Here is a 228,973-nt window from a genome sequence, read left to right on the forward strand (position 1 = left end):
GGCCCACTTTTTCTGCATTCTTATCTCATTTCCACCAATCCATTTGTCAGTTATCAAAATATCTTCTTTCTCCTGATTGTGTTCATTCGGAACACTGCACAATTTTTCTCAAAATCTCTCTTTGGTTCTTCCGTTATTGTTGCATAATATGCAGCTATCATCATGCTCTGGATTGCTACCTTCATATGTCCGCATAACAACTCAGGTGGCACCAATTCATTTTTTTAAAAACATTTTAGCCCTTTCATTCATAACTAAACTATACCTTAACTTCCTGCATATATTCGTTAACTCGTGTCCACAAGATCAGACCACCTACATTCATATCTATTATACCTTTCCCACAGTTTCAAGGATCCACAATATATCTATTTCATCTGTTAATTTGTATTCTTTATGATGTACTCTTCTCACATTTCAAACTGCAATCTTCCATATGCACTGGCTATCACCAGACAAGCCCAGAGGTACCAAACTCTACTGTCCATCATGGCTTTGGTCAATGTGGCGCAGAGTGGTAGGTGGCAGTATTGCAACTGAAACTCTCCTCGCGACCAGAGTTTGATCCCAGCGGGAGCTGGATTCTTGGGTAGCTGGCTAGGTCGACTCAGCCTTCCAAGGTTGGTAAAATGAGTACCCAGTTTGCTGGGGAAGGTGATGACTGGGGAAGGCAATGGCAAACCACCCCACTATATATAGTCTGCCAAGAAAACATCACAAAAGTGGTGCCCCTCCAAAGAGTCAGACATGACTCGGTGCTTGCACAGGGGATCTTTCACCTTCACCAGATAGGGTATAGACTAAGTTACCAGCCCTAATTATTCCTATGCCATGTGGAGTGTTACCTGTGCAACCACAGCCCAGCTTTTTTTCAAGCATCCTCATGCTATTCTATAGACGCCAGGACCTTTAATTTTTCATACTGCTCACAAGCCAACCTACTGTTTTCCACATTGCACCAACTATTAAGTACATACAGTATATTGCCACACCCTTGATGCCTTTGTGCCGTGGTTTGTGTTGTGGTTTGTGTTGTGGTTAGCTGCAAGTGGGCCCTAAATTGACATTTGCATGAATCCAGAATCCTGGCAAAATATAATAATAAATTTGTACTAAATAGTCAACAGAGTGTTGCTTTCATCATATTCTCAAATGATCCAGTAATTCATGAAGTGAGGAAATATACACTTTGGCAATCTTTTTTTTCCCCCTTTACAAATGGGACTTCGTTATGAATAATTCTGCCAATAATATACATTCCCACACACATTTTGAGTGATATCCCACAAAAACCCAGCCCAAGCCAATTCCTTTGTTTCTGCATCCAACAACAACCTAGGTGAAACTCCAAATATATTTTAAAATGTACTCACCTTAGCTTTTGGAATTCTGTGTATTAGATGCAAAGCAAGAAGGAATATCAGCCAACCAACGACAATCATTGTATAAATTCTCACAGGATTTTCCTATCTGTGGAATGTGACTTGGTATGATCAGTTTTTAAAGAAAAAAGAACTGAAATGGAAATCACTGTTCAACTGTTTTTAAGTAGCTCACTACTCTGGCTTGGTGGCTGTTTATGATGAACCAGCCTATGCAATGAACTTGACTGTGACATCACTTGTTACAGAACAATTGCTCCAAGCAGTATGACATCAACAAAAGAGTTTCTCTGATAGAATCAAAGGTATTGTAGGTAAGTATTAGAATTGCAAAATCAGGTAACAGGTTAACAGTCACTTTTTAATGAAGCTTTTATTTTAATATCATCTAAAACATTATAGGGAAGACAACAACAACAACACCCCATCCCATCCTTAAAAATTAAAGATCCCAAATCTATAGCTGGTTGATAAGTCTCACAGGACAATCCAAAATTTCACAGCAATGTGTGCAAGCTTTTCATCAGATTTCTTCTTTTTAATCCATTCAATCGTGTCCAATTCTCTGAGACTGCCTGGACAAGTCCCTGCAGTTTTCTTGGCAAGGTTTTTCAAAAGAGGTTTGCCATTGCTTCCTTCCTGGGGCTGAGAGAAAGTGACTGGCCCAGGGTCACCCAGCTGGCTTTATGCCTAAGGCGAGACTAGAACTCACAATCTCCTGGTTTCTAGCCTGATGCCTTAACCACTACATGAAACTGGCTCACAAGATGCTGCAAATTCACAACAGTGAAGAAGCAAGTAATTAGGCAGATGTTTAAACCAGGCAGTCTGCAGTAGTGTGAAGGCAGTCCCAAGATGGAATTGATAGGCAATCATTGTTAGGTATTCTTGATATCAGGCCACACGTAAAGAGAGCCTGTTTGGTCTAGTGGTTAAGGCAGTGGGCTAGAAACCAGGAGTCTGTGAGTTCTAGTCCCGCCAAATTAAATAAATGAAAGCCAGCTGGGCGACCTTGGGCCAGTCACTCTCTCTCAGCCCAACTCACCTCACAGGTTGGTTGTTGTGGGGAAAAGAGGAAGAGGAAGGAGTATTAGGTATGTTCGCCGCCTTGAGTTATTTATAAAAACAATAAAGGCAGGACAGAAAATTAAATAAATAAATAAATTTTAAAGCCATTAAAATGGTTGCTTGTACCAAATGAAAAAACATAGAAAGTACAGTTCCCACAGTTTGCATGGTCAACAAAAATGGGTTCCTTGGCCTGAAAGAGCAGAAACACATGAGTATTTTTGGTATAAAATTAGTCAAATTATTAGTATTGCCTAGTGGTTAGAGGAAATTGGATCCTCAAAATGTGCAGTCCCTTTTTAGATTGTATAAAATGCAATCAGAAGGTGAAAACCATACTGGGCTGTTAAATGGAAGAGGATTTTCTCTTTGTTGTACTACTTCTATATCTGTTGATTTACTAGGCTAAATTTATCAGTGTTTTTTTAAAAAATGATTATTTCTTGTATTAAACAATTAGCATAATATCCATCCTATTGGATATTCCCCTCCCAATAACTCATTTATCACTTAGACAATTATCAAGTATCTTTTTATCTCTCAAGGCTTTTAATGGATGGTTGATTTTCACTATTTTCTCCTTTTCAACATCTACATGAAAACATTGGGGGAGGTCATCTGCCGGTTTGGGATTCGGTATCATTAATATGCTGATGATACTAAATTATAAATTTCAACCCCAGGCCACCCAAGTGAGGCTGTCAAGCTTCTGTCCCAACGCCTGGAGGCTGTGCAGTTTTGGATGGGGTGGAAATTCTCTGACTCAATCTTACTAAGACCTAGTAGCTGTGGGTGTTTGCGCTACCCACATCTGAGGATATTCCAACTTTGACCTTGGACGGGGTACCACTTCCCCTTTCGAGGCTGATATGCAATCTGAGGTCTTCCTGGACTCGCAGCTCCTGCTTGAAGAGCAGGTGTCAGCTGTAGCCAGAAAGGATTTAGCACAACTCCATCAAGTGTGCCAGTTGAGCCCTTTCCTAGATCGGGGGTCGGGGGGGGAGTGCCTTCAGACATCATTAATGCCCTTGTCACCTTGCAGTTTGACTACTGCAATGTGCTTTACATGGGGCTGCCCTTGAAGACCACCCAAAATCAACTGGTGTCATGTTCGCCGTTCCAATGTTGCTGGTACATCGTAACGTTTCGCATGTCATTTCGCTGATACGTGTTTCATCTGGGAAGGGAGGAGGATTCCATCTCGTGGAGTTGTTATCTGTTGGCTGCTGGTTTGGAATGTGTTTGGGTTATCTCATGTGTTCAAGGTTACTTTCCCAGGACATCAGTAGAAACGGTTACCAGCACCTGGGGGGGTGGGGAGTTTGCAACAGCCGGGCGAGGGGAGGGATTACGTTTTGAGCCGAGGGTTTTTAGTTTGTATTTGGCGCGCTTTTACTCATTCTCAGCTTTCTCTGTATTTGCATACTATTCTTAAAATAAATCAGATATCATTAAGTACCTGCTTGTGAGTCTGAGTATATTGGGATAGGCAATCATTACAACTGGTCCAGAATCCAGTGGTGCAAGCAGTAATGGGCATACCTCAGCTTCACAAGCAGCACTAGTTGCCTGTTTCTGGGAATGATTCAAGGTACTGGTCATTACCTATAAAGCCCTACATGATATAGGGCCTGGTTACTTGAGGGACCGCCTGTCTCCCATAGCATCTGCCTGGCCAATTCAGTCCTGCAGGCTTGGCCTCTCTGAGTTCCTTCGATAAAAGAATGCCATCTGTCAGGACCCTGGAAGTGCACCTTCTCTGTAGCAGCACCTGCACTTTGGAAGAAGGTTCTCCTTGAGATCCTGATGGTCCCCACTCTGCTGTTGTTTAGAAGGCTCTTCACCTAGGCCTTTGCTGAGGGGACAGTGAGACCACTCACTTCACTGTGCTTGCCATCTTTTGTCTTTATTTTTTGTGCTTTATTTATTTTACTGTATTTGATTGTTGTGAGAGTTTAATGAATTATTATTATTATTATTATTTTGCATGGTTTTAGCATGCTCTTGCTGCTATATTTGTTGTTACAATATTCTTTTCTGTTTGGATTTTTCATTATTGCATAATGAACTTTGTTATAACCCCATGGAGATTATTTGAATTGGAAAAAATAATTCAGAAAATTTTAAATATGATTAAAATAAACCATTACCAGCAAAATTACAAGAAAAAGTAAATGTGAAAGAGAATAAAGGCTAGGAAAAGAAGAATGAAGAACAAAAGGCAATATTTGAAGCCGTGCATAGATACAGAAACGCAAGGATACAAAATATGGAGAGTATAATGAGTCACCTTGATGTAAACTAGATTAAGCAATTTTTTTCCTTACCTCTGATAAATTTTAGAGATAGATAGATAGATAGATGATAGATAGATAGATAGATAGATAGATAGATAGATAAAATATCCTTTATGTGATATCTTTATTCTTTACATTCTTTGTATATGTGTGGTATGTTTGTACATATTGGAGGTATCTGAAATACATAAAAAGGGATAAGGCTTCAATTGTATGGAAGCAGGCTTTGACTTTTCTGAATCACTCCTCAGATGCCCCTGTATGTGTGTGTGTCTGTGTGTGTATGTCCATCCATCCATCCATATTTTCATTACACTCTTTATTAAAGACTAGCAGGCCCAAAAGGGGAGTAGGGATTTGGAATGTTAAAAATGGAACAAGAATTAAAAGAAAACATGGCAACAGACTTGGAGACTGGTACCAGGTACCAGACCATAGTGATAAACATGTGCGTCTCAAGATTCAGAAGCGGAGCACTCAGCATTATGACCGGTCTTGAATTTTTGAACTGATAAGCAGAGACATTAGAGTACAGGTACACCAAAACAAGGAGGAATGTGAATTCATTGATGTAAACAGCCATCAAATGATGCTATGATATATAAGAGATGTATGTGATGCTGGTAGGGCAGTGTGGATAGAGCACAAAGCCAGCGATGTCTTATTTGTCAAGAGATGATGGCAGAAAAATATAAAAATGAATGAATTCTAATGCAAAGCTGAAATTAACTTCTACTCTTCTTGAGAAATAAGAGCTGTTCATTCAAGATCCCCCAACTCCCTTTTGTCTGGCGAATTACAAGAAGGATTGGGTAGGTATGGTGTATGAATAGGATGTATGGAGCACTAGAAATTCAGTTCAGGAGCTGTTGAGTTTGTTGGTACTAGCATCATACTGAAAGTTATCTGAGTTTTGACAGTCTGGTCTGAACCGTCCCTGCTCATATTCTGATGTGTGCGCATATGGAGCTGGTTGAAAAGATAATATTCCTCCTTGTTTCCTTTCTCAAGGCCATTTTCAAGAAAAAAAATGCAAAACCATTCTTAGCTCTGTAGCTCAGCTGGACACAATAAGAAAGTTCTACACTTTCTGAACCAGAAACCCTCCCACCTTAATAGGCACGCAGAAGGACAGACTGTGGTTACTCGGTTTATTTTTAGTTTATTGTTATGGTTGAAAGATCCGCAGATAGAATATTGAATAACAGACAACCCCACAGAACAAACACAACCTGTGCAGAACCTAAGCAAAACTGAAAAGAGATATAAATCCTAGTGTCTTAAATCTTAAAGCAGGATAAGACAGGCAACACAGAAAAATGTTGCCATGCTGCTGGAAATGCCCAATCTTTAATCTGACAGGAGATAAAAAAGATAATATTCACACTCCCTTCCTGGAAAACATCTTAAAAGGGGTATAATCAATGTCATAAAAAAATAGACAGGACAGGAGGAACTTGGTTCATAATTTCCACCTCACTGGTCCCACAAGTGTTAGAAACACCTGGCCTTAGGGGCCTGGTTTATGAGTCACTTTCTGATAAACATAACTCTGTTTGCTTCCCTTGACTTCTTGTTGTTCATTCATTTAGTCGCTTCCAACTCTTCGTGACTTCATGGACCAGCCCACGCCAGAGCTTCCTGTCAGTCGTCAGCACCCCCAGCTCCCCCAGGGACGAGTCCGTCACCTCTAGAATATCATCCATCCACCTTGCCCTTGGTTGGCCCCTCTTCCTTTTGCCCTCCACTCTCCCTAGCATCAGCATCTTCTCCAGGGTGTCCTGTCTTCTCATTATGTAGCCAAAGTATTTCAGTTTTGCCTTTAATATCATTCCCTCAAGTGAGCAGTCTGGCTTTATTTCCTGGAGGATGGACTGGTTTGATCTTCTTGCAGTCCAAGGCACTCTCAGAATTTTCCTCCAACACCACAGTTCCAAAGCATCGATCTTCCTTCTCTCAGCCTTCCTTATGGTCCAGCTCTCGCAGCCATACGTTACTATGGGGAACACCATTGCTTTAACTATGCGGGCCTTTGTTGTCAGTGTGATGTCTCTCCTCTTAACTATTTTATCGAGATTTGTCATTGCTCCCTTGACTTAGGCTTCTCATTATGAATCTATATCTACTCAAAGCTCTTGGTGATGATGTTATGGGTCAAATTGATTCAGCTTTGTAACTCTGCTTTTATTTGGCTCCTATTTCCATTTAATGCTCTGCTATTTCTGCTATGACCAAATGACTCTTCATATCTTCCTTCAGCATCATAAGCAAATTGTTCCCAGCTTTTTGCTCTTTTATTAAAGATACTGGCTTTTCTATGTTTGTAGGGGTTTTTAGGTCCCTTTTATTTGTTCTTGTTGATTTAGGGTTCTGTAAAACTCTTCCTTTGCCCCTTGTCGCTGGCAACCCATGGCCTGAAGGTACACAGGCCTCATGATCAATGACCACATTTCTGTGGTGAAGGATCATATCCTGCTTATTCTTGGATGATAGTTTTAATATATAATTCCGTACCATTTCCTTCCAGTGTTGTCTGTTGAACATTTAATTCTATGTGAGTTTCATCAAAAGCTATGCCTAAGGGAGGTCTTCATCCAGCTCTAGCTAGTGCCTCAATTATGGCTCTACATTAAGCAGCATTTTATTTATTTATTTTCTATGCTTTGTTTGTTTGTTTGTTTTGTATGCTTTGCTGACAGTTACTTATGCTCTAATCATCACATTACTGGACTACTACAACGCACACTACACAGGTCTGACTTTGAAGACAATTTGGAAGCTATAACTGGTTCATAATGCTGTAGCCAGGTTGCTAGCTGGGGAAACCTGCTTTTGAAAGATTATACCTATTCTTATAATGCTGTATTGATTACCAATAGAGTTTTTGGCCTGATTCAAGTGCTGGCTATTACCTCTAAAGCCCTGTACAGGTAGTCAGATGCAGTGGTTAATGTATCTTTGGATGAGGGGGTGGTGCCCCATCCCTTTAAGGAGGCTGTGGTTTGCCCCGTTCTTACAAAGCCATTGCAAATCCCATCCTGATGGACAGTGTTTGTCCTGTCTTCAACCTTCCCTTTTTGAGGAAGGTTGTTGAGAAGGTGGTCATGCTGCAGCTCCAGAGGATCCTGGATGAAATGGATTATCTGGACCCCTTCCACTCAGGATTCAGGCCTGGATATGGGATGGAAATGGCATTGATTGTGCTTTTTGATGATCCCTGATGGGAGTGGGATGGGGAGAGTGCAACCATCCTTGCTCTGCTTGACCTCTCAGCAGCTTTCAATACCATCGACCATGGTATCCTTCTAGAATGGCTCCAGGGGTTGGGAGTGGGACGCACTGTGTTGTCCTGGTTCACTTCCTTCCTCCAAGGCCATTTTCAATCAGTATTGATTGGGAGCAAGAGGTCTAACCCGCACCCACTGCTTTGAGGGGTTCTGCAAGGGATGGTACTTTCTCCGCTCCTGTTTAACATCTACATGAAGCTGCTGGGTGAGATCATGCATCACTATGGGGTGCGATATCATCAGTATGCTGATAACACTCAGTTGTACATCTCTGCCCATGATGCTGTTGAGGTCTGCTTAGGGAGCAACAGGCTGAAACACCCTGGCAAGATGGAGTGGCTTTGGGTTCGGGGCTCTTTGGGTCTTGGAGAATTACCCTCTTTGGTCATGGAAGGGTTTGTACTACTCCAGATGGACCTGGTGTGCAATCTGGGGGTTCTCCTGGACTTGCAACTCCTGCTCAAGGAGCAGGTGGCAGTTGTGGCCAGGAAGGCCTTTGCACAACTGCGTGTTGTGCACCAGTTACACCCATTCCTCAACCAACACACCCTTCTTAGAGTCACCCATGCCATAGTCACCTCCTGTTTGGATTATTATAATGCGCTCTACATGGGTCTGCCCTTGAAGAATATTCAGAAGCTTCAGTTGGTTAAAATGCAGTGGCCTACACAGTTTCGTGCAAGTCTAGATTTGCACATGCATCATCTCTTTTGCAGGAGCTGCATTGATGCCGATTTGCTTCTGGGTACAATTCAAGGTGCTGGTTATCACCTTTAAAACCTCACATGGCTTGGGGTCTGGTTATTTGAAGGACCACCTTTCCCCAGTTACATCCACCCAGGCCACCAGAGCGGAGAGGCAGGGTATGTTACAGGTCCCTTCTATGAGGGAAGTTCATCTAGTGGGACCATGAAAAAGGGCCTTCTCTGTGGTGGCTCCCTCCTTGTGGAACATCATTCCCCTGGAGATTAGATTGGCCCCCACCTTGATACTTTTCCAAAAGGCCCTGAAGACGTGGTTCTGTCAGTGGGCCTGGGGACCCCAGGTGAGACGGAGCTGATCAAGTGGCTGATCTGATTGTGTTTGTAGCTGCCACGGGGCAGTGGGGGGGAGGTGAGGGTCGATGGGTGTTTTATATTGTGGATTTTAATTTTGTAAGCTGCCCAGAGTCTGTATGAATTGGGCGGCTATATAAATTTATTAAATAAATAAATAAATAGTCATCACTTACCAACTGCCTCATTTAGTGACTGTTCAAAGTTATGAAGGTGTAAAAACAAAACAGCTTTGCGACCAATCCTCCCATATGCAACATCCCATGGTCACATGATTTTCCACTTAGTGACCGTGGCAGTCCCAGTTGTGATCGCTAAGTGAGGACTACCTGTATAGTGTCGCACTGGGATATATCAGGGATTGCCTTAAACATGATTCTGCCCATCCACTCCAATGAAGAGAGGTCCCATTCAGAAATCTGCCTCCTGAGAAATCCACAAGGTTGGGACAAGAAAACAGGTCTGTTCCGCAGCAGCCGCTGCACTCCAGAATATTCTGCACCCGCCCCAGTGGATGGATGGATGGCCTGTGGTTGGCTCTCCTTTTGTTTCAGAAAGGCACAAAGGACTCTTTTATGCCGGTGGGTGTTTGTCCCACCGTATGATTGTAAGGTGAGCACTCTTTATTATGTTAAAGATCATGTAACATTATTTCTTTTTTTGTTTTTGTTGTGTATCCTCCAGGTCCTACTGATTAGGGCAGTATACAAAAACTGTCATATAATTAGCTACCTACCTATATCAACATTCAGCAAAGATGTAGCACTCACACTTAATTCCTGAACTGGGGTTTCTGGACAAGATGTGTAATAACTGGAAACTGATATGTAATAACTGGAAACTGAAGTCCACGTAAACCTGAGCCCCAAGTATATTGCCTAATTGTTCTTTAGGCATTTTTAAATCCTGAAATAGTAACTGTGGTGCGTTGAAGTAAGAACTTAACTTGAATCAGCTTGTGACCCTGTTTGTTAGGTGGACTGCATGTACGTTTCTGTAATTACCTCTTATTTAACAGGTTTGGTGGAAAGAAGTTTCTCTTGCTGTGCCAGCCTGTGCCTGGTAATGATGAACTGTACAGTTCCCCCCTTGAAATTTATGTTGGATTTATGTTGCCCTGTCTCCTTATCTCTTCCTGCTCTAAACACAGAGTCTGTCCGTTAGAATAACAATCTGGACCTTGGCTCAGTTCCTATATCAAAGCTACTATCTCTCCCTTCTACAAATACGTCTGTAGTAATTTTCTACCACGAAGGATACCCATATCTGTCTTTATAGTTATTTTGTTTCCTTATCAGTTATAAAACAATTACTTCTGTATTTCAGGTCTTCTGGTAGTGTATACGCATGTCGAACTATCTTGATCAACATTTGTATACGATCTATGTAACCTTGTGGCCCTTGCTTTTTGCTTCTCTGGGCGCAAGAGACCACTGACTGCTTTGGAATGAATAAATTTCATTTAAATCCTCTCCAGTCATTGGCGCTGAATTTGGGCGAGTTCTCCACCACATAATGAATCATAGAAAAGAAACAGAGAACTGATGTGTTTTTTCCAGAGTTCTTGTCCAAGTAGACTTAAATCTGCATTCTAGAATTGCATGAATACAAATTACATGAAAGCAAATTTTAGCCACAGACTAGAGAAGAACCAGATCTATACTTTCAATGAAACTATTCTCATCTCCAGTAGCACAACTGACACATATTTGGGAGCTTGGAGAACAGAATGCAGGAACCTCCAGCTTCTTATGCTTTGTATAGGAGCTTATCTGGACTACATATGTATGGCAGACAGAAGAGCACCATTTTCTCGGAGAACTTCAAAGGGACAAGGTTATAATAACCCCCTCTGGATATTTTAAAAAAATATAATGGTGAACACATTTCTCTGGGCATGGCCAGAGGCATATTTAGAGTAGGATCCCCACCTGTTGATGCTTGTTAGACCCCTAAAAAAATCTTCCTCATTGAATTATAATCTAATTGTCATCTCTAGACTCTTTTTTTTTTTTTTTTTGCAAACACGTCCCATGGTTTGAATGTTTTTTATAATTTACATCAAGGCATCTTTCCCTGCAATATGTGGATAAAATACTGTAAGGGAATGTATCAGAATGTCCACCTTCCCTTAAATTCTCAGGGAAGAGAGATAGGCATTACATTATGTCATGCCCCCACCTACAGGGTGGGGAGTTTAACAGGGATTTTTTGAATCAGAGTTATTCAGGTACCTTATGAATATGAAAAACCGTAACTATCACTTTGTAAATTCTTTTTTATTTACCTGATTCTATTGCTATATTTTTTTCTTCCTTTCTTTAACTTAAATTGCATTTGGTTGTGCCAGAATGTTATTAAAAAGAAAAGTTAACTTTATTTATTTAGCAAATTTATGTGGTTGCCCATCTCATTAGACATGACTCTGGGCGGCATACAACTAACAACAGTTAAAACAGTATCATGACCAATAAAACACTTAAAATAATAAACATCATATAAAATATAAATAAATAAATAAAACAACTTTGGAACTCTTGCCCCCTTCAGGTAGAGTATGGTACCATTATCTATACAAAAGTTTATTAAAAGTACTTTTAGCTACTGCTACCTCCCTGAGCAGTCAGAGGTTTTGATGCTATCTACTTTGGCTTCCTTTCAAATACATGATGTTATCTAGTTTAGTGGTTTCCTTTGAAAGAGTGCTGTTTTCACAGTATGAATTTTCCTTTTCTTTTACAGAGTAGAATACAAATGATGGTAGAGACACTCACACTAATTTGTTATTTCCAGTGCCTCCAAAGGGATCTTCTTTTACTTTTGGGCTGTATTCACATAATATGCTAATCCAGTCTTCCCCAATCTAGGTTTCCTTCAGATGTGTGGATTTCTCAGTAACATCCTTGGAGAATCTGGAGATTGATGTCTGAAACTCTGTAGGGCACAGAGGTTGAGGACAATTGCAGTCAAGTATTCAATCATAAAGCTTGGAAGTCATCTAGTCCAATCCCCAGCTCAGTGCATGATCCAGCAAAGAAAGACTCACCACTTTGTGTGGCAGCCCATTCTACTGATTGACAGTTCTTACCATTAGGAAATTCCTTCTGACATCTAGTCTGAACTTCCTTCCTTGTAGTTTTAACACGTTGATTCTGGTCCTGCCCTCTGGGGCAACAACTAAACTGAATCTGTCTTCTATGTGACAGTCCTTCAGATATCTATCATGTCCCCTCAGTTCTCTCTTCTTTAGGCTAAACATATATAGATCCTGTATCCATTCCTCATAGCACTTGGTTGCCAGAAGCTTCATTATTTTGGTAGGACTTCTGAATTCCAATTTGTCACTGTTCTTTTTGAATTGTGGTGCTCAAAATTGGACACAGTATTCCAACTGGGGTCCAACTAGAATACAGTAGAGATGAACAAGTACTTCCAATGCTTTATACTCCTGCTAATGCATCCCAAGGGGAAGGAGATCAGCCTGCACCTAAAGACTGTTCACAAAATTCTATTAGTCTCCTAGCCAGCAAAAGAACCAGCTTTCATATTCATGCACAATGGCTATCTTCACACAACAAAATAATCCAGGTCATATGCAACCCTTACCCTCCATGTTGCTGCTCTAACAGCTCTCCAAAATTACACCACTGAAATCAGTGACTAAATAGCCAAATTCAGAGGCATGGATTTTTACTTAAAAAACAACAACAACAAAGTAAGCATGGGAAAGTATGTGTTAAGTTCCTGCAAGGCTAAACAAATCCACTTCCCCCTTAACTTTTCCCCAGCTGTCCTCGCAAATTGGTCAGAAATGTTTAGCACTATATGCTTAATGATATTGATATAGCTCTGCCATGGTTAAAGATTAAGGCTGGCTAAGCAAACTAAATTCCAGCTAGCAATTAAGCACCAGTAAAGTGGGAGATGTTGGACAGTTAATTACCTAAGCAATTTCTCATCTGGATGCAATTCCAAACACCTGAAGAGCTCAGCGGATGTGTTATCAATTTACTCCCAACATTTGGAAAGTTGACAGGAATCAAGACATTTCCTCTGGAGGAAACAAGAGGGACAAAGATCAAAGAATGTTGCTCCATGAAAGAGCTGTGGAATGAGGAGGATTTTTGAGATCTACCTTTGTCAATTGCCTTGGGTCTTCCCTAAATAAATAAATAAATAAATAAATATTTTTTATTGAGAGTTTTTGATAAGACAATTTAACCCAGTTTAATTCATGTAATTTATTCATATATTGATGAACCATTTTTATCCATTTATTGATTATTGAGCACATAGAAATAGCCATGACGTTTTTTACCTATTGGGAGTGCCTTGATCAGTGGTTGACCTGTTTATTAGGCAAAGATGTCAGCAACAGATGAAAACCAGACCATCTGTCTTTTCCCCAGGAGTGCCTGCTCCTGAAGGGGTAAGACCCTGGTACCAAGTTACTCAGGAATGTGTAGGAATGTTATACCTTAATGTACCCTTTTACCTTTACCTGAACTATGTTACTATGACTACTGAGAATCTATGTATGACATTGCTTTCTATGATTGGTTTGCAGTAATGTATGATTTTTGATTGGTTTATAGTTTTGTATGCTGTTTATAATTTTGTATGCTGTTCAAATTGTATAAATGGGGTTTCACTCCAAGTGGGCAGTATGCCCACTTTGGAATTTACTTCTGGGCAACCTTTTTTCTGCAATAGTCTCAATCCTTTCCAACATCTGGTTGATTATTGAGCCCACACACCAGGTAAAAGGACCTGAGCTTTCTGGGATAACATTTTGACAACAGTAGTAAGAACTAATATAAACTAAAGTAGAATGAGAAAGTAGAGAAAGGGAGGAAGGAATAAAAGCTAAAAGTGCAAAAAATAAAAAAGAGGAAAGTAAAGAAGAAAAAAAAGTAGAAAAATATATATAAAAAGATATAAAGGAGTGGCTTCTGATCTTCTCCACAGCAGATTTCACAGAAGCTCTTGTTATGCCAGATGACCAGGTAAGTACAATTATATTTTAACCTCTCTAAGGTTACATCATGACTCTCTTCTTTCTATAGTCTATCTGGTCTAATCATCAAAACCACCAATCGCAAGTTCATTTTTTTCTTTTTTTACACAAAAACACCATAAAGGGTTTTCAGTCACCAATAAATGTAGATATTGTCCTTTCTCCTTTCAGACAAGTCAATTTAGCCATTTCAGCAAGTCCTGTCATCTTCATCAACCATTCCTCTGTTACAGGTATTGCCATAGCTTTCCAACTCTGTGCATACAATAATCTTGCTGCAGTTATCATATACAGAAACAGTGTTCCATGGCTCTTTTCTAACTGTTTATCCATCAGTCCCAGGGGGAAAAACTCTGGTTTCAATTGCCTTGGATCTTCCTGTCAGCCTGTATTTTGCCTGGCCAGCTTAATATCGTAGAAGGGTTTAGTGAATATCTGTATATGTGAATGTGAAATTTTAATAAAACTGATTTGACTTGAATTCCTGTCTGAAGTTTCTGACTGAAGTGAACATTTCAGCCTGGGCAGGTGCTTAAACTCCAAACTGTAACAATATCATTGTTACAATACTGGACATGTAACCAGGGCCTCTCGCAATTTTAAAAATAAACTCTGACCTCTTGATGACAAAAAGAATTTGCCTGCTCCTGTGCTAACCATTTTTACAAATTAACTCAACTGCCCAGGATTACATAATGCAATGATCCCTCAACTAATTACACTGGCTGAGGGACTTCCAGTGGGGACATGGCCGACTGAACAGCTATGTCCGTGAGCTCCACAGACAGAACTGACAGCAACCTTTTTTTTTTCTGGGGCACAGGTAGGTTTTTTTCCCAAAGCCCAGAGTGTTTTCATGGATAAAACACTAAGAATCATCCCATCTGTCCTCTGGAACAACAACTTGCAGCCTGAGAATCACAAACAGCATTTGCACCAATTGGGTAAGAGTTGCCAGGAAGCTGGGACATCATCATTTCTAATCCACACTGAAGCCTTAAGGAACACTAGGTCAAGCCACCCCATTTCTAAATCACCCAATTTATATATTTTTGTAAAGTTATGTACCCTAAGAGAGACTTTCTACAGTAAGGAGAAACTGTCTCTCTTGTGCTTGTTGTTACTTCTGGGATTAATTTTCAAAAATCTTTTTAAGTTTTGGCTTGTTTTCCCATTTGGATATTGAGGACTAAAAATAAATAATTGCCTCCCTGCTATTTTTTTTAATTGAATTTGAAGGACTTAACATTTTGCTACATGTTGAATCTGTGGTTTCAAAACTTCAGTTTTCTGTTCACTTTCTCTGAGAGCTGCTTATTAGCATACTTTCTCCTGTGTCAACAATTTTCGGAGATCTTCTATTAACTCATTAACGCCTACTCTCGCTAGTGCAAGTATCTAGGGGGTGCCATAATCTACTGCCCAAAACATGGAGGATTTCAAGGAGACTTTCTCAGAGTTCTGTTGTGAGCTTTGCTGTTTGTTTAAACAGTTATTTCATGATATCTGTAAAGCTGTTCTGCAAGATATTTGGGACATTGAAGAAAATATCAGCTTTAAAATGTTTCATGGCTGAGGAGGTTGTGGAAGAAGTTGATTCTAATGAAAAAGATGTTTCTACCGACAGCAAAATTGAGGCTCTTGTTATGCCAGATGACCAGGAGTCAGAAGAACAGACTGAATTACAAATCACAAATGCAGTTGTTTTTGTTGTTTTTGATGGAATGTTATGGGAAAGAAGAGGCTGTTCTGTGGGAGGGTTTTTTCTTTCACTGAGAAGTCTCGATTTCCAAGGAGGGCAGTTGGGCTGTTTGATTTCTGTATGAAAAATGCCTTGTATGTAATATGGAGATATATAAATGTTTTAGTATATTTTGAGGTGGGGTTAAAAAAACTAAGATTTTTGGGGGGGGATTGATATTAATGCTTGTATGATTTTATCTTTCTTTAATGATTTGGATTAAGATTTACTGGATTGCTTTTAGATTTGTTTGATTTTTAAGATTTCATAAAATATAATATTTGCTTGGTTTTAGGTTTAATAGGGTTAAGATTGTTATAGTATTATTAATTATAAAAGTAAACAATTTAAATGTTTTTCTAATTTTATTTCTATTATAGTGGACAGAAATATATAGAATACCGGTAGGAAGGAAAAAAATTAAATGTTCTTTTTGCAGGGGGAATTGATTTGGAGCTTCATATATTTTTTTTCTTTTAATATAAGGGGAAGGAGCAATTGTGTTTAGTGATTTTTATAATCTTTCATACTGTTATGAAAGTCAGAAGTCACCTCTTTATGTAATCTTCATAATTCTTGTTTGTATTTCACACTCTTTTGGGTTTTTTTTTTCTTTTTGTAGTTTTTTTGCTTTTTTGTAGTTTTTAATCTTTGTTTCAAACTTAATAAAATTCTTACAAAAAAACTAATTACACTGATTGGGTCCCTACAGTGCTAAGCCAAAAACTAGCAAGTTACATTTTATTACGGTATATTGTGCCAACTCCACCAATCAAACAAGCACTTATTCACAGCTCCTATCTTTTCAAGCGATTTTGTCATCCATCATTTGCAACTTCTCTTGCTAAAACCTACGATTTCCATGCAAAATTGCTTTCAAGAAAACCATGATAAATCTCCCTGAAAATTATCCAGAGATAGGTAATTTCGTGCTCAGCCCCCTTCAACTCAAATTAATTTAGCCAATAACAAAGGACTGTGAGAATTGTAGTCCAAAATGCCTGGAGGATACCAAGCTGCCCATCCCAACGATAATCAGGGTGCCCTACCGAACTGACGTTTAACTTTGCTTGGCTCTGGAGGCTGCCTTCTAAATAGCTTATTTTACGGCTCCGGCCAGACGCCTTTAAGCACGAGTATTAAATTCGCTCTCTGACAGAGGTAGCTGTCCCGGGGGAAAATGCTACGCCAGCTAATGTCCTTTAATTAGGACTGGTACGCGTCTCGTCTAATGAAGAATGCCGCAGGGGAACGATTCCCAGTTTGTCTCGAACAGAGATAGCTCTAACAGCTGGATTCGGTCTGACGTTTTGCACGGCCACCTGAGCCACAGCTTGACTTTTCAGCATTCCCAGAAGGGGAAGATCGGCGCGTGTCTTCCTCGCCTTAGTCAGCACCTTTCGCAAGAAGAGCGAAAAGACGAGAAGCGCTGCCTCTTGCCCCGCCCTCCAATAGTTGGACCCTGGCGCTTGCCGTCTCTTCTCTCTAGCTGAAGATAACCGGAAGCAGTGCCGTTGCACCTCCGAACCTGCAGCGCGGACGAGCAATGGAATTCTCGGAGGGGAAGTTGCGGAAGTGGCTGAGCAAGGCAAGCGGCGAAGCGGGGCGAAGGAGAGGAGAGTTGAGAAGCGCGAGCCGCTTCTGGGACGCCTTCCCTGGCTTGAAGGGAGAGGGAGCGACCAGCTGAATCCATTAGATCAGTGTTTTTCAAACTTGGCAGCTTTAAGATGTGTGGACTTCAACTCCCGGAATTCTGGGAGTTGAAGTCCACATAACTTAAAGTTGCCAAGTTCGAAAAACACTGCATTAGATTACTCTCCCCTTGATTGCTTTCTTCCCGTTTGTCAATGCATAAGGTGCTGGACCTGGTCTTCCTAGTTCAGCCACTGCAGATGATGCATGCTTTCGCTTGGTTTCCTCAACCCTGCGGCATTAGTTTTTCCTTCCCGCTTTAAACTTTGGCTATTTCTTCCTGAGTAATTTATAGCATCTAATCCCGTCCCCTAGCTCTTGTTCTGGGGTAGAAAGCCCGGATTCATCATCAATACGGTGGGACAGTGATGTTTGATGTAGGGTCTCTTTTCTGTTGAGCTGGTCTCCTGATGACTTCACGGACCCAGTAATGAGGAAATTAAAATAATTCGCTAATGAGGAAATAGCTTGTGACTGGGCTTATCTGCTATACTTTATTGAATACTATAAATCACGATTGTTTACACAACTCACTGCCTATGCTGCTTTTCCTTTTTCCCATACCTTGGCATAAACGTATCATAGAAACAACCTTTTTCTGCTCTGTCCTGGTGGGATTACCTCTCTCTTATCCCCAGCCTTCAGCTGAGGTATTTTAAAGTCCTCCCTGGCTGCTTCATTTTTAAAGTAGAGTTTTCCCTTTTCTTCTAGCACAATTTTTTTTGTTGTGAATATGGTCTGCCATACTTCACCAGTGATGTGGTTGCTGACACAGAGGCTGGGATCCATTTTGATTGGGTTTCAGAGAGATGAAATCCACATAATGTCTGACTGGAACTTTCCAAAGTATTTGCCTTGAGGGTGCTCTAATTTTATCCTGCATAAAGGTGATGTAAGCCAGAAAAGAGAGCCAGCTATATGTTACTAGTTCTGTCACTATTGGCAGCATTACAGATTTCTGCTGACAGCGAGATCTCACATGGCCATACATTTTACTGTTTTTATTACTTGGGGAATGGTTACTATTTTGACACTTCGGTGTGCCAGAGCTAGGATGATGATTGTTGTTGTTATGCTGTTCTAGTATGCTGTTCTCCATAGTTATCCATGAGCTAAGTGTTGCTGGCCATAAGAACAGAATTCCTTCCAAGAGAGGTCAGGGACATTGCTTGTGCATTATTGTCACCTCCCACTGCATCCTGTGCCCTTTCTCCACGCCAGTGTCCTCTCTGTTTTGGACACCTGTGCAGCAGTCGTTCAGGAGAGCAGGCCTCTGTTCACAAATCGCATGACTGACAGGTATTGTGCTGAGCAAGAGCATGCCACTGCACATCTGCGAGCTCTTAGACAACTGACCAGATGACTAAACTCACTGTTTTAGGCACCAGCCCCAATTTTCCTGACTCTCCCCATCCCATGCGAGGGAGAATAAATGATGGTTGATTCTCTGCTTGTGAGTAGGAGGGGAAACAAACCTGGGGGCACCCACCAATCCCTTTCCTTAACTTGGCCTGCAGTATTTAAAGACAACACTCTTCACCAGCTTTGTTACTGTTATGGAAGAGGGATAGGGAACGGGGGCACAATTTACACTGGCATACTGTTCTGCCAGCTCAAAGATTGGTGGATTGGGTAGCTCTCTAACACAACCTTTGATGTGCTCAAAGCCCAAATCATAAACACTCCGTTATGACTTAGGATGGCGTTTCTTATATGATATAAATCTTGTTCTGAACATGTATAATTGGACTGCTGCTCATGAAGTCTACAGTCTGAGCGTGATTTGGTCCACTCATAATGTTGCAGCATACATGCCACAGGATTGTGTACTGAATGTTGTCATAAGAGACTCTCATGCAAAATAAGTCCCTTCAGGAACTAGCTATTAACTTTTTATTTATTTATTTATTTATTTTCTATCCCGCCTTTATTATTTTTATAAAGAACTCAAGGTGGTGAACATACCTATGTATTGTGACCTCCCCCACATCCCACTTGGGTTCTCCTAATCCACTTAAGTCTGCGTGTCCTCCTAAATTCTGTTAGAACATTTTAACCATGCAGACATCCTGATTTTATTATCAAGTCACCCTTTTATGCCCCCCTTCCCACATTCTGTGGAACATTTTGCTCAATGAAGAAATTTCAGATGCATATCTTTATGGACTCTGCAATCTGAGTTGCTGTTTTAAGACATTTTCTTTCACATAGCCCTGTAGTTCATGTTTGACATTATTGAAATTGCCTTTCTTCTGTCTCCAGTATAAATTCCGAGATCTGACCATAGAAGAACTGAAGCATATAAATGAGTTGTATCCTGACATCAGGTTCACCATGAGCACCTACAGTAAGAATTTCTATTTTGGGGGGTAGATACATTATCTGCAATTTTTTTTAATTGGGGGGCCTTATAAATCAGGTAAATAAATAAAAAGTGAAATAAATGCTGAATATTAATGAATATGTATACAGTATATATTCAGCCCCCTGAAGTACATTCCGCATTAATAGTATAACATGCGTATTAATGGTATTATAGAATTAAATATTAATAGAATTAAACCCATTGTTCTATTTGAATTTTTGGGGCAGTATGCATAGGATTGCAATCTTATTGTATAATGTTCTTAAATTTTCAGCAGTTAATTAATCACGTTTACTATTATATCTTTTTAAGATTTGGGATGGTACAGCAAAATGTATATTTATGTGCTGCTATTTTTTATTAGCATTCTTATTGTTTGGAATAGTATTATCTATAGCATTACACTGCTTTAGAAAGTGTTTGTGTTTTGCTGAATTTACTTTTTATGTTCTATACTGATGCTTTGAAATTTTGTGTAATTTCTGTTATATATACATATACTTTTATGTATATATACATTTAATTTTTTTTAAATAAAATGAATGACTGTTCCAGCTGATTTGAAATGTTAGCCACAATATATACCAGTCCTAAATTAAGAGAATTTTAAAGGAAAAAATGAAAGCCATAGTTATATAATGTTTTGAATTTCAGCTTTTAAGGATGGATCCCAGAAAGACCTTCTGAACTTTAGTAGTACTGTTCCAGTAAAATATCAGGGTGAGTTCAAGGAATGTTTCCTTTGTATTTCTTGATATCTGATCAGTTCATTCCAAATAATATATTAGGAAATACTCAACAAATATAACAGTAACACATACACTGCAATGTCTCTTCAGAAGAGTAGAGTTTTAACTGTACAAGTACAATTATTTTTTTCCAGTATACTTATTCTTTGGCAGTGGGAAGTTGCCTTAAATTCAGGATTGTCATTTCTGTATTTCATTTGTAAACTGACCTGGAAATATTTATAATTGAAGAGCTGCATATAAATTATTTAAGTTGCATGTAATTCTGACAGAGTTAAAATGCAGAATAACAACATCATTACAAAGCAATAATAAAAAAGGCATTCCACCTTTGAAGCAACAGCAGTAGCTACCACTGGTGTTGCTGAAGATATGAACAGTCTTAGCAACTAATTTGCACTTAATTCTTTGGGGCTTTTGCAAAAAATAAATTTAAATTCATCTTTGCTAAATATATTTATATTTTGTATTTTGACAGGTAACACTTATAATATTCCAATTTGCATATGGATTTTAGATTCTTATCCTTTTACTCCACCAATTTGTTTTCTGAAGCCTACTGCTAACATGGGAATTTCTGTAGGAAAACATGTAGATGTCCATGGAAGGATTTACTTGCCCTATCTACAAGCCTGGAGCCATGTAAGAATTACATAAATGCATTACATAAAATTATATTTATTATCTTACTAAAATCTATTATAAACGTGATAAACCTTAGTTTTGTGCCTCTTAGTAGCAGCTATCAGTTTTCCATGTATAATTACACACATAACACATGCAATATGAGAGAAAATACAATTTATCTGAATAGCAAAATGGTTGTCCTTATGCATGTGGAATGGGTGGTAGTATTAGGTTTTCAGGTTCCTTATCAACAAAGTCAAGTCAACCATTGTTACTCAGGAGTGGCTGCAGAGTTCATCCCCAAACGAAGTGGCTTTTTTCCATCCATCCATCTATCCATCCATCCATCCATCCTTTATTTATTTATTTGATGTTTACTGTACCACAATCTAACCAATTGTCAGTAGGTTACAAATACAATAAAATAAAAATACAGAAATACAGAGGAGGACTAAAACCCATAAAACACACAATACCAAAGTGGTGTCACAACTCAAATGCCCTCTGAAAAATCTTGGTGTCCAGCATCTTCCAGAAGATGATAAAGGCAGGAACAGATCTAACCTCAAGTACAAGGCCCTTCCAAAGGGCCAGTGCCACCACCAACAAATGACACTTCTGAATGCTGGTTTCCTGACCTCCCAAAAATGGGGAACCATCAGCTGCTTCTCCCAGCACAATTGTAATGGTCGAGCTGACTTCCATAAGGAAATGCAGACTTGTAGGTGGTCTGGCAGCAACCCATAAAAGGTTTTATAAGTTAAAGCCAACACTTTAATTACATCCAGAAACTACTGGGCAATCAATGTAGGGCTCCCAGTACAGGTATGACAGGTTCCCAGCAATACCTGCCAGTGAGCATCCAAACCCCAACTGAATCCAGGCCACTGCATTCTTTTGGATGGTTTTTAAAGGCAGCCCCATGTAGAGTGCATTGCAGTAGTCTAGATAGGTGGTAATGAGGCCATGAGCCACTGTTACAAGGTCCTCTTGTGCCAGGGAAGGTCACAACTGATGAACCAGCCAAAGCTAGGCAGGAGCCCCCTGGCTGTAGCCAACACCCGATGCTCAACAGGAGCTGCATGTCCAGGAGGACCTGTAAGTTATGGATCTACTTCTTCAGGAAAGGTGCCTCCCCATTCAGTGTAATCACTGGAGCCGAAAGAGAACCCCAATGTACAAAATGTGCTAGGCTTCAGTTTCAATCTGTGTCCTCCCATCTAAACCCTCACAGCCTTTAGGCAGCAAGACAGGACTTCAGCAGCATCCCAGCTCTGAATTAATAACCATCACTCATAAGTAAAAAAACAATTAAGGATTCACTCAGAAACAGTGTTAGGATATGCTCTTGTCCTTTTGTAAATCTAGCTATGTAAATCAGGGCACTTCCATCTATATAACTCTGCTTCTATGCTGTTTCTTTATTATTCTAGTCTGTAGGAGAAAATTGGAAAATGGGTCATGAAACTATGAAGAAAAATATTATTTTGATATGTATTCTAATATTTTTGTGTCAGTGCTTAATATCTATGCCTGTGATGCCTCATATTTCCAGGCAGTTTAGATATCTTAAGGGCTACCTCTTAAAAATTTTACTAGAAAATATTTGTAAGTAGTATATCTGTTATATAGATATAAATTCTCATTTCTCCTGTATTTGTTACAGCCACAGTCAATAATTATAGGGTTGTTAAAGGAAATGAGCACAAAATTTGAAGAGGAACTTCCCTTGTATGCATTATCATCTTCTGATAAAGCCAGACAGATGGACCTGCTTTCTTATATCACAAAAATTGTTGAAGGTACTCATCTTTTCTGGAAACTTCTTATCTGACATTCATGTGTATAATTCATAACATGTTGATAATGCTGTTTTGGATTTTCCTGGAAGAGTCAAAATCAGTAAACTGCTACATTATAGCAGAAAAGCATAGGATCTAGAACAAGTTTGGCGCAGTGGAAAGCCCTTCCCTTATCAGATATCGGTCCTTTTAGTCTGAATTGGAAACAGTTCATCAAGGAACAAGAATCCAAGGGCTCTGAGTAATTGTATTTATTAGTATGAAATTTAAGATTACACAACATGAATTCCAGCAAATACTTTCAGGTGAGATGCCTATATATAGGCAATCTATGATGTCAAAACTCTTGTCCATTTCTTCCTGCTTTTTTGATGGGAGAGGGGCAATCTGCCCCCTTTTTGAAAGTGGGGCAGTCTGCATCTTTTCATTGTTTTGGTAATTCCCTGTTCCTTTACCTGTGTGAAAAATAACTCAAAGTCATTTGGTCCAGCTTCCCCTCCTCATTATCAAGCTACTACTGAACTAGCACTGATGAATGCACTGTCCAGTGTCAGGCAGGAAAAGGATATTTTGAGAGTTTGTGGATGGGATATGGAATGGTTGCTGTTATCTATCAGGTATTTTAAAGGTCCATCATGTATAAATAGGGTGATGGACAGAGCGGCAAAAGCTTGTTGGTTACTACATCAAGATTTATCATTGGCTGCCCAACTTTTTTATTACTAGAGCTACTAATTCATTTTGATGGGTTCCCTGTGTAACTAAGGGTTGAAAGGCAGGCAGAGATTTGGCAAATATAGAATGTTTTATGCATAAAGGTGTAGAGTTGATTAACCTCCATTCCTGTTCAGTTTCTCTGCCTGTAATAAAACTGTATAGTGTAATACTTCAGGAAGTTCATCTGAAAAAAAAATGCTAATTGTAAAAACAGACAGAAATCCCAGGGTTGTGCACTACATTAGAAAGTAGGAAAAAATGGTAGAAATCAGATACGGGTGCTGGAGTAGAAAGTTCATCAATGCCATATAGTTTCTGAAAAATTACCGAACTGTTAGTATTTCCTTTATTAAATCTATGGTCCCTAGGACCAAGCTATAAGTGCATTTCTGAGTTTGGCATTGCTTATATCTATCAGCTTTTTGTGTAACAAACAGTTGGAATGGAATAGGCTTTGCCGGATTGGATCATAGAGAGAAGGAGGTCTTTGCCCTTCCCATAGCTCAGATTGAATCAGATCCCACTTGGGAACAAATCTCCCATTAGCTGCGACAACAATATTTCTCTTTTCGCCTAAAAAGAAAAACAAATCAGGGTGCAATCCTTTGCACATTTATCTGGGAGTAAGACAAACAGAACACAGCAAACTTACTTTCAAGTAAACATGCATGCATAGGACTGGATTGGATAACATTTCTTATTTGTTAGAGTACCATAATTACAGTTAACCAGACCAAGGCATTTTTAAAAATTATTTTCAGTGAGCATCAGCATTTATAGCTATGCAAATTACACATGATTTTTAGGTGAAAACAATGGACAATCAAAGGGAGAAGAAAAGAAAAATGATGGAGGATTACACAAAGTTACAGTAGTTGGGGCTGGAGATCTGGGCCTTGCTTGTATCCTGGCTATTTCAGCAAAGGTATGCATTTCATACAGAGTTACTGTTATGCTTGCTTCTGTAATAAGTTTGTATTGTAATAAAATAATGGGGGGGCAATTTAGGACTGCATTCACAGAATATATTCTCCATAAGAGTGTTCTAAATTATGATTAGAAGTAATTAATTTATTAGAGATTAACAGTGCATTCCTATGCATGTTTATTCAGAAAGCAATTTTTTCCATAGGAAGATTTTTTTGTAGGAAGACTTTTTGCTGTCGCCTCTAATACAATTATGTTTCCTAACAGTAAAAAAGTAAGCAGAATTCTAAATACTAGAATCCATGATCCAGGCAAATAAGTGTATGCTGAATTGTGCCTGGTCTGTTTTAATCTCATGCAAACAAATGGTTTCTACAAAGGGAAAAAAATGGATGATTTAATGATACTATCAGTAATTTATATACAAATAAATGACATTTAAAAGAATAAAACTTGTTCTTGATCCAGTTTTTAAATGAATAGTTTTGTTACCAATGCTTAAAAGGTGCTTTTACTGTAGATTTTTTCATCTAATCTCAGAATAAATCCTACTGAACTCAGTGGAATTTTTGATGAGATATGTGTCATGTTCCCGTTCCGATGTTTATGGTTCCTCGTAACGTTTCACATGTCATATCTGCAGTTGCGTGCCTGCCTGGCCACGCTGGTAAATTTCCTTTGTGCTGACTTGTGATCTTCTGGAATGTATGTTTGGGTTATCTCTGCTGTTCAAGGTTACTTTCTCAGGCCGATTCTAACGGTTGCTAGCATCTGGGGGGGTGGTTGCTATGCTAGCCTGAGGGGAGGGTTCGCAACGGGAGCAAGGCTTTTTAAGTTTGTAATTGGCGCGCTTTTGCTCATTCTCAGCTTTCTTCGTACTTTGCATACTATTCATTCAATAAATTAGTTTTCTCTAGTAATTACTGATGAGACTCCTTTTATTGGAATAGGCAATCATTACAATATGATTAGGCTTTCACTATTACTTTCTTCTTAGTTTAATACTTAGAATTTGATATTTTAAAAAGTAGCTGCTTAACTTTTTGTAGTCCTGTAATTATTGTTGGACTGAATCCCACAAAATTATTTTCAGTATACAATCCATATTCACTTTGGTGAAAAACATTTTTCCTTCTTTTGAATCAATTTAGGATGTTGCTGACAAGGTGGTTGTCTTGGACTGCTCAGAAGCTACAGTGAAAGGAGGAACAATGGACCTGGAAATCTTTGCCTTGCCAAAGGTGGAAATTAGTCGAGGTAGCGTTATATAGTGTCTTCTAGCAATATTGCAAGCCGAAGTATCCACTTGGGCTACTCTACAGGGTGCAAAATTCCTATTTGGAAGCCTCTCTCACTTCGGTGTTTCAATTTTGGGCATAGATTGTACTGTACGGATGATCCTACATATACATAAATGGTTAATGTACTTGTCTCAAAGCTAAGCAAATACAGACAGAACATACTCAGTTACTTACATATGTACAATATTAATGCGTGTTACATTCTTCCTGAGAATTTCTACATGTATTCCAAAACATGGGCAGAACATACCAGGTGTTATTTGCTTATGTCATTACCCATGAGATTTTATTTTAAGTCATTTAATACACATAGATTGTGTTCAGTGTATTTAGCAATATAGACTTTATTGGAGCAGAATTCCCATCCTCACTGGTGGCCACTACCTGATCCAAACTCTGTTCCAGTGGGTCAAGGGAAAGAACGGAGGGTAAACAGAAATCTCTGGCAAAGATAGTAGATAATGGACTCAGTTCTTTAGTTGTTGTTTTTTTGCCATTAGTTTAATTTCAGTACTACTAGTAATAATTCCTCTGTTAACTGTATATATAGGTAAGTTGTTGGAAGTGATATGTTTGCCTATCTATTTCAATCAAGAAAAGGGTCCATGTATTATCATAGATTTACTTTTTGAAAAAAAAAGTTGTTAAAAACTAGAGTTATATTTGGCAATGACTTGCAATTCCTTCTTTATATTTCTTTAGATTTTTCTGCCTCAGCGGATTCAGAATTGGTGGTGCTTACAGTTAATTCTTTGGGCAATGCTCAGTCCTATCTGGATGTTGTACAGAGCAATGTGGAATTGTTCAGAGGCATTATTCCATCAATAGCTCATTACAGTCAACACAGTGTGCTGCTTATTGCCTCTCAACCAGGTACTGTATGGCAATGGTTAATATAATTTTATGAGTTTTTGATCCCAAGGTATGATTTGCAATTGATATTCTCTTAATTTTTTTTTTACTTCTTCTTAATGAGGATTATAAAGTATGTTATTTTGTCATAATCCTCAGCCACAAAATAGCAGCATTGAGTATTAGGTCAATTTTTTAAAAAATCTGCTTGTTGTCTTATTTTGTTCTACATAGCAAGCTGGTCATTTGGAATTTCCCTTTAGGCAAATTAAAAACCTCAGTACATTTCTTCCTGATTTCAAAGGTTGTATAAAGGTTATATGATTTGCTGCATGATTAAACTCCATTGTTTATCCCCAAACAATGAGGATGTATCAGGATTACAATTCTTTAAGAGAGCAAAAACATACAAAAACAAGCAGAGGAAAGAACAGAAACATGGTGTATTATTTACAAAAATCAGACTAATTTTTTAAAACCTTAACAACATGGCCATAATATCTGTCATTCTTTCTGTTATGTTCATATACAAAAGTGAACACACATTGACAGTCCAAGACTGTCCATCTTTAGTGCTATTTTCCTGACATTGAAGAGTAATATTTTTGCTCCATGCTCAATAAATCCGTAAATCCGTATCACTTATAGTGATACTCAACTTTTTATTCCAGTAGTTCTTGCAGATAACTAATATTTATTTATTTACTTTATCCCTCCTTTATTATTTTTATAAATAACTCAAGGCAGCGAACAACCTAATACTCCTTCCTCTTTTCCCCACAACCACCACCCTGTGAGGTGAGTTGGGCTGAGAGAGAGGGACTGGCCCAAGGTCACTCAGCCCGCTTTCATGCCTGAGGCGGGACTAGAACTCTCAGTCTCCTGGTTTCTAGCCTGTTGCCTTACCTGCAAGACCAAACTGGCTCTTAACAATACTCTTTAAACCCTAACCCTAACACATTCTATTATTCAAAAATCAATCCTATCAATTTATTGAAATCAATGGGTGGCACCCATTCTATCTCTGATTTGAAGGAAGGCATCAGCAGAACAGGGCAGGACAAGTTTTTGAAGCTGAAGGAAACTTTGGCATCCGTAAGAATTTACATAAATTATGTAAATTCTGGAAGGAATAATTTAAAAACCCAATCCTATAGGATCAAAGCTGTATTACCTTGCTATTTTGGCACCTAACAACTGCCCAATTTCCATGAGCTCTGCCCAGGGCATCCATGGAGGGAGCATCAAAAAAGTCAAAATGGCAGTTGCGACCACGCAGTTGAAGCCTTGCCCCTTTGTATATGTGTACAGTGTTGGTGCACGTACAAAAGGGGCAGGGCTTCAACTGCACAGTTGCGACCAAACAAACTGACTTTTTGACCCTCTGCAGACGCTGCTGGCTCTCCTAAGTATATATTGTAGTGCTTGCTTCAGTGTGTGTGTGCAATCAGTGTTGATTCCTGGTGACTACCTGCATATGTTCTTTTGGAAGTGGTTTGCCATTGCCTTTTTCTGCTTGCTTCTGTAGAGAAACCTAATTAAAAATGACTTCCCCAAAAATGAAAAAAGCAATGGACAAATGTCTAATTGTTGTTTACCAGATTATATGAGATGCATGTAGTAATTGACATATGAACTGCATTAGTCTTCAGAGGTCTCCAAAGAGACCTCTGAGGACTGCTGTGGATGCCCATATTCTCCCTCCAGTTCTCAGAGTTACATCTGTGCTTTAAATGAGGATATGAGAAACATCAGTAATCTGTGTTATCCAAAGTCTGATAAATAATACTAAACTAAGTCCTTTCATATCTTGTCTCCAACACGATCTAATCCTTAAGGTGATTAAAACTTCTCATTATGCAAGAAATCCTGCTCATTTATTATTTCTCTGCTGCTGTTCACAGAGAAACAGTAAAACCTCTGGTTCATCAGCAATCTTATAAATGAATAGATGTATGTACCCAGTGTATTGTAGAGCATTCCACTGTTCTGCCTAATCCCAAACAGTTGCCCAAACAGCAGTATAGTTTTTCTTCAGTTTAAAAAGAGAGTCTAAATACAAAAGTTATTAAAGATCAGTCACATTTACAAGACGCTTTATACTGTTGAAACAAATGCCTGGTACCTAGTTTCTTGCACCTACTGATGAACGTTTTCTTGGTCTTTACTTAATTTTAAACCATTATTTTATATTGAATTAAGAATGTAATTTTCCATTTCCTTGATATGTTTTATTACAAGTACAGTAGAAATAATGACCTACGTGTCATGGAAGATGAGTGGATTTCCTAAAAGCAGAGTTATCGGAATTGGTTGTAATTTGGATTCAGCAAGATTCCAGTATGTTATTACGAATCTGTTGAAAGCCCAAACCAGAGGTAAAGACAATTGGATTATTGGTGAACAAGGAGGAAACAAAGGTAAAATTGTGAATTACTGTATGGTTTAGGAATCTACATTTTAAATTTTTTCTGAACTTTGAATTAGAACATAAATGGGCACTTATATATTTGTATGAGAAAACACTGAAATTTATGCTGAAGGTACAGTTTTAAAAATGGAAAATGTGAGGTTCTAACCATAGGTAGTCCTTATTTAGCGACCACAATTGGGACTGGCAACTTGGTCATTAAACATAGCGGTTACTAAGTGGGAAATCACTTGACCACGACTGTGCTTTCCTTTTCCTCAACCATGGGTCAGGCACAGGATAACATATACTGACTGTAATGGCAATCACATGACTGAGGGATGCTGCAAAGGTCATAAATGCATGCCTTGGTCGCAAAGTTATTTTTTCATCACCATTGTAACTTCAAATGGTCGCTGCACAAGGCAGTCAGTAAACAAGGTGTACCTGTAAAACATTTGCTGCTGCTGCTGCTTTTTTTTTAATCTGTTCAATCATGCCCAATTCTCAGAGACTGCGTGGACAAGTCCTTGCAGTTTTCTTGGCAAACTTCTGCCAATAGCTAATAGCAGAAATTAGAAGGAATATTGTACCTCTATCAGCATAACATGCAAATGTGAGTAGATTAATTGGTACCGCTTCGGCGGGAAGGTAACGGCGTTCCGTGAGTCATGCTGGCCACATGACCCGGAAGTGTCCTATGGACAACGCCGGCTCCAAGGCTTTGAAACGGAGATGAGCACCGCCCCCTAGAGTCGGACACGACTGGACTTTACGTCAAGGGAAACCTTTACCTTTACCTATCAGCATAACATACATACATAGTAGTACTAATTTGTCTTGCTTGCAGTGTGTTTAGATTGTTGTGCTTTGTCATCAATATGATCTCATGCACAATATTTTTGCAAGTGCTGGTAATTGGGATAGCTTCAGAGGATGTGTTCTGTATTCTCTTTAGTGCTATGTTTTATTAGCAAAAAAAAAAGGTTATGTGAAATGCAGTCAGAAGCAGAAATAACTAAATTTTATTGCAAGAAGCAGGCCACAATTTTAAAAAGCAAACATTTATGATTAGAGGCTTACAAATGTTAACATAAATCTCTTTTTAAAAGCACATACCCTGAAAACAAAGTCACCTTATGCTCGCTACCCCAACGTTAGAGAAGAAAATTAACTGCAGTTCTCTTACACAGTGGCAGCATGGAGTTCTTTTAATTCAGCAATTAATCATCCTGGTGATAAGTTAACAAATCCTAATGATCAACAGATGGTGACTAACAGGTAAAACATTTGTACCTCTATCTTGTATATATCTATTTAGAAGTAAATCTCACTTATTTTAATGGGACTTCTATATAAGTGGGTATAGGATTTTAGCTTAAATGTAAATGTTCACCTGTATCTGAGTAGCACAGTCTACTTTATTTAACCATAAAACATTTGAACTTGAGCATAACAACTCTGGTGAAAATATATGGCTGCTAAAAAGAATATATTGCTTGCTAGAAAAGTCTGTTTTAAATCCTAGATATGTTTCTTTTATTTAGAGCCATGGAAATTCTGAAAGGAAAAGGCCAAAGGTCTTGGTCTGTTGGTCTGTCAATAGCTGATCTGACTGACACTATATTGAATGATAAAAGGAAAATACATTCTGTATCAGCCATAGTGAAGGTAAGCAGGAAACTGATTTGATTTTACTTTTGAAGCAGACTGAACATTAGTCTATAGATGACAGTTGAAAAACATGAGAAAAATGGAAAACAGATTATGAATCTACAGGCCCCCCTAACTTTGGTTTGAGGATACCTGGCTAACCACTTCTGGAAGAATTTCTGGGTGATGCAGCCTTCTTCTCATCCCCATCCAATAGCAGAGGCCAGCTGACTTTGGGCTTTTCTGATCCAGTGTGGAGATACTGTTTTCTACCTTCTCCTGATCAAAGTGTTACTATTTTCATGATTTGTGCTGCTGCAGTGGCCACCATGGCAGCACCAGGAATTGGTCCAGCTCCTTTTCACTCCTGGGGGCAAAGCTCCTCCTTTCTGGTTGCTGTCAGCTTCACTCTATGGCCATTTTTTTTTTAACTCTCTGGATTGACAAAACACCAGAGGAACACCAGCATTGCTAAAGAAAGCAGGAGATCAGGACTTCACTAAGTGCCTTCTCTAGCTAACTTGGTGCTGCTGTTGCTAGAGCAGGCAGACCAGATCTTTTCTAATTGCTTAGAGATGTTGGTCTACCATTTTCTTGAGCAGTATCTCTAGAGCAGCCTTTCTCAACCTTTTGACCCTGGAGGAGCCCTTGAAATATTTTTCAGGCCTTGGGGAACCCCTGCACATTCAGGCTCAAATATAGGCCAGAAGTTCCAAAATTACTCTATTTGTTTCATGTGCAGACCTGTATATATGCATTCACAGTGTTCTTAAACTAAATATAAAGAATGAAACATACCTCTTTAATGTGAAGTTGCCTGAGTTTGAAATAATTCTTTAAATAAATTATGATCTCCCAGGGAATGCCTAGTGACTTCTCGTGGAACCCTGGTTGAGAAATCCTGCTCTAGAGGAACCAGTAGACCAACATCTCCCTAGGTTCCTAGTCTGTTTATTCTAACAATAGCAACAGGAAGATGGCTAGAGAGTTTGGTAGATTGGGACTTCTCTAAAGTAAAGCTCGCTGTTCAATGTTCTAATAGATGGTTAAACCCACCACGCTAGCCATCTAACAAAACTCATTCCTCCTCCAGCCCCAGCCCAGCCCAGCCTAGAAAAGGCAACTGGTGGATGTTTCTCCTGCCAGCAGATAAAAGCCTGTTCATAACATCATAACTTGCCCTGCAGCAAACTGTTTGGATTGTCCCACACATTGACCTCATTACTGAGGTGGGGTATAAATTGGCAATGTAAGACATTGCAAATTTAGGCTGGCATAGTTTGTGCTGCCTTGAGGGCTGCAGCAAACCATGTTAAATCATTTAATATATTATCATAAAATGAGCACAGGACAGTAATGATGTCTAGAAAAGTGTAGGATACACTAGTTTAAAATAAACTACTTTATAAAGAGTATACACTATTACATTTCTACATTTTTGTCACTCATCCTCTGAAATACATTTGTTTTTTTAAAATATGTCAGCTGTTTCTTAAATGCTTAATAATACAATGAGAAGAAATTATATTTCTCAGCAATAAATGTCAAACACTAAAATGATCAGTCTTTTTGCTGGCTTACCTTCAGTCATACCTGTCCTGATTACCAGGAAACACACGGAGACAATGACTTGGTCTCTAATATTTATTAGTAGTACTTAACAAGAATCCTAACAAACTGAGGAAGCGTGGGAAAACCCAGCCATATAACCCCCAAAGGTTAAGGCGGTCCCGATCTGTGTCTCTTTGAATGGCTGAACAGTTCCTCAGTGCTACGCATGCGCTTGACAGTCTGGGTGGGAGCCCCCTGCTCGCCATCCTTACTCATGACATCACCTTTTGATAACTAATATGGTTTAAAATACCAATCTGACTTAAAGCAGACAACATTCACTCTTGGTTTCTGTGGTCTGTATGCTATAAAGCACTTGGAATACTGTAATTCCAGAAGGCCACTAGATAAGAGCAAAGAATTACAGTTTCTGCACCTCTGCTGTCATCTAGTGGCAATCTGGGATTTTGCAGCTCAGACAAAAATACATCTAAACTCTGCAATTGCTTGCATGCTTATTTAATGTTACAAGTATTAGTGGCTGGCAAATGTAGAATTCAAGCCTGAAGTGCCTTAAATGTTATATTCCTCTGGCAAAATCCAGGTACATATAAATTACTATGCTCATGTTTTTCTTTTCTAGGGGTGTTATAATATAAACTGTGAAGTATTTTTAAGTATGCCTTGTGTGCTTGGAATCAATGGCGTAATTGAAATAATCAAGCCTGTAGATGAGGATCATGTAGTTGAAAAACTACAAACCAGTGCTGCATCCATTAATGACCTTCAACAGCAACTGAAACTCTGACTACCATGGAACCATAGATTTTTGTCCTTAAAATATTTGAGAGTTGCAGAAAAGGTATTAATGACTAACTGGGTCCAACAACAAATTCTCACGTGCAGAAACATTTCTGAATATTACTATATGGTAATTAAAGTTAGACAAAGACATTTGGCTTAAGGAAGCTATTACTGTTTGGCCATGGTCTTGCATGTAAGATGTTTCCTACACTAATCATGAACTACTTTTTTGGCTTTTCCTCATCATGCTGTGCCCTTCACTACTACCACTCAACTTTCTTCTCAAAAGTGAGTTTTTATTTTAATCAAAGGTGTTAGGTTTTTGCAGTCAGAGGTGATAGATCATTATCTCCAATATACTATTGACTGTATACGGATCATATACAATTCTTAGAAAGAACCAGCAGCAGTTTTGTATAAAATCAGTGTTCACGATTCAACTGATATTTAACTGCTTTTTTAAAAAAATGTTTACACTACCAAGTCAATCATCTGACGCTGAAGTTTGGCCGTATTGCACAAGTATTACTTTAGGCTCAATATAAAAATTGAGCGTTCTGTATAGATTCTAAAGATTTAGGAAGAAGTCTTGGACAAACAGCATTAAAAAATGTTAGCATATTACATTGCTGCTATCAAGGTAAGTTGTATGTAATTATGCTGGTATTCTCTAAATGGACATCGACCACCAAGACCCAGAGGATTCTCTCTGTTTTAGGCATATGAAGTGTTTTGCTTTGTCCTCCTGTCCATCCCATCCTAAAGTTCAGGAGGACCTACCAAAGTAATCTTTTTCTTGAAGCTGGATCCATGCTCCTGGAAAAGGACAGGAGCAACATATAAATGCACTATTCATTATTATGCAGTAGTAAGTTTTAATATGTTTGGCTGATTAGTTCTAATACTGCACTAAGCTTTTAGCAGTACAAAAAAGTAAGGGAGCAGATCTCCCACCACTCTCCCTGTGATCTGAATTCTGTGTGGCAATTCACACACATATTGTAAGAAAAAAAAAACTGATAAAAATTTTGTAAACTCATCAGCCAAGGAGCAGGGAAAAAAACTGTGCAAGAAACTGAAAGGAACAAGAAGGATAACATCAAGAACATCAAGGATTTGCTACACTATATTTGATAAAATGTCTATTGTGTAATTATGTATGCCTATAATGATTTTTGCTATTTTTCTTTAGACTATGTTTCTAAGAATTACAGTATGGAAAAAATTGTTAATGAGATATTAATAAAGCTAATTGTATCTGATGTACATCTTTTGTTTTACATTATGTGATCTTCAGAGCTGAAGATTTAATGAGGAAGAGATGTACAATTTCATGGGTGCATTGGTGGTATTTTGAGTCAGTATTAACAATATCCCACAGAATTTCAGCACACTAGCTAGCTGGGTGACTTTGGGCCAGTAGCTCTCTCTCAGCCCTGGGAAGAAGGAACTGGCAAGCCACTTCTGAAGAATGCTGCCAAGAAAACTGCAGGGGGCAGTCTCCAGGAGCTGACTTGAAGGCACCTTTTTTTTTAAAAAAAGAAAAAGGGCAGGAATAGCAGGCTGGGAAGCCACCTGTCCTTATCTTAAAACAAGTAACAGTAATTAAAAAAAAGTAAGCCCACTTGTGAATATGTCTTGCGGTTAGTTGTGCTTGTTATCATCATCATCACTATCAGTCAGTTCAAAAGGCAGCTTTAGTTGGAACAGCTTACATTCTGCAATGATACCTTTAATATTATTAAACAACATCTGCCTATGCCAGGTCCTTGGGAAGGACTCGATAGATGGATGAAAATACTAAACCCAGTCAAAACATCTGGCTGGTTGTGCGACCAACCATAATACATTAAATTTATATACTGCCGAACTCCCAGCAACTCTGGATGGTTAAATTTAATTTAAAGTAAATTACTGCCTTTATAGCAGTAATGAGTTCACTTATAATTGTACATTGTTCTTGATGTTATTTATTTATACCCCGACTTTGATTGAGGAGCTCAGAATGGCATACACAGCACTCCCTCCTCCCATTTTTTCCCCACAACACCCCTCTAAAATAGGTTGGGTCAAGAGAGTGTGACGTTCTCCAAATCACCCAATAGGTTTTTTGCCCGAGGGAGGACTAGAACCCGAGTCTCCCCACTCTTAGTCCCACACCTCAGTGATTAAAATACCACATTTATATCCAACCATCCACAACCCAGAACAGATTGTAAAATTGGATTGCCCTGCGACCCTCTCTATGATTTGGCTGTATAGAGGGGTCAAAGCTGAACCTCTGTGGTTGTTCTCACGCGTCTTGGGGGTTAGTCGCCGGAAGTGACGTTCCGCGGTATCGCCGAGCGGAAACGGATCGCGGAGTCTGTCGGAAGCGGAGCTGGGAAAAGGTCTTGTGGGTCCGGGAGTTGGAGTAGGCAGGGGCGACGCGCAGAGGGACCGCGACCGGCAGCGGGGAGCAGCCACCGCCGCCATGGCCTTGTCCGAGAGTCAGTTGAAGAAAATGCTTGTTAAGGTAAATGCCAGCCTGCTTCTGAGGCGTCCTTCTAAAAGCAGCCTTGAGTCGGCCCAGCCAGTCGCCCCGTTGAAGGCCTCTGCCCAGCCTTTCTGAGCGGCGATGGTAGGGGAAAAGCAATAGCGCCTTCTCTTTGGAGAATAGGGATACTTCTGGAGGCATTAGCCTTTCACTTTTTTCTCATTTGCGGACAGTGTTTGCCGCTTCCTCGTCAGACACCAACTTTTGCACCAACAAATAAAAGGTGATTAAATCCTGGGGGTCCACCTATTCCAACAGTCAGCTCCAAATGAAAGGTCAACATGAATGGCCACTGGTCTTTCTCCGTAGCCCATTGCTTGGCTTGTCATTTCCAAATTTTCAGTCACCCCTTACTTTGTTTTATTTCCTTTCTTCCAGATCATTTTCCAATTAGCAGCTCCTTGTTTTCTATTATTTCCTTCTCTGTTCTATAAGAATAGTAAATATATATATATGTATATGTGTTTGTGTGTGTGTGTGTGTGTGTGTGTATATAAATATTTGAAATTAGCTGCACAGTTGGGTTTAACTTAAAGAAATACAAGGAACTAGAAAGAAAATAAGTAAATAAATAAAATAAATAAAAATGAAAACAATTTTTCATGCAGTTGGAAGATGAATTTGGTGTAAGAACAGGTATTCTTAGGCTTACCATGCACTTGAATAAATACTATTCCTTTTAATATTTGAGAGTTTGCCTCCTTTTTGATTTTCTGTCTTTAATATGCACTCCCTACCACTGGATGTGGCAGCATATAAAAATCCTTATATGTGCCTTTAACATAGGTTGTGGGGGGGCAAGGAGGGCAAATGGTAACGCATGCGAAATGGCACCATCATGCAAATGCTGTAACTCACACTTATATTAGATGTCAAGACATGAATGTTGCCATTTTGGCATCATCCCGGTTTGTTTTGAATGACTCATCATCTTGAAGAAGAGATGGTAGAGAAATGCATCTAATGTGATTGTTCTATATTGTATATAGAAGTTGTTTATCAACACTTTAGAAAGGTTGTGGATGTTTTTGTGAGCTATAAGGTAACCAATAAGTGCATGTTTGCATACATACACTTATATGTGTGGACAAAGCAGAATGTAATAACTTAAGTTTGTTATCCTGTAAACAGTGAAATTGAGAAAGCAGACTGACAGTTTTACTAGGAAATGGTATTTATAGCTTGCTATCTATCTCCACAGTCAGCTGATCTGTTCAATAATGATTAATATGTATTGCACACATACATATTTCTATGTGTGTCTCTGTGTATGTATGAAATAGATACATATGTGCAAGCTGCTTCTGATGATAAGGAAATACATCTCTCTGCTCATGTAGCAGGAGTTTCTCTTATTTTGATAGCCCAGCATTTTCTTTTCCTTACAAATCTCTCAACCCTCCAAAGCAGTTATAAAGAGTGCAGGAAAGGAAGAAGCCATTCTGTATGTGGAATGGCACCATTGGATACAGCCCGTATACCGCCGCCTTAAGGGTTGGAAGTCTGTGGGCCTTCAGATATGTCTGGACTCCTTTTCCAGCACCACAGCAGGAATGAACAGTGATAAGGAATGCTGGGAATTCAGCAACATCCAGACTGTCCCAAGTACTTTACTCTTAACTTACATCTTAGGTAATTGCAACTTCATTTGCCTAGTCTATATTGATTCATTAAGAAATTCCTTTACTTTCTGGACCTCCATTCATATACTGTGAATAACATGGAATCTTGGAATAGGGTCATTCGGCTTTCGCATAAGCAATTTAAACAGGGAATTGTGTTTAATTCACCTTGTATCATGAGATACAGTTTATAATTGTCCCTGGTTAATTATGCTTGCTTTGCAATCCCTGGTGATAATCCAACAGAACAGTTTCACAGGCAAAAGTGGTTAAGGGAAAAATCATTTGTGACCATAGAACTTCATCTGTCATAATCTGCAGTAGGAGATTCCAAACACTGAGTTGAAGTTCTAGTAAGCTGATGTGCTGTGTGTTTGCTTTTAGTGAGAAGTGTTTTAAAACATTCTTTTTCTTTTTCCTAGTACAAGTACAGAGACCTGGCTGTTCAGGAAACTGTCAATGTTATTGGCCAGTACAAAGATCTCAAACCTGTTATGGATAGCTATGGTAAATTTCTGCATTATATTCTGTATTTTGTATTGTGTTTTTTATTAACATTCAACTACTCTGTAACAATATCTAGTCAATAATTCATTGTATTGCCTAGAAATAGTTTTACAGGTAGTCCTCAGTTAAAAAGTGCCCTGTTTAGGAACCGCTAGAAGTTACAACAGCACTGAAAAAGTAACTTTACAACCAGTCCTCGAACTTATGGCCATCGCAGCATCCCATAGTCACATGATCACCATTTGCAAGCTTCACAGCCGGCTTCTGACAAAGTCACAGTGAAATCTCAAGTCGCAGTCACGTGATGTCTCCCTTAACAGCTGTGGGTGATTTGCTTAATGACCATGGCGAAACTGACATCATAAGTCTGACATAGTCACGTGATGTTTTGTTTAGTCACTTAGTGATGGAGTTGCTGGTTCTAATTGTGGTTGTTAAGTGAGGAGTATCTGTACTGAGAAAGTGAAACAATATTATGTACTAGGCTCATGATTAAGGTATTTTACTGAATGACCTTAGGTCATGAGGTTAGTACACAATCTTGTTTTGCTTTCTAATAATAGAAGTAGTCATTATTTCTAGTAGTAGAAATAGTCACTCAGTTGAGGAAAAAAATAGCCAAGTAATGTTGAAATAAAGAATATAGTCTTCGTTTAGTCCAGATATTATTTTCACTTGATGTCTGTTTTGAAAATCGCCATAACCATTTTTAAAAGAGTATCATTTTCTTGAGTTGCAGTACATGGCAATATGCATTTGTCATAGAACCCGTAGTGATAAATTTATGGCTGCCTACAAAAAGGCACAAAATGGTATGCCAAGCACTTTTACACTGTACAATATTTAGTTTTTTAAAAAATGTGTGCTTATTTCTGGTCAAGGTGAAGTATTGATACTGAGTTGATATGCTTATTTTTGTTAATGTACACAATGTCTATAATCTGTATATTGAATACTGTACCAGGTGGTACAGTAGGCCTCGGTGTGGCAGGCCTTGGTAGTGAGGAGTGGCGAGTTTGGGAAGTGAGAACCTGGCCATCCCCTCCCAACCGGCCCTGAGACAGCAGAGAGCTGTTAGGGTCCCTCCAGAGTGAGTGAAGGACTCCCTCCCTGGGGTGAGAGACAAGGGGGGAAGTCTGGGAGCGTGAGATTGTATAAAAGAGCACTTACCTCCTGAGTGAGAGACGGGGGGTGAGTGAGGAGTGGATGAGTTGTCCCCCCTGTGGACCAATGAGAGAGGCCGAGGGGGCCATAGTGAATGGGTAGGTGATGGTCGGGCTCTGACAGCGCTGAGAGCAGAAGCTGGTGCGCCAGAGGGCCTTCCATCACCCTGTGGGTGATTGAGAGTGTGTGAAGATGTATGAGTGCATGGAGGGAGCCCTATTTTGAACCAGGGACTCGAGAGGTCCAGGATTGGGGGCAAATGGATTAGGAGTCTCTGGGGGCTATAGGGCAGGTCATATCATTGAGTGACAGGTAGGGGATGCTATGGTGGGAGCCAGAGGGCAGGCCATCTTCAGGGAAGATGCCCCCAGTGTTTGTTACCAGTGGCGTGTTCCAGCCCTCTGTGCTCAGACCCAGGCCCTGGTCAGCAGATTCATAGGGGCCCTGGTCTCTGACTGCTGCTACTGAACACCAGGTCAGTATCAACAAAACTCCCCTTATATGTGATCTGATCACTGAGGAGGGGGCAGACCTGGCATGTATTACTGAGACCTGGCTGGGCCCTGAAAGGGGGGGGGGTGCCCCTTTCGGAAATGTGCCTGGCTGGGTTTACAGTATGGCACCAGCTGAGACCCCAGGGCAGGGGTGGAGGTGTGGCTGTTGTCATCCAAGAGTCTCTAGAGGCCTTCAGAGGCACTGGTCCACAAGTGGCTGGCTGTAAGACCCTGTTTTTCAAGTTGGGCTCCCAAGAACAGTTGGGAGTGTTGCTACTGTACCAGCCTCCCTGCTGCATAGCAACATCCCTGCCTGAGCTCCTGGAGGCCATCTCGGGGTTGGCGGTGGAGTTCCCCAGGTTCATGGTTCTGGGGGACTTCAACCTGCCATCCCTGGGACATGCCTCGGAGGTGGCTCGGGAGTTCATGGCTACCATGGCAGCCATGGGCCTGTCCCAGATTATTCGGGACCCAACTCGAGACAGTGGCCTCACCCCGGACTTGGTTTTCTTATCAGAGCATTGGCAATGTGATCTGAGGGGAGAGTGACAGCTGTCCCTAGTGGCCCTGAGATTCTCTTATGCCGCTCCCCTCCGCGGGGAGGCAGGACCCATTCGATTAGTCCGCCCCCGGTGACTGATGGTAGGGTTTCAGAGGGAGCTGGGGGTTATACCCGAAGGTCTGCTGCACAGTCCAGTGGAGGCCTTGGCTGCAGCTTGGAATAGAGAGGCAGCCAGAGCCTTGGAGAGGATTGTGCCTGTGTGACCTCTCTTGCCCCATCGAACCTGATACTCCATGTGGTTTACAGAGGAGTTGAGGATTCTGAAGAGGGTTAAGAGACGTCTAGAGAGCCACTGGAGGAAGACGAGGACCGAATCCGACTGAACACAGGTTAGAACCGCCATTAAGGCCTACCTTGTGGCGATAAGAGGGGTGAAGCGTCAATATTTCTCCACTTTTATCGTGTCCGCAGAATGCTACCCGGCGGCCCTGTTTAAAATTACTCAATCTCTTTTGGGGAAGGTGGGCTCAGTGACCCACCTGCAGGGCTGTGCAGAGGGGTTTGCTGAGCATCTGCAGGATAAAATCACTCGGATCCACTCCAAGTTAGACTCTAAGCATGAGGCATGGTCTGGGGAGATACTGGGGGAACGTACTTACCCAGTTATCTGAGAACAGTTTGATCCTGTTGGACCTGAGGAAGAGGACAGGATCCTACAGACAGTAAATGCTACCACTTGCCATCTAGATCCATGCCTCTCCTGGCTGGTAAAAGCTCAGGAGGTGACATGTGGTTGAGTCCAGGCGATGGTTAATACCACCTTGAGAGAGGGAGTTTCTCCAGCTGCCTTTAAGAAGGCAATGGTACACCCCCTCCTCAAGAAACCATCGCTGGACCCTAGTGTACAGGACAACTTTCGTCCAGTCTCCCACCTTCCCTTTTTGGGGAAGGTGGCTGAGAAAATGGTGGTGTTGCAGCTCCAGAGGATCCTGGATGAAACAGATTATCTAGACCTTTCAGTCAGGTTTCAGACCCAGATATGGGACAGAAACGGTATTGGTCTCACTTATGGATGACCTCTGGCAGGAGCGGGATGGAGATGGTGCATCCATCTTTGCTCTTCTTGACCTCTCAGCGGCTTTCAATACCATCGAAGATGGTATCGTTTTGGGGCTGTCCGGGAGTTGTGGGTGGGCAGTGTGGTTTTGCACTGGTTTACCTCCTTCCTCCAGGGCCGATCCCAATCAGTGGTGATTGGGAGCAAGAAATCCAACCCTTGGCCCCTCCTTTGTGGGGTGCTGTAGGGTTCAGTTTTCTCTCTGCTCCTTTTCAACATCTACATGAAACTGCTGGGTGAGATCATCCATCACCACGGGGTGAGGTATCATCAATATGCTGATGATACCAATTATACTTCTCCATCCTGGGTGAAGTAAGTGATGCTGTGACTGCCCTCTCTCAGTGCCTGGGGGCTGTAGGGGTCTGGATGGGGAACAACAGGCTTCAGCTGAACCCTGGTAAGACGGATTGGCTGTGGGTTAATGGCTCTTCCATATCCATATTTGGTTCTGGATGGGGTTGCACTGCCCCAGACAGACCCAGTGCGTAATTTGGGGGTCCTCCTGGACTCACCCTGCTTGAAGAGCAGGTGGCATCCGTGGCCAGGAGGGCCTTTGTGCAGCTTTGTTTTGTGCACCAATTACACCCTTTCCTGGATTGGGAAGCCCTTCGAACAGTCACTCATGCCCATGTTATCTCCCACGTAGACTGTTGCAATGCGCTCTACATGGGACTACCCTTGAAGAGCATCTGGAAGCTACAGCTGGTCCAGAACACAGCCGCACAGGTTATTTTTGGTGCCCCTAGATCGGCATGCATAACACCTCTACTACACAAGCTGCATTGGGTACCAGTTTGCTTCCGGGTCCAATTCAAGGTGTTGGTTATCACCTTTAAAGCCCTACATGGCATGGGGCCAGGTTACCTGAGGGACCGCCTCTTCCCCATTACATTGACCCATCCCACCTGGTCATGCAGAAAGGGCATGTTGCAGACCCCATCTACAAGAAATTTCGTTTGGTGGCGTCCAGGAAGTAGTTCCTGCCCTGTAGAACACACTGCCCCTGGAGGTGAGGTTAGCACCATCGCTCCTGGCCTTCTGGAGGAACCTGAAGACTTGGTTCTGCCGTCTTGCTTGGGTCAGAGAAGGGAGTAGCTCAACGTGGGGATGGCTGGCATCTTAGAGCACTCCTCACACACATGGACTGAATTAGATCTTGCCACTTGGATTTTACTCTTATTTTTATTTATTAATGGTATTTGTATTTTTATATATTGTATTTGTATTCTATATTTACTGTTTTAATTGACTACCTTTGTTGTAAACTGCCCAGAGTCCCTCTGGTGGGAGGAGATGGGCGGTGACAAATTTGATAGATAAATAAATAAATAAATAAATATAATGCTTCTTTTCAGTTTTTAATGATGGTTCATCAAGAGAATTGATGAGCCTCACTGGAACCATTCCAGTAAGTTACAGAGGTATGTATGTATTTTGAATTGTTTGCATAGATTACATGAAACCACTTTTTTTGTAATTAATTCATAAACTATATTCTTCCTTTTGTAACTTTGTATTTATTTTGTGTGTTTCAGAGATCTCTGTACATTCCTTTGAATAGTCAGAGCAATGAAAGCAAAACTAAAACACAGACAATGCAATCCAAAAATGACTTATCTCAAAGCAAAACAATGTATAATTTCCTGTCTCTTCTTATATGGTTAGATGGCATTACTTTGAAACAGAACTGGCGAAGTCCAGGTAGATACAAGCCTCTATAATAAAATTATACGAAGCATTTGAATGAGATGGTTTGAAAGCAAAGTAGCTATGCATGCATATGCATGAAGAATCAGCTGGAAACAGCTGCTAAATTTTTTCAAAAGAATGATTCAAAGATACATTATCTGTGCTCCCACACATCATTTGAATGCTTTGCATAACCTCTCCATATCAGTCTGTCTGTCATTATGCTCACAGATACCAATACAATTAACAATACAATAGCATTAAAGTATTTTAAATACGTTACACATCATTTAGCACTATCATAGCAGAAGAAGCTCAATTACTTAGTGGAATCAGGCAAGAGAGATGGCAGGAATGTTGAGTAGGACCCTATTGCAAAGAAGTTTGAGCTTTCATGGCATATGAGGAAATCTGGCTGCTGATAATTGCTGGCATATTCTGCTGGTTGCTACAGTGAACTTGACTATATCGTCATAGTTATCTCTGAATTCTGATCAGATAGATGTTGAACACAGAATTTATCAGATGGACTTGGGAGAGTTTGTACCTAAGGTGGTATTAATCTGTATCAACTGTCTGCCTAGATAAAGCAGTAATAAGAGGAGTTGGACCAGAGATTTCACTACTTCAGCCTCACAGGAGCAGGTTCTTATTTTATATCTCTTACAGTTCTCTTCCAGGATAGCTGTGGGTTGGAGATCAAAACACAGCAGCATGAATACACTGCGGTATTTAGAAATCAGAATCTGATCTAAGTACTTAGCTGGTTCGAAAACATTGTTTCCTAGAGGAGTAAGAGTAGAGATTCTGCTGGGTTCAGCTTTACAGTTCATTTCTAAGACATTCATCCTAAGCTCTGTCTTGGCTCACTCATAGCCCAAGACTAGCTCTGATTCAGAGGAGAAGCCATTTTGCAGCAGTTTGGCTTCTGTTTGCTTTTCCCAAGAGGACTGATAAGGCAAGTTTCAGGGGCCAAGTGGATATTTAGTCAGTAAAGGTGATGGCGCAAGTCCTGGTTTCCACTTTGCTTAAGCCTGTGTCAGTGTGGAATACCATTTTGGGGATACACTGTACCAGTGGAACAATGTCCTTAGGAATTTGGATTAGATTTAACTGTGTCCCATAAAGAAGATGTGCCGCTGTTCTGACTTCAAATAATTTAACAATAGCAGTGATATATCCCACTCCTCTAATGTGGATAAATGATTTACTAGAAGATGAGTTTGTTTTGCATTATAGGAGGTATATTTAATACAGGATCTTTGTCTTCCAGGAGCCTGAAAAAAATATCCTTAAGTATTTAAAATTGCTACCTCCTTTCTTTGAGATTCCTGAAAAAAAAAACAGTCATTTTGCAAAGCTTGTAATTTTAAGGGTGGGTTTTTCCAAAATTTCTAGCAGGTGTTTGGTACAAAATAGTGCTATTATCCTCACTGCTTTATTAATCCTACTGGAGTTGTTGATAAAACCATTGTATCTTGTCATATATTGCCAGTACTGCTGAATGTTTATTTGCTAGTTTTGACGGGTGATGTTAATATAGACATTAAATAGGAGAGAAACAAGAATGCATCTTTGCTCTGCTGAAATCACGTCTGATAGCTGGCTACCTCTTTCAATCTCTTTGCATCTCATTCCCAGACAAGCATTTAGCTAAAGATTGTGAGCAGATGGTAAATGACCAAGGAAGCCTCTAATGTCTGCCACTGAATTTCTCTGCAAACAGAATCAAATACTTACTTAAAAAGTACAAATGCTGCAAATAATACCATCTATGAGCTCAGGTGGATTGTTCCACTACTTAGTGTCCCACCAAGCTATAATCCACTGAAGAATGCCCTGGTCTAAACCCAGCATATTTATTTAATGAAATATTTTCTGCTTGGAAAATATTTGGGTTGAGATATCAACATCAGGGGACAGCGAGGACTGAACATTTTCTAATAATCTCAGTCTCCTGGAACATTCCCTGGCTTCAGCTGACTGATCAGCTGATAACAGGTGTCCATATGGGCAAATTACGTCCAAGCAGATTGGATAAAGGATTTCACCCATATATAATTCATAGAAATGGACCTCCCAAAAGGCCTCTGTGGTGTGACATTCTGTATTAGGTGTGGCTGTCTGTGCTGAGTTTGTATGGCTATCTCCAAAGGTAGCTATGCCATGTGCTCTTGCTGCTGTTACCAATTTCTGCCAGCCCTACTATATAACAATTCCAGTTCTCAGGGACATATTTACAAAAGACATTAGGAGTTATTCCTTTGATTCTCTAGGAGCAGTCTGATGCGGGTTCAATGTTTAAATAGAAGTCCACTCTTCCAGGACAGGTTGCATGCTTATACTAACTTGCCAGAACTCCCAGCCAGCCTCTGTTGTATGTAACTATTGATTATTGTATGCTGCCCAGAGTTATTTCCAGTGAGATGGGCGGCTATATAAATTTGACCAATAAATAAATAACCAACCAACCAACCTTTTTTTCCTCTCATGTTCATCCACTCCGAACTACCTCCTCAAAATCCTTAGATCTTCACTACCTGTCTGGGATAGATAATGGAATGGGGAAAGGGTGGGGGGAATATCCAAAGTTTTTTGTTTTGTTTTTTGCGGGCTGAGGAGGATTAGAAGATTCAGTGTCATAAAATGCAAATAAACCCACTAGTATTAAAAGTAGGCAAAATTAGGGAGGATATGTTATATGCAGTGTAACTGAGTATCAGATGCTTGGATAATGGGCTTGCTTTCATTGTATCTTGCTTATTAGTTTCCAGGGCCATGTTGTATGCAATTATAAAAATACTTCAATTTTGTGTTTCAAGACCATTCCTGTGCACTTAAATATATTATAGCAACAGCTGTGCTACGTTGGTATTTTATCACAGAACCATTTATTATCAACAAGGAAATATAACATTTTTAAAATCTCTTTAGGCAATACTTACAATATCCCAATATGCCTATGGCTACTGGATACATATCCATTCAATCCTCCAATCTGTTTCGTTAAACCAACTAGTTCGATGACAATTAAAACTGGGAAGCATGTTGATGCAAATGGCAGGATATATCTTCCATATCTACATGAATGGAAACATGTAAGTATAATTTTAAGGTTTTTAAACATTAGTAATAAATTGTTTTGAGATATAAATTAGTTTTATTTCATATTCCTCTGGCCATTCAACGTAATAGGAGAATGAACTTGGACACTTGGGGTTTTTTTAAGTGTAATAGATTCTTACGAAGTTTTAATACTAACAATTTTGCAATGTTTCCTTTGGTGTTATTAAGAATTACAACTGAAATAACATGTTTTAAACCATTGCTGTTGCCTATAATTGTTATAATTCATTGATGTGTGTTCACACTGTCATCATCATTTCCCCAGTGGTACGTTAATTTTTAAGTTTTGACAGCTCCTGTTTATTGAATGACAACTAAGGTGAGTGAAAACTGTACATAGAAGGAAAGGGTAACCAGCTAATTTTCAGCAACTGATGAGATGATTGATCTCTTGTTACAGTTAATGAGCAATTAAGCTGTCTTTGTAGAAGAAAATTATTGATTATCTTCTCTGCTTTAACTTCTAGCCACAGTCAGAATTGATAGGACTGATTCAAGTTATGATTGTGGTGTTTGGAGAGGAACCTCCAGTCTTTTCTCGACCTACCATTTCAGCTTCCTATCCCCCTTACCAAGCAACAGGGCCACCAAACAGTAAGTGTCATGTTCACCGTTGCGGTGTTTCGGCATCGTAACGGTTCGCTTGCCAAAGTGCTGATACGTGTAACTGGCTGGGAGGGTGCTGCTGAGAAACCTTGTACAGGGAACGTGCTGGACTGTGCCAGGGAGGAATGTGTTTGGGCTATCTCTTAAATGTCAAGGTCTTTTTACCCGTTGATCAGCGGAGCTCGTTAGGAGCACCTGGGAATGTGGGGTTGTACTATATGCAGGGGTGGGTGGGCTGCTGTTTGAAACGCTGCTATTTAGTTTGAGTTTAGGCACGCTTTTCTCATTCTCAGCTTTTTACCTGTTTGCACTGATTTTGAGTCTGAGAGTTTTATTTGGATTAAGGCAATCGTTACATAAAGCTGAGAATCTTAGTTTAAACCAAGCTCGCTACTCTTTACTGGAAAATTTTTCTTGCAAAAGGGGAACTAGCGATGGCAGAGGGCGGTAAGGATCCTACGGAGTTCGAGGAACCGACGGGACATCTTCCCGAGTCGACGTCCCCGAGCAGGGACCCGAGCCCTGTCCCAACCCACACCACACCCCAATCGGGAGACTCCGGCTCTAGCCCGGGATCAAAGAAACCACCGGACACCGACGTGACGGGGCAGGAACAATTTCTATGGGATGCACTGACAGACATCCGACCCGGCACATCTCAATCCACGTGGAAACTGCGCTGGCCTGACACTCCAAGGGAACTGCACCCAGACGTGGCAGGAAGCCTGCAACCCGAGGGACCAGGACTGGAGGACTCTGCAACACCTGACAGGATCAGGGTCCTGGAATCCAAAATAGAGTCGATGGAACACGTACTATGCTCTATGTCGGCTGCCTTTGGGGAACTCGTAAGAATCATCCGAGGTCCCACACCAACGGGGCCGCCCAGCTTCCCGACTTCCCCGTCACAGGCGTCAGTGCCGAGAAGCCAACCACGGGACTCTCAATCGGGTCCGCGGGGATCCACTCCAATAATGGGGGCCCCGAGTTGTCCATCAGGGGTGGTCCCACATGTTGGAGGAACTCCCTGGGACTTCCCGGTCAAGTTCGATGGTGACCCAGCTAATTTGTCTTTCTTTCTCACCAATGCCGCCAGTTACATGAGACAGCATGGCCACCTCTTTTCTTCAGAGGAAGAAAAGATCTCAGCGGTGGCCACGAAATTGAAGGGCAGGGCTGCAGACTGGTATGTCCAGATGTCGGAGATTGGAGCGCCAGCCCTAGCAGCTTTCGATACCTTCTTGGCTGCACTGAAGCGCTACTTTGAGGATCCCTTAGCTAAGGAGAGAGCTAAGGACGCTCTTAAAGAACTGGTGCAAGGCCAGAAGGCTGTTGCTGATTATGCGTTGGAATTCAAAGTTTTGGCGGATGAAGTGCCTGAATGGTCCGAGGCCACCTTGATTGACAGATTTAAGGATGGCCTCAATAGCGAGGTATTGCGCTGGGCACTTGGGCAAGACGATCCGACCTCATTGCATGATTGGATCTGCCTCGCTGGTAAGGCTGAACATGCCCAGCACACCTTTATGATGGCCACCAAAGAGGACAAGCCTGCCACCACTGCCAAGGTCTTACAATCAAGCTCTAGATGGGATACCGAGAGGCAACGGCAATTCCTTCAGGGACAGTGCATCACCTGTGGAAAACCGGGTCACTGCGCTGTGGACTGCCCCAAGGCTAACACACCGGATCGCCCGTCCAAATTGCCACAGAAGACAACAAAGAAACCGCTCAACCCTCCTCGGCTGGCAGGAGCACTGGCGACTGCGGACGGCGATGATGTCTACACACCGGGCGACACTTTGACCGCTCTGGAACAGCTGGCGGAAAACGATTTCCACCTGCCTTAAATGGCGCCGCGGGCCAGGTGGTGGAAACTGGGCGCAAATCCAACATGGTGAGTGCTGATTGCCCTATCCTCGCTGTTAAAATTGAATTAGGATTTCAAACCAAGTCCGTAGAGGTCTGGGCGTTACTAGACTCCGGCTGTTCCAGGTGCTTAATCCATCCTGACTCAGTCAAGGCATTGGATTTGCCCTGCTTCCCTCTTCCTAAGCCACTGATTTTGCAGCAGCTGGATGGCTCCACGGCAGGAGGGGGGCCGGCCCCTCAGTTTACTGGGGAAGTCGCTTTGCGTATGGGATCGCACTTCGAACTAATTGAGTTCATCGTAACCCCAGTGGGTAATCCTTTGGTGGTATTAGGGATACCATGGTTTACCTCGCACAATCCCTACATCAATTGGAAGTCCCGCTCTATTACCTTTGAGGATGGCTTCTATCAAGCTCCTCTGCTGGGACGTTCCCTGGCTATGACGGCGGGGCGAGCGGAGCTTGTCGATTCTCCAGCTTCCCCCTCCCTCTTAGACGGTCTGCCAGATACCTACTCAGACTTTGCTGATGTTTTTGGGGAGGAGGAAGCCGACCAACTGCCCCCCCATCGCAAGACGGACTGCTCCATCGAACTTCTTCCTGACGTCCCCTTGCCAAAGCCAAAGATTTACCCCATGACCAAGAAAGAACTCGCCGCCTTACGGGAGTTCATTGATAAAAACCTGGCTCGTGGCTTCATTGAGCCGGCAAACTCGCCGGTTGGGGCTCACATGTTGTTTCGGGAAAAGAAGGACGGCAGCCTCAGACTGTGCACGGACTATTGCGGGTTAAATTCCGCCTCCCTCTCCAACAAGTACCCTCTGCCTCTTGTCAAGGACATGCTTGCACATCTGTCCACTGGCAGAGTTTTCTCAAAATTGGACCTCCGCGAAGCCTATTACTGCATCCGCATTCGGGAGGGGGATGAATGGAAAATGGCTTTTAATTGCCCATTGGGTTCTTTCCAGTATAAGGTTCTCCCTTTTGGTCTGGCGGGGGCTCCCGGCGTTTTCATGCAGCTGATTAATGAAGTGTTACATGACCACTTGTTTAAGGGTGTTTTGGTGTATTTGGATGATGTCCTTATTTATACTAAATCTTTGGAAGAGCACGAACACCTTCTCAAACAGGTTCTAACCAAGCTTAGAAATGCCAAGCTCTATGCCAGGCTTTCTAAATGTGAATTCCATAAATCTCGCTTGGACTACCTTGGTTACAGGATTTCAAATAAGGGCATTGAAATGGATCCTGTAAAGGTTCAGGCAGTGCTTAATTGGGAGCGGCCCCGAACCAGGCACCAGCTTCAAAGTTTCCTGGGGTTCGCCAATTTTTACAGGTCCTTTGTCAGGGGGTTCGCTGAAATTGCCCTACCCCTTACTGATTTGCTGCGCACTAAGGGGGTGGGGGAAACCCGCAAGGTTAAGAATCCGTGGGCCGTGCTCAATTGGACTCCTGCATGTCAGGCTGCTTTTGATCGGCTGAAGGCTCTTTTTACTGAAGAGCCCATCCTCTCCCACCCTGATCCCGACCTGCCGTTCGTTGTTCAGGTGGATGCCTCTGATTTTTCTATTGGAGCTATTTTATTGCAAAAAGATTCTGCCGGGCTTTTAAAGCCTTGTGCTTATCTTTTCCGAAAGTTTTCTGAGCCAGAGAGGCGCTGGCACGTTTGGGAAAAGGAGGCTTTTGCTGTTAAAGCTGCCTTAGAGGCTTGGAGGCACCTCTTGGAAGGGGCTTCTTGCCCTTTTGAGGTTTGGACGGATCACCGCAACCTCAAAGCGCTCCATACACCCCGATGCCTCAGCCCAAAGCAAATTTGCTGGGCTCAATTTTTCAGCCATTTTAAGTTCCAACTTAAATTTATCCCGGGAAAGAAGAATTTTTTGGCTGATGCCCTTTCTCGGTTGCCACAAGATGAGGGACCGGTTTCTGATGTCATTGGCACTGTCATGTCGGGACCACAATTGGGTCTAGTGGCTGTTACGCACAGCAGCGCTCGGGGCCAGCCTGCCTCTCCTTCATCTCCGATTCCAGCGCACCCCCCTCCGATTCGCAAGCCGCCTCCTCTACCAGGAGGATTACGCTCCGCTTTTGTTTCTGCGCTGAAGTCTGACCCCTGGCTTCTTGCTAATCCTGACAAGGTGTCCATTGAGCATGACCTCGCCTGGGTGGGAGGGCGTTTGTATGTACCTGACTCTCAACGGTCTGCTATACTGGCACGTTCTCATGACAGTAAGCAGGCTGGTCATTTTGGTTTTCTCAAGTCCATTTGGTCTGTAGACAATTTTGGTGGCCCACCCTGCGCAAGGATGTCAAGGCCTATGTGGCTTCCTGCCCTGTCTGTGCTATGTCCAAACGTTCTGCTGGTAAACCGCAGGGGCTTCTGCAGCCTGTGGCTGACCCTTCTCACCCTTGGGATGTCATTTCCATGGATTTTATTGTGGACTTACCCCCCAGTCAAAAGAAGACTGTCATTTGGGTGGTCAAGGACTATTTTTCTAAGCAAGCTCATTTTGTTCCCTGCGCCTCAATTCCCTCGGCGCAGCAGCTGGCTAAGCTTTTCTTGGTACACGTGTACTGCCCGCATGGCTGCCCCTCTTGCTTGGTGACCGATAGGGGCACACAATTTACCTCAAAGTTTTGGCGGGCTTTTTTGAAGTTGATTGGCACTGAGCAAATGTTGTCGACCTCTTGGCATCCCCAGACGGACGGATCTACTGAGATCCTTAATGCCACTCTGGAGCAATTTCTCCGCTCTTACATCAACTACCATCAGGATGATTGGGTTGACTTGCTCCCTTTCGCTGAGGTCACTTACAACAATGCTGTTCATCAAAGCACTGGGCAAACTCCTTTTCGCATTGTTTCTGGTCGGGATTTTGTTCCCATCCCGGAATTTCTCCAGCTCCAGCTGTGGCCGCCTGTGATTGGGGCTCTAAGCTGGCTGATTCCTGGCCCGTTATTGAGTCCGCTCTTCGAGAGGCTCAATCAACCTATAAACGGCATGCTGACAAGCACCGCCGCCAGCAGCCCGCTTTTCAGGTGGGGGATTTGGTCTATCTTTCTACGAAATTTATTAAGTCTCCTCAGCCCTCCAAAAAGTTGGCTCCTAAGTTTATTGGCCCCTTCCCTATTACGGCTGTGCTCAATCCTGTCATTGTTCGCTTGGATTTGCCTCATAATTTGAAGCACTTGCATCCTGTTTTTCACTGTAGTTTGCTCAAGCCTGCTCGGGAGTCATCTCACTGGCATCCACGCCCACCTCCCCCTCCGCCGGTCATGATTGATGGGCAGCAACACTTCGAAGTCAAGGAGGTGCTCGACTCTTGCAGGCTTTGGGGTTCTCTTCAGTACCTGGTCCGCTGGAAACATTTTCCCCATCCGGAATGGGTTGCTGCCCGCCATGTTCTCGCCCCTGATTTGATTCGTGCTTTTCATGTGGCTTATCCTTCAAAACCCTCTGCTTAAGTGGGGGGGGGGTTTCTGGGGGGGCGGTATGTCATGTTCACCGTTGCGGTGTTTCGGCATCGTAACGGTTTGCTTGCCAAAGTGCTGATACGTGTCCCTGGCTGGGAGGGTGCTGCTGAGAAACCTTGTACGGAGGACGTGCTGGACTGTGCCAGGGAGGAATGTGTTTGGGCTATCTCTTAAATGTCAAGGTCTTTTTACCCGTTGATCAGCGGAGCTTGTTAGGAGCACCTGGGAATGTGGGGTTGTACTGTATGCAGGGGGGGGTGGGCTGCTGTTTGAAACGCTGCTATTTAGTTTGAGTTTAGGCGCGCTTTTCTCATTCTCAGCTTTTTACCTGTTTGCACTTTATTCTAAATAAACCCAGAACCTGAATTGTGATTTTGAGTCTGAGAGTTTTATTTGGATTAAGGCAATCGTTACAGTAAGCATCTTACATCCACTATAATATGTGAATAATCGTGGACACAAACATACAGTTTTCTGTTTGTTTCTCTGAAAGAGTCCAGCTATTGTGTCATTGTATTTAGTTTGTTGCAGAATAATAATAATTATTGCAATAATTATTGTGATTATTATTATTATTATATTGTTGGTCGCACAGTCAGCCAGATGTTTAGATTGGATTTGGCATTTTTGTCCACCTATCAAATCCTTCCCAAGGACCTGGGATAGGCAGATGTCGTTGTTTAATAATATTAAAGGTATCATCGCAGGATGTAAGCTGTTCCAAGTCAAGCTGCCTTTTGCAATTGACTTGTGATGTTGTCAGTGGGATGGTGTTCATCATCATCATCATCATCATCATAGTAGAAGAATGTTGCTGATAATCCATAACAGGTTTCTGTCTTGTTAGTGACATTTGACCAACCCAGAACTTAAGAGAATCTAACTTCTTTTTTAAAATGTTAACCTATATGCTAAAAAAAGAAAGAAAGAAAAGAAAACCTAATCGAAATTAACTTCTAAAAATCTCAAAGAAATTAAAATAAAAAAGAAAAGAAGGGAGAAAAAAAAAGAAAAATATTAATATAAATAGCAGGGTAATAAAAGTATACTACATTTTATGATAGTAATAAACTGCGTATCAACCTTTTCCAATACACTCAGTGCCCTTTGCTTCTGCAACTGCCAATATTGCCAGAGAGCAGATGGATGCTTTTTTAATGTAACAGAGCTTCCAGAAATCTTCATTATACAGACAGGGGATTTAGCTCCCTCTATAATGTTATAATTATAGCATTATAACATTATATAATTATTATTATAATATAGTAATAATATAATGTTATAAGAGTCTCGTGTGGCGCAGAGTGGTAGGTGGCAGTATTGCAACGGAAAATTCTCCCCACGACCCGAGTTCGATCCCAGCGGAAGCTGGATTCTTGGGTAGCTGTCTCAGGTCAACTCAGCCTTCCATCCTTCCGAGGTCGGTAAAACGAGGACCCAGCTTGCTGGGGAAGGTGGTGACTGGGGAAGGCAATGGCAAACCACCCCGCTATAGACTGCAAAGAAAACGTTGCGAAAGCGGCATCCCCCCAAAGGGTCAGACATGACTCAGTGCTTGCACAGGGGACCTTTCACCTTTCACATAATGTTATAGGAAAACTATAAAACCTATCTATAAATTTCAGATAGGCCCCCAATCCAGATGAAATAATTATAGAGTGATACCAGAAAATTAAGGAGATAATAGTTGCCATACTTATGGAGATATATTGGGTATCTTATGTAGATAAGACTGTTGCAACTTCATATTATGAAGCTTGCATAGCTGTAGTTTTAAAATCTGATAACTCTATCCATTGTACAAGTTCTTGGCTGATATGTCTATTAAACCATTATGCTAAGATTTTAACAGCTACATTGGTGAGAAGATTTTAGAAGGTATTATTTACAATAATCCATCCCACAGAATCTGGTTGTATAAAAGGGTGTGATCCCTCAGATAGCATAGACGTTTGGCTGATATACTAGCTTTGTATGTTCATAAATTTGAATTGCCAGTTTTAGTTTAATTGGATGGAGAAAAATCCTTTGATACAGTGCAAATTAAATTTTTGGCTCAAGTAATATAGAAGCTTAGATTTTCAGCAAAATTTATTTAATAAATAACAATTTAGTATTCTAATCCCTCTGCTGAAGTGTTTACTAATGGGATTATCTCACTGATAATTTAATTAAAATGCAGCATATGTCAAGGTTGTCCTTTATGCCTATTAATTTTTAATTTGGTATTGGAACCCTTGGCATGCCTCATAAGATAAATCACTAAAATCTGTCTAAACAAATTTGAATATAAACTGCTGTTATATGCAGATGATATTGTAGGTTTCTTTAATGGTTATCAAAATATGTACCTAATTTTGTAGAAATGATAGAACTTCATGTTAAATATTCTGGATGTGCAGTAAATTGAAATAATTCAAGTATTACATGAATTGGTAAGAAATTCCTGATGGATGTAGGTAAACATTTTTCTCTTGTCCATAATCTATTAAATACATGGGGGGTTAGAGGATTATTATCCCAGGAAAATATGTTTATTAGACAAGGTTATTTATGTATCATTATGCAGATGAAAAAGGATACTAATAAATAGCAGAAACTTTCTAAATTTATGGGGAAGAATTAACATGGTGAAAATGATTCTTACATCAGTTCTATCTATCTTTTGGGAGTAATGCTTTTGTTTATTCTACTCAAATATTTTAAACAGATTGTTAAATTAATGGTGATTTTTTTGTTTGTGTGGAAGGAAACAAACAGGATTTCTCTATCAGTTACAGTTTTCATATGATGATGGTGGTTTTCATTTTCCTGATCTTCAAGAATATCATTGTGCATCCTTGTTAACTTCAATTATTTGTTGGAAAGAAATTGATGTTGATTATCCATCACTGCAGGCTCAACTTGGAATAATAATAATTATTTATTTAAATTTATTAGCCACCCAACTCCAGTGGATTATTTAACAGACTTGTGTTCCTAGCGTGTTCTTTGTTCTATTTATAATATAAATTTGGTTATTTTTCCAGCTTTGAAGATACTGGATATATTTGGTTCCTGTTGGGCTCTCCTGAGAAACTGACTTTTGGAGCAATTTTTATTTTAAAATAGTTGGTATTTAAAAACAACATGGCATGATAAGGATATTATTACTCTTAAGTAGAGTAATGATACTTTAAAACTCTGGAAATTTTACAAAAGGAATATAATTTACCTAAAAAGGTTGAATAGCAAGATATGCTACTAAAATGCTTGTTATGTTTATTGTTTGGCTTTCTCGGCCTCAGAAGCTCCAGTTCAGAGAATCTAACATATATTTTACCAGTATTCAGTCTGTTTAGTCTGTCCCAGCTACCAACAGCCTAAAAATTTGTTGCCTAAAGTTTAGATCCAGCATCCCTGTGAATGGAACCCCTCCAAAAACATCTTACAGTATGGTTATTACTGGAAGAGTTAGGGGGTGAACTTTATATCCACTAAATGCTGCTTTTTCCTGCAGCTCTTTGTGCCTTTTGAGAAAATCTCCAGAGGAAGTACAAGATCCTCTGGAAACACAGAGGCAGGATGTAGTGATGGGTTCAGAGTGGGAAGCAGAAAGACATAATAATTAGCTCCTCCTTCAACTTGAGTGGAAGTCTCAGCTGGATATCAATACCTTTCATAAACTGAATTGAAAGATTATGTTTTTTTAAAACAATTGCTAAAAAGCTCATGTAAGTCTGCCAAAATCCTGCAAGATTTTGCAAAATTTCAGCCCACAGAAACAGAGGGGGCATGAGAAACGTTTCTGAAGGTTCTGCCTTGATTTCCTGGAGAGTGAAAGTAAAGGAAGGGAGAAATACTTTCAGACTTACAATAAAGATAGTCTCAGTACTCATAGATTGTGCTTCTTGTCTTGACTACCTCAAAGAGCTAACACAATGTCAGCTTTTGCAGAAAAGAAACCACTGCATTGAGGTCACATAAAACACATCTTGAATGGGTATCTTGCAGCTGTGCAGCACTGGAGAGAAGCTACTGAGTGCAACTGGTCTCATCCATGTCATATAAACATGCCTTCTGAGTACTGAATAAAGGCTCTCCTACCACCCCCCCTTAGAATTCAGGGAAATAATGTTTTACTTAGTTAGATACCATTGTGTCAGTCTGGACTCCTGGAGAGCATATGGAGAAATGCTTATAATTCTCAACTTGGTTTTTAATAATATCTTTAGATCTTCTAAACAATCCAATGATCAATTTGCTCCCAGTGATTTCCGTGGACTTCTGCTGTGATGGTCACTAGCTTCAAAATGATGGGTATGAACAGGTGATCAATGCACTGCTCCTTTTTACATGCGATATATATTAAAAAGGGGCAAGGTTTGTTCACCGAATTGCACCTGGTACTTTGAAGCCAATCACCATTGCTGCGGATGCACCTCCTTACTTTATCCACTGTCTTCCTTTTCTTCTGCTTCCTTCAACTTTGCTGAGAATAATTGTTTTCCAGTCCATAATCCACTTGCATCATATGTCCAAAGTGTGTGAGTTTCATGTTTTTTTATAACTGTTAGTGGTTTTGTTGCATTTTCCACTGTGGGGTATGTAGGGTTTATTTTAATTGTGTATGTTTAGTGGTTTAATAAAAATTAATTGCCATTGGAAAATATGTTTCTATAGGCTTTGTAGAACAGAAATCTATTCTTGTTAGATCTCTCAGCAGTAAAATCTTCAAGATAGCTCAGATTCACTTTTTTTTATCAAAAGGCATACTGCCAAGCACATGCATAGTTAGTTCATTATCTCTGCCAGTAGATGTCAGTCAAATATATACTAAGCACTAGTTTGAATTCCTCTAGTTAAGGAATAACTTTGAATGCAAAAGTAAAGTTTTACAAATTATAGGAATATTGCAAGTTAATGAACAAGCTTTGAAATTCTCCAGAAATGTATTCAGGCTGGATGTTAAATTAAACAAAAGTTGGTGCAGTAACAAACCTATAATGAAAAAACATTAAAAGCACAGTTTAAGTAGGTTAAATTGCTACATAGGAGGTGTTATTTAAATTTAATTAATCTGCTAAATTTCATATGCTTCTTCCCAGCATCAACATTGTAGCCTCCCATATATTAAAGTGGATTTTAAGGAGAGCAATCAAAAAAATTAGAAGGAAAGCCTCATTGTATTACCAAATTTTTGCTTGTGCAGCTGTAGCTTTTGTGCTATAGGCCAAGAAGACATTATCTTTTAGGGCTGGTGGAGATATTTGCAATTTTAAAAATGTGGAGAACACCCACACAAAATAGCTCCCTAACTGGAGGTAGCTATTCATAAAACAACTGCTACCCAGAAAACAGTAGTGTAGTTGCTCCCTTCCAATCTGCCAGGAGAATATCTATCAGTCCTACTTGTCCTTTGACTTTTTTTTTTTCTGAGCAGAGGGACATATTTCCAAGTAAAGCCCAGAGTTGCAGCCACACATCATTTTTATTTTCTCAGAATTCCTTTGGGCATTGCGATACATTCTTATAAATAAAGGTGGTGCCAGAGACTGGTACTTGACTTAGCAGCAAGCCTCCTGCTCTTATTAACTGAATCTGAAAATAAGGTCATATGGATGCCAGGGAGGTGTCAGAGGGCACCATGTTATTTATTGCTGCTATAGAATATTTGAAGAATATGTTTTTGGACAGGGTGGCATCACAAATGGAACATTTCGAAACGTTAAGTTGTTTGATTATAATTGTGGCTTTTCATATCAGCTTTTAATGGTTGTTTTCACCCAGAAAAGTGGTTAATGGCATATGGAGTTCTGCGAGGGACCAGATAAGAACACTCCAGGAATTGGATTTTATTCCTGGACTGCTTATAGCCAGTCTTTACTTCGTTCAATAAGGCTTTGTCTGTCTGTATGTTATTACAATCTTATTTAATAACAAAGTGGCCACCCCCAAACTGTTAGATTATTAGCTACTAATACAAAACTAATGCACTGTAAAAGTAATGTTTTGATGTGTAAAGTTATCTCAGATTTATAAAGTTTCTAAAATTGCTTTTGTGCTTAGCTTCCTATATGCCAGGAATGCCAAGTGGAATCTCTCCTTTTCCTCCTGGACCACCTCCTAACCCAAGGTAAAATAAATCTGCTTGCACAGTAAGAATCATAGTGATTTGATTATGCTCTGTTATGCTATTTCTGAGATGGAATTTTAAAAACACAGTGTTATGTTTGTATTCTACTAATATTGTGTGGGCAATCTGATGGGAACTTCTTGGGTGTTTTTAATTACATACATAACAATATCTGTATTTAAGAATTCCCAATCTCAGTTGACACTTATAAAAGAAATATTAAGAAAAAATAAAGTTAAATTGGTTATCTTATAGTCTAAACCTATATTTCTAAAATGTGCACACTTCCAAATGGACTTTACAAAGCTTTTCCCTTTGAGTTACTTCCTGTTTTTAAGCTTGGTTTTGCTAAATTTTCTTTAGACAAGAGTCTTCTTCAGAAATTAGACATTGCTTGTTCAGGGAACACACTGCAGATAAATGGAAGCCATATGTATTACTTCATCCCCAGTAACTCCACCTTCAGAACTTTGCTTATTGGGTAGAAAGTCTGTAGGGGAATCTATAACCCCATTTGCATATCACACTTAAAATGTTTAAGCAGCAAGCTGGTGATATACTTGGGCTTGGTAGCTCTTCCTGCAACTACTCAGAGAAGAAAGGCTTCCAAATCAGTTGGGCATGGTTTAGAAATAGCTTTCATGTCATCTGCATCCTAAATTAACCTGCAAATCATGATTTTATTTTGTGCTTTGTGGTAACTAGACATACAGTAGTGCAACTTGTGCTCAGCTGATACTCAGTAGTTGCTAAGCAGTAAATAAATGGTTTGCAAGAGAAACCTGCAGACATACAGGAGGCATCAGTGTGGCATTTGTTTTTGAGGAAAGATTATTTCCAACCAGGAACGATCTTCATGCTTAATGCTCAAATGGGCAAGCCACCCTTTCTTTTCCTTCTATCTCCTTCCTTCTGAAGACTCTTTCATCACATCCAAGACAAATAAGGACAGGTACTTCTGCATTAACTTTCCTAATTGGTCCACAAGCCAATTAATATCTTCTATATTTGTATTTTCTTACATTTTCACTACAAGCCCAGTCTCTGCAAACCTTCTTGAAGCTTGCATTCAACAGTACTAATTCTGTTCTTCTATTGTGAGTTGTTTCCAATTCTTCTTTTAGATCTCTCCTAGCCTTCCCTTTTCCCAACTCTTCACAAAAGCTGGACAAACCTGTCTTTACAATTCTCTTTTCTATAATTTCATTTTCAAAAGTTGTTAGATAGCTACCTTAGCTAGCAATTTTCTAGTCAAGCTTTCTAACAAATATGTTATTTTCACTGGTTCTGCATTACCACCTTTCATGATTATTGTGTTTTATATGTAATTCTTATTCCCCAGCTCTATTAATATTCTCAGTTTAATGCTTGATTGTCATTCCCCAGTATATGTTTTGAACTTGCTTCAGTTTTCTTAATAAACTTTCAGAACTTTTGTCTGATATTTGGAGGGGTGCCAGATTTTCCTTAAGCATTTATGGTTCAGTGTCACAAGATTTACATATGTGTCTTCAGTTCACATATATGTAATGCACAGGTGTCTTCGTAAATGGGTATGCTCCGTAACAGAACCTGGTCCAAGTTCTTGCTGCTATGCCACACTAATATGCAAATGCAGCCCATTTGTATACAGCCTGAAGGCAAATGAGGTTCCTGTATATGACCAGACCTCACATGTAGGTCTAGGGATAGTCAGAAGTGGACACAGGCAGTGATACTGGGGAGTGCAAGACTTTTCCCTCCCTTTATGAATTTTTCAAATATATAAAGGAGGTCTGGAATTTGTAGCCTTGTGGTAAAATTACAGCATTGTTCACTATTATCATGCCGGGTGACATTGCTCAGCGTTATAGTTCAGCAACATCCAGAGAACTACAATTTGCAAGGCTAACTTAAAGTATTTTTGAAGAAAGCTAAGGGCTGCATTATTTGTATTCATTTGAATATTCTCTAATTTTAAGAATTAATGGCAGCACAATTAAATGAATTGCTAGGGTTGTTCTCAATAGATAATAGTCTTGAAGAAAATCCTGCAACATACTCAGTTTATTGGTTTTCTTTGTCCTGTAGCATTCTTCTCTGTGTTTTTCTGTTAAGGGGTAGTAGTTCATTTTTACCATCTGTATGTGAAATATTTAACGCAAAAAGGCTATGGAAGGCATTGTACAGGATAGGAAATAAGGAAATAAGTAGAGCACAATTTAATGAGAAATATAATTCATAGAAATCATTTCACATTTATTTTCTGGGTGGTATAGCAACCTGCTTGGTGTCCATGCCATAATTTAAGAGATTACATAATCTTCTTTTCATGAAAAAAACAGAGCAGAATGAAAACCATTAACAGTAGAATAAGCCATGAATAGCTGGATTGGGTGTCTTCCCCTAAAACGTTTTAACCAGGAATTTGAAAATGTATTATTAGTTTTTAAAAATGGAAACATGATGTACTGTTGAAATCTGTAAGTGACAATGAATTTATCACTAGCTTGAATTGTAATCTGATTATAGCCGAATACATTAAGCTTGAATAACACTATTTTGCCTTCCCTTTCATTTCCTGGTCAAGTGGTTATTCCAGCTATCCTTATTCTGCACCTAGCGGGCCATTTCCAGCAACAACCAGCACACAACACTATCCTTCTCAGCCTCCTGTAACTACTGTGGGTGAGTAATTTCAAAATAGCCATTTCAGAGGTGGAGAATGAGATTTACAGCTGCAAATGTAGAAACCAAAAGGCTTATTTTTACAGAGATCATTAATTTGATCATAGTAACAAAAGAGTGTTATAATAAAAGCAATATTTGATATTTTACCAATTCAAATGTTACATGTATTGTTTTTCCTCCAATATTTGATTCACAGAACAATGAATCACTTCGGTTATTTCACTCGTGAAGGGGCTTTATTTTTATTCTTTTGCTCTATGTGATAAAGTTTGTATGTGTTTGCAGATGTGATGTTAGCAAGTCAAAAATGAATTAAAGCTGAAAAGCAAATAGAACAAAACTACATAATTGTTTTATTCTCTAATTGTATTCTGGGCAGCTAATCTTAATTTTGAGCATTTAGAATTTGGGAGGAGTTTAACGTGCTAACAAATACACAGAAATACCCAGAGAGTAATAACTGCAATTCAAATAGTGATGCTGTAGTTGAATATAGTAAAAAGTATAATTATAGATAAACATAGGAAACCTTGATCATTATAGAGTCAGTACTGCTGAAAATTTGTTTGAACGTACTTCGCTGGAGTTAAATATCCTCAATACATTCTCCAATACATTTTCAGGCCTCCAGGTGTATATTATTTGTGTGATAGTGAGCAGAATCATCATGTTAGAGGCAGCATGAATGTCCAGTTGTCATGGGTAGATACACAATATGTGTATGACTATTGTATGTGAAGTTTATTTTCTATCAGATAAAAATTCAGATCAGCAGCTGTTTTTTATATCATACTTGATGAAAAATTCCTTATCTGCATTGGGCTAAATACTGCATTTACAGTAAAGTCCAGTTTTAAAAAGTCCTAGAAATTTGAAAGCTATGACCACACCTTGGCTTTTATCTGTCGTAGTTCTGTATTGGGACTTCGCCTTCCAAGTAAGTAAACAAAAATCTTGGAACTCAAAAGGTTGTTTAGAAGGCACGGCATCATTTATTTGATGTTGAAAGGCAAGAATATATTTATATCCCTTTTCCTATCCAGCCCGGATTATCAAGGCAGCTAATGCAGAAAAATATTCAAAAAGAAAACAGTGAAGACTTAATTAAATGCCTAATATTAAAATAATTATAAAATCTTCAAAAAAGTAAATCCTAAGCTAGGATAGAAGGAACTAAATACGGTGCCCAAGACAGTGTATTCCATAACGTGGGGGAAACATGGAGAAAGCTCTCTCCTGTGTTCTGAACTCACTGGTGTCTCAAAAAATATCCTTAAGGGGGACTTTCTTAAAGAACATTGGGCACAATTGGAGAGTTAGTCCAAACCTTGAAATTGTTAGATTAATCAGTATCTGCCAGAGGCATCTATTTATAAGGTCAATATCTTCATGATAAATTCATCTTAAAATGGTATATTTAATACTGGCTTGTAATTACACAAATCTTTTGCGTTTAGGGTTTTTTAAATTTAAAAATATATTATAATTGCCTCTTTGAAGCAAGAAGATGATCACTGTGTTTAAGCATGAAGCTAGTCACACTTTGGCTACTTTAATTAGCAGTGGAAATTCTAAAGGATCAAGTGAAAGCTGATAGCCTTCACATCTTCAAGATCTACAAGGAATAATCAACTTTTCTGCTGCTGCAAATTGTTCATAGTCCAGCTATTCCTCTTCAGCAGACTAGAGAAGAAGATGCTGTTCAATATGGAAAAGCAACACCAGGTTATCTGGATCTGACACAACAAGAATATGAAAATAAGATTCCTTACTGCCTTCATCTTACAGAATCCAAATAGATGCTAGTACCTGCTCAGTCTGATCTTCCTGAGATTCCTATATTTTTGTTCAAGCTGTCATCCTTCCTACTTCATCATTTTCTGCTCGGAGGAGATGGGCAGTGACAAATTTGATAAATAAATTTTCATCCCCCTACTTAATCAGGAGTCTGCAAGAGAGAAAAGTGTGCTTTGAAGCAACAGTATCTGCTTCCTGGGATTTTTTTGTATTCTACAGATCAAGCAGAATTTCACAGACTTGGAAAAAAACCAATTGCATTTTATGCAGCCATTCAGATCTATTAACTGCCTGGAATAGACACTTTTAACCTATCATACCTGCAGAGATTCATAATCTTCTATGAACATTTCATACAGAGCACTTTGAACCTCATATTGCCAACTCTTCTTGGACTGAATGTCAAATCAAGAGTATACATATCCTCTTCCATATATGGGGTCCGTTATTAGTTGGGACAGGTTCTCCCAAATCATGAAATCCTGTGCTATTTCTTACTGAGCGACTTCAGCATGTTCACTGACTATTCCCAAGGACAAGAAGCCTAGTCAAATGCAGAGACACCAGGTAGTTCAGGAAGAGGAGTCTTGAGAGAGTCAAAATCATAATGGGCAATATGTCCTCTCTTCACACATTTTTATATATTGTTTCAAAAAGGAATTTTAATTGTAATTCAGCAACAAGAATATTGATTCCCCTTGGGAAGGTTGTGAAATAGCTTCATAGATACATGTCTATAATGGATATAATAAAGAAAAGTATTTTTATTTGCACTTCTTTCTCAACTATTATCTGTCATTCTTGATGACCTCAGTTACCTCTGGCATTCAATTGCTTTCTGTCCTTTTTGTTCTTGAAAATTCTAATCTTTCTTGTATCTATTGATCTCTAGTTGTTTTGGAGGAAAAAAAGATCTAGTAGAATATGTCTAGGTTCAGTCTATCATTAATTGATCATTCTGAGTGTTGAAAGTTAACAATCTTAACTGCTCTCTCAAGAGCTAAATGTGTACTAGCATCTTCATTCAGCAAAGATATTCCTGAGTTGCTTTGGAAAATATCAACAGATGGGGGGAATGGGGGTAAGTGTTGTTTTTGTTGTTATAAAATTTAGGTACAACCATTTGTCCTGTAAACTGCATACACCAACATACTAAGTTTTTTGTAGTAGCATTCAAATCAAAAATTGGCAATATGGAAGATTCTCATGTATTTTATGTCTAATGTTTTGATTGTTTTTACATGGAGTAATACAGAATAAAACTACTCTGGGTAGAGTTTTCAGAAAGTGCTTGGACCACAAAGTTTATGAAGGATTAATGTATGTTTGTTCTCTTAATAGCAGATGGCAGAAGAAAGCAGAAACAGGTATGGATTTGTGGTCATTCTTATGTTTTCTGGGCAGAAAAACGGGCACTTGAAAGAAGCTTTGGTCCACAATTGGGAATTCGACTGGAGGATGCCAAATTACATTGGCTAGGAAAGAGTGGAATGATGTGGGATCAGTTAATACCCACCCTGTTGCATACACGACGGAGGCTAATGGATCCTGATATATTGGTGGTCCATCTAGGAGGCAATGACCTGGGGACAGCCAGAAATATGGATATCATAAACCGAATGAAGAAAGATTTAGGACATCTTAAGCAAATATTCAAGAATAGCACTCCAGTCTGGTCTAATATTGTACCCCGGAAAGTATGGAATCAAGAGGTACCCCATAAAGTGATGGAGAAAAGCAGGAGAAGAATCAATCAGGAAATTGGCTATTTTATGCAGTATATTGGAGGGGCTGTGATCAAACATGATTTACTTGTACCAGAATCTCCTGGATTGTTCCATCTAGATGGTGTACTCTTATCTCAGAGTGGTACAGATATCTTCAACCTGGATTTACAAAGTGCTTTGGAAACTTTGATTTGATTTTTGATTGGAAGAAAAATGATACCCCTTTATGTATTAACAACTGTGGACACTTTTTACAAATAGAGAAAGTTGTGGACGGTATGGCAACACGAATTTATAGACAACAGACTTAGCCTATGATGTTAGTTGGGTACTGCTTACTAATGCAGTTATCTGTGGCATTGCCCTATAAACTGCAATGATTTTTTTGTTAATATGTCTAACTATTTTTGAAAATTCGGCTTATTGTTTTTGCATTTACTTTAATTCATTTCTCATGTTTGTTGAGAGAGATTGCCAAACAAATCGATTCCCTACATCCAAATGTGCTCACTGAATATGGTATGATTATATCCATCTACAGTGTAAGTAACAGTTTATAAAGCTATTTCATGTGAGTAGGATGGGACTAATCATTAAGTGTCATCACTATTGGGGTAGTATTCAATAGTATCACTCCACTGGCAGATGCTGTTTTGCCAGTTGAATGAATTCATAATCCCCACCACCACTTCTATATGCCTTCAGATCTCCTCTAGAAGTTTGGTGAGCCCTCTGGTGTATGCTTGAGGTTCATGCACAAAGAATTGAAGGAGGAGGAAGGGAAATCCCATTATGTGAATGGAAGCCAGCTAATATAATACTGGATATAGGCCACTGTTAGCAATTTAACATTACACCTTAAAACTTTAGAAATTTGTAGTTTTGAAGGAGTGGAGGATTATTTAAATATAATAGGAAGGTCAATTAAAGATCTAGTTTCTGACACACAGTTTTTGAAAATATTTTTCCTAGTTAAGAATTGAAGCAATTATATTTCACAACTGCGTGTCTTATAGGCAGTGACTAGTGGCTGGTTTAGATGTAACATTCCCAACCTAATACAGCATAGTTCATTAGGCTAGAAATAAGTTTTGGTCCCACACCTCCCCCCCACTTTTCTGCCCTTAGTGCCAGCTTTGATCCAAATCACAATGTCTGTTATAACTGAGCTGGGGAGCTATGGTATAAAGTTGTTTTGTTTACTGGCCTCTTGATTAATAACATGCATTAAACCATATCTCCCTATTTTTGGTACAATGGGAAACTGGTTTAAAGAAATGGGGACTGAAGAATTGCTTTTCCAGTGCGTGGAGCAATTGTTCTAGATATGAGAGTTCTTAGGGTTGTTGTAAGAAGGATTTAAACGCTTCGTTTTCCTACTGCATGCAGAATAGTATCAATGCCTCTTAGAGCAGTTACGATATTTGCAAAAAAAATTGACATTTTAAATGACAGGTTCTGCAAAAATACTGTTGCTATGATTCTGTTAATACTGTTGCAATGGTTCTGTTAATACTGTTGCAGTGGTTCTGTTAATTTTGAACCATTCTGAACATCCCTTGTGATAATTAAAATGATATTTGTAATTATTTCTGTCGATATTCCCACGGAGATAGCAAAGCACTTTAGAGTTTTTATTTGTTGTGGTTGAAGAAAATCTTTCTTTTATTCCAAATGCATAAAGATAGATGTTCTGCTTATCCCAAAGGTATTGAACTGTTTGACAGTAGCCCTATAACAGAACTATGCCACATTTTGGTTTGGCATCACTGAATCCCCTTTGCCTGGTAAAAGGCAGGCGATCTGCACCAGAATTTGCTTTGAAGGATAGTTCAAGAGAAGTACAGTTTTACAAGTAATTAAGGAAAATTTAAAATGCAGAGATGTGTATCTTTTTTCCAAAAAACAAACAACTGACCTGTTGTGCAATAACAATTTGGTTATTAAGGAGGAAAAATGTTGTAAAACAAATCAAGACTCTTTTTTTGTTTCAATACTGAACTCAATTTACACTGCATTTATACAGCATTGTGACTTTTAATTCCCTTCACAAGAAAGAGGGAATTTAACATTAATGGTTTATGTCAATTTTTTGTCATTTCTGAAGTGAGTTCCTTACTCAAAATGTTTCCAAGTCTGCTGAACCTCTAGGAGAGGGATTTTGAAAGCTTCATTCAGTACAAACCTGACTGAAAATAGGACAAGTGTAGAACGTAGAAGACCAAGCTGTGGAAACTGCATTTTCTAAACATGACCTTCATTACAATTTAGAATGAAAAACTTGAGCAAATTTATTTTATGTCACTTCTCTTGAATATCACTGAAGTTTCCAGCCAGATGAGGAGAATTGTACCACCTGTGGGAGAAAGTAGGACTGTGTTCAAATTTGTATGGCATGGTTCAGTTTTTTCCAATGAGGGTTTAGCAGCATAGAAAAGTTTTCAGCAGACTACCTTTTGTATATTTGCTTGTAAAAGAGCCTTTAAGCTCCAGTATTTTGTCAGGATTTATCTTTCATAACCTGTTGACATTGGACATCTGTTTGAGTCATCTGATTTCTATAATTTGGAGCATTCTGTTTTAAAAATAAAATATTAACCTTTATTTTCTTGTTGTACTGTGTGATATTAGTGGGCATTTAGTACTATCATGCAACTTATTTTTCTCCAAATCCTGTTTCTCAGGTCACTAACATTGATGTGTTTGACATGGCCCTTAGTCTATTATCAGATATATTGGAAACAGTTGCATTTTCAATTATTTATGTGAGATAGCATAAAAATAAAGCAACCACACAGTATTTCAAAAACTAGAAGTAACTGTTGATTCCAGTATTTAGTGGCCATTATTTATGGGTAAACATAATGGCTTTGATTCAAGCTTGTTTTTACCATGACTTGAAAATGCCTTCCACTTGCACACTGTAGTCTCCTGATTTTCCTCTCCCAGTATTCATCACTGTACTCTACCTTTGTGGGTTACATGTTTGCCAAAGTGACTTTTTGTAGGGGCACTGGGGACTGCAGAGAAGAAGAGATGGGGTTGACCTGTTTTCCAAATAGAGTGTAGCTCATACTCTTTAGACAATAATTTGTTAAAACTATTAGAAGTAGGAACTCTGCAGTCACAACTACTGAATATTTATATAATTACTGGCCTTTAATTTGTATAAAGTCATTGAAACAACTACAGTGTGCATTCTCTCTGTGAATAAGCAATATTGCCATCAATATAAGCCCTATTATTATATTTAAATATTAGTGAATAGCTTCTCTATTCACAACCAAGATGGTATTCTAGATATCTCAGATTTTACTAAAGCACACAGATTTGGTGGATAATTACTTACAGCAGCGTGAGTAGTAACATGTTTCATGGGATTTCCTTAGTGGGCATACTTCCGTTGAACTCTGTAGTACAAATAGCACTACCTTAGTTTCATCTCCTCACACTACTGAGAAACTAGTTGGTACCAGTATTAATTTTTTAAAGATTTCTGTGTCCTTTACTTAAAAACAAATGTAATTGTTATATATTGCCCAGGTTCCTAACCTCACGGCAACGTACTTTGATATTGTACACTGGTAATGTTTCCTTGCATTGGAAGACCCTTGTACCTACCTCATAATTTGGGGGAGCTATATTGGAGGTGGGATGAAAGGAAGAGACCATGTCTCAGTGGTAGAGCACATGTTTTACATGCAGAAAGTCTCAGTTTCAGATCCTGGCATTTCTAGTTAAATGTAGCAGGTAGCAGAGACAGACTACAGCCTTATACTTCAAAGAGCCACTTCCGGGTGATGCTGAGATAGAGAGTCAAATGGTTGGACTTGAAGCTGTTTCTCTGTGTTCCTAAATCTCATCTGTAAAGAGAAGATCCCTTGTAGAGCTTTTGATTCAGCCCAGTGAAAACTTTACAAATGAAAATCACTGTTACATCAAGGATTATTATGTCCTGTGTTCTTAAAAAAATATTTGGAAATAATCCTTGTACCATTCTTGCCACTAGGTATGTGTGTTCTTAATGTACTACTGCAACACAGAGTTCTGGTGTAATAAGTGCCACCTTAGGTGCTTGCATTTTTAAAAAATGTGATGCATTTTTAATTTGAAATGGCCAGTTTTGAGTTTGAAATTGTTGTTTCAAGCTCCAAACAGCTCTTTTTCCTTTAAACTGGGTTGTCTCAATCATTTTGAGAGCAGTGTTTAGTACACAAAACAATGCTTCAACTCTAATCAGCTGTTTTGAGCTTGGAACGCTTCCAGAATGAATGAAGTAACTGTTTCAAGCTTGAAATGGGTCATTTTAAATTTGAAACACTTTGTATTTGAAATGTTCTGTGTGCTACTGGTTAAGTTCTATTAAGTTTTTATTTAAAGTGGGTGATGAATAGCCTTGGTGGCATTCTGGGATAGATGATGGTATTTACTTGAAATGAATGCTCATTTTTCCCAAATAATTTATATTTAAAATGTAAGGTGATCTTACATTTGCTAAGAATTTTTGGTAAATGTGGCAGGCAAGATTGTTGTTGTTGTTTAGGCTTCCATTCAAGATCACCTTCTATTAGCTAAATCCAGTAAATATTTTACATCTCCCAAATAGTTTTTTCTCTAACAGATGAGTTTTACAAATACTTGAGCTCTTCTGTGCAGGTTAAGAGAAGGTAACACAGAAGTAAAAGGATACTGTTTTTCTGAAAATAAGTCCCACTAAAAGAAATATAATTGTTTCATTCTTAACTTGAATTAAGGAAAGACTTTTATATAAATTAAGGAAAGACTTTTAAATAGCGTTCTTTGGAAATTGACAAATTGTGATATTAAACCTGTTCTGAGATTCTTATCTAGATTTAGAGCTTTAAAAGTATTTCACTTTCTTAAACAGAATTTCTGCCAAGAGAAACCTAACTCTATCAATTTAATCTCTTTAGTTTAAATTAACAAAATAACCTACCAGTATTAATATTTTAAGAGGAAAAAAAATCTGTCCTGTTGGTGATGCATATATTTATGATCTATTAAATGTCAGTTTGTTCAACAGCCAAGTTCAGTGCTGGCTGCTACTTTTCTTTCAGACTTAATTGGTAGTCTGTGTACTGTAAGGTCACAGTGCCTTGAGGTCACTTCTGAAACCAGATTCCATATAGTAAAGGTTAAATGTGTTCCCTGGAATAAATGGCTGTGTGCCATTTTTAGAGGGTGGCTAATTTTGGAAGAAGGAAGGAGAAGGCGTTAAGACTCATATTGCTGAAGGACTAAACTGTTACATTTTTCCTGTTCTGAATATATAGCTTTCCTTGGTTCTTTGCACTTTCAACCCTTTTTAGACATATAAATCTATTTTTTACACACACACACACACAAACGCACGCACAGGCACAACCTTATAGATACTGTTATTTTTTCTGCCCTTCAGTTTGTGCTGTATGCAAGGGCTTCATAAATGAGCTGCTGTGAGTAAGAGCTCCAGTTTGTTTTTGTGTTGTCAGTATAGAGGTATGCTTGTTGGTGATGGCTATCTTAACTAAAAAAATAACATTCTCTGATGAGAATGATTTCTCCACCTTCCTTTGTACTCCAGGATGGGCAGTCTACGAGAGGAAAATCTGCGAGAGAAAATCCTGATGCAAGTTGATGTTTGTTCAGGTGTAGTGCCATAGAAATAGTGTGATGTGGTTGCTGGGGACAGAAAGTTACTGCGGGGGGGGTGGGGGGGAGGCAATCAGCTGCAAGGAGACTAGATTAGAACTGTGCATTGGTCTTCTCCAGGCTCATGTGGAGACCTGAACAGAGATGTGCCTGCTTCGATGTGATATTGTGTTCAGGCTCCTGCACATTCCAGAGCACTTCTTCCAAATAATAGTATGTGTGAAGCATTTTGTTTTCAGTATGGCTTTTGGGTAGTTAATTTGTTTTGAATGAGTGTCCATCTCTTAGGATGTTTAAGAACTTCATTGCTTGGGATGTGTGGATTTATTTTGCTATCTGCCTGAAAGCATCTATGGTAGCTCTCTCAGAATTTTGTTTGATACAGACCTTAGAGATGTGCATAGTTTTTGAGAGCAGAAATTACCTCCTAAGTTTACTGGCTTTTTGTTTTATACAGTTATTTCCTGGCATGTAGCAACTTTCCCTTGAGAGGATGAAGTCAACTTGTTATTGGGTAGCTTAACTAAGAAATGTAAAGTTGCTAAGTAATAACCTTAATTCATTCTGTTGCATTTACTGGCAAAATGTAGACATTGTACAAAGAGAGCTGTGTTAGTCTGCGGTGGTAAAAAATTAGGAGTCTAGTAGCACTTTTTATGACTAAAACGTATTTATTAGAAGGCATAAGCTTTTATGAGTTGCAGCTCACTTCATAGGAACGTTATGTCTGTCTGTATTTATGCCAGTTTGGGTGGATTTCCATTCCATCTGGCTGAACTTGATGCTTCTTGTTATCAGTAGAGCCAGATCAATTCCCAGGGGGGACCTATTACAAGACAGAAACAGGACAACAGAACACCACTGGTTGTTACCTACAGCTCATGCCGCAAGCACTCAAATGCATTATTAATAAGCTACAGCCAATATTGGACAATCACACTGCATCTTCCCAGGCACTGGGTGGCAGGCTCATACTTGCATATAGGCAACCACCCAACCTGAAGCAGATTCTCACCAGCAACAAGAAACAACAGGATAATGATGTCAACATGGGAACCAGACCATGCAACAAACACGGATGTCTATTTTGCCCCACTTTTATCCGAGCAGCACCATCACAGGCCCCAAGAAGTATACATGCAAGATTAAAGGTGCTTTCGCATGCGCTCCAGTGTAATATATGCCATCATCTGCCAGCAATTCCCTTCTGATTCTACCTAGAACAAATAGGACAAATGTTGTGCAAATGAATTAATGAACACAAGTTTGCCATCAGGACTCAGAGCAAGGGCAAAATAAGATCAAAGCATTTCAACCTCCCAGGACACTCCATAGCAGACCTCAGAGTGACTGTTGTGGAAGAGTGTGACTTTAACAGCACCATCGAGCAAGAAATTGTTGAACTCACATACATCAAAATGTTTCAGGCAATCTCAGAAGGTCTTAAGAAATACAGTGGGTTTTTAAACACATTACAGCTGTTAACTAATACTGTAAGTATAATCTGCCTCCCATGTAACCTGCATCTGCCTTACCAAACTATCTTCCCCTCCTTTTTCCCATACCTCACCCCAATTTAAATCCTACTTAAGCCGTTCTGTGCATCTGATGAAGTGAGCTGCAGCTCACAAAAACCTATGCCTTTCAACAAAATTTGCTTTTGTTAGTCAGCAAAAATGCCAGCAGACTCCTGATTCTCTGGCAAAAGACAGGTGAATTTGAAATAAGATTACTACATATAATTTTGCATTCACTCTGTCATTTTGAGCATAAAGTATTTGGGACAGTGGTTGAGTTTATGATATGTCATGACACCCTTTTAAAAACAAGAGAGCAATTCTATACCACAGCTTCATTTCTATCTCTATTCTAGCTGAATTGTATTTTTGGTGCCTAAGCACATTAACATTGTAACTCCAATAAAACTTTCTTGTGTATGAAAGTGGCTTGTTGAAAAACATAAATAGTTGACCTATATTGTTCTTTTCCTATACTTGTTTTCTGTGTTTGCTTTTTGTTAGTCTTTCATTTGGGAGCTTTAAGAAATTTGTTAAAACCAGTTTGGACCTTTTTATTTGCCTGTACAAATAGAATGCATCTAGCAGCATGTATCAACCTCAGTTTCTCCACTTCATTTCATTCTTCAAAAATATGCATGTCCTTTAAAGTATTATAGGAAAATTGTTAAATATCAAGTAATGTAAAAGTGGTGGCTTTTCATGATGATACTGGCTTTATGAGGTTTTCAGCATGTTTCCTGGCAAATGGAACATTCTACCCAATATGTTGTTTAAATTGTATTTTTAATACACTACATAATATTGGCATTGGGGAGGAAATTTTATTTATTAGTGGAAAATGTCTAGAATTCTTCTTAAAATTTTTAGTTTAATTGATGTAACATTTGTTATGCAGAAGGATTTCTTAGTTTGGTATCAATTTTCAGAGTTCTTTGTATATGGCAGACGTGCATATTTTCAAGAGAAGAGCAGAGAGATTTTAGGGAGAAATGATCTACATGGTAGACATTCATTCAGAACTTTGACTAAACTTGATCCTAAGACTCAAAATGGAAGTATGAGAAAGAATAAGAATATTTTGGCATACGCTGAAATTCATAAATGAACTTTAAATGCATTGAAAAGAATTTAGAAACTGTACCATTCAGCCATCCTTCATTAGATTCTGAACCTGAAGACCTTACATTCCTTGTCGTTGTACATCATTAAAACCTAATTTAGAAACATGAAAGCCAGAAGAAAGAAAAAGTTAAAAAGAATCGTAGCATATTCTTCAGCATCATATGAAGTTCAAAATCTGGAGTAAGAAATTTGGATCAGAAACTGTGACCATGAAAGTCAATTTCATCTGAAGATCAAACCAGAATAAATGAAGTTGGCAAGAAAGAATGGAAATTACAGGATGAATAGACATTTTCAGTAATTCACTAATTTTTGATGAGTGGACACTTTAAAAATATAGGAATTGGGGATCAGCAGGTCTGGATATTACAGCAATGGACATATTAGAATGCCTTTCATAATCTGGATGCTGCTTCAGCAATGGAAACACCTTAAAAGACACAAAAAGGGCTTATAATTTTGAAAAGCTGTGATTAAGAAGAAGAATGTTAATATTAAGAACATTTATGGATGGCGGCAAATTCAGACTACATATGAAACCTGGGGCACTTTGAGTTGGTGTGTTAAGGTAAAATACAATTTTTATCATAGAGTGCTGTTCTTAATTCTTGCTAGTTTTGATACTGTTGTATACATGTAACTTAGAACTGTTTTTTTAAATTTAACTGAAAAAATATTTTGTAAATGATAGTAATTAAGAATGGGGAATTTGTTACAAAATTTGAAATCTAAGGAAACTCCTTAGTCAATGTTGTCTGACAGGAGATGATGGAAAAACTTTAGATTGAAATGTGCTGTGTGAATTTCTAGACTGAATGTTTGGGAAGAAGAATTAAAATAAGGAAAATCATTTGTGCATGACAAATACCTGGCATTACATGTCAAATGATCATAATATTTGCCCTGTAGCTTTTTTATGACCAATATGGAAACAAGAAAATTTGTAAAAAAAATAAAATAGTGTTTCTTTGTTTGCAGTATATAGCTCTCTTACAAGTCTTTCTTTAAATAAGTAACATCAAGCAATGACTATCAGTAATAGTCTGAGATAGGCACATCTTGTGTTTTCATAATAAAATTTTGAATTTATGGTGTATCCACCTACATCTGAGTAATTCAAGTGTAGTAGATGCTTATGAAGTTTGAATTTTTAAGGAAGGCCTGCTATTTTATCACCATATTTTTAAATTAATGAATACATGGAAGCCTAGTGATGCTTTTTGCTCTAAATGAAAACTCCTAGAGAGTTGATAGAGGTTTTTATAACTCAGTTGTAAACTGGTGAGATAAGTAAACCCATATCAAATTGGGAAGGGACAAAGTTATTCTAAAATATATTGAAAGTTCACAGATATACCTTCTAAAGTGTGACTTTTGCAAGTTAGCCTGAGGTGATACTCCTTTGTTTTTCTCTTTAAAATATTTGGAGGTCATGTCAAAGAATCTGTTTGAAGACATTGACAGCAAGATTTCTGTGACTGTGAATTTTACTCTGCAGGTCCCAGCAGAGATGGCACAATTAGTGAAGATACTATTCGAGCTTCTCTTATATCAGCAGTCAGTGATAAATTGAGATGGCGAATGAAAGAAGAAATGGATCGTGCTCAAGCAGAGCTCAATGCCTTGAAGCGCACAGAAGAGGATCTGAAAAAGGGTCATCAAAAGCTTGAGGAGATGGTGACTCGCCTAGACCAAGAAGTGGTAAGCAGGAGGAAAAGCTCTTTCCTGAGTAACTTTGGTTGTGCAAAGTGATTGTACCCTTTTTTCCCCTTCCAGTTGCTTCCACTTGATCTGCTGCACAATTATCTTCATAATGGTGGGGAAGACAAATTGCAAGAAATAAGTAGATCACATCTTGTGGATGTGGAGTCTGTACATTTCTTTTTATTCCAGACTTTAAATGTTAGAGATAGAAATGTAGTAACTACATCTGTGGTTATTGACAGGCTTAGTGAAAGGGAAGGACCATTATTTACTTTACTTTACTTTACTTTACTATTACTATTACTATTACTATTACTATACTATACTATACTATACTATACTAATACAATTACAATATATAAAAATACAATATCTAAAAATACAGTTACAGATAAACAATAAATTACAGATAAAAATAAAATCCAAATGGCAGATGATCTAACTCAGTCCTTGTGTGCAACGAGCACTCTAGGGCACTAGCCATCCCCAAACGTGACTACTACCCTCCCCGCCCCGAGCCAGGTCTTCAGATTCCTCCGGAAGGCCAGGAGTGATGGAGCTAGCCTCACCTCCGAGGATAAGATGTTCCAGAGGGCTGGAGCTATTGCAGAGAACACCCGCCTCCTGGACCCCACCAGACAGAATTCTCTTACCAACAGGGTCCATAACATGCCCTCTCTGCATGATCGGGTGGGACAGGTTGATGTAACATTAACTAAGACATCTGGTTAGAAATAAAACACTTGGTATGGGAAGTAAAGATTCACTGTGAAAGAGGTTCTTTCTCTTATGCTTAAATGCTTTTTCTTTCATATTTTCATATTTCATCATGTAAATCTATATATTGTGGTTGCATCTGGAATACTGTTGCAGATCTTTCCTTTATCTCATGAGCAGTGATGGACTGGTTGAACCATTTATTTATTTATTTATCATGTTTTTATCACCGCCCATCTCCCTCATATGGGGGACTCTGGGCGGTTCACAATAAAACAGTTTAAAATTAATAAAATCATAATATCATTAATCTACAAATATCTATATCAATAAATAAATATAAAATGTAATGAGATCCAAGTAATGGGAGATCTAATACCACCCAGAGGGGGACAAGATCGACCTCAGCAGGACTAAGGAGCCAACCAAACCCAAGCACCAACCCCAACCATGCCCATGTAACACCCATGCTCTGTGAACTGAACTGGTTAGCAGTTGGCTTCTGGATGCAATTCAAGGTGCTGGTTGTTATCTTTAAAGTTCTTCATGGCATAGGGCCTGGTTATCTGATGAACCATCTCTTTCCTATGGTTTCTGCCTATCCAGTAAAATCTGACAGAGCTAATTCACTCCTGGTCCCATCAATTAAGCAATGTCACCTAGCAGGACCCAGGAGGCAGGCCTTCTGTACTACAGCACCAGTCCTCTGGAACGGTATCTCCCTGGACATTCACATGACCTCTCCCCCCGCTCAATTTTTAAACAGCTTTAAAAGCATGGCTCTTCCCCCAGACCTTGGGTTAGGGTGTCTGGGGGTGGGGGGCTTCTTGTCCACTTTTTTATCTTTCTGTTGGGGGAGAGAGTTGGTTGTTGTTCCCTCTGGATGACATTATCTTTTGGGTTTTAATTTTGATTACACTGTTTGTATATGTTAAGCCACCCAGAGTTGTTAGAGTTGCATGGCCTAGAAATCCGATTAATAAATAAATCTCAAAAAGGATATTGCTAAGAGGACAGAATAGAGCAGCCTTATCATAGGAGAAATCTCTTACCTTAGTAGACAATTGCTAAGCTTCCTTTAAACATCTGTTCACCTACTGTAGGAGTTAAAGACTGAATGGATATTACATAGTCTTATTAACAGGGTACTTTTATATACTTAAAAATGTATTTTAAAATCTGGTGAATCTTGCAAGGAAGCACATGAGCAAATGTTGATTTAAGAAGGTAAACTAAAATCATTTTTGCTTTGTAACATGCATGTGATTTACCCTGAATCTGAAGCAGCAGTTTTTAATTATTTGGGGAGTTCACATGTCTAGAATGAAACAGTAAGACCATCAAAGTGGGCAGGCCTAGGAAATTTTGTGGTGAGCAGCGGGGAAGAAATGCTACCCCTAAACAGTGGACTGACCACAAAAGGGATCTGAAGTCATGACAAATAGCTTGATAAAATAATGAAATAATTTGAGGCAGTTGTGGAAGTTGAATTTTACATTAGGAATCATTAAGAAAGGGATTAAAAATTATTTTCCTAATAACATGCTTTTATACAAATCTGTGATGAGCCAGACTGTTGCACTTTAGAGTGGTTATTGTGAAGTTGGAAAAAAGTAGAAAAAAATGCAGTCAAACTTTATTTGAGATCTAGAGTAGTATCCAGTGAATTAAAGGAAAAGATGAATAAAAGAGTTTACGACAAAGACTATAAAATTATGGTGGCATTAAGAAAGAGATAATCGGCATTTGCTTCTCTCATTTATATATTGTACTTGATCCTAGAGTAATCTAGGGTAAATTAATGATAAAAGATTCAAAGTAGATGAAGTGGTGTATAGTTAAGATTACCAGTAGCAAAAAATCATGATAGTGATAAGCCATTTTTAAGAATAGAGGCAGTGTACGTGTGGCTATCAGTCACTACTGAATCACAGAGGAAAATGGCTGTTGTAGGAAATGCAGGATTTCATTCAAATCTGGTACGTCTGCTCTTACATTCCTTGGGCTATTTGTATTAGTAATTGTATGCGACAGCCAGTGGTTAAAGGCCTCAGGCTAAAAACTGGGAGACCCTGAGCTCTAGTCATGCCTTAGGTATAAAGACCACTGGGTGACTTTGGACTAGTTACTCCATCTTAGCCTTGGGAAGAAAACAGTGGCAAACCAGTTCCCAAAATGTTGCCAAGAAAACTGCAGGGGCTTGTCCAGGCAGTCACCAAGAGTGAAGACTGACTCAAAGGAACAACAAAAAAAAGTGTAATCTTCAGCAGCGAAAGGTGAAATTTAGAGTGTTTAGAAGACATTTTAAAACAAGTTGTATTTCTATTTGTCTGTCTATCTAGGCTGAAGTTGACAAAAACATTGACCTCCTGAAAAAGAAAGATGAAGAGCTAAGTTCTGCCTTGGAAAAAATGGAAAGTCAGTCAGAAAATAATGACATAGATGAAGTTATTGTTCCTACAGCACCGCTTTACAAACAGATATTGAACTTGTATGCTGAGGAAAATGCCATTGAAGATACCATCTTTTATCTGGGTGAAGCACTGAGACGTGGAGTTATAGATCTTGATATCTTTCTCAAGGTAGTTTTAATGAAATATCCAAATATACATGAATATACTGCTGGAGCAAGTGGTTTAGCTTGTCCACCTCAATTCTGAACTTTAATGCTATTTAGTAAATGTGATACACAAGAGAGGGTGCATAATTTTCTTTTCCTGATCTAACATCATATGCAGATAGTAATTTAGGATGCACTGCCCACATGGTAACTAGAAATATACAAGCTTATGCAGTGATGCAACTTGCTCTGCATTTCATCTTATGTTCTGTTTGTTTAGTGCTTCTCTCCCATCTTTTTCTTTGTTTTTTCAACTGATTTACTTTGCTACTAATTTTTGCCAGCATACCCTGCCAGTAATTAATTCTGTGCTCCTGTCTGTTCAGATTGTAATCCTGCTACTTTTGACTGGAATACTTAATATCCAGGTATACACTGAAATTTCAGAGAGGTGTATGAGATCTCATGAGTCTGGCTTGGCTTGGCTGTTGATGTCTTGTACTGACTTTTGTAGACTAAAATAAAAGCTCTCTCAGCAGTGAGATCTATTGAGAGAAGAAACCTGGAATCACCAAAGCAAAATCAGTAGGGTTCTTTGCAGTTTACTTATACATCCTTCACAGCAACACCATGCTTCATTAAAAAAGTATCCTTCATTTCTTTGTATATTACCTCTGATGAGCAGAACTATAGATTGAAATCAGTAACAGTCAATTAAAGACAGGGAAATAATGGATTTAGGCACCTTTATATGCATCTCCCGATTAGTGAATTGGGACTACAGCTTCCAGACTTCTCTGGTGACATAGCCAATTATAATCCCTGCTTCATTAAACTAATGCATTCCAAACTGGTATTTGAAACACTGTATATTAAATTGAAATAATCCACCTTTTCCTGGCTGTGACCCTATAGAGTTAGTGCCTTAGAAAATTCTCCCATTTCTGCTAATTAGAGTAGCTGCCTGTTGATTTTATGGCTCTATCCATATGTAGTTGATAATTTAAAATGCCTTTTAGTAAAAAACTCAACTTATTGTGCAAAGCTAAGCCTCCTGGAAATATTGGGAAGTAAACTTAAAGTCCACTGGGGAAAGTACTAAAAATCAGTGCTTTTTCTTACTGTACATTTTATTTTGACTTGTTTTAAATAAAAATCTGGAGCTGTAGTTTTCAATATTTCTTTCAATAATGGAGTAATTGATGATCTCAAATAAGTCTATATCACTTTTGCTTTATCACGCTCGTATGATTTATCCTGGATCTGTTTTATTTCTTTTCAGCACGTCCGTCTCTTGTCCCGCAAGCAATTCCAACTGAGGGCACTCATGCAGAAAGCAAGAAAGACTGCAGGACTCAGTGATCTCTACTAACCGACGGCATGGGAAAGAGTAGCAGAGGCCAAATGGTCATATTCTGAGTTTTCCTTTTAATAAGTAGGTGGAAAAAAATAACTTATTACATCATTCAATTGTAAGATATTTTGAATGGATAATATATATTTTTCTTTCTCTTCTTTTTGGTAAGGACTAGCTTTTATGAATGCACTTTCAATTTTCTGTAAACCTTTTGCATTGGTGGACTGATGGCTAAATAAAATCCATTGCATAACTCTTTTTTTCTTGTGCTACAGACATTTGTGCAGTGAACATGTCTTTCTTTTCGTTTAACGTCTGCAGAATACAGTTGGAAATGTTATGTGTGTACTTCTAAGATTAATTTATAATAAAAGCATAGAAGATAGCTGGAGGCTGAGATAAAATGTGTTTTATATTATTTAAAACTTGTTTTACAATCTGATCCTTTGATACTTTTCAGGGAAATAAACCCAGTTAAATTCAGTGGACATTTCATAGCAATTAAAAGACACACTATCACTTTTCCCTTAACAGCCATAAATTAAATTGCTCATTGTTAAATCACCTATTGTTCATTCTTTAGGATGTCTCTTAAAATATGCCATTAATTTGATGAATTAATAACAGCATTTGATGATGGTCATTAATTTAAATTACTTTAAAGGAGAGCTATAACCAAATAAACCAATGAAGAGTAGGTTTAATAATTAACTTTTAGCTATGATTGATCTGTAAGGCAGTAGTCCTATGCAGCAGGATTTCCCCTACTTGCTTAGATTCTCCTGTATTCATCATGGATATCTAAATCCTCAGGAACTGATTTTGTAAGAGGGAGAATTCATTTTCTTGTCTGATCACACTCCTTGCTCTGAAGATGTATTTTATTTATTTGTTGGTTCCATTTATATAGCCGCCCATCTTACATGCGTGACTCTGGGCAGCCTACAAAGTTAAAACATACAAAATAACCAAAATCATACAATAAAAACCATTAAAACACATTATTAACAATAAAAACTATTAAAACCATGAAGAACAGTGAGAGTGCAATCCAACTTACTAACAGTATAGCCATTTAGCAGGCTCCATCCCACCACTACCAGACTCCTAAGTGCGATGGGACAGCCATGTCTTCAGGCACTTCCAAAGGCCAGAAGGGTTGGGACCAGTCTAAGTTCCAAGGGAATGATAGCCCGAAGGGTGGGCATCAAGGCAGAAAAGGCTTTCTTCCTGGGTCCCGTCAGATGACATTCCTTAGTAGATGGGACCCATAACATTCCTCTCCTGCTGGACCTGATGGGATGGGTAGATATAACCAGGTAGAGGATGTGTATTTCTTCAAAGATGTAACTGGGAAGAGGAAGATGATGTGCATTTCTTTAAAGATTCATTTATGCAGCTTGTTTCTCAAAATCTGCCCTCCTGGAATCTGAATTCATTGTTCCATGCACTGCACTTCAAAAAGATGGAGAGCTGGTTCTGGGCTTTTGGTACAACGTTCTTTTAAATATTTGAAGTGTTATTTCCCCCTCAGACTTTTATGGCCAACCATCTTATGTATGAACTCTGGCAGCTATCAACATTCAGGGGAAAAAAACCAATATAATTAAACCTCTACAGGTAATCCTCACTTACTGACTGCCTCATTCAGCAACTATTTGAATTTATGAGGATGCTGAAAAAGTAGGTTATGACTGGTCCTTGAACTTGTGGCCATCGCAGCATCCCTGCAGTTACGTGATCACAATTTGGGTGTTTTGCAACTGGCATGTGTTTACAATGATCGCAATGTCCCGCATCACATGATTGCTGGTTGTGACCTTCACAGCTGGCTTCCAAAAATCAAAGTCAATGGGAAAGCCAGCAGGAAGTTGCAAGTCGCAGTCATGTGATGTCACACTTAACCTGCAGTGATTCACTTAAAGACCACAGAATTGATGTAAATGTGCTGCAGTCACATGACATTTCACTTAATGACTTCATCACAGTGATGGAGTTGCCGGTCCCCATTGCGGTCGGTAAGTGAGGACTACTTGAATAAATCATGCAAAATGCAAAATTAAGTAATGCCATTGCCAAGGCACCGTATGACAGATTCCACACAAGCCACATTGCTTTGGGACTCTAACATTCCAACCCAGCATCTGGGGGAAAAGGCAGGTCTTCACAGCCTTCTGGAAGCCAAGATAGTTGGGGCCCTCTGGATCTGAGGGAGGAGGTTGTTCCATAGTGCAGGCACCAGGACAGAGAAGGCATGATGCTTTGGTCCCACAAGTTGATGTTTAATAGAGGGGACTTGGAATGCAGCTGTCTTGTTGGATCTGGTGGGCTGGGCAGAGACCCTTGGAGATAGGCAGTCCTGCAAGTAACCTGGCCCTTTGCCATATAGGGCTTTAAAGGTGACAACCAGCACCCTGAATTGCACTCAGAAGCACATTGGGAGCCAAGGTGGCTCTTGCAACAGTGGGGTATCCTGGGCAAAAATTGGTGTGCCCCAAACTCTGCTTAGCAGTGCATTCTGGATCTGGGCCCTCACAACCTCCAGGCACTGGGTAATCACCCCAGCAACATCACTTGTCTGGCCAGGGATGCAAATGTATAAGTATCATCAGCATACTGATATTGCACCCTGTGCTGGCAAATGACCTTCCCCAGCAGTTTCAAATAGATGTTAAATAGAAGTGGGGAAAGAGCCAAGCCCTGAGGCTATATTTCTCCTCCTCATGACGCTGACTGCACTCAGGCCTGGAGAAAAGAGAACCACTGCAAAATACTACCCTCCATTCCTAAGCCCCTAAGCTGGTCCAGAAGGGTATCATGATTGATGGTATTAAAAGCTGACAGATCTAGGAGGGCAAGAACCACTGCCATCCTGAATCCTCCAGAGGTCATCCATAAGTGCAATCTATGCCATCTTGGTACCATAGCCTGGCATGAATCTAGACTGAAAAAGGTCGAGATAATCCACTTTCTCCAGGGGCCTTTGAAACTGTGCACCTGCCACTTTCACAACAAAAAAGGGAAGGTTGCAGACTGGATGAAAGTTATCCAGGACTGTTACATCCAAGGATGGTCTCTTGAGGAAAGGAAGGACCACTACTCCTTCAAGGCAGGACAAACCATCCCCTCCTGCAAAGAAGCGTTCACCGTCACTTGGACCCAACTATATACCACCTCCTGGGAGGCCTTGACCAACCAGGAGGGACATGAATTTAAAAAACAGGTGGCAGAATTCACAGTGCCAAGGACGCTGCCCACTTCTACAGGACCTTTTAGAAACTACTATGCTGGTCTCAAGAACGGAAATTCAGTCAGAGACATGCCTAATCATGGACATCATGCACGGTGGGGCTCCAATCAAGAAGGTTGCAGAAGTTGAATTACAGGTAAGTAGTTTTTGTTTGTTTTTAATAGTAGCAGACTTAATGTCCTGCTGGAAAAAAGCAGACTGTTTCCAAGGTTTGAAAACTCTATTTTTAGACAACCCCCACCCCCACCACCTCATTTAGTATTTTGCCTTCCCAGAAGCTCAGAGCTAGGAAAAGTTTCTTAAAATGAATTTTGAAATGTTGTTTTACTGATAGTTTCCTTAATGAATGTATTAGGATTTATAGGACTGCTGTTAGAACAGGTCAGTATGTGTAAATTCTGTGCATGCCTGTATACTCTCTTTTGTATTCATGAATATTGACGGCTGTATCCACATTCCACTGTTCACAGGAACATTCTTTAAGAGCAGCTTGGACCGCTTCACCTATGAATGTATTGTTTAGGTCCCCATTAATAGGTATTCTTCAGATCATGCTACTTTTATGGACTGCAGCAGCAGGCAAATTCTGTTGAATCTCAAACAAATCCTTGCCTATATGTAGAAATACCAGGAGTCCCTTTGTAAGGAAGGTATTGTTTTTGTCTTCTAGTTGAGATCACATATGTAGAAAATGTCCATTTAACTAGTGGAAAATATTTCTCAGTCAATCCTAAGCAAGCAGCAAGAATCAAAGCTTTTCCCTCCCCCTGCTTCAAGCAAACATGGATTAGCATACTCAGTCAAAAGTTCATTGTGAGTTCCTTTCTACTGAAGCCAGGAACACTGCTAAGCTTATTTACTACAGCACTTAACTGTAAATGGATTTATACTTTCACCTGGATTGTCAGATTTTTAACCGATGCCTATTTTCTTTCTTCTCACTAGTACTTAAGCAGAGCTTCCAACTGACAACTGTATAATCTTCTAATGCTTGTTTAATGCTTCAATGAGATGAAACTGGATGGGGAGGGCAGTGTGGTTGTTACTTCTTAGAGCATTTGATGCCATCAGCCATGGGTTATTTTGGACAACTTCATAGGATATCTTAAGAGTTGCTTTTATAATAGTACTGGTCCTTCCTACTCGCCATGTCCAGAACATGGCACCAAGGATTATTTTGGGGCACCTATGCTGTTAAGCCACCACCCATCTGTCAGTTTGTCGTACTGTGGTGGCTTGCGTGTTGCTATGATGCTGGAAGCTATGCCACCAGTATTTGTAACACTTTTTTCCAACAACAAAGTTGATGACTATATACATGGACCTCGCCAGATGGATTACACAGAGATCAAATTGATTACGTTTGTGGAAGGAGACGATAGAGAAGCTCAATACTATCAGTTAAGACAAAGCCAGGATCTGACTGTGGGACAGATCATCAATTGCTTATGTGCAAGTTCAAGCTGAAGCTGAAGAAAATTAAAGCAAGCCCAAGAGTGCCAAAGTATGATCTAGAAAAGATCCCACCTGAATTTAGAGATCACCTCAAAAATAGATTTGATGCACTAAACACTGATGACCAAAGACCAGAAGAGTTGTGGGAACATATTAAGAACATAATATGCAAAGAAAGTGAAAGATCATTAAAACAGCAGGAAAGAAAGGATCCAAATGGATGTCAGATGAGACTCTGGAACTTGCTTTTAAATGCTGAGTAGCTAAAGTTAATGGAAAGAAGAATGAAGTAAGAGAGCTAAATAGAAAATTTCGAAGGGCAGCTTGAAAATATAAGGAAAATATTATGATGAAATATGCAAAGACCTAGAGTTAGAAAATCAAAGAGGAAGAACAGAATCAGCATTTCTCAAGCAGAAAGAGCTGAAAATTCAAGCCCCGAGTTGCTATCCTTAAAGATTCTATGGGCAATACAATAAATGTCATGGGTAATATTAAGAGAAGATGGAAGGAATATACAGAATCACTGTATAAAAAAGAGTTAGTCGATGTTCAGCTATTTAAGGAGGTAGAATATGATCAAGAACCATGGCTACTGAAGGAAGAAGTTCAAGCTGCACTGAAGGCATTGGTGAAAAACAAGGCTCCAGCAATTGATGGGTTACCAATTGAGATATTTCAACAAGCAGATGCAGCAGTGGAAACACTTACTCTTCTATGTCAAGAAGTTTGGAAGACAACAACCTGGCCAACTGCCTGGAAGAGATTCGTATTCATACCCATTCCAAAGAAAGGAGATCAAACAGAATGTGGAAATTATTGAACAGTTTCATTAATTTCACATGCTAGCAAAATTTTGCTGAAAATAATTCAACATTTGCAGCCTTACATCGATGAGAACTACCAGAAGTCTAAGCTGCATTTAGAAGAGGACATGGTAGGAGAGAGATCATTGCTGATGTCAGATGGATCTTGGCTATATGTAAAGAATACCGGAAAGATGTTTACCTCTGTTTCATTGATTATGCAAAGGTGTTTGACTGTGTGGACCATAACAAGTTACGGTTAATATTACGAAGAATGGGAATTCCACAGCACTTAATTGTACTCATGTGGAACCTGTACACGGATCAAGAGGCAGTTGTTAGAACAGAAAACGGTGATACTGAGTGGTTCACATTTGGAAAAGGTGTGCAGCAAGGTTGTATACCTTCACCCTACTTATTCAATGTGTATGCTGAACAAATAATTTGAGAAGCAGGAATGGACGAAGAACGGGGTATCAGAATTGGTGGAAGACTCATTAACAACCTGCAATATGCAGATGATACAACTTTGCTTGCTGGAAGTGAAGACGACTTGAAGTACTTGCTGATGAAGATCAAAGATTGTAGTCAGCAATACGGACTACACCTGAATGTGAAGATGACAAAGATACTCACAAATGGACCAATAAACAATGTCACAATAAATGGAGAAGAAATTGAAGTCATCAACAATTTCACTCTACTCGGATCAATGATCAATGCCAAGGGAAGTAGTAATCAAGAAATCAAATGACGTATCGTGCTGGGAAAATCTGCCATCAAAAACCTATCTAAAGTTTGCAGAAGTAAACATGTCAGTTTAAAAACAAAGGTGCGTCTGACTCATGCCGTGGTCTTCTCAATTGCCACATACGCCTGTGAAAGTTGGACATTAAAAAAGGAAGATAGAATTGATGCATTCGAATTGTGGTATTGGCGAAGATTATTGAAAATACCATGGATTGCCAGAAGAACAAACAAATCAGCTTTAGAAGAAATACAACCAGAATGTTCCCTAGAGGCGAAGATAACTAGGCTTAGACTCTCACACTTTGGGCACATTGTCAGGAAAGACCAATCACTTGAAAAGGACATCATGTTTGGTAAAGTCAAGGGCCAGCGGAAAAGAGGAAGACCTTCAATGTGATGGATTGATACAATCACAGCAACAATGGACGCAAACATTGGAACAGTCAGGCATATGGTGCAAGACCGAACAGCATTTCGTTCTGTTATATATAGGGTCACCATGAGTCATAAATGACTCGACAGCAACTAACAACATGCTATTAAGCAGCATGGCAAGAGGATTTCATCTTCTTTTCCATACTGTGCAACATGTACATGAAACTTTTGGTCATCAGTATGCTTCTTGTTTTTCAGATGTGGCATGGTTAAATTATCCCCTTCTAGACTAAGCAACTGTTATACACTGGTTACAGCAGTGAGGCTTGTATACAATCCCAGCATTAAAAAAAATCTGCATTGGTTGAAATTTCTTATAGGACTTAATTTAAGGTGTTGATATTATCTCTGAAGCCCTAAACATCTTAGGGCCTCACCCATTACAAATGCAACTTTTTGGCATACAGGAAGCAGTAGGCTGATCATATGTCCCGTTTTGAATGGGACAGTCCCATTTTTTGGTAAAATTTCCAGACCGTCCCGTCATTTTAATATAAATGTCCATTTTCTTAAAAATCTTAAAAATTTGAAAGCTCCCACAAACCTGTCAGAATGCAGTCTGACTTTGAGTGGAAGGAGGGGGAACTCAGGAGAAATGGCAGGGAAAAAGCCGCAGAGCTCAACCCGCCAGGAAACTTAAAAAGAAAATAACAGGATCAGCTGATAGGCAGCAATCAAAAGGTGAACCGATTGGCTCCTGCCTTGAAACAGCAGGAAGAAAAGAACGTAAAAGCACAGCCAGAGGAAGAACGGCTTGTCAGGGACAACCATTCACTAGACTCTCCAGCCCAGCCTTGCCTCTTGCAAACGAAGGAATCCGAAGATTCCCAGCCTGAGAAAAACAGTTAAGTTCCTGCCTGCTGATCCAGCCCGATGCCCAGCCCTGCCCCGTTTTGCCATCCCAATGTCCTGTTTTTAACCCCATCCTGTTTTGCCATCCCCATGTCCCGTTTTTGTCTCAAGGAAATATGGTCAGCCTAGGAAGCAGCCTCTTCAGGTAAAGCTCCTGGGCCATGAATATGTCTGGTCCACAACCCCGGCATTTAGAAAGGGTCATCCCTTTCACCAAGTTTTCAGTTTCACTGATACTAATTTTGGCATTAATATTAATTCATTTTAAACAAAGTTAGCTGCCTTGAGCACTTGCCAGAATGGTCGGGGTATATGAAAGAAGACAGCCAAAAGTAATTGATGTTTATTTTGCTCTTTTTGGCTGGTACTACAGTTAGACAACTGCATCAATTATAGTTGTTGCATACACAGCTTTCACAGGAGTACACAGGGTTCTCTTGAAAAAATATGCACAAAGACTTGAAGCAGCGGTCAGGAAAAAATCATTTAGAGTTGCTCAGTGGTGAAAATTTAAGTCATCTGTCAGCAGAAAATATTGGTCAGTGTATTTTTGATAGCAAAGTTTTTGGAAAACCAAGTAACCTACAGCATTTTCTGATCTGACATTAACTGAGGAAAAGCAGGAGAATTTCATTTAGTAGTGTTTTAAGTACATGCTAGATCTACTGTATGCCTCTTTGTAAGACTACATTATATTCCTATTCTGTTCACAGATCAAGATAGGAAACTTGCAGCTTCTGTTACTAAATGAGGAACAGGCATTTTGTTGTAATTTAACTGTTGATGCTTCAGATACATACTGTAAAGGAAAGGAACTGACCTATTTGAAAAGTGCAAATAACAATCAACTAAAACTTGTTACACTTTAGTCGGCAGCAAAGACAGACTTAAAATTGAAGCTCCTTCTGGATTCCCCACAGTGTATCGGCACTCTTCTTCAATTTATCTTCTTCTTCACTCTTCAGAGTCATTTTTATCACATCTGTAATGCCTGAAGAGCCCAGAACGCAAGGGACACTTAGGAAGACATCGTCTTTAATTCCATGCATACCCTGGAAAGATCAAATATTTGTCTCAGTGAAATACCACTTCTCTTTAAATTTAATAGGCATTCTTCTCATCACTCAAAGAAATTAGAGAAAGCCACACAGTTTATGGGGAGAAAGTATGTTAAAAAGCTTCAGCTATATTGCTGTATCTTGGAAGGCCTGGTGCGCTATAAAAATTGCTTCAAGCACAGGAACACCTCTCTTCCTCAGCTTATCCTGAAACATTCACCCCTGAAAGGCCACTATTGCACCATTTCAGGCTCATATAGGAGAAAAGCCCTTTCAGAACATGGCAGGCATTGGAGAGGCCCAGGGTTGCTACAGGGCAATGCATGTAAGGAAGCTTCCCTTGCTCCCCACAACCACTTGCAAATGTGATCTTTGGCTCAGGTTTAATGTCAATGCTGCCTACAGCAGTGAAACTTCTATTATGGGAAGATGGAACAAGCATGTGGGCACTGATGGGATTAAAAGCACCATCAATGCCAATTAGCCTGAATATAAGAGGAATAGAAGAGCATAGATTTTAAGATCAGTGACATACACAGGGGAAGGGATCAAAACAGGCAGGATGCAGCACAGTGATCAAGCCCAGCCGCATTCGCAGATGTGTCAATTTGTACAATGGGGTGGGGCTTTGATTGTACTCCTGCAGCTGCCATGCTGCCTGTTTTGAAACACAGACTCCCGACAGAACTGTTTGAGATAAGTAGAACTGGGAAGCTTTTGTGAACTTGCTCCTGGGGGACGGCATGAGTCAGCAGGCCCTCTGAATGATAAGGTTGAGAAGACACTGTAGAAATTGACTTTTTGACCAGGCAGAGAAACAATGAAAAAGGGCTCATATTGAGCTCTTAATCTTTAGCTGAACTCTCTTGGGGAACTACAGAACTAGGCAGCCACCATTAAGCTCCCCACTTTGCAAACTTTTGCTCATACCAGTGAACTTCTGAAGACAGGGCTCCTTCATGGACTGGACTGTGGGAAGGAAGTAGAGAATGCTGTCGGGATCCTCTGATCAACTATCCTTGCAGCTACAGCTGCAAGGAGTCTACTGAGCATTCCAGAAGGAGGTTTCTCCCTTTCACTTTATTGCCTCCTTAGGCCTATTCCCTCACCTCTTTATTATTGTAAAATCTGTTTCCCACTGTCCTTCAGGGCCCTTTCCCTGCCTTCATTGTGCTGTTCCTCAACAAATTCCAATCCCTTTCTCTGAGATGTGCAGGGCTGGTATTTTTGAGGTCCATATTCACTCTGGCACGTGTAGTTTTGAAATACTCTTTAGTTTAGTCTTGCTTGCATTCCAGTTCCTGCTGGATAGTTGGATCATGGCTAAATACTCAAATTATAAAACCATAATGACCTAACAAGCAGTTGATTACCTTCACCATTGTAGAAACTGGATGTACTCTCCTTAAATTCTTCATGATGGTTTCAGCCAGATCAGCCACAGAGAGGCCAATTGCCCATGATGTGTATCCCTTCAGCTTGATCACCTCATAAGCACTGCAAAGGATTAACAAGTTAGATCGGTCTGCAGAACTATGATAGTACTCATGGTGTTGCTAGGCAGTGATCTAAAATACAATATACTAATCTGCAAATTAAACCATTTTTTTCAGTTTTTTTTAGTTCTGAAGTATATGTGCTTCAGAAATATATCCAGAAATATGAAAAAAGACAGCCTGTGTCAATGAATTCCAATACTTTACGTTGGTCTTGAGATTTTATAATAATTATGACACTACCTAAGTCTATGGTTAAATACAGGCGACTGGAGATTATATTTTGTCATGACATTAATGTACGGTATCTGTTTTATATTATTCTCAGCCACATAAGTTTGAAGTGTTACCTGTCTACCACCTGCTTGTGGACTTCTTTCCAGTTCTCCTTGTCCCCATCAGTACCTAACTCAGGATGCAACTCTTTGAGGCAGACACCAGCAACATTCACACCACTCCAGACAGGGACTAAAGAAACAGATTATCCAGATTATCCATGCCCTCAGAACACAAGCTCACTGTATTCACAAAATTATATGGTTCACATAAAAAACTTTAGTTTGTGATTTATTCTTTTAGTTTCATTCTGGCCATATATAGAGAGGATTTTATTTTGAATCATGACTTTTATTAGTTTATTCTCACTTCTGTGCCATAATTAGTTGGCATCTGCCTTGGTGCCTGCTCCACCCATCTATATGAAAAAAAAGGAAAAGAGAGCTTGAGCAAGCTCTGCACAGGAGCCCCAGGAAAGCTCCAAAACAACCAAAAATCGATGAGCTGGTTCCAAATATGGGCTTCATTCTAGTAATCAGTGAAGATATCTTTCCTATAAAGGATCAGGCTGGGCCTTTGGCCTTACTAAAAAGAGAGACCGAACTAGCTCCAGACAACCAGGGTCCAAATCTCCCCTCACTTTTGGTTGAACAAGTTTGGCAGGAAAGAACTGAGTAAATCGTCAATAACAGTACCTTTTCATACTGACCTGCTGACAAATCAGTGCCTCTTTACTGTGGATCTTGGGTCTTTATTCGAACGTAACAATAATTAGTGTGAAGCTCCTCCAGCTTTTATATCCTCTGCCCAAACGTATTTTGATCTCTGTTAATCAGAAATCTTACCCACCATCATCTAAGGAAGCAAATCAGTCCTTAACCCCTGGATTAGCATCTTCCTCATTCTCCCATTTCTTTTGGTATTTCCAAATACTTGCTTCAACCAGCTCAAATAATGCTTACTATTGAGAGAAACAGCTGGGCCTCTCACAAAAGAGTTGCCCTCTGAGCCTGCTCCTGCATATCCTGATTCCCCAAGTGAACTTACACACAGTTGAATGGTTTCCTAGTAATATGGATCACCTCAGGATTCTATTTACATTTTGCTCTTCAACAATTCCCCTTATGAGAAATTACAGGTAGTCCTTGCTTAACAACCATTCATTTACTGATGGTTCGGACTTACAACCGGTCCTCACACTTACAACTGTCACAGCGTCCCTGCGGTCACGTGATCACAATTTGGGTGCTTGGCAACTGGTTCGCATTTATGACAGTCACAGCATCCCATGGTCACATGATCGCCATTTTTGACCTTTCCAGCTGGCTTCTGGCAAGCAATGGGGAACCGCGTGATTCACTTAATAACCACATGGCTCACTTAACGCCTGTGGGGATTCCCTTAATGACCACTGCAAAAAGGTTGTAAAATTGGGCTGGATTTGCTTAATGACCACTTCGCTAAGCAGAAATTCTGGGCCCAATCATGGTCATTAAGCAAGGACTACCTGTACTTGATTTATTTTCAAATTCTTCCAATCCAGGTCTTCCATGACATGAATATAAGGCTCTGCTCTCTACTTCAGAGTACAAGTATTATGCCAAGTCCATCAATATCAAAAGGATTCTACAGCAAAAGCAGGTAAGATAACCCCGAGAACTAACAGCTGGGACTTCTCTAGGCACCTGCCCTAAAACATCTGAAGACACAGGGAGTTGGGGAATCAACTTCCAAGGATTCATTCCTCTTCAGAATGGCAATTATCTGTCAGTCAAGAGTGAGCTATACCTATTACTTCTAGATCCATGAGAAGGTCAGCTTCAGCCAAATGACATTTACCTTTGCCTCCTGCTTGCAGTTACTCTCTTGAAATATAACTGGCTGGCTTGCCAAACAAACTCATCCTGATTTCTTTTTATTTCTCCATTGGTTTGGCATTCACTTTTTTGGGGGACACTTGGGATCTGGACCCTTAGAATTATATGGCTACTCTGAACTCCCAGGTGTTCTCTTGGGGTGCCTTAGTGCTCTAGTTTTCTGTAAACTCTGCATCTGTGTCTCTCGACCTTATTCTGAGAGATGAAAATCAACCTCAGCAACGTCAGCCGGATCCTTCATACTTTATCCTCAAGGGCTTGTGGTGCAGCAAACACTGCTCCTTTCAGCTATAGAGAAACTAGTAACAGATCTAAAAAGCTGGAGATTATATTTCTGATCTCTTCTATTTTTGCTTAGTTTCACTACTTAAGAATATGTAGTGTGAAACAAAATTTTAGTAGTAATTTTGCCTTGATGTCAATACAAAAAGGAGCACAAGCAATAAATGCAAATTTATGAGATTTGACCAACATTTTCCTGATAATTTTATTGGAATGGAGGACTGGCAAAAATGGACTTGCAGAAGTAAAAAAGGATTCAGCACTGTATCTCAAAGCAACAATGATTAACTAAGTATTTCCTATATATGTACTTAATTTTCATTCAGAGTAGATAGCTGGCTATTTTGAAATATATAGCATAGTGGCAGGTAGCACATATTGTACCACAAAGTGCAAAGTAAAGCAAACCCTCCAGTGTGTAGGGTCACACAACTGCATGAAGGATAGACTATCAATGGCTGATGTAACACAATCAACATTACTGAGAGAATGAATATTCCTGGGCACCTGTAAAAAACCTGAAATCTCACCAGATGGTCCATTGGACCTAACTGTGAAAATCCCTTGTCTACAATGGAAGACAGGGCATTCTACAAGGGGTAACTCCCTCTCACTCCTGAGGCAAGGGTTCTGACTTTTCTTTCAGTGGAGGAGCTCCCTCCCTAGTTTTGGAATGGCAAACCAGAAAGAGAGCTCAAAGGGAGAGGAAACCTTGAAAAACATAGGAAGAGACATGTTACACTGAGGTCCTTCATAGTAAGTCCACAATGCTGTTTTCCTACAGCAGAGCCAAAGCATTCTACAATATGACATACTGGAGCTGTCCCTGGGCATAGAATCCTAGGTCCTGGCTCAGAACTATTTTCTGCAGTACTGTCCTGCCAAAGGAGACTTCAGCCAAGGCATAAGAGTTTTATGCTTTATTAAGGAAGATACAGAGATTCTAGTGCTGGCTGGGGAATTCTGGGAGTTGAAGTCCACCCATCTTAAACCTGCCAAGGTTGAGAAACATTGTTCTAGTGGAATGGGCCATACTTTCTTGCAGGGCAGGGTTGTTCTGAGTCTTGTAGGCTAGTTTCATGCATGCCTTGATCCACCAGGACATCATGGTCACGCTCTGTGGCCCAGGTGGGGCTGTTGGAATGACACTAGGAGACTCTGAATTCCTGTTTTGCTCAAATAAATCTCAACAACTCATCTATTGCACAGTTTGAGCCAATTCCTTTCTAACTGGGTGTTGCAACTGGGGCAGAAGGGAGTATTTCTTCCTGGCTGTAGTGAAAGATCAAGGTCACCCTACTCATGAACTTTGGGTCTTAGTAGAGAGTGATAATGTCCAGCTGGGTGATGCAGAAATCCCTCCTGGTAGAGAGTGCCTTATTGCTGAGATTTTGGCCCTAAGTTATGGCAATTAGGTATATCACTTCCAATATCAGATGCTCCAAGGTTGAATCATGGAAATGTTCAAACAGGGCTTGGGTTAGAATGGTTTGTGTAGATTTGTTACCCTCAGTTGATGAAATAGTCCTACTCAATCTCCAGTCATGTACTTTACAACCAGTGATTCAATCCTCCTTGACTAAAGAGGTCTGGTGATGCTAAGAGACCCCACAATTGGGATGTCAACTAGGCAAACAAACCTAAGAACCTAAGGAAGTATACAGTGGGTCTTGAGGCCAGATGGTGCCCATAGTGTTGCTTCTGCTTCTGGGATGGAAAGTGTAAGATGAATTGAATATACTGTATCTATGGACAACAAATCGCTATCTGTATGCTTGGCAGCTATACTGGGCGATCTAGTGTGTTTACAGGAGGTAAGTAAAGAAAAAAGAAAGGAAAATAAAGTGCTAAGGGGAAAAAAAAGGTGCTGGAGGTCTGCCAAAGCTGAGGTAGTTCTTGACAGGCTAGTGTCCCATGTGGAGCAATGCAAGGCTGGAACTGGGAAATTTATATACCTTCCCACTGAAAGCAATGTCAGCATCTTTTCAGCCATTCCGTATGTAAAATACCCTGGCTCTGCTAGAAGAAAACCATCTAATACAACAGAAGTAAAGAGTGCTAATCTGGGCCCTGACATGCTGTTACGAAAAGCAGTGATACAATTAGGTGCTATTAAGATGACCTTTCCCTAAAGTCTGCAAGTCATTTTTTTAATATGACTTTTAGAACATTTCCACAATACTCCATGCTGGGCATATAGATTGTTAAATTAGTTACTGTGAGCTACTACATTAACTTCTGTGTAGGATGGCCAGGGTTTCAGGTAGGACAAACTCCTAAAAACCCCAAACCTTCCTTTATAGAACACCAACATACATCAAGAGTCTCTTACATGAAAAGGTTTATTTTGAACGCTCATGTTATGAGTATAGAATTCGGCTTGATACGAGTTTGGCCTACTTGAATTACAGAACTGACCTTTTCTGAACAGAACTGATCATCTAGTGTTACCTTCATGTAACAGGGCAGGGCAGATTAACTTTTATATTAAAGCGGAATAGGGAAAACTTTCTTCAGGTTTGCTCAGCACATAAATCTAACATTCAGGAGCCAGATCTACTTCCGATTCAGCAGACCTCCAGTTATATCAGTATTGCTAATGCAAATCAGGATTTTGTGAAAAATTTATATATGCACATACTGTCTAAGAACATGGAAGAAGTCAGAAGGATTCACGTGCAGGACAGCAAGTAGATTACACAGCACAGGTTTCTACTGTCTTAGGCTCTTTCACAAAATGTTTCAAAACTGCAACTTTTATCAGCATAATTTCTCAACTCTACCTTTGTACATAATTAGACTGACTGTCAAGAGAGAAATTCTGGCTTACCACTGGAATCTCCGTGCTCTCCAATAATCCAGCTGTGGCAACTAAGAGGATGGATACCCAGCCTCTCACCCATCAGATGGCGGAAACGGGCAGAGTCCAGATTACAGCCACTTCCGATAACACGGTGCTTAGGAAAGCCACTGATTTTCCATGCTACATAGGTCAGAATATCCACTGTTGATTTAAAGAAAAAATGATTAAATTGGAAAATATCTGCCACATTTACTGTTACTGTTTAGTTACTGTTAGAGAAAATGTCAACACCGACTGTGGCCATTGACTTTCCTAGATTCATATCATCCTATATTTTATAGCAAACTTATTCTGGGATTACATGATTGTTCTAACCATGGTAACTAAGCTGCCAATAGTTGAGTTCACAAAAAAGGCTAAGGCAAAACTAAATAAACTATATTACAGCTTAGCATAAGTTGTGGGTCCTTATATGGCTAAAATGGAGCCACTTTCACACATGAGGTCCCAGTGGGGGGAGGCGAAACTCTAATAGTTGCATTAGTACCAAGACAAATTTAGAGAGGAAAACCTTGAGTAGAAGTGAGAATCCAAATGTAAAGTAAGACCTAGCATGCTCAATAAATGCAGGCAGGTTTTTTTTAAAAAAATCTGAAAAAAGAAAGGGTGAAAAAGAAATAATCGAGTACCTTGGGAGACAGCATGGAATTTTGCAACACTTCATATTGAAACATTTTTCTGGGGTCCCTATTAAATCAGCAACAAACCACCCCAATTCCTATTCGGTTATCATTCCCATGTCACCATTTCCTGGGAATAGGGTTAAATAAGGAAGAAGAAATTTGGTGCCATGTGGAAGGAGACATAACATTCCCAAGGCTGACTTCCAGTCTCTTTATGAAGAAAGGTACTGCTACATTTGTCCTGGACTTGGCAGTCTTTTGCAAATACATACTAAAGTGGATTCAGTATTCATGTTTCCACAAGATACAGAACAAAAGAAAACTCAGAATTTCTTTAAATTTCCATCACAGAAGCATATGCCCCTCCCTCATTAAAAACAAACAACTGGATAACAAACAATAGACTATAAACATTCAGAAAAGGAGATGACCAACCTGGATTGGAAACAACAAGCAGCTTGCAGTCAGGGCTGTACTTGACAATATTGGGAATGATGAATTTGAAGATATTCACATTGCGCTGAACCAGGTTAAGACGAGACTCGCCTTCTTGTTGACGAGCGCCAGCAGTGATGATGACCAATTTAGAGTGTGCAGTCACGGCATAGTCTGCCAAAAAAAGAGATTGTATGTTCAACATACATTTCAGCATGTACCTGTGTGATGGATGAACAGACTGCATGAAAAGTCAGAGAAGAATAGGCCTATAGCACGAGAGATATAAAACTATGAAAAGGGAATCTATGCCTTCCTGTGGCATGTATTCATTTAGACTTATAGGCTCCTTCAACTGCAAATAAGTAGCTATATCAGCCTTCCCCATCCTGAGGTCTACGAATTTTGGGATGTCACAATCCAATGCTACTGAAAGTGTGTTGAGGACAATGACCCTATCTGTTCTTAAATGTATCCAAGAGGAAATGTAAAAAATTCTTATGGTTGCTACAATGTTCAAGCTCCCATGCAAAAAAGCATTTGGGAGAAAAACAGTAAAACAGAGCTTCACATCCTGTTGATTTTTTCACTAGTTCTTTTCAAGCAGAGTCAATGCAAAGCCCAGGTCTCTTCTGTTGCCTCAGAGGCAGACCCATAATTAACCCACACCTGTAGTTCTTGGGTTTGATAAGAATGATACTGAGAAGGGGTGAGGGAGATACCTTGTCGTGAAATGCTATTTTGAAATGTTATGATCTACATTAATCACAGCTCTGCCTGTGTTAGCAAACGAAGCAAAAAGAAAACATCCCTGAAACAGCAATTCAAAACAGAAGACTGCTCTACTCACGACTACATTTGCTCTTTAGAAGCAATTGCTGATGTGTGAATCTCTGTTTCTATTTTATTATCTGCCTCACAAATCTATATACCAAATGGCAGCATGTTTTGTTTCAGGACCAAAAACCTTTCTGGGGCCAAAATGCCTACTTCTAAACCTAACTGGTATCTTTTCTGGACATGCACCAATAGGTTTTCTTCCCTTCTTGATTCATGCATTGGTCAACTTCAGATTATGTTCTACACTCTTTAATAGCCTTCTTGATCTCCAAGCAAGGGTCCATTCATACTTTTTTCCTGTTTTTCTCCAAATTTCTCATGCCTAAGACTAGCCAAGGAACCAACTGAAAGCTGGAGCTCACAGCTAATCTATCAGGTGAAGTCATATAGCTGCTGTTCACACATAAATCTGTCCAACATTATCTCACTTTTCTGAACGGCTGTAACAGGAATCAGCTAAGAGCAAAGAGCCACATGGAGGCACTGGTGCATACAACCAATGATGCCAGTTGGCCTTCAGATGACCTTGCACACTGCAAGAAGGAAATGCATGATGGCTTTATAATTTAAGAATTAGCCTAGAGGACTATAATAATGTAGAATTATATACAATTATCCTGGTGGGAGGAGATGGGCATGACAAATTAGATGATAGATAGATAGATAGATAGATAGATAGATAGATAGATAGATAGATAGATAGATAGATAGATAGATAATCTTTCCATTTTGGACCTGGGGTAATGAAAGGGAGAAGTCTGATTCTGTTGCTTCTGTTTTCAGTTACCTGCACGTATTCCAAAAAATTCCTTTTGCTTATCTTTGATAATGAGTAAAAAAAAAAAAGTGTTATCAGTCTGATTTGGCTACAATCCATTTAATCCTTTTCTAAGCATGGCAACGACAGAATGATCTCAATTCGAATTCAGGGCAAGCCATCTAACATCACAGTGATCCAAATATACGCCCCAACCACAAATGCTGAAGAAGCTGAAGTAGAGCAGTTCTATGAGGATCTGCAGCACCTACTGGACAACACGCCTAAAAGAGATGTTATTTTCATCACAGGAGACTGGAATGCTAAGGTGGGCAGTCAAATGACACCTTGAATTACAGGTAAGTATGGCCTGGGAGAACAAAACGAAGCAGGACATAGGCTGATAGAATTTTGCCAAGACAACTCACTCTGCATAACAAACACTCTCTTCCAACAACCTAAGAGATGGCTTTATACATGGACTTCACCAGATGGACAACACCGAAATCAGATTGATTACATCCTTTGCAGCCAAAGGTGGCGGACATCTGTACAGTCGGTAAAAACAAGGCCTGGAGCTGACTGTAGTTCAGATCACGAACTTCTTCTTGCACAATTTAGGATCAGACTAAAGAGATTACGGAAGACCCACAGATCAGCTAGATATGAGCTCATTAATATTCCTAACGAATATGCAGTGGAGGTGAGGAATCGATTTAAGGGACTGGACTTAGTAGATAGGGTCCCAGAAGAACTCTGGACAGAAGTTGGCAGCATTGTTCAGGAGGCGGCAACAAAATACATCCCGAAGAAAGAGAAAACCAAGAAGGCAAAATGGCTGTCTGCTGAGACACTAGAAGTAGCCCAAGAAAGAAGGAAAGCAAAAGGCAACAGTGATAGGGGGAGATATGCCCAATTAAATGCAAAATTCCAGAGATTAGCCAGAAGAGATAAGGAATTATTTTTAAACAAGCAATGCGCGGAAGTGGAAGAAGACAATAGAATAGGAAGGACAAGAGACCTCTTCCAGAAAATTAGAAACATTGGAGGTAAATTCCAGGCCAAAATGGGTATGATCAAAAACAAAGATGGCAAGGACCTAACAGAAGAAGAAGAGATCAAGAAAAGGTGGCAAGAATATACAGAAGACCTGTATAGGAAGGATAACAATATCGGGGATAGCTTTGACGGTGTGGTCAGTGAGCTAGAGCCAGACATCCTGAAGAGTGAGGTTGAGTGGGCCTTAAGAAGCATTGCTAATAACAAGGCAGCAGGAGACGACGGCATCCCAGCTGAACTGTTCAAAATCTTGCAAGATGATGCTGTCAAGGTAATGCATGCTATATGCCAGCAAATTTGGAAAACACAAGAATGGCCATCAGATTGGAAAAAATCAACTTATATCCCCATACCAAAAAAGGGGAACACTAAAGAATGTTCAAACTATCGAACAGTGGCACTCATTTCACATGCCAGTAAGGTAATGCTCAAGATCCTGCAAGGTAGACTTCAGCAATTCATGGAGCGAGAATTGCCAGATGTACAATCTGGGTTTAGAAAAGGCAGAGGAACTAGAGACCAAATTGCCAATATCCGCTGGATAATGGAAAAAGCCAGGGAGTTTCAGAAAAACATCCATTTCTGTTTTATTGACTATTCTAAAGCCTTTGACTGTGTGGACCATAACAAATTGTGGCAAGTTCTTAGCGGTATGGGGATACCAAGTCATCTTGTATGCCTCCTGAAGAATCTGTATAACGACCAAGTAGCAACAGTAAGAACAGACCACGGAACAACGGACTGGTTTAAGATTGGGAAAGGAGTACGGCAGGGCTGTATCCTCTCACCCTACCTATTCAACTTGTATGCAGAACACATCATGCGACAAGCTGGCCTTGAGGAATCGAAGGCTGGAGTTAAAATCTCTGGAAGAAACATTAACAATCTCAGATATGCAGATGATACCACTTTGATGGCTGAAAGTGAAGAGGAACCGAGGAGCCTTATGATGAAGGTGAAAGAAGAAAGTGCAAAAGCTGGCTTGCAGCTAAACCTCAAAAAAACCAAGATTATGGCAACCAGCTTGATTGATAACTGGCAAATAGAGGGAGAAAATGTAGAAGCAGTGAAAGACTTTGTATTCCTAGGTGCAAAGATTACTGCAGATGCTGACTGCAGTCAGGAAATCAGAAGACGCTTAATCCTTGGGAGAAGAGCAATGACAAATCTCGATAAAATAGTTAAGAGCAGAGACATCACACTGACAACAAAGGCCCGCATAGTTAAAGCAATGGTGTTCCCCGTAGTAACATATGGCTGCGAGAGCTGGACCATAAGGAAGGCTGAGAGAAGGAAGATCGATGCTTTTCAACTGTGGTGTTGGAGGAAAATTCTGAGAGTGCCTTGGACTGCCAGAAGATCAAACCAGTCCATCCTCCAGGAAATAAAGCCAGACTGCTCACTTGAGGGAATGATAATAAAGGCAAAACTGAAATACTTTGGCCACATAATGAGAAGACAGGACACCCTGGAGAAGATGCTGATGCTGGGGAGAGTGGAAGGCAAAAGGAAGAGGGGCCGACCAAGGGCAAGATGGATGGATGATATTCTAGAGGTGACGGACTTGTCCCTGGGGGAGCTGGGGGTGTTAACGACCGACAGGAAGCTCTGGCGTGGGCTGGTCCATGAAGTCACGAAGAGTCGGAAGCGACTAAACGAATAAACAACAACAAACAAACTAAGCATGGCAGTCTAACTACAACACAATTTAATGAAACAATGTAAAAATAAACTTATTTTATGCTATTGAAGTATTGTGTCTGGCAGTACTACCAAAAGAAGAGCAAAAAAAGAAAATGTAAGGCTAAATTTCTGCTATCAGGACATAGTGACAGTGAAGTAGATCTGTTTTTACAATTCTGGAAACCAAATGAGATGGATCCAAATTTAGTAATTTAATAACATTGCCAAATTCAATGTTATTAGACATGATTAACTTTTCCAAAATTGTGGCAATATACAGTATATACCATATATGATTCTATGTTAGTACTGTTTTGGGATTTGTGTGTGTATCCCTGAAGCATATCAGCAATGAGTAGCTACCACACCAATTTATAAATCTTTGGGTCTGTGGCTGATTAAATCCACTATCTGCAGCCCATCACTCATAAGAGAAGCAGAATTAAGCAGCATTAACTTAGGAGCTATCTCAGCAAGAAAGGAATTATATTGGTTTCCATGGCCAAAGGCACTCCAGTGAAATATCAGATATTGCCACCTTCATAAAACAAATTCTATAATATAAAAGATTAACCTTTGCCAGAGACAATCTTTGGTGTTCGGAGAAAGAGGCTGCCATGCTGAAGATCCAGCATCTCTCCCTTCAGCTTGTCCTCCACAACATCAACAAGAGCAAGTTCATCAGCCAAATCCTAAAAAAAGGCCAAACATAAAAGAGATAATGGCGTCCTACAAGCTTTTACTGACCTGAACATTGGGGCACTAGTACAGACCCTCTCCAGCTCTCACCTAGGCAGCCAGACACAGTACCAAATGCAACTTAATCACTTTCCTGGGCAAAACCAGGAGATTTATTGAGCCTCCAATAACCTCTCATGTATGGTTTATGTTTGGTAATGACAGGTCAGACTTATTTATTTTTCCAATTGCTAGGCTGCCCAAAAGCTACCCTGGGCAACTTCACAAAATTATATACAGGCAAAACAACATTATAAAAAACAGAATTACCCTGAGAGAACGATGAAAAACCAACCTCCCACATTAACCCCAACCCCCAGATACCTAAATCAAGGCCTGAGGAAAGAATCATGGTTTAGGGCTCATTTGAAGGCAAGTGAACAAATCTCCAGGGGATGCTGTCCCGGAGGGCAGATGCTGCAACAAAGAAGACCCACTTCCTGGGTCCCACTAGATTACACTGCTTGTATAATAACCTGTAAGATGACTTGTAGTGAAGGTATTGGTTAAATTCTGACCTTTCCAATAGGATTAGTTCTAGTATAATCTTCTTCAACAGAATGAAAGGTTTAAAGTTTTTATCCACACATCTGCTTATCTGGGCAGAAAGGACTGGTTTCTTAACATTTCATAAATAAATAAATAAATAATCAATACAACATTTCACAGTACGTAGAACACAAACACAGAGAATTATACAGAAATGCAGTCTGCTTATACAAACTTATTTCAAAAATATTTTCTTGGATTTACACTTTAAAGTGCTCAGCAGTTTTCCATAAAACCATTTTCTTAAGGAGTATTTTTCTATAGGTTGCATTAAAAATGGTTAAGATGTTATGTTACCACTAGCAGAGTCTCGCTATGTTATGAGTGACCTCATATAGGTCACAGCACCCTTGAAGGCAATGGGCAAAAACTGAAGGAAGGAATAGGGTCAGACTAGAAACAAGTATACCAGCTTAAAGATGCTGATCACATCTGTAGTAGTCCAAATCTATGCACTGGATTCACAGCAGCAATCTGTTTCAAACAGATTGCAAAGAAGATGAAACACTGAAATTCAGATGGACACAGCACATGATGCTACTCTTACCTTCATCAAAATACTTATGGCACAAGCCATGCCAACTGCACCAACCCCAACCACAGTGATTTTGTTGTGGGCATGTGGATGTTCTTCTTTATAGACATGTTCAATCAGCTTTTCTTTGAGAGACATCTTGTAACTGGAAGAAAGAATCACAAGAAGCCCATTGTCCTATATTCATCATTTGCTGTATGGTACTATTACATTTGCTGTCAAAGTTCATTTCTAGCATTACCTCAGCACTCAGGTATTTTATATCCCCCCCCCACATACCGATTTAATTACGCAAATATGCCAGAACTGGTTTGTTTTCAATTTGGCTTTTAACAGATTTTGTTTTCACAAGGAATGTGGATGCAATGGAACAAAGGCACATGAAGTGAGGCTCAGTAAACACTGTCCTCACTGACCATGGAAGCTGTACACCCTTCAATATGAGGTCCAGGTTAGACTAGGAGAATTTGTCCCATTGAGTCCCATGAAGGCATGCCTTTGATCCCACCGATTTCTCAAGAATCAGCACAATAATGTACCTAGTAAACATTTTACATTACATAGGAACTGGCAAGAACAGTGAACATCCAGAGATATCGTCCTGTGATCTCTTGTCAACTTACTCAGTACACATTCAGGCACAAAGTCTAGATGGCAACTGGGAAACTCATGGAGCTGGGAGTCAAATAAACAAGAGCAGTGAAAACAGTGTATGGTTTGTCTTAGGTAAACTGCATTATGCACACATAGATCACAGAACTGGCAGCATGAAATTGATTGCTTAAAGTCCGAAAAGTCTGTTGCTATAACGACAGTCTGGTTCACGGTACAATCTGATACACAATTTCACTTGGGCAGGTGAACTCCAGTGGCCCTGGATACTAATTAAACAAATGAGGCCTCCTTACGTCTTTCTATTCCCAAAATGCAAGCCAATCATGAGATGCAAGCTGTGCTTTTTAATTTTTAAAAGGTAAAGGTAAAGGTTTCCCTTGACATTAAGTCCAGTCATGTCCGACTCTAGGGGGTGGTGCTTGTCTCCGTTTCAAAGCCAAAGAGCCAGCGTTTGTCCGTAGACACTTCCGTGGTCATGTGGCCGGCATGACTACACGGAACGCAGTGTAAAACGCAGTGTTTTAATTATGAAAACTGGCCTATTAAATGCAAAGATAGAAGATGGTGATGAAATATAAAACTTAAACAACCAAACCCCCAAAAGCAACAAAGCTAAAGGACAGAAATCTACAAATTGCAGTGCTACAATGTACGTAAGTTACCCTGAGAGGGTCTTGGGGGACCCCCCAGGGGTCCAAGAACCAGACTTTAAGAAATGCTGTTCCATTGAAAGCAGTGCCCCATATAAGCACGGACAGTGGTGTTTCTCATGGACACAAAGGCCAAAATTAACAAAATGAGTGCTCAAAATGGTCAGTGAATGACAAGTGATTATAGGGCACTGTGATATTTTAAAAGTCTGGCTCTCCCCACCCCCATCTGCAATTTTTTATGAGTGTAAAAATATTGCCATTATTTTTTTTATGATTGTAAAGGATTTTTCATTCAGATGTTAGAGGCCAAAACACAGATAAATGAATGTATGTATTAAGTAGTTCTATTTATAAAAGCACAATTTGTTCAATATATTATTGTTAGTGCAAATCAGTGATTTCCCAGTACTGAATCCACACACAGTTCAGCCAAGACAGAATGAATCAACAGATTCAGCAAGGCGAAGTGACTTTACAGTATCTTGTTCCCAGAAGCCAAAATAGTGCAATCATTTTATTTCATCTCTATCTCATGCTCATTTAAAGGCTTGAGCCTGTAATTGTGTTAAATTCTCTAGGCTTGTAATTTTCACAACTTGTCCTACCATTTGGGATGCCATTCAGGACAGTGGAAATTAATGGGACTCATTTCTCCCAAGAGACAGAGACTATTCTTCCTTGGTTGCTGTGTGAGTTAAATCAGATCTGTTCAGTCTGACTTTTAACTAGATTTCCTGATTATAAATAATACATTCTTGGGGATAAAATAAGACCTCTCAACTGAGCCTGACTCAACCGTGTTTTCTAGATACAACATATTAGATTTTATTATATATGCATCTGTTGTAAGCTGAAACAACTCTTGAGGCACATTTTGATGGCAGATTTTTTAAAGGTATATTTTTGGAAAAACAGGTATACTTTAGCCAGCCAGAGCAGCTATGAAATTAATGGCAGGCATCAAGAAAGTAATACCTGACAGGGCAACACATGGAAATCTTCAGGATGTTGAATCACAGGGCAGGGTAGCTAGAAGAGAAATAGTTCTAAGCAGGCAGAAAGTAAGAGGTGGGTAGTACCAACAGAGAAGTTGTGCAGTCTTGCCTATTTAACAAAACTAGGGGCTATGAAGGGTGGATGAAAGAGACAGAGGATATAACAGCAAATCCATAACAAAAAGTCCTACCAGAATCAATGTCTTTATCATCCAAAACATTTAGGATTTTTAAATTTAATTTTGTATTTATTTCCTATCCCGCCTTTATTATTTTTATAAATAACTCAAGGCAGCGAACATACCCAATACTCCTTCTTCCTCCTATTTTCCCCTCAACAACAACCCTGTGAGGTGAGTTGGTCTGAGAGAGAGTGAATGGCCCAAGGTCACCCAGCCAGCTTTCATGCCTAAGGCAGGACTAGAACTCACAGACTCCTGGTTTCTAGCCCAGCACCTTAACCACTAGACCAAATTGGCTCTGGATTAGAATATCAGTTTATTCTGAATCAAAATAAATACAAAACACTGATTATTCCAAAGCTGATGCAATCAAACAGGACAGCATATGAACGCATTTTGCAAAAATTTGTTAAAAGGAAGAAGTAATGCAGCAAAGAAGGATGAAGAAGAAATACCTTATTCTCAGCTAGGCTGGGACAGTGGGCACAGATCTAGAAGCAGTAAGGGAATGACACACTACTACCTGTGATCCAAGATGAACTTCAAAAAGTTTATAGGACAGCCAGCTATATACTCATCATGAATAGTGCAGTTTATATTCTAAATTCCCAAGCACCTCAGTATCTGCTCACATGATTTTAAAAGAACATGAAAATACAACTATGGGGGCATGGACATAGTACCCATCTACAACTCCTGAAACCAATGTCTTAGTTCATGTCTTAGGATCCTGATACAGCTCCAGATGGCAGCCATGTGATCTTAGGAAAAAGTATGATTGCTTTTAGAAGCTGCAGAGAGGAGCCACCTTCATTCTCCTACTTGCTACAAAGTATTTTTTTGTCTTTGATTCCAAAGTGCCGCACATCCCCCAAGGCAAAGCAATCGAAGGGTGGATTGCAACCCTGGCATAAAACAGAATTGATATGGAGCAAGCAATTCAATCTGTTACATCCTGCTCTAAGAATAGCACTACTTCAGAGATGGATACTCTGTCTGCATTAACCAGGGCAAGGCTCTGCAGTTTTTGCAGTCTATGGCTATTCACTGGCTGGTTAAAGCATAAAACAGCATCCCCCAAAAGGAGGCCCTCCAGATATGTTGGTGTGTTGTGGTGTAGCACCACAACTGGCACTGGTTGGATTTTGCAAAAACACCATGATGACTAAAAACAGAGTGAAGTCTGAAGAGTATGTCCATCAAGCAGGCTGGCCACAGAGCACTGTTCTATTATTAGGACATTTGCTTACCCATAGGCAGCTGTTAAAACAAATTTTAATGGAATCAGATTATAAAATGGAAACGTGAAATATTAGGAACTTTTCTACTGATTTAAAAAAAAGTATTAATTTGATTATTTAGTTATATAATGAAATTCACACCATGTACCAAAAAGTAGTTGTTTGTGCTCCCAAGAAGAGTCTGGATCAATTGAATTATAGCTCACGATTCCTGTTTTTTTATTGTGCTGCAAACTTGTGATATGATCAGCACTCTTATTTTTTTTTATTTGGTAAATTTATATAGTTGCCCATCTCACATATGTGAATCTGGGTGGTAAACAAAGTTTAAAAAGAAGAGTACAACAAATAATGAAACATAACAATAAAAAGCATTAAAAACTTATAGAAGCAACTGGTTTTTTTCCCAGCCTCCTCCTTTAGAGAGGCTCTATCTCCCACTTTATGAAGCCTAAGAATGCATATATGTTTGAATAACTACCCTAGAGAGTTTGACAAATCTGGAGTCAGCCATGTTTAACCAAATCCACAAATGGTGTCCCATAGAGCAGAGGTAGAACTTAACACACTGCCCATCTGCCGGACATTACAGATCTACAATAGGCAAGTACATATGAACACAGCCAAATTAACAGCACAGAAACTGAAAAGTTGCTGTACCCTGAATGAATGGTGATTATGAAAATGAAGAGTATTTACAAGCACTATGATATGGTGGCTAAATGGTCAAGATGGAACCCAGACTCTGACAGTTTGACGTACCATGAAGCTCCATGGACAATGCTGGACCAGTTTCTTACTCAAAATCACAGTGAAGTCAAAGCTATGTATAATTCCTCAAACCTCTTAGTGCGGTGTTTCTCAACCTTAGCAACTTTAAGAGATGTGGGCTTCAACTCCCAGAATTCCCCAACCTGCAAGTAGGCTGGGGAATTCTGGGAGTTGAAGTCCACACCTCTTAAAGTTATCAAGGTTGAGAAACACTGCCTTAGAGAACGATTAGTAGTTGCAATATTTTCTGGATCAGTGTGCCACTCTTATGCGCTTCATAAGCTATAAATGGTTCCTTCTACAGCCAGGCATCCTAGATGACATTAGGACATTATGCGTGCCAATTTTAAAAGCAATGCATTTCAATTGCTCCATAGGACTAAGGGATACAATTAGACATAAAAACGTACTTGCATTACGTAAGTAGCAACTCAGAAAGTAAAGGAGTTTCTCAGGAATGTTATATATATGCCTCCATATATCCAGAGTGCATGTTTCACATGTATGAGAAGAGATCATGTTTAAGTGAACAATACAGGCTACCACAATTTTCAAACTTCACAACATTGAAAAGCAGCCAGGTAAAGGCATCCTATTCACAAGGTGATGGTATTTGTATTATCTCTTTCCCCCCACACATCAATTTTCAGGGCTAATCTACCCAATGACAGACTGTGTGTACCAACTCTCTGAAATTCTTCAGTGTTTGTTCCCTGCCCATGGCTCTTCTCCAATTTGACACTGTCCAGATAAATTGGGACCACCACTCCAGACTCTCTAGGGAGCACCCAATTTGGGGAATGCTGAGCAGCATGATTTTGATCACTCTTCGAAAGTCCTACTTTTCTATGAACGACCCTGGGAAAGTCTGTTTCTCAGCATATCTGATGGGGCAGTTGCAAGAATAATATTGGGAGAAGTTGAGACTATCTAGGCTCCACTAAGCTTCTTGCAGAAAGGACAAGGTAAGCCAGTAATACAATAGGATATTCCTTTAGGTATCAGGAGCTTGAAAAAATGTTATTCTACATTATTCTACACAGCGACTGTTTTTTCCCATCTGTAGCCAGATGGTTGTGAGACCCACTTCTGCTCAGCATTTCTGTTGGGACATGCAAGTTGATTGCACCATCTACAGAATGAAAGAAACCCACTTTGCCCATAGCCCCATTCCTATACAGAGCAAAAAACAAAACTACCACCCCACCCACCCCTTTACTTTCCTGACTCTAAGCCAGTCACTCACTCTCAACCCAACTAACCTCACAAGGTTGCTGTTTTGGGGAAAATAGGAGGAGGAAGGAGCCTTAGGTATGTTCCCTGCCTTGAGTTATTTATAAAAGTAATAAAGGCCGGATAAAAAAATATTTTAAAAATCTAAATCTAAATCCCCATCTTAAAGCAATGAATCAAACCCGCCCTCCCTCCCTTCTCAATGCATTCCGGTCACGAAGAGGAAGGGAGTGACCATTGTCCACGAGACAACGGCCCTGCTTCCAGCCCCGGAGACTCAAGGAATGAGGCGACGAGCCTCAGAGTCCGCGAGGCCAGGTCTGCACAGGAAATTAAAGGAGCGGCGGCGAGGCAGGAATCAGCTTGACTAATCTCTCGGAAATCCTGAAGCCGGTTAAGCCCCACTGCTAGGGGCCGAGCCGAAGTGACCCGAGGGTCTTGGGTCGAGAACGCAGCAGCTTTAGAAAAGAAAGCTGGTCCCTCAGCTCCGCCAGCCGATTTTCACGGGTGGGGGGTGGGGGGCTGTAGTACTGAGTACGTATCTCGAAGCGGAGGCTTCAGACAAGCCGACGCCCCCACTGTCTTTCCAGGACCCTGAAAAAATTGTACCCACGTTGCCAGACTTAGCAGCCCATCAGCCGCTCGTTCGGAAGAACTAGTCGCTCTCTCACAGGCCTCTATCAGCCCGGTCCACTGATGGCCATCTTCCTCCGAGGTACTTAAATCCCGAGGCTCCCCGTTTCCCCGAGGACACTCGGAGCTCCCCACAGCCTTTTGCAAACTGTCCCCCACCAGCTCTTTCACCCGGGGGAGAGGCAAAGGAATAGAGCAATTAAGTGCCTCTCTCCGAGCTTTTGCTGCGAAAGAATGCAGCAGTAACGAAAGCGGCGGACCCCCCAAATCCCACTTAGAAGGCCGTGACCACACGTTTGTTCGCGCGCGCGGGAGTTTTTATGTGTGGGCATGCATCCCCCTCCTCAAGGTTACAGGACTCTGCATCCTTCTCCCAGACAGCGGATTCCAGAAAGACTGCCTTTCCCGTGCAAAAAGCTCTACCCTCTTTCCCTCCAACCCGCTCTCTTACCTGGTCGTCTAAGCGAAGCCCCGCCAATTGCCGCTGCAGTACCGCGAGGAACTGGGGGAGGCGGCGGGTCTTTTAACAGGGACTCCGCGCGTGACGTCAGTGCGGCGGGCGCCCTGGGACGTGCCAGGCATCACGTCTGGGGGAGAGGGTCCCGCGGCGCGGGAGGCGTGGTCGATCCTTCTTCGTACGTGGTTGGAAGTTTCTGCCGGCGAATGCCTGGCCTCGAAAGTGCCTCCGTTCTGTCGCCCCAGGCCAGCCCGGAAAATCTTGGTGGGAAAAAGAGGCAGGTGTCGCCTCTGTAGAACGAGGGGCGGGAGACAGCCCGGGTGATTCGAGAGGATAGACTCCTTCGGATTGATTTAACCCCAATATCATCCGTTGCCTTGTGAAGGGAAAGCAGCAGATGGGCAACTGATGCCGGTGGAGAGACGTGAGGAACATGCTTCCTTTCTTTTGCTCCCTTTTGTGGGAGTTTCAGTGGGGAGCTCGGCTCTCCCTTTACGCTTCAGGGTGAGAAAATCAAGCAACGGCCTTTCCCGGATTACCTGACCGCTAGATGGCAGAAAACAGTAACTCTGTTGCCATCCAGTGGTCGTGCAGATTTATGCAGCCCAGTATGTTAGCTCTAACTTTGGTTTATTGAGCTAATTCAATTGGTTGAGTTTGCTCGCTGAACCATTTACTGTACTGTATTTGCTAGGTTCATTCAGCGTACTTATCCTCAAACCAGCCTCCTCTACTGTGTTGTGTGAATTGGGCCAGTATAATTAGATTATGGTTTGGTGCAATGTTCTCTCTAAGCTGCCATCCCTCCCTACCTCCCCAACCCAGGGTTTCCTAAGCCAACCCAATTGCTGTTTGGAAGATATTGTTGCATGTGCATCTGCTTCCCTTTTTTAGAGTGTGCATTGGTTTGGTGTGGTGTGAATCTAGGCAAGTGGGTTAATTAAATACATCATTCAGTAAACAATGGTTTGTTGGATCCTGCAAACTCAGCAGCATACAAGATCTTGTTTACAGAACACTCTTAACCATAGACATCCATGAGGGAGCAAGTGATAAAATGTGTGATAAAATATCATACTGAAAACCCAGTGACTAACATACTTGTGTATGCCTTCAGGATTCAAAGGGGGTGGGGTGGTTGTGTCATGGTGTCACCAACACATTTGCATTTCATTAGGGTTATCTGTGGACATCCACTGTATGTGCTTAGCCATGGTATGTTTAAACAATTAAGGCTTTAATAAGCCTTAATTATCTGCATTTGTATTGTACCCTAAGCTCATAATGACAGTTGACAGTATGTGGATACACAGTGTGTTAAGCTCAAACTTATCAAACAACAGGGGTTGATAGGTGAGCCAGACCGCTCAGCTACTGATCGGCTTGAGTATCGGTGCCTTGGTACAAATATCCAAACAAAAATGGTTTACATAGTGCAAGGGATAAGAGTCACTCAACTAGAATGGAAGATGATTTTTGCAGCCCCGATCTGGTAGCCTTACTTTCATTTTCATAGGCCTTCCACTAGCATGGACGTTAGGATTATCAGAAATAAGAGTCCAACACGTAAGACGACAGGTTAAGGAAGGGTAACCTTATGTGGGGATGAATGATATAAATGATAGATAGAAAGTAATAAGATCCCATCATTGATTAATATAAGAAGAGCGTCCATTGTTAATTTTAGAAGGGGCGACACATTCCAGCCTATTCTGTTTCTATTCTATTCTGGTTTATTGATTCTTCCTGGCCCCCTTTTCTTTTGGTTTTTCTTCTTTCCAGCATTCTGGTTCTGATGGAAATGAAAGAATGTGCAACCTTGTGTTTATTTAGTAAAAAAAAATCATAGTATATCATAGTAAAACAACCTAAAACAGCCAAGAAACCATTTATTTATTTATTAAATTTGTTATGGCTGCCCACCCCAATGACAATGAAAAGGTAGCACATCAAGTAGGAGAGTTCCACCTACCCTTCTCTCTGCTTATTTCCGCTCCCTGCTGGAAGTGACTCTGTTTCTGGAGCAGGCTGCACTTATTCCTACTGGAGGGCAATAAACTGGTCTATATTTTGCCTGGCTGGCTGAGCTGCCCTGCCCTGCCTGTTACCCCGCGACTGTCAATTCTGTCTGCCCTTTCGGGTAGCTAGCTGGAATGCTGAGAGAACAGCAGTTGAAGTATCCCCTAACTTGTTCATGTCTTCTCCAGCCAGGGATGTAGCTCTGAGAAATACTTCTTAACAGCATTCTCAGCAAAGACTGCATAAGGACATTTCATCTGGGTTATAGCCCCTGTAAGAGATATTGAATGTCCAAAAATAGCATTTGGGAAGGTCAAGAAGGTTTTTTCTCCCTGCCTTCTTGACCCTCTGTAAAATCTCTGTAGTCTTAATTTACAGCTACTGTATCATACAGGAAGGCTGTGTTTGTCCCAGCAAATAAACGTATTTGTTGGTAAGTAAAACCACTAGATCTCAGCTGCAAATACTGTGAAGTTTTGTTTTCCAAGGACTGGACACACCACAGGATTGCAAATCTGTACACAATGCTTTATTGCAGCACACACCTTCCCCAACAACAGGCTTTTACTCTGGGTCAACTCCACCCATCTAGGACTTGCAAGGTGCTGTTGCCATGTAACTATGTCTCTAACACCCAGTCCTTTATACTCAGTCTTTTAATACTCAGTTCAAACAGAAGTCTCAGTCTGTAAAGTAGCACACAACCATTGCTTTTCCAAAAGTTCCTGCACTAGTTGGGATGAGGTGCTGCCTCAGTGTGGTTGCTTCTCTTCTACAGTAGTTGCTACTGAGCTCCCAGCAAAGCTCCAAGCTCCAGGCAGGACTCCCACCAGGATATGCTGCTCACCCTAACTTGTGGTCCTGGTAGCTGAATGACAGTCCTCTTGCCTACTTGTAATAGCTGCCAATCTTAAGACATCGCCTCCTCTTCCCCATCTGCATGCCGTTTGCTTATCACCTCTCCTAACACATACCCCTTCCCACTCTGTTTTAGCATTTGGTTTGTAATCTAAGAGCAGGGCTGCAACTGGGGGGGGTAAGTGGGGCATGTACCCCGGGCGCCGTGCTGGGGGGGTGCCAAAATGAGCACTGGGGGGCCGCCAAAATGGGCACAGAATCCATGTTTGCCCCGGGTGACACAGACCCTAGTTGCGGCCCTAAGAGCCTGGGTGAGGTGAGGCTGTCTCTGGATGTCGGCAGTCCTTGAAAATGCTAGAGTGTGGCTTAATTATCGTGGGCAGCTGGAACACCGGTTTGGATGCTTATGAGTAACACTGTGGGTTAATGAATGAATGTATAACGGAAATGGGTTGAGAAGTGTTTCTGCCTGGCTGCAGCTACCTTTCCCAACTTCACCCCCTCACAAATACCCAGATGACCATGAGATGGTAGCAAAGATTTAGATGACCTGGATCTTCTTGCTGCTATCTGTCATCCAGATTTTTGCTGTCTAAGTCTGGTAGCCCTGTTTGTAAGCCCCGTTGAATTCAGTGGAATTTAAGCCAAAATGTGGCATCAAAATGTAAACAATTATTTTCTTTTTTTTCAAAGATAATTCATCTTACCTGCAAAGTACTTGGTGTGCTTAAAACAAATTGAAGCCACCCAATGTACCTGCCATTTGCCTTGAGACTTCTTCAGTATGATCATAGAGAATGATTAGCATTATGGGCTGCTTGTACCTCATGGGAAATATGCATGCAGGTTATCCATTGTTGCAGCTGACAGAGCTTTGAGGAGCAGTGAATTCATGCTTATCAACTTGCCACCTCTGCTTTGGTATCAATAGGAAGAGGAGTGATGATACAGGGCCCAACCTTTCATTTAGAAGGGTTTTGTTTTTGTTTTTACATTTTGAAGGCAGGATTATAGCTGAAATTACAGGTAAGCTTTTTAATTTTTTTGGTGGCCGCAAGTTGAGCCCAACTCCTGATGACTGTATCCATACAGTTAAATCTGCATTTATCATCAAGCAAGTACATCCTTTATTTCAGTTGGCTAAAAAGTTTATGTATGCTCTATTTCAGAAAAAGGGCATCATTTTGGCAGGAGCCACACAAGCAAACAAAGGAGAGAAAAAAAGGTTTGGGGGGCGGGGAAGGGGAAGGAAGTGCTAAATCTGTGTGGAAATCACAGTTGCTTGAGAACCAAAGAGTAGATACAATTAGTCCAAGAGGTTGGGAGTGGCCTTTAAGAGGTTATCTATTCAGGCTCCTATTTGGGGGAAATTCTTCACAGGCTAATGTAGGCAATCCAGGAAATCCAGATTACAGAATGCCACAATGAGAAAACAGCAGGAAAACATTCGCATGACATGCTATAAGACCAAGGGCATCTGGGGGGTGAGGATTGAAGACATGGCTGCAACCATGCAATTTAAACCTTGCCCCCTTTTTCCCTGCATTGCACATGGTCTTCAGTCACACAATCATGGTCCAAACCTTGACTGGAAATCCCTGTAACAAGCAATTGTACCTTCATCTTACTTCCTCTTATGAGCATCTTTTTAATCAAACTCTTGGACTTTCTGTGTTATCAGAACCCAGAGCAGCCACCATTCGGTATTACTGAAAGGCTTGGCATAAGGTTCTAATTCCTGTTGCTGCAAATCCAACATGGCAGCTTCTCTGAATTCAGATGATATCAAACCCTTTACTTAAAGAGCCAAATGGGATGTGGGTGAGATGGTGGTAGTGGTGGAATATGTAGGATGGTAGCATGCATAGAACCAGGTTCCTTAGATAGGGTGTTGGGTGAACACAGATATATAGAGAAAAGAAAAACTGAACCTGGCAGCTCCCAGGATAACTAGCCAATGATGGGGCTCTCACTGGGCTATAGCATAGGTTTTCTACTTGTGATTTATTAAGCTATAATTGTTGGGTCCATACAATAGGCTAATAAAGCACAATGATGGATTACAAACCAATGTGTCTGGAGTCACATATCCAGAATATCGAACAGTAGTTTATCAAAAAAGTTAAGAGTATGTCTTCCTCAAACTGGTACCCTTTATGTTCTTGGATTACAACTGTAATTATCTTCTAGCCAGTACTGCCAACGATGGTAGTTACGGTCCAACACATCTGGAGGAGACCAGAGGGAGAAAGTCTGGAAAAGGTGAAAAGCATTCTTGAAAGATACCTTTGAAGCCCTGAAGTAGCACTCTTTACAGGTAGTCCTCAACTTATGATCACAGTTGGGACCAGAACTCCCATCATAGAGTGAAGTGGTCATTAAGTCATACTAGATTTTATGGCCCTTTTTTGCCATAGTCATGAATTGAATCACCACAGCTGTTAAGTGAATCACGTGGCGGTTAAGCAAATCTGGCTTCTCCATTGACTTTGCTTGTCGGAAGCCGGCTGGGAAGGTTACAAATGGCAATCACATGACCCTGCAATCATCATAAATACATGCTGGCTGCCAAGTGCCTGAATTTTTATCATGTGACCTCAGGGACACTGTGATGGTTCTAAGTGCAAGGAGCGGTCACAAGTCACTTTTCCCAGCACGTTATAACTTTGAATGGTCACTAACTGAATAGTCATAACTTGAGGACTACCTGTATTTATTTGGAAGTTGATATAGTGTCTACTAGCCTTTCTCAACCTTTTTACCTTGGAGGAACCCTTGAAATAATTTTCAGGTCTCAGGGAATCCCTGCATATCCACAGCTCACGTGATGTTCATTTTTTTCAATCATGGCCTTCAGGTTTCCACAGAACACTGGATGAGAAAGGCCATGCATTTAATAAATTGTGTGTGGGTGGATGGATGGATGGATGGATGGAATGGCTTGCCAGTTCCTTCTTCCTAGGCCTGAGAGAAGTGATTGGCCAAGGTCACCCAGCTGGCTTTGTGCCTAAGCAGGAGTAGAACTCACTGTCTCCTGGTTTCCAGCCTGATGCCTTAACCACTACCCCATACTGGCACATACATGTGTGTTTGTAAGCTTCTCTATGGACTTTGTAGGCATGCAGTCCGATTCTGTGCACAGTATGTTCATTCAGAACTCTGTCTTGCTAAATTCATGGAATTTATTCCTGAATTAGTGGATATAAGACTGCAGTCTTAGACAAACTGCGGTTTTGTTTTAGCTAGCATCCAGGTGTGGGTTTAGTCAGACGTGAGAGCAGAAAATCTTGGAATTATTTTTACCGCATGACAAATGTATCACTGATGCAATTGCGTGCATGAATTATTTAGAAACTACTTTCAGAATACTGGTAGCAAAGTGAACCTCTTAACGGTTTGCCAGACTATGCTTAATGATTTTGAAGCCAAAAGATCAAGGGAAAAAAACAGGAAAATTTAGCACAGAAAATAAAATGTTAGATAGATTTGTTTATTGGATTTCAAGGCCATCTGATTCTAAAAATACTCTGGGTGGCTTATAGTATTTAAAAGAATATGTAATTTTAAAAAGGAACGATTGTCCAGGCAAAAACTACATAAATAACATCCAGTAAAGAAATTGACAGGGGCTCTACAAACACTCTAAGGTCAGGCCTTGGAACAAATCCAGGTCTTAAGTGACTTCAGGAACATTTGAAGGGTGGGAGACATCCATATTTTGGGAAGGATGCTGTTCCAGAGGGCAGGGGCTATGGTAGAGAAGGCACATTTACACAGCCCCACAAGATGACATGTAATTGAAGGGACTCAGAGAGTACCCGTTCTGCCCAATCATATCAGATGGAGAGAAACATTTGGAGACAGGGGGTCCCTTAAATAACCAGGCTTTTTTCCATGAAGGGCTTTATAAATGACAAGCACTTTGAATTGCACCCAGAAACCAACTGGTAACAGAGCAGCTTGTGAAGCCGCAATGACACATGGGTGTAATGAGAAGCATCCATTAGTGCTCATGCCTTTGCATTTTGAACCAGCTGTAGCTTCTGAATGGTCTTCAAAGGTAGCCCCCACACTGCAGTTGTCCAGTCTTGAGGGGACTAGGGTTTGAGTGACCATCCGAAGGGTCAACCAGTTAAGGAAATAAAATGTTATAGTTCTCAAATTCAGATACCAGATAAAACCTTGTCATAATTTACCTACCTTAGAACAATGACTAATTTATAAAAGAACCTATTTCTAGGACATACATACATACATACTTATATACATATATCCTTTATATACATAGTAAAGATAAAGGTTTCCCTTGACGTTAAGTCCAGTCGTGTCCGACTCTAGGGGGCGGTGCTCATCTCCGTTTCAAAGCCGAAGAGCCAGCGTTTGTCCATAGACACTTCCATGGTCATGACTAAACGGAATGCCGTTACCTGCCCGCCGAAGCAGTACCTATTAATCTACTCACATTTGTATGTTTTTGAACTGCTAGGTTGGCAGGAGCTGGGACTAGCAACGGGCGCTCACCCCGTCACGTGGATTCAAACCGCCGACTTTCCGATTGGCAAGCTCAGCAGCTCAGCGGTTTAACCTGCAGCACCACCGTGTCCCTATTTTATATACATAAGCTATAGAAAATATTTATGCCCATACTTAACAAAGATCAGAACAGTGCAAGCACTGATATTCCCTGTGATCTATGGAAGTGAAAGTTGGACTTGAAGAAGCAGGATAGGAAGAGTATTGAAGCTGTTGAACTTTGGTGTTGGAGAAGATTCCCGAGAATACCATGGGCAGCCAAGAAAACAAACAAATGGATCATCAAACAAATCAACCCAGAGTTCTCACTTGAGGCACAGATGACCAGGCTCAAATTATCCTACTTCAGACACATTATGCAAAGACCTAGCTCTCTGGAGAAGGTTCTAATGCTGGGAAAGGTGGAAGTAAAGAGAACCAATAGCAGCAAGGTGGATGGACTGTTACAGTGGCAATAGATGCATATTGTAACACCTGAAGGACCAGGTTAGGGACAGATCATCATGGAGAAAATCTATGTGGTCACTAAGAGTCAACATCAAGTTGATGGTAAATTATCAACCTAAGACAAAATATTAACTGCTTTTTGTAGAATGTTGCCAACATTACACCATTGTTGCTTATATGAAATGCAAGTTTGCAGGAGCATAAGAATATCCTTCCAGATCAGGCCAAAGCCCAAATTGGTTCAGCATTTTGTTTCTCATGATGGTCAATGAGGTGCTTACAAGTAGAAGGTGGAGACATTTCCTTCCTCTGTTGTATCCAAGCAATTGGTATTTGGAGGAATGTCACATTGAGTCTTCAAGGTTAATTAAGGGTTATATTGCAAAAACAAAACAAAACCAGACTTGTTTTGGGAATAGCCTCAGTTTCAGCACTTTGGCAGACAGCCATGGACTAAGTGCTACAAGGCTGTGCAGACACATTGTGCAATTTGGATAGTATCATTGTCACTGAAGTGCATCTGCAAAATTTCAAGGCAGCACTGCAGAAATTGACAGACTATGGCCTTTAAACATGATGCAATGTGTGTTCTTTAAACCTAACAGTCGGTGGTCACACCATTGATGCACAAGGCCTACACAAGCAGACAGAGAAAATTCAAGCAATAGAAGAGACTATCTGTAGCTCAGGGTTGAACTGTGGAGTCCTTGGTGCTCTCTAAGCCTTGTTGTTTGCTTCCAGATGTTTCATTATCCAACTAGGTAACATCATCAGTGGGAGCGAGTGTGGGGTTTGCTCCCTGCTTATATGCAGTAGCTGGCCCTGCCAGTGCTGGTGGGGGTGTGGTTTTCTCTGATGACATTACCTAGTTGGGTAATGAAATGTCTGCAGGCAAACAACCAAGCTCAGAGAGTACCAAGGACTCCACAGAATTCATGCAGTTGTGAATGTTCCGAAGTCATGAGATATGTCATAGCTAAACCCCTTTTTAGGAATCAATAATTATTATAACAAATTCCTGTCAAATGTAGCCGCTGTGCTATATCCCTTGAACATTTTACTACAAGTGGAGATGAATGGCATTGCAAACAAGCTTTTAGAAGTAAAGAAAATGGTGCCATCAGACATGGTGCTCACAAATTATAACCTGCACTTACCAGTGAATTTGGCTTGTCATGCTCCAGCATATGACATTAGCATGGTTATGACAAATAAATATGACAGTGAACCCAATAGTTTTTGCATTACATTCATTATAGCTGCAGAGAAAACTATGCACAAATAGACAGGTGCTAAGTTTAGGGGTGTTACACTACAATGCTAGAACTTGTACGGAAGGGAATTTTCTCTCCCCATTAATCATCAGCCAATTAGTTCTGCATTTATTGGTCACCCAAAGATACTTGCAGAAGCAACCTGGTTGGATTATAGTAAGTTATCAGCCCATAAGATTGTTACATGCTATGGATGCTGCCTCAAGCTCCTTGGAAGAACATGGCATACGTAGTAACAAATGGATCTAATGAATAAAAGACCAAAGTAATGAAGCCTGAATCAATTTATAAACTCATCTACAATCAAAAGTATGGCTGATGCTCCATCTGTTGTACGATTCCTTTCCCTTCCTATCTACTAAGATTTATCAACTTGTAAAAAGCGTTGGGATAGGTATGGGATTGTCAACTATAAAACAGAGAAAGTAAAAACATTAAGCCATTTTTGTGTGCAGATGCTAGAATTTCAGGCTGATTATTAGATTTTTGAATAATCTTAAAATTTCAAACACCGCCTCTCCCAGTCATGGGTTACTTACCAGGCACGTATTTGAAGTTACAAATAAGGAAGCAGACTATGATGCTTAGCCACAGTGCCCTAAATGAAAAGTGTTCTGATTCTACAGATGCTCCCAAACACTGCAGCCAGACTGCTGTTAGAAGACCATGATTATGCTAAGGCATGGCATGATTTATCCTTTTTATTTTACTGTGATGCTTGCAATTCCCATACCTTGCACTTTATAGGGCAATTCCTATGTCCTTTTATTTAGCCCTTTAAGTCTTCAAAAGAAGCTTCACATTGTTAAAGAGACTGATCTCTGTGAAAGAGATCTTATGATGACTTCCTGATAACTACTGAAAGTCTCAGGCTTAGACAAGACAACATAAATGCCTCTTAATGTCTTCTCAGAATAGGCTATTTGTTTTCAGGAAGGTATGCAAAATGTGTCAAGAGCGCATTTTATTTTGTTCCAGTCTTTGCTATTGGATAGAGCAATCAGAACTGGCAGCATAAAGATCAAGACAAATCAAAACAAGATGGGATCCAGACACAGTGTACCACAGAAACATACACACACACACTCTCTCCCATCCATCTCACCCCAAGGCCTAGATTAACCAGGTCTTCAAGGCTTTACAGAATGCCAAAAGGATGGGAGCCATAGAGATCTAATTCTAAAGGGCAGGTGCCACAACAGAGAAGGCAGGTACTTCCCTAACTCAAATGTTTCATGTCCCAAAATGTCTATCCCCAAATAATGTCATAACTAGAAAAAAGAAAATATTTCCTCTGATAACAATATTTAACTAGTTCTTGTGATTGCCAATGCACTGCATTCCTTTTTAAATCTGAAGTAGTAGTTAGAAAATTGAAAATTTCAAGAAATACCTATGTCCAGCCTTTTTGCAGACTAAAATTTGAAAGTTGGTTATGGACCAATGTATTAAAATATTCAGAGGCATAAAACACTAGCAGTTAACTTGATTCTAAAGCTCTGAGTATAAGAAAAATCACAAAATACATCCTAAAGCATCAGCAAACACTTGAGTAGAGAATTCAGCTTTATTCTACAGCTTTTTATCAATGCCAGTGATACAAGTTATATGACTTTCTATTAAATATAAGTTCAGATTCCAATGCTTGTACAGTTAGCAAAAGACATTTCACAGTTAATGTTCAAATCACTTATCTGTTTTGTATCATGCTTAAGTAGAAATGGAATCAGCAAGTCAAATGGCAAATGTAGAAAAGAGCTGTCTATAAATATGCCCAGTAGTTGCTGTTGCCACCTTCTGGTAAAAGAATCTTATGCTTATTTGTCAAGTAATATAGCCAAAACATTTAATATTTTTGCAACTGTAGTTTTTCTTCAAAGCCTATATATTTGAAATTAAAAAAACCAGGAAGAAGGCAGTACATCTTTTGCCAAATGACTATAAATCTAGCTATCTGCCTGAACAAATTCTGATTAAACCCACATTTATAGCTTACATCATCTAATTATTGCTCAAAGAAATATCAGTGCAAATGTATTCTCTTCACAGCTCTAAGATGAGCTGGAATTTGTTCATAAAAGTCAAACTAGCTCTCAAGCTTGATCAAATAATTTGTTTCAGAATCTGTTTCAGTTTGCTCTTTGTTGCAGAGATGGTATTTGAGGATTTGTGTGTAAAATCGACAATTGGGAACAATGCCAACAAGGACATCAAAATTAACTTACCCAAATCAATTTATGTAATCACATACTACCAGAATCATATTTCAGCAAGATGGTATTCCCATAGCAGCATCAATTCTTTATTTTTCATGATTAATTTCAGCTTTTCACAAACCATTTTAACCTGCTGGGGGCAACAGAAGTAAAATACAAAGGAACTTTTTTGCAGCGGGGAAGTGGGTACAAGTATCATTTTGTAGTACATACCATGCAGCTTCTCTGAAAACAAAAGCAGTAGCAAATTTAAAATTAATGCCTTAAATCCACTCCATAGTATTTCAGTACAGAACAGCAGCTGCTTGGAGTTTTGCTTGTTGCAATGTATCAAAATCACTGGCATACAATGAGAGCATGTATACGAGTACACACTCCTATGGAAGGAGAAACTCCTGCAGCGCACACACTGATCAGTGCTACAGTGTCCAGAGATGGGGGAGCAATCCACCCTGTCGATCCACTGCAAATTAGTAATACAACTCCAGTATTCTTTAGTGGGGAGGGGCATTACCTGTTCTGAATATAACAGAAGGGTTCCACCGTTCCAACATCTGCCAGTAAAATTATTGTTTATGCAGTCCTAAGCCTCTGGCTTATCATTTCAGTACATCTTATTACACATAATCTAAGCCATCTGCTTGGTCCAAGAATGAACTGTTAATGAGGAAGACATTAAGACAACAAATATAAGGAGTCTGACTCCACAGATTATGCAAAACAAGTTTACTTTTGCTTTAGTAAGTCAAGTACTTAATACATGGCAGGTACATTTTAGGTAAGAGTGAACTGCCTCTTTTTTGTATCTAAATGCTGTAAGGATTCCCAATATATTTAAACATATGGGATAGTCACTCTTCAATGATTATCTAGTCGCCAAATATAGCGCTAACAGTCATCAGGAAAGAACTGAAGAAAGCACATTTAAGATTGTTTTTGTGAAAAGTATAAAAGTTATTACTTTTGTAAGTGTTTAAACTTACATTAAAAACGAATTTCTCGCCTCCAAACGAAGTCAAGACTTAAAAAAAATTGCAGTAGCACACACTCACATTCCAAAGAAAACATGCAAACAATGGCTGGTGAAAATCCTGCATAAAATTCTGCACTGCCTGCAAGTGCGTCTCGTTCGAACACTAAGCATTTCTCAGTGCATTGACTGATTTTCTAAGGAAACCATGACAAAAACTTGTCTTCTTGCATCTAAGTTCCTTAGGAATTTGAAACAAACAGTTTTAGTCTGTGTAAAAATTTAAACCTGTTTCTAGAAGTACAAACAGAATTCAATAAAATGCTAGGATACAGCGAATAAAGAAATGTTAAGTTCTACCCTGTGCCATACACTTAAAAAAAATTAGACGAACGATCTTGGAGTTTATTAATACACCTCCCTTAAAGTTTTTATTTTTGAAAGCAGCTCTTATGAAAATCAAAAGCAGTTCCTGAGTAACTGCAGTAAACTCTGTGTGTGTGTGTGTGTGTGTGTGTGTGTGTGTGTATTTGCCACTTAGCTCTTCTGGTTTGGTTCCTTTAAACTCCTTAGTTTTCAAGTTTAACCTCTGTTCTCTTCCCAAAAGGTGCAAGCTCAGTTAGCATCATTTTAAAGAGTCCTTATGATGCTGACGTCCCCTGCAATTTCTGTAAGATCTACACACAGTTCGTAGTTGTGCTCCTACAGCTATTGCAAATTCTTCCCCATTTAGAAACATTGCGATCTTCACGTTTTCTTCAACATACGTCGGGACTGCCAGGTATGGAATTTATTGTAGGCTGTTTGGAGCATCTCTTCTATGTGGTTTACCAGCTGAAAAGAATACAAACTTCATTACAAAAAGAAATCCTGCTACTACAAAAGAAAATGTGCCACAAGAAATCAGTCACATTGGAGAAATACACAAGGAAGAATCAAAGACTTCTCTCTTTTCTCCTCTACCAAGCTACGTTTTTACTATTTTATTTTAGCCATTTTAAAGTCAGGTATTTTCACTGGCTAACAATTGCAAGTAAGATGGGGACACGTCTTAAATTTGTAGAAAAGGGAACCATATTTATTTTTAACTGAGATCAAACATCCATCTCTTGAGGGACAATGGATAGGTCAAAATCACCACTAGAGAATCTACATAAAACTACCCCATAATGAGTGGGTAACAGTTGCCTGAATTTCAATAGGACATTTTAGAAATGATATATATAATTATAGGAAATGTTCCTATGACTCTATAATGATTATGAACTCCAGAAACAGTTATTCATTTAAAAGCTTCCAGACCTACAAAGTCTCACTAATTTAACCATCTTATTTTCTAATAACCAATAAGATTGGCTGAGTTACTTATGAACAAAGCAATTTGCCACTCTTATACATTACATTTTAAGGAGGATAAGAGAAAAGAATGGCTTTTTCTTACGTTTGTGCTTAAATACTGCTTTCGAATTTTGTCTTGGAATGGGCAGAGTTTTGTAACTTGAAATCTTTCCAAATTACTCCGCATTTTTACAACCTGAAAGGAGACAGAAAATATTAAACAATCACATGGAGCTATTTTGCTTAAATCACACTATTCCTTCAAAAATAATAAATATGAATTTAATATATAAATTTTAGTAAGTATCATGGGTGTCCATAAAACAAAAATTGTGTTTTGTTCTGTGCACAGAACAAACATGTTGTGGCTTTAAAGTTCCAGGTGAGTGGGTGAGTTGTGTTTCAGCCAAATCAAAGCCTGGAAATCTTGCTGGTTCTACATCTGGGGTGAGGCAAATCTGGAGGATGGGACAAGGCTGGCTCATGCTGTTCCCCTCTCTGTTCTCTACAGGTCTAAGTGCCCAACGCCACCTGATCTTCCTGCTCTTCCCTTCCCATGTCTGTTTCCCCACCTTGCATGCCCAGTCAGCGGTCTCATCCCATTTTCTCACACTTTCCTTTCTCTAACATCCCTTCAATTGCTGTCTCTTTCAATGACCTTTGTTTTTCCTGCTTCCCCACCCTGGAACACCACTGCCTGCTCCAGGTCCATGCTGGGATGAAACACAATCCATGCATGTAATGTTTTGCCCATACCTAATAGAGCATTGTGTTTGGTCTACTTTAATAAACTTAATATCACATATTCTGTTTTTAAGCAGAAATATCACTACTCGTTAGCAAGTTAAAAAGTTTACTCTGTTATTCTTGAAATGTCTATACACAATTCAAACTTTATGTCCAATTAAGATACAATAATTTCTATAATATATTACACCCTTTAATTTCTAAATCCTTTCTGCAATCTAAGCAAGCAACAGCAACTAGAAAATAAGTGACCAAAACCCTAGGAAATTAGTATTAATTTTACCCCAATACAAAAGTTTGTCTTGTGTACAAATAATCATACATATCAATGCCCAAATGCCCTGTAATTTTTTTATATATGATAATCATTATAAGGAGCATGTTTGCTTTTAATTAACTGCTCCCACTATGAAACACTAATTAACCTTACTGCAGATTCTTCTTACTTTTTCTTCCAGGAATGGTGTATTAACAGGGAAACAGGACCAGAAGTGTCGTAATAACTCCCCCACTGCAACATACAAGTGCTTCAGTTCAGACTGAACATCATTTGGCAACATCTCTACAATTAACATAAAGAAGGAAAGTACACAGTCATAAAAGGTCTCTCATAGGTACAGTACTAACAAGATCTCAAAAATTTTAGCTCAGGCCAACAATTCCATTCAAGGTCTTCCTTCCACAGACCCTGAGATTCTTTCGGGTCACAAAAAACTTCTGATCCTACAGATGGTTTCCAATGGAGAAATGGGAAAGAAGATGACTACCAATTACCTACAAATCTGCTCTGCAGGGTAAGCAGCAAGGACAAAGGGAGGAACTGGCAAAAAGCACCCCCCATCAGCTAGAGTGGAACTTTCCTCAGGCAGGGCTCCTAGGCAGGAAGAAGTGCTGGATCTAAGTCCATACTGTGAATATCTTGACTATTTTCATTATAGATAATATTCCATATGTAGAGAGACTATGTCATGGGGTGGCTCTGAAATCCTGGGCATGCTGAAGTAGGTTTGGAAGAGTATGTCATAAGCACACTTGAAAATCTGAATTTGCTCTCAGTGCTGCAGATGAAGGGACTGATAGCAAATTCTTTTAAATGCTGTCAACGCTTGGACTGTACAACTAGAGGCATTTTAATTTTAATTTTACCCTTTCCAACCCAAGGGTTTGGTACTCTGTCTCTCTCTCTGGCTTACAGTGGAGCTACAGTATTTTTGAGAGGCTGGAAAAAATTCCAGAAGCCCTGTTCTGCATGTTTTCCCAACCCTGCTTGAAGAGGCTGATTTACCTACTGTACTGACATGACCATCTGAGTTGATTTTGCACAACTGATTAGTCACAAATAAGCAAGATATCAAATTCTTACGATTTATGGCTTGCTGTGTTCCACCCTGCATAAGTGCTCCTCCAGGCGACAGGGCTGTAATAGTACTACTGGCAGCACCACTTGAGAGAACCTGGAAGGATAGTTAAGATTTATTTTCTGTTAGTTTAGTAGCAAAAAGAAACAAAAAGTTGAAAATGGAGCTTGAATCATAAGACTTGGACAAAAATATGTAATAGCTATTTATTATACTACTAAAGTGACAGTTCTTTTGTACCTATATTTTACCATATTTTGTTTTTCAATATAATCAACTAAAACTTAAGGCACAAGTAAAATCCATCAAATTAAAGGCAAAAGCTAGACAGAAGGTATCAGAACCACTGAGGCCAGTAAACATTTTTCTTCTCAACAGTTAGGGGCTGTTCTTCTCTCTGCACCTTTATCTCGCCTTCTTGCTCTTTCTACATCCTTTTTTTTTTTCAGTTGCTAACACAGAAGAAAGAAATCATTGTCTGGCTAGATCTGGGACTCTTTCCTTCATCTGCTGCTTGAGTAGAAAGAGTACTCAACTAGCAGATGAAGGAAAGAGTCCCAGATCTAGCCAGACAATGATTTCTTTCTTCTGTGTTAGCAACTGAAAAAAAAAATACATCCCTCCCGCCTTCCCATTTATCCTGGCCTATCCTTTCCTTCCTCTGCAGTGAAATTTAGACTGTAATCAATAAACTATGTGCACTAATGGCAAGTAAATAAGTAAGTAAAAATAGGTTTATACATGTAACTGGAGAAAACTCAACCATAACAGTTCCTCTAACTTGCAAGCCAAGCATCCCATGCTTGTTAAAAATAATTCTGAAACTACTCCACATTCCCTCCAGCAATGTATGTAAATAAGCAGCTTCAATACTCTAATCCCCAAAGGATACCAGACACTCCATTCTGAGTGCTTTTCTTTTAAAAGTGGGAACATTTATCCTACCTGAGTTAATTTGGGTACATAGCCTTCCATTTCTTCTCTAATACTATACAAAGAATTAATAATATCATGGCTAGTTGCATATTGCTGTGACTGAATTGGTGTTGGACCATAGTAATACCTGTTGAATAGAGAAGAACTTATAATTAACATTCTGGGAATAAAAACTTCAACATCTTTTCTTCTGTTAGTGTTATTTAATCAGTATAACCTAAAAACAGTCTACTCCTAAAAATGGTGAGGATCATCTCTCCTACTATCAAAAAAGGTAGGAGAGATGATCCAGAAAACTATAAATCAATTAGCTCATTTAGCACAGACAGTAAGTTCTATGCCAGACATCTATATTGGAAACTAAGGGATTGCTTGTTGTTAGAAAACCTCCTAATGGAAGAACAGGCTGGTTCAGGGAGGGTTGATTCACTGTTGACTGGTACCTAGTGCTTAGCATTTTGTCGAGAAGTAGTCCACTTCTTCTACAGGGCCTCTGTATACAGTATTTATAGATCTCAAATCTGCACTTTTCCACCTCTCAAATCAAATCGTGGGGAAAAATGGAAGCCTCTCATTTGTACCCTCCATGATGGTTTTTTGTTGTTGTTGTTTATTCGTTTAGTCGCTTCCGACTCTTTGTGACTTCATGGACCAGCCCACGCCAGAGCTTCCTGTCGGTCGTCAACACCCCCAGCTCCCCCAGGGACAAGTCTGTCACTTCTAGAATATCATCCATCCATCTTGCCTTTGGTCAGCCCCTCTTCCTTTTGCCTTCCACTCTCCCTAGCATCAGCATCTTCTCCAGGGTGTCCTGTCTTCTCATTATGTGGCCAAAGTATTTCAGTTTTGCCTTTAATATCATTCCCTCAAGTGAGCAGTCTGGCTTTATTTCCTGGAGGATGGACTGGTTTGATCTTCTGGCAGTCCAAGGCACTCTCAGAATTTTCCTTCAACACCACAGTTCAAAAGCATCGATCTTCCTTCTCTCAGCCTTCCTTATGGTCCAGCTCTCGCAGCCATATGTTACTACGGGGAACACCATTGCTTTAACTATGCGGACCTTTGTTGTCAGTGTGATGTCTCTGCTCTTAACTATTTTATTGAGATTTGTCATTGCTCTTCTCCCAAGGATTAAGCGTCTTCTGATTTCCTGACTGCAGTCAGCATCTGCAGTAATCTTCGCACCTAGAAATGCAAAGTCTTTCACTGCTTCTACATTTTCTCCCTCTATTTGCCAGTTATCAATCAAGCTGGATGCCATAATCTTGGTTTTTTTGAGGTTTAGCTGCAAGCCAGCTTTTGCACTTTCTTCTTTCACCTTCATCATAAGGCTCCTCAGTTCCTCTTCACTTTCAGCCATCAAAGTGGTATCATCTGCACATCTGAGATTGCTAATGTTTCTTCCAGAGATTTTAACTCCAGCCTTGGATTCCTCAAGCCCAGCATCTTGCATGATGTGTTCTGCGTACAAGTTGAATAGGTAGGGTGAGAGTATACAGCCCTGCCGTACTCCTTTCCCAATCTTAAACCAGTCCGTTGTTCCATGGTCTGTTCTTACTGTTGCTACTTGGTCATTATACAGATTCTTCAGGAGGCAGACAAGATGACTTGGTATCCCCATACCACTAAGAACTTGCCACAATTTGTTATGGTCCACACAGTCAAAGGCTTTAGAATAGTCAATAAAACAGAAATAGATGTTTTTCTGAAACTGCCTGGCTTTTTCCATTATCCAGCGGATATTGGCAATTTGGTCTCTAGTTCCTCTGCCTTTTCTAAACCCAGCTTGTACATCTGGCAATTCTCGCTCCATGAACTGAAGTCTACCTTGCAGGATCTTGAGCATTACCTTACTGGCATGTGAAATGAGTGCCACTGTTCGATAGTTTGAACATTCTTTAGTGTTTCCCTTTTTTGGTATGGGGATATAAATTGATTTTTTCCAATCTGATGGCCATTCTTGTGTTTTCCAAATTTGCTGGCATATAGCATGCATTACCTTGACAGCATCATCTTGTAAGATTTTGAACAGTTCAGCTGGGATGCCATCATCTCCTGCTGCTTTGTTATTAGCAATGCTTCTTAAGGCCCACTCAACCTCACTCTTCAGGATGTCTGGCTCTAGCTCACTGACCACACCGTCAAAGCTATCCCCGATATTGTTATCCTTCCTATAGGTCTTCTGTATATTCTTGCCACCTTTTCTTGATCTCTTCTTCTTCTGTTAGGTCCTTGCCATCTTTGTTTTTGATCATACCCATTTTGGCCTGGAATTTACCTCCAATGTTTCTAATTTTCTGGAAGAGGTCTCTTGTCCTTCCTATTCTATTGTCTTCTTCCACTTCTGCGCATTGCTTGTTTAAAAATAATTCCTTATCTCTTCTGGCTAACCTCTGGAATTTTGCATTTAATTGGGCATATCTCCCCCTATCACTGTTGCCTTTTGCTTTCCTTCTTTCTTGGGCTACTTCTAGTGTCTCAGCAGACAGCCATTTTGCCTTCTTGGTTTTCTCTTTCTTTGGGATGTATTTTGTTGCCGCCTCCTGAACAATGCTGCCAACTTCTGTCCAGAGTTCTTCCGGGACCCTATCTACTAAGTCCAGTCCCTTAAATCTATTCTTCACCTCCACTGCATATTCCTTAGGAATATTAGTGAGCTCATATCTAGCTGATCTGTGGGTCTTCCCTAATCTCTTGAGTCTGATCCTAAATTGTGCAATAAGAAGTTCGTGATCTGAACTACAGTCAGCTCCAGGTCTTGTTTTTACCGACTGTACAGATGTCCGCCACCTTTGGCTGCAAAGGATGTAGTCAATCTGATTTCGGTGTTATCCATCTGGTGAAGTCCATGTATAAAGCCGTCTCTTAGGTTGTTGGAAGAGAGTGTTTGTTATGCAGAGTGAATTGTCTTGGCAAAATTCTATCAGCCTATGTCCTGCTTCGTTTTGTTCTCCCAGGCCATACTTACCTGTAATTCCAGGTGTCATTTGACTGCCCACCTTAGCATTCCAGTCTCCTGTGATGAAAATAACATCTCTTTTAGGTGTGTTGTCCAGTAGGTGCTGCAGATCCTCACAGAACTGCTCTACTTCAGCTTCTTCAGCATTTGTGGTTGGGGCGTATATTTGGATCACTGTGATGTTAGATGGCTTGCCCTGAATTCGAATTGAGATCATTCTGTCGTTTTTGGGATTGTATCCAAGCACTGCTTTAGCCACTTTACTATTATGAAGGCTACTCCATTTCTTCTGTGGTCCTCTTGTCCACAGTAGTAGATCTGGTGGTCATTTGATGTGAAGTGGCCCATTCCAGTCCATTTCAGTTCACTGACGCCCAAAATGTCTATCTTTAATCTTGACATCTCACCAATAACCACATCCAATTTGCCCTGGCCCTGAATATGAGATGCAGACCTCAAGGTCATCTGTGCCTCAGCTCAGACGCTGCAAAATTGCACTGTTCTTGTTCAACTTTTATCATAAATCCCATACTGGGCTGCTGAGACCCGGGATTTTCACCTCCTACCACTGATTTGGTAGAGAAACATATCTCCATATTTCTTTATGCAGACAATGGAGTGATTCTCTCTAGGTCCCCTACAGGTCCCAGCTGCAGAGCATGCGCTGCAGGCCCTCCTGGAGAATTGGTTTATGGGCTTCAGCGTGTTGGAAGCTGCTGGCCCTTAGGGAGGCTTTGCAGGAGAGAGGCTGGGCCGAGAGGGTGCAGAGGGCCTGTGGGTGGGCTCTGCCAGCGCTGGGCTCGCCTCCACCCCTCACTGAAGTCCACAGGCCAGTTTTCCAGAAACACTTCCAACACAAAGTGCAGAGTGTGCACTGCGCCTCCGGGAAGCCCGCGTCCCGCTGCTTCCTCCAGTTCTGCCGCTACCCAAAACAGTGCCTCCCACACAGCCTCCACCTCTGCCCGGGGAGCTGCTGCTGGCTCTTCTGCCTTGCCCGGCGATGGAGGGTGCCTCGCCGTCCCGCTGTTCTTCCCTAGGTGGGCCTGGCAAGCTCCCTTTGGCAGATAAGGGTCCGCTGCCCTGCTGTGCTCACAGCACGCATCCCAAGGCTGCACCCTCACCCAGCACCTGAATCCTGGGCCCACAGCAGGAATAAGTAGATGACAAAAGTCAGCTGCAGGCCGTGTGGGTGGCAGGGCTAGGCGGCAGGGTGCAGGGCAGCCAAAAGGGCAGAGACGAGGGATAGACAGGCAGGTGGGGGGAGTTGAAGAGAAGGCAAGTGCAGCAGGGCAGGAGAAGCACAAGGTCCTGGCCTAATGACTGCAACTGGAACTGCCACAGCTAAGCAGTGCAATCACGTGATGCTTCACCTAACAACAGCATCGCTTAGTGACAGAAATTCTGGTCCCAATTGTGATCATAAGGTGAAGACTACCCGTACTCTTATTTATCCATACAGGCCAATTCTACATTGATCTACTACTCTCTGACTCCAAACCTCTCATAACACAAAATATCACTAAGTTCTGCACAGCAGCACACAAAACATACTGGGCATTGACTGCCAGCTAGAATTAATTGGACTCAACACGCTTATGCCTGATTATTCTGTTGTCTCTAATCTCCAATTATTCTGTTTTACAACTTTGATTGCTGTGACTTATTTATTTGTTTACAATTTTTAGATTGCACAGTATATTTTATTCATAATTTGAATTTTAACTATTTGATTGGGTTCTTGGAATTCTCCAAGTTTGGTTTTTTCTTGCAGACTGTTCAGTAGTAGGCTAGGTAACATTATCAGTGCTCTTGACAAAACAAAGTAAGATTTGCTGACTATCTATATAAAGCAGCTTGTCTTACCAGCCTTGTGTGGGTTTGGACAAGATATGTTATTGGGGTATTGTTTCTTCTTTGATTGATATGCTCTTCTCTTGTGCTTATACTGTGGTGATTCTACCTATTTGTCCTGCATAGTGTTTTCACAGTTCTTGCACTGCATATTGTAAATGACTCAGAGAACACTAAGAACCCAACAATTCAACCCTGAGTTCCATTATGTTCTCCACTACTGCTATTATTTCTTTGTTAGGTTTAGAGCTTGTTTTAACTCCAGGAGCTCGAAGCAGCGTATACAGCAGTTGCTTTATACACTTATGAGGTAGGGTTGGCTGAGAGATAGTTATTGGCCCAAAGTCACACAATCAACTTGCATGTTTGAGGGTGGGTTTGAACCAGGCTCCCCTAGTTTCAGTCCAGCACCTCAACCACTATATCATGTATGAAAAGGTGAAAGGTCCCCTGTGCAAGCACTGAGTCATGTCTGACCCTTTGGCGGGATGCCGCTTTCGTGACATTTTCTTGGCAGACTATAGCGGGGCGGTTTGCCATTGCCTTCACCAGTCGTCACCTTCCCCAGCAAGCTGGGTACTCGTTTCACCGCCCTCGGAAGGATGGAAGGCAGAGTTGACCTGAGCCGGCGACCTGAGGATCCAGCTTCCGCTGGGATCAAACTCGGGTCGCGGGGAGAGTTTCGGTTGCAATACTGCCGCCTACCACTCTGCACCACATGAGGCTCTTTTTCATACTGGCTATATCATACTGGCTCTCAAAATATATGAGATAGAGGGAAGCAAAAGTGAAATAGAGTAGAATTAATATTAAAAAATATTAAAAGCTCTAATCAATATCATTTTGTTTAAAACGATGGTTATTAATTTTCAGGTACCATACCCCAAAATTGACTCCTCTACTGTAGGCATCAAAGGTTATATCAATTTTCACAAACCATATTTAGTATAATATTATCGTGACTCTTTTACAGTCGATTTTCTCTGTTAAATTATAACTGTAAAGACAGGATCTTATTTGCTTCTTATTACAACATTCATAAGGGCAGGAACTATAAGATAAACATGTTTATCTTGTCAAGTAGGTTATTTTCCCTGAGATGCATAAAAGAGGCCAACAGAAACAACAAATTTTACAAACAACATTTTGGTAAAAACAACACAACAATGCACAAAACATACCTATCTGATTTCCTTAGATTTAGTGCAATAGTTTTAATGCTGTTGTTGTTTTCTAAATCCTCATATTCAATAGACTCTTGCAGCTTTACCTATAAGAAAAGATATAATAAGGGCTCTGTAAAATGTAGCATAAGAAACAAGATTTGCATTATCAAAATAAATAAATAAATAAAATGTGAATGCTATTCTTTGAGTTACTAAGGTACTCTTACCTTTTTTACTGGTGGCTGAAAGATATCTGAATCCCTAGAGTTTCCATCCATACTGCTGGTCTCACTATAGTGATCATTTTGTGCTTCTCTGAAAACAACAAAGTATGTACAACTGCTTTGTCTCTGAACATGTGACACCAGTTTAAGTAGATCTGTACAATCTTCCATATTTGAGAGGTGTATGGAAAAGAATCACTCAACAGTGATTTTCAAATGGTAATTTTAGGTCTAGCTAAGTTTTCCAATTATGTCATAATAAATAAATATGCCACAGTTTAAAACTACATTATTAAAGCTCAGAAATCTCATGACAATACAAAGGCAGAGAATTCCCAGCCCTACAGTTCTCATATCTAGATTTGGTCTGTGCTGAAACTTACTGTTTTCTGAGCCCAGCTGCAAGGACCATGGCACTATGATGATTAAAGCGTTTTATAATAGCAGCGTTGCTACTCTCCTTTATTGATTTTGTAGAGTTGGATGTGGATGGTGCCAAGGAAACACCGTAACCCTGCCACAAACAAACAAGCAAACTTGAAAATATAAGTTGACTCATGACAGATAAAGAAATAATTATTATGTGTTCTAGATCAGGGCTGTGCCAAAGTATATTTAATAGTTTTTGTAGGAATTCATTTTTTCTGTCTTTGACCGAACAAAGATCAGACTAAAATAATTTAAGTCTAGCAATGTCAGTAGCACAATGTAAAAGTATATAGGATGATTATAAAAAATATCCAATTCTAAGATTCCTATCTACTACACCTTTTCTATTTATATGCAATTAAGCCAGGTTTCCTTAAGAGAGATATCATGCCATTACAATTCAAAATTGCTCAGTGGGAAATGTTTTTTTTTCTGAAGCTACCAAACTGTTTTGAGGCCAATGAGATTTATATAGAGTTTCCAATAGTTAATGAGAAATATGAGTATCAGTTTTTATATAAATAAGTAACACGAGTCAATTTGGGTTTCACTTACATGTATGCTGCTTACATTCATGCATAACATTTCCTTTAGATCAGTAGTATGTTATAAATTTACCTAATGGGTCTTCTAACAACCAGCATCTGTTAAAGTTCCATGCTCGAATAAGATGATGTGCCATGCACACTCAGATCAAAATCTAGCATATATCAGAAAAGCCCCAGCCAGAGATTCACAGGAAATTGTCCAATGAGCAACTGAGAAGTGAGTGAATATCACCACCAAATGTAAGGATAATTCTCATCTATTTTTGTAGATCCAAATTGGCAAGGAAAGCTGGCATTTATGAAAGAAAAAGAAACATATTTGCCGTGGCAAAATAATTATCAATCTCTAGGAATATCCTTTCTGCTCACCCTTAGTATAGAACTAATTTTATATTTTCAAATCACCTGTACTTACTTCATCCAATGATTTATCTTCCAAGGCAGTTAAATCTAATAAAGGATTTTTCACTCCTTGAGAGACCATGGCTTTTAACCCTATGGAAAGAATGAATCAAATTTATATTGGAAATATTGTGTCAGATATATAAGGATAAATGATTTCAAAGCCCTAAGAACCACAGGACACTACCTTGTTTGAACTTATACTTTTCACCATCTGACTTAACCTTGTCAGGTAAGGTTCTCCAGAGTCTCAGGGAATTTTTGCAGCTGTATCTAAAGATTAGGGATTGAACCTAAGACCTTTTGTATACAAAATATATGGTTTATTATTAAGCTATTGCCCCTTCCATATAATACCAAGACTTTCCACAGATGCTATTATTCTAAGAAGCTATTAAGATATATAGGTCATAGGAACAACTGTCAGAGAAAGAGAAAATATCCTTATTTAGAATTATTCATGGAATACTGTTTCATAATGGTTAATAATATTACAATATACTTAACATTAAATACTGGGGAGAATCCATGGTATATTTCTATGAGACAGAAATGGTTTTGTTCATGAACAGTGATTCTTCCTCATTCCATCCCATCCCTCATATGAAACAATCAAACGTGAATAATCAAGAATAGGAGAAGATTCTAATATTCTCCACCTAGCCCTGTGACAGCGTGAAAGGAGCTGTATGCCATTCTGGTCATGACAGACTACAGTCCATCTTATGTGCGTGTGGGCCCAGTGTGTTTTAGAAGTCTCATTTTAGACTTCCTCTCTTTTTAGACTAATCTGTAAGTCAGCCAGGTTTCCTCTACTGTATTGCATATAATAAAGTTAAGGCACTCCAAAATGACTTTCTATTCCTCTGATTTTTCCTAAAAACATACAAATTGGGCCATAGTTTTCCCTCAGATGTGTTAGCACTTTCTGACTCAAAATTATGGAAACCTTTTCTGAAGGAGATTGCCACAACCATTTTATGTCCTGTCCTTAATTTCCATTCTTTTTCTGATACACAGATAAATACACGTTAGTCAAAGGAATATTATCTGAAAAAAAGTCCCCTTGCCTATATAAAGATGGATAGTAAATCCCACTAAAATCAGGATTTACTTCTGAGTAATTTTCATCATAAAAGTTTCTTCAACCCAACTCTTGGTGACTTCATAGGCACTACTCTCTTGCTTCCAAGGAAACTACATGTATGTGTCCCTTTTAAAATTAACACAGCTGGCTATAAATACCACAATGCTCTTGCACATACCCTTTTCATCCATTTTGGCACATTCTGCAAAAAGGTCCTTTGATCCTGCATTCAATCTATCTCTGTGGAAATAGTGAGACTGGAAGAATCGTGTCCAGAATTCTTTTTCTGTCATATTGTGTGGAACATTTTCTGCATATTTAAGTTTTACTATAATAAATATAAAAATTAAGACTTAATAGTTATCATGTAATCACAAACTCATTATCTATCACTTTAAGATACTGGAGTTCAGATGAAAGAGTGCAGCAAATAAAATACAGAGCATTCATCATGCAATAAAAAGCTATTCAGTATTGTTTCCTGAAGCAAATATGGTACTTTATTCCACATAAAGAAACTGAGTAATTCAGCACTGGAAATCAGAATCTTCAGTGTAAGTGACACACAGATTCTGTTCTCTAACATTTGATACTACTCTCACCATCTGCTCAAAATGCAGAATGACGTTATCGTCACTGTACATCATACTAGTAACACTCGCTATCATACACATGTATAGTGCCTGTTGGGGCATATTGTCTGGGAGGGTTGCTTCTTGGCCTGCTCGCTCCAGGATCTTTTCCAATGAGGTTGTCCCGATATGTTGGGAGAAGGTTATCAGGCAAGATAGAAAACCACACCAGGCAAACAGTGAATAAACTGCACTGCCACGAATTAGTCCAGGAGAAGGAGAATGATGGAGAGCCTCTACCACTGAACCCCTCTTCCAAACTTCAATCATTTGAGGTGCTTCTACATTCTGCCTAATAGTGATGTGGCACTATAATGAAAGAAAGAAGGCTCCATCAATGCCTTAGAAAGCACCGAGCAGGATTCTTGTTCAGAGCTTGCCCTATCATGAAACAGAGCAAAATTACTCTGGATTAACTATTGATTTCCACTTCCATATAAATCAGCACACTTGCCAAACAAATGATTTAGCTGGTATAAAAGATGAATTGGAGACATTTTCCTGTATAAGGGAATTATTGAATCATACTGCTTATTAGGGTGATGCAGTGACCTGTATTTGAAGTGGGAAAGGTAAGTTTAAGAGTAGATGGTTTTTCAAGGCTTTGCTGATAAAGGCCATGAGAGCACTGCCATACTTCCAATCAATTTTCTCTCTTTGAATTCAGATCTTTGCACAGCCTCACTGTTTCTATTATGGGAACTTATATAAATTGGTGCTAAAGATGTGATTAGTAATACTTTGATCATATCTTTAGCACCAATTTATGTAAGTAGTTTAGAGGGGTCTATGTATTCCTAGTAGTGTATATAAACCAAAAAATATAGCATGATTGGCATAATTAATTAAAGGGATAATAGTTTCAAATCACATTTAAAGTGCAGAAGAAAAATGGAGTATATGTGTAACAAGAATGTTACAAGTGCATATATAACAATTGGTTTACCTGCAGGATAAGTCCTAAATATTGATTCAATGATATCTGAAGTCAAATTATATCTCAGGCCATTGCATCCATCTGTTTGAGGTCTAACATCAGCCTACAACATAAAAATATCTTCAAAATGATTGCCCATCATTTATATTAGCTTACTAGAACTACAACAAAAAAGGGAAAAAAATACAAGAAAGAAAAAGAGAAAAAAAAATAAAGTGAGATATTTATAGAAAGTAATTCAACCCAGTTTTTAAATAACACGTTAAATCCTGAACACACAGAATCATATTGTCCAGTCTAGCCATTGCATCAATGAAGGGCAAACTCAAAGGCTAAGAATACACATATTTTGTCAACCCACACCTTGATGCCTGGTACACAAGTGTCTTTCCAAGAACACATATATACTTTTTGTAACATTCCAACCACAAAGATCCAAAGTTCTTCAGATAAATTCCAAATGTTTGGAATATAGTTTAATAATACATTAATACATTTAAACCTTAACCTTCTTCCTAAAACCTGGCTCACTATATTAAGAATATTCAACCAATATAGAGAAACCACAGGACATGATTGAATCATGTACATATACAAGACTTCAAATCTGTTGCATCTACAGCATGGGAAGGTAGACAACCAACCAACCTTTTTTGAACATCTGTTGCAGGGTCCAATCAACCCAAATAAATAAATTAGAGTTTGCGGTGAATGACTGAAACTCTACTGTTGCTACCTGAAGGAGCCCTGGTTTGTCCACTGCCTTGCTCCCTCTCTGCTGCATAATGCCCCCCCCCCTTTTGCCAGACAGCTTTGGAAGGCGTGACGTTCTCCTATTTAGTAGGTTAAGATTGCTTGGATTGTATTTAGTATCTGTCCCATCCCTTTCTGCTGTTGCTTTTTGCTTGGTAAGGATAACTGAGACTCTGCTGCTATTTACTTCAACTGTTGATGAAATGGAATTGTTGGCATAATACCTTTTAAAATATTATATACTATATTCAACATGCTTGGAGTTTCCAAGGCTATCAATTAATCAGATCCCAAATAAAAACTTAGCATATATTTTTTGAGTAAAACATTCATTCAGCAGGTATTAGGATGGTTATATTCCTTCTGTAACCTCCCAGAAGTTTTCAAGTATCATTAACAATGAGATGATCTAAGATAGCAATCCCATTTTCAGCCCATACTTACCAAGGAAACGTTTTACTTGCCATTTTTAAAATAAGGATTATTCTGAAGAGTTAATTAAATCAAAATTCATTTTCTTTTCCAATATCATCTTAATATGCCTAACTGCCTTCAATGGTGGAAAAACCATAGAAATCCAGATACAGTTGGAACTAAATACTTGCCAAGATTCAAATGATTCCAAATAACAACTCTAACTATGCCCATAGTGGCACATATTAAATCCCATTTTCATTCTAATAAAACTAGAGATTAATAAATATGCCTAATGATACAACTGAAAATCAGAAATATTAAAAATTTTATATTCACATGGAAGTTGCAACCTTGGAAGAACCTTAGAGTCTGACCATTCCATAAAAATTGTCAATTTGTCTAAAAAAATCTTAGTGGAATTAATATAAACATCCTTCTTAAAACAGATGCCCACCATGAGGTTATTTTTATTTTCATAATTTTTTCTTTTCCATAGGCTCAAAAGTATTTTCAACCATCTATTAATATCACTGTTAAATCAAATGCACTCTGAATTACTCAAATCTACCAACAAAGATATTTCCCTAAGAATAATTATCTCCAAATATTTAAGAAAATCCAAACAAAAAATGAACCCCCTCTTCACTTATTTTCATAAAAATCTTGTTACTTGTTGGCAAAACATCAGACTTCTTCTAATTGATTGTGTATCCCCAGTAGTCATTTATTTATTTATTTATTTATTTATCAATCAATCAATCATATTTATATGGCCACCCATCTCACAGAGAAGTGATTCTGGGCAGCATACAACAAAGCTAAAAACAATATATACAAACAAGTATTAATATTATTAAAAACTTCAAAATTATAAAAGGCACAAAACTATATATACAAACATACATGCATACATACATATATACAGGGCAAAGAGCAGGTGACCCGGAACCAAACTGATAACCAATGCAGCCTGAGGAGCAGAGATGTAACATGTGTTCTTCTAGAAACACACATAATTGGCTGCCCTGCTGCATTCTGCACCAGCTGAAGCTTCCAGCTACTCTTCAAGGGCAGACCCATGTAGAGCGCATTACAGTATGAGTGACTGAGTATAGCATCTTGATGTAGGAACAGGTGCAACTGACACACAATACAAAGTTGAGCAAAGGCCCTCCTAGCCATGACTGCCACCTGCTCCTTGAGCAGGAGCTGTGAATCTAGAAGAACCCCCAGATTGTGTACTGGGTCTGTTTTGGGGCAGTGCAACCCCATCCAGCACCAAAGATGGTATAGTCCTAGAACCGGCAGGCCCCGAAACCCAAAGCTACTATATTGCTCTACCATATTGCTGAACAGCTTCTACAAAATTAGTTAAGAGCTTTGATAGTCATCAGCATACAGCAACATTCTATATTCAGTTCCAGTCTACCATTGTTATATGGAGCCAACAACAGTTTCAACCCTAATTATTTTTAAAATACATATACTGCTTAAAGAAACTAACAAAATCATAAATTACAAAAAAAAATGTTACAACTAGAAAAATAACTACATGCCAAGGGTCACATATTTCCCACCATACCCCAAATCCATATTTTATTCTGTTTCGTCAGTGCTTATACACATAAGCCCTCCTCATTCCTGTAAGAGAAAGTGCAGCTTTATTTCCAAAATCCCACAGTGAGGATAGCATTTGCATATGCACTATAGCATTTTATATTTTTTAGATCACTATCTAGAGACTATATTACCAAAAAGCAAGCTAAAGAAGTACTGGTGACACATGTGTTTATTTTCTATGTTCCTGTCAATAGCTAATACACCAGTTTCCTTGATGTTTGATTATGTGTCATGAAGTCAGTGTTGACTCTTAGTAACCACATATAGAGATTTTCTCTAGGACAATCTGTCCCCAAACTGGTCCTTCAGATTTTTCAACAGTGCACCTATTGCTACTATAACTGAGTTCATCCACCTTACTCCTGGTTGTCCTCTGGTTCTCTTTTCTTCCACCTTTCCCAGCATTATAGACTTTTCAAGAGAGCTTTGCCTTTGCATAACGAGTCCAAATTTAAGTCCGATTATTTGTGCTTCAAGTGAGAACTCTTGATTTGTTCCATGATCCATTTGTTTCCCTGGCTATCCATGGCATTCTTAGCAGTCTTCTCCAACACCAGAGTTCAAAAGTGCCAATACACTTTTAATCCTGCTTCTTCAAAGCCCAACTTTTGCTTCCACAGAGTATCCACAGAGAAAACTACTGCCTGCACAGTTCTGATCTTTGTACACATACTCACAGCATGGCATCTGAGTAACTGTTCCAAGGCATTAATTACTACTCTACTGAATGCTAGTTTGTGGCACCTTTTTTGACTGCTGATTCCTTTATTGTTGATAATCAATCCTAAAAAGCAGAAGCTAACCACCACTTCAATATCTTCACTGTCAGTTCTAAGGCTGTCATTGGTTTGGTCTTCTTTAATCTTAGTCCCATGATTTCGCAGTGCTCCTTGACTTTCATTACTAGAGCCTGAAGATCATTTGCATTTTCAGTTATCAGAGTAGCATCATCAGCATAGCACAAGTTATTGATGTTTCTTCCTCCAATTTTAAAACCATCTTCATTTTCTTCCAGTTCCGCTTTCCTCAATACAATATATAGAGAGAGCATTTAAGTTGAATAAAAATGAAGAGTATACAGCCATATTTCACTCCTTTGCTGACCTGGAGCCTGTCTGTTTTGCCATGTTCTGTCTGGATTGTGGTTCCCTGACTTGTGACAAGCTTTTGCATGAGGACAATGAGATATTCTGGGATTCCCATTTTCTTAAGCACATTCCACAGTTTAATACGATCAACACAAAGACCTTTCTATAATCAATGAAGCACATATTGACTTCTTTTAGGTGTTTGTTGGCTTTCTCAGTTATCCAGCATACATCAGCAATAATGTTTTTCGTTCTTCTGCCTTTTCTAAAACCAGTTTGAGCATCTGGTATTTCCTTTTCCATGTAGGACTCTAATCTGCAGTGGATGATCTTACACATTATTTTGCTAGCATATGAAATTAAAGATATTGTATGATAGTTTGCACACAATGTTTAGTCTCCTTTCTTTGGTACTGTTATGTATACTGACTTCTTCCAATCTGTAGTTACTATGTAACCAAGATATGGTTACATAGTTTGGTTAGAACCTGTAGAGAACCACAGAGATGACCTTGGAGACTGACAGTTAGCAAAACATGATTTAAGCCCGGGAAAAAAAAAAGAGAGAGAGAAACTTCATCGTCCAGTAGTAGAGGTTCTTTTAAGTATGAAATCTTTTCCAGGGTATCCTGGATGTTGAGATGAAACATTTTGCTGCTGTCATATTTCCTGGGCAGAATAGTCTAGAATACATATGCAAAGCTCTTCTATATCAGAATAGCTTTCAGAAGAATTCCATTTTGGACTCTGATTAACAGGATACCCCATGCACCACCCCTTTCCTTCAAACACCCATCTAAATAAATGACAGAACTTAGCTATGAGATTTTGTTTAGCTGACTGTACTGAATGCCCTAATATATCTCATTATAAAATACAAGGTACAAGGAAACAACAGAATAATTATCTTGGTTATATTTCTAGCTATATGAGCAAGTATCTGTTTGGACATGGGATCTGTCATGTTATTCTCCTTTTTCTTTTAGCATCATTCAATGTAACGTCTAGCCTGGAATACTAGGAAACTTTCTGAACCAGAATTTGAGGATGCAGGTTAGTAAAGGAATTATTCCCTACCCATTCTGTGATAGAAATCAGCTAAATCTCATCACTCATCATTTCCATTTGATCAGTTATATATCTGATTATATTTTATACTTTTGATTATTTTTCATAAAATTGAATTCTGAAAGAATTTTTAATCTGATTTTCTTGCTTTAAATATGAAATTATTAACACTTATTATCACTGTAGAAATTAGCATTACTATTAACAGAATGAATTCAAAATCATCAAAGAGCAGGAATCAAACCATGCCATAATTTGCAATCCTGCAGTGACAGGGAGTTGAACTTGATGGCTTATATGGCTTCTCTAAATCTGTAATTCTAGGATTTATTAATACCCCTGGCAGCAGTTGTTACTGCAACTCAGTGTTTGGGAGAAGGGGAAGCGCTGAACACTGAACTAAACCTAAAGAAACAAGGGATAAGATATGTCTTAAGAAGAATTTTACTGTAGAAAAAGACATTTCTTGCATGCTGCCAGGGAAGATTTGAATTGTATCAAAAAAGTAGTTCTTCAAATATTCTAGTCCCAGGGCATTTAGTAGCTTGGGCTGAGCTTGGAAAATATTTGGTAGGCTTCAAAGAGCATATTGGCTCCACTGCACTCTGAAATCAGTTGAATTTTCAAAAGCTCCTCAAGAGATCTTCATACACAACCAATTAAACAAACTAACCTGGATATTCCCAGAGCATCCAGGTCATTTCCCTCCACAACAGGGTGCAACTCCTGTACCAGCAAAACTAGTAAAGGACACTGCAAACTACTAGTGACACCTGACTTTGGAAGACAATAGGGAGAGTGATTTGTCAAATGTGACATCCAATATTTAAAACCAGCAAGTTAGCAGGAAGAGGCTGTACCATATTGGTAAAGCATTTATGACCCTAATTATAAAAGCAATTTCTAGGCACTACAAATCCCACTACAAACTCCAGACAAGAAACAGGTAATAGAATTAAGAGTAAGAGACTTTTACATAATTATCAGTATATTTATGATGGAGTGGAAGACAGATGGAAGAAATGTGTAGGGTTTCAAAATAAAAATACCATGCTTTCTCCAGACTTCTATTCATTACATATTGTGCTCCAGAAATATGAAAATCTTCAGAAGTGGCATCCAACACAGCATGAGAAACTATTTAATTATCTTTTATTAAAATGAACAGAAGAGCCTCAGTGTGAGCCCAGAATTGCTTAGACAAGTACACACAGCTCTTCTGATATCAGCCAGAGTTCCCACAATGAGGAAGGGGGTGAGGGGAGAAAGAACAAGTATATATAGTTCAGTATTTGTACATTAAGGAAACAGGTGTATTCATGGGCAAAAGAAGGCCGTGTGCACTGTAAAACATGAAATAGCTATTCAATATTGCAGAAATTTTACTTGAGCTGAGTTGAAAATAAATCAATGATTGGAGAGATATTGCAGTTTCTGAGTTTCTCCTATTAAAAAACCAAACAAATCAGTGAACATACCAGAAAAGCAGCAGAAATGCCAACATCTTGCTTGTTAGGCGCTGTAGAATTATCCAAGGCATTCATATTTAAACGGTTGGCCCAGAATTCCTCAGCACTAATCACCTGACTTACAACAAGATCTTTATAAAGCTGAAACAAAACAGGGTCTTCTTGCAGCATTCTGTAAAGAAAATATTTAAAACTTATTGTTAAGCTTATTGGGCATTAGGAACTAGAGTTTCTCATACAAAGAATGAAATGGTCACACCTAACATTGAGCAGACTTCTGCTCTACAGTGAGATTTTCCATGCCTTTCTTTTACCTTGTACTCTCGAGTAATGTTCCCCTCTCACACTAAGCAAGGTGACTGAAGCAAATTTAGAGAAAGGTGACAGTGAAAATTTAGGGCAACTAAATCCAACTGGCTAGCATTGGTATGTATATAATGTACATGGAAAAAATGAAGACTTCCACCCAAATCTCTGAAAATAAAAGCATTTTTACACTACTCAGGAATCCTAGGCATGTAGCAGAATCCTAAGGATACTGAGTAAGAAATAAATTTGAGTTGAAGAATCAAAACAAGTAATATGATTGTGTAAACCTTCCTATGCCCAAAATTATGTCTTGATTAATTAGTCATTCATTAAGTTACAGATAAAAGGATAAGCAAACAAGCACATATTTCAAGGAACTATCACATGGTATCTGAATAAATTCCTCATTTTCACACATAAGAAAACATTCTTAGTGCAATTCTATACAATTCTACAAAAATATGTTGCAGTGAATTTAAGTGCGCTTGCCACCCTACTTTATCACTGACCATTGCTACCAATCAGAAAGTTTACTATCATTTGCTCTTCAAAATGAAAAATTCAGGAAAAATAGTTTGAGCTGCAGAAAAATGGGACCTTGGTGTAGTACTGATGCCTTATGTGCTGCAATATTGTACTATGCTATCTCATTCAGATCTACAACTGATTGTATGATTTCCATATTTTCACTTAGATAGTGAAAATAGGTTCTATCTCTAACGAAAGAGAGGATACACATACCTCCAACAGCAAATACACTGAAAGAAATTAGGCTTATATTATAGCTGGCACAGCAGCTCCTCATGTTTAAACCATAATCAGTCTTTATTACTACTGAACAGTATTAACAGATTACTCAAAATACTTTATTTGTAATTGAAGGTACTTACCTGTTTTTTTCCTCAAGTTCCTTATTGGCTTTCCTCTTGAACTTTGGTAGTAGCTGTTGAAGAAGATCTTTTACTGCATCACGCTCTTTTACCGCTGTACTTTCATTAGAGAAATGGAAGTTGGTCGTGTCTCCTGCATGTAATACCAGCTGAAGCTGAATCTTAGCTTTTCCTTCAGGGCTGATTTTCTGACCTATATTAAAGAGAACGTGTATTACATAACATCAACTGATTTATTAATGTGCCTTAAAGAGACCACCTTACAGGTCACTCCCATTTTTACTGTGCGGTTAGTTTTTATGACACATACTACAATAGCTCTTAATTTTCTGAATGTCACTGGACACTCTAATTAAAATACAAGATAATATAAATTGTATTAAGTATTTCAATCAGGAATTAATATAATCAATAATCAAGTCTGGCAGACACTGGATGGATGTCTTTCATAGAACTGCTACTCCTTAAACAGCAGTATATTGATCCTTTTCTAGTTCTTTTTATGCATATGTGCATTAGGCTTTTATGGTCCTAAGTTGCAGCCTCTCTCTGTAACAATACATAATATTCTCCTAATCCAGAGGTGAGCAGCCCATAGGCTGCAGAGTCTCAAAATTCTACCTGCAGTCACTAGAGCCCCCAGAAAATGGCATTGCTTCTGGGATAAGCAAGTCGCACATAAAGGGGAAAAGGGCACCACTCACTTGTGTGACATTATCATGCCACTGCCCTGTCCACTGGGACTCAGCTACCTTGAAATTGTAACTCTCAGAAGTGTAGCCCCAGCCTTTCTTCTACTGTACTAAGGACTGGTGAGTTCTTCAGATTCAACCCAGTTACAAACCAGAAAGGCATTTAATTTTTTGTTGCAGAAGAGTTATAAACAGCAGTGAAAAAAAACTGAGAATTTAGTTTTAAAAAACAGTAACCATGGATAGTACAGCTCATTGATGTAATGGTAGCAAACAATACTGAATAGTAAAAATAACCAGTGTAATAACCAGCATACGTGGAATGACATTCTCACAAAGGATGTCCTGGAGAACGAACTTGGTCAACAAAATTCTGTACAATTTAATGCTGTATGATCATACCACATAAATTGAACATGAAAAGGAATGTTCTCTGTTCTTACTTAGAACACAGTGTATATTCCATCTCTTCCTTGCACTTCTTAAAATACTGGTGCAAATGGGGTCACAGTGTTGTGGCAAAGTACACTCAGAAACACATCCTTAAGTTCCAGAATGAAAGACAGGATATAAATCTTATATATATATATATAATACAAATAAACATGCCCCCAAATTAATTTAACTGAAAGTCTCAATATTCAGAAGAAAACAAAGTTTTCACTTACATTTTATATCTGCATACATATGGCTGATGGTGAACCGGTCTTTGCCCTCAGGTGCCCAAGCTATTCTTTCAGCCATGAGATAGAGTGCCCCATCCTGTTTCTTTTGACGCACTTTCTTCACTATTAATAACACTTCTTCGGATGACGTTGCCATGATGACTATAGGATACTGAATTAAAAATAATCTTGTCATTTGGTTTTCATAGCTAAGTGTTTAAATTTATACTGTGAATTTACACAATTTGCTGTTTGTTGTTAGTGCACATCATTTAAAAAAAAATCAAGAGCAGGGTAAACCCCCCTTCTCCATCTTAATTTGAGAAATTTGAATAAATTGATTAACAAATCACACTAAGATACAATGTGGTTTGTTTTTGCCTTATGATCATTAAAACAAGCCATGATTTAGTATTAGGTATAAACCAAGCTAACAATGTCAGAAACCACTAACAGTGATAATTTAAATTACATAACATTAGAAAGTAAAGATTTGGACTGCACAGGAATTCATAAGAATGTTTAAAGTATCAAGGCACATTTTATTGAACCTTTCTATTAGATGTACACAACTATTACAGGAGTTCTAATTCCCTCTTAATTTTAGACATCAACTATTACTCTAAGTGGCATATTGTAAGAGGATTTCTTATGAGACAAGATACTGCATCTGTTGTGATGGAACTGCAGATGTCAAGTACTGCAATGTGCATAAATACATTCATTCAAATGCTATGCTGTATTTTTACATTTCAGGATAAAGATATAAAGGCATAGTTTCCCCTGATTTCCCCCAAGTCTTCACATATGTATTTTTTAAAGAAATCACATTTTCTTTCATTATATTAAATGAAATCCAATAGTATGCTTCCATTCACAGAAAAGAGATAATATTCTCATTTCCTGTTGCAGCTGACTCTCAAAATCTCCTCTCAAAAGTATATTTGAGAGCAGAAGACAATGGGGTCACATGGAGATAGCAAGGGGCAAGGACAACATGAATTTGTGTGTGCATCTAGATATTAATTTGACGTATTGAACTACATCCAACAATACACGGGCCACTTAAGACATGAAGGAACGAGGGAAGGGAAATGCAAAATATGATAATATCAAAGCTTAAGTTTTACAATGTTTTGTAGAAGGGGTACAGAATTTGACAAGGAGCTCCCAGTTTTAAAAAGTGTTCCCAAAACAATTAGGACCCATGCCAAATAAAGTTGCAAAGATTAGAATTTTAAACTGAGGCCAGGAAAAAAGTTCAGTAACCAATAAAGCTGAAGATTCCACCCATATGTGAGAACCAGGGGAAAACAAAAAGACATTGTGTCTTAACAATGGCACCCACCCTGTTGAACAGTCTCCCACCAGTAATCTGGATGGCTCCATCACTTCTAACCTTTGGAAATGTCTTTAAAACTGAACTACAAAAAAGCATTTATTTAAACCTATCATTGGTACACCTACTATTACTATTATTTCTGTTTATAACTTATGAAAGGTTTTAGAAGTTTCATTTATTTTTATATTATTTTTCTGTTGTGATCATTTCAGTTTTTTATTTCCATGAATCTCAATGGAGTGGGGCAGTACATAAAGTAAATAAACAGCACTATCTATCCACACCATAATTTGTATAAGCTTTAAGTCCCAGAAAATTTAATCTCCTGCTCATTTTTGAGAAGATACTATAGAAACTACTCCAAATATTGCTATTGCTATTTCCAACTATTCCACAAAAGCAACTCTTCAGTAACAAGTTTCTTGCAGTGCCAAAATTAAATATCCTCTATCAATATTTTTCTGCAGGACTGGCATTTTTATTGTTTTAGAAAAATCAAACAATTTCAAACATTAATACATCATATTTGGAATACCTGTCTATTTCCAACTGAAATACATATTCAGACTGGACTTAGAAAATATGTTCAATAATAATACAAGCTTAAAATCTTGATAGAAATGAAGGTAGTCTCATAAAAAAATAAACAAATTAAAATAGATGTAGTTACATAAATGGTTAACTATTAACATTGAAAAGAGAGAGATATCTATACATTTTAAATTTCTGCTTGGCAAGATAGCGTAATAGTGCAGTTACATTTAGAGTCTAAGCTTATCACTTGTTTCTTGGGCCTTGGATCTGACAAGAAATGAAATGAGGTTTAATTCTCAAATTTTTGGAAAGCACTGTTGGCTTGGTTTTAGGGAAGGTATCAAATTAACTCCTCTTGCTTGCAGGGGACTACTTTTGTGTGTGGGACAAGGGGAGAATTAATTTTACACTTCCTCGTGTTCCCTTAAACTCTGCAATGTAATTATGAACGTTCTGAGGCTCTAAAGCAACCTTTCTCAACTCTCACAAAAGGTTGCTGGGGGTTCCACAAGAGATTGTGACCAAAACAACAAAAATAATAGTTTTTTGTACTTTGTGCGCTACACAATGCTAGCACTCACAGTGGCAAGAATTTTTTTATGTGCCACACTCAGCTGCTGGTCTGCCACTTTGCTCCTGATACAGACATTATAAAATGTGGATTGTGTAGGTCAGAAGTGAATTTTTTTGTGAAGTTTTCATTTTTTTGCTATTTTTATGCAGGGGTTCCCTGGGACTTAAAAATTAATTCAAGGCTTTCTCCAAGGTAAAAAGTAGAAGGCTGCTCTAAAGGGAGAAGTCTAGATATGTAATACAACATTTTATGCAGATTTTCTCAAACAAAAGAGGCCCCAATGTCAGAAAAATATATACTCTTCCTGTCACTGTCACATAAGAATAGCTTTTTCATGCGTAGAGGACCCAAATAGTTTATGCTTACCTTCTGAAACAGACACACATACCCATGTTGCTTTAAACACAAACATTTATATAGGATTATTCTTAAGTGGAGATATTCAGACAAGGCATTCTTATATTCTTCTGGTAATCATTTAAAATGGCATATGTTGTCTCTGAGCCAGAGCGGCAGAGGAAGGGGTTGAGAGTAGGATTTTGGATGCCAGTGAAATATGCAGAGAGTTGTCTGTATTTTCTTTCTGGCGTCAGGTGAAGAAACATTTATTCTCCTAAGGAGGTGCTAATACTCCTATGATATTTTAAACAGCTTTTACTCTCTATATTGCTTTATTTTATCTTGTATGATTTCTGTAATTTTCATCAAATGTTTAACTGTTTGAATTTTACTATAAACTGCTTTGAGATTTTAAATGGGAAGTGGTATGTGATAGCTTTAAATAAATGAACAAAAATAAATAACTTCTAATTAATTGTAGTATTAATATACTTACTTATGGGATCTATACTAACTACATAATCAAAAGTTTGCAAAGATGAATTAATATAATAAATTCTATTTCACAGCAATTCAGTATCAGGGAACAAACTATTATTGCTGAGATATTTTTTCTGCTGTAAGAAAAGTAAATTACTTACAATTTCTTATTCTTTACACCAAAGAATAGAGAAAAAGTCCAATGTGCCATCCTATCCCCTTAAGCATCCATGCTAAATGGACTTAGCATGATGATATTTCTTTATATACAATCATTTTTCTCCATGGTGCAAACCCTGCTAATATCTAATTCTAGATACATTTTTCTTAAGTCAGTTACCTGAAAAAAAAAAAAATATTATCCCAAATTCCACTCCCATCTATTACATCACCCTAGCAGAATTACTAGCAAATTCTTTCCTTCCTCTTGCTGAGACAATTCTGGAAAACAGGACTTGATATATCTCTTCCTCAAAGATCAGATAAAAAAAGGAAATCCAGAAAAAAAAAGGAAAATGCTGAATAGGAACTTTTACTTCATTAAGATCCCATGTCCTATTAAAGGAAAAATGCACTCCATTTAGAAAGAAACATTCGCTGAAATAATGAAAATTTCTCAGGAGCAGAGAAAAACAGCATGAATAAAGAACATGCTCCCTCCTACATTCGCCCGCATCTGCCACCTGCTTGTACGGTTCATAGTGCCCAATCATGCAAAGCAAGAGTCTGATGATGAAAGGGAAGGAAGAGTTACCCTAGGATGCACTAACTGCTTCACTACCCCCACCTCAACATCTCTACCAGGAGGAAGCGAGATGGGCCTCCAAACCCGGAACCGTTGAACCAAGTCACATTACCTACCGTGAGGGTGGCTACTGTGTCTGTGCTATCACCACCGGCTCCTCCTCCTCCGCTCGCCACACAGAACCACTAACTTCACAAGAAAGATGGTACTAAGCCTCAACACCGCTTCGTCCACAGCTTGTAAAAAGCTCAGCGGCCACTGCCGCCGCCTCCTCCGGGGCCATGGGGCGGCCAGGAGCACGGCGAAGGAGCACGTGACCGGAAACAGCGGGCTCATACACGACAGGAGCAAGAACACATCACGTGATAGGCTGCGGCGCCATGACACTTACCCGCTCACGTGATAACACCTGTCGCGCTCCAGGCCCCTTTTCTGGTCACGTAACGGTCTCTCCGCGTCTCCGCCGCCATGACAGCCTTCCGGAAAAAAAATGGGGTGGGGAGGGTGACAGTACAGTAACAACGCGGTCGCTCCCGCCTCATTCCTTACGAGCCTACTGTCGAGTCCCGTAGAACTGGTGCCTTGCTGTTTTTCCTCCCAAACTTCCTCTTCGGTACATCAGATGGATCCGTTCTCGGTTGCCGGCGCCTCACTGAGGGGGGAGGGGGATCTTGCCGGAGCAAAGGTTCGAAGGGGGGGCACTAAGGGGAGGGGCAAACGTGCGGCTGTCACGTGATGCGGATTGCGCGAGAAGGGGGCGGCTGCGAAGTGACGCAGTGTTTCGGCGATGGGCGGGTTTGGAGGAGGTCTAAGGCGGGGGAGAGGGTAGGGCGCTCGCGGAGTCACGCGCCGGGGCCCCCATCGAGAGGCGGGGCTGGAGCAGCAGAGAGTTTCGAGTTGCTGCAGGGACTGGATTCCTGGATGCGGCTGCAGCAGGCGAGTGCTTGAGTCGGTATCCCAGGGCTCTGGCACGGGTGCCCGTTCTTTTTCGAGCGAGGAGAGTTTTAAAAGAGAACAACGGCTTGGTCTTAAGGAGTGTTCTTCCGTATTGTAGTTGTGAGTCCTGTAGAGTCCGGACTGCTCCTCTCAAGGACTCTTCTGCTCGGACTTGGTGTTATCTGTAGACTGTCACAGACAGCCAAGGGGGGGAAATGCTGTGGCTGAAGCCGTTTCTTACGAATTTGGTCTCTTCCTTCTGTGTATTACTCTTTTCGCGAAAATGCTATCTCCGCGTACGTGCCATGGGGGAAAAGACGATTTGCGACCTCCTAAGCAGTGCTTTTAATTTTCTCCAATTACGTTTCTTGCAGCTGCTCGTTATAGTGCGGAGCTCTCTTGATTTACACGAAAGGGGGTTCTGAAATACAGAGGCCCGTCTTCGATTCATAAGTGATCGTCAGATCTGCGTATATCTGCTATAATCTGTTTGAGAGTACCTTGTGCTGCTTGTGCTGGGAAACAGCCCCCGAGGAAATGAACTCAACTCGGTAGGGTACTTAAATTACAGGGGTGCCGTTGTATTCAAAGCCACTGTTTAGTCAGCTTCTGGCCATGCTTTTAGATAAGTAATTTTCCGTAAAAAACCAAGTTTCTGATTTTTTGTGTGAATTGTATTTGATTCATATCTAATGATAAAAGTTTATAAAATTAACATTATGCTGTTCTGGAACAGTCTATTTAACTTGGAGAAAGGCAGGGAAACCACTGTAGTAACGTGTAGCTTTCTCAACACAACAGAATGGGAGAAATTTGTAATGCACATAATGCATTCTCACAGTATATTAGCCATGATGAAGACTGAGATTGTGGATGAAGCTGAGTTTTAATCACATTTTGAAACCATGGCTTATAATAACAGTATCTCAACCCTGACTCTGGTTTGTCTGAATCAGATGGAGTTGGTGATTTAATTTATACATTCAGTTCATGAATATTGAATTATGTAGCAGGAGCAACAGCAAAATCACTTCTCTGTAGCTCCTAAGTTGTCTGCACCTCCTGTCCTTTCTCCCTGCTTCCCTGGATGCATTGGTTATTTACTGTCAAAATGAAGCCAAGAGAACCATGATTAAGCCACCTTGACAAAAGTGTTTTTAAACAAACTGACTAGTTGGGGAAAGTCGACTAATCACTATAAATGTACTTTGGAAACTAACTGAGGAGAGAAATAGTCTGTTGGGTGCACCATGTGGTAAGTCTCTTTTATGTAGTTACCCTAAATCACAGGTAGGAATTTAAGTGAATAGTCTTCCTGTAATTTGTTAACAAGAACAAATCTGATATACTGTAGAACAAATAATAAAACAAAACTCCTCAGTGGTACAAGGAAAATAGGTGTTCAAGGGGCAATTGGTTTTACCATAATCTGGCAAGATTATGTCCTCTTCCAGCAGAAGTTGATTAGTACTGGTTTAGGGCAATGTATGAATTTAACTATTGTAGCTTGTAAACCATAGGTTTTAGCTTAGCTCAGTATGCTACAGTAAATTATTGTGGTTTATGGAGCAAAACATAGGTTAGCACAGATGAACCAGGTTAAAGTATAGCTGCCATTTCATGGATGTTAGCCATTTTACAGCCTGGGTATCAGCCTGTTTAGAAGCCAGATTTAACAGTATGAAATCATATTTCACGTTTGTCCTTACAGGAGGAGTAGAAAAATGAAGCAATAACATTTTGTGAGAGGCCATTGTTACCATGGCAGTGATACCTGAATCTTACAGCCATGTATTGGCAGAGCTTGAATGCCTTAGTCCCCTGCTTTCTGCTCTCAGGCTGGATTCTAGTCGCCTGAAGGTGTGTTTGAATCACAACTGCTCTTCTGCAATTTCTCCTTTTTTGATCATGTTTTGACATCCCATATATTTGTAATGTATAATACAATACTGTATAAAGCAGCATTTATAATTGTTGGTCTGTTGGTATGTAATCATGCTAGCGGGTGTGCAACAAACAGGAGTTTGGGGCAAAGAAAAGTAAAAAGCAAATTATAAAAATAGAAAATAATGAACAATGGAATTGAAGGAAGAACTTAATTGCAAACTGCCCAAGGAACTGAAAGTGTAATACTTTGTTCATACAACATCTATGTGGCTTAGCCAGATTAGATGTTGCTTCCCATTTCATTTTTCAGCTATGAGTATTTAATTAATGGTCAGCCAAAATATTTTTTAATTTTAGTTTCACTTTTTGTTGGGAGTTATCAAAACAGATGCCCCTTATCAGTAAAGTGTGTTTGTTCCTGTTAGCTCTAATGAAAATTCTTTCTACTTCTCAGCTGGGCTAGTCAACAAAGAACAATCTAGCAAATCTCATAAATCTGTTGTAATTTTTTACAACTGATTTTCTGTTTCAAATTGTAAGTTAAATCCTGGTTACTCTATAGATAATAGATTCTCCACAAGCTCTTCTTTTTCCCAGTGCATTTTGGGTCCAGAAACATGATAAAAATCAAATCTATGGTTACTTGACAATTTCAGACAATTGTTTCTGACACCTGTTTGTTTTAACTGTGCATGTTCAGGATATATCACTGATTAAAGTTTGGAAGACACAGCTTATTTCATGTTGGATCTTTTGTCTGCAATAGATTTACAATACAATCACAAACACTGGCTTATTAATCTAAAATGAAAGCAGAAGTGCTTTCTGAGTTGCTGGGTATTGGTAGAGAGGCATGCACACATCCAAAATTCACTAAGGATTACTCTTTAACATTTAAACATAGTATGGTGTTTGTGAACTGGACCATTTCTTTAAAGGATAAATATGTCCTCTTTTTTGATCAAGGGCAGCATGTAGATTTTGTGGTATGTATCAGGATACATCTGGTGAGACGCAAGGGGAAGGAAATGTCTCAGAGCACAAAGTGGCTCCCTGCTCAGAGGGAGATTTTTTTTTTCTTCAGTCCCTCTCCATTTTTCATGTTGTTTATCCCTGTTCCCTAGCTCTTCTACTTTAGCCAGTCTATTGTAGTGTTTGTTAATGTTACCAAAAAATATCAGCTGTGGAGGGGAATGGGGGACACACACAAAAACTCAAGGAGCCACTAATTTAACGGCAATGTTTTATGCTAAACAGCTTCTGAGAAGACTCTTTGGTTGGTATTCTAGAATTAAAAAATTAAGATGGTAGAAATAAACATTAAGTAAAGCTCTTCCCTGCTAGTTTTCCCTTCCTTGAAAGTGAAAGTATGATTAATTATATGAATCAGAAACACAGTGTGGGCTTTCAATAACAATTTTTCCTTTTTTTCTTTAAGTGCACATGTATAGGAGTTTCTCGAAAATGGTTGGCACTAGGTAGCTCAGGTGGAGGCCTAAATCTCATCCAGAAAGATTGTTGGAAACAGAGGCTTTTCCTCACTCATAAGGTAAGACTGAATGAAACTTGCAGCAACATTAGTATAAGAATGACTTATAATGGACAGGAGCTGGGAAGGCTGATTCATAAAAACATCCAACAATGAAAGAATAAATTGTTAATTTAGAAACCTAATAATACTTTGTTCATTGATACTCCATTTATAAAACTCAGATCTGAGTTTTTTGAGTGTTAAGAGGTTGAGAAAATCCATTTAAAATGTGAACAATCCTTAGAGTAAAAATAAATAATATAATCAGCTAATATGGTTGGAGCGGATAATTTAAAAAATGTATAAGACATGGGAGTCAGGCATTGTTGAAACAATATGCTAATAGGATAAGTCTGATCATTTCTTCTCTTTGTAGGAAGGTGCCATTTCCTGCGTTGCCTTTTGTTTACATGATGAGGATTATGTTGCTGTAGCTACCAGGTGAGGACATGTTAACTAAATGAGTTATGTACTGTTCATGACATTTAGCATTGGAAGGAGTATTTTGGTGATACAGGCAAGATGTTCATATATGCGTTGAGCAAAATGAAAGTGAAATAAATGTTAAAATTGGAGATGTTCTGTCTTTTTTCCAAGTTGCTCATCCAGTTAACTAATAGCCATTTTAGTTTATAATATATTTAGAGCTTCAAGTGCTCCACCGTTCTCCATGTGTGCATGGGATGAATACATATGCTATCAGCTTGTCTTGGTATTCAGAAGCAGTGGGCTGTATTTTAGATGCTGTGGTCAGTTCTGACTTGCAGAATATCATAAATGGAAGATTATGTTATCTTCCCCTTTTATACAAATAAGGGGGAAGAGGAGGATGAAATACTTAAGGTGTCAAACCATAATTTGTCTGAACAAGGCTAATATTTGTCCTTCAGAATAAGTGAGAGATAAGCGCTGCTTAGAAATAACTCATGGTACTTCAGCATGTTCGCTCTAGCCCTTTTTCATGCATAATGTTCACAAATTGCTTTTGAACTTTATTAAATCTTTTAGATGGGTCCACAGGGTGTTCTGTCTGTGAATAACATTCTGTTTGTGCAGTGGGATCCATTGGAGGGGGATTGTTAAGAGAGGCATACAACTTTTTTTTTTCCCTGGTAGCAGAAGGATTTGAAATTGCTTCATTTTACAATTAACATTATGCCTCAATTGTATATTTTAATGTCTAATGACATATTTGCTGTTCATCTTGCTGGAATATATTGAATGAATTGTGGCTTAAAAATAGTAAACCTTATTTTTATAGTCAAGGCCTTGTTGTTGTGTGGGAATTGAATCAAGAGCGTCGTGGGAAGCCAGAGAGGATTTATGTCTCTTCTGAGCACAAAGGCAGAAAAGTAACAGCTCTTTGTTGGGATACTAATGCACTTCGTGTTTTTGTTGGTGATCATGTGGGGAAAGTGTCTGTGATCAAGATTAATTCCTCCAAACAAGGAAAGGTATGTTTTCTTACAGAATTTTAAACATAGAGCTAAGCCTACAAATACTGCTAAGTCTTAAAAGTCAGGATTTCTGATCTCCAAGATACTGGCTTCTTTTTCAACTCTTAAGATAGCACAAGCCCCAACCTTGGGAGGTTTAATAGGTACATATTTGAAAGAAGTCCTCCAAAGTTTAAAGGATTTTCCCTTTATTCTCAGCTCCAAAATCAGGGAGAGGTCTGGGTCTGCTGCTGATTGCCAGGGTGAAATAGGATACTTCCATGGTGAGCATAGAACAGTTTGTGAGTTACTATATAAAGGAAAAATGGTTTCTGTTAGACTTTTGGGTCCAAACTCATTGGATCCAAATTCGGCAATTTGGATTAAAAAAAAAACACATAGAAAAATGCATTTTTGGTATCTTGGCACCCTTGTGGAGAATTCCACTGCATTCTACGTTGTGTAAGAAGATAACGTCTAAAATATAATGTAGACTTCAGTTGAGAGAAGAAACAAACACAGTTAAAGAAGCTAAAAAAGACACTGCATGTCTTTTTTTTCCCCAGGGCATATTAATATTTAGAAAAATGCTTTCACTGATCCTTAGATATTAACGATATGCAGTTCCAGACATTTCAAGTGTAACATGATACGCGGCCTTAAAAAGTTGAATTATATGTAATCTAATTTTTTTTTTTTGCTTTTGTTTTCTTGAACAATTTATCTAATTCAATTTTTAAACTCCTGTTCTATATGAATGGAGTTCTGTCAGGCATGAAAACTGTGCTTTCATTTTTTTCTATAGGCTGCCACTGCATTTGTGATGTTTCCCATTCATATTATAACCATGGTTGATTCTCGTGTGGTTCAGCTTGATTATCTGGATGGCAGGTTGCTTATCTCTTCTCTTACTCGCTCTTACTTATGCGACACAGAGAGGTAATTAAAATATTGTTAAGTATTGTCTGTGTGTAACTTTGATCTCATGCAGGTAATCTGCAAGGCATCTTTGAAAATAATACATTGTACTTAGAAATAAGGGCAAATATTTTTGTCATACATCTGAAGATAACATTAAATTATATCTGTTAGATCAAGAGTCTCAAACTCAAATTGTCATGAGTGCTGCACGAGGACTAGTTAATTAGCCTGTGGCTACAACATGGAAGCCTTGCGTACATTGAGATAATAGTTTCAAGTGAGCTGAAAATAAGGAATATCATAATATGCCATTAAGCATAAATTAAATACCTTTTTAAATTGCAGAGCAGAGCTGCAAAAGATATTTTACAGTGGCTACTTAGTCGGCAGCATTTTTCATTAATTAGGACACATGATGTAAATCTGTTCTTTTTTTTTTCTCCTTGCTGAGCAGAGATCTTTCTTTCCCTCAGTTATTCCCTTCTTTTCTCTCTCTTTGCCTGGCAGAATCCTCCCTCCCTCCCTCCACAGATAAATGTTGCTTGTTTGCTGTCTTTCCCACTCCTAGCCCAGACCCTCAGTTTGGGTGGCCAGATCCAGCCCTTCTGTTTGATTACTTCATCCTACCCTTTCTCCAGTCTCCTGCCCTGGCCATGCCTCATCTGCCTGCTGCCCTATCTAGAGACTTCACCCAGCAGTTTTATGTAGATGTTGAAAAGGAGTAGAGAGAGATCCCACAAGCGAGGGGCCTAGGGGATAATCTCTCCCTGCCAACCAACACTGCCTGGAACTGGCCCCATAGAAAGGAAAAGAACCACCATAGAACACCATGGTCAATGGTATTGAAAGCTGTTGAGAGATCAAGAAGCACAAGGATGGATGTACCACCACTATCCCGTCTCTGTCACAGGTCATCAACAAGTGTGACCAAAGCTGTCTCAGTACTAAATCCCAGCCTGAAACATGACTGAAACAGGTCTAGATAATCTGTCTCCTCCAGAGTTCTCCTCGGCTGCAGACTGACCACCTTCTCAACAACCTTCCCCAAGAAGGGAAGGTTGGAGACTGGTTGATCATTATCAAAAACTGTTGGGTCCAAGGAATAGGTGAGGTTCCCCGAAGTACAGCTGTTCAGTGCAAGAGGCCTTGAGGCACTACTGGTCCTGAGAGCCTTGCTGGTTTGGGTTGAGATGAATTGTGAGGGTGCTGCTCTTTGATCACTCCTCTTCCTGGAACTTCCTTTGGCCCAGCCCACGTCTATATTGCAGAATGCTCTGACCTTGCTAGGCAGCATTTTCAGCTCTATGCAGCATCGTTGTGGGCCGCAGAGAATGACTCGGAGGGAGTCTAACCGTTGTATCAGATCGATGTCCAGATTTTGAAAAATTGCTTACAGTAAGGTGGTATCTAATTATGTTCATTAGAAAAAAACTCTGGATCTGATTTGGGAAGCAGATGTTGAACAGAAGTTCTCATTCATGATACTACTTGTGTATCCCAGGTTTTGCTAGTTTTTTTTCTCCTCTCTCCTGATTATTTAAACCTCACCCAAGTATGCTTTTCTTACACCCTTCATCTCAAATACAGTGACATTAAGAGTCATGTAATTTAATATACTGTTTGGGTAAAGGGGTTATTCTTTCCTTCTGCATGCCCATTAAATATAAACATATTTCATTTGCGCCATTTTATATCGTTTATGTAAATACTGCCAATAGGGTAAATTTAATGATTTTTTGGGGCGGGGGGGAGTATTTTTTAAATTCCTTATTTGGACTATCTCAGCTGCAATGGACACATCTATCATTTCAGAGGGGTGTCTAGATGGATATTTTATTTATTGTATCCAAAGTCCACTAATGGTTATCTGTTAAATTGAGGTTTCACTGTAGCTATTTTTCCCCACATAATTTTAATTGATTAAAGAAATTTCACATCATCATTCTACCCCTTATAAGGTAGTATTGCCAAACATAGTTGCATATCTCCAAGAGCTGATTTCAATATCCATCACCCTTTGGAAGATCATTTTTATTCCTTTACATTACTTTGAATAAATGCTTCTTCAATTTTAGCTCCAATTCTTCTGTTGCTTATGCTAATTAGAGTGTAAATATTTTTGCATGGCAACTATGAAGATAGGTAACAAAATAACATCAAAAAAAGATATAGTGTTATTAAATAAAAAAAAATTGTATCTTGGAGGTATTGCACAAGTAAATAGTACGGTCTGTAGGCATTTGCAAACCTCTTCGGTATGAACTGTTTCAAGCACAAAGCATACAAAGTTTCCCATGTCAAGTGCAGAATCTCTTGAGTGCAAACTGGGCTGTTTTGAACAGTTTGGAAGTGATTTGCTATTGAAACACTTTCAGAAATGTTCAGAATGGAATGTCGTGCAATTAAAAATGGTTTGAATTGACTTAGCAAGCAAGGTAGCACAGCCAGGTCTCCTGATTATACATCATGTCATCCTCCTGTGCTTTGTCATACATTGTTCCTGCAAGTTCTTCAATTTCCAGGAGTGGCTTTTGATACTACAGAAGCGTGAAGTTCGGGGAAGGAGACAGGAAAGCCTTGTTGACCTAAAGGACTTCCATTCTTCTGATGTTGGTTCTAATCCCTTGTATTTATAAATAAGAAACAAACATTGCCTATGATATATAAACCTTAAAATATGGAGATGTGAAGGCCCTTAAACCTTTGGTTTTTCATAGGGTTGTTCAGTAAATTTTCTTCTAAATTCTCAATGTTTTTGGTTAAATAGGGAAAAGTTTTGGAAGATTGGAAATAAGGAAAGAGATGGTGAATATGGAGCTTGTTTTTTTCCAGCTGGAAAGAGTTGTGCAAATCAACAGTCATTGATATATTGTGCAAGGCCTGGTTCGCGGATGTGGGAGGTGAACTTTGAAGGGGAAGTACTAAGTACACATCAGTTCAAACAATTGTTGTCATCGCCACCTCTTCCTGTTGTTACTATCAGGTATTGGTTCTAATGCAATCATGGGATGTCTAGGCTTGAGATCCAGGAAGGGTCAGACCTGGTTGGTACTTGGAAAGGATTCCATCAGTTCCAGTGTGTAGGCTAAAGTGAGAATTTGAAAGAAAATCCTAGAAGTCTGAATTCTGTCTGTGAACTTGATATACTCATTGTGATGATACATATACAAGATCATGAAGATTCAGTAAAGATGCCTTTAAACTGCTGCCAATTGAAATGCTTCTAAAATTTCAGTGCTAATTCACATAGGGAGAGATCCACAACAAAGATAATGCAACTGCTTATAGTGACATCTGATACAGGAGTACCTTTTTAGACTAACACATTTTATTAAAAGGCGTAAGCTGTTGCAAGTATTGCTTACATCAGCCGTCTGATGAAGCGAGCTGTAGCTTACAAAAGCTTATGCCTTTTAATAAAATGGGTTCGAAAAAGTACTATCAGATTCCTCCTCCTCTGTGGTATCTGTCCACAGAGACATTTAAGAAAAGTGATACAGACAGACAGGCAGAGATACACAGTTTGAGCCAGTTTTAATGATACATCTTTTTATACAAATGATTATATAGAAACTCCCGACAATATCCAACTGTAAAAATATTGCAAGAAATAGATTTAGGTTGAAGTGGCAGCAAGCTTTCAGATATTTGTCTGAAACTCTACAAAGTTTCACTTGTAATATTTATGAGGGTAATATTTGCACATAATATATTTATTATATATGTGCTTTAATTAGAAAACATATGTTTAGGTGTTTGGGAACATTCTAAAAAATACGGTAAACTTTGGAGTAAAGAAAGTAAATGAGTAGGTTCAAGAAAAGATTTTAAAATAAAGCCGTTCCAAATAATAAGCAGTATCAAATATTCATTGGTGTGGTTTAATATAAGCAGTACCGAATATTCACTCGTTGTGATTTAACAAATTAATTCTGAAACATGAAATAAAACTGATGCATTAGTAGAACTAAGTCCTAATATACATAAATGTTTCTTTTTAAAGGGATGATGCAGAGTATAACATTTCTGCATGCTCTCCTCAGTCCTTGGCATTCCCCAGGCTGCTTTATTTAAGGTAAATGTAAAGCAACATATTATCTATTTCTGCAAATTGAGAATTCTTAAATTTATATTTGATTTATCTTTTATATATTTAAGGATTGCATGTATATGTCATTTATCTCCAGAGATGTTGAGACTAGCTTACATTGCTTCTTGCTCTCTATTATCCTCAGAACAACTCTGTGATGTTAAGAGATAGTGATTCTTCACGTACTGCATTAAGCCATGTTTGCCTGATGATGTTTATTGAATAAAAGAAAATCGGCTGGATTTGCACAACATGAAAGTTATTAAATCATGGTTTACAAAACACAATAAATAAATCCCTGCACACAGCCAAAATCCAAATAAATCACATTATGAATTTGCAAATAAATCACATTATGAATTTGTAAGATGTATGAATTGAGATAGTAATTGGTCAAAAGTCACATTGTTTTCTTATTGGAATTGAGATTTAATGTAATCTTGGATTAATCTACTATTGTAAGTGCCACATAATACTGACTTAGAATTGCATTGACATTGGACCAATTTCTGTCCATTTTTATGAATCACAGGAACTTCTTTATTTGTAATAAAAACATTTCTTGCCCTAACAAGTATGATATGAGTGCGGTGCACTGTTTCTCTGCTGCAAACTTAGACAGCGGCTTATCACATTACACTATTATCATCTGTGCGTGTTTGTTTGGAAATAATTATTTGAGTTCAGTGGGGGATTTGCAAGTTAGAGGGCAGATGAGAACAGATCTCACACTCTTGGATAAGCCATCCTTGCTCTGTTTCAGAGGAAAGAGTTTCTTTTCCACCACTTTCTAAGGAAGTGAATGTTTCTCATCACGCAATGGTGACATTCCTATTTTGAGCGTTCGAAAATGAAGAATAGTATCGGTGAATAACAAATATAAGATATTTTGGCCACTTACATTTTCTTTACAAGCATTCTGTTTCCTTACAGTGAGCACTGTATAATGACATGGACAGAAAGAGGCATTTATATTTTCATTCCTCAGAATGTCCAAGTTCTGCTCTGGAGTGAAGTGAAAGGTAAATGTGTAGTGAACTTCCTTGAAAATTGCTTTTATACACACTTGAAACAATGCAGATTAATTTTTAGGGTGTCCAAATATCATCCTAGAGATGTTTTAAGCATTTGTTATGAGACAAATCACAATTTAATACAACTTCAAAAACAGTCTCGATTGCAAATGAGCTTTATAGGTAGTCCTTGTTTAGCAAATGCCTCGGACAGTGACAGTTCGCTGTTACGATGGTAATGGAAAAGTAACTTGGTGACCAATTCCCACATTTGCGACCTTCGCAGCATCTCTCTCAGTCACGTGTTCACCATTACAGTCAGTACGCATTGTCCTGTGCCTGACCTATTCCCCACCCCACTCCAGAGTGGAGAGATTGCCTAAACAAGCTATCTCTTCCTGAGCTGCTTTTCTTCTCAGTGCAGGGGTCCCTAAAAAGTGCTAATCACAAATTAACAAGCTCAGCTCTGTGACCTTAATTGATTAGAACTTTCTGGCTGGCTCCTAGCTGCTGCCTGAAATGGATAATACCCTAATTAGTTCCACTTGCTTGAGCAGGCTAGGCAAACAGCCAGGGCTAGCAGATCCTTTTTGATATGTATTCCCCATTGTGTGCCTTACTCTCTGGTATTCCCCATTGTGTGCCTTACTCTCTGGTATTCCCCATTGTATGCCTTACTCTGTTGTTCCCCATTGTGTGCCTTACTCTCTTGTAATCCCTTCCTCTTCAATGAATGTAAAAACAAACATCAGTTCTCTTCTTGCTAATTATCCCAGTGCTGAGTTGAGCATTCCAAAGGGCGAGGGAATACCCAGCTTCCTCATGAGTTGAGTTCCGGAAACCTTCTCCCCATTTGGGCTCACCTGGCTGTTTGGGGTTGTATCCACTAAAATCATAAGTGCAGTTGCAGTCAGGTGATTTTTCACTTAGGGACCTCTTCTCTTAATGACCAAGTTGCTGGTCCAAGTTGTGGCTGCTAAACAAGGACTACCTGTGTTATGTCTCATACACTTGCAGTACATCCTAACAAATGTGTGCAGATATATATTGCACATACCCAGGACTTAGTGATGTGGATTTCTTATTTGAGCAGAGTAGTAGTGATTGTCTAGTTGTTAGTGATCCTCCCTCATCTTTTGTTTTCTTACTTACTTCCCTTTGTCATTTTAAGGAAGATTTTATATAGCTGGATGTAAATTAGGCTCAAATTATCCTTTTTTCATCTTTTGTGTCTTAGAAATTTATGACCAAGATATCAAAGTGATTTTGATTGCTAGCAAAATTGTATTAAAATTAAAGGAGGTTCTTGAAGTTCGTCTAAATAGGTGAATGAAAAATCAGCTTAAGTCCCTATAAACAGGCAACACACATGAATAATGCAGCATGATCAGTCACAGAGAACAAAAAAGGTATCTTCATACATGATACGTTTCAGGGACATGTGTCAAGATCAAGTTTATAGAATCTCATTGGAAAATATAATTTATATTTTTACTGCATATGGGCATGTTGTAAACTGTTCCAAACATGCACACCAAGCATGATACCTTTATGATTTTCCTAGTTTCGTGTTTATTTCTTCACAGACATGATTGTCAGTATATGAAGGAGTTCCTCACTATAAGGAAAGAAAGAAGCCTAAATTCTGTGTTGAATAACTGGGATAGTGTAGACACCACAGCAAGGCAGTAGAAAATTGGCTGTTTCTGAGGCAGAACAGATACGCTATCATCTTGCTCCACATATGCCTGTAAACAGAATTTTAAGAGGAGAGCAAGTTTTTCTTAATGATATATGTGCAGTATTTGAAGTTGGTTTTGGACTGACCTCATAATATTTTTCTTTCTAGATATCTATGATATTGCAGTATATAAAAATGAACTCTTCTGCTTACATACCAATGGAAAAGTGTCTCATCTCTCCCTTCTGACAGTTGAAAAATGTGTAGAACGATTGCTTAAAAGAAGCTTTTGGACTCTTGCAGCCAAAACATGCTGTCTTTTTGAGAATTCTATTGTTTTGTGTCGGGTAATCAATGTTTTTATTTAATGGTGGTGTTATTTAATGTTTAATATATTCCTTTTATTTAAAAAATTCTGATAGCTTTTTATTATAATAGAAATATCTATTGCTATGTTACCTTATAAGTTAACTTATCTTATAAATTATCTCATCTTAAGAAGGATTACAGAAGACTTATTTTTCCCTTTTCCCCTGTGGCTCCTTCAGAGTCTCTAGGAATTTCAGGACTCCTTTGAACCATGTGAGATGGGAGTAGGAGCTATTCTGGAAGGAAAAGTTTTCCCAAACATGTAGCCTTTTTTTTTAGCTCAATACTTAAAATTTGATCCTCATAAATTACATTAAGACAACCTAAGATTGTGTTTGTTCATGTCCTAACAGCCAGGAACCACGCTGAGACAAGGAATAGGTCTCTAGTGTTTTATTACTGCTACATAACCGAAAATCCTAACAAACTGAAGAAGCGTGGGAAAAACCCAGACATATAAACCCCAAAGGCTAAGGCAGGCCCGATCTGTGTCTCTTTGAATGGCTGCTTAATTCCTCAATACTACGCATGCGCTTTACAGCCTGGATGGGAGCCCCCTGCTCGCCATCCTTACTCATGACAGTTCAGTTCATTATTCAATCTTTCTAACATCAATTTTTAATAATGCAGTTTTATTGTTTCTTTAATCTCTTCAGTATCAGCTACATATTTTAATTCTTTTTGTTTCCAGTATGGTAACTATAATTTTACTGAAAATCCATAAAATTATGTTTCAGTAATAAGTTTAAATACCTCTCTCTATAAATCCAAATAGTACTTTCAGCTATTTATTATTTTTTGTATTGAATTGTTGTTTTTTATATTGTTTTTAATTGCTGTGAGCCACTAAGGTATTTGAAATGGGTGGCTACATAAATAATTATGTATTCATTAATGAATAATGAAAAATTAATAAATGTATTATATATCTCCCCAGACAAATTTAAAACTCTGCTATAACTTTATAAAGTCTTGGGTTTTTTTCCTCAGACATTCATTTTGTGCATTGTTAGGCAAGAAAGATTCTTCCTGTAGATAAGCTGGAACATCTGAAGTCACAGTTGGATCTTTCAACAGAAACTGATCTCATTACTCAACTTGAAGAACTGATCTCAAAACTTGAGCCTTTAGATTCTGCATGCAGTAGCCGAAGAAGCAGTATTTCTTCACACGTAACTATGTCCCTATGCATTTGTTTTCATTATATGTGTTACATTAGATATTTTAGGAAGTTGTTAAATGTAGTATGTATCACAATTTTTTAAAATGGAAATTAACATTTGGGTTGTATGTTTTATCCCAAGAGTCTTCTGATTTGATAGAAAATTAGAGCACCGTATGATGCAGAGAAAAAGATAATACGTATTTTGCCTATAATAAAAATTCTCTAGGACTCTGACAGTAAATGTCAGTCTGCAAACGGCCTTTGCTATAATAGCACCATCAAGGCACTTGCTATATTTATTTGTGCATGTATCATGTGTGTTTTGGGATAGTGCTATACTGTTGGGCTGTAGAAATGAATAATGCCACATACAGGCCCCATATATACATTTCACTTACTTGAAAAGTTAAAAATGTAGTCTGTCTTGTTAAAATCTTTAGGCCTTTAAAACAACTTGGCTTTGATTCATCATAACAATATATTTTAATGTACTTTTAATTCTAGGTGCTGCTTTATAAGGGAGATTCAAAGTTTACATTATGGTTTCTTAACAGGAAAGCTTCAGTGTATTAGATTCTGGAATTTATCGTGTTATTAGTAGAAGAAACAGTCAATCTGATGAAGATTCTTGTTCCTTGCATAGCCAAACCTTATCAGAAGATGAAAGGCTGAAAGAATTTCACATACAACAAGAAGAAGAGCAGCTTGAACATGGTAATTTAAATGTTTGTTAAATACTTTTATAAACATGCAGTTGAACATTCTATGGTTACTTGGAGAACAAGGTTGCTGGTAATTCCAATCATTTGGCATCATTTGGCATTTCTGCAAATGTCATTGAATTGACATCATGATATGATTGCACTGATTTTGAATACTGATTTCACGTCAAGACTAAATGATAAAAATGACAGCATTCTGTGCTGTTTTCATAAGTGTTCACCTATATGTTGGGTCTTTCCTCACGTCGTCCCCTTTTCTTGCCAAGCCATAAGTAATTCTGAATCTTAATGAGCTGTCATAATTTAGCTGATTAGCTAATTCAGTGACTAGCTTTGCTCATTGTTCCAAAGCAGAATATGCTATCTTTGGTTTTGGCTTAGTGTGTTATGCGAGTCCAGCCATTGTGGTTTGTAAATCACAGTATGTGTGAATCTGGCCATTTTGGCTTGTTAAAACATCATGGTTTAAAAATTAGACATAATCTGCATATATTTGATACATTTTAGTATATTGAAGAATCCACATTTGGAGCAGTTTCCCTTTCTCATTAATACTCTATTGCTTTTATAGAAAAGCAGGGATATGCAAAATCCATAGATTGGGGAAGAACTTATTGATTCTGAAGAACTCTGGAATGTAATGTTCCTCTCTGGACCATGCTGAAGAAGATTAAAATACTGTAGAATTATATACATTGTAGGAGGAGAGCCGTGTTATTCAACCATAGCCAAAAAGCAGTAGTCTGGTAGTATCTTTTCTGATTAACAAATTTTATTAAAAGACATAAGCTTTCATGAGCTGCAGCTCCGTTCAGCAACTGCATCTGATGTAGTGAATGACAGTTCACGAAAGCTGTCTTTTAATAAAATTTGTTGGTCAGCCACCTTCTGTATTGTATGTGTTTGAGTCATTTGCCATATGGCAATCTTAGATGCTGACTAGAGTAAGACCATGTTTATTTTGTATGATGTGCTTTGTGAGCACTTTGTGAGTGCTTTGACCTATTGATAATATTCAAGCCAAGAGTCTGTGGGGGTTCTGTAGAGTTCCCTTCCAAGAACTAATTAGACTTGACTCTGATTAACTTTCAAACCCAGATAAGGCCAGCTAAGTGCTGTTACCTTCTAAAATACATTTTAATTTGTGTGAAAATTCACTGATAACTCTTAAGTTTTGCATGTTTCTGTATGAAATTATACATACAACTTCATTTAGACCTGCTTCCTTATAACATGCATGATGAAAATCTTTTCTATTCTTGTTTGAATTGAATTATATTTTTCCTTTAAGAATATAAAAAGTCTTTTAATAATTGGTGTGCAGTTGCATAAAATACAATGTGAAGAAAGTCTATTTTATTTATTTATTTTATTTTGTATCCCACCTTTATTACTTTTATAAATAACTCAAAGTGGCGAGCATACCTCATACTCCTTCCTCCCCCTCCTTTCCCCACAACAACAACCCTGTGAGGTGAGCTGGGCTGAGAGAGACTAGCCCAAGGTCACCCAGCCGGCTTTCATGCCTAAGGCGGGACTAGAACTCACAGACTCCTGGTCTCTAGCCCGTTGCCTTAACCACTAGACCAAACTGGCTCTCGTTATACCTCATTACATTCTTGAAGCTTTCGTTATGAGACAGCAGCATCAAGATACAAATGTTTGCATGTTTTTCTTATCCCCCTTATTGTCCTTACTTCTAGAGCTTACAGGGTACACTATAAAGAGTTGAATACAGTGATATATTAGTGTTATTGACAGTACATATTTAAATTACTCTTGAAAACTGGATGAATTCTAGCAGAAGATCCTGTTGATTTTGCCCAGTATAATTTGTCATATTCTACCTACTCAAATCTCAAATGCCAGTGGGAGTGTACCACTGGGAGACTTGAAAGAACAGGTTAGGGACTGATTGTCATGGAGAAAATCTATTTATGTGGTTGCTGGGAGTCAAAAACAACTTGATAGCACATAATCAATCAATTTGAGGCTAAGCTAAAACATTATCCCAGTTATCTAACAAATAAAATAATTTTCCTGCGGGGGGAGAACTTTCTCAGATCCCTGTTCATTGGAGATTCAGAATGAATGACCTGTTTCCATATAGATTTTAAAAGGTGGCAGTTGTGGCTGGAAAGATTTTTTAAATCTATTTCAATCTTGAAAGAGGTGGAAAAACTAGTGGGGAATGCCATGTGGCCATTCCTAAATGTTAATAGGCAAATCACCGAACAAAATTCCTAAATGTTGCTGCCAGACCACTTCACATTATGACTTTACATTTTAATTTTCTTCATTAGACAGCATATCTCATGCTTCTGTGGTGGTCGACAATGTTCGGAATGAGACTTTTCTTCCATTCAGTATTCCATTGTCATTCCGTTCCCCATCTCCTCTCGTCTCCCTTCAAGCTGTTAAGGAAAGGTAAAACTGTGTGTGAATCTCTTATCCATTACATCATCCTTTTTTAATTTAGTTTAATTTAAACATACCATGTTAATCCACATCTGTTTTTTCTGACCTAACTTTCACCTTGCTTAAAGCTAGCTAACAGAGTTAAAGATTCCTTTTAAAAAATGTCAGAATGGTGGAACAAGCAGTTGACTTCTCCAGGATGTATTTTGCTTATGAGTTTCCAGATATTGAAGAGAATATTTGAAACTCAGTGTTGAACTGTGGAATCCTTGGTTCTTCAGTGCCACTGAAGATGTTGCCTAGTCTGGCAATGAAGCATCTGCAAGAAAACAACAAGGCTTAGAGAGCACCAAGGATTCCACATTTCCAGATGTCACTGAGCGTAGTTAAAAAATCTTGGGCCTTTGGGAATTGTGGGGTTTAGAGCCAACAGTTGCCCACTTGCTTCATGAGGAGTTGTCCGTACTTTGTATCAGCTTTTCTTTCTCCTTGCTTGGTTGTGACAGGTCTCAGTGGATCAGCCGTGTCGTGAGACTCCACAGAGGTTGCCTGTGGCAGCTGGTCTTTGGTGCAACTTGCTTAGCTAGTGATAAGGGCCATTCCCCACTCATACCATGGGCCTCACACTTGCTCTGCATAGACTTTTCATGGTCACCAACACTGTGATCAGAGGCTTCAGAAGAAAGGACTGCCCTAACCACAAGCACCCCAGGGTTTTTGGAGCAGGCTGCAACAGTCTGTGGGCAGCACTAATTCCAATGATGTGATTGAGAAGTTCCTCCACCAGATTGTGAAAAAGTTGCACATATTAGAGAAGTCATTGTGAGCAACTTCCCCCATCCCCAGCCAAGCAAGTTGCCATGAGGACCAAGGTCTCCTGCCACGAGGAAGCCGCATGGAGGCTTGTGACTAGACTGACCCAGCAAGATCTGCCACTATTGATGGAAGAGGAGGAGGAGGAAAAGCACATCCTTTTAAAAAGGTCCTTTATGCATACTGAAAGCCCATCTGCCATTTTGTGAATTTGTTAAGTAACAAAAAAGAGGGCCAAAAGCAGTAACTCTGCAAATCTTGAAGCGAGGTCTGGTCTGTGACAACCACAGATACATGAAACCACAGATAACAAGGCTGCAGGTAATATATGTGCCTCTTTTTCTCTGTTCTTTTCCTGGTAGAATATCTTTGGCACAGGGGTATTCTGTCTCGTTTACTTAGAGGGCCAATTTTATAAACAAAGTTTATTTAACAATATTTTTTGAACAGATCATACAATATAGAAGTTGTTTTAGAGATATGGAACTCCATGCTTATTTATGGAATTATAGTTTTCTTTTTTACTGGCGTGTCTCTTATCTTTTAAGATATGCTGGCTTTTTCTTCTGCTCTTTACTCTGTCTACTGCTTACCCTTCCTTATTAAGAAATTGTCCAAAATAGCCCTTTTTTACTTTATAGAATGCAAATAATCTATCATTTTAACACTGTCAATTAAGCATCAATTCCTTGGCCACCGATCCAAGAGAATATCTAAAAGCATTAATGTTAAAGGTAGAGGAAGCAGACTGAACCAAATAAATGCTTTTATGATTGGTACTATAGACAAGCCATTTGGGGGCATGGATTCCCATCAGAAGAGCAAGTTGTACCATTTCCACAGAAAAATGTTCCAGGCACCAATTCTACCACAATATACACAAAGCTTGATTATAAGGCTGGAAGAGACAGGGTTGACAGGAAAAGGTGGCCATTAAAAGAGCCAAGCTTAAACAGGCAAAAAGATTCTTCTGGTCAGCACTCTGGTCTGCTAGTGGCCAAATGATGTCAATGGGTAGCCCACAAACAGGATATCAATATCGTACTACCTTACTACTTGGAATAATGCATGGTTATCATGACTACTTAAGAGAATTACCTTAGATAATTAATAGAATTATCTTCCATAAATTAGACTTTAAAGCTATCTGAATTGGTGGCCAGTGATTGTGCAGAGAAAACAGATTATCTCTCCTGAACTTCCGAACATTTAGCTTCATGGAATAATGCCCTACAAACTTTCAAGAAATTTCAGTACAGTCCTGGAAAGAGGAAATGAAAGTTTTCTCATGCACTAAAGCTTCCCAGAAGTTGATCTTGAAGGTCAGACAGACCCCTTTAAGTTACGGATGGCAAAACTGCAGCAGGGGAGGAACTGGAAGAGTTCAGTGAAGTTTCTGAGTGGAAGTTTGTTTGTTCGTTTATTTTTTTATTTACCACATTTCTTCACCACCCATCTCCTGTTGTGATTACTCTGAGCGGTTTACAAGTGAATAAAAGGATAAAAAAATAGAAGATTCATTATAAAATATAAATATACATAAATATAAAAATACAGAGTATAAAATACAGAGTATAAAATCCAAGATGGTCTTAGTAAAATTTTCTGGGGCCACATCAAGGTACCAGTCACACCCATGATCAGTTGTCCTCCCAGAAAGTTCCTTTCTGTTCATGTATGGTATCTTTTGGATCTAAATTTTTAATATTTTTTCTATTCAGTTAGCATTAAAAAAAAAACCCAGCTGAAACCACATAGGAAATGAATGTGACTTACAATGAAAATAAAAGTAAAGTTTTATTAGTTTTTTTGCTGTTAGGAATATGCTATTTTGAAGATGGGAACAAATTATTTTCAGATTTTGCTGTGCTTTATTATTTATGCTGTTATAAAAAAGCTTGCTTTTTTAAAAATAAAACAAGTGATATCTAACTACCTTTGTGTGCCTGAAATTACAGAATTTATTTTTTTGGTTTGCATACAGTGTATATTCCTGAGCTCAAGCAGTTATGGTTAATTCTTTTATTTTGGAAAGCTACAATAAATACCACACCCTCCCAGCTGCTTTTTCTTTGAAAATATAAGCACCAACAATTATGTAGATCTGTCTCCAGCATATACGCAAAAAAAAAAAAGCTGACTTTTTTTCAAAGACGAGCAGCTGTTTTATCTTCTTCCTCTCCTTCCAAGTAATCCTTGCTGCATGTTTTTTACTCAGTAAATCCAATCAGCGAAGTCTTTATATGATCTTCTATATGTCTTGTTAAGAGCACTTCAGAGTTCAGATTTTGGAATAGTCTTGTCAGGTCCAGTGTTCATTCTCTCTACCCCCCTCCCCTCAAACTACTTAGCCTTAAATCCTAAGAATAGTTTTGAGAATACTGAAAGATTATTCACCATTATTTCAATTATAGTTGCTAATACTGCTGGTAGTATGTTTTCTTAGTGGACCAATACAGCGGACATCTATACCTACTGGCAATTTTTGCGTATTTTGGAAATTACAAATGTTTAACCAAAGTGTTTATCTGAGTGGTAGAGAGTAGTGCACTTAATTCTGGCAGTTGTTTCCTGCAATATTCCATTTAATTTTGTTTGATACAGACCACAAAAGCTGTAAAATACGAAATTAGAATCAAATTGCAATTGGAATTAATATAGTAGATTTTAAGCAAGGTACCCAGAACTGAAATAATAAAAAGACTTAGTGGTTTTTATATCATAAAAACTTTGGCCAGTATTTTAATTTTCCATAGTAGACTTTAGGCATTTTGTTAAATATTTAGATCAAACATAACAGTCATCTGCTAAACATTTTAATTGTAGAACCTGTACCTTTTTCTAACCTTTTGCTTTAAGAATTGAAAATTGGGATGATTCTTAACGATCCAAAATCTCTGCTTAATGCTTAACTAAACACTCTTTCTTCCTATCTGCTTAAAGGCCTTTGAAAACTCATATGGTATTAAACCTATCTGCTTTCATTTAGCATTCTGCTCTTTCTGGGGATCATGCCATTTTTACTTTGATTTCTAGTGTTTCTAGTTTTGTACGCAAAACCACAGAGAAGATCGAGAAAATTGGTACCCTTCATCTCAATCCTGAAAGAATCAGACAAGACATTAAAGATGAAGAGCCGCTCTCAGAAGTGCCTGCCAGAATAGAAGCACAGCCTCTGGAAAAAGAGTGAGTAAAATTTCATTTCACCCCTGTGCCAAAACTTTTTTTCTTTTGATAGGATACTGAATTAGGAAAACTGCTTTGTCAGTTAGCTATGAGAACCTTTTTAGACTACTCATATTGCAGATGCATATCTAAAAGCTCTTATTTTGATACATTTTAAAATGCCATTCAAAATTACTACAGGAATTGAAGTTGAATAAAAATGCATTGGGATATATGGTGTAGAGCATCAAGCATATGGAATAGTTATTTGATAACAAGCATGATTACGTCTCTATTCAGAATGCTTCTGAGAATGCATGGTTAAATGTAGATTTTAAAATCTGTATTTGTACTGTTGAAATGTGAGGGACTGAATGTGGAAGGAATCACAAGACTAGATTATCTTCTAAATGCCACAGAACTGTACAGAAACTAAATAAGACAGTAAAGTAAGGATTTTTTTTAACATGTGCCTATTATTTATTAAAATGTCAAGAGTTGAGCTACAGAGCCAGCCTCCAGAAGGGGATTGCCTTAAAGACCTCAAAGCAGTAACTAGAGAAACTCTGTAAGTAAAATTAAGATGTTTAAAATGAAACGTGTGTGCTGCTCTGTATTCCTTTGAGGAAGAGCAGAATAAATATAATAAACACATTTGTAGGGTATACTGAGCTGGATCAGACATATATTCTGCATGAATATGAGCTACATCTTTCTGTGAAAGGAATTCCAATCCAGCAGAGATGTTTGCTGGAAAAACGGGTGGAAAAATAATTTTCATAAAATTCTCTCCAGAGCAGATTGTGGAGGGGTGGCATGTATATAGGCTATAGGGAGAAGTAGGATTGACAAAAAGCATTTTTCCCTTCTGTCCAGAAGAACTTTCATTTGTGTGTGGGTGTGTGTTTTGATGTATAAGCTATCTTGAATCTTCACTTTGAATATAAAGGTTTTTTTCATTTCAACTTCATCTGGAAGTTGCAGGAACCATGGAAGTTTTTCATTATTTGGCTAGATTAGAATATGGGAATTGCACGGACAGTTAATTACATGGGCTTTAGGAAGAAAGAAAAACAAGTTTCTATATTCTACAAAGGTTTTGAGAATCCATGCATTGAAATTTTACCTGTAGTAGCCAGATTGTGCTGAAACCGTTAATAGCTGCAGTTGTAATTATTGAAGTACAAGTAAAATGACAATGAGGAAAACATGGCAGATTTCAAAACTGTAAATTATTTGAATAATCAGAAATTATGGTGAAGAAAATAAAAATAAAAAAAATTGAATGTTGTAGTCTTTTAGAAAATTCTGAAATAGAATTGCAGTATTAGCTCCACAGAATTCTTTGCCAACAGTTTTGTATTTATTAAACTCTAAGTTGAATATCTTTCATTTTTTAAAGGGCCAGACTGCAGGATCCACTTGTTTTCTTACAACCACAGTACTTGAGGGCAGTTTTGCTGGATTGGATTCCATTTCTAGAAGAAGCCTGTGGATTAAAAACAGCTGTCATTTTAGATAATGGGACAACTGAGAGAGACAAAGAAATGCCTTTGCAACCTGAAGACAGAACTTTTCAAGAAAATGTGCTAAAGGATCAACATAATGAACTTGAAGATATGGAACTGAACACAGTATTGAGAATAAACTGTGAAAGTGAAAATCCAAATGCAGTACAGGGTGAAACTTGGAAAGAAAATACTAATTCAAGTACAAATGATCGGGCTGATAATATACTACATGAACAGCCTTTGAGAACAGACATAGTTTTCAACCAGACTTATCAGATTAATCCCCCATTTTTTATAGCACAGAACATTCAAAAATATCTGATAGAGCTGACAACTTTATGTTTTGAATTAAATATATATGAAAGTTCACAAGTAAATAAGGAACCGTGTGTGTTACCAGATGTTTCATGTTCCCTGGCTTCTAAATTCATTAGGGACTATTTTTTCCTCCTTGATTTAGAAAGGCTGAAGAGGTGTATTATTACCTGTCACAACAATCATCCTGAAGTTTGGGACGCCTATATGGAAGGTCTGAAAGGCAAGTAATTTTCAGGGTCTTGTGCGTTTGTGTCTATTCATTCTGTAGAGTTTTGTCTTACAAAGAAATCTGTAGAAAATATTTGGAAGCTTCTGTAAATCCTGCAGGACAGCTTGTACATTCTTAAAAAATAAGACAGCATTCAAATGCCCTGAAGGCTGAACTAATGGCAGGAAGCCCCAGTTGGAAACTATAAGCAAAACTGCAAGCAAGTTTTTGGACAGCCCCTACAGCTGCTGCCTATGTCATTGGACAGCACCTACTGTGGGCATGTCATTACCTATTGTGCATGGGCGCACACACAAACCAAGCCCTGTACAATTAAAAACATTTAAAAAACAAACCAAGCCCTGTACAATTAGCCTTTAAAATATATTTGATTAATAGTTAACTAGCTGTGAGATTTTCTCCTTTCCTGCTCTGATGAAAAAGATGGGCAAGTAGGGTTAACACTGGCAAAAAAGCCAGTAGATTTGATGGAAAATCCCTGATCCTAGATTTGACCTGAAGACTGGAAGTTCCCCACATTTGTATTGGAGATTTCTTTTGATTTGAGTTATAACATTCAGGATTCTTTGGAGAAACCTATTACTATTCAGTATATATAAGGTGTCAGCACCTGATCATTCGAGCATTCACACAATCACAGTCAGGAAGCTGGGATTCCTTTAACTGTTTTAATGAAGCATAATGAACAGTACAGAAGGCAAGCTGCGAATAAAGATTTCCCGCTCAAACCTAAAACTACATCCCCTTAGTCCCCTTTCCCATGAAACCATGTCACTCCCCCTCCCATCCAGATGGTATTCCTGGCATATCTCAACCCTGTGTCCTTGATGTGCTCCATAGCCATAATAAACCACTTTACACTCCAACTTCACACACCCCTCCCATCTGGCAACATAGGAGAAGGAAATGATGGAAGATGCTCCGATAAGGGTTTCTGTGAAACCTTTGATCGGGGAATCTGACATAAGGATTGTGAGTGCAAGAAACCCACATTTAAATTTTCCTGTGTCTTTTCTTTACGAAATAGAGTATGGCTGCACACTGATCTGCCTTTAATAGAGTCATTCTAGTAGCAAATTCCAATCTCTAGAATCTCTTTAAAAGTTGGTACTAATCAATACATTATAAGAAGTTGCCGATAAACAACCAAATTCAAATTGTTGGGTTGATTTGAAATCACAGTTTGAAAAGCTGACAATAATAGTGTATGTGTGCATATACAAAAATCCATCGACTGATTTGATTCAAGTACCAGATTGATTCAGAGGTTTGATTCCAAGGGGTGATTCAATTGTATCATCTCAGAATCAAAGATACGAGGGAGAACTTAAATATTACAACCATATTCTTTTTTTTTCAGTTTATATAAATGCTATTTAAGTAATTTCAATTTAGTTTTAGTTCTGGTCCCACCATTTTTTGGAATTCTAGGAATGTCACCCAAGGGCCAAGTGCAATCCTTGGACCAAATAAGATTATGCTCATCACTACTTGCAAGACTTTTTTTTTCCTTTGTCCCTCCATATTCCCTTATACTTCATATCTACTTCTCAGGGTTAGGAATAATTTGGAATACAGGTAGTCCTCACTTAATGACCACAATTGGGACCAGAATTTCGGTTGCTAAGCAAAGTGGTTATTAAGCAAATCCGACCCAATTTTACAACTTTTTTGCGGCTGCTGTTAAGTAAATCACCACAGGCATTAAGCAAACCATGTGGTCGTTAAGCAAATCACAGTTCCCCAATGATTTTGCTTGCCAGAAGTGAGCCAGGAAAGTTGAAAATGGTGATCACGTGACCACAGGAGGCTGCGACGGTCATAAATGTGAACCAGTTACCAAGCGCCCAAACTGTGACCATGTGACCGTGGGGATGCTGCGATGGTCACAAGCGTGAGGACAGGTTGTAAGTCGGTTTTTCCAGCACTGTCATAAGTCTGAACCATCACTAAATGAATGGTGGTTAAGTGAAGACTACCTGTAGATTTGAGAGATGGGGAGGGGAAAGAATGAAATTCCACTATGAGTGGAAAACATCTCAAATAATGTCTGTTGCCCAGTGCATTTCAATCTGTATTGCTAGGAGTTATTCGTCAAGAAGCAGTCAGTGTAGCTGAGTTTATATGACCATAATCCAGTTATCATAACTGTACTTAGGTTGGATTTGAAATGAAACATGTAGTTTGAAAATACAAAAAGTGTTACCTTTTCAGCAAAGTTGGTTTAAGATTGGCACTGTGAAAATTAACGTTCTGCATAACACTGCTGTTAAATACAACGGTTGTAACATACAATTATTGGTTTCAGAACTGACTCTGACTAGCCCTGTGACAGCGGCACTTGAAAATGGAGAGATGTTTAAAACACTGAAATTGCTAGTTGATTTGGGGCCCTGGGATGCTCCTGTTTTGCTGGCACATGCTGAAAGGTATAAATCTTTAGACTTGTTTGAATGCATATAGTTTAATTACATTAATACGGAGAAAAAACAAGTCCCTCTAGAGAGCCATCACAAACACATGTGTAGTTGTAAATAAATCCTGTACTTATTTCTGTACTTGATAATGGAGATCTATCAGTATATTGTGATCATGCATCCTGTTGCATACAGAAGAGTGATTGTCATATTCTTTTTCATTTTTATAAACTAAATTTAGACAAACTTCATTTGGATAATTTTTTTAAGAGCAGTATGTGGTACAACTAATGTATTGGAAGCATACTACTAGCTGAAAGATAATTTTAGGAAGAATTGTGTTTTAAATAATTTTATCTTTGTCTTATTTAATGTAGGCTTTATAAAAAATTTGGAGAAACTTCTCTAAGGCCTTTGATCAAGTTTTACCCTTTGATTGTACCTTCAGATATCAAGCAAATTTGTAAAAATAATCCTGAACATTTTCTAGCATATTTAGACAGCCTTATAAAATCAAAGGCTGAAGATGAACGGTATGTATTATGTTTTCCTAATTTGGGGAAGGGAGGCAAAGGATGGGATACAAGGAAATGATAAAAATATTAATCCCATCTTAAAGACATTTGACACTTGGAAGAAAAAAAGTATTAAGTTGGTATTAGTAACTGTTAGGAGAAAAGTTTAGTATTTGTAAGCTTCCCAGAGTCATCGTGTGCGAGATGGGCAGCAGAGAAATTTAATAAATAAATAAATATTCATTAATTTTATGATCTAGCTATTTTGTCAGCTCATCAAAAAGATATGCTAAACGAATACTACTGTTCTTAAAAGAAAAAAAATGCTATTTAAATACTTAAATACATTGTATTGAATTCAGATGTAAAAAATGTGAGGCCGAATTAGATACCGTAACTGACAAATTAATCTGACAAATTAATAATTAGAAAAATTGCTAATAGACATTTTTTTCTAGTTTGCCATTCCTTAGATCTCTTCTCCATCCTGATTCATTACAATTAGAGTGGCTGTGTTTGGCAATGTCTCATGATGCCCCACATAAAACAAGCACAATGGATGCCCAAGGAAATCCACGGTATGAAGTATAGTTTACTAGCTTTTCTGATTATCTGCATAGCTCCAAAAAGGCTTTTTCCTAGAAGATTTCATCTACAAAATTTTCCGCAAGTTTTCTAAGGCCCAGTTTGGATGATCAGATCCTAGCTTAAGGAAACAAAATATGTACATGATATATGCAAGTCTTTTGCTCGTTTTAACTCCTCCTTTATGTTAAATGAAAATTGTAAAGCTGTATTCAGCCACTGCTTTTAAATATGCATTAAGGCTATGCAGCTGTTTGGATTAAAAACTCTCCTATCTCCCCCAAAACATCTTGTATAGTGCTGATCCAAATAGCTGCACACCTTAGACTACATGAATCAGAAACCATGAGTAATGGTGTCCAAATAATACAAAGCTGGAAGCCTACTTTTATCTTCAAACAGATAAAGCCATTTGAAACTAATTCTCTAATGGTTTGGTATAATTAAAATAATAAAAGATTCAAGATAATATTTTCCACCTGTAAACAATGGGTCCTGGATCAGATGTAATGGGAAGCTGCTAAAAACAAGACTTTCTTTCAAAGGTTTATCAGTAAATTTCTCTTTATTTTCTCCTTATACGTGTTTCTTCTTTCTACTCCTCTTTGTGATGTTTTATCTGGTTAATGGTAGTACAGTATATAAAATTCCCTTTAGTAATATTAATATTAGGTATTAATAATATTTATATTCCCTTTTAATATAGATATCAGACGTCAGGGAGATGTGGACCAGATAGCAGGCCTTTTTTGTGGTAGCCCCCTTACTTTGGAATTCTCTGCCACTGAGGTCCATGTAGCCCCTTCCCTCTTGGCATTTCAAAAAACAGCCAGTATGGCCCTATTCCACTGTAATCCACCCAGTCTTCTGATGGGGGCAAGGTATTGAAACTGTAAACAAATAGGTACTGTTAGTATAGATTTTGATTACAATTATTTATTGAGACTTCTTTACAAAAAACTTTAAAAATTAATTTCTTTAATTTTTGACTACTGTTTTCAGGCCACATTCGCATTTATTTACTTGGGGTTACAATCAATTGATTGTACTTTTGCTTAATCTTCCGGCTGATGTTGTAAGGAAGGAGAAGATGACTGACATATGTCAAAGCTATGGGTAATGTGGAATATTTTCTTAAAACATTATTCCTGAAACTTCATTTTCGTCATATAATTCATGTACTCTTTGTTTTGTCCTTTTTCATAATTTATCACTTCACGCAGTTCAGCTTCAGTCTAGGATATGCATTACTCTTCTGCACAACCATGCTCCCTAGATATTTGCAGTCTAATAGTGACTAATTTGCTTCTTGTGTATTCTGTATTCTTTTAGCTTTCAGCTTACATTATATGTCTGCTTCACCTATCACAATTTATTAAATTGTGTTTCAGTTAAACTTCTCCTTCTCTCTCTTCCCTCCGATTGTACTTGGTAGACATTTATTTTTGTCCATTTGTTCAGCCCATAATAGCCATTGTTAGAATTTCATTTGTGGTTCAGCTGGTGATATATGGAGATCTTGATTATGGTTGCTGTTAAATAGAAGATTTTGATTATGTGTCATCAAGTCAGTGTCAACTTTTGGTGACCACATAAATAGATTTTCTCAAGGTGCATCTGAACAGAAGAATAAAGAAGAAAATATTATGGAATTATATATTTTGCTGCTTCATTTTGACTAAATTTGAAAATTGAATTAATTTTACCTGTCAAAAGGACAACCCTAAAAAATTTAAATGTTAATAGCCCCAAATGCATAAATTCACTTAGAAACTCAGCTCTCAACTCCTTTGTTTTCAGTTGAATCTAATATTTGGTCTAGATTGTACCCCAATTTCTTAAACTGATAATGAGCTCTGAAATATTTTTCTGTATTGAATCACTCCGAAGTGAACAATTAATAGGAATATGTTTTTGGAAGAGAGCATCTCCTAGTTTGGCCTTACTGTCTTTTTTGTAAAGATGTTAGTTACATGCTCTGAGTCGTTTCCTGAGTATAACTAGTATAACTAGTTAATTTATTCCTTACGTAAAGAGGGGCATCTTCACTCTCTTGGGATATCTTCTTTTTTTCTTTAAAAGAACTTTTCCTGCCACCACCTGTACTGTAACATTCAGCTTGCCTCAGTTGTAGTGGCCATGAAGGAAATTGCTCAAGGCTGCAAGATTAAGACGGTAAATACAGTCAAATAATCAGCAGCAATATGGATAAAACTCAGATGCATAGTCCGTTTCAGGAAATTACAAAATGCATCTGATCTAAAACATTTCTTAAAATATGATGCCTATTTACAAAGGAGATTGTCAGCACTTGTGTGATGCTCAGCCTCCCATGTCATCTAATCAAAAGTTAGCTTCCGCTGCAGTTGCTGTAAGGTCTGTGTATCCCCAATATTAAAGTAAGGATGGATGCCAATGCTGCTTGTTTTCAGTAACAGAGGGAGGGAGGGGTGGGTACTGGAATTCTGCTGTCCCTAAACAAGAAAAAATGAGTGGAGATTTTTCCTAGCTCTATTGCTTGGCTGTATGCTGTTTCTTGATGATGGGAACAGCACATACTGTACATTGTATGTATGTATGCGTGGTGACTTAAGTGTTGGCCCTTTTAGTACCCTGGTAGTCCTTTGCATTCAATAGAACCATAGAATTGGAAGATGCCCCAGAGATCATCTTGTCCAACCCCTATTCAGTACAGGATCTGCTAAGGCATTTTAGACAGATGGCTATTAATCCTGTTCGAATACTTCCAGTGAAAAGAAACTTAGTATTCTATGAGGCAGCCTATTCCACTAGGTTGACAGGTGTTTCCATTAAGACATTCCTTTTATTACCTAACTTGAATTTGTTTCCCTGTATTTTCACACTGGTTTTGGTCCTGCTCTGTGGGGCAATAAATAAAAAATAAACTCCTTCCTCTATATAGAAACACTTCCAAAGACTGCTATCTTATCTCCCATTTGCTCTTATGCAGGCTAAATGTACTCAGATTCCCATGGCACTCTACTAGTTAATGTGGCTGATATGGAGCCATTTATGAGTATTCTGCAGGTGCAGTCATTATCAATTATGACTCCATATAATAGTTGTATTATCTAGCTCATATTTTGCCATTTTATTAACAAGGATATCATGAGAGGTTTTGTTGACTGCTTTGCTAAGGTCAAGGTACGTATGCCCACATGATTCCCCTAATCTATTGAACTAGTAACTCTGTCAAAAAAGGAGATAAAGATAGTTTGGCATAACTTGGTTACAAAGCTATGCTGGCCCTTGTGCTGCATCCCTATCCAAAGGTTCACGTATATGTTGTTTAACAATTTCCTTGAGGAACTTTCCCAGTATAGATGTCAAGCACACAGGTATTTAATTTCCCAAGTGATCCCCTTTCCTTTTTTTTGGAAATAAGAATATTTGCTTTCTTCCAGTTGTCTGGGACTTCACCAGTTCTTAAGGGGTTCTCAAAGATTCTTTAGTCACTTCCTCTAGTTCCTTCAGTAGCCTAGGATGAAATTTATTTGGAGAGTTGCATTCATTTAAATTAGCTAGGAGTTCTTTGAACCTCTCCCTTGTCTGTCCTGAGTTGCAGTTCCCTCTTTCCACTAGTGGCAAAGTGATGGCCAGTTAAGTTTTCATTTTCCTTCTGAAAGAAGACAAGTATAAAATAAGATTAAGACATTCTGCTTCCTCAGTATCATCTGTTCCCAATTCATCCCTTTCTCCTTAAAGTTTCCTTTCATTTCTGACATACCCATTGGCATTTCTTACAAGGCTCCTCCCAAAATCTGATTTAGACTTTTTGACCCAATTCCTGTGGTTTCTGGCAACTGCCTTGTATCCTTTGATTATATTTCCCTCCTTCTGTTTTCTATACATGTCTTTTTCTTGACAATGTTTTAGAAAGCTCTGCTTGTATTCACAGTTGTCTCTTTAGGTGTTCCTGTATTTTTCTAGTAGGAATTGTTTGCAATTACACTTTCAGTAACTCATCTTTTCTGGACACTTCTCCTTCAGGATTTCAAGCCACTAGATCTAAGTTAATCAAACTGCAGTCTTCTGAAATCCAATATACAAAACTGACTCTTCTCTGTTCTTCTTCCCCTTATTATCATCAACATGGTCACTTTTCGTCACCTTCATTTCTTCAGCCAGTTCCTCTGTTGGTAAGGATTTCATCCAAGATAACAGACCTCCTTATTCCTTTTTATACCTTCTGACAAATTTTTTTGACCTGTGCCGTGTGGCAGAGTTAGATTTCCAGCTGTCAGGGTAAATGAAATCTTCCATTGGCACTATTGCATGCCTCTTTGAAAGTTTGATCATCTGGCACAGATAGGCTTCATCCATATCTTCCGCCTGTCCAGGCAAATTATAAGCACCCATGATGATACTGCTTTTGTTTCTCTTTCCTTTTATCCTTACCCAAATGTTCTCAAGATGATTTCCATGCTCCAATTCATGAATGTCTCTGCACTTGACAATATATGGTATGATTTGTGATCTATACTCTGAAATTATGTATAATTAGTTGAAATAAATTGTTCATCTTCTCATTTAAGTTTAAAATGTCAATTTAGAACTATAATGTTTCATTTTACTGTTACAGCTTCTGGCCTGGATATCTTTCTCTGTGTTTGGAGTTGGATAGAAGATCTGAAATATTTGCTAATATTGTTCATTTGGATGATATGGAGTTGTTGAACACCAAAGATGGTTAGTATAATTTAAGAATCAAATTATGTGTGTTAAGTATCTAAGGCATGCATTTTTAATTTCATTAACATTGAAATAAAACAATTTCATGTAACAAAAAAAATCCTTTTTTTTTTTTTTGGAATTGCATCTAAGGAGACAGAACATAAATTTTGCACACAATAAATGTGATTTTTTTAAAATATGGTTCTGCTATTTTCTGTAAAAGTAATTTGTGGATTTTGAAAACCCATTATATTTAGTTTGTTTTAGATCTGTTATAATTAAAATAGAGTCAAAGTACTATGACTTCCTAAATTCTGTTGGCTCCAGTCAGAAGTTGAGTAGTGATAATTGGCAGTGAGGTTCCTTTCTGCCATTCTTCCCTCCCAGCTCCAATATTTAAAAAGTTATAGCTAATATTCTACTTTTATTTAGTCGACATTCATTTCATTCTGTTTGGGATGCAAGTTGAGGGAAAGTAAGGATGTAGAATTTAATGCATCCTTGGCAACCTAACATGTCTCCAAACTACCCAGATTTAATAAACATGGAAACAGAAAAGCCCAAAATTCTGCAGGGATTTTCTCACTGTACAATTCCTTCTTTGCCGGTGGAAGGGATTCTACAGTATCCAGTAGCCACTTGGGAAACAAACAATTATTCCCTTAATCAGACTTCTTTATTTTCCCTTATGGTTTATCTTCTGTGTTACCTTGGAAATTGTGAACAAATTCATTTTTAATGTCTCCTTCCAAATTTCAGCAACTGATTGCAGTCACCATGATTTGCATATGGCCCTCCCCCCACTAATTCCTTTATATGCACAAAAAGATGAAATTGAACATATTCTATTTCTTATCCTATAATCTTGCATGTGGATGTTGCTAGTCTGTCTTTGTATCTTCCATTGAAGTGGACTTTATAAATTCATTGAATGCTGTCTAGATCAGAATGTAGTGAGAGAAATGTTGTGTAAGGCATACCTGTACCAAGACTTTTGCTGCATACCAAGTAATATAATGTAATTTGCTTTTTGCTGTAAATAGCTTTTTTCATAAATCAAATCTGAATTTAGGGACAGTTCCAAAGACAACAGAAGAGTGGAAGTTCCTTCTTTGCCTTGTGAAGAATCATCAAAACATCCTTGTTTCACAAGATGACACTGCTGTTAGTAATGGTACTCCTGGATGGTCAAATCCTGTTACTGTTGAAAATGTTGCACTCCTTGCAGCCAGAATAATTGGCCCAGATCGTTCTTTGCAGCTGTTACAGGAATGTGATTTGGGAGCTGAATTATCAGAAAGATTTGCCAAGATCTGTGAGATACTACGAATTGCTGAAAAACGGCAAAGGTAAGTGTAATGAGAATTGTTTCTTACAGACTGTATCCAGAAGTAATATTATATTGTGATTTAAAGCTATAATCACAATCACAGCGCTTCACAATTTTCTTGAATACTATGATTTCAGGATTTTTTTCCTGACAAATAGAACATCAACATGAAGTAATAAAAAACACAAACATTGAAAAAACTAACTTGGTTGCATGAGCATTTTTCTTTTAAGAGAAATATGCAACTTTTAAATTTTCAGATTCAATATTTCTATCCAAAAATAGTCTATTAGACTGAGCAATTAAAAATGGAGTCTAAATTTGAATGAAACAATCCGTAATTAAAGAATTCAAGACTCTTTTCTGTTGTGCCAATTTTTTTCAATCAATGTTATTTCCTACACTTTTAATAGTATTGATCAAAATAAAGTTTTCCAGCATTTCAGTATAATAAATCTGTCAATTAAAAAACTCGGCTCTCAACAACTCTGGGCGGTTTATAAATTTATGGTTTATTAAGTCTTGGGAAAATTTATAGCCAAATTAATTAACAAAAAGGTAAGTGTAATTTTTTTTCCAATTCTCTGAAAAACATTTGACCAAAGGTAATATTTAAATGGGTATAGTCACCAGAGTTGTAATAAGTGGCAATTTGATTACGGCTCCTCCGTCAGTCCTGAAAGTTTTTGACTGATACGTCATTTTAAAAGGCTATGTTATATTTATGCATTACTGTTATAACAGCTTTTGATGACCCATGATAGTGGATATAAAGTGATTTATTTAAAGAGTTCTTAAATCCAATGCCCATACTTTTTAAAGTATTTGTTATAATACTGAAATTGTTCCTTTGATTTTAAACAAAATACGGAAAGCTGCAACCATCCTGGCTATATTTTAAAACTAGGAATAAATAAATCTCTCTGGAAGAAAGTCAAGTAAGATAGTTTTGTGCGCTGTCTTTGTGAGTTTTTAAAATTTATTTTGGTTTAGGATTTTTGTTTAACTTAGCAAAGAGGGTAATCGAAAGGTCTTAAGAACTCATTAAAAGTTAGAACTGTGGTAGTGACAAGTATGTTATATTTATGGCCATTCAGATTGATGAAATAACTTATTTCTTTACAACTTTTTTCTCTTTATATTTCACTTCTGTTACAGAGCCCTGATCCAGTCCATGCTAGAAAGATGTGACCGATTTCTGTGGTCTCAACAAACATAAAAAACATTCTGGAATAAAAAGACAGTGATAAGAACCATTTTTTCCTACATTGTGCCATTTTAAAGAAAAAATTTCCTGTGTAGAAAAGGCATAGTAATGAATATAATAAAGCCTTTTTTCAATTAGATTTCTGTTCAGTATTAGGAGGTATATTCCCAGTTATGAGAAGTGTTGGATGACATTGTTACCAAAAAGATGGAAAATCATGTATATGCAAATATTTATTCACCTATTGGGAATAGGCATGAAGGTGGGATTCTTTATGTTGGAACAAATTCTTATGTACTAAGTATTAAATTTAAGAATGAAATATTTAACAACTTTTCTGTCAGAAGTTTTTGGGTTGTTTTTTTTTTTTGATAAAACAGCTTGCACATGAATATAATTACAAATACTTTATAATTAAAGAATCACCATGTACTTTCTGAATAAAATAAAAATCTTTGGCATGGTGCATTGTTCAGTTAAGCATGACATGATTTTATCTAACCTTCCACATATGTAAAAAATATGAAATTATACTAGTTACATTAAAAAATCGAAGTGGTAATTAATAGAATTAATACTAACATCTAATTCATAATAGACACTCATGGAACTTATATGTATTTAAAACTTACCTGTTTCAACATTTAGAGAGTTGGTACAATTCATTGTGGAATAGAGTGATGAAAAATTTGCCGTATTTTTCTAAAAATCTGTCTGAAAGGAAGGGGGACTCTCTTGCCTAGTTTTTCAGGAAATTGAAGACATTGCTGGTAGAGATATGAAACTGGTAATCCTTTCTTACCATGCATCTGGTTCTGCTGTTCATTTATGCACTATAGTGGTTATCTAGGCATCTAGATAAATTATGTTTATGTATGTTTGGCATGGATCATGTACTAATTTTTGTTTATTGCTAAAATAGTGATTTTTGGTCTGGTAATTGGGGAAGGGAAAGGTTATAAAATGATTATGATTAGTCTTGCATTGTGCTGAATCTTTTGCTGAAATGAATTAGAATTGCACCATCTTTATTCTCTGGTTTACAGCATTGCCAGGACAGGCATTTCATGCTCCTACCTATTCATGTGTTTCGGGGTAGCAAACTTGCAGAAATGTTTATTTTCCTCTTTGTTGAATAAAGAAAAAGAAAGGAGATTTGTTAAAAAGCACTAAATAAGATACCTTCTAACTGTAGGCCACAATCCAGAGTCCCATTCCCATGTGCAGAGGCTTGATCTGTGTTCATCTCCTGGTTCTGGATAGCAGCTTCTTAGCTTGCTGTTTTATTTTGGGGATGCTTTTGATGGAACCATGGAGGTAGGCTGCAGCCATCACTTTTCAACTCTTTAAATCTGGGCTCACCCTGTTGTATAAATGAGTACTACCTCATTTTTTTTTTTTAGGACTGATTTAGATGCACAGGGAGTTCATGAAATAGTACTTACATTTTGCACTGCCTTCTATTTTCAAAATTATTATTTTTGGTATTTGTCTTACCTATCTTCTACTTTTAAAATAAACAATTGATAAGCACTCAGTATTACTTTGTAAGCATTTTTATATTAACATAAATATGAAATCATGTTCATGATTTTACCTAACATGTTTAATAAAGTTAATATAACTTACTTGTTGCTTCTTTATTTTTCAGGACTTTCAATGATAAAAGTTTACCACTGAATGTTAGATTAAGCTCTTTTTTATAACTTTCATGAGTATTTCATTGAAAAACATTTCACTTTTCTTAATATATGACTAATAAGCTTTCATTACATTAAAAGCTTAGAATTTTTAAAATTAAATCTCAGTACTTTTCAGCTAAGGCGAAAAGAGACAGGCACAGAGAGAGAGCCTTATTTTTTGCACACTGCTTCCTGTGGAAAGACTTGGACTTCAGTCAAGTCTTCCAAATTGACTTGTAGTGCCAAAACTGCTCTTTGTTTTCCTGGGACAACTGAATCATAAAGAGGCTTTACTGTAGTCACCTATTGAGGAATAGAAAGGTGAGCAGAATTTAAGAAACCAAGCAAGGATTGTAATCCTTAAAGTCACATCCTGCAAGATGTGAAAATTTCTTCTTACATGTCTGCCATTACCTTGATCTATGATTCTAAAACCAAGAATGTTGGTCTGGCAATCTTGACTTTTTTTTCAGATGAATAATATGGGAGAGATGGGCGGTGATAAAAAATTGATTAAATAAATAAAATAATCAGCTTCTCCCAATATTTTAATTCTGTTAAGGATTTTCTTTGTTATGCAGTGGCAAGCTTTTACAACTTCATTCTCGATTTGTCTTAACTATATAGTAAATGGAAGCAATTGAGTTTCCCATTTTGGAGCTGAAGTGGCTTCAGCATCACTTCTACACCTTTCCTATTTAATACTTAATATATTCATGAGAAGGTAATCTGAATCATAAAATACATGTTTTATCTATTTACATAGATAAAATGCTACTTCCATCATCTGCTTAGTGTTGTCTGGATTTATTTATGCCGCACATTCCCTTGAGTTTAATTCTTGGTTGATTAGATACACATGCCCATGTTGGTTTCTTGGAAAACTTATGGAAATTGTTTGCTGTTGCCTTATTGTTTTTTTTTCCCCTTTTACTTCCCAGTCTAGTTTACATTTAGTTTTCTAAATGTAAACTAGACTGGGAAGTAAAAGGGGGGAAAAAAAGACTCGTCCCTGGGGGAGCTGGGGGTGTTGACAACCGACAGGAAGCTCTGGTGTGGGCTGGTCCATGAAGTCACGAAGAGTTGGAAGCGACTAAACGAATAAACTATTTTACAGCTCTGATAGTCTCATCAAAATACTGGTGAGGGTCAATCCTGCTGGTCAATCCTAGACCAGTCAAGGTCAGATAGATGCTATCTGTTATGACATAATTTATGTCTCAGTCCCAAAGCAAATCGCACCAGGTAAAGATTTTCTTTTGTTGATAACATAATTTGCTAGGCCTCCTTTTCCTTTTTAAAATTAAGCACAATAAAATTTGGGGTAATAAAGATCAAAAGGTTAGTTTTTCCATGCCTCTGAGATACTGTCTCCTATACATCCCATTATTTGTATTCCTGTATGTTAAATACGAAGTCTTATTTAACATTACGTTTACTTTGGCTGTCAATGAATCCATGATGTTGCTGTGTTAAGCCTTGTGGAAATGCTTGTGTATGCAATAAAGGCAGAAGTATCTTAAAAGAGTCATGTTTCAGTTCTCACAAGCCAGTGAAAAAAAGGATCAAGTTTGAAAAATCCAGCTAGGGATTGCAGAGAAAGAAAAACCACCCAGTGAATCCTTAGGGAAAAGGCAATTGGATACGGATTCACAATATTATCAGCTCCTCCATTGGAAGTCGTCCTGTATTGGCTGAGAAGAATTCTAAGTCCCATGCTCAGCAGGCTTTTTGTACCTTATTAATTTGATGTTTTAAAAAATGCGAATACAAAGGTAAACACCCTTGAGTTGACCTTGATTCCTGGTAATTGCAACTATATAGTTTTCCTTGGCAGCTTTCCGGCTCACCACTGCCTTTTTCTGGAGATTTTTTTTTCAAATTTCCAGGTGATTTTCCATCCAGATATTAACGAGGCCTACCAACCTTGCTTAGCTTTTAAAGGCAGCCGAGGTCGGCCGGGAGCTGTCACTTCAACAGCAACAAGACAGGACGTGTGAACGTGCCAAACTTGTTTCGTTCGATCTCCCGCCTTTCCTCCAGAAGCTCAGCGCGTGCTCGTACCATTGCAACCACCCAGAGGGGGAGAGTGCACCGTGAAGCCGGCGGAGGGCGGTAGCATTTGAGGGCGGCCACTTCCGCGTTGCGTCAGAGGGCTGCGCGCCTGTGACGACGATTTGTTTTCTCCGAGGCCGACAAGCCTCCAATTCTGAGCATTGAAAGAGGAACGGACGGGAGGTGGGAACGGACGGGAAGCTGGGAGGAGGTGGAGACATCCAGGAGCAAAACAAAAAGTGGGCCAATCGGTGTCGGTCACCGGACGGGCGGGAAGCTAAATTGCTGGGATTAAAGTGGAAACGGAATCCGTGTTGCGGCGCTGGGACTGTGGTGGAGGTTGGTGTGGACGGCGGGAGAAGCAGGTCTCCAGATCTCGTGGCCTTTGGAAAGTGCTTTCCGTGTGTGGGCTTTCCTGAGGAGGAGGAGCAAAATCCCCGGGATTTTGCGAAGCCAGCCTTTAATTTGATGTAAAGCTGAGCCCCCGATTTGCTTTCGGCTCCAGGGAAAGACTAGGGCTTTTAATCTGACAGGCTGGCAAAAAGTTCTTCCCCTTCGCACCGAATTCTCTGATTTTGTTTTCCCTTTTCTGGTTTTATTTTATATTTGTTTGTAATTAGCTATACTGAACAGCCCTATTTTTCACTAGGTAGTAAGAGATTATTTGGAAATCATTTTTAGAAGTTCTAAATCCAACGGGATGGATTTGAATCGCTTTAAACTTCCAGTTATTGAAAACATGTCAGCATGTTTCCTCCTCGCTCTTAACGAACTAATGAATAAGCGAATATGCATGTATACATTTTCACCTAGTTTTTAAATGATTTCTTAGGAGCAATGTCAGCGTTTGGCTCTGGATGAGTTTCTTATTTTTAAACCTAGGAAATTATTGGTTTTAGTAACACACAGTTTTACTATTTGACAGGGAAGTATTGCAAGGTATTGCTGTAGAAATGAAAAGAGGAATAAGTGACATGTATTTTTAAAGCATCCAAATGTAAAAGTTGGGGGGGGACCATGGATATCATCAATCAGTGCAATCATCTATTGCAGTGGACTTTTATATCTCTGGCTGATAAAATTAAAGCATTTTGGCCTTACCCTTAAGTGTTTTTCTTTCTAAAATACATTGTTATTTGTACTCTTTTTTAGGAATCTTTCAATCTATTAATAGGAGAGCATTGCATAAATATGGACAGAAATCCTTCACCCCCCTCAAGTGATTCAGAGGAGGAGGAAGTGGCTGCTGGGGATTCCATTGGAAATACAGTCTACAGCAAACACTGGCTGTTTAGTGTGCTTACAAAATTAATTGAGGTGCTCTGTATTGATCATCTTCCTTGTGTGTGTTTGTTGTCTTGCTGAATGCTGAAACAAGGGATCTTTTCATAGAAGGGTGGCATGCACAAGGCAGGTTATGCATCAGAGATTCAGTACCTTGGGAACACATGTTTAGCAACTTATTGGGGAATAGTTAGTTCAAATTATCATTCAAGTTTGCAGACATAGAAGGTGTCATTTTAAATTAATCAGAGTGTTAAAAGACTACACCCAAGCATCTTATGTTTAAATTTGAACAAAATCAGGCAAAAACATGAACAATTTTCTAATGGGAGAAATTGAATGAGGGCTAGATAATTATTTAAAATATTCAGTTATTCTATGATTAATTCAGGATGGATCAGAACAAGGAAAAGAAACAGGAGATTCTAAACGACTTCATTGTATTAACAAAATATAGATGTCATAGATAAATGACAACCATTGAATGCAGTAAAATTACTGTAGTGCTGTCTTGGACATCTTGACCTGTTAGGTGTTTTCCTGTCATGGCACTTATATTTCAAACATTTCCATCCTGGGTTTATCAATAGAGAGATGTCAACAGTCCAAAGATATGGTAGAGATTGGGACTTTCCAGAGAAATTCCTTTTAGTTTAATTAACTGGAAACAATAGAAGTGTTTGAATAAAAAAACAAATGCTGTTATTTCTAACAGTTCCTAGCTTTGAACAGGGGACAGGGTAGCAGAATGTCTAAGCAAAGTACTTATTAACAGAGCATCAGCATATCTGAGGTTATCTATAATCCGCAATTAGATTAACTGGGTCATGTGTGGCACAGAACCACAAGAGCCAATCTGTCATTTTAAAGGTGACAAATAGGTTTAGATTATCATCTTGCCCAATATCTAGGGCAAGATAATAGGTGTTATAGATGCAGACATATATATGTACAATTATAGCTTCATATGTAAAATATGAAAGCTAGTTTGGTGTAGTGGTTAAGGCATTAGGCTAGAACCGGCAGACCTTGAGTTCCAGTCCCACCTTAGTCACGAAACCAGCTGGGTGACCTTGGGCCAGTCGCTTTCTCTCAGCCCTAGGATGGAGGCATTGGCAAACCACTTCTGAAAAATCTTACCAAGAAAACTGCAGGGACTTGTCTAGGCAGACTCTGAGAATCGGACATGATTGAATGGGTAAAAAAAAAGTAAAATATATAAAATGTAAGACCAGCACAAAAAATAATGCTGAAATTAGACTTGCCTTTTAATATACATGTATAGACTCTGGCACAATAAATAATATTCCCACATCTGCTATAGTAGTATAATTGCAGCATGAACATTGCATTTGTTATGCTTTATGTAGGTAACAATATATTGCTACAATAACTGTTTAAGTCTAGTATGTTTTCCATGGGCTATAATATTTGGGTAGAAGTTGCATGTTGGATATATAGGAGAAAAGCTTTGTGTTATTTTAATTGTACTGTTCTGACAGTGTGAAGTTACCCCTCTGCCTTCAGCCATTTCTCTCCTGAGTTTGGAGTCATTGGCATCTGGTTTCCAGTATATAAACCCTAGTGTGTGGGTTGAAAATAAGTAGAAGCTTATATATAGAATGAGAGAAAAGATGTCCTTTCTCAATCCCCTTCCCCCCACAAATAAATCTGCAATATTCTTTGTTGTTTTTATTACTATTTGGAAAAATCAATCAATCAAATTTTTATTTTGGTCATAGACTGGTATAAGGTATAATCAAGAATTAAAACTATTTTAATAATAACACTGAAACTTTTGAGAGATTAAAAAAATCTAAAAACTAGCATAGCTAACACAGTACTATAATAGTAAAGTGCTAGAATCTCTCTGTAAAATTCTTAAGATTGATACAAAGACTATTAACTAAAAGAGGCGGCACTGTTTGGAAATAATGGTGATATTTTTCCCTTAATTGAAAGCATTTTCCAAGGACTATTCAAAATGTTACCTTATTTATCCAGATGTGGAAATAGAATGAAAGAGCAATAGAGTATTTGATTTCCAAATGATACAGTTAATGATATTCTTCAACAATACTCAGAAGAGAAACAGTAGTGTATGCCTATCATAAATACTATCTTGGTTATAGGTCTTGTTGTATTTGACAGATTCTAGTAAATATGCTAGATACTTGGATCCAATTTTGGATCACTTTTCAAAAACACTTGAGTTGCTTTGGTAAATTTATATCTGTATTCTTTTTATTTACTTTACAACTCTTAAAAGGATGCTTCAGAACTGGACAATGTAGAAGAACCAATGGAACTAGATGAAGAGATGGAGAATGATATTTGCAAAGTATGGGACATGTCAATGGATAAGGTATTAGTTAAACCTATTTTCCGTAGGGTATTAAAATCATTTGGGAATAGAATTAAGCATATCTAATATTAACTAGGAACTATTAAAAACTATGGGCATGATATTGTTTTGTGATCTGGGGTAGCTGCTAGTACCATCATAGACAGATTGTCCTGACAGGATTTTTTTGTTTTTTTGCACAGGGGGGGTGTCTTGCTTTTTTAGAGATCAAGCAAAAAAGGGTATCTTCATCTATCTATCTATCTATCTATCTATCTATCTATCTATCTATCTATCTATCTATCTATCTATCCATCCATCCATCCATCCATCCATCTATCTATCTATCGTTGGAAAACCTCAGAAAAGTTTAAGTTGGAACATTTGGAATTATTTTTTAGAATTAGGCAGGTGTCTTCAAATTGGGTTCAGTTTCTGCATATATAAATACTTGCTATCTTGGCCTGTCTTTAGTAATATCCAATTATTCTTCCAAGGGCAGTCCTGTAATCCCCTTGATGGGGTCTATTTTCTTGATCTCTTGTTTTCCCATTCTTCTGTGTCCCTCAAACTTATCAAGTATATATTTTTTTTTCCAGGCCATCATCTGCTTAAATCATATGCCAAAAGCCTATGAGCTTGTGCCTTCTAGTCTGCCTTTACTTGTTCCTGGAGGTACTGGTGGTTCTTGCACTTGTGCTACTCTTTGTAACTGCCTCCAAACCCATCATTTGAAGACATACTGTATACCTTTTTTCTCTTCTTTGTTACAATAGTTTCCAGCTTTCACATGCTTACGTTACAACCAAAAAGACCATTACTTTAACTATTCTGATCTTTGTTGTCATTAAAATATATTTTTCCATCATGATTTTGCCTTAGGCTTGCCACTGCCTTTCTTCCTAATATTAAACTTTTTATTTCTCCAGCACACTGTCTGTCTTCACTTTATCATTTGGCAGCTGCAAGTTCCCTTAGCATGCTACATGACATAATCTTTGTCTTACTTAACATTAACCAAAATACTTCATTTTCCATTTTTAACTTTCAAAGACAACTTTAAAAAGTGTTTTTTACATTTGGCTAAGAAATTGTTGCATATCTCTGCATATCTCAAATTGTCAACCTCCAAATTAGATTTCAGCTGTAATTTCTTCTAATTTTGCTATTCTTGTAATATATTTGCTAAATATGTTAAATAAGGGGACAATATGCATCCTTGTCTAACACCTATTCCTTACTCTGAACTACTGTTACTGCAAATTCAAGTTTTATAGTAGTTTCTGGTTCACTTTTAAAATTCCTTTGAAGAAGAATCAATTGTTTTGTTATGCCATTTAGCCTTAACGTGTTCCACATTCTAACAATCTAACATGGTCTTTGCTGCCAAGATTTGGCTGTAGTCAGTGAAGTAAAATTCCTTCTTGGAATTTCCTTCTTTTCCTGCTCCACATTATCCATCTTAAGTTGTGTCCCTCTGAAATCCACCTATTTATTTGACATTTCTTTCCCCATGGTTTGCTCTATTCTTCTTTGTAAGATTATAAGCAAAATCTTGCTTGTAAGAGGAAGGGATTCTCAAAATGTGGGTCCCATTTTTCTTTTATACCCAATACCCAATCAGGCTTGTATAGGCAGAATTTGAACATGATCAAATCTTGTTCCATGCTTTGTTCCCCATTTTACCTGCACAAGCTGACAAATTTAAGAATTTCTCATATATATATATATATATATATATATATATATATATATATATATATTTAATTATTAAAAGTAAGTGGTATTTTAAATGGTATATTTGTTACTTCCTCAATCCTGACCCCTGTAAATTTATTAGTTTTATTCATGAGTTTCCTCCCAGATTTATCATTAAAGGGGGTTGCAGTAACTTACTGCCTAAGAACCCTTGGCATAGGTTCATTAAATCTGTTCTTTATATTGATCTTACATTCTGTATGTTCTCCAGATCATATCTTAAATTAAACACTGAAGAGTTTTGTTGCTGTGTGAAAGGTGAAAGGTCCTCTGTGCAAGCACCAAGTCATGTCTGACCCTTTGGGGGGATGCTGCTTTCGAGACGTTTTCTTGGAAGACTATAGAGCGGGGTGGTTGCCATTGCCTTCCCCAGTCGTCACCTTCCCCAGCAAGCTGGGTACTCATTTTATCGACCTGAGCCGGCTCCCTGAGAATCCAGCTTCTGCTGGGATCGAACTCCGGTTGAGGGGAGAGTTTTGGTTGCAATACTGCCGCCTACCACTCTGCACCACACAAGGCTTCTTTGTTGCTGTACCTCTTTCAAAAGAAATAACATGTCTTCTACTATCTGTTCATCTAATGTTTTGATCATTTGTTTATGATCAACTGGTCCTCTGAATAAATGAGAGAAAGAATATATGTAATATCATCCACACTACTGTCTAAGATGCTGTGTTACCAAGAAAAGAACCATGCAGGGGAGATAACATTAATAAAAGTTCAAACTTCATCTTAAGAACTAAGATTATCATTTGGGATGGTGCCAGCAGAAACGTTTTACAGTATATTAAACTCCAAAATGAACTTTTAAAAATTATGCCACTCCTGACCAAGTAAACTTTGTTTTACTGCACATCATTAATCCAACTTTCTTGCTTTCAGGATGTTGCTTTATTTTTACAAGAGTTTAAAGCCCCTGATATATTTATGATGGTTCTTGCAAAGTCCAAGTGTCCTCGACTTACTGTAAGTTCCATTATGAACCTGAGTTTATTGCTTAAATATTGAGTTTTGGATTATCATAGGAATAATGCAGTTGAATAGAGGCCAAAAAGCAAATAAAGATACAATATTAAAAAGTAGAAATTTGATCTTCCAAGAGAAAGACATTAAGTATGCAATTGACTAAATATTTCTGAATTTTTAACATCTCTTGTTATTAATCCATTACTTATAATACACTTATTGTCATGAGTACTGATGACGAGCAGGAGGGGGCCTCCATCCAGGGGGGAAAACGCATGCGTAGTACTGAGGAATTAAGCAGCCATTCAAAGAGACACAGATCAGACCCGCCTTAACTTTTGGGGTTTATCTGTCTGGGTTTTTCCCACGCTTCTTCAGTTTGTTAGGATTTTCTGTCTTATGTAGCAGTAATAAACACTAGAGACCTACTCCTCATCTCAGCGTGATTTCTGACTGTTAGGACACTTATATACTTAAGAGATTTCCAAATGTTTTATTGTTGGTTATAGCAGTGCTTCTCAACCTCAGCAACTTTAGGATCTGTGGACTTCAACTCCCAGAATTCCCCAGTTTTTCGCTCCCCTTTGAGATGGGTTATTTGATTTGGCTTCCATGCCTGCAGGCCTGCTCTGCTGGAAGGCAAAAGACCCAGTGATTATTGTTTGTGTTCCATGATTTCCAGATTAGCCTATCGCATTGTATGTTTTGTGGAGTTTTATTTTTATTTTTATTTATTTATTTATTTGATTTCTATAGCTGCCCATCTCAGCAAGTGACTCTGGGCGGCTCTGAGTTGTCCAAGAAGATAGCTTTGAAACTTCGAGCAATGTAGAATGCTTCTACTTAAGAAGTGTTAACTGACATATCCTGATTAGCTATGCCTTGGCACAATTTAATTGGCTTCCAGCTTGTTTTCAACTGAAAATAGCTTTTGAATTTTAAGGTTTTGAATGGCCTGGGTATGGCTTCCAAAATAGCATATAATAGAAATCTACACACTGGGATAGTTATAATTAGGAAAATTTTGATACAGGTGGAACCTCTTCACATTGTTAGCAAGAGATTGATTGATTGATTTGTTAGATTTGTTGAACCTTTCCTTTAGGAACTCAAGGCAGTATATGCAATACTCTCTCCTCCGCTTTTCCCATACAACAAGAAGATAGTGCAGCTCCTAGAAGATGATTAAATGTATACCAAAATGTCTTATTGTGCAAAGTCTATCAATATGAGAAACCTAGTACTTAACTATGTTATTAAACCTTATTAAAGGATCTGGCCATTCACTGAGAAGAAGTGAAGGCTATATAGATCTCTTCTTTGATTGATTCTGCATTTACAGGGAGTCCTCACTTAACGGCCACAATTGGGACTGGAATTTCAGTTGCTAAGCAAAGCGGTCATTAAGCGAGGCCGACCTGATTTTACAACCTTTTTTGCAGCAATCATTAAGTGAATTACACAGGCATTAAGGGAACCACATGGTTGTTAAGCGAATCAAGTGGTTCCCCATTGATTTTGCTTGCCAGAAGCCAGCTGGGAAGGTTGAAAATGGTGATCATGTGATCACAGGATGCTGCGATGGTCATAATCATAATCAGTTGCCAAGCACCCAAATTGTGATCACGTGAGCGTGGGGATGCTGCGACAGTTATAAGTGTGAGGACCGGTTGTAAGTCGATTTTCAGCACTGTCGTAAGTCCAAACTGTCACTAAACGAATGGTAATTAAGTGAGGACTACCTGTATTGAGGACACACCAAAGCATATATTTCCTTGATAATTTTTATCTTAGTGTATATATAACTTTATGTTAATTTACTATATTTTGGATTGCAGGAAATCTGTGTGGGTATTCTGGGAAATATGGCCTGTTGCCAAGATACATGCATATCTATTAGTAAAGATGAGAACCTTGGGTAAGTTTTTATTTCAGGATTTTTGGACTCCAGTTTTAGCTTCTGTGCCTATTAAAATACACATTGATTCTTAATAGAATGAAAGAAAAATATACTTCTAATGTTGGTGGATATAAGGTGTCTTAAATGTTTGTCAAGGATGAAGATACAGGAAAAGCAGTGTCAAGTCCAAATGTAAGAATAAAAGGAAAATGAGAAAAAATGACTTTATACATACGTATTTGCAAACATGATCAAGGATAAGATTTTTTTTTTTTTGGCCTGGCTGTATTAGCAGGTTGTATATCTTTACTGGAATTGAATTCATCCAGTTGTTTAACTTTCATGCTTTCCCCCCCAAAGCAACCTGTTTCTTTTCTCACTTAACTTTCATTAATTCTTTGTTCATTCACTGCTTCAGCTGCAGGAACTGCAGCAGCAGAGTCTTAATACAGCATGCAAAGAATATGCACACTGAATATGGCCAGAGCCTCGGGGATGCCCAGATAAAATTTTTGATTCCTCCTCTGTTCATTACAGCAGTGATGAAAAAGTAACTGTATGACCAATCCTCGCATTTACGACCTTCACAGATCTGTAAAGCGAAGGAAAGCTGAAGTAAGATCATAAGCTCAGTCACAGTTTCACTTTGCTACCACCTAGTTTAATGACCGAGTTGCCAGCCCCAATTGTGGTCACTAAACGAGGATTACGTGTGCTCCATTTTCAACGTCCTGTATAACATACCTTCTTTTGCAAGCAGAACAATGTTGTTAGCTATTGAATGGTTAATTAGTAGAAGCAATAAACCTTACTGTGTTTCCTCCCTGAATGCCTTTGCTACAGGTTTTCTTTATTAGATATGTTGCAAGTAAATTTGTGTAGAACCAGGTACTTGGATTGATATGGTAGACCATACCCTCTAAATCACTCAATAAATCAAGAAGGTATTAATAGAATATATATGCTGCTCCAATCAGTGTACATCAACCTAAGGATAAATAATAATCGCCTACAACATCAGTCATCTCACTCCATACATCATGAACAATAGTAAATAAAAAGTAGTCATCAAAGAACACCAGCTGGCATTAACCTTTGAAGACCCATTTAAAAAGAACAGGTTTAAGCATTCTTCTATAGACCAAAAAAGGGGGGGGGGAGGCGGCATGTTCCATAGTGTTGGGACTAGACTTGAAAAGGTCTGCCTTCCGTAGTGTGCCGTAAAGGCAGACCGTCCTCCAATATTTACTTGCTCTTTATTCTGGCAACACTAAACATTAAGGATGACAGGGCTCAGGAAGCATTGGTAGATGTCTGAGTAAAGGCACAGAAAATAATGTTTGTCTCCTATTTTGTATGCTGCTTAACTGATAGTGTAATTTTTCCAGACAAATAGTGCTGCGACGTTTATGTGATTCTGATTCCCCTACTCTGCTTGAAACAAGCCGGTAAGCAAGGGTTTTTTTGTTTGTTTGCTTTTGAGTGATTAAAATATCTTAGCTTAAGGGACAATGCTAAGCCAGAATGGTAGAATTCTGGTTTACCTGGAAATAGGCAGTTTGCTTGTACACACAATTTATTTGCTCGTAGCTTCTCTTGCAGTGAAATGCAGTTCTCAGATCTGGTCAACTCTGTGTGTCTGTTTTATACAAACCAAGACTTCTGGTTAATTCATCTAATTTATTTCTTCCCAGATCAGAAACCATGTATTCCTGCTTTGCTTGTAAGGATAAACAAACCACTGATGGAACTGTTGTTGCTTGATTATAAGTTAGCCATAATTACTTACAATTCTGGCTTAGTATTAGGTATAAATGTGGCCATTTTCTAATGCTCACAGATAAAAGTGTCAGTATATTTACTTGGTGCGCTTCTATCTTCCTTATCTTACAACTGTTGTCTCCAAAAACTGCTCATATCAGTTTTAAAATTAAACAAGCTGACAGTCTGAATAAGTGGAGGCAAAAAGGAAGGAGGGATCAGTTCTTTAAGACCATGAAGAGGTGATGGGCAATATATACCGGCATATATATATTCCATTCAGCATGGGTTGATCTTCCTTTCCTAGAGGCCTTGCTTAAGTATCTATTTTTGGTTCTTATTCTTTTGGACAACAGGTAGAATTAGAATTGTTATTCTGATAATAGGAGCAGCATGTGCTGCTCTTGATCCTTCCAGTTCCTGGCAACTGTCAGGAATACCTGAGTATTCTAGCTGGCAGAGAGGCTGAAGTAAGGAACCTAGCTAATCTCCCTTTTGCTAAATGATCTAGCTGTTGCTTACTTGGTCACTGTAAACCATCAGGCTGCTCTCTGCTACACCATGAAGTTTTTCTTCATGGTCCTACGTCCTAATGGCCATTGGTTCCCAGAGCAGTTAGTAAGGCAAGTTATTACTTTGGTCTCCATTAGCAATATGAATTAGAAAGAAATATGAATTAGAAAGCAATTAGAAAGCTAGTAGATTCCCTTTTTATTACTTAAATTTACTTGGGAGAAGTACTACTGAACTCAGTAGGATGCTTCCAGGACTTCTAGATTCTTACTTTCCGTTACTCAGTTTTCACAATTAAATTGATTTCACACATCGTTTGCTAGATTTTAATTCTAATTGTATACCTAAAAAACATATGCCATGATAAAAACTTAACAGTGCAGTCCTATGCAAGTTTACTTAGAAATATGGTTGATGAGCTTACTTCTAGATGCTTATAGGATCGGAGTATAAATTTGGGCTTTTCAAAAAAAAATACCCATGCTTGTTACGTTTCCATTTTTACTTTAGCTTATTGTTGACTTGCCTCTGTCAATCTGAGGTGGCTAATATTTGGGTGGAGAGAATCCGACAAAGTCCATCTGTCTATGACTGTTTCTGCTTTATCATGTCTAGTTCTACAAATGGTAAGCTAACACATGGAGAATGTATTTTATTGCACCAAAGGGCATTTTTTTAAAGTGAGGAAAACTGCACAACTCCCAATGTATTTGGATTATGGGGAACAAATATTTTTTAATTACTTCTAAGGAAAACTTTGCTCAAAGCATTTTTATTAAGAAACCAAGAATCCACAACACAGTGAAACCATGTGAACCGGTGGAGTGTCTTCCGTGTCTTTTTTTCCTATGGTTATAAAGTCTTCTGGTTATCCATAAAATATTCTCTTACATGAATATAAAATACGAATGTGGTTGGATCTTCTTAAAGTACTGCTGGCACTTACATTTACAAACTGAAGGAACAACAGAAAAGTCTTTTTTGAGTTTCTGGCAATTCAAGTCTTGGGTAAAATAAACTTAAGGAGTAGGTGCCATAAGTGCTCTGATTTTCTGAATTTTCTTAAATATATTTTCGAAGGTAAACATGGGCTAAAAGGGAAAGAATGCAAGATATAAAAGGAAAATGTACAACATTTCCAATTAAAATGTTGCAGGCAGGTGGCATAATGCATACCTTTTCATACTCCAACTTTTTGCCTTCAAATCCAAAGTGCCACTCTGATACTTAGTAATACCTACTGACATAACATTAAACTGCTGTTTGGAAATCCACAGAATACAGTGTGTTTTATACCTCGAAGTGTTAGGGGACAAGCAACAGACTTGTCATCCTAATTCTTAATGCTATGCTTTATGTTCTGAAAATTGTATCATTCCTGCAGAGTGAACTGAAAAAAAATGCAAAAGTTAAGAAAAAGGAGAGGAAAAAATATACAACATTACCATTTTACTTCTCTGGTCATTTTGTATTTATTTACTTGAAAATAAAATTGTATTATATTTCCCAATATAAAGATTCTCAAAGCAGCATACGTCCAAATTAATTACTATTGTGATTTAAACAAAGCATACTAAAATATTTTGTTTTTTGAATTTTGCTTTGTATTTTATGTGGTCTTAATTCAACCGTACCAAAATTAATTTTTTTGTTTCAGTGGAGTTACTTGTGAAAGTTGGTGAGGTGGTTGATAAGTTGTTTGACTTGGATGAAGAATTAATGATAAATTGGATTAAAAAAGATTCTTGTCCATCAGTGGGACAGCCCACAGATGATTCTCCAGATGAACTTCCTGATTTTAAGATTATACCTTGTCTGCTTGAAGCTGCAAAACAAGTTTGGTAAGCATCTGTCAGTATGCATGCAAGCACAGGAATATAAGTCACCTTGCTTCATGTAGGACAAGTAATGTTCAGGCTACAGTGTTCTATTTCCAAGGCATCCAAGGTGCTTGAATAGCCATATAATGCATGACACAACATGGCCTAGATATCATTTACCTCTGAACTCACATCTTATCTGCCTTTTGTAGCAAAAGAACACCAAATCATTTCAATACTAGTATTTTGAACTTGAAATGTTGGCGTTTAACTACCTTGGAAATCACTGAATGAGGTAGAAACATTTCAGTAAATACTTGCTTTTTTTAACAATATGTCCCCCCTCAAGTCTGAGTTTTCTCATACACTTACAGAGACACACAAATATTTCTTGGTAAATAGTTCTAAATAGAATTCATAATGCTTTACTGCAGCTCAGATAACAATTCCGAAGGACTTGAAGTTTATATGCATATTCTACAGCTGCTCACTACTGTGGATGAAGGCATTCAAACAATTGGTATGTTTTCTGAAGCATTTAATGACAAAGTATTTGCAGAGAGTCCTTTGATAAAGAATTTTTCCAGGGATTGACTAACTTTTTTTCCTCATTTTCCAGTAAAGTCTCCTGATAGAGGAAAGGAAACATGGAGCTTGCTATATAATCTCTTTTGCAATGAACTCTGCCAGCCAGATGATCCACCAATTATTGTTCAAGAACAGAAGACCGTGTTGGCTTCTATTTTATCTGTGCTATCAGCCATCTTTGCTTCACAGACAGAACAGGACTATGTCAAGATGGAAAAGAGTAAGTGTTATACCATATACTGTACATTACAAAAGCCAAAATGGTAGGCAATATAATAGAAGAATTTCAAAATTGAATATTGGAAGGTTAGTATAGGTCATAGTGGAGTTGGGGAATGAGAAATTTGCAGGAATATCCACAGTTCAATTTCCACATGAACCATTATTATGCTATTCACAAGTGGTAAATTTGCCATAGCTTGAGTTCTTCCTGCTTCAATGGTATTAATTTCCTAATATTTCTGTTTAGCAAAATTCATATTCTTGTAAGTTTAATTCATTTCCTTTAGGTCCAATTGATTTTGAATCACTTTGTTCTAAATCCAAGACTAGATTCTGCTTATATCTTGATTAAATTAAATTTATAATTGCTTCAGTTCATTCATCAGGATGTTCTTTTGTTCTTGCATGGTTTTCTTTTTCTTTAATGCCAAAGAAATAAACAGTCCTCTCATGAATGCTTTACTAGAATCCCACACTGTAGATAATGAAACCTTAGGAGTTAAATTGATTGGGAAGAATCTCTTTAATTCACATCAGTACTTCAGTTTACTAACTTTTTGCAATAATAATAGGCCATTCAGCCTCCAACTTTTTGGTCTGGAGGTTCTTCTATGCAGTAGTACAGTTATTGGATTATGATCTGCACAAGAGCTGCAACTTCCACATCTATAAAATGGGTTAATGAGCTAGAGATATAGCCCATGTATGTTCTTGAGTAAGTTTGGTGAGCAGAAGAATAGTAAGTATATTCTTTCACTAAAGGGCATTTATGTTTCAATACATCTAAAAGAAGAAACTTCAGCAAAGGATCGTTACCTTGTCGTGGTGCTGGAGCTTGAGCACCTCAATGATGCCATGAGCTAAACCGTGAAGGGCCACCCAAGACGGGAAGGTCATGACAGAGAGGTCAGACTAAATGCGATCCCTGGGGAAGGTAATGGCAACCCACCTCAGTATTCTTGCCGTGAAAACTAAATGGATCAGTACAACCAGAGATATGTCGGTATACCATCGGAAGATGAGACCCCCAGGTCGGAAGATGGTCAAAATGCTACTGGGGAGGAACAGAGGATGAGCTCAACTAGCCCCAGACGTGATGACGCAGCTAGCTCAAAGCCGAAAGGATGGCTAGCGGCCGACGGTGCTGGTGGTGAACGGCGAATCCGATGTTCTAAGGATCAACACACCATCGGAACCTGGAATGTAAGATCTATGAGCCAGGGCAAATTGGATGTGGTTATTGGTGAGATGTCAAGATTAAAGATAGACATTCTGGGCGTCAGTGAACTGAAATGGACTGGAATGGGCCACTTCACATCAAATGACCACCAGATCTACTACTGCGGACAAGAGGACCACAGAAGAAATGGAGTAGCCTTCATAATTAATAGTAAAGTGGCTAAAGCAGTGCTTGGATACAACCCAAAAAATGATAGAATGATCTCAATTTGAATTCAGGGCAAGCCATCTAACATCACAGTGATCCAAATATACGCCCCAACCACAAATGCTGAAGAAGCTGAAGTAGAGCAGTTCTATGAGGATCTGCAGCACCTACTGGACAACACGCCTAAAAGAGATGTTATTTTCATCACAGGAGACTGGAATGCTAAGGTGGGCAGTCAAATGACACCTCGAATTACAGGTAAGTATGGCCTGGGAGAACAAAACGAAGCAGGACACAGGCTGATAGAATTTTGCCAAGACAATTCACTCTGCATAACAAACACTCTCTTCCAACAACCTAAGAGACGGCTTTATACATGGACTTCACCAGATGGACAACACCGAAATCAGATTGATTACATCCTTTGCAGCCAAAGGTGGCGGACATCTGTACAGTCGGTAAAAACAAGGCCTGGAGCTGACTGTAGTTCCGATCACGAACTTATTCTTGCACAATTTAGGATCAGACTAAAGAGATTAGGGAAGACCCACAGATCAGCTAGATATGAGCTCACTAATATTCCTAAGGAATATGCAGTGGAGGTGAAGAATAGATTTAAGGGACTGGACTTAGTAGATAGGGTCCCGGAAGAACTCTGGACAGAAGTTGGCAGCATTGTTCAGGAGGCGGCAACAAAACACATCCCAAAGAAAGAGAAAACCAAGAAGGCAAAATGGCTGTCTGCTGAGACACTAGAAGTAGCCCAAGAAAGAAGGAAAGCAAAAGGCAACAGTGATAGGGGGAGATATGCCCAATTAAATGCAAAATTCCAGAGGTTAGCCAGAAGAGATAAGGAATTATTTTTAAACAAGCAATGCGCGGAAGTGGAAGAAGACAATAGAATAGGAAGGACAAGAGACCTCTTCCAGAAAATTAGAAACATTGGAGGTAAATTCCAGGCAAAAATGGGTATGATCAAAAACAAAGATGGCAAGGACCTAACAGAAGAAGAAGAGATCAAGAAAAGGTGGCAAGAATATACAGAAAACCTGTATAGGAAGGATAACAATATCGGGGATAGCTTTGACAGTGTGGTCGGTGAGCTAGAGCCAGACATCCTGAAGAGTGAGGTTGAGTGGGCCTTAAGAAACATTGCTAATAACAAGGCAACAGGAGACGACGGCATCCCAGCTGAACTGTTCAAAATCTTGCGAGATGATGCTGTCAAGGTAATGCATGCTATATGCCAGCAAATTTGGAAAACACAAGAATGGCCATCAGACTGGAAAAAATCAACTTATATCCCCATACCAAAAAAGGGAAACACTAAAGAATGTTCAAACTATCGAACAGTGGCACTCATTTCACATGCCAGTAAGGTAATGCTCAAGATCCTGCAAGGTAGACTTCAGCAGTTCATGGAGCGAGAATTGCCAGACGTACAAGCTGGGTTTAGAAAAGGCAGAGGAACTAGAGACCAAATTGCCAATATCCGCTGGATAATGGAAAAAGCCAGGGAGTTTCAGAAAAACATCTATTTCTGTTTTATTGACTATTCTAAAGCCTTTGACTGTGTGGACCATAACAAATTGTGGCAAGTTCTTAGTGGTATGGGGATACCAAGTCATCTTGTATGCCTCCTGAAGAATCTGTATAACGACCAAGTAGCAACAGTAAGAACAGACCACGGAACAACAGACTGGTTTAAGATTGGGAAAGGAGTACGGCAGGGCTGTATACTCTCACCCTACCTATTCAACTTGTATGCAGAACACATCATGCGACAAGCTGGCCTTGAGGAATCCAAGGCTGGAGTTAAAATCTCTGGAAGAAGCATTAACAATCTCAGATATGCAGATGATACCACTTTGATGGCTGAAAGTGAAGAGGAACTGAGGAGCCTTATGATGAAGGTGAAAGAAGAAAGTGCAAAAGCTGGTTTGCAGCTAAACCTCAAAAAAACCAAGATTATGGCAACCAGCTTGATTGATAACTGGCAAATAGAGGGAGAAAATGTAGAAGCAGTGAAAGACTTTGTATTCCTAGGTGCAAAGATTACTGCAGATGCTGACTGCAGTCAGGAAATCAGAAGACGCTTAATCCTTGGAAGAAGAGCAATGACAAATCTCGATAAAATAGTTAAGAGCAGAGACATCACACTGACAACAAAGGCCCGCATAGTTAAAGCAATGGTGTTCCCTGTAGTAACATATGGCTGCGAGAGCTGGACCATAAGGAAGGCTGAGCGAAGGAAGATCGATGCTTTTGAACTGTGGTGTTGGAGGAAAATTCTGAGAGTGCCTTGGACTGCAAGAAGATCCAACCAGTCCATCCTCCAGGAAATAAAGCCAGACTGCTCACTTGAGGGAATGATATTAAAGGCAAAACTGAAATACTTTGGCCACATAATGAGAAGACAGGACACCCTGGAGAAGATGCTGATGCTAGGGAGAGTGGAAGGCAAAAGGAAGAGGGGCCGACCAAGGGCAAGATGGATGGATGATATTCTAGAGGTGACGGACTCGTCCCTGGGGGAGCTGGGGGTGTTGACGACCGACAGGAAGCTCTGGCGTGGGCTGGTCCATGAAGTCACGAAGAGTCGGAAGCGACTAAACGAATAAACAACAAAAAGAAGAAAGAGTGACATAAAAGACCCCCACTTATATCTCCAATATCTAAAACCCCTCTCTGCAATTTCAAGAACTAATTGAAAAATAGTTTGATAACATTTTATTTATTGTCATTCGGACATAAATTGAAATTATTGTTAATTTTCCTATATTCAGTTTGAAATTGTAATAGTATAAATTTCCCTTCATCTTGAATTTGTTTTTCCAGGTTTTATGATAAATGTCTAATATATATGACTATTTTTTTCCAGTTTGAGGCCATAGATATTTGACTGAAGTGATTACATTCTAACAAATTGACATTGTCCTTTTTAATATATAATACTATAAGACATATGTGCATTTTCCTTTTCTAATTTCTTTTCCTTTTAAATGGACTGTTCAGTCTGTAAATATTTGTAGAAAATAATTTGATCTATAATGTCAGTTATTAGGTTAATTTATGAAGAAAGAGCTGCTGCTTGATCTAATTTTTGATCTTTCATCTGTTCTGGGTCTTTTTTTAGACTTCTGATATTGTCAATCACTCCAAAGTCTACCTATTTTAAAACTTACTTTGCTACTAGGAATTCCTCTTTGCCCCAAAATACTTTCATTCATAATTTTTAACTTTTTTGTATTTCAGATATGGCTCTGATTGACAGTGTGATTAGAGTGTTACAAAATATGAATGAATGTGGGAAGAGATCTGTAGATAGCTCAAACAAATCCAAGTCAGAAGAGTGTGAGAAGTTGGAAATAGGTGATGAAGATTTCCATTTAAAAATTTTGAAGGACATCTGTTGTGAATTACTCTCCAATATGCTTCAGGAACTATCAGAGGTAAAAAAGTCATAAAACTTAAAAGTTAAGATGGGATGGTACTCAACCTGCTTTGTTTCAGCCCTGGTTTTCTCAGTGTAGTAGCTCCCATACTTTTAGAGCTGTTCATGCTTCAGAAATGATGCAGAAGGGATGTTTTGGAATGCATGGGAGTTACAGGTTCCCATGTATGAATTAAAAGAGTTGTATCTTTAATGTTATTTATTAAAGCAACTTTTTTTTCCAAGAGTGACACAGATGCTTAAAAAAAGACATGGCTGCTTTTACTGGAGCTACACTTGCACTGTCACATCTTCTGAAGTACTTCTGAATAGTTTTTGAAGCACGTGTAATCTTACTAATTTTGAAATTGTTTTCCAGAATGGGAAGGGAATGGAACCTATATTTTTATGTGTCTGACCATATTTGTAGAACACCTTCACCATGTTAAAAATGATAGGAGAAATGTGGCTGGCTTGCATTTTATGATTTGTGCAAGAGTCCCACTGGAAAATTGTTACTGTGGACAGGGAAGGTCAATCCTCTGTGGGATGTGCCTTTTTTATGAAATAATATCAATTTAGTTTGACTAAGGGAGAATGTGTATCTGTTCTCTTGTTGTAAATGCTTATTTCTCAGCTCTTGTATAAAAACCCTATGGAACACTTCTAGCAATTATAGAGTATTACGTTTTAACACCTTTTCTGCAGCCAGACAGATTCAAAGATTGTTTTATACACATGAAACGTATTGGAATATTAAATACCACAGTATTCAATATTCAGCATTCAGTATTCTCCATATGCAGAGCTGTTATTAATATTAATATGTTTTAAATACTCTTTGATCATTGCGTTGCCATGACTAACATTTTTCACTGGAGCATGCTGTTTATATTTGTCTTTCGCGGTTGAACTACCAATGTTAATAAGCTTTATTAAAAATTCTTTATTCAAACAGCATGTAACTCTTTGCTGGTGTTTTCAGGAAAACATATTGGAGGGGCTCAAGCAAGGTCATATAAATGAACAGAAATGTTCCTGTGCATTTCAAAATCTCCTCCCATTTTATTCATCTTCGGTATGTATGACTTCTGAAATAAGCAAAAGCTGTGTTTGAGTTGATTCTTAAGTATTATCAAGGATAAATATATCTGATGTACATAGCTTCATCTAAAAAAAAATGTAGAGGTTTATGTTAAAAAATGTGGCTGATAAAATTCCATTGATAATCTCTTCTCTTTCTTTCATCTCAGTGTCCAGCTGTATAACCCATGTCTTCGAAATTGTTAAGGTGTTGGACTGGCACTGGGAAGACCCAGATTTGAGTCTACCCTTAGCCATGGCTGCTCACTGGGTGATTTGTTGTACTCTCTCAGCTCAAACTAATTCACAGGGTTGTTGCTGTGGGGAAAAATAGGAGGGAGTCCTACCATCTTGAGATCCTGAACCAGAGGGAGAATTCAGAATTCTGTGAATTTATTTTTTGTGCCAAAGTTTTGGGGTTCCCATTGTTAAAAGGGAACATGTTGGTGCTGGAGAAAACACTGGCAGTGAAGCTGCCAGAACAAAGAGGGGTATCTCATAGGTCTAGGAGGTGAATTCTAGTATAATTTCTACAGTGTTATGTAGCCAACTGCCTTCAAAGCTTTCTAGGTTTTGAAGTTCACCACCTGATTTGACTGAGAGCATCTATCATAGATATTCCGATTAAAGGGTTTTTATTGTCATGTTGGTGTTATAATTTTGTTTTTTGTTGTATGCTGTCCAAATGGGGTTATAAACTTGGTGAAGTAAATAAATACTACAGGCTTGTTTATTTTCTAAACCAAGAAATACTTTATTTACACAAGCATTCCCCATACCTATAATGTATTTTAAAGGGCAGCAATGAGTATTTTAGGAAGGAAGTTTTCCATTCTCATAGAAGTTGTATTGACTGATAGCTGTGAAGTTCAAAACCTAGAAAGCTGTGACAGCAGGTGGTTATGTATGTTGGCAGAATGCTGGGAAAGCCTTTAGCCCAGGAGAGATCAGAAAAGTCACACACACCAGGCATATCTATAAAAATAATTTATTTACAGAAAGCAAAACAAAAGCAAAACATATCCAAAGGACTTAGCTCTCCTGGCTTGCTACATGCCGGCAGAGAGAAAAAAAAGGAGGAAGTAAGAAACAAGTCCGGGCAGGTTCCTCCCCCCAGGCGATTTGCATCAAGCACTGAAAGGAGACAATCAAATACAACCTCTTCACCCGGCCAAAATGATTAGGTACAATAGCAGTCTTAATCATTAGTAGGAAAACATCAACAATGTAGCACTGTAGAAATTATTATTTTATGTCCTGTGAACTAGTGAAGAGTCAGCATGAAATTTGGAAAGAATCTACATCCTGGTCAAGGTGCTTGACAAAACAGGTTCATCCTGCTTAGCAATTCCCATGTTTTACCTGATTCAACTTGCTGTACAGTATATGACAAAACATACTCTTCTTTTTTCCCAGGTGGAGAGTTTTCTTGAAGTGCTGCATGGAGCAGATCAGACTCTTGCTGAAAGCTTGAGCAAAAGCTTCCCAAGTCTGAAACTCCAGACATAGGCGCATGTGTCTACTTTGTTGGAGGAAATTGTGTATAATTTGTTTCTGTTTGAAGAAAGCAGTGGGTAAAGAATTCCAAACACACTGAAACCTAGATGAGAATCATTTGGAATAGAAGTGATAGAAAATGGCCTGAAAAACAAACTCCCTGAAGACTGACATCTGCAGCTCTGCAGTTTTAAGTGCTGTAGATGGTGTCAAAATGCAACATAATTTTATATGTTAGTAGCTATTGAGGTTGTAAATTTCAACTAAAAATGAACGATGCTTCATCTAGTCTGAAAAAGTTGTCCTTTCTCCCCTATTATTGGTAACAGATTTTTTACAGAGAATAATTCGGTTGCTTTGGTTTTGTTTCTCTTACGGAGTTAAAAAAGATGATTCAGAAAGTTGTACCAAGATAAACCTTAACGTTATAGTAACATCCCAAACTGGACATTTTTGTAACTAGTAAACAAGTATTCTGACCTACGTGACAGATATTGTGCTTGTGCGTTATTTTTGTTAAATGGAATAAAATATAACTCAACTATACTTCAGAAGTGCCACAGGTCTTCTAGTGCCATGCAACAGCTCGAAGTAGGTACTCTCTGCCAGTATCGCTGGTAAGGAAATTGCAGTGTTAGAGGAAGGTTCATATGAATTTCATATGGCATATAACATTTTAGAGAGGGGGAGAGGGAGAGAGAGAGAGTGAGAGTGCATGCGCATAGAGCATATAGGGCATATAACAAAGAGCCAGTTTGGTCTAGTGGTTAAGGTGCTGGGCTAGAAACCAGGAGTCTGTGAGTTCTAGTCCCACCTTAGGCAGGAAAGCCGGCTGGGTGACTTTGGGCCAGTCACTCTCTTTCAGCCCAACCCACTCACAAGGTGGTGGTTGTGGGGAAAATAGGCAGGAGGATTAGGTATGTGCCACCCTAAGTTATATATATAAAAAAGAGCGGGATAAAAATATAATTATAATAACATGCAAGTAACATAGAAATATGGAAATTTTGTAGACAAGACTAAGGAATTTTAATTTGCCCTGACTTAATCTTAAAATGTATGGCTTCTGCTAGAGAAAGTGAATTTAGGCCAACAGTATCATACTTTTAAAAAGGGTTTTTTTTTTATTGTAAGTGAAACTGTAGGTCCCACCTAGCCTAGGATTCCTGGATTTGCTACACTCATAACTTTGGAGGAAGATGCTTATTCTATCATGTATACACTGAAGACAAACTACAGGAATTGGGTCAGTCACCGTAGTCTTCAGCACACAATTGAGATGTACTCCAGTCTGAAAAAAATGAGGAATTCAAATGCTGAACCTTTCACAGTGGCTGAGAAAAATAGAGATGGTGGAGACTGAACCTAAAATGTCAGAAATGAAAACATTCATAGTATTGGGCTATATCCGTGCCTGTAGCGCACCTTCATGTTCAGTTCATTGAGATTAATGGCAAATAAAATAGACTACCAACTCTTGGGCATTGCAATGAAGTAGACTGCCTTTTAAATTCAAAGGCAACCTCCTGTTGATATTAATTGTGCAAAATTACAACATTCATAACTTCTTCAAACATCTCAAGAATTCCATCCTGTCTCTTCTATTTGGTGATGACTTAAAAAATAACCTTTAGCCAGGAGAGAAATTTGCTTCCTTTGCTTCAGCCAGGTTCATTTGTCCATAACATGATGCAATTTCCCAAATACCTCCAGGGTACCACAAAGAAGCTAAAGGAAGATGGGGGGAGAAAAGCCTTAGAATTTCTGAATAGGTTACCGCTATGTATATTGGTCATGTCAGATAGAATTTTGAGTGATCCTAAGCTAATGGGGTGTATGTTAAGTAAACCTGACGTAGTATAATTTTGTATATTATCTTTGTGGGATGCTGCTAAGAGAAATTGTTACTTCGTTATTATGGTATCTGTGTCATGTTAGAATCTACATGGCAGTCTGATTTATAATTTTGTGAGTAAAAAAAATTCATATTTAAATTCACAAATACCAAATTAACAAGGAGTCCTTATGACTTGTTTGCATCCTCTGTTTCCCATACATAAGAGTCAATAATAAGTGACCTTTGCAGAGTTTGTTTTTGCTTTTAATGCAAGCAGGGAAATTTAAAACACTTCACCAATGCTAACTTGTATATGATTTGTATGATTGCTTTAGAAAGGTTGCTTTGAATATAAAGCTAAGTTGATCAGCAATATTTCTTATAAATGGAGGTAACTTAGTACTTTATGCCTAACATAATGAATTTTAAAGCTATTTTTGAGTCAAACTAACAAAAAAAAAAGTTGCTGTTGTGAGGAAGCATTGGAGGGGGGATGCTCAGCCCAAGTGGTTTCTCTCCTCAGTTAGATATGAGTCTATTCCTAGTGGTCAGATCAAGCCAGACTACTTTTTACATTATTCTTAAGGCAGAAATAATGGCATCCTCATGCAAATATACGGCATTTTCTAGCCAAAATCTCTGTGCAAAATTATTGAAATGTTGGGTGCACTTCACTCAAAGAGCAGGCACACATGATGCAGAGAAGGACTGCTTAGAGTTGCCACAGAGAGGACTTGTTACAGGGAACTTCCAGATGTTATCAGGCTGTTTCAGTTGGTGCTTTTCCTTTTGGTTCTCTTCAGCACTGGAGTTATTTTTTCATGTTGAAATTATTTCATAAAAACCCAAAGGTGATCAAATGTACTTTTTGCTGCAGTGAAAATGAGTCCCAGCTGAACCACAACAGGCAGCCCTTTAACTGAATACCAAGCTTGCATCAATATTATCCTTGTTACCATACAGAGTATTTTTTAACAGCATGTGTACGACAGTAGTTGTATGTTTAATGGGCCATCTGCTATTCCTCCTTGAAGGGGAAATGTTTTGTATCAGTTACTTCACTTGATATTTCCTGGTCTGCTTTCCTAGCACAATTTCCGTAACTATGGTCAATAGGGTGGTAATGAGATATACAAGGAAGTCCAGGCTGCTCTACGCTGTAGATGCAGTCTTGTGTGAAATCTTCGACAGCTAGTGACGTCAAAGGGTAAGTTTAAGCCTCACTGCCACAGATAGATCTTTTTGTCTATCCTTGAAACTGAAGTGTCAACTCTGACTTACATTGCTATGAGAAGATATGAAAGTCTCCACATACGTATAATGCTATTATGAACCTCCATCAACTTACCTTCAGTTCACCGTTTTTGTATATGCAGAAGTCTGTTGTGATCTTAGAAGGGTCACTTGATCACTTTTGTCAGACTTTTCTGCATTTTTATCAGCTTCACAATATCTTGTCTGAAGTGTGACCAGATCTGTGTGCAGTATTTCGCTATAGGTCTGTAGATTTAAACCCTATTTTTAAACTTCTTTTGTATCTAATAAACAATAAATAAATACATGTCTCCTGATACAGAATGAGTGTTTTTCACAGCTGTAAGCTGAACTATATCATCAGCTCAAAAATACAAGGACAGGCGTTTCTATCTTCCATCACCATCATTCAGATGCACCATTATCCCTTTATATATTCTGTGCCTTTGTGTGGTTATTAATATGAAACTACGCAAGAACACTGCTAGTCCAGCATTAGTATATCACATTGTAGCCAGTTAGGTAGATTTGGGAAGTTCACCAATATGGGCAAGAAAGAAATTGGTCTCCAGTGTTGATTCCTAACAGCTAGCATTTAAGATACACTGTTAATTCTGGAGATGGCAAACTGAACGTGTCCAGACGGCCTGATCTTCCATAAAGTCGTACAACTCCCTTTTAAAACCATCTAAATTGGTCACCATCATGTCTGATGGCAGGAAATTCTATAGTTCTATTACTTTGAAACAATATTTGTGCTGTAAGTACAGACCTAATAATTAAATGAAATCCATGCATATTAATTCCATCTATCTTTATATTCCTGGACTTTCAGATGAATATGTCACATCCATTGGAAACAGCATTCCTGCTGATGTGCACCAGTATGAAAGATCTATGGTTCATTCATAAATGCAAAGCATTTATTTAATAAGGCGGCAAATCATGAAATTAACATGGATGTGCCCTGTTAAAGGGAATAAGAGAAGAATAATCACACGTGCCTGCAGTGTACAAATACAAGGATTTTCCATTATAGAAAGCAAAGGCTAGCAGCAAGGTAGGGTGGTGGTGATGGAATATTTATCTCCAGAGCTTTAATTTTTAATACAGTAGTCTCCTTGGAATGAATTAGGGCTGAATCTGGCAAGCAGGGAAGCGAAGACCCTCAGTCCAGACAAAATCATTACAACAATGTAGTGCAGGTTCCTTCCACATTCCAGTCTAGAAAAACCAAAAAGTGTTATGAAAAGGGAAAGAGACCTAGGATTTAAAATCGGGGGGCTGGCACATGCACTCAAATATAGATGACTGGATTCTGGTAATTTGTAATGTTGATCTGTATGGATATGACAACTTCTTGTTTGCAATAAAGCTTTTTATCTAACTGCTGAGTTCTTGAAAGTTCTGCAGTTAGCTAGTTACTGAGCATGCAGGATTGAGTATCAGAAGAGTCATGAATCAGGCTGTGATTTCGGGAGTCTTAACAGGATCAGTAATGCACATGATTTATGGTCACCAGATCCTGCTTTGGAAAACGGCCCTGCAGTACTGATATATTGCTCTTGAAGTGATGGAATATTTGTTTACACTCAAAATGTAGACAGTTCAAGTTCACCATCAGAGGAACGTGTCACTTGCTGTATAGCCACATGTTGCTTTTCCTAAGAGGAGGGAAAGAGAGCTTTCACAATATAATTAGTTTGGTTGCTCTGGCTCTGGGGTTTACTCAGATCTGAAAGAAGTTGAATTAATTAAAATTAAACAAAGCCTTCCTGTCTTTGCATGGCTGAGTCCCTTTCTTGTTTCTCTGAGATGACAAAGAAGCTATACATAATGGGAGCCCTGCTTTTTGTTTTCTTGTCAGGCAAGAGCAATGAAGGAAATATGACATCCAGGTGCAACATGCTCAAAGGATGGGGTGAAGAGGAATGGGGCACAGGAACATGTTAAAATGAGCTCCGTAAATCTCCGAGCATGCGTGATATAGCAGCTGGTGATAAATATCAGTGAGATGCTGTTCCTTTTGTAAATGCGTACCCAATTTACTTGGGGGTGGCATCATAAAGATGGACAACTGGTAGCTGGCTGACAGAAAAGCTGTAGTCTATTCAGTGATTTAATAAAATTTGAGATGAAATTACGCGTCAGTGTTTTTGGTGGCACATTTTAAAAATCTATAATTACTAGAGTTGGGCACACTTGTCATAGTTGGGTTTGATGGCAGTTTGGTATTTGTATTTGGTAAATACTTTAATTTTCTCACATTAGACCCATTTTTTATAGAAAGAATGCCTCCATTTAAGGATTGTGAAATACATCTGAAGTGGTGGAGCAGTCTCATCTTGAGAGAGCAAATTGGCTATTCAACACTGCATTGCCACTTTTCTCTATATGTTTGCCACTTTCAGCTGATGGAAACACAGATACAGATCTGCACAGGATTCCTATATTGACTATCTCCAGGAGCTTGCCTTCATGGTCAAGGTTCTATGTATTTGGGCTACCAGCTCTAGGTTGCAAAAATCCAGATGACCAGTCAATTACAAAAAAAGAGGCTTTTTTGTATCTCCTTGTCACCATCTAGTAGCTGTCTGGACTTTTGCAGCTCAGATTTGGTAGTCCTAGTATGTGTAGACAGTTCCGCCCAATTTACATTCTTACGTTTCACAAAGAAACTAAATCCTGAAGGAACATCTGTATGGACCAGCTGATCCAACAGTCCACATGTGCACTGTTCTTTTCAGAATTAGCAAAGGATTTTAAGAAGGTAAATTAGAGCTACAAGTACACATGCCATATATGCGTTCAATTATTTGGGAAGCTAATTCAATTCTTTAAAGCAGCCTTTCTCAACTTTTTGACCCTGGAGGAACCCTTAAAATATTTTTCAGGCCTCAGGGAACCCCTGCACATTCAGGCTCAAATATAGGCCAGAAGTTCCAAAATTATTGTATTTGTTTCATATGTAGGTCTGTATATATGCATTAACAGTGTCCTCAAACTAAAAGAATGAAACTTACCTCTTTAATGTGAAGTTGCCCAAATTTGAAATAATTTTTTAAATACATCGTGATCTCCCAGGGAACCCCTAGCAACCTCTCACAGAACCCTGGGGTTCCACAGAACCCTGGTTGAGAAACCCTGCTTCAAAGTGTTCCTGGATTCAATAAGTGGTTTCATGACCGAGGGCTGTTGCACCTTCATTGATTGTTAGGCTGGTCCCACTGTTTTGTCATTTGAAAACAAGTGAAATGAGTTTTTGCCCATGCTGAAAGGAAAAGCTGAATCCTTCTATTTAGCTCTGTGTTCTATATTCTTCATTTTGAAAAAGCTTTGCTTTAATGCTAATTGTTTGTCCCATTAAAAAACTTGTCTAATTCTTTTGACAAATAAAACAAGAAGAAGTTAACATCTGTTGCCAGGATGCCTGTACAAAGAACAAAATAAAATGAATGCATTTGAACTTTTCAAATCTTTGAACTTTGTCAGTTATCACAAGAAGCTATCTTCCTTTTTAATCATTGTTACTAAAAATCTTAATTTTAGTGGCAGGGCAATTTTCTGATCCTAGAAATGATTTCAGTTTTAATGACTAAATGAACAATTCCTTGATGTTACAATATCCTGGGTAAAGTAAGAAGTTAGATAAAATCATATAAATATAACTGACTTACATCTAGTATTGGCCTTAGTAATAATTAAAAAAATTACTGAAAGCTAGGATTTGGGTGGGTAAGAATCAATGCCTCTATTCCTTATGATTTTGTTGTTGTTGATTTTGCTTTGTACCATTATTTATTTTTACTCTAAACAAATAAATGTTTCATCTGTATACCATAGCACATAGGCTATTTAATTTATAATATTGACCTCTAAAGCTCCATATTGTAAAAAAAATGTCTTCATTGTTTCTTTACCACATTATAATATGTCATTTAATATCAATAGATGGGATACATGATATCTTTTTGTTGTTGTTTATTCGTTTAGTCGCTTCCGACTCTTCGTGACTTCATGGACCAGCCCACGCCAGAGCTTCCTGTCGGTCGTCAACACCCCCAGCTCCCCCATGGACAAGTCCGTCACCTCTAGAATATCATCCATCCATCTTGCCCTTGGTCGACCCCTCTTCCTTTTGCCTTCCACTCTCCCTAGCATCAGCATCTTCTCCAGGGTGTCCTGTCTTCTCATTATGTGGCCAAAGTATTTCAGTTTTGCCTTTAATATCATTCCCTCAAGTGAGCAGTCTGGCTTTATTTCCTGGAGGATGGACTGGTTGGATCTTCTTGCAGTCCAAGGCACTCTCAGAATTTTCCTCCAACACCACAGTTCAAAAGCATCGATCTTCCTTCGCTCAGCCTTCCTTATGGTCCAGCTCTCGCAGCCATATGTTACTACAGGGAACACCATTGCTTTAACTATGCGGGCCTTTGTTGTCAGTGTGATGTCTCTGCTCTTAACTATTTTATCGAGATTTGTCATTGCTCTTCTTCCAAGGATTAAGCGTCTTCTGATTTCCTGACTGCAGTCAGCATCTGCAGTAATCTTTGCACCTAGGAATACAAAGTCTTTCACTGCTTCTACATTTTCTCCCTCTATTTGCCAGTTATCAATCAAGCTGGTTGCCATAATCTTGGTTTTTTTGAGGTTTAGCTGCAAACCAGCTTTTGCACTTTCTTCTTTCACCTTCATCATAAGGCTCCTCAGTTCCTCTTCACTTTCAGCCATCAAAGTGGTATCATCTGCATATCTGAGATTGTTAATGTTTCTTCCAGAGATCTTGAACCACCTATTTAATTGTGATAGTGCCAAGATCTGCATAAATCATCTGCTGACTTTTTCAACTCAGGAACTAATTTTAGAAGAGAGGGAGGAAAAGGATATGATATATGCACAAAGTGTAACAGTTTAGATTGCCTTTCAGCTCAAAGCTCTCCAAAAACTTCTTAAAACAGTGTTAAACAAAATGCACAATCCATAAAATCAGAATTGCAAGATAAAATGCCAGTATCGCAAGCAAAGCATGAGCTCATTCACACATGGGAACATTTCCCAGGTTCTTACCTATGCCCTCCAGGTTCCTTGAAGATGCTTTCACAGGTGCTGATGTCTGTTTGTGTGTGTGTGGAGGTTAGCTTCTGTTTATTTCCAATGTCCCACATGAAGAAGTGAAGGAGAGGAACTGGAAAGCTATGGCTTGCCTAAAATGACCCACATGAGATGCAAACTGAAGTAAAAGATCAGCGTTTTAGGCTGCAATTTTAAAGACACAAACCTGGTAAGTGCCCAGGATTTTGTTGCACATCACCATACGGTGCATCATTAACATTTCTAGTGTTATTCTGAGGGTGAGTCCACAGGAGGCAGTTCATTTTTTCCCTCCAGCTCTGTTCATTTGAAAGTTTTCTCTGTGTTTTTGGCATCAGAGTGTGCTAATAAACACAAGAAGGAGCTCTTTGGGGTGTTTGACCAAGATATGGAAAAGAGATGGTCATTTTAGTATACAGTTCAGCCTAGAATGTGTGCTGTAGGGCAAAATTCTCTAGACACTTAGCCAGATAGATGGGACAGAATTGTTGCTTGAGAGTGGGATGGGGCAAAGACAGAATGAAGCCACCTTGGGGTGGTTAAGTTTAAATGTGGAAGAACTGACACAAACAAGGAGCTGAACATGAAAAAAGGAAGCTTATCCTTTGTTCAAAGCCCTCTCCACAGCTCCAGACTCTGCTTACTCATATCTTTAAACTACAAAGCCTGGCCAATTGTGCAATGCCCGTAATATCTTTCTCTTGATGTTAATAAGCTGCTTACGTTTTCCACTTGGCTATTGCAGCAAAACACTCGGCAGCTGTTATTTACTGTGATTATGAATTTGATTATTTTGCATCCCTGAAAAAGAGCTGTATGAATCAGGGGAGCACTGAGTGTGGGCTGAAAAGGTCTTTCCAAGTTGCTCTGGACATGGTTTTCAGGCTATACTTTTATCTTTTTAAACTTCAGATTTTTCAACAGAGCCATGGTCCATGTCTTCAACTTTTTTTTTTTAAGGCAGCTGTGGGATACCACACAATGTGTCCATTTCCTACTTCCCTGTTTATCTATACTGCAAGGGCTGGATTACATGATGATATAATGTCACCATGTTCTGAAGGTGCTCGTAAGCCACCCCAAAGGATTTTCATTCATTTTCTTTCTTTTGTTTCCTGACAGTTCTGACAAGTTACACTGAACCAAAATGAGAATAGAGAGAAGCATGCAGCAGATGAAGCAGCCACCTTCATAGGTCCAGCCAAAGGGACTTTTTACTATCTTCATTCCCTGCAAACTCCCAACTACCATACAAATCTGCTATGGAGGGGGGGATGAGAGGGAAACAAATTACCTCCTTCCTTTTTATGTCTGGAAACTGCTTCACTCAAACAATGTTCATGGGCAAGCCAATGGAATAAAAATTAAGGAAGACTTTTCGTAGCATACATCTTTTTGTGAATTACCATCAGCCTTGACAGACAAACGGAGTGCTTTATATATATGTATACCCATTGTTGTAGAAAGCGGGTGGGAAGGAATAATGGAAGGTGTGTTCAAGTACTACCTATATTCTATTTCTCTCTTAGGTGTCCTTCCACTGTTTTTCTTCTTGAGGCAATGCGTTGTACCAAACCCTCCCACATTCTTTTATAAACACAACAAAAGTCACATCCAATCCTTTGTTCCACTTTAGAAAACATGCAACTTGGCCAGTGGATTAAATTGACCACTTGTTTGCTCTGAGTATTTCCTTCACTCATCAATGTGAAAATGGTGTTTGATTTCTGGATAAATGGTTGTTTTATTTCACATGAAAAGGTCAGAATTACTTCTTCAAACAGTTGCAAAGGCAAATGTGCAAACAATGATTCAGCTGTGAGTAGAAGTGCTTTTCTTGGTTTATACTATGCCTCTTTTTTTTGATTGACATGACTAGTTATTATCAGTCTATACTTATTAACTATGAATAATCTAATGTGATATTCTACTTCCACTACATAATTAATGAGGTAAGGTTTGGAAACTTTTTTTTTTTGCTCTGAGCAGTATTCCAAAATATGACTGCTGCTGAGTTTATTTATCCAGCTGCAGCATTAAAATACATGGCCTATGCCATACTACTGAACTGCTTTGTGAACCGCAAAATCATGAATTTCTGTGTAAACCACCCGCCCACTAAATTTGTGCCTGAACATGGTTTCCTCAGAATTAGGTTTTATCCCATTGAGAATGCACTGATTTACCCATTCATCTAATTTATACATTCTAATCTCTTATTGCCTGCAGCTGACTTTTTAAAAAAAACACTGAAATTACTGGAAAATGATGCATATGGGTGACTAATAATTTCTGTTCCTATACATGCAGTTGCTTGGTAGACTGTGATTTAAACATGGCTGAATTACATTTTGGCCATATTCACTTCTTCATCTATGAAATAAACCCTGATGAAGTGATGCTTCTTATCAGATTACAATTTTGTGCCTATTTTGCTTAAAATACTGTGAGCAAACACAGAACCATTTTATTTTTGCTTCTGTTCTCTTGCAATTCTGCTGCCAGGTCTTAAAACCAAGTTCTGTTTGTCTCCCCACCCAACTGCTTCATTTAATTTTCCACATTTAATTCTCTTTTTGATCTCTCCCCTTTGTTGTGGAAGGAAACTCCACCCTGCTCCTTGTATGCAATAACACTCTGGCTCCTTATGTGCAATAAACCTTTACACTATTTTGAATAACCTAATTGTCTTATTCATTGTCTTCAGATCTGATCAGTATGCAATTCTGCTTGCCAAAGATAAAAATTAATTATATATGCCAACTTCTGTGTAGAATTGGAAAAAAATTGCATCAACTGGAATGGCAACATCATTTCTTCTTAATGTCCATCCTGTGGAAAGTTTTGTGTGTCTCTTTCCCTCTTCATGTCTTGCTTTCCAGCTCCAAAAGATGTTGATCTCCTTACTTAGAAACTTTAAGCTCAAACATAGGTAATAGTTGCATTTTGCCTCTGAGGGAAATATACAAACCAAAGAGCAAAATGCACTAATTGGGACTTAGATCTCAGAAAACAAATGCTTAGGATTGTATTTTATTCATTATGTTTATGTTTTAATGCATTGAGTGAATCTCCAGCAATCTGCTCTCAGTGGAAGGATGAATTCAAAGCCTGTTGTGTAAGAGAAAAATACTTAAAAAAAAAAAAACTTTTTCAAAGCCTTTTGTGCCTTTTTCTCACCTGATCTGAAGCAGGCTGAAAAAGATGACCATGTGCAAAGTGAGGGATCAAGACAGCCCCAAAGCCTGCTCTCTTCTGACAGAATATATTTATTGGTGAATAAACATCTGGAATAAAGTTTTCCATAGGCAGCTTGGAAGTTTATAAACAACAATACATTTTAAACCATAGAACACTATAGTAATAAGATTACGGAGGCCACAAAGTAGCTTCTTTCAAAAGTGAAATAAAGCTTACTCAACACACATATACCTTGAGAGGGTTGGGAAGATTTTACAGCTATCTGATTATCTTCCTTCTTTATTATAGCTGTCAGGTGATTAATCTTACCTTCCACTGAACAGAAGATTAACTGGGGCGAGGGGAGGAGGCAGGGAAGGCAGCACATTTGGTGCTGAACTACATTTCCACTTCAGCCTCGATGGAACCTCAAGGGAAAAGCTTCACCAGCTTGCTTGCTTATTTATATATTTCTTACATTTATATGGCTGCCCATCGCACACAAGGCAACTCTGGGTGGCGTTCAACAACGAGGTAAAAACAGTGAATAAATACAATCACTATAAAAAGATAAAATGATTATTAAAAGAATATTATCACAAAATTATAAAATCACTATAAAATATACCAACCCCACAGAGAGAGCAAGAAAGTCAGTCATAGTGAAAACATCTACAATATCTCCCATTTCCAAAGACCCCCCAGGCCTGACAACATAACCAGGTCTTGAGGGACTTCCTAAATGATAGTAGGGAAGGGGCTAGCCTAATTTCAGGGGGGAAAATGTTCACAAGAAGGGAGCCATGGCAGAGAAGGCCCGCCTCCTGGGACTCACTAAATTCAAGTCCCTGGCAGATGGAACCCATAACATGCCTTCCCTGCTTGATCTAATGGGACGGGCCAAAGTAATTGGAGAGAGGCGGTCCCTCAGCTATCTCAGCCCTATGCCATGAAGGGCTTTAAAGGTGAAAACCAGCACCTTGAATTGGCCTGGAAGCATACTGGCAGCCAATGCAGCTTGCAAAGCAGAGATGTAATATGTGCTCTTCCAGGAGCACACATAACTGCCTGCGCCACTACATTCTGTACCAGTTGAAGCTTCTGGATACTTTTCAAGGGCAGCCCCATGTAGAGCACATTACAGTAGTCCAATCTAGAGGTGACTAAGGCATGGGTGACAGCATAGCCTCCCGATTCAGGAAGGGGTGTAACTGACGCACAACATGAAACTGTGCAAAGGCCCTCCTAGCCACAGCTGCCACCTACTAGCAGGAATTGTGAGTGTAGGAGGACTCCCAGATTGCACACTGGGTCAGTCTGGGGCAATGCAACCTCATCCAGCACCAAGGATGGCATAGTTCCAGAACTGGCAGGACCCAAAACCCAAAGTCACTCAGTCTTGCCAGAGTTCAGCTGAAGCCTGTTGTTCCCCATCCAGACCCTCACAGCCTCCAGACACTGGGATAAGGCATCCATAGCATCACTTAATTCGGCAGGGGCAGAAATGTAGAGTTGGGTATCATCAGTGTACTTAAATAGGAGAGGAGAGAACATTGAATCCTGTGGAACCTCACGTAGTAGGGGCCAAGGGCAGGACCTCTCCTTCCCAATGAACACTGACTGAAATCAACCCTGGAGAAAGGAGGCAAACCAGCACAATACTGTTCTGCCCACTCCCAATCCCCTGGGCTGATCCAGAAGGATACCAGGATCAATGGTCTTGAAGGCCACTGAGAAGTCAAGTAGGGCAAGGATGGATGCGCTGCCTCCATCCCACCCATGCCAGAGATCATCCAAAAGAGCTACCAATTCCATTTCTGTCTTATGACTGGGTCTGAATCCTGACTGAAAAGGATCCAGATAATCTGCTTCATCCAAGGCCCTCTGAAGCTGCTGTGCAACCACCTTCTCAATCACTTTCCCCAAAAAGGGGAGGTTGGATACCAGATGAAAATTGTCTAAAATGGTGCGGTCCAGCAATGGCTTCTTGACAAACAGGTGAACCAAAGCCTTTAAGAGGCAAAAGAACAACCCCCTCACTCAAAGAATTAACCACTGCAAGAACCCACTCACATGACACCCCCTGGACCGCTTTCACAAGCCAGGAGGGGCATGGATCTAAAGAGCAGGTGGCTGACCTCACAGTCCAAAGGATCCTGTCCACTTCCTCAGGTCCAACAGGCTAAAACCATTCCCAGATAACTAGGTAAGACTCCACCTCAGGCATCTCCTCTGGACTTGCAATAAGGCCAGCATCCAATTGTGAGCGAATCGAAGCAATTTTATCCAACAGGTACTGAGAAAATTCCTCTGCATGTCCCTGCAGAAGGTCCCCTGGACTCTCTTTACCCAAGAGGGCTCATGTCACCTGAAACAGGGCTGCAGGGTGGCACTCTGTGGATGCCATAAGGGCAGAGAAGTACTGCTACTTTGCTGCCCTTACCACCACAAGGTAGGCGTTAATAGTGGCTCTAGCCCGTGTTCAGTCAATCTCATCCTTGGTTGAGCACCAGCGACACTCTAGATGGCTCTCCTCTCATTTCATCTCCCTCAATTCCTCCATAAACCATAGGGAGTGACGGGATCCACAAGAGGGGAGAGGTGGTATGGGAGCGATCCAGTCCAAGGCCTCAGCTGCCCCCTTATCCCAAGCGGCAACCAAGGCTTCAGATGAGTGGTGCAGCAGACCAGCAGGAACAACTCCCCGCTACTTCTGGAACCCATCTGGGTCCATCAGTCACTGGGAGCGGACCAGTCTAATGTGTCCAGCCTTCCTGCAGTGGATAGTGGCTTCAATATAGCTTGAGTAGGAAAGTCCCATTAAGCTTTTGTCCTTATGTTTAAATAAATGGATTAGGTTAACCAAGGAGCCCAGCCTCAAAATACATTGTGAGCAGTTGAGCCAAAGATGAGCAGCTTTAGTCTCTAATTCTAGACTCACTTACGTGGAAGTAACTTAACAAGATTCAGAATTGATTGGATTGTTATAATCCAGTATTTACAGCAGGTTCTTAAATTCTTGCCAAACAAAACAAAAATGTAGTTACTAAAACCTGGTAAATATTGTAAAGACAAAACACAAATTAGGTTAACTCCTTATTAACTGCCGTTGGGATCATATATTAATTATTTACTGTAGAACAGTTACTCAAAAGTAAAAGCTGTTATGCATGGTAAACATACATAAAATGTCTAAATGAAATATAGTCCCCATATTCCTGAGAGCTGAGTTGTCTGTGGCAGTCCACGACTGACATATTGTCTTCTGATAAAAGTTTGGCCCTGTTTTCTGAGGGGTGAAGGAGATGAAAAATAGGTATTGGGGCATGCAGCAGTATTCACTCTGATAATTTAGTTCAGGTGATAGTTTGCTATCTGCTTTATATTCATTTTCCTTCTCTCATTTGATACATTTGCATTTACATTACTGAAAGTACTGCAGGTATGAACTGGCAATATGGTGATTACTAGCGGTATTTATAACCTTACTTTTTCAACAGTCTGTATTAAATTTTGATTTCAGATACATTAACTGCCTTGTTTTAGATTTGTTGAGGAGCTAACATTTGAGGCCCCTTAGGAAGTACTTGAAACTGGCCTTCTCAGAGTTAATTTTCCTTTGGCATTTTAAATAATAACAAACAAGAAACTCATGTTTATAGTTTTTTTAAAAAAAGTTTCTTACAAGGTCCTACATTACCACTTGCTGCTTTCAAAACTCAGTTTCTGAAGCAATCTCTGGTTGTAGGTTCAGCCCAGTGATAGATACAGTTATTACCAAATTGGAATTCCTAATGGGACAGAGGAAAAAATGTGCTGAATTCATGACTGGAGAGGATTATCTGACAGAAACTGCATTTCAGTTAAATGGAATGGAAATGGAATTAAATGAAATATGTATTCTTTGACAAGCCTTCCATGACTTCATGGAATGTGGCACCCAGAATGCCAAATGAGGCTCTTAGGTTAGGAAAAATTGTGAAACCTGGTAGTCTCTTGGGAAAAGCTACACCTAATAATCATACAGTTCCATTGTTACTGTACGGCAGCATACACTTCACCAGTGACTGCAACAATGTTTAATGAATTATTTGCTTTTCCTCGATGTATAAACTCTTTCAATCCTCACCTGACTCTGCAAGGTTGGCACTGTGACTGACTGGATGGATGATACAGGGATTATCTCTGGGCCAGGCTATCTGCTCTGCTAAATGTGTAGTTTGCACTTGCAACTTTATAAATGAATGTATGGATGAATTACTTGGAAGAGGCCCCATCTTTCTAAGCACCAGGGCAAAAGTGGAGTTATGGAAGACCTCCCCAGGAACGTCTACACAAATCTGTATCTATTGGAAACTGATTTTGTGATTGAGCATTGATGTGACATAGAGGCTTGAAGGCAGTGCCAACATACAGCCCTATTCTATGGTTGAGTGAAGTTCAAGAGAATGATATGAAAAGTGGAAATTGGAATGAGAACCTCGTTGCAGTATGACATTCCTAAACCATATCAATTTTTAATAAATCTCAGAGAAAGTTTGGAAGGAGTCATGAGCTTGGTGGATTGGGTTAAATGTTTTGTATTTAGGAGATCTCAGAGTCAATCTCTGGCATTTCAAGTTGAATGGATCAAATATTACATACAGTCATCAGTACTGGACTAAATAGACAAAGGCAGTTTCCTAAATCCTAATTGTAATTTATTTTCCAACATACACTAAAGAATTGCTATGGGTTACTGATATCAAGTGTAGAAATCTTTGAATGCATGTATGGCTAACAAGTGATCGGCTGTATAAATGAGCTTTGCTTAATAAACTCTAACATACCAGGGTGTTTCTGGGGATCAAGAGTCAGCAATAGCATTCCTTCTGTCTCTCTGCATCTAAATCATGACATTTCAGATAAGGATGTGAAGAAAGGAGGCTTCTCACATGAGGTATCAGGGATAATGTAATTAGAAGCAAAGCTACTGAAGCTTCTCAGGAAGGGTGTTAGTTGTGGGTTATGACCAAACTCTCCATTTCCCAAATGACACATGGGGAAAGGAAATCTGTTTTCCCTCAAGTGGGATCAGGTTGCTGACCCAGATTCCAGAAAAACTGGATTAGAGTGAGGATTCCCAAGGCTGATCATCTACAACAGTAGTGGGAAGCGGCTTTTTAAGAATGCGGGTAATGAAATGGATTTATGTAGGGAATAGAAATTACAAGCTGAGGGGAAAGCTCTGACTTTGGGAGATCAATGAGGTAGAGAAGCATCGCTCAAGGGGCAGTAACAGTCTCTCCTTCCTTCCTCTTTGATGGATGATGATACTTTCCCATTGGGCTTTTTATTATGTATTTCATAATTTTTTTCCTGATTTCTGTTGTTTGTGTCAGCAGCTTTTATTTAAAATTGTCTTTGTTTTTATCAATTATAATTTGGATGAATATTATTATGGATTTAAAAAATATAAGTTCTAACAAGGCCTTACATTATCTCTCACTGCTTTCAAAACTCAGTTTCAAAAGCATTTTTCAGTTTTATGGGATGGTATCTATTAGTTGAGAGACCAGGTTGTGTTTCAAGGTACCTTAGGAATGCAGTTTGATAGCTGTTTACTTTTAAATAAATCTCATTGAACTAAGTGGGATTGTTTTTAACCAAATGTGGTTGGATTTGTGCTGAAGAATGTTTCCGTGCTAGAAAAAAGGTCACCTGCCTATTCTGACTGAAAATATATAGCATATGTGCCAATAGGCTTTTTCTGCCCAAGCAATGGTTAGATTGATTAATTACACAAATTGTAAAACAACTTGTTTTGTCTTGAGATAGCACAATGTGTGAACCAGCTATTATGGTTTGTAAGCCATGGCTTATGGCTTAGTATTATGTGTGTGTAAGACTTCTTTGATATGTTCAACAAACCACGGTGAAAACAAACCATGGCTTAGCAATGTGAGAACCTCTATCAAAAGTACCATTTAGGGAGTATTTCCTCTGCTCCGTATTTTTAATAACAAATGATTATTCATAAATGAATCTATGAATTAAGTATGCCAAATGACTTTAATTCAAAAGAAAATGTGGCATGAGAGATGGAGCTCGCAAGGCAAAGAACAAGGATTGTTTCGTAGACATAGGTTACAAAAGGGGGTGCCAAAACTATTTTGTAAACATGGCTGGGTGCCATCAGCAGGCCAGTGTGAGAAACTGGCAGCCAGCAGCCCATTACAACAAAAGGACAGGAAAACAAAACTCTGGATCTGAACCTTGGGATGTATCTTTATAAAGAGCTAGATTCATAAATCCTGTAAAAGCTGATCTACATTGACATGAGAACTGCTTGGGATTTGCAATAAAATTACTTATTTATCCATGCTTCATCCTAGGCCAGCAACTAGGGTCTGTATCACCCAGGGCAAATATGGATTCCACGCCCATTTTGGTGCCCCCAGTGCTCATTTTGGTGCCCCCCAGCACGGCGCTCGGGGCACATGCCCCAATTGCCCCCCCAGTTGCCACCCTGCTTCATCCTTGAATTGTCTGCTAAGCCTTATGAGTGTGTGTCTGTGTTCCTGGAGAGGGATTTACTGGCATGCCCAGGTGCACTTCCTGACAGATACTTGCCTGATTTTTTTAAAACACATTTGTTTATTATGAGGACTTATTTAAAAAAATGATCCTAATGTCTGTCTTATATAGCATCTGCCCAGCCAATTTTATCTGGCACGGTTGGCGTGTTTCAGGTTTCTTCAATTAAACAATGCCATCAATCAAGTCCCCAGAAGCATGTCTTCTCTGTAGCAGGGCCTGCCCCTTTGAATGAGGTTCTCCCCAAGATCCAGATGGCCGCTACCTTGCTGGTGTTTCAAAGGGCCTTGAAGGCCTGGCTCTTCGCTCAGGCCCTTGGCGAGGAAGAGTGAAGCCTCTTATAGATTGTGTGGGTTTGTTCCTTTTTCATTACTGTTTTTTTGTCATCCTTGCCATCTGTTCTTCAATTTGTCTATTATTGTATTTTTCCCTAATTTTAAATGTTTTTACTTGCGAAACTTCCCCTTCTGCCATTTTGAATCAGACACCATATAAATTTTAACAACAATAATTAATAATAATAATAATGCATACACTTCACATGTTCATGCTTCTGTACAATATAAGCTTTCAGCAATATACTAAGGGACTGAAATTTTCTTCCATTAAGAATCTTCCTCCAGTCCATGACTAATATTTATTTAATGATCCAACACACCTACATGGACTACCTTTTAACTGTATTAGCTTGATTCAAGGAAGAAGATGTATCTCATCTCACTTTCTTTACCAGCCTTTCTCAACCTGGTACCATTCAGGTGTGCTTGATTTCAATTCTAAGACAGCATGGCCTCTGGCTGGGGAGTATGGGAAATGAAGTCTTAAGAATCTGGAAAACAACAGGTTGGGGACATCTACTGTTTTGTCCATCCAACCAGCCAACTCATTACCTTCATAGAGTGTGGCGGAAAATTCCGTGTAACAGGATATGCCCTTAGGATTAAAGTTGTTTGCTGTAATAGGTAACTAGTTTGCTCTTCATTTTCGTATCAATGAGCAAACATTGCATCTGACTGAGCCTTATTTTCTTACTGTTGACATGACCATATTTAAAGGAAAGGGAAGCAAAATTAATATTTAAAGAAAAAGCAAGCAAATCATGCAGAGCTGGAATCCACAGTAATGACTTTTATACACATGAGACATTTACTGATAGCATAAATCACTTTCCACAGATTGATTACCTTATATTATTAGTACTGTGATCTCATAATATATAAATTGAAGTTTGCTCAGAATACTGATTAGGTTGATCGCAATCAGTGATGGCCAATTTCAGAACCAAGAAAGAAGAACAGCTCCTTCTTATACTCTGTGGTGTGTTGGTGGCCTTTCTATTTCTACAGGAACAGCTGCAATGCATCTACTATAGAAATCTCAATCTCTCTCTCCCCCAACCCCTTTCTAATAAGAACATCTTTTAGATTACTAAAGTATTTTATCTGTAAGTTGCACAGTCTTTTACAGATTTTACAATGCTTTCTGAATATGACATGTTCATCAAAACATGTTCCTGGGCCAGGCTTGTAGGTGATTTATTTACTAATTAATAACGAAATAGCTCAAGTGGTCCTGAGAAAGGGGTTCCTATTCTGCATCCATACAAACCATTAAAATAAGTGTTAACACAATGCTTTATTCTAGATCACATCTGCTGCTTTCACTTCTCCCAGAAGAGATTGTTCAGTGAAGTGCTTGGCTTGATACATGCAAGCAATTCTGTTTGTTTTGCTATTCTAAGCCAGTATTGCCTTGGGCAGAGCCTGTAAGGACACAAAAGGCTGATGCTCCAATTTTTGGATGTATCCTGAGTTGGGCAAGATAATACCAATGGAGTGTCCCCCTACTTGTCTTCTTCTTTGTACCTATTGATTTCTCTTGGTATCTGAATCTAATTTGTACAAGTGCCTAAATGAAGACTAAAAAGCAAATGACTCATGTTAACTGTGCCATTAAGGCGGAGGGGAAGCAGTGCCAAAAGCTTTTGGGAAAATATGAGTCCCTTGAAGGAGTATAGCTTTCAATGGGTACCCAACAATGCCTGGATTCTGAACAGGAAGAATACAGTTCCAAGCCAGGCACATCTCAGGTCTAACTTGTGGGGAGGGCACTGGGGCAGATGATAATTCCTGGGCCTAGTTTCTCCTTTCAATATCTTAAAATAACAATTGGCAGTTATGGTGGGGAATGGATTTGCATGCTATTTTGCTTCAAAAGAAAGGACAACTGCAGAAGAGAAAGATGGAGAAAAACTGTAAAACTCTGATTTAAGGGTTTGTTTTGTTTCCACCCCATTTTTCCTTATAGAAATCCCCAGCTTGTCCACATGACAATGTTGTGACAGGCAGGGGACATATGTATGTTTTCCTGAGAGGAAGACATGAAATTGGGGCCACTGTGAAGCAGGGCCTTGGCACTGAGTGAACTTGGGCACATAGAGGCAGTAGAGGCTCTCCTCTGCAGCTTCTAATTTTGCTCCGTCCCTTGAGGAGGAGGAATTGTCCAGCCACTGGTGGGATGATTGAAAATATGATGATTCTGATCCAATCAAACCACCATGAGTCAATGTGCTGAAATTAACATGAAGGAAGGAAGGAAGGAAGGAAGGAAGGAAGGAAGGAAGGAAGGAAGGGCTTATGATAAAACAACTACAGCAACAATATGCAACTGTATCTATCCTACAACAAAAACTTATATGAGCAAGCCTGTCTGCCTGCCTGCCTGCCTTCCTTACCTTCCCACCTTCCTTCTCTCTTTCATCTGTGGGGGGAAATCATTACATTTTCTGGAGAAGAGAATACAAAGGGATTTCATCAAGCAATTTCTTCATGCCCAGGGAACAATACACATGTATTCCACAGTCTATTCCAGGTGATCTCAGTGCACGTAGGCGCTTCTGCATCTCTGCATCCTGCCTGTCAGGGAGTTCAGCTTTGGTTCAGGGATCAACTGAGTTCCATTTCAGTGAGTGCATTTTCTAATGCAAGATGTGGAGAACATCCTTTTCTCTAAATAGCTGAACTGAAATTATATTTTTAGCTTTTAGCTTTTGATTCATCTTATATGATCAGCTTTGCATTATAACAGTTCAGGGGATGGAAGTGAGGGAAAGAAGGTGGAATCAGTTATTGTTATGGGATGGAGACATGTCTTTGTCATGTCTGGTATTCAGTGGGTAGCTTGGATAAGTCATTGTTTTTCAGTTTCTTGGCTGAGTGGTGCCATGGATTTAAACCCAAATACATCCAAATGTGCTCATGTGAGAGTAATAGTGAATAGTGAATACTGGTTTATCTGCAGTGTGTGCAGTTATGAGATTTATAGCCTGCCTTTCCTCCAGGAACTCAGGGTAACATACTGAGCTTTTCATCTTCCAATATCTATTCTCTCCCCACAACAACCCTGTGAAGTAGAAAGCTCTGGGATAAAGTAGATGGCACTAAACCACTCTCTAAGCCTCTGTGGGAGAAGTGGATTTGAAACCAGATCCCGCTCCTAGTCCAGCACCTTAACCACTGCACCAG

The 228,973-nt window shown here is 38.8% G+C and overlaps 6 protein-coding genes and 1 long non-coding RNA gene across 12 annotated transcripts; 5 read left to right on the plus strand and 2 right to left on the minus strand.

Moving 5' to 3' along the window:
• The first annotated feature begins 17,307 nt into the window (after positions 1–17,307).
• Positions 17,308–34,559, plus strand: UEVLD (UEV and lactate/malate dehyrogenase domains). The gene is made up of 12 exons (XM_063289374.1): positions 17,308–17,435; positions 19,802–19,886; positions 20,559–20,624; positions 21,132–21,295; positions 22,947–23,082; positions 24,606–24,724; positions 25,878–25,983; positions 26,730–26,900; positions 29,126–29,299; positions 30,483–30,570; positions 30,837–30,960; positions 33,137–34,559. The coding sequence occupies exons 1-12, from the start codon at positions 17,394–17,396 to the stop codon at positions 33,299–33,301; spliced, it is 1,440 nt and encodes a 479-aa protein (XP_063145444.1). The 5' UTR covers positions 17,308–17,393; the 3' UTR covers positions 33,302–34,559.
• Positions 34,560–35,687: 1,128 nt separating this feature from the next.
• Positions 35,688–79,340, plus strand: TSG101 (tumor susceptibility 101). Of its 3 annotated transcripts, XM_063289377.1 has the most exons (10): positions 35,705–35,812; positions 37,878–37,962; positions 42,598–42,663; positions 45,866–46,029; positions 46,525–46,651; positions 58,057–58,123; positions 60,693–60,790; positions 74,110–74,312; positions 77,375–77,614; positions 78,875–79,340. In XM_063289377.1, exons 1-10 carry the CDS (start codon positions 35,771–35,773, stop codon positions 78,962–78,964), a joined length of 1,182 nt encoding a protein of 393 aa, XP_063145447.1. In that variant the 5' UTR covers positions 35,705–35,770; the 3' UTR covers positions 78,965–79,340. The 3 variants fall into 3 exon arrangements, with proteins under 3 accessions (XP_063145445.1, XP_063145446.1, XP_063145447.1); XM_063289375.1 differs by lacking the exons at positions 74,110–74,312; positions 77,375–77,614; positions 78,875–79,340 and adding an exon at positions 63,932–66,921 and having other exon boundaries at positions 35,688–35,812; XM_063289376.1 differs by lacking the exons at positions 74,110–74,312; positions 77,375–77,614; positions 78,875–79,340 and adding an exon at positions 63,935–66,921 and having other exon boundaries at positions 35,688–35,812.
• A 7,485-nt stretch (positions 79,341–86,825) lies between these two features.
• Positions 86,826–108,447, minus strand: LOC134487531 (L-lactate dehydrogenase A chain). The gene is made up of 8 exons (XM_063289378.1): positions 108,343–108,447; positions 101,581–101,713; positions 100,321–100,438; positions 95,408–95,581; positions 94,317–94,490; positions 89,402–89,519; positions 88,929–89,052; positions 86,826–87,549 (listed from the first exon to the last, which is right to left on the minus strand). The coding sequence occupies exons 2-8, from the start codon at positions 101,704–101,706 to the stop codon at positions 87,385–87,387; spliced, it is 999 nt and encodes a 332-aa protein (XP_063145448.1). The 5' UTR covers positions 101,707–101,713; positions 108,343–108,447; the 3' UTR covers positions 86,826–87,384.
• A 10,585-nt stretch (positions 108,448–119,032) lies between these two features.
• Positions 119,033–148,946, minus strand: GTF2H1 (general transcription factor IIH subunit 1). Of its 3 annotated transcripts, none has more exons than XM_063289380.1 (15): positions 148,656–148,946; positions 144,254–144,422; positions 142,894–143,086; positions 141,704–141,866; positions 135,289–135,382; positions 133,889–134,038; positions 132,637–132,716; positions 131,628–131,758; positions 131,248–131,335; positions 131,036–131,124; positions 125,054–125,171; positions 124,114–124,204; positions 123,197–123,312; positions 122,107–122,199; positions 119,033–121,499 (listed from the first exon to the last, which is right to left on the minus strand). In XM_063289380.1, the coding sequence occupies exons 2-15, from the start codon at positions 144,405–144,407 to the stop codon at positions 121,413–121,415; spliced, it is 1,647 nt and encodes a 548-aa protein (XP_063145450.1). In that variant the 5' UTR covers positions 144,408–144,422; positions 148,656–148,946; the 3' UTR covers positions 119,033–121,412. The 3 variants fall into 3 exon arrangements, with proteins under 3 accessions (XP_063145450.1, XP_063145451.1, XP_063145449.1); XM_063289381.1 differs by lacking the exon at positions 148,656–148,946 and adding an exon at positions 148,381–148,580 and having other exon boundaries at positions 123,197–123,261; XM_063289379.1 differs by lacking the exon at positions 148,656–148,946 and adding an exon at positions 148,381–148,579.
• A 212-nt stretch (positions 148,947–149,158) lies between these two features.
• HPS5 (HPS5 biogenesis of lysosomal organelles complex 2 subunit 2) lies at positions 149,159–183,357 on the plus strand. Of its 2 annotated transcripts, none has more exons than XM_063289389.1 (23): positions 149,159–149,212; positions 150,912–151,060; positions 152,526–152,636; positions 152,995–153,059; positions 153,880–154,072; positions 154,860–154,993; positions 157,743–157,958; positions 158,979–159,050; positions 159,999–160,087; positions 161,928–162,106; positions 163,142–163,300; positions 163,848–164,007; positions 166,319–166,442; positions 170,283–170,432; positions 170,908–170,979; positions 171,814–172,460; positions 174,778–174,898; positions 175,264–175,419; positions 175,860–175,979; positions 176,989–177,102; positions 180,590–180,696; positions 181,754–182,030; positions 183,170–183,357. In XM_063289389.1, the coding sequence occupies exons 2-23, from the start codon at positions 150,962–150,964 to the stop codon at positions 183,228–183,230; spliced, it is 3,426 nt and encodes a 1,141-aa protein (XP_063145459.1). In that variant the 5' UTR covers positions 149,159–149,212; positions 150,912–150,961; the 3' UTR covers positions 183,231–183,357. The 2 variants fall into 2 exon arrangements, with proteins under 2 accessions (XP_063145459.1, XP_063145458.1); XM_063289388.1 differs by lacking the exon at positions 149,159–149,212 and adding an exon at positions 149,576–149,751.
• Positions 183,358–188,084: 4,727 nt separating this feature from the next.
• On the plus strand, positions 188,085–207,990 carry SAAL1 (serum amyloid A like 1). The gene is made up of 12 exons (XM_063289382.1): positions 188,085–188,272; positions 190,509–190,604; positions 193,224–193,307; positions 195,146–195,225; positions 196,596–196,655; positions 197,992–198,107; positions 199,139–199,322; positions 199,736–199,821; positions 199,921–200,109; positions 204,754–204,950; positions 205,917–206,009; positions 207,431–207,990. The coding sequence occupies exons 1-12, from the start codon at positions 188,147–188,149 to the stop codon at positions 207,521–207,523; spliced, it is 1,404 nt and encodes a 467-aa protein (XP_063145452.1). The 5' UTR covers positions 188,085–188,146; the 3' UTR covers positions 207,524–207,990.
• A 7,751-nt stretch (positions 207,991–215,741) lies between these two features.
• Positions 215,742–217,067, plus strand: LOC134490124 (uncharacterized). Its single transcript, XR_010067182.1, has 2 exons — positions 215,742–215,883; positions 216,816–217,067. It is a non-coding gene; the product is annotated as an uncharacterized LOC134490124 (long non-coding RNA).
• The last annotated feature ends 11,906 nt before the right edge of the window (positions 217,068–228,973 follow it).

The sequence above is a fragment of the Candoia aspera genome, chromosome 1, assembly GCF_035149785.1.
Source record: "Candoia aspera isolate rCanAsp1 chromosome 1, rCanAsp1.hap2, whole genome shotgun sequence".
NCBI classification, from domain to species: domain Eukaryota; kingdom Metazoa; phylum Chordata; class Lepidosauria; order Squamata; family Boidae; genus Candoia; species Candoia aspera.

Coding starts and splice junctions, on each gene's coding strand:
- UEVLD (XM_063289374.1), top strand. CDS start 17,394: ATGGAATTCTCGGAGGGGAAGTTGCGGAAGTGGCTGAGCAAG. Junction 23,083..24,605: donor TATCACAAAAATTGTTGAAG/GTACTCATCTTT, acceptor CATGATTTTTAG/GTGAAAACAATGGACAATCA. Junction 29,300..30,482: donor TGAACAAGGAGGAAACAAAG/GTAAAATTGTGA, acceptor TCTCTTACACAG/TGGCAGCATGGAGTTCTTTT.
- HPS5 (XM_063289389.1), top strand. CDS start 150,962: ATGGCAGTGATACCTGAATCTTACAGCCATGTATTGGCAGAGCTTGAA. Junction 154,994..157,742: donor TACTTATGCGACACAGAGAG/GTAATTAAAATA, acceptor TTGGTTAAATAG/GGAAAAGTTTTGGAAGATTG. Junction 175,980..176,988: donor GATGCCCAAGGAAATCCACG/GTATGAAGTATA, acceptor TACTGTTTTCAG/GCCACATTCGCATTTATTTA.
- LOC134487531 (XM_063289378.1), bottom strand. CDS start 101,706: ATGTCTCTCAAAGAAAAGCTGATTGAACATGTCTATAAAGAAGAACAT. Junction 89,520..94,316: donor AGAGCACGGAGATTCCAGTG/GTAAGCCAGAAT, acceptor CTGTTTCTTTAG/TCCCTGTCTGGAGTGGTGTG. Junction 87,550..88,928: donor CAGTTTCTACAATGGTGAAG/GTAATCAACTGC, acceptor TGATCTTTCCAG/GGTATGCATGGAATTAAAGA.
- SAAL1 (XM_063289382.1), top strand. CDS start 188,147: ATGGACAGAAATCCTTCACCCCCCTCAAGTGATTCAGAGGAGGAGGAA. Junction 188,273..190,508: donor TGCTTACAAAATTAATTGAG/GTGCTCTGTATT, acceptor AACTCTTAAAAG/GATGCTTCAGAACTGGACAA. Junction 199,323..199,735: donor GAAGCTGCAAAACAAGTTTG/GTAAGCATCTGT, acceptor GCTTTACTGCAG/CTCAGATAACAATTCCGAAG.
- TSG101 (XM_063289375.1), top strand. CDS start 35,771: ATGGCCTTGTCCGAGAGTCAGTTGAAGAAAATGCTTGTTAAG. Junction 46,030..46,524: donor ATCTACATGAATGGAAACAT/GTAAGTATAATT, acceptor TTTAACTTCTAG/CCACAGTCAGAATTGATAGG. Junction 60,791..63,931: donor GCCTCCTGTAACTACTGTGG/GTGAGTAATTTC, acceptor TTCTCTTAATAG/CAGATGGCAGAAGAAAGCAG.
- GTF2H1 (XM_063289380.1), bottom strand. CDS start 144,407: ATGGCAACGTCATCCGAAGAAGTGTTATTAATAGTGAAGAAAGTGCGT. Junction 131,759..132,636: donor AAGATAAATCATTGGATGAA/GTAAGTACAGGT, acceptor TGTTTGTGGCAG/GGTTACGGTGTTTCCTTGGC. Junction 121,500..122,106: donor AGCAGTATTTAAGCACAAAC/GTAAGAAAAAGC, acceptor TATTCTTTTCAG/CTGGTAAACCACATAGAAGA.